The 259,145-nt window shown below is 35.1% G+C and overlaps 6 protein-coding genes across 10 annotated transcripts; 4 read left to right on the forward strand and 2 right to left on the reverse strand.

The window, feature by feature from the left end:
• Positions 1 to 19,080: 19,080 nt before the first annotated feature.
• LOC129002318 (WASH complex subunit 5-like) lies at positions 19,081 to 63,970 on the reverse strand. Of its 4 annotated transcripts, XM_054430022.1 has the most exons (25): positions 63,562 to 63,970; positions 61,568 to 61,670; positions 60,867 to 61,058; positions 59,904 to 60,004; positions 59,366 to 59,476; positions 58,536 to 58,761; positions 57,395 to 57,535; positions 49,352 to 49,502; positions 48,719 to 48,855; positions 48,029 to 48,146; positions 47,718 to 47,837; positions 47,040 to 47,275; positions 46,140 to 46,250; positions 45,170 to 45,310; positions 44,800 to 44,982; positions 43,702 to 43,815; positions 43,091 to 43,284; positions 42,377 to 42,539; positions 41,744 to 41,846; positions 39,500 to 39,683; positions 28,941 to 29,025; positions 28,508 to 28,652; positions 27,706 to 27,862; positions 26,952 to 27,124; positions 19,081 to 19,609 (listed from the first exon to the last, which is right to left on the reverse strand). In XM_054430022.1, the coding sequence occupies exons 1-24, from the start codon at positions 63,684 to 63,686 to the stop codon at positions 26,968 to 26,970; spliced, it is 3,498 nt and encodes a 1,165-aa protein (XP_054285997.1). In that variant the 5' UTR covers positions 63,687 to 63,970; the 3' UTR covers positions 19,081 to 19,609; positions 26,952 to 26,967. The 4 variants fall into 4 exon arrangements, with proteins under 4 accessions (XP_054285997.1, XP_054285996.1, XP_054286000.1 ...); XM_054430021.1 differs by lacking the exon at positions 19,081 to 19,609 and having other exon boundaries at positions 25,779 to 27,124; XM_054430025.1 differs by lacking the exons at positions 19,081 to 19,609; positions 26,952 to 27,124; positions 27,706 to 27,862; positions 28,508 to 28,652; positions 28,941 to 29,025 and adding exons at positions 32,286 to 32,754; positions 38,243 to 38,408.
• Positions 63,971 to 65,650: 1,680 nt separating this feature from the next.
• LOC129002003 (probable ATP-dependent RNA helicase DDX5) lies at positions 65,651 to 88,603 on the forward strand. Of its 2 annotated transcripts, none has more exons than XM_054429482.1 (12): positions 65,651 to 65,895; positions 75,729 to 75,938; positions 78,265 to 78,390; positions 79,110 to 79,221; positions 79,782 to 79,995; positions 80,459 to 80,619; positions 80,985 to 81,157; positions 82,054 to 82,164; positions 82,374 to 82,435; positions 82,613 to 82,672; positions 82,975 to 83,199; positions 85,332 to 88,603. In XM_054429482.1, coding segments are annotated over exons 1-12 (1,698 nt in total). In that variant the 5' UTR covers positions 65,651 to 65,893; the 3' UTR covers positions 85,574 to 88,603. The 2 variants fall into 2 exon arrangements, with proteins under 2 accessions (XP_054285457.1, XP_054285458.1); XM_054429483.1 differs by lacking the exon at positions 65,651 to 65,895 and adding an exon at positions 70,397 to 70,414.
• Positions 88,604 to 89,356: 753 nt separating this feature from the next.
• LOC129003987 (AP-5 complex subunit zeta-1-like) lies at positions 89,357 to 124,269 on the reverse strand. Its single transcript, XM_054432354.1, has 13 exons — positions 124,166 to 124,269; positions 123,524 to 123,728; positions 122,270 to 122,424; positions 114,681 to 114,904; positions 111,107 to 111,294; positions 102,454 to 102,613; positions 101,920 to 102,167; positions 99,488 to 99,699; positions 99,127 to 99,330; positions 98,514 to 98,669; positions 93,415 to 93,532; positions 91,411 to 91,556; positions 89,357 to 90,815 (listed from the first exon to the last, which is right to left on the reverse strand). The coding sequence occupies exons 1-13, from the start codon at positions 124,195 to 124,197 to the stop codon at positions 90,728 to 90,730; spliced, it is 2,136 nt and encodes a 711-aa protein (XP_054288329.1). The 5' UTR covers positions 124,198 to 124,269; the 3' UTR covers positions 89,357 to 90,727.
• A 2,071-nt stretch (positions 124,270 to 126,340) lies between these two features.
• LOC129003847 (tektin-2-like) lies at positions 126,341 to 132,134 on the forward strand. Its single transcript, XM_054432172.1, has 6 exons — positions 126,341 to 126,708; positions 127,169 to 127,385; positions 128,990 to 129,204; positions 130,393 to 130,615; positions 131,093 to 131,316; positions 131,768 to 132,134. The coding sequence occupies exons 1-6, from the start codon at positions 126,503 to 126,505 to the stop codon at positions 131,967 to 131,969; spliced, it is 1,287 nt and encodes a 428-aa protein (XP_054288147.1). The 5' UTR covers positions 126,341 to 126,502; the 3' UTR covers positions 131,970 to 132,134.
• Positions 132,135 to 132,419: 285 nt separating this feature from the next.
• LOC129003846 (dehydrogenase/reductase SDR family member 11-like) lies at positions 132,420 to 142,083 on the forward strand. Its single transcript, XM_054432171.1, has 6 exons — positions 132,420 to 132,577; positions 134,260 to 134,431; positions 136,852 to 136,981; positions 138,115 to 138,241; positions 140,706 to 140,846; positions 141,306 to 142,083. Exons 1-6 carry the CDS (start codon positions 132,446 to 132,448, stop codon positions 141,354 to 141,356), a joined length of 753 nt encoding a protein of 250 aa, XP_054288146.1. The 5' UTR covers positions 132,420 to 132,445; the 3' UTR covers positions 141,357 to 142,083.
• Positions 142,084 to 178,792: 36,709 nt separating this feature from the next.
• Positions 178,793 to 180,778, forward strand: LOC129004163 (uncharacterized). The gene is made up of 2 exons (XM_054432613.1): positions 178,793 to 179,974; positions 180,609 to 180,778. Exon 1 carries the CDS (start codon positions 178,862 to 178,864, stop codon positions 179,969 to 179,971), a length of 1,110 nt encoding a protein of 369 aa, XP_054288588.1. The 5' UTR covers positions 178,793 to 178,861; the 3' UTR covers positions 179,972 to 179,974; positions 180,609 to 180,778.
• Positions 180,779 to 259,145: the final 78,367 nt, after the last annotated feature.

The following is a 259,145-nucleotide window of genomic DNA, read 5'->3' on the forward strand; positions in this document are numbered from 1 at the left end:
TTCACTACAAACTGTAGGTTCCTTAGTTGCCATTGGCTGTATGGGCCAATATAACAGTCCTTTCTAAGGAACATGTTGGCCTACTCAATAACAAGACTACAAGATCGCGCCACTCATCCTACACTCATCTCCGTTCATACTTGGCTTAAAAGTTATTCGTTTGGTTGCCATTGCAGATTAAAGAGTTAAAGAATTCAAGTAAAATTTAGTGTTTAATTCATCACTAGCTTAATGATTGAATTGAAATAATTTCATGTAACATGAGCCTACCTCGGACCGGTGTACTATAACACCAGCGACAGTAATGAAGGGAGGGTCAATCGTAATTAAACCTCAGTGATTATTTATTCATGAGACCCTAATGTACGGACCTACCCGCCCATTTTAACCCGTTCATGCCGCTCTATTCCCCGACTTGACTTGAGATTCTACAGAACCTTTCTTTTTACCAGGTTAATTCCAGTTGTATAAAATGCAATTTTTAATGTCACATCGTGGTATCCTTGAGGTAAATGTTTTTTTTTTGTTTTTTTTTTTATTCTTCAACGGTTTCCCATAAAATCAATTTGTTTTATTTAAAATGTTTTGGTTTGTTGTTTTAAGCAATATTTCGGTACAACTAAGTCTTAATTAAATTACGTTATTACCTGTAAATAACGTCCAGCTAAGTCAATGACAACCTTACTTAAGTGATAATTCATGTCAAAACAACTGTACCTAAACTTATAAAAGTAGCGGTATTGTTTTTTCTATAAATCGATAAATATTAATGGATAGAAGACCAAAAATCTGAGATACTTTACAACTTACTATGAAAAAAAGGGGAAAATAGCTATCACAGCCCATTTTAACATACTGTATAATGAGGTTACTTATTATCTGAGTGACACTGAATGGAAAATTCCTGTCAAAAAACAAGTTCCTCAAAATAATTTTGATATAGACCATAAGCATAACATAAAAGGTTAAATGAAGGATACATCAATTTAGGTAAGAAATACCAAGCTCGTCTTTGCAGAAGCGAGTATCTTACCTAACGTCTATGAGAAATGCTCAATAGTTACTTTCCTGTCATAATTGCGATTCGTATGAATAAATGGTTTTTTTTTTCATAATTATATGGTATCCTGTAATGTAATAAATAAACGATTCCGAAAGAAACCACTGCTACTGAATATTGCATTGATTGTTTGTTTAGTTTATCAATGTAACAGTAATTTATTCTTGAATCTCCCCCATGGAATGGTGTTTTCATGTAAATTTTTTTAGCTCTGTAAGTTCTCCGATGTAAAATATTTGTTTTCTGAATAGCTTAAACCATAAACAATCTCCTAAAACATACAGCCAAAATAATGCAGATTTAAAATAGGTATATAAAATACGCATGTTTGCAACTTTACGTTATTTTTTAAATGTAATTGTTCAAGTAAAGTTTTAGGATAAACAGTCATTGTAAAGAAAGTAAACATCTTCGTACCTGTCACGTAAGTTATGTGAATGTCAAGTAGCCTATGCACCGTCTTTAATATTTATTCATTAAATTACAATTCATGCCGCATTATATTACAATGAACTATGTATACAAGCTAATAAATTAATCACGTTGTCAAAATTTAGTTAGAAAAATTAAATTGGAGCAATGTATTTATCATTAGGCAATGCAAATTCCAATAGTTTTACACAATTATATTCAACCCTATAAATTGACAAATCCATACTCAAATTATTTAACATTGAATACGCCAAGACAAATAGAAATATAATCACACAATGGATTCGTTTTGTCCCATTTACAATTGGTAAACTTATTTAACTCACCTTATTTCCATCGTGCTATATTCCCCACACACTAGACACTAACACTCACACTTACACCGTTTATCAGACCGCACCAGATAGGACACACTGTAACACTAACTCTAGATACTAGACCACGTCTAGACGTAGGTAGACGCGTCTTCTCTCTCTCTCTAAAGTTCTCCATCTCTCTCGCTCATAGCTCAACAATGCGGCAAACCACAGCTGATTAATACATGTCAATTTACAGCGTTTGTTCACATTCTGACGTGATCTCTGATTGGTTGAAGGGTTGTTACGGAGATTTAATTACTCGATTGCTCCGGATCATTTTGACGATGTAAACTATATGATACATTTGCCAAATGTTTGGATAAACCAAAGCGAGATTAGTAGGATTTCACTGCATGTTATTGATCCAGTTGTCATTTTTCTTAATGCTATAAATTGATGACGTCATCAAACAAACTGTAGACGTAAGAGAAAATCCCCTTACAATAATTATTACAGTAATTATAAATTAACTTTGTTGAAACACACGACATACAAAAATAATAAAAGCACATTTTGTAAAATATGTTTTTTGTGGTTCATAATTATAAGTAATCTAGAACAGGTACATACACTATAACAGATGTTGAGTAGTAAATTATTATTGGGCTTAATAATTGTTTTGTGACTTTTTTGTAAACACCATAAGGATTTGATCATGGGTATATTTTCGTTAACCAATAAATGTTACACAACACACATTTTAGTATTAAACATAAATTATTTGCCAAAAGTAGAGTCTTTTCTCCAACTATTTATAGCCTGATAAAATGAATATTTTTTATTTATAATTTCTGTAACTAAATAAACGAACTGCTTATAACTGCTTATACGTGTACAGTTGATTTGATAATCAAATGCTAATTTAAACAGTAATTGTTTATTTTGAACTTGATTCTGGGATACGATGTTTGTTTTAATTGTATTAAACTGTATTAAACATGTCAATACCATTTGTTGATATAAATTACGTTTAAGTGGTTTAACATAGTGTATATTATTTACATATACATGACGTAAGTATGCAATGTTGGTGCAAGTTACTGATAGTCTATCAATACATTAGAGTCACCGTTACCTCTTGGATCATCTGTCAGCGAACTTATAATTTTATACCTCGGAAGTGTTCTAAATTATGTCCAAATTCTGGAAATCATTGATAGTAATAGTTTTGCATATAAAACCCTAGGAATCAATTTTTTTAGATCTTTAACAATATTTTCCAGAATAGAAAAGTACTATGTGCAAAGTATGAAAATAAATTATTAAATTCAAATTGGGACTGTTATTTTTCTCATAAAGCCTAGTGTTTCCCAAAACATTTTTTGACTCTTTGATCAATAGAAACCGAACAATAAAAAAAAGTATTTAAAGTGAAAAATGGAAGTTTTGTATCGTAATGAAAAAGGTTTTTTATACTGAATTTGTCGTTTCAAAGACATCCTTTGACAACAAAACTGTTAATGGCTTCCTATACACGTCGAACAGCTGTACAAGTTTAGCAGGAAGTCCGGAGCCTACAAGAGTTGAAATAAAGCATCAGATGATCAAAGTTAAAGTCAAGTTGGTCAACTTTTCAGGCAAAGAGTGCTTTGTGTTCTATCTACTCGTGTTTTACAAGTGTATGGTGTTTCGGAAGGAACTTTATAGAAAGAGTCTAGAGATTTGTTTTCGTAAATTGGTTTTGTAGACATGCCTAAAACAAAATTTTTATTTATGACTTAAGCGAATGACTTATTATTTGTATCAAGCTGCTGTTTCACTTGCCTTTTTAAATTATTGTTATTTATAGCAGATTTTTTAAAGATTTACTACTATTAATTATAGATGTTAAATAAACTGCGAATGAATAATTAGGAAGACTGTATTTAGAAATTGCCCGACAATGTGTGCTCTTATGAGTATCATTTAGTGGGTGTCGAACCAAAATATAATCTACCAGAGCAGGATAACATCCTTAGAGCTACTACCTTCGAAACTACATACTGCTAAACTGCTGTAATGAGAGTACAAAGCAAGACAAATATGTTTACATTTTTATACCATTAGTCCATTACGCGAACGCAAAACATTAGTATACTAATTATATTTAAGTTAGTCTACAAAAAATTTAAGTACACGTTAAAATTAGCTAAAGAAAATAATTCCTTTCAAGTGTGAAATTCAAACGTCAAACAATTAAAGAACCAATAAACAGTCTAATGATTCAGCCATATACACAACTGTCGAGATTAATTTGACAGTAAACTACCAACTACAGGATCTTCCGGGACGTCGATCGTTAAAGTCCAGTTAAACAAACTGAGCCGAAGTGTAAATCCGGATTAGGGAATGTAAACACTTAATTGATAGAAATAAATCGGGTTTTGTATTCAGAAAACAGTGAGATTATTTCAATTAGAAGGCAAGGCTTAGTGTTAATAACATTGACAATGAATTGTAAAAGGTTCTTAATTTTTTTTTAAGAACCAATATGCTTACGTATGTTTCTAAATTTTTAAAGACATTATGTATGTTTTACCTGTTTGCCTGGTCGATACTGATTGGACCAATTCGTGATTTACAATAATTTTACAATTTACAATTTACTTCAATCCATGTATCATATGAGCTTTTTCAAATAAATGTTTGCTAGAAATTTGCTTGGTTTTCAGATTCAAACCAAGAGAGTTACACCTAAGCTACTCGCATTTGAATCTGAAGGCCATTGGTTTAATCCTCAGGGGGGACGATTGTATCATTGGGTTATCGATTAACTATGTTATTTAAGAAAAGAACTATAATTGGGGCCTCTTCCCGTACAAAAAACACACAGATAACAAGATGGTAAGATTATCTTTCGTATTGTTACAGTAACAAAAAGTGGTTGCAATAGTCTTAATAATGACATTTTACTTTCTCTCCCTATGAATGTGGAAAAAATATTATTTTCGTCAACATTTTCGAGTTTTAAGTTGTGGGTGGAGATATCCGTTTTGGGTCCCCTAAACCAAAAAAGTGTTGTCTGTGTGTTTGGATGTGTACAAAGCTACAAAACAATAACTTTAGTCCGATTTCGATGAAGTTTTTGGTAATCTTTGAAGACTCCAGGGATAAAAAAATGTTAATTTTGTTTTTTATGGTGATTTTTTATAAAACCCATAAAATAATTTAAAAAATCGTATTTTTACAAACAAACTCGACTCAATTTGATTGCAATTTACTATGTTTTAGCATTTTTAACTCTTAAAAAATGGTACAACCCTCATTGGTGTAAAGATTACGGTTTAAGAGTTAATGCAACTTATAATTAGATTAATATTGTAAGATGGTATGTGCGTAAATTGTGTTCAGTCAAAATAACGCTAACGTGTATAATTTCATAAACAAATTACCATCTTGCATACATAATATACCTCTATTTTAGCAGACATTTTTTACTAATAAGATGGCCTAATAGATAAAAACAAGTCTTTTAAGAGAATCAGTTGTTGAATCAACAAGCATTATAAAAATATATAGCTCCCTTACACGAATAAATCATAAGTCTCTAAAAACAAGCGTACTGTTTGCTGAATAAATTTACTGGATTCGCCAACATAAATATAAGAATGGGTTTTTATTCCACGCGCGTCTTCAAGTACGTGAGCCAGAATAAGGTATCACCATATCAGGGTTGTAAGGCGAGGATACATTCTGGCAAACTTCACTGGATTATTGAACACGTACGGCGATTCATTTTTCACCTCACAGTTCTACATTATAATCGTTGAAATAACAGAAATAAATTCTGGTAAACTCCACTGGGTTATTGGACACGTATGGTAATCCCTCACAACATATGAGTCATTTTTTCGTTGTGAGGTAGAAATATATTCTGGCAACTGCTGGAACATTCGATTTAAAAATTGGTATTTGTATTTTTGAAAGTTGAATCAAGCGAAATATTGTACTTGTGCTCCAGTCAACCATAAGCGTCGGACACTTGGGTAGAATTAATTAACTTATAGTTTTGGATCAGTATTTTTACAGTTCAAATATTTTATATTCATTAGAGCTATTTCGAAAATGGTAATTTGAGTGAGGCTATTTCAGGTTAGGTTTTTTATTTCTTCAGTTTCTCGTGTAATTTGGGGTACTGTGTTATGGGATAATCCCTATCTTCTAATGATGGACCTGGAAATTCTAAATAATTGTTGTAAATTGTAATCCACTAATACTCCGTTATGTGATGAATGTACTGGGCGAATATCAAACTTTGGGGCTTCTCAGACCATCAGGTTAAAAACAATTTAATCTGTGTTAAATGTGGAAAATAGCGTCATGCTAAACTCTACAGAAAAATAATTTCGGTTGAGTGGAGTTATATTAGTAATCAATCCATCTATCTGACTAGGATCTATAAACTGTGGCGTCCCCATCTCAATAGAAATTTATAATGATAATGATAACTATAATGATAAAGATAGTTATCATGCTAGTTTTAAAAAAAACTATTGTTGATTGATTTTAATATGAATACTTTTTTCGATCCCTATTATTGTACAGTTTAACGAATAAAAACTAATGTTTTCACTGCAATAAAATCCAAATCATGTTAAAATGAACAAAATATGAACAAGAATTATTCAACTATTATGACTTATTTAATCCTAACCTCCAATCGTGTGTTGGTCTTAAAAATATAAAATTAAATATATTTAAAAAACTGCCAAGAAGACTGAGTTCTCACGGATGAAAATTAAATTGACTGAATGAAATGCACCGATACTGGCTATGATATACTGTACAAGCCGCCACAGAGTATATAGCTAGCTCGTCGTAGGACCATGTTATATGTCAGGGGACTGTAGCTGCATCATCTATCATTGGAACATAATGATCCCATTGTAATGACACACACACACGCACACACACGCACACACAAGTGAGAGAAGCTGTTTAAATACCACATCGTTGTCATTTTGACTGATTGGATCGAGAGTAGCGATAAATCGTTCCGAAATATGTATTTCTGATTTTTACGTAATGTGCATTTTGATTGGGATTAATCCTTTGATGATTGATTGCGTTTAGTCGCTCAGTAAGCTTGATTTTTTTATATGTGTCCTTTATATCGGACTCTTACTCAATCGAACCCCATCACTTTGTGAATCGTATTACATTTTCCTTTAATCTATTCATTTCCTATATCTTGTACATTATCATCCTAAATTCCTAAAGGCTCAAAAATGTAAAGAGTTGTTAGCAACCATTGTTTGTGTTTTTTGAGTGAATATCAATTGGCAAGGAATTCATGGTCACCTTTTTACACAAAACAACACTTCTTTTTGATACTAGGTGGTGGAATCAGATATTTGCTGAATCGTCTAATTGCCAAACATGATTTCTTTAACTGATTAAAACGTGAAAAATACTTGGCATCGATATCACTAGATTACTTGTTAGAATCGACCAAAACATCAAGTGAAGTACTTTTCTAAACTATCTTTTTCTAAGTGTTTTCTTCATGTATTACTTGATTTGTTTGTTTAAACCCTTGAATATAACTGAAAGAATTGCAATACATACTGTATTTTGTAATTATTGCCTAGGTTGTCAAGCGGTTATACCAAGCGCCTTCCCAAGCGATCACGGTTCTAGACCCAGCTGTCACTTGTTGGACTGTTTATGAAAGTTCAACATTGTAACAAAACCAGGGTTTGGATCATTTCCTAAAAAACGTGAAAATGTCCATGGTAAAACCATCGATCTCTATGGGTAAAACATAGACAAAGAAATCAGTAAAAATGGAGACAAATAAAACTACAGTACCCTACTTTTAAAATCTCATCTCTATAGTATTAAGTCTAGTATTATGTCATCAAATCGATCATAGGCTCGAAAGTTGAGCTTGTCCTTGTAAAAATTAAGTAATTTATATTCATAATGACGCCATGTTACGTTGGGACCCTTGACCCTTCACAACCATATCATGTTACTTGTTATCTTCGGTGATGACACCCGCTGTAAAGCATTATCTTTTACCTATGTTTAACTGTTTTAAGGGATTACCCATGAAGATGTGAGTTAACAGTACATATGTCATTATGAGGCTTAAATCCAGGACCTTCATGGAAGAATTTGAAGACTACCCGATCATTTATGTAAGACTTAATTACATATATATATACAGGGTGAATCTTCTAAGCTGTCCTAAACAGATTACAGACGAACGGCTTGACATACAGAGATGAAACAAAACTTTTCCCCACTAATTCATACCCAAGGAACAACGTAAAAATATTTTTAGCATTTTTAAAATACAGAGTGTTCAAGAAACTGGGGGTCATGGGTTCGAATCTCAGAGTTTTCAAATGTAAACATATGTCATGTTATGCATAATTTTAGAGCTTTAGACTAGACAAACAATTTAGTGAAAACAGAACTCATTTATCTTTGTCCGTTTTGTTGTTTTGTATCTTGTCCGACTTTTAAATTTAAACCTACCGTCTATCTTTGGTCGTTTTCTAGTAATTAACCAAAAACTCCAATTGCCCATGTAAAACCCATGTTAAACGCACAGTATCATGTGAATAGTGTATCTGCATCCACTAATCTTCAGTACTGCACGTTTAACATGGGTTTTATATGGGCAATTGGAGTTTTTGGTTAATTACTAGAAAACGACCAAAGATAGACGGTAGGTTTAAATTTAAAAGTTGTTTGTTTTTACAAGACCTTCAAAATTATACACAATTTTACATATGTTGCCATTTAAAAATTTTAATTTACAAGGCTACCAACTTAAAAAAAAATTAAAATCATAGAAAAAATATTTAGTTTTTAAAATGTTGACTTGTCGTATATTAAATTAAAGCTGAACCCACGAGGATTAAGAATTTTTAAACAGAACGAAAATAAGTTTAGTGGTTGTCAAGATACAGGGTATTCTGTAAGTTTCAATATTTTCTTTAAAAATGGCCGCCATTTTGAAACGGACAAAGATAAATGAGTTCTGTTTTCACTAAATTGTTTGTCTAGTCTAGAGCTTTAAAATTATGCATAACATGACATATGTTTACATTTGAAAACTCTGAGATTCGAACCCATGACCCCCGGTTTCTTGAACACCCTGTATTTTAAAAATGGTAAAAATATTTTTACGTTGTTCCTTGGGTATGAATTAGTGGGGAAAGGTTTTGTTTCATCTCTGTATATTAAGCCGTTCATCTTTAATCTGTTTAGGACAGCTTAGAAGACTCACCCTGTATACTTAAGTATAATTAAGGATATCGTAGTCGTACTATATACAACGCCACAAATTTACACAATGTTTGCAGGTGAATATTTTATGCTATTTTTACCGAGGTTTAACATTTTTTAGATAACCATCCAAATTCAATTGTATAATTGCCTGTAACGTTACGTCCCCTTAATTATCATTTAAATGCAATCAATTCAACGCCTCCCACAAAAAATTAGTAGATTAAGCGGCCGGGTCGGATTCCAACTGAGTGATCGTGTAGATTACAGATGTAGATTACAATTAGATGTTAGATTTAGATAGCAAGAGTTATGCTGCCAGTGCATGTGAGCAGATCGTTTGTTTTCTAAAGTGTTAGCGTCTGACACCGTTTCGGAACGATTGAATGGACTGGGGATCTTTTTGAGAGGGAATGAGATGGTAATCTGGAATATTGTTAATAATTAAAGGATTTGGAGTTTTTATTTTATAAACATAAGAGCCAATATTTTATCAAATAAGTGTTTTAAAGTTTTAAGTCAACCCAAAAGTCTTTAGGTGTAATAAAATGTGTCTTCGTGATATATTTATGAACAAGTTAAATAAATAAGTTAGCCGCATATTGGTTAGTACATATATATTTTTTATCCCCTAATATAAAAAAATCAAATAAATCTCAAAAACAAGGTGAATGGACCAAGACAATATTTATGCAAAGAACTTTATCGCTGAGGATATAAAGTAACACACCACTAAACACAATGGTCCTAATTTTAAGATGTACATTCATATAAAATTGTTTTTACTATAACCACAGTTTAACATACATTTTTGTGGAGTCGAACAGTTTTTGCTTATCACCCCTCATAATTATTTATTAATCATTTTCTATCATTATTTATTTGAATTAATTATCACAAAAATGTTTTAGAATCATTTAAAAAAAATTGAGAAATTATCTAAAGAAGTCAAATTAATTACAAATATTTATAGGCACGAGCCGTTGAATGCTGACTATTCCCTGGATATAGATGTTTTCTTGATCGCTTTGTTACATACTTAGTGCATTTTTGAGATAAATTAGGTATTCGTCCTCAATACGCCACAAGCGGAAAGTCTAGAACAACCAAGATCAAAATCATCCTTAAATTAATTTATAAAATTACGGCATGATAAAATGATTAATGGATCCTTCCCTCGACAGCAGATTTGCAGTATGAAAATTTAAAATGTTTGATCACTTATTGATAATTCATACAAGGCACAGTACCTACAACAAAAGCAAACCCCTGGCTCAAAGCCCAGAAGGTACTAAATCAAAGTAGTGTCGTCTGTATATAAACTAGACACGATGAATATGCTAATGCTTTGCCACTGGCCAGATATCCACTCTACATAACTTATGTGTTCACTGATCACTGATCACTACACTACAGCATGTGCAGCTTGTAGACTGCTGGAGATTGTCGTATTTATTGGTCGCGTTAACAGGTGTTCTGTCGTTGTTTGAGGCCTGTCTTCGATGCGAGGAACAGCGAAAAGTATACTGAAACATTTTGTTTCAGTGTCTTCTCGGTCATAAAAACGTTGACAGTAGTTTCATTTGGTTAACAAAGTACCAGCGTTATCACCAGTCGATGTTTTAACAATTTCCATTTTATGATCAGTATTTTGGTTATAGATAAGATCTTTATTGAATATTCACATGTTTGTAATTAAATAACTAAGCACTCAAATGATAAATGGATAAAGACTTAAATAATTTGGCCAAGTCTTAATGCACCGAAGGAACTTAAATATTAAACCGCGTATTTTTGTCTAAACTACTAGTGTGGAACAACTAGGAAGGAGTACTGTGATCTTTGTGTTATAGTGTCAGTTTCGGTGGTTTTAATATGAACTATACATCAACGATATTATGGGGAAATTGTTCTAACTTGTGAATTTTTTAACGTACTGAGAATTTTTTTAACCCCGTCTCCCTAGAACCGAAATTCAAAACTGTACTATCTCCCCTAGATAAGCAACACACACATTTTATGTATACTTGTACTAATTGCCAAACAACCTAACATTTCACTTAGAAATAAGTTGAACGTTAAGTCTAACTGTACCTGTTCCACCGTAGCCAGTCACTTAGTCATTCCTTGATTATCTGCCTCGCCTCCCTTATCAATTGTTTGTCTGTCTGTCTGTCTAAATGTTGACAGTGCTTCTTCCATCTTTCTTTGTCAAGGGAATTGAAATATTCTCTAGTAACTCCTAAGCATAATAAATCCTTCCTAATGTCATAATCATAATCAACTTTGTGGATGAAACATGAGCTTTCTTGTGTTTGGACGCTCAGGTGAGGAAATTAGAACATGTACAAATATAAAGAGTTAAGCATATTTTTACGCCACACTACATTATTTTGACGAACTTCCCACGCAGGATTTAGTCCAGAAAACAGCTGTTTGCCGCCAGCTTATTCAAATGGGGTTTCATTGCGTACTACTGTTCTGTAATGAGTTTTACCGGACACCAATCAGCTGATTATACTGTATTTAGGTGGCAATGAATGGTTATAAACAAAAACATAAGAGAGGTTATGACTAGTGATTTTTAGTCCTTTAGTTGGTGGAAATATATAAGGATTTGTACAGATTTATTAGTATGGCGTAAACTATCGTACGTAACTCGTCCAAGGTCCAAAATGTGTGTACCGGACTCGTATGGGAACGACCACACTCGTCCGGTACCTAAACACTTATTTTCAGGACTAGTAACGTAATATACTATTGCGGCATTGTTTGACCAATTTGTTGTCGATTACAACATAATAGCATTGACTAGTAGGTAGGTATATATATAGTCAATATTATACTGTAGGTATATAGTCAATGGTAATAGTTAACTTCAAGTGATCGATTAAATAAATGTTCGGAAAGTTATAGCAGCATTGTGTTATTTCATTTTTAACGGATTTAGCACTCTCTCAACGGTATTTGCAGCACTCAAAAGTATTTAGCAGTTGTTCATTGTTTTTGTCTGTGAAATTTTAAGGTTATGACAGATCCCGTACCGTGTTTTATATAAGGCAACAATAAACTACATTAAAACAACAATGCAATACGGAATCGCAGTGGATAGAGTCAATCGTGAACTTTTGCAATCAGTTATTGTTCTATCGTCTTTTTACAATTTGCTAAACAAAATGTTGTCAGCTTCACTGTATTGAAAAAAAAATCTGCCAACAATGTAACAACAGCTGATGACCTCAAAACCTGGTGATATTTCCATTCTAGTCCAAATACGATTCTCTCTTCCCATCTCGCATATCCATAAACTATAACCCCTTCATATCGGTGGAACTCATTAAGTAGGAAAGAAACAATTAATAGTAAAACTGAATGGACTATAAAATAACTAGTAATTTATGATGATCACCACGGAATAGTTAATGATTCCACATCACTGTATATTTATGACTTATGAATATTGTAATGTGAGACGAAAGCTATGAAAATTATGTGGCGTCCTCATTAAACAGTTATGACGGGCTGGAGAGTGATTTATTTCAAATCATTGTCACTATATTTTGGACCCCGCTCAATGGTGATTAATCAAAATGAAAATGTTTAGGCTTTCTTAAAAAAAATCTATTAAATTATAAGAACTATTTTGGATTTTTTTAAATAGGTAGGCCTACCTAATAAAAATAAAATTTAGCTAGTTGGTGAATTTTCTTACTATACAGTAGTTAAATAGTATATTTCATCACTAGGGCTATTTAATTAAGTGATTCTTTTTGACCCGAGGTCAGGTTTTTTGGAAAATGAGCGAGGGTTAGAGAGACACTTTTTGCCCGTGTGGTGAACTATATTTTTCGTCATATTGCATCATTAATTAACAAACTATATAAAACGAAATAATTTTTATGTAAAGATAAAATCTCAAAACGACTTTCAGCTTGTTTTCAATTCTGCTAATGCAAGTAAGCAGCTGTTTAGTAAGTGATTCAATTATTTCGTCTATTACGATTGTGTTACAGTACAATATACCATCGATATGTCGAGCAATCGACAACAATAGGCTAAACCACTACCTAATAAATCAAATGATAAATAATTTCAATCTATACGATTGCCACAATCAAAATTTACAACTGTTTACAACAGCTGATTTTTACTCCCTAGACTAAAAGAGAGTAAAAATGCTACATAGGTACTTTAGACCCTGCTGTTTTTGTTGCAGTATGACGAAAAGGCCATTCACAATCTGTTCTTTCTTATAAGATGGTTTTGGAGTTACCCTACCTATGACGCCTTTTTTCTTAGAGAAATTCAGATTATAGGCTCAAAAGGGTTTTGCATAGAGTGTTCCATCTTAACGGAGAGTGTTCTATTTAAAAACTACATTTGGTGCATGAGAGGTACTCAGAGATTTTCATGTCTGTAAGTATACGGTATCTGTATGTGACCACCTTTGATAAAATTTTTAAAATTAGTTAGGCTGGTTTTGAAACTAAAATTCCACTAATGCCATCTTTGCAAAAACAACAGTTCCTTTAAAAGAAACAAATAATATCACTAAGTGACCAAAATTAAAGAATAACCATATTAAACCTTTATAGATATAACAATTGATAAATAGGCACATAGTTAAAACAAAAAGTTGATAATACATAGGGTAGTACTTCTACAGGGTTTCCTGATTATTACATACAACTTAGAACAAAAGAAATAATTGGTTGGTGAAATGGCTAGTTAAATTATAACAATTTTTATATTCCTTTGAAAAATTATAGAAAAATTCTATTTTGACCTATAAACAGAAACTAATTGTTTGTACCAAGCTGAAGCTTATATATTAATGTAGAATTTATATCCAGGTCTCAGATAATATTCAACACAACAGTGGCTGGATTGGTTGGTATAGGATCAGTTGACCGATTTCCTGTCGGGCTCTCTGTTATGTTTTATAAACAAACACAAATACCATTATCATATCATCGGATTATTGACCTACCTCGGTCCTGAGCCTGAGGTTCTAGCTATTGACAAACAAACATTCCTACACTCCACACCCTCCCTTGGAATATCCGAGACAGGACTTCGTCTTCATTCAAAAATTAAAATAGTCAAAGCTTAAGCCTTATATACTCCCCATATCTTTTTAAATAGCCGTGGAGAAACCCGTTATTTTATACTTTATATCGGTTTCTAGTTTCTATTGAAAGTCCTAAATAAGTACTATAGAAGTAGACCTACAAAAGGTGGTTTTTATTGAATACAATTTGGCGAAAATCTATGATATGGGTATTAACACTCCCATAAGGGGTGTCTAGTGTGGGCTTAACCCAAATATATTGAGTGTATAAAATATTTCTATAAGCCAATAAATTATTTATCAAAATCAAAGTTATAATTAGACTAACATTACATAATAGGTAAATGGTTTGGAGCTAGATAAAAAAAATAAAACTATCAGTTAAAGAATAATTAATTGTCTAATATATATGACTAGCTGTAACCCGCGGGCTTTGCCCCGTTTAACTTCTTAATTTTAAAGATTATCTCGTTCGCATGGCTCAATCACGTCCTGGTTGAAGTTTGTTCGCTACGCTCACTCACCTTTGGGTTGGAGCTCGTTCGCTACGCTCACTCACCTTTGGGTTGGAGCTCGTTCGCTGCGCTCACTTGCCTTCAGGTTAGCTCGTTCGCTACGCTAACTCGCCTCCAGGTTGAAGTTCGTTCGCTACGCTCACTCACCTTTTGGTAGCAAATTAGCTTTTGTCATAAATGTAAAAGAAATAATAGTGCTGCACCCTGTTGGTAATCCTTGTAACTTTAATGCTATTGAACATCATAGAACAGAACCAAGTTGTTTAATTGAAACAGCTGTTAAGATTCATTAATTCCATTTAAATATGAGTACTCATAAGGTTTACATGGGAAACTCTAGAGCCACTGGGGTGGAGCCCGAGAGTCCGATCAGAATAAAAACTTAGTTTTCCTATTTAATGCCTAAAGAATCAGTGTACCATCAGTGTGTGTATTGGAGATGCGTCGGAAGCCTCTCATGTTCCGGAAAACTGACAGTGAGGGGGGGTAAAAGGAATCTCAAAGTGGCCCATGTCAATATAAGGTCTCTAAACACAGCCTTCAATGAGCTGTGCTCAATTGTTGATGACTTTAGTTTTGACATATTAGGGGTTACTGAGACCTGGCTCCACCCAAACACACCCACAGACAGTTATGCTATACCAGGATATTCAATGCTTCGTTGTGATCGAATTGCAAAAAATGGTTACCCAGGAGGTGGTGTAGCATTGTATGTGAAAGACGGCATTGACTTTCAGCTGTACCACTTACCTGATTTCATCGATCCTGGTATTGAGCATCTCTGTGTGGTGGTGAGTTTCAAAGGGAGTAAGTTTGGTATATGTGTGGTTTATCGTCCTTCCTACATAAGGTACACTCGCCTTTCGGATCTGTTTCGCTCCCTTTTTATTGACCTTGCGGTTGAAGTTAAATCAGTCATTTATTTGGGGGATACTAATATTGATATGCTGTCACAAACCTGCGAAACAAATTACTTGCGTAGGCTGATGAAAGAATCTAACACTATACAAATTGTCAGCGAGCCTACAAGGGTGACAGAAACCTCGGCAAAATTGGAGCAGAGTTGGAGTCATAGACACCCCCAGCATAGTTGACCACAGAGGAATGAGGATGACTGATCATAAACTAATATATTGTTGTATATCTTGTAAGAAAGACAAAAGGGGGTCGAAGCTAATCACATTTAGAGATTTTTCTAAATTTAATGCAGATACTGCACTAAACATAATTGCTGATACTAACTGGAATTGTGTGTACAAGCTAGAGTCTCCTGATGAGATAGAGCAATTTATTACTGATCATATAAAGAAAGTGTTTGATGAGGTTGCTCCTATTGTTTGTAAGAAGGTAACACGGAAAAAAGCTCCCTGGATAAATGAATCAATTAAAGAATTGTCAATTGTTAAAAATAAACACCGTAACAAATATTGGAGGACCAGAGATTCTTCAGACTGGTATGAGTATAAAACCATAAGAAATAGTTTGAATTTCATGATCCAAGAGGCTAAGAAAATATTCTTTTCTAACAAGCTTGCCTCATGTGAAAACCCTGCAGAGTTCTGGAATTGTTTAAAAAAATGTGAGATTGTAAGTAGTAAGAGAAATAGTAGGCTCCCCCCAGATTTAGACATTAATATGATAAATGAATATTTTGTCAATATGGGATCTTGTAATGATATAGACATTGAATTGCTAAATAAACTTCAACAATATAAAAAACATGGAGATAACGATAAGTTTGAATTTAAAATGATTACAGAAAATGATGTTAAAGAGGCAATGAACTCAATAAAATCAAAAGCTGTAGGTGTTGATAGTATATCGATACAAATGATAAGATCTGTTAGCCCATATGCAATTGGAGCAATAACACATTTGATAAACATGAGTCTGGCCTCAGGTGTTTTCCCTACAAGTTGGAAGATTGCCCATGTGAAACCATTGCCTAAGGTTGCTGCGCCAAAAACCGTCCAGCATTTAAGACCTATCTCCGTGTTACCTGCTATGTCAAAAATAATGGAAAAGATAATAACTAAACAAATTGCTTCATTTCTAGATGACTTTGATATATTGCCTAAGCTACAGTCAGGGTTTAGAAAAAACCACAGTACTTGTACTGCACTGACTAATATGTTTGCGGATCTATTCGATGCCAAAGATAAAGGCCTATACAGCACATTAGCTATTCTAGATTATTCCCAAGCATTTGACTCTATTGATCATGAATTGTTATTGGCCAAAATGAAGTGCTATGGCTGTAGTGAAAAAGTTGTTTGTTGGTTTCGGTCCTATTTGGAGTCCCGACTGCAGGTTACCAAAATTGGGAGTGAGACATCAGATCCGCTTTGCAAATTGCGTGGTGTTCCTCAAGGTAGTTGTTTAGGACCTGTGCTGTTCAATTTGTACACGTCTGACTTGTCCAGAAGTGTAGAATATTGTACGGCACACTTGTATGCTGATGACTGCCAACTACACTTGTCATACAAGCCAGACAAGACATCAGAAGCAATCCAGCTCATCAATGCTGATTTGCACAGCATTTTTCAATGGTCTGTCATGAATGGCCTTGGATTGAATGTTGACAAGTGTGTAGTCATGCATACTGGACCAAACATTATGATGCAGGAATTGAGTAAATCTGCTATAGAAATCACCCTTGATGGCATGAGATTGTCTGTTTGCGACACTGTCAACACACTTGGTGTTGTACTTGACAAAGACCTCTCTTTTTCTGACCATGTCACATCTGCAGTTCAACGTGCAGTGGGTAGACTGAGAGGTCTTAGCAGATTTAAAACTCTACTGCCAGAATATGCCAAAATGCAACTCATGCGGTCCTTGGTCCTCCCAGCCTTTACATATTGCTTTCCTGCATATGGAAACAGCATCTCTAAGGAGGATATGGCACGAGTTCAAAGAATTCAAAATTCTGCAGTAAGGTTCATTTTTGGCCTTAACCGCTTTGACCACGTGTCCTCCTTCCGAGATGCTGCAAAGCTCATCCCAATGGATGAAATATGCAGGAGGCTGACCTGTTGCCTGGTCCACAAAGTGCTCACGCTGGGAGAGCCTCAGTACCTCAGCGAGAGGCTTAAGTACAGGGGGGAGATCTGCCTGCGTGGTACTCGTTCCGACCGCAGGCTTCACTTTCCTAAAGTGAGGCTTGAGGTTGGAAGAAAGTCATTTTCTTATTTTGGCCCGCAGTTGTATAATGGCCTCCCTCAGGACATAAAGAGCTCCAAATCGTATGGCTCATTCAGGGCCGCAATGCATAAAAACAAATGTAAATTGTAAATGTTTTTTCTTTGTAGTTTTTTGTATATTAAATTTCTGTATATATTAGGTTAGTTTAGTTTTAGTTTGACTTGAGTAAGTTTGAAAATCATGTATATGAAACTCGCTTGTAAATAAAGGCCTTTTTATTTATTATTTATTTATTTATTTACCAAATTTCAGCCTCCTAGGTAAATGGGAAGTGGGAGAGTTAGTGATGAGTGAGTGAGTGAGTCAGTCAGTCAGTCAAAGAGGGCTTTGCCTTTTATATATATAGATTTCTATGGAAATAACAATAGTAAGTATATGTTGGCCAATTTATATTAATGTTAAATCAAAATTAACATTACAAAACAGTACAAAATTAACAGAAATCTTTAGAGAAAGCACAATATTGCCTTGTTTTATTTTTATTTGTAATATGAAAGAAAATTTCTAGCCACTATTAACCTCCCTAAGTCTTTAGTTTGGGTTCAATTGACAGTAATAAAAGAAGCAACCCAAAACCAGTGACAATAGCAAGTTTGGGCTCATTAGTATCAAGTAGCTACACGCTGTTACTTTTCCCTTACATTTGAGTTCATGTTCAAAGTAATCTCTAATAATTTAAATCAGGCAAATAAAAATATTTTTTGTAGGTTTTCACAATGAAGTTATTAGACAACAGTCAAATATCCTTTCCTTACAACCAAACTCATAAATGGCCGACAAAAGAAACTGGTTTTTTCTGATATTGAAGAAATTATTTTTCTAGTGCGCTTATATAACAATAGGTTTGTTTAATGCTGTATGTTCAATTGATATTGAGCATTTTCCAACCAATCATCATTTTACCCAACAGTGGACAATCAACATACGTACCTACATAGAATAACTACCTAATTTTGTATGTAACTTTAAACATTACATTATCATTATGATGACTATGATAGATCTTGATACTTTTTTGCCAAATAATTTACCAAATTAACTTAATTATGTTCTGTAAACATTATTAGGAAAGGGATTGGTTAATTATTAGTCAATAATTCACATAAATGCAGGTTTTAATAAACCCATAAAATGTTTTAATATGAATAAACAAGCATTTATAATGTAATAAAATGTTTTTGTAAAAAAAAACGTATACGGACAGAAAGAGGCTAAACAAAACGCATCATGACATATTTCTAAATAAACATTTTGCTTATATTCACCCAAAGCATCACTACTTTAACTATGTCCCTAACTTTTTTAAACGCCTAGTATAATATGAAGCACTGACTTACCCAGACTTTACGTATTCCAAAATTATGTAGAGGGTATACCTGACGAATGTGAAAGCCAGTGGTTTAAGCCTATGGCAAATGATGTGTTTGTAAAAAAAAACTGTTTAGAAGCTATCAAAAAACTCCCTTAAAATCACAAAAATTTATTGATTTTTTGATTAACAAATTAATTTAGCATAGATTGTTTCCAAATTGATGAATTTCAGTCCGGCTCCATATTGATCACTGCTATTGTGACTTCTCGTTGTGGCGTGGTAGGTAGTGGGGTCATCAACAATCGGCTCGAGTATCTCGGGGGGGATGGTGCCGGTGGGTCGTCGTTCCACCTACCCCACAGCCAGATACCCACCGACACCACAGTGACAACGGCCCCCAGCCCCCCTACGGCCAACAGGGCACCATGCTCCTCCCTAAAGAAACAGACCAAATTTTCTAATTGTAATACAGTTTTACCAAACGTACTTGGAAACAAAGATTGTTTAGTACATTGTTTTACATTCAATGGCTACTGATTGGATTATGTTAGACGCTGTAAGGTTTTTTTTTAGCTTAATAACTAAACGTGGTCTAAAACTTATTTTTTTCAATAATTAAAATAACTAAGAACTCTCCGTACTAGATCTACTACTAATATTCTGCATAATAGAGCCAGAAAATAGTACTTACCAAGCCCTCCTTAGGGCGTCCATTTCAAAAGGAGAAGGATATGCTGGTCTAAGGGATCGGAAGGTTGGAAGTGGAGTAGGCTAACGCTTCTAAATTAAGCTTCTGTGGAACGCTTCTCAGTAGGCTACGCTTCTAAACGAAGCTTCTGTGGAACGCTTCTAAGTGGACTGACGCTTCTAAACGAAGCCTCTGTGGAACGCTTCTAAGTGGACTGACGCTTCTAAACGAAGCTTCTTGGATTCTATGCAGAAGTTAAGTGTTCTTGTTATTCAACTAAGGTTGATTATTGTTAGAACAAAAAGTTAAACCTTTTCAGTTGAATTCAGGTTGAACAATAAAATGGTTTCCAGGGTAATGAAATATGTGAATATGTACATTGTAGCCAGGTCAACTATACAATTACAAAATACTTGCTTGGAAATAGTGTGATAAAAATGTATGAAAGCATTTATGGTGGTTGACTTTTTTATAAGACTTTTAGCGAATTTCCCTATAGGGAAGTAGCTATTACCGTAGGTGGCACGGTAAGGCCTAGACCCGGGACCGATTAACTTTTTTGTTTTGATGTCCCCAGAGGCCAAAAACACCATTCGTTCAAAATTTGATATATGTACATATATTTATATATATATATGTCTAGCACCTCGGCATAAGCCGGTTTTTCACGTACAAACTTAAAGCACATGCCGGTCCGAAGGCACAAGTCGGTCCGTTTAAAGGCAGAAGCCAGTCCAGGCCGGCAACTGCCTCAGGGCTGTATACATTCTGACCTGCATCTGCCGCAGTTTTGTAGAATGCCCTGACTGTCTAGTGGCGCAGCTTGTGGACATTCTACCAACTAACACTTAAATGAGGGGAAATGTTGATGTCCATCCCTTCTACCTGAGGACCGGCTTATGCTGATCGGGTGTAAAACATTATTGTTTCGAGAGAGAAAAAACTAATGAGTTGTAATAAAACTCATCTGTGTAAAATTAACAGGTCGCCGTGCGTTAACTTCGAAATCAAATACATACTGATAATAATTTGAAATCTATTGAGAGTTAGCCCCATAAGAATTATGTAAACAATTTTACCATATTTTATATCTTTTGGTTTGTCACAGAAACATGATTCTCTTGTCAAATTAAACTTATGATCGGCTCGACTCTGGTTTTAATAATCTGGGTTTAATACATGGTTTTATTAATAAGTACAAAAAGTGTTAATATATAATGGTTATGGTGTCAATGTTAGACAGTAGTGTGTATTATAAAAAAAATCTGCTTTGTATTTTAGTATATAACAACGATACCTTTGATTTCACTCAAAAAACATATTTCGCAAGTTACCATTTGTCATTTTGAACGATGTTAGGCCCTACTCTCGGGTCAACAAGCATAAATAGATATGAGCCTTTACTGCCACGTAACCAGTAGACTTATAAATAAACGGTATCAGCATTCTGACACATACTTTCTCCCATAAGTTTGTCAACAACCTTTATCATGTGTAAGCGGTGAGAGTAAATATACGGAAATGGGATTTGTACAATTTTGTTCAGAATTTAAAGGACTATAACATGCTAAATTTTTATCAAAATCGTTCGGGCCATTTTTGGGAAAATCCGATTTTTCTGTTATTTTATGGAGGTTTTATGGGAAAATGACATAATTTACAATAACTTTTGAACCGTAATTTTTACAGAAATGGGATGTGTATCATTTTGTTCAGAATATAAAGGACTATAACATACTAAATTTTTATCAAAATCGTTCAGGCCATTTTTGGGAAAATCCTATTTTTCCGTTATTTTATGGGGTTTTATGGAAAAATTCCCATTTAAAAAAATTTCTAAAAAATTAAAAAAAAACTATCAAAACTGTAAGGACTATAACATACTATGTTAAATCAAAACCGGATTTTTTCTAAAATCCTATTTTTTGTTATTTTATGGGGTTTTTATGGGAAAATAACATATTTGACCATAACTTTTGAACCGTAATTTTTACAGATATGGGATTTGTACCATTTTATTCAGTCAGAATTTAAAGGGCTACAACATACTAAATTGTTATCAAAATCTTTCGGTCCATTTTTGAGAAAATCCGATTTTTCCGTTTATTATGGGTTTTTTATGGGAAAATCTCCATTAAAAATAAAAATTTCTAAAAAATGAAAAAAACACCTGGAGATACAATGGATTAGAACCTACATACCAAATTTCATCGAAATCGGACCACAGGTGTAGTCTCTAGCTCTGTACACATCCAGACACACACAGGTTTGTAAACAGAACTTTCTGAGGACCGCAGCAGCAACCGTACGTTCTGAGGACATAACGAAATATTGATGTTTTCGTATTAAAATGCATCACAATTTGCTGTAAATATCAATATTATACTGCATTTAAAACCTTATTTTCGTTCGTTGAATTTGAATTTGAGTTTTCTTGTTACGGACCATACTTTGTGAGGACCATAAAAATAGTACAACGCACTGAGGACACATACAAAATGACCGTTAGTTGAATAATTGCAGACTATCTGAGGACTATTGTTTTTGATCATCCAAGTGAGTACACACACAAAATATTGCTCAATTGTTCATTTACGAACCCTGCACTGTAGGTTAGGTTATCTGCACGTATTTACGATTGCCTTGTTTTAAACAAAATTGTGATAATATGCTACCTGCGAAATTATAAGGACTAACCGATCTACCTGTGCGACTGGTCAACTTTGGTTAGAACAGCCCTGTTTATTAAAATTGGTCAATGTTTCTTTTTGTACTTGATCGTACAGTAGTTTTTTTCATGTCCTACTGTGTTTATCTTTTTACAATGTTTACAACTGATCAACGTTACTAACACCTAAACCTGAGGATGGTGTTTTAACACCGATACATTTCCTAATTTGAGACATTTTAGTCTTGGATTAAAGATATTTCCTGGGTGTAAACTTGAACTTGGTTTTTGTTCTAGAGCTCAGAAGTCAACATTTTGAACATAGATGTAATAACATCTAAAACCCTATTTTTTTTCTATTATTTTCTCTTTGAATTTAGTCCAGTTATAAAAAGTCTGACATTTTTAAAATTCGAAAGCACAACGATCATGCTCTTATTTTATACACCATAGCCTTGGGCACAGTTGACGTAGAACCCAGTGTTATTGTTTGGAGGAAATTATCAGAGGTGTAGATAAGAAACAGACAGAACGCATCTGTTGGTTAACAGATTGTAGGGTTAGCACAACGAGCTGAGTAGAAGCTGTAAATGTTTTTAGAAAGAGACAGAGATGGTCCCATCTCTTGTCAAACTATTAACAATATATGTCCGCCTCACGCGGGTATAGGTAAATAACGGTGTCATAATCTGTAGGTAGAGAACTTGTAAAATATCGACCTATCCATATATTTAACACAATCTCCTTATATTTACATCAGTTCTGAAAATCTAAGATTTATGTTGAAAATAAAAAAAAACATATTTTTGATACGAAATACTTTGAAAACTTCACATTTTCTTTTTTAAAGGCACCTTTTGGCTGCCTTTTCTTGAATATTGGTATCAATTTGTTGGAAATTTTATTCTCTTTCAGAATATCATCTACACTTTGGTTGATTTCCTTACCGTTTAAGTTATTTTCAAAAAAGCTAAGCATTTTCCTGGTGCTGCTTTAATGACGCAAGCCCAATCCCAAAGTGCAGTAAAGAAAGTGCTTCGGTGAAAAAAATATTATGAATTTGGTGTAACTTAGTGCCTTAATGAAGTTAAAAACTGCTTGAGCAGCTGATGCAAAATGATATGAATGTGGGTAGGCCTACTGTTAAATAACGTATTGGTATGTATGAAATGGTCTTCGTTCATTCTCATACGAGACTTCGGAGCGCCCGTACTCCTAGTTAATATTGCTTAATGCATGAAATCACATGTTAAAATACAGTTCTTAGTTTATAGTTGTTTGTTTTTGTTTAGATTTGGAATAAAAATGGTCTTTTATGATTTTTTTTTTAATTCCTGTCTGTAAGCGAGTACTTCTTCAATATCATCTTCATCAATGTGGTCCTGAATTATCGAAAATTTCAAGTGCAGTTAATTCAAATGTTGTAGTCTAACTGATCTTTTGAACAATCAATACCTGATAAAGGCCTATTAATTTTGAAAGACGAAGCGGGCAAGGCCAGCCTTGATCTCCTCAGTGCAAAAAATTGTCCCAAACTTTTAGCAGTGAGACCTGAGACCCCTCTAAAAAAAATCCCCATCATAACTTTGGGGCGCTTGGAACAAAACTTCTTTTTGGTGGTATGAAAAAACTGGAAGCCGACTATTATCTCCAACAAGTTATGTATTGTGACGACTACAACTCCTAAGATGTCATTAGGTAAAGACACGATCGTAAGTGAGGGCATACGGTACTCAATGGTTTTACAAACCAATAGATTTTTTTGTACTGACAATTTTAAAAACTTTCCATTTGAACGTGTTGGAAACTTCTCATATTGACCGACCGGTGATGATGGATTCCGAGTCATATAGCTGGGGGCTTCACCAAAACCAGCACTTCCCATCCTTTTGAGCATTGAGCCTGTCCCAAAAGCCTCCGCATATATCCTAGCCTGTAATTGTTTATCCAAGTGTCTATCTACAATGTGCACGTGCAAGAAGAATGGACTGACTTGCACCAAACTGTACCACCGTTCTCGACAATGTTTGAACCTTTTATATGGTTGTAAATTTTGTTCATATCTTCTTTGAAATATTGCAATTAACAGTATTTTATATCTGAACTGGTCTTTTTCTCATATTCCTTGTTCTCTTCCGAGGACGGAAGTTTTGGCGGCAGTGTTGGAACCTATGTCCTCCAAAATCGTAGGAAGTGAATAATGAGTGTTGCAATCCGTTTGGCATCGGATAAAATACTTTTGTAGACGTTTAAATAATAATTTCAAACAAACAAACAAGGGAGTTATAAGGAAACAAGGTTTTTGGTGGCCATATTGTGTGCCATCTTGGATCATATGCCTCCAAAAGGTAATGTAAATAAATTTTGAGTGTTGCAATATGTTTGGCATCTGATAAAACCCCTATGCAGATGTTTAAACCAGTATTTTAGGCAAACTAACAACATAGATATGGGGTAAACAGGGTTTGGCCACCATTTTGGATACCGCACTTCCAGTTCAAATTTCGCTTTGGCAACAGGCAAATTCGTACTCAGCAGGGTCGAATTACCCTAAAAATGTAGTTTCCCCAATTGTTACATGAAATGCTTCTTGCATTTTATAGATATGGGTTTCATAATTATGGACCTGGTCTATAAAGGTATAACAGTTGTTTTACAGTATTCATATTATATAACATTATAAATGTACAAAATTAACAAAATTAAAGCTAGTCAAAACTGTTCCATTTTTTCAGTCATTATATAGATATACATTTTTCAATACATACTATATTATATTATATAAGTCTATAATATAATGTAAATACTTAATTAAAAACATTTTTTTATGACATCCAACTGTTTATTAAACCAAGCTGAAGCCAAATTCTAGATAAAAAGGTGTTTCAGAAACTCGGCAATAGAATTTGAAACCCAGTTTCAATGCTTTCTCATGGATAACAGATACATACTGAGAATCTTAGTTTAAAGGCACCAACTCGCAGTTCTAAAATGTTCTTATCGTCCTACAACTTTTATAATTCTATGATAACACGGAAACATATGGTCTTTATAACATGTAAGGGATAGTCAAAACCTATCAAGACATTTAGATACATCTGTTATTTATTTTACCTACGACCGTTGTTTAAAGTACAGTAGAACTCCGATTATCTGAATCAATTGGGACCAGACCCCATTCGGATAATCGAACATTCGGAAAATCGGAGTTTAACAGGAATTCCGGGAATTTCCAAGAAAAATTCTCATTTTCGGTACTAAATGAACTTTTAATTAATAATAAATGAAATCAGAACATTTTTACAGTTTACAATGCTCATAGCACAAGTGTTCTATACATTTTCTTAAGTTTATAGTGTTCCATCAAAGTAAAAAATTACACACTGGCTAAATTTGTTTAGTAATAATTCTTTGATATTTTGCGAAACTTATTATTACTGTAGCTTTACGTTTTTAAAATTGTTGAAATAGCGATTCGGATAATCGGAGATTCGGTTAATTGGAGTTCAGATAATTGGAGTTCTACTGTATCCGTTTCAGTTCAGTTCTTAGAATTGAAAAGTTTCTCATAACAGAATTGTTTACTTTCATAACAGCATAGTTTTACATAAAAACATGGGTAACGGACCAGTGAGGTTCAAGGATTGAAAGAGTAGAAGTAAAATTGTAATGATTCGTACTTCATAAACAGCTGTTCAGGCCAATTTAATTGTTGAGTGGTGCAATTAGTGTTTGGTACAATGTTTCGTTGCATCACTGTCAGTGGCAATAAGAGGTTATAAACAAAAACATAACCTCTCTTAGAAGTTATGAGTAGTGATTTTTAGTAATTAAAACACCGTCGTAGGTAAAGTAGTGTACGCAACTCACATAAATAGTGTTAACAACACTCGTAGAAGTTTTGAAGGCACTCACCAAAGCTCGTACCTTAAATTTTTTACTCGTGTCGTTAACACTATCTTTACGCAACCGCTGTTAAGCTGTTTTTATTTTATTACTCTGGTTAGTAGGAGAGAGTTATTCGGTTGAATGCATGACATTTACCAGGGGTCTGCGGATGAGACATTTTTACTTTGGGTTGGGTGTGGTCAAAAATATTTACCTTTGGGTCTTGGGAAAAATGGGGTTGCTTTGGAGGGTATTGTTTTAGTTAATGGTTTTTTTATAACTAAATTCAGTTTATAAAATAAAAATCTTGCTTTACCAACAACTCCCGTGGTCGAGGGAAAATTGTGAATGTTTCCTGTAAATAATGATATTGTGAAGTTCTTCAGCAATCAGGAACATCTCAATTTTCAATAGCACTATCTTCATATAGACTTTCTGCAGCAAACGCTCAAACACTCACAATGTAGATAACCCGAGATTGACCCAAAAATGATTCCCATCCCGAACCTATCTCTTGAGTATACTAGACATACTGTTGGCATGTGCCCTCTATGTACTGGGGTCAAAGTGATGGAACAAGTTGAAGATGGTCTCTGGAATGTGTTGAGTGACAGCAGACAGAGGCAGTCCTGCAATGTCTGAGAACAACACCAGGAAGTGTAGACTGGACACTACTTCAGGTGGAAACTCTGACTTGCTGGAACCTCTGTAAATTAGACAGAGAATATGAGAAATTATAAATGAATGACTTCTGTACATTACGCATAACAGCTGAAAAAGAACTTTTTAGTCTTCTCGCCTTCAATAACTAAGTAGTGGTGTGACAGTTCTTCTTTTTCGAAGTTGATACCACTCTCTTAACAAAATCAGTTTTCAGTACCAGTGACATTACTATCTAAGTTCTAGTAGTACATTTTTTTAAATAGGGGCCACTAGCTGCCATCATCAGACCATGCCGCAAATAGCCCAAATTCTTATTGGTAATGAATGGTTGGTACAAACATTTGAACGTCCAGTACTTTTCCAAGTACTAAGAATTTCTTCCAGGGAATGACATATCACGATAACTTAACCAACCCACTGGTTACTTAACTAACATTAGGTAACGTTAACTTAACTTTATCTTGTGTAATTTTGTTTTAAGATTTGGTAAATAAACAAATTTATAAACAAAGATAAACAAATAAAATCTTCACAATAGCAAACAGCTGATAACTAATTTAAATTACAAGCACAATTATCAAATCGGATTTTGCCTGTGAGTGATTATTGCCAAAAGTTACTCACGTGACAGTTGCTTCAATGTGGGATTTGACATACTGCGCCATATACACCAGAAACTGATCCCTGATCTCTGGATGGAACTGGCGGAACAGTGTTTGTAGTCCAACGATGAAAGGCATTCCATCCAACGGTTCACCCGCCTTCTTCCATATAAGAGTACCTGATAACAAAGTTGTCAATGTTTACAAAGTTTTGGGGCTTTTAAAAGTCATTAAATATTTTCCATAAAACTATTGGTATATTTTGAGGCAGAATCGCTCTTCCTGAGCAGTGGAGAGAGAAACATGGCAACACTACACTCCAGGCCTAAAGAGCAAGTGCTTTTGCGTTAGTTCACATGGAGCGACTTTGAAATGTCAAGGTTGACAGAATGAGAATGTAAATTTATTTTTTTATCAGTCAAGATTTGGTTTGACTAAGCCAGACATACTGCATCATTACAGTAGACTCCCTCTTATCCGGACACCTCGGGACCAAGGCCAGTCCGGATAACAGGTTTTCCGGTTAAACCGACATCCCCATAAACTCGTTATGTAACCCAAATATTTCACTTAAATTTAGGAGAGCATTGTATTTAGACACGTAATCACTGGTCTCAAATCTTTCCCACGAGAACAATCGTTTCAGTACAGCCCACTTCCTGCCGATCTAGTCCGGTTAAACCAATGTGCTGATAAAAATTGTCCGGTTAAAGAGATGTAATTTCCGCCGAGTGTAGTCCGGTTAAACCGATGTCCGGTTAAAAGGTGTCCGGATAAGAGGGAGTCTACTGTAGCTTATTTAAAATCAAAAATCATAATCTTACCTAATGTCTTGGAATACTGAAGCCGACTAAGTTGAGCAATCACAAACAAGAAGGTAAACAATGAGAAAAACTGGAGGTTCTTGGTTGTGATGTAGATCTTAGCAAATGGATTACCAATTCCAGCCCAGTCTAGGTAAGTGGAGATCTGAAAGTATGGAAGTCATCTGTAGAATATAATTCAGGAAAGAGATTGTTAGTTTTGTTAGGATAATTTTTAGACATAATCATGAATTTCAGAAAAGATTTGATTTCGACAAATGACAATGTAATAACTAAATTACAAATCAATTTTGTAAAATTTTGCAAAAGCACAAATTAAGAAAATCACCGAGGAGCTTTTACTGCTGAAACTACCAGTAGGCCTATGAGATGGTAATAATATTTTGAGAATCTAATACCGGTACTGGAAATGTAGTGATATTGTGATATTTACCTCCAAAAGCAGTTGGCTGTCTTCACGAGGATAAGGTTTGGTTGCCGGATCCTTGTAGTGATCTTTGATCTCATTCAATAACACCCTGAAAGAATAATTATCCATCAATCAATCAATGCAATGACGCCATTCGTGCACATGTTTGCAAATTATGAATAAAGTTGATTTCATTTCATTTCATTTCAATCCATCAAAACTATGGGAAAAATAAATACTGACTCGTTTAAGTGTTGTAAAAAATAATTACATGCAGGCAGACCAGTAGGTATATACTCCTCAGCTTTGAAACCGCGATATATAGAGACTAGTACATATTGGTGTTGAGGTGTTTGGGCGCTGCCAAGACGACCTTATCTGGGTCGTTGCTGCTGATATGTGGTTGTACTCGCCATGATCAGGGGTCTCCTTAGCTTTGAAAACGTGATATTTCGAGAGACTTAAGGATGTAAGAATGTCGGCAAGTAGACACAAATCTAAGTTTTAAGAAAAAATTGTGGTGTTCACCAAATGGTTTCATCTTTAATTTTTGCCACACAGACCGTGCAAACTCGTAATCTTCTTCTGAACACGGTTCATTGTTCAATCTGTCAAAAAATGCGTCCCGTGACAGTAACTCAGTTTGGTCAAAGACCGCTGTGGTGGTTACAAAATCATATGGGTAAATACCTATGCGGCGGGACCAATTTTGATGACTCGATGTTTATTCGCTTTCAGACAAGATGTTTGCCAGTTTGGCCAAGCTTGACGACGTGAGTCTAGGAATCTAAATAACGGATCCAAATCCTGCCTACTCGTACCGATATGGCAATGCTTTTGTCGTTAGTGCATGGAATTACTTTAACTTCACAATCCGGAACTGTAGAAAGACTTTTTACTATGAAATGTCCATCATAGTTAGACATACTGTGCCAATATACCAGTATATAAAGTTAACAGTGGAACATCGTAAGTTGCATTTGCTACAGAGAATGTGTCATATGTTTCCGGTCATGTGACAGTGATCAATTACTTTACAAGGGCTGTCGTTAAAGGTCTCTTGCATAATTTACATTCGGCAGTTGTTTCAAATTGATTGTTTTCTTCCGCTGTTAGTGTTTTTAATGGTTCTTGTCGCGTGTACAGTTGTTCGACACGAGCAGCAAGCTGTTGCATATGGATCATGAAAGATTGTGCTGCATTGGGAGAACGGTGTGGTTCCGCTTCCGTGCTAATACCTACTTCGTGCAGCATCTCAACAGGTAGAGTGGTTTTCACTAGCGTACAGTAAGAGTTGAATTCGTGACACTGGTACGAACAATAAGACTCCACGACCGGCACTAGCGTAGCTTCAAAGTCAGCTACAACAATAATTGGGACCGGAATTTGATATTTGAATTCCTCAAATTTCAATAGGTTTTCCCCTTCTTTCGGAAGACGTTTGGTAGCGAGTTTGAATTTTTTACAAATACGCAAATGTTCTTCAAGTCATATTTTGGGACCCATTTTACACTTTCTAGCTTCTCAGTGTATCGAGCTGTTTCGATACGTTCACTGATGTGTTCGGGTTGTTCCTTTGGAATATGTGAATGGACGATACTGACACTGGAAATTTAAGATATTTAAAATCATAGTGGTCTTTGATCAAAGTGACTCTCATTTAAAACAGAGTTAACGTTTGCATCGGGTAGGTGTTTTACAAGAACACTACATAAACCTTTTTCATCCCTATTTTGGATATTTGTGGTTGCTTTACGTTGGCTGATTCTTTTTGGTAGGTTAATATATGATTTCCCAGTGGGTTTCTTAAATGTAAATCTACTTACTCTTATAGTTAAGCTAGACGGATGATCCAGACTCCAGCCGCTACCTTTGCCCTCAAACTCGGACTGTTCCGCAAGCAGCTTCGCACCATCCTGCGCCAGCATGTCCTCGAGATCGTCAGAGCCCCCGTAGATAGCCCTAGTTGTGGTTTTAAAGTTGAATTCCTCTAGGATGCCTTCGTGTAGATGGTTGAAGTAGGACAGCAACACCAAATTGAATTTTAGGCTATGCGTTGTCTTCAGCTCCTCACGCAGTAGTTTTTCAACCAGAGGAAGAGCCGATGCTAGGAATTCCTTTGAGTCTTTGTAGTAGTTGTCCGGGTTGTCAATCGTATAGTCACGACAGCTTAGAAGACCACGTTTGAGATGCCATTTCAGCTTTGGAGATGGTATACTGCTGCTGCTGCTGCTGCTATGTTGTGAGCGTTGAGCACTGTTGTTGTATTTTGAACTGCTACTGCGTTGAAGACTGCTATTCCGTTGTGAACTGCTGCGTTGTGGACTGCTACTGCGCTGTGAACTGCTACTGCGTTGAACACTGCTACTGCGTTGTGGACTGCTACTGCGTTGTAGACTGCTACTGCGCTGTGGACTGCTGCGTTGTAGACTTCTGTGTTGTGGACTGCTGCTGCTGCTGCTGCTGCTGCTGCTGCTGCTGCTGCTGCTGCGACTCCTTACTCCTTTTGATTGTTTGGCCGGAGGTGGATTGCCAGGGCTGCGTCGTCGTCGTAATTTTCGGAATCGGCTCGTGTACCCTTTGGTAGCAAGACACATAAGCTGGTGCCTCGCTAAGGATTCCTCTGTTAAGAAGTATGCATCATGGCATATGGTGCACTCTAAAAAATCCATGTGTCGCTTGACACTCTGCGGATCGTTGTGTGCCGATCCACAGAACTGCTCGGCTCTTTTATGCTCGGTGGTTAGGGTGGACCGACCTTGTGATTACACATCCATGACATACTTACCTCACTTACTAACCTCGTTCTAGATTCTCAATCCTCGACCTACTGACATCAATATAACCAGTCAGTCCTCGACCTACTGGCCGGGATCAGTCCTCGACCTACTGACCACAATCAGTCCTCGACCTACTTACCTCAATCGGTCCTCAACCTACTGACCAAGATCTAGATTTTCAGTCCTCGACCATGTCCTAAATTTTATTCGGATCAGTGGGTCACCCAACCCCGGAATGGGGAGGGGGGGGGCCTCAACTGCGGGTTTATAAGACTATCGGTTCAAGCTACGAAAGCACAGTTTGCTTGGCGCACACATCCGCTGCACACCTTCTTGGTAAGTGTTACTGGTTTCTCTTTTTACATCTACTCACAACTTTTTACATTTTGACAATACTTGATACTGTACACTCTGCTCACAGGCGTACACACTTACTTATTGACAGGATAAGAAATAACAACAGCTATTGGTTGGGTTTTTTTTTTAATTGAATAATTCAAGTAAAAAATCTTCCTCTAACGAAGCATAGCCAGATGAACTACTAGCTGAAGCTTCAGCTAATAGACTATCTTCGTCTAGACTATCTTCGTCAGAGGAGATATTTATTATTTCTGGTGACGGTTGAGGTGGCGGCGGGGTTTGCCGCGACGGCTGCGGCGTGAGTGGTTCCTCAACCACATCCTCAGGCAGTGGCGGCGAGGTTTGCCGCGACGGCTGCGGCATGAGTGGTTGAGGAAGCGGTGTCGGCGGGGTATGCCGCGACGGCTGCGGCGTGAGTGGTAGAGGAGGCGGTGGCGGCGGGGTATACCAAGATGTCGACGGCTGTGGCGACAGTGGAGCTGGTGGATATAGCAGCATCGGCGACAGCGGTGGATCTGACTCCAGCGGCAGCGGTGACGGTGCGGTTGCTGCAAGTGGCAGCGGTGCCGGCGGAGGCGTAAATCTCCGACGCACAGCTGGAATACCGCTTACGACCGCTGTTGGTTTTCTCTTTCTGCCGAGTTCCACCTCGTATCGCTGGGTCGTCTCGCAGCGCATCACTGCTGCCATCAATCCCGCTGAAAGAAATAAATATGTTTATACAACTTACTCTGACTGACAGAATACAAAGCTATGTAGACATTACCACTGTTATCCTTGCACTTGTTAAGCCTAGTGTATTTAGTATTTTTGTATTGTTATTGTTTTCTGAGTCGGGTTTTAATTCCTATAATTTTAATACTCCTAATCGATGTACATACTTGTTTAAGGTAAGTATGGGGGATTCATGTATTTATTGTATTGATATTGTCAACTGTTGACGTTCCATTAAGTTTAAAGTTTTTAATATATAAACAAAGTTTTTGTAAAAATATATTTGTTTTATCGACAAAGAAAGATTTTTAATTTTTAAGAAAAAAAAACGTTTTGGATTTACTTTAAACATGTATACGTGAACCGTACTCCTAACAAATGTACATACTTTAAGGGGACTCGAGTATTTATTATATTGGTAATATCAACGTTCCATTTTTATGAGTCCAAAAATGTCATTAGATGCATTCACTACATTTAATATACGCTTTAAGCATAACAAAGTACATGTAAAATTAGTAATTGAAATATTTGTTAATGTCATCAAATTTTAGCATAACAATTTATATTTGCTTGGACCGAAGATGACCCGAAATGCTGTCGAAATGATGGCTTACTATATGAAATGAAGTACTATAGACGATTTAGATTGGTAATTTAGAATAAAAATTACCAAAATAGGCCACGTACTATTGATACATAAACAACGTAAAGCGTAAACAATTCATGATGGTTTGCTCAACAATAACAAATGTTTTACTCAAATGCGTTATCATTTTCTTAGCATAAACTAAGATTTTGGAATACAGACAGAAAAAGCTAAACTTATACAGTTGAGACATCAATTAAATTGAACACGGCTGTAATAACTAAGGTGCAACACCAACGATAACTAATTTGTAAATTACAGTGATGTGTTGGTTTGATAATTCTTTCAGTTACCAACGGTTCTAAGGAAAAGAACCAGTACCGAAAACCAACTTTTACAATTAAGAACTATAGCACATCCTACCAATTTAATGCATTAATCAAGTCCCGAGGTTATTGATCTCTTGGTTTTGGATTTTCTCGTAAATAGTTGTCGGAAATCACATTAATTGTTTTTTATTGTAAACAACTTTTAATGTAAACTTATCAATGTCATTTTGAAAAAAAAAAACAACCTTATCCAAACAACTTTTTGTAATTTAATATATTACGTATTCTCTAAACAATGATTAGTATATGTATTAACATTAGAAGGAAATGTGACAAAAATCGCACAATGTTGGGTTTTGGACATTTGCAATTTTATTTCTTAAATAGGTAGGTCATGTATTCTTAGGAGAAGTACCAGTTTCAAGGATCGTGGTCAAAAAAGTTGTTATGAATAATTGGGTAGGCGTACATACCCAAGAGATTAGGCTATGGGCCTATTGGCTGAATGGTCCAGCGATTGCATCACACGGTGAGTAGAATCAGTGACACATTGGAAAAGCGAGTTTAGCATCATCCGTAAACCTCTGTTACAATCACCCACTGCAGTTGTGATTTTTTACTTTACACTTTACACAACCGCCATTGAAGCGCCGTCAATGAGTGGAAACCTTGTTTGTAAGCTATTGGCGACGATCATTAATAAATTTAAGTTTCCCAGCCCTACTACAATTACAATTTGTTTTTTGAAAAGCTAGTGCAACATCTTGAGGCAGGTAAATATAAAAATTGTATTTACATCTGTGGTGACTTCAATATCGATATGTTAGTTGATGATGAAAAAAGCTGCAGATTTAGAACGCTATTATTGTCCTTTGGTTATAAAATAATTTTTAATGAGCCCACCAGAAAAACGCCCACAACAGCAACCTGTATTGACAACATCATAACCAATAATTATTTAACTTTTGATGAAAGTATGTGTAAAACAGTAGATTTTGGAATTTCTGATCATTTAGGTCAAATAATTTGCCACAAGGCTGAGATTGTAAATAGTAATGTAAAAAAGTATTCCTCAAAACGTATAATAAGTCAAGAAAATATCAGATCCCTATACAACTGCTTATCAGCTGAGAATTGGAATAATTGTATGTCACAGCTTACATGTAATGAGAGTTTTAATGTTTTTTTCAATACTGTATATAGCTCCTTTGTAAATAATTGTCCTATCACCACAAAAGTTGTTAATAATAATAAAGGGAAAAGTGCTTGGGTAACAAGGGGAATTAAAGTGTCGAGTAGGAGGAAATGGGAACTGTATAAAATCTCTAGATATAATTCGAATCCTGCTTTTATGGAGTACTTTAAGAATTATAAACGGGTGTTTAGAAAAGTAGTTTCTGAAGCAAAAAAGTTGTATAATGTTAATTTGATAAAAGAAAGTGACAATGTAACTAGAACAACTTGGAATATTGTTAAAAAAGAGTTAGGGCAATGTGTAGAAGATCAGTCGTGTCCAGAGATTAGAATTAATGGGGAGGTGGTAGTAAAACCAATATCAGTAGCTAACAGTATGAACAATTTTTTTACAAGCGTAGCAAAAGATTTTCATTCTCATGTTTCTGTTGCAGAATCTGTTAAGAGCGCAAAAAAGGCATCTTTAAAAGTTCCTAATTCTTTCAAGTTTCAACCGGTATCAGAATCTTTTGTCTTTTCATGTATAAAAAAACTCAAAAACAAACCATCCACAGGATGGGACGAAATTCCAGCACATCTTATAAAATCTTTAGCTCCTTGCATCTTAAAACCTTTAACTCATTGTATCAATATATCACTGTTAACAGGCTCTTTTCCAGACAAATTAAAATATGCACAAATCAAACCAGTATTTAAAAAAGGTGACTCCCATGAAATATCTAACTATCGACCAATCGCTCTTTTGCCAGTCATCTCAAAGTTGTTCGAAGAGGCTGCTCTATCACAGCTAGTTCCATTCCTTGAAACAAACGAATTACTCAACAAAGATCAGTTTGGTTTTAGACAAAATAGGAGTACCTCAGATGCAGTAGTTGAGCTTATTTCTGATACTGTGGAGGCCCTGGATAGATCCCAGAAGGCAATTAATTGGTGTTTTCTGTGATCTTTCCAAGGCCTTCGACTGTGTGAGGCATGACATCCTTCTGGAAAAACTTAAACTATATGGAATTGTTGGTTCTTCCTTGGCCTGGTTCAAATGCTATCTTCAGGGACGTTATCAACGAGTTGTCATCAAAGATAAATCTAACATTAAAAATTTCTCAAACTGGTGTCCGGTTCTTCATGGCGTTCCTCAAGGGTCTAAAGTTGGACCTCTTCTTTTTATTCTTTACATAAATGATCTAGCTGCTACATTGGATTCCAGAATCATACAATTTGCCGATGACACTACTGTGTTGGTCAAAGCCCCATCTGTTGCCCTAGCGTCTATCAAAGCATCGGAAAATTTGAACAAAATAGAACTTTGGTTAAAACAAAATGGTCTTCATCTCAACTGTTCAAAAACACACTTACTTCATTTTCACAATCCACAGTTAAATACAGAAAAGGTAACCATCAGCTTGGATTCTGGGAAACAAATCAAGGCTTCAGAAAACATAAAATTTCTGGGTTTGTATATGAATGAACATTTAAAATGGACAGAACATCAATTTCAGGTGACTAAATCGTTAGCCAAAGCTTTGTTTGGATTAAGGGTCATCTTCAAAACAACGGGACTAAATGCTGCTTTGACTGTTTACCATTCCTATTTTATGTCCAGGGCTTGCTATGGCATTATATCTTGGGGCAGCTCTTCGATCATAGATGCGTTTTTTATTCTTCAAAAAAAGGCCATAAGAGTTTTAACTGACACTGCACCTCGTACTTCTTGTCGTCCTCTGTTTGTACATTTGAAACTATTAACAATTCATGCTGTGTATATATATCAACTTTGTATATTTGTTAAAAAACACTTGACCTCATTCTCATCACAAAATCACCAACATCCATATAACACTCGACATAGAAACACTCTTCAGTTCCCTATCCATAGAACAGTTATTTATGAGAAAGCACCTTTGTATATGGGTAGAAAGCTATTCAACCACCTCCCTAACCAAATCAAATTGACAGAAAAGATGGATATTTTTAAAAAACTACTTAGGGAACATTTGGAACGACTTTGTCCTTATTCAGTTGATGATTTTTTTTTTGTAACTAACTCTTTTTGTTATATTTTAATCTTTCGACCTTATTTTTTAACATATTACTATGGTAACTACAATGAAATAAAATAAACAATATCATGTTTTTTGTTTGAAAAACTGACGTGTCATATGTTTACTGGTGATGTATCACAATTATGTAAATTCTATGTGACAAATAAATATTTCATTTCATTTCATTTCATTTTTCATTTCCTATACAACACTGATTCTAAAGTCTTCTTTCTGGTTATCAAAACTCAAGAACAATTTAATACACAAAGAATCTCTGGTTCCTGACCTGGATGGTGCCTAGTTATTTAATTTTATTTGCGGTTACACTTTAATATTGCACCTGCGATTAATTAAATCCGTTATGTAAGAAAACACGTTTTTAATCTCACTTGGTTAGGATTTGCTTTCAAAACGTGATCGGAAATGGTTGCGGTATTTGTAAACAACATTTGTAAACATATCAGTGACAGCTAGAAAAAATAATTTTAATCAGAACAGCTGTTCGTTATTTCATAGATGATTATGTGATAAAAATTGGGTGAAAACTTGACAAAAATCGCACAAAACTGCATTTTTGAACTACGTAATTTTATTTACTAAGTAGTGAGGCCATATTTTAATGGCTAAAGACACTCTTGCCAATCCAGTGAATACATTAAAATGACTTGGATCGTGATAGGTACTCGCGTTTTCCTGGAGAAGATAGCGTAAAATGCCATGTTGAGTGTTACAGACGGACAGACAGACAGACAGACAGAAATCGAGATAAGACTTGTTTCTGCTTCTTTAATGTATAAAACGTAAAAATAACCTAAAAATATATAATTCTGAGCAATGTACAGACAAAACTCTTAATTTTATTTATATAGATATTATGTGGACTGATCACCACAAAATATTAGCCCTTCTCCTAAATTATACAGACCAAGTCTGTAGATATATCAACTAACTCCATTGGGGTTTTCTTTTACAGTACAATGTCAGACTTCAAGTCAAAACTGACCAACTCAGAAGTCAGCAGGGGTCCACCGAGGGAAGCTGTATCGGATTTAATCGACCCAGCTGGATATCCAATCACTGGAGCGAGGCTACATTCTCACTGGGAGTACGGTGCGAGTTTAATTCTGGATATAATATTTGACAAGACACCACATATAGTCTTTCTACCGAAGCGGTTCGCTTTAAACCTAACACAAGCTGAGATCGACTCCATTGCGGCTGACGGGTACAGGGTTAAATGTACTGGCAAGACCGGAAGGTCACCTAATGTTAAAATATTTCAATAAATACTCTGAATTGTAATTTTTACTTATTTACTAACCTGGAGTATCGAACACAACATGAGTGATATTGTGGTCACCACCTCGGTGTTCTCGTAAGATCTCGACTCCTTCACAGTGTAGCGGGCTTGAAGATGCCTCAAAGCTGCACTCGCCTCCTCCTCCTCTTCGAATTTAAACAATACCACGAACTGTGACATGATGTGACTGCATATCCGTATACACATATTTTTACTACATGCATTTATACCCAATCCACACTAAGGAGTTTACCCTGACTTTGCAAGTCGGTCACCTAATTCAATCAATCAATCAAATATTCTTTATTCAAGTTAAGACAATATGTCTTGAATAGCGTCATTAAACTAACATAAACAAAAATTATAAACTAAATAATTAAAATCATTCATTACAAAGGATCTATATAGTAAAACTAAAAATGAGTGCTATAACTTTAAAAAATCACAAAATCTTAGAAGGGTACGTCAGAGTAAAACTAGGTAGTATCCGGAATTCAAGTGAACGTTTTTGATAGAATAAAATGGGTTTCTTATCAATAAGTCTTTTAAGTCTTTTATCAATAATTCTCCCTGGTTGCATTTAGTGCAGTTGGTCACCTACATGTTGTAACAAAATATACACTGGTTTAATTTAGTGACCCCTATAGTCGGTCACGGCAAATACACAAGGACAGCCAGGCGGCACCAATTCAATCAACCCAGACAAGGCCGTCTTGACAGCACCAATATGTACAAGTCTCCAAATATCACATTATCAAAGCTGAGGAGACCCCTGTAGTCGGGCACGGCGAGTACAACCGCCTGTCGGCGGCAACAAATCAATCAACCCAGACAAGGTTGTCACGGCAGCGCACCTCAACACCAATATGTAGTAGTCTTCATATATCGCGCTTTCAAAGTTGAGGATTATATATCTACTCAGACCTAAATGATAGTTTCGTCAGTGCAGTTCCTTAAAAAATTGATCTACAATGCCACTATCGGCCGAACTATAAACACACGTCAATTCTAGCGCTCCCAGGCTCAGTTATTGAAAGCCTAATGGTCAAGAACAGCTAGGTCCAGTTTCAAACCATCAAAAACTGTAGAATTTACCCAGGACTAAACCTAAGTTCAGATTAATTAGTGAGCATTACAATGCAACACTATTTTAAGCTATCCAACTATTTTAGATCAATTGTTTTTCAATACTTAGATTGAGTTTCCAGAAAATAAATAATACATCTTTACAAAGAACAGTTTCAACTTTTGCAAGGAATAACTACAAGTTTGACATACTGGTTCATATTTTCCAATGTGGACGAAAGGTTCTTAGATTCAAACTTGCAGCTGGTGCGAAGTTCAAAGAAAATGTGTTTCCTGATGAGTTGAAGCTGTCCGACCTTGAGTACTGTTTCCAACACCTGAGGCCACACTTTGCCTGCTCTGCTCGTCCATTGAGTATACACCTTGCCTGGGTTGGCTGGGGAAACAGACAATATTGTTAAAGCATATATCTTACAGCTATTTGTCACAAATAATTCATACATTTATTTATGAGTCTGTTAACATGACAGCTCTAGCAAAAATGATCCTATTTTGATGATTGGTATGAATGTGTAAACCTACAATTATACTAACAAGTTCGCGAACTAGCATGACCCCGACAGGGGTTTAAGGGTTAAAAATTCCATTTATTTTCTTAAAAACATAATAATTTGGCAATTTTGCATAATAATTTCCAAACCATTTTGTAGAGGTTAACGAAACAAATAATTTTATATATTGAAGCTTGTTATACACTTAATGGTCAGAGATAAAATTCTAAACAACTGCAAATTTTGAATTCCCATGTTTTGCTGTTGTAGTTTATCTTTATATTTAATACACTAGGCATATTTTTTTCATAATTGTTTTGGAGCGGTGGTGCTACCAACCACCATGTCCAAGGTGTCGTTAGAAAAGTTCTTAGCATGTAGTTTTGCCATCAAACAAAAAACCTTTGGAATTTCATCAGGGCTCTGCCCCAGTGGCTTTCAAAGTTCCCATGCTATTCTTAGGGAGAAAATGTATGTTTGTTTACATTTTGAACATATGAATACTTTGAAATTGACACTAATGTTTGAAACAACTGGTTAACTTATACTAAAATTGGAGACATGTGCTATAAGGATTTATTAGATTAGTTGAAAAGATTGGTGTTTCACTGTTTTAAACCAGTTTTTATTTGCACAAAACCAAAACATAACCAAAAAACTTTTGACATAATGGAGACTATAAGACGTCGTTCAGGACGGGCAATAGGAGGAGGCTGACGAACTTAAACTGGTAGACGCGAACGAAATACAAATAATACTATTGTGGTTGATAGCCAAATACAGCAAGCACCCTTCCGTGTTGGGTTTAAGTGTGCTCTCCAACAGCCGCCTGAATATTTCACATTCAATTTAGGACTGTTGGATAATCGCTGCATAAGCTGTTGATTTTGGAAGACAAGGAGGCGGGTAGGACTACAACGGAAACAGAAGAGAGGAGGTATTAGATGAGTGGCAAATGCGTTGGGAGCAGTGTTTTATGTTAATGTTTTAAAGGTTAACGATTCGGATATATACCTAACATCAGAAAGAGACAGGAACAAGATTGGGAGATGGGCCATTATGAAACGAAGTTTGTCACAGGACATGGAAAATTTCAAGGCAAATTTGTGGATATTTCACCTGGTGGAAGAGGAAGTATGTAGATGTGGAGAAATAAAAACTACGAATCACGTATTTGTAAATTGTTCACTTCAGTAGACAAATAGGAGAGAACAGGAATAAGTCTTGAATAAAAGAGGTCTAGAGATGAGAAAATAAAACATGATGAGTGGCAAAAAACAATTGAGACGTTTAGAAAAGTAACTAGGGAAATATTAAAAACCAGGAATACATAGGCTACAGGCTTTTAAATTTAAAAAAAGAAACAAACAAAAACTAAGAAAGAAAAGGAATGAAAACTTGCCCATGAAGGGGAGAGGAAAGGTTAGAGCGAATATCAATGGTCCCTACCGCTCAGGGCGGTATGGGGAAGGGAGTAGTTCTGTTAGGCTTTTGGACACATAATGTGTCTGGACGAGGATTGAAAGTGGCTGAAGCCTAAAAAGAAAGAAGATTTTCACGGGAAATTGGCCTGGCAAATAAGTCCCAGACTTAAGCCAGGGTGGTGGGAACGAGGAGTTTGCTACAAACATTTACTGACTTGTTTGAAATTAAATATTTATCTGAGTATTTCCATAATCTTTGAGTTGAATCTTTTAAAGTCATCAGAAATTATGACTGTTATTCGTTTAAAAAAAACGCATGTAATACTTAGCAATTGCTCGTTCCTAGCAGTTGATAGCACACAAACAGTACGCAACACATCAAATTTCTTCCTTAACTTATTTGGTCTGTAATCGACCAAATAAGCTGAAAACAACATAAAGATGCTTTACCTGTCAGTAGATGAAATTTGAGAACAATTTATTGGTATCTAACACTAAAAATATTCTCATGATTTACTTACCAACATTTTGATCATTAGGGCTGAGTCCTTTTGCTACTGAACCGAACAGTTCAAGCCAATTCTTATCTTTCAAAACACCTCTTTGAAGCACAGACAGGAAATTCTGAAATAATTATTGAAGTGTCAAAAATATTTTTTAAGATTTATTTATAACAGTAAAAACAAACGTACAAACTAGTATAAAAAGAATCATATTATGATTAAATGTGGTAGGGTAGAAATGGTATGTTTTGTTGTCACACTGGTACCGCAATATGCATTATCTGAAATCCTTGGCCTATTTTACGGCGTTTTAGTTACAGGAACAACAAGTTCCAGATGAGAGGCAAAGCAAGTAATAATATTATAATGTGGGAATAATTAAGTGTGGAGGATTATATAACATAGAAATGATACTTTTTATCACAAATGCCAAAATACATTGAGAAGAAAGATTAGAGAGTGAAGAAAAAATATCACTGAGAACAACAGAGGATAAATTGAGCATGATAAATCAGCTGATTGTTTCCCATTACTCAAAATTAGAGCTTGGGAAAACTGTCATTTTTGACATCAGCTGCCATAAACGGTTTTTTTTTGTATGCAGGGTGATGGAAAATTATATTTTAAAATTGACATTAACAGTTGGCACACCTGCAGCTCAGTGACAATCATGAAGGAGATGAGACGGTCCAATCCTGTGATACCTGAGATGCCAACAGCAGAGGAGATGTTGGTGAACAAGTTAAGACCTGCCACCTGCTTCTGTGTCTTGGTGTCAAACCAGGACGTTGCTGACATCACGTACAAGGTCGTTCTGTAAATAGTTAAAAAATAATGTTATGAGAGTGACCAAGTTGGAGGCAAAACTTTATTATTACTTGGTTGTTATGCATTGTTAAAAATCAGCTTCTTCAGGGTGTCCAAGTAGGAGGTAAGAAAGAGTCACAGTACTTTCAGGTGGATGTAATTTAAATAATCTGGAATTCTTTAACTGCAATAGACTCTCTTCTATTCAAATTTGTTTGGTTCCGAAGCCACATGAACATGAATCAAGCTCTTGTCTCGTATGATGTGTGGTTTGAAACAAAATCATTCATTTTTATAGTAATTTTTATCAAGTTCTTATTTAATTTTGGGCAAAGGTCTGGTCCCAACATGTCCTAAGGGAGGTAACCCACAGCAATTTGAACCCTAGTATGGAAATATAAAGCAAATATAAATATCAATTAAATTTCCACAAGAGAACAGGCAAATGAGTCATGGAAGCTTTCAATTGTATTACATTCCACATTTGGAGTTACAGGTAATTAATTTCTGGGGAATGTGACTTGACAGCAAAAAGTGTGAAAGTTTCAAATTGCTCACCTTGGGTCTGTGATACGGATGAGTTCATGAGCTAGTCGCCCGACAAAGGTAATAGACTGAGTATCGGTTGGGGAGAAGAGTGGCACGGGGATAGCTTTGTTCTGGTGTACACTTTGCCAAGACATAACCTTCACTCGCAGGAAACTGTTACACTCCATGTCTACATTGAAGCCAATCACTCTGCACAGCTCCTCCTGTCAAACAAAAATCAATTAATGAAGATGTACATTGAAACTTTTGTTGAAGAAGAGTTTTAATATTGAGCTACCAACCCCAGTAGCTTTTAGTGACGGTGCCTAAAGCTAATAAGCCAGGCATTGCTAATTAAGACTGAACAAATTGGCTTTCAAGAGTACTTATGGGATAGTTGACTTCAGATCACTCAACAGAGTAGGAAGTTATTAATTATAGGTATTTTCTTTTTCTCTCTTTTTAAAGAGAAAAGTATAAAAAGTTTTGTAAAGCTGGAATTTATTTAGTCTAGTTGATGAATCCGTTTAAAGTGAATATAATTCTTCCAAAGTTTATAACATTTGAAAAAATATACAATTTCCCTTCAAAAACAATAATAATAGGATTCAGTTGACTGGTTGTTCAACACCAATACTAACCTGCCAAATCTTGAGACCGTAGATGCCAACATAGTCTTGGATATATTCAAAGGAACGCCGATGGCCGTCCATAATGGCTCCCAGAGCTGTCAACTTGTCACTGAGTTCACTCACCTACGAGGCAAACAGCAATAGTACATTTGGAAAACCAAAGAATTTGAAAAATTAATGAAAGCCTTCCCAAAAACAGATTAGGCCTATTTAATAATTGAATAAATCTCATTATGATTAAATTGAAGGATGGCACAAATATACAAAGATTCTACTTCCTTTAGATATATGTTGACTTTGACAATGATATTTTGCAACTGTATTCGTTTAGAAAGATCATACATTGTCATAAGAGTTTTAATATTTTCTTGCACGAATCATTTCCACGACAAACCTCGAAGATTTGAAGCAAATGTTTACCTTCCAGCAATGATTTCCTTAACAAAGAAGAAATCAATTTTCTGGATTCAAGTATAAATTAGTGACAAGTTGGTTCCATTTTTTTTTTTTTTTTTTTTACGGTTCAGTTCTTGGCCAAAAACGGTTTTCGGATCCTGGTTCCGGTAAAAAAGCTGCATTTTTTTTAGTTTTATATTTTATTATTGTAGCTATTAGAGGGTAGTAATTAAAATTTTAATAACAAAATACAACTAATCTTTTTAAGGACTAAATACGTAAAGTAGTTGACCGAACCGTCAAACTGAAGAACCAAAGTTTTGAAACGGTTCTCAGTCCTGGTTATTTACCCAAAATCCGTTGGAAACGAGAAACGTCTTTTGGAACTGACACATCACTAGTATAAAAAATGTAAATTATTAAAAACACATTTTAAGTTAACTCAATTAATAACATTCATTTACAAAAACATAATAATGTAAGCAAACCAAATAGCAGATGATTCATAACTTGACATATATCATCTGATAACAATAAGCCTACAATACCTATGTGATACCAAACCAAACAAAAAACACTCAATGAGCAATTATGAATAAACTAAACATGAATAAACACACAAAACAACAATGCAACCAACCTTGAATCATAATAATAATAATCATAAAACCAACCTTAAGTGGCTTTAAAATCCCAAATTAACAAAACTACCTTGGCCTTAGGATTGAAAGTGAGGCCGGTGTGTAGAGCGAGTGCGATGTGGTGTACCAACTCCTTGCGGATGCCGTCCTCCAACAGCTGTTTAGGGTCGATCCTCACAATCCCCACCAAGGTGCTCTTCATACGCAGCACTCCCTCGGTAAACACAGACACTCGGTGGGTCAGTTTAGCAACCTGAGAACAAAACAATGTCAGCAAACAAATATTGGAATGAAAAATAGTTTATATCGCTAAAATGACTAGTAAAATAGAGCCAAGATTATCTGGAGTTAATGATTAGAGACAGAAAAACATTGTGTCCTGCAAGTGAATATCTGATTTTGCAGCAGTTAGCTTCACCACTGTGGAGTAGAGAAATTACCTCCATCCTATGGTCCAGTTGAGCATATTCCCGCAGCTTGTCTTTGTCCAGCCTAGTCGGCAGCTCCTTGATAACAGAAGTCTGAAGGTAGACTATCCTCGCCATCAGACTAAACATGGACTCTGGTATGATGTGCAAAACCTGAAAAATAATAAACACATTTAACACCAGCAGACAAATTATCTGCCTTGTGCGTCGAGAAATTTGAGCGAGCAGGCCATAAGGAATGGTAGTAGCATGACAGTCAAGCAGGTAATCAAAACTATAGGGATGGCGATGGATAGAGCAAAAAGAAGACAAGATGATTAGAGAAGTGGAAAATGGAAGTGTAAATGAATGGCACAAGAAGGATATAGAATGTGATGTAACTAAAAGCACCAGGCTTCTGTAAGTCAGTGTAACAAGTTATGTTTTACAACTCTTTTAGCTTCTAGAGGTGCTATTTCCAATCAATGTCCAGTTAATTAAAATTGATCCAGGTGCAATGATGATAGTGCCTTGGCAGCTTATTGGTTTTTAAACCAATGTACTTAGTTATTTGTTAGGTTTTAAAGGTAACCTGCATTAGTTTACAAAATAAGGTAATTTCCCTAAACAAAAGAGTGTTTAAAATATTTGAAGAAGAACTATGAAGAGTCTACTTGTATGCGTTTTATAGAAATAAAATACTGATTTTTGATTCTACGGTCAGTAACACAGTCAACAGTCTACAAGTGGGATTACAAGTCACCTAACTAATGATTTTAAGCAAAAAAGCAACTACATCTCTTACAAAACTGTCACACTTACTCACTCACTCCTATGGCCATTTATGACCAAGGCAGGATTTGGCCGCACCAACAACTGCTCTCCATCTCTTTTTTATTTATCTGTCACACTTACAGTTAGTAATTTATTTTACATATTTTGAATATTTGTCATGCGAGTATTCCAAAAAAACATATGAAACACACACTAGTGAGTGACTTACCTTGCGTACATAGCTGACCAGCTCATGACTGTAGTACTGAGACACAGACACCAAGTCTGATGAACCAGCTTGGTTGATCCGCAGCAGAGGAATCTCCATTGCAGACGACAACTGGAACAAACAGGGAGGTATAGCCTACAGTAGTCCGTGAAGTCTGACTGTGATATTTAGACAGTTGATGCTATTACTAATCATTTATACGTAGGGATGTGTCGATTCTTTACAGCACGATACTTTGACATTGATTGGTATTGGTATTGAGAATCAATTTTAAAAAGTCAATGCTGATAACGGAAAATTTCCGATGTTGATGTCTACACGACAGATGAGGTTAGACATGAGGTATATTATATTTCATGTTTTTAGAAGGGTTTGAACTTAAATTGGCTAATTTGTATTTTTCATTGCTGCATTAATTGTTTCTTTAACTACCGGTACTTGAAAAATGCCCCATTACCCAAAAATTATTTTATGGAAAGACAAAAGGACTGGGGTTGGTGTAGTGTAACCAATCCATGCGGAAAAATTTGTAAACAAAATTGTGTCAGTACGGTATTGAGAATTGAGGATCAATTTTTCAAGGTTTCAGTATCAAGAGTTGTGATAAATGTGGTTATCGACACATCACTATTTATAAGAAAGGTGTTGGCAGGCTCACCCGTTGCTTTGTTTGATTTTCATACAAGTACTATGTCAGCAGGCAAATGCAAAATGAAAAGATGACACTAACCTTTTAGCAAATTTTCCCATAGGGAAGAATATATGAAAATCTGAATGAATAGTGCTTTCAAAATGAAAAAGTATATCAGTACAGGGTCTAGGTTTTTCCATGCCGCCATGTATAATAGCTTCTTTAGTGATAGGGAAATTCACTAAAAATAAGGAAAAAGCAAATCATACCTTGAGGAAGGTAGCTCTAAGCTTGGTAACCATCCCTGGATCTGTTTTGATGCCATCTTGCATCAGTGCAGTGTAGCTGTCTATGAGCTCCCATCCATAACTGATGTCCCCCACTATCTGCAGATTGATCAACACAGCCTCCTTCACGTTCACTCCTCGCACCATCTGGTGAAGGTAGTTGCGACTGTCCACCAGGAACTGGCGCACTTGCAAGTTGTGGTTCAATTGATGGAATTCTATAACCATGTACAATTTTGGAAGATCCATATGCTATATTTTTTGTATTATACTAGGATATTTTGTTTCATTTTGACTTGTTTGCGTCTCATGTGGAACATCGGCAATTCAAAGGCTAACAAAGGATTTTCGGTAGAAGAAGAGGAAAATGAATTAAAGAGGAAGGAATGGATACAGGAGGAAATTATACTAGGGAAAAAGTTCTAGGCAGGACACAGGACAGAAAAAGTTTGCACAATTAATTTTATATTTTCTCTTACAATAAAAATTGTAAATACCGTACCTATGACTTTTTACAAATGCCTACGCCAAAATATTACTACGAATATTACTGAGAAATATTACTAATTGAAAATTAATAGCTTAAACAACATTCCTTATTCACTTCAATTTGTATACAATGTATAATATTTATATAAATACAATCTAAATATGACATACCTTGTACTTCATCCAAAGCTTGTATCAGTTGAACTATTTTTCTGCCAGAAATAGTTGGTTCTTCAATGTTCAAGGAGCTGATCTGCTTGTTGATGTCCAAGAACCATTTTTGCAGGTTGTCTAAAACATAAATTTTATAACTTGACATAATTGCAGGAACCTCATTACATGTTAAGTTACAATTTTTGTATGTGTTTAACGGTTACCTAAGTGGCCTGTGCCTTAAGTATATAGAATCCACATTCAAACAACTAAAAGAACTTATACAAGAAACATGATTGGTAAGTGTAACACCAAGGTGTACAACTCACCATTCTTGTCCACCCTGGTTAGTGGTTTTGTTCCTGAGAACACTTCAGCCAATTCAGCCATTCTCTCCCCAGCCTCCTGCTTACACTTGGACCACTTCTCTTCTCTCTCCGTCAACAGCTGTGGACAAGACAAATAAACACAATGAAGCAAACATATTCTCTCATGCACCGTATACCTATTATACCTCTCATATACCTATTACACGCAGAAACGCTGCAACTTCCAGTAATCGACCTTTAACACACCAAACCATTTCAGTTGAGTTCAAAACAAAGAAATAGAATGCTTTGAATTTTAAGTTTCCAATTGAAAGTTTTGCAATAAAATTTTAAAGTTGTAGCAGAACCAAAACGTAATGGGAATACTGCAGAATCTCGATGACTGTAAATGAGTTTTCAAGATCATCAACAATGATCAGTATTTCAAAAGTGTTACAGGTCCACCTTAGAAATAAAATGGAGGCATCTCAAATTAAGAAAGGTTTAAGATGATCTTTGTCTACAAAACGTCACTTAGTGAAAACATAATTTTAAGGTGCAGTAAACTTTACTAACTACTGTCTTGTTTCAAACTGTATTACACTTTCTTACTCACTTGATTTATTGGGTTGAATTCAGTAAGTAACCATAATTATGAATATGAGTAATAGTATTATGAATTCCTTTCAGTTTAACAGGGTAGTTACTTACCGTTTTAAACAAGTCCTTAACCTTGAGTTCTAGTTCGGCTGTGTTGAGCAACAATTTAAACACAGTCAGTGACGAGTGCTTCACATCGGCCATCACTTGATCCCTCACTTGTCGACACTTCTTGCCCACTTCGGCCACTACAACAGAAAGAATAATCTTAAGCGAGCAGTAGGCCCCGTCTTCATCTTTGATCTTCATCGGGTAGTAGACCTACCAAGCTATTAGATAGGCTTTTCCGGTCAAAGAAGACTGTTAAATTCGAGTCTTGATATCAATACCTTAAAAAATCAATTTTGATACCAATACCATTTTTTTACTTTCCCAAATTTTTTATTTGATATGATTTTATTATCTACATTAATGTCTGGCTTGATCATGTGGACATCATCGTCATCTTCCAACGTTGCGGCCAAATTCTATTCATCTCCCGTGCCAGACATCAACATTGTCTGCGGATCCCCGATCAGGAAAGATCAACGTCTTTAAGCACGATTGGGGCCAAAGGGGTGACTTTTCGATGTTGCATTCTTCGTAGATGGTTGGTTATCAGAATCAGCTCTTGACGACCGATTCTTGATAGCAATAACTAGACCTCTACCTTGAATGTTTCACAGATGTAACCATTTTTCTTACCAGAGTGGCTAGACGCAGTGTGAAGCATCAACCAGCGTAGTGAGACGTTGCATTCTCTGATCAAATTGATCACTTTGTTGGCATGGTCCAGGATGTTGTCTCTAACTAGAGAACCCTCCGTCAGCAACTGTTGTGTGTCCTTTATCAGTTTCTGCAAAGAAAATATGATTGACTGTTGTGAGATATTTTTGGTTCTTGTGTAAATTTCATAACTATTTATGGGTTTTTACTGGGGCTCAGCAACCTCAGTGGCAAGACAGACTCCGTCATCATCACCGGCAACGGAGGACATTAAATATGAGTGGCAACCAGCACTGATGGACATCATATCAAGCCCTAAGCAGTCAACAGAAGGACCTACATTGGAAAAGGTTCCACCGGAAGTGCACGATCTAACAACTTGATACATTGTGAGGTAAATAGCTTAAGCTCTATTTTTAATTGTAGTTTAAACAGCAGGCTTGTATGTGATTTAGCAGGTATCCCAAAGAAAAGTAAACCAAAACCAACTGATTCTGGTGTACGTGTGTTGCATTTAAATGCCCAGTCTATAAGAAATATCAATTAAATGAATTAGCTGTTGTTTTGGATGATGTAAAATGTGTTCTTGTCTTCATACACGGAGCACTGGTTGCACAGATTGGAAGTCTCTTACCACTTTTGCAGTTACCAGTTAAGTGTTAAAAAATGTAAAAGCACACAGTGACAGAGTAATGGAGTGAGCGAGTTCTTGGTTGAATCATTGACTATAGAAAGTAGATGAAGTTCAGGACCATCTCACCAGGGGCCCTATTTTTGAAATGGTTGACAGTTGAGTCAATCGTCTGCACTCAACTCAACCAACAACAGGATTTGGTATTTCTGAAACCCAACAGTTGGGAAGCGAGTTGGGAATCACTAGTTGAGTGACTCGTTTTGGAAATGTAGGGCATACGACCGCACGAAATTCAGATTACGTCATTTTGAACCAATCACAATGCAGAGTTCTTGCGATCTTCGATTTAACCTCTTCTTACCATATTTCGAGACACTGAGGTAAACTGTCAACTCCGTTCTTGAGAGATTGAGGTTATGTCTTGCTTAATCTTAGTGATTGCAAAAGTACCTTAACTTATATAAACTTAAGTATTAAAAATATAATTTACTATGGATGTTTGTTTTAGGGTGTAGCTAACTATAAGTTTAGGCATATCCTAAATACATTATTATTTGCTTTCTTCGTCTCTATTTCGGAACACGTCAACTTATTTTAGTTTCCTTCATCGGTTTGTTTTATGTTATTTTTAATTGTGTTTTTATTTAGGTTAAAGCGGCTATTTGCCATTGCACTGAAAGCATATCGTAACTTAAATTAATTTGATCCCTTTATTAGGTGAATATTGAAACAAACTATGATATTGTTTCTCTCTACCACAATCTTTAATACCTTAAATCATAGGTCTAATAACAATAATTATCTTATTGTATTGTTCAATTAGTATGCCTAGTCTATTTCAAACATACCAACAAGGATAAAACCCTTGATTAAATAGTCTAGTATTGACACAGTAAATAAAATTAAAATGCAATTATTCTACAGAAAACAATCGCATAAAGTATTGGGTGCTAATACATTGACAACAAATACATAACCTCTAAATCGCAATTAATAAATTAAAGCAATAACAATATGGCGTCGACTCAAAACGAGCAATTTTTTACCGAAAGAGGAAGAAGAAAGTGCAGTCAACCGTCCACTCAACAGCACAGTAGGTGGTGAGTAGTTTTGGTTGGATAAGTCGACCATCAATCGTTTCAAAAATACGAAACGATTGGAAATAGAATGACTCGACACTCAACTCAACAGTCAACCATTTCAAAAATAGGGCCCCAGAGTTTACTAGGGTATATTAATTAAAATGGGTTGAATCTATACTTATTTAATACGCAAGCAGGTTTTTTGTGACAATTACTCCTCCGAAACTACTGAACCGATTGACATGTTTTTGGTGTCATTGGAAAGAGCGTAACTTGAAGTTGTGCAGGAAACTTTCTTTTTAGGGAAATAATTAGAGAGTGAGGCCCTGGGGCCCTTTAAAGTTTCGTATTTCTCCATAAGGATAACATGGGAGATAATTTTTATTTACAGAAACATATGTATGTTTCTTGAAAATAGTCAAAGTCTACTACATAATAATTGCTGAGTATTATGACTGTTAATGTATATTACATTTCAATCAAGGATTAAGTACCTTAAAGTTTACTCATAATGGATGTTACTACTTTATTTTAATGCTGGGAATGGTAAAATTTAGTTGAGAATAAGTTACCATGATTTAGAAAACTTTAATATAATAATTTATGTATTTAAAATCACAAATCTTTGACAATATTAATTCATTTGAAACTAAACAGCTGATCAATAAATCAAACAAATCGTCTACTTCATGTGAATAATATTGTAACACAAACATAATTTTTGTTAACCAATAACTTGATTCTTTTTTACTTGTGGGTGTATTTTGAGTTTGCAGTTAGGATAGAACTAAGCCAAGTAACTTTAATGATACTATAAGGAGAATATTAATTTTATGCGGGCAATAACGGTGGTAAGAAGATTAAGTAAAGTATTAATGTGTTCTGTTTGTTTAGATAATATATGCTCTCAAAACGTGAGAAACATTTTTTTATAATGTCAGACAGATTGTGAGATTCTGTGGTTTGTTCACTAACATGATGATGACTGGAGTGGTCAACTTCACTACCATTCCGCGCAGTTTGAGCCAATGTTATCCCTTCCTTTAAGATTACATACACATCTAATTTTCTTTATAAACTAACAGTATTAATGAATTACTACATGGACTTGACAATTTATTGTCAGTATACCAAGGTAAAGAAGAGCGGGTCCTCGAAAACAGACGAAGGCGGAGACACCCATCTAGAAAATCCAACTGAGTTTTTAAATAAAAAATAAAGGTCAGTAGATTGCCAAGGCACAGATTAGACTAATAAAAGGGGGCAGTGGTTTTATTGACGAGGAATATTAATACATCAAAAAGGGCCTCATTAATGGGACAAGGCTTCATGTGATCAGAACGGTCAACAACTTAATAGAATGAAAAGTCCTAACTGGAACAAGTGAGTGGGGACATATTTTGATTTCGAGGATACAAATTTGCCCGTCTGAAACAAACTTACCTTTTAAAATGGAAAGATGCTAATTTCTGTTATCTTTAGCATTTGCAGCACAAGCACTTTAATTAAAGAGCAGCACTGTTCTTACCCAGACCAATTTCAGTGCATGAGCAACTATATTATGTTGTTTTAAGTAAGGCAACATCTTTTAATAGGATACGCATATTCATTACGGAAAATTCTGACCAGGGTAATATTCCTGAAGGTAACTTTATGACTAAAATCGTAGTATTAATGGAAGTGATTTTGTGAAAAAAATTTTGTTTTGTAGTGTTTATTTTTTAAAGTGTTTTCTTCAAGCAGCATTTTATGACCCTCAAAATATGCTACACAGGCCTATTGGTTTGATATGATCAAATTGTTTGTTGAATCTGTTTTTAAAAATCTTTAAAAAATAACTACCCTATAAAATTCATTGGGTGTGTGTATTCTAGTAAAACAAAAAATGATCCCTGGACAATAAATGTAAGACTTAATGAAGACACTGTCAAGTTCAAAATCGACACAGGAGCTGACGTGACAGTAATACCATCCAACATAAAGCTAAGCAAAAAAATTGCAGTCCAGCCTACCCAGAGAACTTTAAGTGCGGCTGGAGGATCGCCTCTTTCTGTTCTTGGCACAATCACTGCAAAACTCTCTTACAAAGGACAATCGTGTATGGAAAAAATGTTTGTGGCTGACAAATGCACAACACCACTACTTGGCAAACCAGCAATAGAAAAACTAAAAATAATACCGGTTATTCGTGAGGTATCGAAAACTAATTTCAACAAATCTGCTAATGATTGGATCAAAAACTTTCCTGACCTTTTCAGTGGTCTAGGAAAAATGAAGGGGAGCTACGAAATTGAACTTAAAAATGATGCAAAACCTTATGCGATATCAGTTCCTCGACGGATTCCAGTACCTCTTTGGGAAAAAACAAAGAAGGAGATTGAAAATATGGTGAATATGGACGTTATAACACCCGTTGATCACGCTACTTCTTGGTGCGCACCTATGGTCGTGGTGCCTAAGAAAGATAGAACTCAGGTTCGAATATGTGTGGACCTTACTATGCTTAATAAGAATGTGTTTCGACAAACTCATCCTATTTGGGGCATTGATTATACGATGGCTCGAATAAAAGATGCCAAAGTCTTTTCCAAACTGGATGCCAACCATGGGTTTTGGCAAATAGCTCTTGCAGAAGAATCTCAAGATCTCACCACGTTTTTAACTCCTTGGGGCCGATACAAATTCAAAGTTCTTCCATTTGGTATCACAAGTGCTCCCGAGTATTTCCAGAAACGAATTCAAGAAACCTTAGGATCTCAACGAAACTGTTTAGCTCACATCGATGACATACTTGTATGGGGTTCCAGTCAAGAGGAACATGACTTGATCTTAAATGAAGTTTTAAAGAAACTCAGAAATGCTGGAATTACATTGAATAAAGACAAATGTGTATTTTCTCAGCCAGAAGTACAATTCTTAGGACATCACCTTTCATCCCGAGGGGTTCAAATCAGCCATGAAAGAGTCAAAGCCATTCTTGAGATGAAACCTCCATCTGATATAAAAGAAGTACAACGCTTCTTAGGAATGATTAATTTTTGTGGTAAATACATACCAAATCGATCAGAAATACTAAAACCAATCCATGATCTACTTAAAGAGAAAAATGAATGGTTTTGGGGAGAACAACAACAGCATGCGTTTGAAAGTATAAAAAAACTTCTGACCTCAGCACCCCAACTAGCATTTTACGACCCTCGCTTACCAACTCTTGTGTCAGCAGACGCTTCTTCTTATGGTCTCGGCGGATTGCTTCTTCAGAAACATCATGATGGTAAATTCAGACCTGTTTCTTACATTTCAAGGTCACTTACAGAAGCTGAAAAATCATATTCAAATATTGAACGTGAAGCCCTGGCAATCACATGGGCTTGTGACAAGCTCAGAGACTATATAATTGGTCGAGAGATTGTAATTGAAACGGATCACAAGCCACTTGTAAAAATCTTATCATCTAAGAATTTGGATGACATTACACCTCGCTTACAGCGAATGAGGCTTCGCATGATGAGATACTCATATTCAGTGACCTGGAAAACACCTTGCACCAGCAGACTGTCTTTCAAGATGCCCCATTCCAAGCAAGGAAACATATGACATGGAAGAAGAAATTGAAGCTTTTGTTCAAAATGTGGTTGAAAACATACCTACGACTGATGAAAACATAAACAGGTTACGGGAAGCTCAGCAAGCAGATCCCATCTTCAGAAAGATTGCAGTATACTGTCATACTGGATGGCCAGAAAAATCACAACTTCCATCTCAACTAGTCCCCTACTTCTCGGTTAAAGATGAGATATCACTGATGGACAACTTACTTTTACGCAATTCTAGAATAATAGTACCATCAAGTCTTTGTCAAGAAATGCTTCATAGAATACACGTCGGTCATCTAGGAGCCACCAAATGTCGAGAAAAGGCTAGATTCAGTTTATGGTGGCCAGGAATGGCATCAGATATAAATATGATGGTAGCTTCATGCCCAACATGCATTAAACACAGAGAAAATCGAAATGAGCCGCTCATTCCTTCCGAGTTTCCAAAACGTCCATGGGAAAAGGCAGCAATGGATTTGTTCAAGCTTAATGGCAAATGGTTCATTGTTATAACAGATCAGTTCTCGAGATATTTTGAGATTGCAACTCTACAATCGCTCACTGCATCTGAAGTTATTGAGAAATGCAAGTCAACGTTTTCTCGCCACGGTATTCCTGAAGTTTTATACTCAGATAGTGGAACGCAGTTTGGCATCACTAGTGCAGAATTCAGAAAATTTGCCAAAGAGTACAACTTTTTATGCAAAACAAGCAGTCCTCAGTTTCATCAGAGCAATGGCTCAGCCGAAGCAGCTGTAAAAATTGCAAAAGCTGTTCTAAAGAAGAACAAAGGAGATCCATATTTAGCTTTGTTGTCTTACAGGAACTCTCCACTGGCCAACGGTTACAGTCCAGCACAGTTATTATACGGACGCAGACTACGGGACAATTTGCCTACCTTACCATGTCATCTGGAGAACAAGCCAGACTTCAGTCATCTCCGAGAGAAGGAGAATCATTATAGACAAAATTACAAACGAAATTACGATCGACGACATGGTGCTCGACCCTTATCAGATATGAACCCAGGAACCAAAGTTTGGATATCTGATTTGAAACGTGAAGGAAAAGTCGTAGAAAAGTTAAACTCACCACGATCTTATAAAGTACTGACGGACAAAGGAACCATAGTTCGAAGAAACCGGTTTCACTTACAACCAATGCCAAACATTCAAAAGGAAAGTTACCACAACCATCAAGCATCAACAAATAGTCAGAAGGATCATTGCTACAACCATCAACCATCAACAAGTAGTCAGAAGGATCATCGATCTGAGGAAGACAACGGTATGTGCTTAACAAACTTTTCAACAGATAACCGTAACAGTCAACCATTAACAAGAGGTCCGATGGATCATCATGAAGACATGCCAAACTTTTCAACGGTTCCTCCAAACACCTCTGGAATGTCTTCTGCTAACATAACAACCCGATCAAGACGACTTATAAAACCTCCCCAGAAACTCAACCTTTAAAGAGGGAGATGTAATGGTTGGCTCTACTGACTATTGTCATTTTAGTTTATTATCATGTGTTAATTGTTTTTGTTTACTTGGAGTTGATTGATACTAATAAAATACTTTTACCTAGATTATTCTATCATGATCAATTCTGATTTAATGGGTTTAATACACATACTTGAACTTGAACACTTATTAATTTACTAAATATAATACACATTCAGCTAGAAAATGGCTGGACTGCTTCGCTTTAAGGCTTTATTATTACCGTACTGTATTTAATTTTCGACGTCGAGTCAATATATAACACGATGAATTTGTTTTCTAAATTCATATGTTATTTTGCGGGGCATTGAGCCGCACAGGTTCACTAGTATTAATTAAAACCAATGCAGTATCATAGCAAACAGCTGATTGATTTATCACTTCACACAGAAATAATGCTAACCGCCTCACAGTAAATGCCAACAAGACTGAAACAATCTGTTTTACTTCGAAAAAAAAAATATACTCAGAGGAAGATTGTGAGCCTGTTAAATTACTGGAGGTCAATTTAGATCAGAAGCTTACATGGGAATGTCACAGTAACTCAGTAGTTTTAAAACTTTCAAGGGCATGTTTACAACATGTACAACAATGTGTTTGTAGAAATACGTTGTTAAATACTTATTTTAGCAATTTTCATTCCCAATTGTATGCCACAATGCTCTGGGGAAATAGTAGAGGTACTATCTATGTTTTTGCAGGGCAAAGAATTTAAGCATTAAGGATTTTGGCCATATTTACCTTATCAAGATGACTGTAAGCAATGTTTTATTAGCAAGATATCGTCCCATCCTCTCCTAAAGTGTGGAAAACATTAGTCAGCCACAAATATTTACAGATAAAGTGTTTCAATAAATTGCCACCAGAGATCAGAAACCTTTAAATCCAACCATTTAAATCAAAACTGTCAACCTGATTTATAAATAAAGCGTTTTATTCTCTTGATGATTTTTTTGCATATGAATTTTAACTTAATATTTATTAGCTTTGATCCAGTGATGCTTTGTCGTTGTAATTTATTAATTGTTAATTTTCATAGTTTATATTGATTTGTTGCTAATTGTTAATTGTGATGTTTTATCTGTTAGCCTGACAAGTACATTGTATTCTTTCCTTTTACACTGCATATTACTGTATTTCTTTTGTTCTTTGACAATATATATAGCAATGTAATATTGAGTTGTGGTGATTAAACCAAGACTCACCACCAGTTTGTTGGCGTGGTAGGTAGACTGCTCCTTTATGTTGGCTGGCTCCAGGGTGTTGGCCAGGGCTGTCTTGGCTGCTTTGTAAGGCTCCCATGAGTCTACCAGGTTTACTGTCATCCCCATGTACACACTCACCACCTACACATACAATGCTAAGAAATAGTTTAAGTAGCCTACAAGTGTTTTTATTTAAGTAAATTCTTCAACCGTTATAATGTTAAGTTACCAACTTTGCTCTGGACCCAGCTATGCAGGACAGGCGACTTGACTAAGAAATAGCTGGTATTAGTCAATAACAGTGCCACACGGATCATCTCACTTCACTGTGGGATGGTTCACTCACTTCAGCCTGCATCCACATTCACCTTAAAATACATAGTACCAAGTTTTGGGTCACTGTTATAAAGAATTTAATTGGAACAATCGGATCATTACATCAACCTTAATGATTAGTGATTACTAGGCAAGTAGGCCTACTTCCGTTGACAATCCTTATAAATAATACGTGAAGGTGATTTCTACAAAACACTACTCCTCCGTTAATAATGGACGGATCTTTACAAACGATGTGTCAAAATTAAGTAATTTTTGTGTAGACACCCCCTTTCACCAATTCCTGTAATAAAAGTCCTCGGTCTTTGCCCCACAGGCAACCGAAATCCCAACGTATTTCTTATGAAGAAAATTTACTAACCCAGCTGTTTAATAAATCTTACTTCAGTGGTGGAATTTGTCAAGTGTCAACTGTCAAGATATTTAGCATCCTGTGTACATGTTCTTAGTTGAATTTAAACAAACAACACATGGTTTAATACAAAGCAAGTATTTGGTTGAATACAAATAAATATTAGAATTTATAATATTTTCTGTAGATTTTTAAAAACCTAATTATTTTCTCCTGTATTCTCACCTCGTAGCGAAGCACGGGCAGAGCAACTAGTAGGCCTACTTTAAAATAATCCAAGTTTTTTTTTACAATATTTTGTTTTAAAAACAAACAATCATCTTCACGAGCGATTGCGGCATCTCCGTGGGCACAGGGACATAATCACCGTCAATCGTAACAAGTTTTTCACAAGACGATGTGGCCTAAATGAATATAAATCAATATTCCATTACGTTTCAAGATCTTACTCACCCAGTTGTCAGGGAAGTACTTGTCTACGATGTTCCTCATCTTGGCTGTCTGACTGTGTAGTGTCTGCGGCTGGAAGAACAGGCACACGTACAACATGGCCGCCTGTGCTGCCAGCGCCGTGCTGCGGTGCTCGGGAAACGGGTATGCAGCGATCTGGTTGTACACATCATCTGACCGCAGCCGTCCAATTACTACATCCACCAGACTCTCCTTCAATGGTGTGCGTCTGCAAAATGATTCACGGGTCGGAATGATGGTAGTAATAATAATAATAATAGTCTTTATTGTCATTCAGCAACATAAAATAGACAACGTCAGAAGTCAGGACACAAATATCACATCATGCTTAAATATATATCATCTTATGAAGCACATAAAACATTTTTTGCCTAAACTGAACATATAGGCCTAAAACATTTTTTGCCTAAACTGAACATATAGGCCTAATATTTACATTTTAAATTGTAAGATGGAATTCTCTTACACAAATGTATAAAAACTTACGTAAATAATACTTCAAAACTAAACAATATGCAAATATTCAAGATTTTTTTTTAAATGAGTCTTGGTCATGCAGGCTGCCTACTAGTGGAGCGTTAAGCGTTAAGAGTTCAGGGTAATAATTATTTGTGTAAAAGAATTTCTCTATCGAAAAAAGGCTTGGCAAATTAACTATTTTGATCACGTTGATTTGAAAAAGATTTGTTATACACTAGTTTTTGATGATACTCTTAAATGATAATTAGAATGGTCAAAAGGAACAAGGTTATCAAACACAATTAGTCTGTAACAGTAGTCAAAGGAACTGGTGAAAATGAACCTTTACTGACCGAAAATAATCTTCAGGATAGTTTGTTGGCCGTTTTCCGCTGATGAGTCCAGTAGATCTAAGTAGCTTGCAAACGTCATCTACGTTACTGCCAGCACTTGATCTCTGAGCACTGAAAAATTTAGGTAAATTAAATATCATCACATGTTTAGGCTTAATAAAATTATCTAATCTGGCAACACGTAAGATTAAGATATGTAAATAAACACACAAAATCAGTCTATTTAAGTTATATTTAATCCTATACAACTTTCAACACTAACTGTAGGGTGGAACAGTACATCACATTTTAAACTTGACTGAAAGATTGACATTACAATTTACAAAAAGATGTTTTTAATGGTTGCCCAACATTTATAAATTTTTTTATGTAGGCCTACCTCTAACCATCTATTTGAAACAAAAACCGACTTATCTCTCGAGCTAAGCAAGAAAGATTATAAATCTACGCTTTGTAGGCTACAACAAATTTTTAGGCTCATTCAAATTTTCAAAAATTTTATAGAAATTATTTGAGATAGTAAGTATTTTCTACTTACCTGTATCTATAGTAAGACACCAGTATTCTCTCTCTCACATCACCGGGGATATGTAGATCTACCACAAGCAGCATCACTCCAAACAAGTAAACTGCTTCACACTGTACAAACAAAATTCAAAGATCAGCACATACATGCTTTAGGTTTAAGATACTGTCAGTTTAGGGGTTTAAAACAACTGGTGCTAATACAGCATCACAATTAATTATTATCTAATCAGCGTAACAATTGGTGTGACTACATTGATTTAAATTACTCAGTACTGGTAATGGTAAGAATGAGATTGAGGCTTAGCAACGAAGTGTAAAGATATAATACTCATCTAAAGCCATACTTTTACACTAGGTCAGTAGGCAGACACTGCCTCCCTACAGGTCTCGTGTTAACACTGCTTACAATCTGATAGGCAATATATTACATTCTGCTGTCTAACAAGACAATTTTTTATGTTAACAAGAATAGGGATTAGACCGGTAAATTACAGCAGGTTCCAGTGGCGTACCGAGGGGTGGGCGGGGGATGAGGCGGTCCCCCACATGCCCCACACCAACATAGGCTCCAAAATCTGGGCCTTATTCCCCTAACGGCAAGCACGGCGCAGCGATTGTAGAGGCTTCGGCCTGGGATGGGGCCTCAAAAGAATGTTTTTTCTCATAGAAAATAAATTTTGCTAATAATTTTTTTTAAATTAGGGGACAACTTTCCGAGTCGAACTTATATCCTCACGATCGCCAAGAGCGTCTCCAAAGATTGTGCAAGATTGTAAAGTATATATATATTATGATGTATAACATAATATATAACAAATACAAATACATCATTAAAAATTATACAAATACCTATATATTACATGTGTGTAGGGTAAAGGGCCCCCTCATCTAAGCTACCCCAAGCCCCCAACTATGACAGTATGCCACTGGCTCGTGCTCATAGAAATGTCACTTATTCAAAATTAATACTGACCAATAGCTGTCGTCCATCCTCGCTTATGAACACACTCTCTAGAGTCTGCTGAATGTAAACTCCATCTTCCAAGTCTTCAACGTAGCTGTTGATGTCCACAGCAAACTTGTGAATGCTCTCAAATGCAACATAGAACCTAGTCAGCAAGTCAATATGGTTCTCTCTCAATTCTTCATCCAAGTCTTGCATTACCTGAAGCATTCACAAATCATGCCACTACATGCCAAATATTTTATTTGTATTTGGTTGTTTATTTATGGAGTGGTTGGAGAGGGGAATGAAAAATGCCAAGGTGTTGGATGGTAAACTAAGAAGTAAAAAGTCCTGTTGAACTTCATTCTTGATTATTATTGCATTAAAGTAATGTAAGTGTACCTTAACAGCAGCTTCAATATGCCTAATTGCCTGCTATTCAAAAACTAGAATTTGGAAATAGAGTGTACATAAAACATGGTATCTTAAGATTGAAATATCAAATGTAGGCCTAAATACCTTTCAAATGTAGCATTTCTAGACCAAGAGTGATTCCAATTTGTATTTAAGAATTATCTGAAACCACATAAATTCTTGTTTCCTATTGCAACCCAATTCTTTGAAGCTTGAGTTGATAACACTTATCTACATAGATCTTGCTAATGAGAGTAAACTTCTTAAATGGAATAAAGTGATTAACAGCAATTAATTAAATTTGCAATACTTACTACATTACTCTCAATTTTTTTATCATATTCTTCTGGGGACTTAAAGTAGGTAAAGTCAAGTATTAAACCTGCGTACTTTTGTTGGTCTTGTTTTGTGTCGAATCTAAAACAATGAGCATTATTAGATATTGTTTGATATAATTGAATAATTTGCATTAGTTTGAACTTAAAAATAATAACCTTTAAAAAAAATAGCCTATATGTGATAAATAAGATGAACTTTGTTATTAATCTAAAAAGCCATAACTTGTACTATAAAACATGCATCTTCTTCAAATGCAATTGAATCAAGCTTCATTTTACATTTTCAAATAACCACATTTTTACAGCTGAAGGGCTAGTAACTAGTCAGTAGCCTTAAGACAGTCGAAAATTTGAACAAATTGATTATCAGTCTTGGTCAGCAGCAAAGCTTTACCATCAGTCCATATCAAGTAGTCCAGAGGTTTTTGGTTCAATATTTCCAATATTTTTACTGTTTCAGCTTATACAGTATATAGAGAAAGTACCGGTATTTTTTCCGTTAACATCTTCGAGTTGAAGATCCGGGTGGAAATATCTGTTTTGTGCCCACCTGAACCTAAAAGTCATTTTGTAAGTAGAAGCAGAAGCTTTCTTGTTTGAGTTTTCACTAATTGTCAGTTTGTGATTTGGTTTCGCCCTGCTTTGCTTTGTTTTGCTTTTTCTCTTCCTGGGTTTTTTTTTTCTTTTTTTTTTTTGTCTGAGTGGGCAAAGGGTTTTCCTCCTCTGTGAGTTTTGTAGTACAGGAGGCTTGTTGGAATTTGCCCTAGACACAAGCATTTAGTGCTAGACACCACATAAATGTACCGTTGAGTGTTTCATCAACTTACCTCATTTCTCTATAGCTGTACCTACTCAAGTTCGTCGACATGTTATTTATGTGTCCGTCCACTCAAAACCTTGTTTTGTAAGAATTTGAACTTATGTAGGCCTACCTACTTAAATATTTCCTAAACTATGGGAGGAAAAATCGCATAAAAGGAATAACTGAGTAAAATAATAATACGTAGGGCTCAAAGGGTTAAAGATTCATGCACACATTACCAATATAACAATCTGAATACAAACCATTGAGATTAGTAGGCTATAGTAGCTTTGACTATTAATACAACAGTACCGGTAGTTATAGATAAGTAGTAGGGTAGTTATAGATAAGTATTAACTACTAGTACTAGGCCATATCTACTATTTATCTACTACTAATTTAATTCTAGATCAAAAGATATAGCCTATGTGCTACATCTAACATTGCTATAGGCCTATGTAGCAATAACTTACCAATATTTTTCGTCTGTTAAATGTAGCATTATTTTGTGTCATCAGTTCACAGTTGTAGCCTCCTGGGTGCGGACGTTTTTGCTCAGCGATCTTTGTTTACAATGGAAGGACTCGAAAGTGACAGTGCGTAGGATCGGGATGCAATTAAGTTATCAACTTAATTTAACTGTTCTGTGGACAACTGGCGTTGTGGTCATGTGGTACGTAAAATGTTTTTGAAGCTAACTTACCATTGCCTTATTTCGCGTTTGAATTATTGATCGTCATCATTAAGGTCCCGTAATAAATATAAGGTACTACTGTACACTGTACTTAAGTTGTTTCTCAAAGCAAGAAGCGGTCGAACCTAAAACTTGCTAAAACCTACTGCCTCTGACTTCCTAAGAATTGCCGTGATAGCTGCCACAAACAATCTCTTTGGCGCGACATTTTGGTACAGAATGCAAATGAGGTTGTGCTACCAATAGCATAAGTTTTAGGAAGCAAGAGCACCGCAATCACTAAAATTGTCTGTAACTTATTTGTAGGCCTATAGCAAAAGTTATATCCTAGCAGGCTTTGCTACATAGTGTAAACCCGGCTTTATTTATTGGCTAGGCCTATAACAGAAATTACATTAGCTTGTTACTTAAACCTAGGCAAGCACCATTTAAATAAAATGTCTAAAGCGATGTTAATTTAGAGCAAATACTTACTTGAATACAGGGGGGATGTAGTCTTTCAGTCGAAGGAGCTCTGCGATAATAGCATTGCCTCTAGATACTAGGTGTAACAATACCTGCCCACAAGTGTTGTTCTCTGCTAGAAAATCATCTGCCATGATTAAGTTACAATATAAATTATGTCCGACAAAAATGTATTCTTTATGTTACTTATTAATTCACACAGTTCATCGAGAGATTAGGAAGGACTTTACTCAAAGTGTATGACCTAACCTATTACATAACTTTACAAAACGAATGTAGGCTAGGTATATGTGCCGCATCTAAACCTAAACACTATCCTGCCCATGATAAAAATCATGCTCATAACCAGATAAAATCAGGTAAAAAAGCTGTATATATATAACAACAAAATTAAATGTCCTCCAATTTGCTTTTGCTAGATTGTTTACAATACAATGTTAGTGATCACTTGACCTTGACACTTATATCCAAAATGGATTGGATTCCAAAAACGTTTGGACTTCAGGAACAGGACGTCTGCTACTTCTTCTTTTATAAAATTAGGTTTCATTAAAATACCTTGTAGCCACACAATGTCAACTTTCTTTAGATCACAAATAAGGTATATTGGACCGGGCCTTTGAATTTCTTTTACATTTTGTTTAATTTACAATCTGTTCAACAAAATAGAACAATAAGCAAATATGATACAATTTAAATACAAGATTAGTCTTTATCCAACAATAAAGCTAACACACAAACTTTGCATATTTGGTACAAAGTTTCAAAGTCCATAAATTCCTAACAAAAAAAAGTCAACTTAAGTCCAATAAATTTAAAGCAAGGTAGTTAGCATGGTACTCTAATTTCTGTATTTGGAACTTAACCTTGAAATTTCTTCTTTGACAGTTTGGGGTTCGACTGTCTCTGTGAAGCACTTCGTTATAATGAACCTATGAACCATTGCGTCTGAAAAATATGCCTTAAAGCTTAAGATTTTAATCTTTGGATGACGTTCAGATTTTATACACTGAATGTCCCCCACAGTTGACAGTTGGTATACGTCCACACTGGTTTTAGAATAATTTTGTATAGGCCTAAATCAGCTTATTTTCTGTTGTTAATTTTGAATTTTTATTTAATAGCCAAGAAAGATTTCTAAATTTTAAATTTAACGAAATTTCTTGTTCCAGAAATGGTTTTTCCAAGTCTTAAACCATATCATAATAACAACTATTTTAGTAGTTACTCTACATACATAATAAAAAAATCAAAGACATAAATGGTGTTTACTCAAGGGACATATAGATGAGCCTACGGTGACAGCTGTGGGCTTCTGATTATACTGTTAATACGATTAGCTGAGGGAACACCATGGTGGAAGGAAAATACATAGGTGTGCAGCTCTTCCCGTCATTTGCTAACGTCACTCGGATTGCAAACATAAAATCAGCTGATGTATTGCCATATTTGTATATATTTGTTTTGATTTGATTGTTATTGTTTTTATAATTTTTCTAGGTGGTAAAATGTTTGCAATCTGAGTGACGTCAGCATATGACAGGAATAGCACACCTATGTATTTGCCTTTCACCGAGGGAACACCATTACCGCAACAATACAATGTGGAGCCATTGGCCTCGGTGGTCCAATGGGCAGCGTGCCGGCCAATGAAGCTGAAGTTACCAGGTTCGAATTCCACCAGTAGCACTAGCTTTTTGTCTAACTTTTTTTTCATTATCAGCAAGATTGGTTAGTTTAGTTAGGTTATGACAGTTTAATTTTATAATCTAAAAAAATTAAAATTGAATCTGAGGCATTTTTAATTTTATTTTATGAACAGAACAATTTTTTCGATTAGTAAACCTTCATTATAGCCAAGTCAAAGGCTCCCTACTACAGCGCTGTTCACGCGGGAATTTTTAACTAATATGTCTCATTTATACCTCCCGTAAGTCAGACATGGTCAGACCCACTGAGCGAGAGACCCGACAGAACGGACAGAACTGGACAGAAATCCAGAAATGAGAAATGGTTCTTTTTCTTTTCTTTCTGGGTTTGTTGTCTAGAGTCTGACTGACTGACTCTGTCTAGTCTGTCTGTCTGTGGCTGTGCAAAATTAATTTCACTTGCACTTGCAACTTGCAGCAGAAAATCGAAACCTATTTTATATTTTACACACCATTTTAGATTTTATCTTGTAGGCCTAGTCGATAAAACCATAGTCTTATTATGTCTATTAAATAGTTGCGTATTGGTCATACTAACAGTTATTTTAACCAACTCTTAAATCGTGAACCGGCAAGAGAGGAGAGGAGTCAAACTTGTTCGTGTTACCCTAGGCCAGGAGAGTCCAGCAAATATGTAAGATGTATAACTTTTAACTTTATTTTTGTACTAGTTTTATTACATTTTTTTTTGTTTTTATTTATTAAATCAAACAATTGCTTTCCTACTCTAGCAACATTACATTAAACACGACACACTAACTTAGTCTGAATATTATAATACCTAAATCAGTAACTATTCATAGGGGAAGGTCCTAGACCTAGGCCTAATCATTGGCTCTAACTTAGGCCTAGTCTATGCACTAAGTTAATACAATCTTATGTTGTTTTACTAAAATAAAACCCATTTGGGTATTTCTGAACTTTCTGGACATTTCTTTATAACGTTTTTAAACCATTTCTACGATCTTAATAAACAAGAAAAAACCTTTGAAACATTTTTTTAAGGCGCGGAAACCACTGCAAATTGCAAAAATATACGGAACTACTTTGCCTCGTCTATTTCCACACATTCACCGGGTCCGCCAACTCTACAATTATGGTTCAGTACATAAAATATGAACACTTCGCGGCAGAACGAGTACCAGTCTACCGCGAAGTGGTCGGAAACACCGAATTCTCTCTTTATCAGATCGTGGCGAGGTGGTTTCAAATGTAACAAAAATGCAACGAGACGGAAGTAAGTCTTAGGTGGATAGTGGGACTTCTCAATGAATGAACCTTCCCTCGCCGATTTCTTAAAGTTGCAACACTTCTTGGCCTGACGCCGAACCGATACCTTCTTTTGGCAACGGAAGGTCAATGTGTCGCGGTTTAGCTCAACGGCCGAATGACAGTTGTCACACTCAATGGAAGATTTAATGATCTTGTGGCTTATTAAAAAGTCAATAATACGATCATCGGACCACTCTATGGCTGTTGTTAAAGAAATATCACAAGAACCGCACAAATCCATCGTGTTAATCTATTTACACTATTAACACTCAACAATAAACGTAACAATCGGACTAAATATGTAAAGGTACGTGTTATTCTGAGAGATCAATGAGGTTGAGGTAATAAATGAAACTATTCTGTTAAGGCAAGTCTATTCAGTGGCTTGTTTATTTATAAATTACAAACTAGTATTGTTAGTAAATTAGCTGATCATTCAATACAAATCTTCAAGTTACAACTTGTAATGTGTAACTTAGTTTATTATGAAACATGCATCTGTGTTGTTTTTATAAATAAATAGTTTATTATTCTGTACTATAACCTACAATCCAACGAGCACCAAGCTGGTAATGTGTAACAAACAAAAAAAGATTCAAGATTCAACAAACTTATTTAACTTATTTTATTGAAATTATGACAGAAAAACATCATTTTATTTTAATGTTATTCAAAATCACCATAAAATAAACAATCAATATTTAATCTTATTAACATAATCAATTAACAATCAATGGTCAGCTGGTAACCAAACCATTCTAGGAAAAGTAGTAGGCCTATCCAGTCAGTAGTATCACTCCGCTCCTCTTTCCTCAGCTAGCGATGTGCTGCTCCGCGCATTGAAAATATAGTTCCGTATATTTTTGTAATTTGTAGTGGTTTCCGCGCCTTAAAAAAATGTTTCAAAGGTATTTTCTTGTTTATTGAGATCGTAGGAATAATTTAAAAACGTTATAAAGAAAAGTCCAGAAAGTTCATATTTACCCCTATTTGTTTATAGGCACCGTAAAACGGGGTGACTTGAGCCCACTTTTGAACTTTGCTTGTTCATTAAAGTAAACCCATTAAGTATTTTTTTATAAATCTTTTACAGTAAACTTAGTCTTGGTCTATTCTACAAATGTGTGGAATAAGATTTTTTTAAAGTTAGTGTAACTATTAACTTAACTATTAAAACTACAAAAAAACTATTAAAAAAAAAAAATATGGGTGGGCTCAAGTCACCTCGTTGGTCGGGGTGACTTGAACCCAGCTGATATATTTCAATGCTATTCTAATGCACTAGACCCACTGCACTGACCCATGAGGTGACTTGAACCCACATATATAGCTGACTATTTTGGTATTTTTTTGGATTAAAAATTCCTGTTTTTTAGGTTTAATGACGGTAAGTGTAAAACAAAACACAAAGTTTTCGTCGAAACTGTAATAAATTTTTAAAAAACTTACAGAAACATTTAAACAAATTTTACTTACCAAATATTGGAGATCTGAATATGATTAATCAGAAAAAGTCCACCAGCAATTTTTGAAAATATAAAAAAGTATTTTTTTCTGTAAATGAAATGTTGCCAATATCTCGTTCTAGTTAATCCGAACCGATTTAGAAAACTTCACAATAGACATTTTGACAGTCATTAATAGACTAACTAAATGTAAAAATAACAAATTGTTTTTTATCTACACACTATTTACACTAGTAAAAGCACTTGTTCTACTTTATGTCTTTGTCATTAACCGGCACTTTTCCACTTCTGGAACGGCAAAAGATCCTCTGGCGGTAATGGGTGTGGGGGCTGCTATTTTTCCTTTAACTTCTGCTTTGCTGTAACAGCACTCATCTACCTTTTCTGGCCATTTCCAATAATTACTAGGACCACTCATGGTCATTGTACTAATTTTAAAGTCTTCCCCTGCATTACCAGTACCGGTACCTATGTCGTTACCACTTAAAAACAGGTGGGCTCAAGTCACCCCAAAATCTGCCAAACTTGGTCATGATAAGGTAAACCCAGGTCATACTGACTTAAACCATTACATAATCAAACATGCTTTAACATGTTTGTGATTTCAAGGAAATAATGAAATGGGGAAAAATAGTTTTATTTTCATTTAAGTGCAAATACCCATTGTGTCGATGACCTTTTTTCAAAGTAATGAAATTCAGATTCGGACGTGTTAACATTATTATTTTTTATAATTATTAAAATGGACAGTTAAAATAATTGGAATCGTTTGTGGTGAAAGCTAATTAGGTAACCTTCAAATTGATATATAAAACCTTTTGATAAATCATTTAGGTTTTCTGAAACGAAAATTCAAAACTTTTTCTTGCGTTTTGGGCTCAAGTCACCCCGTTTTACGGCATCAAAAATATCTTGTGTGCTAAAAAACTATTTCTGATTATAATCAATAATAGGCCAGGCCCTAGGCCTATTTACAGGTATTAAGTTAAACACTATGTCATGGAGAATAATACACTTCTCCCCCACCACCCCCTTAAGTTAATTGGGCTACCTACGCTAAACTTAATATCAATTGAAACTATCGATTGAAAATGTCGATTAATCCTAATCAAAATTTGTAACTATATCAATTATAAAATGTAACTGTCCTAACTAACCAACCCAACCTAACTAACCAAACATGCTAATAGCCAGTGTTGGGGAAGCTACTTTTAAAAAGTAGCTAGCTACAACTACTGCTACATTTCCAAAAAAGTAGCTTAGCTACAGCTACAGATACAGTTCCGAAAAAGTAGCTAGCTACAACTACAGCTACAATGAAATGTAGCTACAGCTACAATTTTAGCTACTTTTCCAAAAGACGTTACTTTTTATTCCACGCACATTGGGTAAATGTAAAATTAATTGCAACTACATTTTTATTGAACAAACATTAAAAAATGTCAGTATTGTATCTAACATTACTTGGAAAACAAATTATTCCTAGATTGTATTTAATTTATTGGCATTATAAACCTAACATTACAACAACAGAACCAAATAGTTGGGTGTCCTATCATATTTAGTACTTATTTTTAAATATTGCATTATTTTTAAGCATCTTAAAATGTAGATTTCATTAAGATCAAAGGACATACAACCAAACTATATTTTAAAAGCTCATTTTATTAATCTAATATAGATTCATTTATAGATGTTTTATATCAACAATTAAGACCAATAAAACTGTAAAAAGATTATTTAAAAATACTTGTTTGTGTTACAGAGCCTAGCCTACTGAAATTGGAGTTTATTGCCTTTCTTTACTTTTAATGTTAAAAACGACATTGCTATAACTTTTAAAGTGATAAATTACTTGTTCTACGAATAACACTTTTCAATGTCAAGAAATCGTCCTTTATTGTCATTATGCATAGGGCAAATTGTGCTTCAACCTAGTTGGTAGAGAAAACAGTATTCAGCAGCTTATCCTGAAATCGGCTTTTATTTTAAACATGTTGAAATTTGTAAAGTAAAAATAACATGTAGGCCTACTTGGCTATGTAACAAGTTGGCTATAGTAGGCTTGTTCTTGCAAGGACTAAACAGATATATTCATAAAAATTGAACTTGGAACTTGGTATTCGTCTTAAACCATAGCCTCAGTCCTATACAAGTACAAGAGCTGTTAGCAGGAGCAAACTATGCTATTTTTTCAATGTAAGTTTCATGTTATATGGAGGGAGATTTTCTCATTACAATTATCATGTAGTCTAGGCATATCTTAAATCTCATCAGGTAATTTCCTCTTTGTTAATTTAGTAAACCTTTGAAAAATCCTCGTAATCTAATCTAACCAAGGAAGGACTTGTGATGATAAACCACAATCAACAGCTGAAGCAAAGGTTGATAGACCAGCTTTCTAATTATTTCAAGGTGTGTTGGTTTCCATTAAACCCCAAGTTGAAACATTATCAATATAATACTGTAAAGAAACTAAATTGATTACTAATTCCCCTGTCCTGTCAATCACTTGCAAGCATTCAATAGCTTCTCTTGTCACCGGTACCGTTTAAACGTCGTCTGCATCTAGCGATTTTATTTTATCTGACAGTAATCATAGAGTAGTAAATTAAGGAAATGAGAGCCAAAAATGTGGATAACACTCATTTAATGGCCTCTATGTCCACACAACGTTGTGTTGTAATAGGGAATGAAACGGCTGCAACCAGCTGTTTGAAGCCAATAAAGTAGGCCTATTTTGTTTTTATCTCAGTTTAAAAGAGGTTGTTTCAAGTATGGTTGAGGTTATGATAAAAATCACTATCTCAAACAAGTTAATGTAGCGAGAAAAGTAGCTAAAATTCCGCTACAACTACTTTAAAAATGTAGCTAGCTACAGCTAAAGCTACAAAATCTTAAAAGTAGCGTAGCTACAGCTAACGCTACAAAAAAAGTAGCGCGCTACTGTAGCGTCGCTACTTGTAGCGCGCTACTTCCCAACACTGCTAATAGCCTAATGAAAAAAACCTAATTAAACTTAGGCCTAAGGTTTACTAATCGAATTGATAGTTTTAATCGATTAGCGTAGCCTAGTTAAGAAACTGTACCCAATTCCCATTTGCCCGATATTAGATTTTACGTAGGCTAACATATTCCCTTAACTTAGCCTAGGCCTATAGGTACGTCATCCAGATGGGTCAATACCTACATATAAAGTTATTTACCTGTAGGCTACTTAATCCTTAGCCTGTATAATAGGTGAAGGCGATTTCTACGAAACACTAAACTTCTCCGTTTATAGCCTAATGGACGGATTTTTACAAACGGTTTGTCAAAATGAAGTAGGTAGGCCTATTGTTTGTGTAGACGCCCCCTTTCACCGATTCCGTTGCCCCACAGGCCATCAAAATCCCAATGTAGGCTATTTAGCCTATTTTATAGTGAGGTTGCTTTACTTTAAGAATAGGTACCTGGCGGATAAAAGCACCAAATTTGGCATGAAGGTGCCTTAGGGTATTACTTATTAATTTTAGCCTAGGAGCCCTTTTGAATTCTTAACAATTTCCATACACGGCACCAAAATCCAAAATGGCGGACAAATGCGTTCAAAAATCACTTGGGAATATATATTTACAAACGAGAGACCACCACTATAAAATAACAAAAATTAACTAAGCCTAGATTATTGTTGTTGTGTTGATTAGCCTAGGTGGTTTGAGTACCTATTTGATTTACTGAATGTTTCTACCGCTTAGGGTCTACACAGTTAACGTCATAACTGTTTAAACAGCTCTTTTTCAATTTTTGACACGCAGTTAATGATGTGTTCTTTTGTTGTACAGGGTGAGGCAGTGTGAGCATTCCAATTTTCTTTCGTTGTCACACACAATGCACACAACACACACAACAGACAATCACGCAAACGGTATAGACATACTGCAGTCGTTCGTTATATAATATTGGCAGCTATATGTACATGGAGACGAAATAGTTTCTTATTCTATGACGGCCAACTTCTAACAGCCATTAATAAATATAGACTGTCAGAGGAAGGTTCCAGGATATGCTGCTAGAGCGTACTCGGTGTTCGATTCGCTGCCGTCGTCGTCTCCTTGCCGTTTGCTACCAGCAGATGCTGCAGCGGTGTGCGCCGTAACTACACAAAACTCTAGGTGGATGCCAGAACATATGCTAACCGCAGCACTGCTGTCGGTCTATATTTAATTCTTTTTAGCGAATTTCCCATATAGGGAATAAGCTATTACCGTAGGTCTCATGGTAAGACCTAGACCCGGGACCGATTTACTTTTTCGTTTTGAGGTCCCCAGAGGCCAAAAACACCATCCGTTCAAATTCATATATATATATTTATATATGTGTCCGTTAGCGCGATAACTCGAGCAAAAATAATCCGATTTTGATGACAATTTGGTACAAACGTGTAAACCTACGTTTATTCGAATGAGTTCGCGAACCAGCATAATCGGACCATGGGAACAGGGTTTTATGGGGTAAAAATGGGGTTTTCCCATTTTTTTAACCTAAAAACAAAAGATTTTGTATTTTCTTTCTCAACCATTTTGTAGAGCTTAAAAAAAGAAATAATTTAGTATATTGAAGCGCTGTTGTATGCCTAACGGTCATGGAGAAAATTCAAAGAAAGTGTAATTTAAAATTCCCATGTTATTCTTATGGAGAAAATGAAAACTGTTGTAATTTACTTGTTTATGGATATAATGTTGATAAAATTTGGCAAATTTATTTATTTCATCCTATACTATTGACATATTGTCAAAAAACACTTTTTACCTTCCCTGTAGCAGCAAACCTAAGCACTCGTTAAATCTAATGTTATTTGAACTGGAAATATATAACTTATGTTTTATTATATGGTAATATTTTAGTAAAAATGTAACCAGACAAGTTGAAATTCGCTTAGTCTGCAGGTTTGCTGCGGCGGGGGTATTGTCTATGATAATACCAATCCCAAAAAAGGAGACCCGAATGATTTAAAAAATTACTGCCCAATCACTACCCTATCCGCTGTTGGAAAAATATTTGAAAACATTGTTACTGATAGACTTAGATACCATTTTTCAAGAATCATTCATCCAGTGCTCGATTTGTAAAAAATGAGGTGCCGGGACTGTAACCTATTTAATGTGATTAGAACCTATTTATGTATACTAAACCTATTTATGCCAATATTTTTTTTATCTTTCTGAAAGAAAGGTAAAGGAACTCCATTCCACCGCATTCCCCCCAAATCGAGCACTGCATTCATCCTCTTACACTTAACCTGACAAACTTAAATAAGCATTTGAAAAAAATTATCATAACATCTTAGTGTCCAAATTAAGAGTGTACAGATTTACGGACCCCCTGCTTTCCTGGATTACTTGTCCAATTGCTCCCTGGTAGTCAAAATTGGCTACAAAATTTGGACAATTTGCTCAATCTTCTGGCGTCCCTCAGGGCTCCATATTAGGCCCATGGCTACTTAACATCTTCATTAATGATCTGGTAGACGCTGTGGAAACCAATGCTCTACTGTTTTCCGACGATCTAAATATCTTAACCGAGATTTCCTCAGTAGAAGACTGCCGCATGGTGCAAAAAAGTCTGGATGGAAGTAATCTTTTAATTCGCCTTGTGCTCGCCCCAGGCCCCCTTTTAATTGTAGCCATGATGAGAAATGGTCATGGGGGACAGGATGTTGTTGTGGAATTTTTATTATGTGTTAAATATCATCGATAACTGCAGTTCCAAATTATTTCACAGGGAGGTTGTTTGTGGGGGATAGCAAACAAGTCTGAACATGTTAGAGTCCCAATGAGTGGTTGGTGCTCTAATGATTGAAATTCACTGAGTCATTAATTCCAAAACTTCCTTTAGCTCAATAATTATAGCAATAAAGTTAAAGCCTTCCAAGGAGTTAGGTGGAGGTTATATCTTTAATTATCTTAGGTCCCCTTCGAGGGTGTGGGTTGACATCATTGGTAGGAAGAACACACCACGCTGGTGTTGTGATGAAAACAAGAAAAGATATTACACATACAACTAACACACATACACATATTAGAAATTATATTTTTATTGCCACTTGTTTCATTTCCACTAGAGTGAGGGGGGTTAAAATATTAGGGATTAACATATACACGGGTACTGTATTTCAAAATGGTTGTAATTTAAAAATTAAATTCAGACAATCAAACCAACAAAAATTCAAAATAACTAGAAAATCTAGAAAAAGTTAAACATCAATTTTCTAAAGGAGGGATTTTGTAGGGGGGGGGGCTTAAGATGGGATTGGTCTCTATTTAATTTTTTTTTATCATTTACGGACATGACCAAGTTATGTTTACCAAGACCTTAATATGCTTGAAACAGCATTTTATTCTCCGAACGCTTATTCACCATAAGATTAACCCTTTGCGGTCAAATGGCGATTATAGGTCGCCGGGCACCATTTTCCCAACTGCTCGAATAGTAAACTATACTCTCCGAAGAATGGGGAAAAAATTTGACCTCTAAGGGTTAAAGGGTTGATCTATTTTTAACTCATGGAGGGAGTTTAGTTGGGAAAATGGTGATTCTTAAACTCTTTAAGGTACTGAAGATCACCATCCCTCTACAAGATTTCTAATTTCTAGCTCTAATGTTTGTGGGTATATCCCCTAAGTCCAAAGATACAACAATCAAAATGGGGTTTTATGAAGGGGGTTGGAGTCAAGATAGGTGAAAGACGTAATAGAACAAAATGTGCACTTTAAAAAGTAGTAGGGCCTGTACAAAACATTTCTATAATGTCATATAGTCTTACGTTTGTGTACTTTTAAATAAGGGAATATTCAAAATTAGGACTTTTGATTTTATTTTAAATCATCCCCCCACTTTTGAAACACGACATATTTCCAGTTTAAGCCTAAATTTGGGGGTGAAGGAGTGAAGATAGGGAAAAATGTTAAACTACAAAGTTGTAGATCATTAAAAGTAGTGACTCCTCTTCTGTCCTCTCTGTTTTTCGATCAGACGGACGGTCAAGCCGTAACAGACGTTTAAACAAAGAAATTCTTGGGAAAAATCACAACATTTGAAGTATAGAGCGATATATAAGGGAGAAGCAATTGAGATAGGAAAAAAACTTTATAATACAAAGTTTTAGCCTGTCTAAATGTAATCGCGGAAAGTGCTCTCCATTCTCGATTAGACCAGGGGTTAAGCCGCAATAGGTGTTTTGAAAGTCACCTTTTTTATAATTTAAAAAAATCCACCATTAGCCTATATACATTTTTTTTTAGGAGTTGGAGATTTGAAAATGTCACTTTTGGAAATTTTCCTGGTGATTTGAGACCAAGACCTAGAATGGTCCCCAGTTTCAACCCCGTGTAGCTATTCTAAAAAGTAATTTTTAGAACTAAAAATACTGTAGGCCTACGTTAAAATACCAAGAAAATTTACAAATTTTAGAAGTAGGATGATTTTTGAAAGTGAAGGTGTGAGATTTTCTTCCTGACCATGAAGATTCTTTCAAATCTTTGCTAGCTCTTGCCGTTTATCAGTTATAGCAATTTTCGTGGTGGTTTAGGACCGATATCTACCTGTAATTGTCAACAATTTCAGATTTCTAGCTAACCAATAAGTGGGTAAACATTTGTATAGGTACTTTACCAGTTACACATCCAGCTTAGTTGTATATACATAAGAGTTGCCGTTATAACTCAAATGAAACAATCTCTTGTTATAGGTACCGAGACAGAACAGGCAGTAGAGGTATGGGCCGAGGTGGCTTCAGAGACAGGGGAAGGGGTAGCCCAAGAGGTGGTCGTGGAGGAACATTTGGCAACAATTCCTTCAAGAATAAGCAGCCAGGCAGTCAGCTCCGAGCTCCTCGGTGGGACAACTTACCATCCTTCCGCAAGGATTTCTACACACCTCATAGTAACGTCACTAACAGGTAGGCTCATCACACATAATTCAATTATATAAGTTGACATATAAAAAAATATTTTTGTGTCAACTTAGCCACAGCTGTGAATCAATTACAGTACCTTTTAGCGAATTTCCCTATAGGGAAGTAAGTAGCTATTACCGTAGGTAAGACCTAGACCCGGGACCGATTTACTTTTTCATTTTGATGTCCCCAGAGGCCAAAAACACTATTCGTTCAAATTTTTATATATGTATATATATATAGGCCTATATATAGACTTATATATATATACTAGCTGAACCCGGCAGACGTTGTCTTGCCTTTGACTATTTATAATCCCGCGGGCTTTGCCCCGTTTAACTTCTTAATTTTCAAGATGATCTCTTTCGCATGGCTCAATCACGTCCTGGTTGAAGTTCGTTCGCTACGCTCACTCACCTTTAGGTTGGAGCTCGTTCGCTACGCTCACTCACCTTTAGGTTGGAGCTCGTTCGCTGCGCTCACTTGCCTTCAGGTTAGCTCGTTCGCTACGCTCACTTGCCTTCAGGTTAGCTCGTTCGCTACGCTAACTCGCCTCCAGGTTGAAGTTCGTTCGCTACGCTCACTCACCTTTTGTTTGCAAATTAGCTGTTGTCATATATGTAAAAGAAATAATAGTGCTGCACCCTGTTGGTAATCCTTGTAACTTTAATGCTATATTGAACATCATAGAACAGAACCAACTTGTTTAATTGAAACAGCTGTTAAGATTCATTAATTCCATTTCTCATAAGGTTAACATGGGAAACTCCAGAGCCACTGGGGCGGAGCCGATTGGATGGATCACGAAATTGATGGTGTATAAACCTATTCTATGACATTCTACACGTATGTACCAAGTTTCGTGGCAATCGGTTCAGCGGTGTCTGAGTTTATCACTGCCAAACAAACAAACATACAAACATCCTCTTTTATACTTATAGATATAGCCTATATACGTCCGTGAACGCGATAACTTGAGTAATTTTTGTCCGATTTTGATGAAATTTGGTTTAAAGGTGTAAAGCGGGATAAACTTGAATGAGTTCGCGAACCAGCACGATCGGACCATGGGAACGGGTCTTTACGGGGGTTTTATGGGGTAAAAATTGGTTTTTCTCACTTTTGACCCTCAAAACACAAAATTTCCCAATTTCTCTTTAGACCTTTTTAAAGAGCTTAAAAAAAACAAATAATTTAGTATATAAAAGTATTTTTGTTCGATTATTAGTAACGGAGAACATTAAAAAAATTGTAAATTTAAAATTCCCATGTTATTCTTATGGAGAATATTGTCAAATGTTGTAGTTTGCTTGTTTATGAATATATTTTGATCAAACTTGGCAAATTTATTTATTTTGTGCTAAGCTATCAATATTTTACTCAAAAACACACTTTATTAGTTTCCTTGTAGCAGCAAACCTAGGTACTCGTTAAACCTACTGCTTGTTTATGAATATATTTTGATCAAACTTGGCAAATTTATTTATTTTGTGCTAAGCTATCAATATTTTACTCAAAAACACACTTTATTAGTTTCCTTGTAGCAGCAAACCTAGGTACTCGTTAAACCTAATGTTATTAAAATATATTTAACTGAAAATCAATTCAGACAAATGGAAATTCGCTTAGTCGGCAGGTTTGCTGCAGCGGGGGTATTATCTTTACATTATTTGAATATTTATTATGTAATAGCTTTTGCTGGATTGTTAAAGAGTTTCCTTTGTTAAGTCATAATGTACCAGAGTTAAAGATTCGCATGTAAATAAAATGTTCTCAAAATATTTGTTCATATAGTGATGCAATTATTTCATACCAGAGTCGTTGCGTTGCTGAACATTGGTGGAGAGTTTATTTTGTTGCTCTTGTAGGTTCGCCAATTGAGGTTCCATTTATACCAGCGACATTGATAATATCGAGGAAGGAATGTAGTTCTTGTTGTTGTCGTTGTTTAGGGTAACCAATATATAGTGATGTTTAATCTGTATGAAATAATTGCACCACTATATGAACATATTTTGAACATTTTATTTAGGCCTACTAACAAATCTTAAACTCCGGTAAATTATGACATAAATAAAACTAAACATTTTAACAATCCAGCAACAGCTGTTACATAATTAAAACAAAGTAAAGATCAAAGGCAGCTGATTCACAGCTGTGACTAAATTGTCGTCACAATATTTTAAGCTTTTAAGATTACAGAAAAATATACTGTAATGTGTTTTACTCCAAGAAATAATAACACTGGGTTTGAAGTGACTTTGCACACTCTAACTCAGGGTTTTTTTTATTTGGGCAATTGATTAATTTTGTTGTATACCCTTTTCAGATCATTTAATGATGTGATGTCTTTCCGATCACGCAATGAGATGACCATCAAGGGCAACAGTGTTCCTTATCCTATTGAGCATTTTGAAGAAGGAAATTTTCCTCCTTATGTGATGGATAGTATAAGGTGGGCCTGCATAACATTGAGTAAAAAAAAAATTCCAATATTATATTATAGATTTACGGACAATTTGAAACATTATTTTACTTTTTAGCTCTCCGAGTAATATAATTATTTAGTTTTTGACATAAAAAAGTTTTACTATAAAATATTTTGTTAATTCTTTTCTTGACACAGCTTTTTAAGTTAGGTACCGGTACCTGATCTTGGTTAAACTAGAAACACATTGAGCAAACCTTAGGCAGCTTCTAAAAAAAAATTAGGATGAACATAAAGTTTAAAATATCTTAGGCCTATATATATATTTTATTTACTTACGTAGCTTTAAGGTAAAGGCAACTTTCCAACATCTAAACAGTACTCCTGAAACAATTTAATCCTGAACAGCTTAGACCTATATTTTTGACAGGATTGTGTTTTCTTACTGACATAACTGTGATCTCTTACTTTCCAAGCCAGCAGTTTAGCATCCCAGCAGCCACCTCAGTAGAAAAGTAAATTAGGTACTTGTAACCAAAAATATTTTTCAAAAGTTTCACAGAAGTTATAGTGCTTACCGACTAATCTTATGGTACGTCTCTTGTAATAAAATGGTTTTAAATTTAAGGTATATTTTGTGAATGATGAATATAATAAATAACTAAAGGAAAAATGTTAAAAAGAATAAAGTTGTAGGGTAATTATGTTTTTATGTTGCTTGAAATGAAATTGCAATTGCTGTGTAGGAGACAAGGATTTTCCACCCCCACTCCTATCCAGGCACAAGGCTGGCCTATAGCCCTCAGTGGCAGTGATATGGTGGGGATAGCCAAGACTGGCTCCGGGAAAACTTTGGCGGTAAGTACCTACATTAGTGACATGTCACTCAAACTGATTAGAATAGTTTAGTGTGCCACTAAGTGGTTAACCATAGCCTTCTCTCGTACACAAGGCTGCGGCGAGCGAAAACTGGCAACGTCGCATTTGAGTCTTGGTGCGCGATCGTCTTACCATTATAGTGAATGGAGGAGTTGCGTACCGACTTACTTATTTGCGCTTCTACTACCTATATCTTTGTATACTCAGCTCATATAATTTATATTTTAGACTGTTAGGTTAACCGTAGAAGAAGATACTTTGTGTTTGTATAGGAGCAAATTATGAAGAGTTAATAAGTTTCTTGAAATCTAGTTTGAAGTTTTGGTCAAGCGTATGACTGTTTCTTTAGCTTTAAAAATTAAACAATCGTGAATTAGTTAATATGTAAATGTTAACTATCCTCATGAATGTCAATAACTTTGCAGACTTTTGAACTTTCAGCAGTTGTTAAACACTTTTCATTCTGTGTAAGTTTTTTTTTATAATGTAAATACAGTCTACAAAATATTTTTTTAAATATATTTTTGTATTCGTTGCAGTATATCCTGCCAGCCATAGTACATGTGAGTAACCAGCCAAGAGTGTCGCCAGGCGAGGGGCCTATAGCCCTGGTGTTGGCTCCTACCAGAGAGCTGGCTCAGCAGATACAGCAGGTGGTGGCTGAATTTGCTGCTACGACGCCGGGACGGGCTCGCCACGCAGTGGTGTATGGCGGGGCTCCCAAGGGGCCTCAGGCACACGCCCTAATGCAAGGTAAATAGTCTGCAAATATTTAAATTTAAATGTCTTAAGCTGAAAGCACAAATTGATTGATAAAATAAGAACAACGTATGTATGTACCTTGACAATCCGACAGGGAAGGGGTTCGAGAGTGTGGTAATACCATAAATGCTAATTATCAAGATTGGTTTTTTTTCTTGACCCATTGGCATGCCGAAATTGGTTTACCTGATGACACACAGGAATTCCTTTTTTCGATATTTTAGTGACTTACAAAAACAACTAAAACTTCCTTAAGTAGGTTGAGTTTTGATTCCATTCGAATGTTGGAAATTAATATTGTTGAGTGCTGGGATTCTGATTGCTTTGTAGGTAAAGCAAATTCCTTTAAGGTTGGACGTCCCATAAGAAGGGTAAGGTATTTTTTGTGTGTATCTCACAATTATATGTCCCAATATTCTACACTTGTCCATTATGCAAAAATATGTTTTGTCAGGAGTGGAGGTGTTGATAGCAACACCCGGCCGACTGATAGACTTCTTGGAGCGAGGCCAGACCAACCTGCGACGATGCACTTACCTGGTGTTGGACGAGGCTGACCGCATGTTGGACATGGGCTTTGAGCCACAGATCAGGAAAATCATTGGACAAATAAGGGTCAGTCCTTTAATGTGTAGAATATGCTCAATGTAATGTGAATGGATGATAGTTTTATATGCCATTCACATTTTTCTGATATTTTACTCTTGTTATGTAAAGTATCATTTTCATTGTCTGACTTTTCTTGGTATTTAAGAAATTTTCTTAAACACAGCAGATATAATCCATCTTATTATTACTCGAAAGAGATAGTACTGTACACATGTAGGCCTAATGATGTGCTTTACACCTTTCCCTGCAAAATGTTAATGTTCAGTTTTTACTATCCTATTTACGTTTTGATCATGAAATATGTGCTATGTGTTCAGCAATATTTTGAACTATCTCCAACAGATAGTGATGTATGATTTGTGATGTTACAGCCTGACAGACAGGTACTGATGTGGTCTGCTACCTGGCCCAAGGAGGTGCAGGCCCTAGCTGAAGACTTCCTCATGGATTACATACAACTGAACATCGGCTCCCTCACTCTGGCTGCCAACCACAACATTCTGCAGATTGTAGACGTTTGCCAAGAGCATGAGAAGGAGCAAAAGTAAGCTTTTGTGAATTTTTTAATCCATAAACTTGATTTTTTTTTACCTGGATAATACCTGGTTTTGTGGCTCAGTAGAACTTTCCGTATATGACCAGTTTCTGACTCTTCGGAATGCCCTTCGACGTCTTTCAGTTCAATCATTGACTATTCTGTCTCGATAGTCAATGGTTCAATAAATCTTCAGTTACTTGTATGTACTGTAAAGTACTGTATTGCCGTTGCCTCACTGTAAATTAAGTTGTTTCTTTTCTGATTTTTTTACTCTAACCATCCAACAATTTATACCATTCAAAAATGGTCCTTCAGTTTAGGGTTTGTGGAGGCCTAAATTTAATTTGACAAAGGGTGCCAAAGAACTTTTACTAAGAACCATTCTGCAACCAGTGTCAGTTTTCAGGCTGTTAATTATACTATACCAGGTAGCACAGTGAAGCAAGATGCACATTTAGCACTGGTATGGTGGGACAGATATGTACTCATAACGAGCAAGGAAGAGCTCGAACGGTGATGGCCATGTAACATTTTTTACAGCAGTTGTAGTGCACAGGGTATTCCTACAGCGTCATTGCAGTAGTACGTGCTGGCAAGGGGGAAAAGGAGAGCAGAAGGTACGACAAATAGAATTCACCCTAGACACCAGCGGCTGGTGATAGACACCACCTAAGTGTAACATTGAATGTTTCCTCTGTATCTTACTTCTCTGTGCAGGTTATAACTAGAGTTTGGATCATATCGTTAGAAGAAATGTTTACTAAAACCACTGATGTATAGCTACGCAAAAGGTTTAATTTTCCAAGTCAAATTTCTATGTTTGTTTTTCTTTAGCTAATGTTCTAGGATTTGCTTGGCAATTAGAAGGTCCATGGTTTGATTCTAAAATAAGTAATTTTCAGATTACGACGCCTGTTGCAAGACATTGGATCTGAAAAGGAGAATAAAACAATAATATTTGTCGAGACCAAGCGGAAAGTGGATGATATTACCAGATGCATCAGGAGAGATGGGTAATGTGTTGATTGAACATTTAGTGTATACAGTATTGGTACTTATGTAATCAGGCAAAAAGTACTGCATTTCCTTTCTCCGTTCTACGTTTGAGTTGTTTAGCTAAATAAATATACTTACAGTATTTATAATGTCAAAATACATTTGAACTGTTCGTGATAGTTTAGGCATTTTTTTACTACTTATGATAAATTTTGTTCTTTTTCAGCTGGTCAGCCTTAAGTATTCATGGAGATAAAAATCAGACTGAAAGAGATCATGTACTACAAGGTATGTTTTTTTTCTCCCTTAATCCCTCAATAAGTCATAATAATTGCTGCTAGCCATAAGAAATTTCACAAAAATATAGTAAAAAAGTTTTACAGAAGTTCCATTGAGGAACATAAGGTTAGCATTAGATGAGCATTCTTAAAAATTTGCAAATAATAACAATTTGCTATTTAACAGAGTTCCGAAGTGGTCGAGCTTCCATTCTGGTTGCTACAGATGTTGCTGCCCGTGGTCTAGGTAAGTTTGACCATCAAATAGATATTTTATGTCAACTTGATAAACAACAGGAAGTATATTGAACTCTTTTAAACAAAAATTTGTTAAAACGCACCAAATTTCACAGTTGTACCATTTAAAACATTTTTTTTTTTTACTAAAACATACACAAAATTAAAAATTACGAATGCATTTTTAATATAATTACAATGTGTTTATGTTTTTCAAGGTTTTGATTCATCTATTAGCTACACTTTAAAGACATTATTTGGTTTTTTATGATCCGTGAGATTTGTTATTAATATGTAATGTATTTTCATTAGATGTGGAAGATGTGAAGTTTGTGATCAACTTTGACTATCCGCAGTCGTCGGAAGACTATATCCACCGCATCGGCCGCACCGGGCGGTCACACCAGACAGGCACAGCGTACGCGTTCTTCACCCCCAGCAACGCACGACATGCCGGGGACCTGGTCAGTGTGTTAACAGAAGCCAATCAAACCATCAACCCCAAGTTGGCTGAGATGGCTACGATGGCTCGAAATGGTAAGTTGAAGTTGTAGAAACTAAAATTTACAGATTGTTGTTTGTGATGATATCAAGCTTACCTGAATAGAGAAAATAGTTTGCTGTCTCTGGCAGTAGAAACTCTCTCTTCAGCTTTTACCTTCCTTAGTTGAAAATGCTGTCAGTGATATTGAAATGTTCTAATATTTAGTGTTAAGTGTAAAGTTTTGTTTTTCTCGAGCCAAATTTAACTCTTCACCATTCAGGTAAGCATGTTATAACAGAAGGTAAATAAAACTTTTAAAAAACAGATTTTTACCCCTTGGGGGATTTTGTGTTGTTATAATGTTATCTTAAAAAAAGCTTAAATATCTAGGCCATTGTGCTCTATATTACATCCCTTAACCAATAAACTTTATTTCTTAAGCAAACGCGCATAATTGGTGAATAGATTGTTGTTTTTTTGGTATTAGTGCTTGCTTAGGAATCGTAAGGTTATCAGTTATGCCATAAAAAATTCAGCTTTTTGATTGCACAAAAATCACTCTGCTGAAGATGTCCTTTTATGTCTTTTATAATTAGACCCCTTCTTAATTGACCCTAACGGGACCGGACCTAGGTCGGATAGCCCAAAAGGTCGGCTAAAACAGGCAAACTCTTAAAACATAACAAAATTATTGCTATTCATTTGGAATTACAGTTAAATATTAAGTTAAATACTTTCACTGGAATAAATTAGAGTTGTAGGCAAGAGTCGATAAAAATTTTTTATTTTAATAACTTAAGTAGGCCTACTGTAATATTAATTGATGCTTTCCAAATATATTGTATTATAGTACAGAAATTTTTGTTGAAATTAAAGATACAAGCAACCATTGCCGAGCATGAAAATTTTGCGATTGAGGGCGGATAATCCGGTTATTGGTTAATGCGAGGTCGGCTAAGAGAGGGTCTACTGTATTATTTCAATACGACACTTATGTCCATATTTAGCCAAAATAAAAGCCTAAGAAGAAAAATCTGTATCCTCTCCTCCTCTACATCAGTGTAAAAAGAAGAAAATCATGTGTTGTGTGCAATTCTTACCAAACTCTGTAATGGTGTCAAACCCCCTAAGCCGGACACCGTTTATTTAAGGTGGGCCCTCCACTTAAGCTATGCCACACATTAGCAGGCTCAATATGGATTGCACATTTATGGGTTTTGAACCCACGCATACCTAGAAAGAAAGACCGCAACACTACACTCGTCAGTATAAGCAAACGACAACACTAATGTGACGGCCCAAAATATTCTCAGACCCATTACATATCAGCTGGGGAGGTTTTTTTTAGATAGACCCTCTAAAAACCCTGTAAATACGTCACAAAAACTTTGCTTTATTTCAAATATAAAAAGAGGTTCTTTAATATTCAACTTTTTTAACCTTCAAACTTCTGTCAGCCTAGTTGCCTCACCATGGAATATTCCATCAACCATGACTCAACGCCAGGCCAGGCCAATGTTCCCAGAAGTGTAACGTGCATGGCTGTAATTTGCTGAGCTCTGCTCAAAAAATTTCTCTCTGAACCCAGTAACTGCGCAACTACAGTTTGTCTAACACCCCGAGTGATAGTTAGGCAGCAGCACTGTCCAACGTTGAACTGACGTCATGCGGCATAGCCGCAACATTGATTGGCTAATGTCCCTCCACGGCCAACTTGGCTACGGACGGAGAGCACTCAGCTGAAGTTAGTCTAAATTCTAAATTCACTTCGGTTGGTCGCCTAAATTTCCGCGCCGCCTTTCCCCATAACCTACTCGGGAGGCTATGTTTCCCCCGTTTTTCTAAACTGGAATTAATCATGACAATCTTCATCTTAGCATTGTAAACCTGTAACTTAACTTAATTCGGAATTGTATTTTCTCACAAGCTAGTACTTTGTGTAATAAATTAATCATTTGTTGCGAAGTTTGTAGTTTCATTCGGCAACCTGTCACACTAGCACCTGTAGGTTAGATTCGATGTACTACTTGAGGGCCACTGGGTTAGCAGTCCAACTAATTCGTGGCAATATACGGTGACGGGCTGGACTCGTTATTTGTTATCGATGGTTAAAATATTATTAGTTAAGTTCTTTTGTAAGACCTGTTTTACTGTATACTATTTTAATCTGCGCTTCCATTTTTAGGGCTACCCAATAAGTTTGGAGGTGGAGGAAATAAGTTTAGAGGTCAAGGAAACAGAGGAAAAGGCGGGGATATGCGAGGAGGAAGGGGAAGAGGAAACCCAGGACGTGGAGGAGTTGGAGGCGGTGGAGGTGGCGGAGGAAACTTTAACAGTTACAACAACGTCCCGAGACAACAGTATCCCAACTTCAACTTCAGCAGACCACCTCCCCCACCACCACCATACTCCGGTCCTGCCTACTAGACTTTGTTTCTGCCTTGACTTAAAACTTTTGGTTTACCAAAGAAGTAGAGATTGTCTGTGATTTTCTAATCGCTTCACTCAGTATTTCTGTTTACTGAAATTTCACTCTGTGATGAAAAGTTTAGGTCAAGTTTTGGTGGAGTTTTTAAGACTTTCATCAAAAGTGTTTGATGTTCCTAGGGTTTACAGCACTGTTAAGTTTTCTAATTTTTGTTTTGTGATTTAAATTTTATGTGATTTTGTTGTTAGTATTAGTGTTAAAATTAATTTTTATGAAAAAATACAAATTTTTCATAAGAGAAAGTTTTTTTTGTTGGATTTGTTTTTGGTTTTATGTTGGGTTTTTTTTCCACCAAGCGATAGTGAGACAACGTTCCTTTTATTTTGTGAGAGAATCTAAGAACCAAAGTATGTTTGAGTATTGCATACTCAGTAGTATTGTGCTAAGTATTATAGTTATTAGACTGGGTTTAATTTTTATTTTTTCCCATGATCGCAATAATTTCCTTATCTCTATTATGGTTATTTACATTTATGACTGAAAATCAGGAGTGTGCAAGTCGTGAATTTCATGAGTTGAGTCGAGTTTACAAAAAACTTGTTAGCATCGAGCTTTGTCAAGTTGAGTTTTTCTATTGTGAAGTGACATTCTTGCTTCAAAATATTTAAATAAAGCTTTCCAAAATGATGAAATGGGCAGGCACTTCATGGTATAAAAATCTAAAATAAAACTTACGGATCAAGTTTTTTTAGACAAATGCAGTGCTCTGCTATAATACTTTATTTTAAACTTTCTCTACAATTAGGCCACACTAATGTTATTTTCACCTTCTAAAACCTCAGTAGCCTTTGAGTAGTAAACTACACCCTTAAAATATAATACAGTATTTTATATTATTGATTTAATACATCCGCTGATTGTAGTGTAATGTTTGTAATAAGTGATGCCTGATTTGACTATAGTACTTCTCAATTAATCAATTGATACCTACTTTCAATACATGCAATTGTTTGCAATCAAAATTTACAACTGAGTTGACAACAGCTAATTTTTACTCCCTAGGGGCTAAAAGCGATAGGGAGTGAAAAATGCTACTTCAGACCCACAACACATGCATTAAAAACGGCTGGTTTATTTTAGTATGACAAAAAATATATTAATTTGCGATAGAGTAGAGATCGTGCTTTGATTCTGTCATACAAATAAGTAAAAAATCCTTCCAGCAAACTCGACTCTCATGAATTTTCATAAAAGTTTAAGTTGAGTACTGAAATACTCTACCACTTTCATTCGCACACCCCTAATGGAAACTAAAGGAAATTGTTGTTTCAATGGCCAAGGTTTATTACACATAGTGACGTCCACTTAAACTATCTCAGATTAAGCTGAGTTCTGTTAACAGAATTAATTTACATCAACTGCTGATATGTAAACTTAGTTAAGTAAAATTAATGTACCATTACTGTTAGGAGATTTGAATTGTAAAACAATAGCTCTATGACTGTGAAATGTTGAGTCGAGAGATCTGAATGTTGTATGAAATGAATAGTCTGACTCTCAATGCCTTAGATTGAGACTGTTGTAGTAAAGAAGAGGGAGAAAAATTGATTGCTGAGGCTGTGTAAAGGAAGTAATTTTATTGTCATATCACTTAATAATACTATTCAATTATTTTTAAGAAAGGTATCCAAATTTCTCAAAGTAATGAAAGTATCTCACAGGATTTATTGGTGTATGGAACACCCTTCCTTGGATATACTAAATTTGTTGAAAGTTCTGTTAAATTTTTAAGATTTAAGAAAATGTTATTGAGCGATACCAAATATTTTGTGTCATCTTTTTAAAATGTGATTTTTTAATGTGATACATTTGGACATTTCTAATTTTTACGGAGGGTCTTTAATATAACTGTGAATTTTTTGAGCACTGCTATGAACATCAGGTGCAGGTAACCAAGGTGAAATTTAGCTGGGGATGAAACAGTAAAAATCACAAAAACACAATAAAATAGATATTTTTGAAAGTCCCTTGAATATTTTAACTGTAGATATATTATTAGTGGTTTAATAATTATATTAATCACTTATATCACCACTACCTTCTATAGTTGCTATAAGTATGTACATTCTCACAAATATCTGTTGTAAAAAATGGACCATCAGTTAGTTAGGCTTAGGTTCGGGAACAGTGTGTACAACTCAACATAATATTGAATCGTTTTATCTCATTAGCTCAATTTCACCGCAGGTAAACTTGCTCGCCGAAGGAGAATTCATGTAGAAAACGCCCATAGTATGGTTATAAAATGTGATAACATGTGTAGGAACTGATTAAAGGACTGTGATGTAGGATAATGAATGGTTTTAAGGATACAGAATAGTCTAAAAGACATGCAAAATTTCTAAACTGTAAGATAAACTTGTTAACATATTACACAATTCTTTATTTTTCAAATGATCTTTAAAGGCAATAAATGTGAAAGAACTTTGAAATATTTGTCTATAATTTTCTGATAACAATTTAAGACATAAATAAACCTTGCAATCCATTCTAAATTGTTAATAATTTGAGACATCTTAGTTACATGTTGGTTTTTTGGGGTTTGGGTATGTGGTAAAGAAATTGAATTGTTTCTCTCTGCACTACTCTCTGTATACTCTTTACTTTTATTCCTGTAAAAAAAGCTCTCACTATTATAAACAAGGGAGCATCCCAGTTTAAATTCAGTACAATTGGGTAGGTAAATGATTAACTTTTCAGTCACATGTGTAATATTTGATCCGTCACACAATAAACTAACAATATATTCATCAGATGTTACAATTTCGCCAAGACAATGTCAAACTTAGTGGCAAAATAAAAAGTAAATTTTACCAAGTAACAAGGTTGCAAAAATATCTGCTCACTTGGATATCACTAGGAATCATGGAAATACTGTAACTTTAATTTAAGCTTAATATTATTAGCCTTACTTTTACTTATCAACCGGTGTTTTTTTTTTTTCATTTTGTAATTTGAACATTTAATAAAATGTTTTCCACACCAACATTGTACTTTTCTACATATCCTTTTCCAAAAAAGATGTATGCTCAATGGTATTTGTCCAAATGTACTTTTCTTTTGTAGGTACTGTATTTTGTAATTTGCTATTATATTGTTGATGGTTTGTTATAACCATAATGTTATAATTATTTTGTTTACGTTTTCCACGTTTTCTTTGCTAATTCATCAAAAAACCATAACAGTTACCTGGCAACTCTTAAGGCCTAAAAAAGTCATTTTAAGATTAACAAATTACAAATTAATTTTTCCAGAACAGCCTAGCATGAATCTCATTTTTAGTATAATATTCTAACAATTTAGAAGAAATCATTAGATCTGTTTTTGAGATCATTGTGCTTACAAACCTTACTCGTAAAATAGATGGGATTTCTCGTTAAAAATTTGAATACACGAGTAACTTATTTGGTGGGATAAGGGTCAACAGTGTTTTCTCTGTAAAAACTATGACTAATAGTTGTGCATTTTAAAGGCAGAATAAAAGAAAGTCTATTCACTGAGACGCGAGAGTGAGCTAGTAGAGTGGTAGAGTGCACGACTTCGGGTCCCTGAGGTCCCAGGTTCAAATCCCGCCTATCACCGATACATTTTTATCAACGTGATGATGCAGAAACTCTTTTAGCCTAGCTTGCAGCATTTAGTAAAACAGTTCTGGGCTAGAGGTAGGATAGAATGAGAAGGTATAGACAGAAAAAAGGAAAAATAATATTCATCAGAACAAATAAAATTAGGATAAAATATATTTCATAATTAACAATATATAATAAATGTTGTGTAATAAAAATATAAAACATGTAGAATAGTAACAATAAAATATTATAATTGCAGTCTACTAAATTTAGTAAACATACAAAGTACAAATTCAAAGATAAAATAACTTATTTTTTAACATATCAGTCTTAAATACTATATCATCATAGAAAAACTTTCTTAAAGACCAAAAGGTATGATATTATGAGCTACACTGCTACACCTTTAGAATATGTAGACCACAGTTCAACTCTAGAAAATAGAATATATATTGAAAAATATATTATCTTACAAAAACTGTTTAAAAATCTAATAGTACTTTTTGGCCATTATTGGTTAAGCAAATTGTAAAAATAATGGAATTAATTTTGTAAAATTAGTTTTATGAACAAGCTTTATTGGTGACAGCATAGTACTTCATGTTGTTCACAAACTCAACTAAGTTGATCAAAATTTTACATGGCTAATACACTCTTGTCCTTGTTTATATTTTATTCTAAATTATCAAACTGCTCTGAGATGTTGCAACATATTAGAACAACTCCTACATTCACATTTGCTGACTTTGTTACAATACATGGTTCTTAAAAGTTTAAGGCACATCATTGACAATAGAAATAGTTATTTGTGTAACTAGTGAGCAAAGTGGCACTTTGCTGCACACGAGAGCAACGTTTACCTATATGCAGAATGATCTCGAGTGCAGCAAAGCCTTTTGCACTCGTGTTACACATTATATTTTTCCTACAGTCACTATAAAGCATGTAAATAATTAGTCTTTCAAACACTGTACAACACGTTTTTAGGTTCAGCTGGCAACACAAATAGGTGCCCTAGAGAAAGTAGTCCCCGGTCCGTATCACTCCGCTATTTTTTCCTCGGCAAGCAATGTGCTCCGCGACTTGAGAAAATAGTTCCGTATATTTTTGTAATTTGCAGTGGTTTCCGCGCCTAAAAAATTGCTTTAAAGGTATTTTCTTGTTTATTAAGATCGTAGGAATGTTTTAAAAACGTTTAGAACGTAAACTATAAACACAAAATGACAGGTTAAATCGTAGTTATAATAGTCAATCAGCTGCTCATAGTATTATTATCTTTAAGTGTTGCCAACCTATTTCCAAGCGTACACGGATTACGTGCATAATAGAATCACGCTGTTTTGTGTTGTTTCGTTGGAATCTTGATATGCGCCAAAGTATAAACCATACGACAAAGTATAAATATGCAGCAATTAGCAGCTTTCTGTACTATAAACAGTACAAGGAAGCCAACATTGTCGGGTATCAAGGGCTTAAAATATTTAGATGAGAAGGAATAGTTTTATCACAGTATATACTTAATATCTATTCTGTGAACTGAAGCAAGACCTTGACTAGAGATGCAATTGTGCTGTCTTCTTTGCATGATGGAGTCAACACTAAGGGAGCTAACCTGTAACAAAGAAACACTTCATAAAAATTCTATTTTAAATGGGAATAATAATCATTTTCATCTCATAAAAAGTAGTTCATGCATGGTAAAATTGCTACAGTAGACTCCCTCTTATCGGGACACCTTTTAACCGGACTACACTCGGCGGAAATGACATCTCTTTAACCGGACAATTTTTATCAGCACATTGGTTTAACCGGACTAGATCGGCAGGAAGTCGGCGGTACTGAAACGACTGTTCTTGTGGGAAAGATTTGAGACCAGTGATCACGTGTCTAAATACAATGCTCTCCTGAATTTAAGTCGAATATCACAGTAAACGGTCCGTTTTAACGAGTTTTTGGGGACGTCGGTTTAACCGGAAAACCCGCTATCTGGACTGGCCTTGGTCCCGAGGAATCCGGATAAGAGGGAGTCTACTGTATCACTGTTTTTTTTATCATTTTTTCCATTATCGCCAAAAACTTAAATTAACAGTAAAATTGAAAGTTCTTATGTTGTTTAAAGGCTACTTTAATTTAAGCACTAGCATTGATGAAAAGAACTTCTACATTTAAATCACCAACCTGTACTAGGCTACACAGGTTATTATTACCTTGGACTTTTTAAAATCCTAATGAGTTCTTTGGTGTGTTGTAAAAAAGTGTCTTTGTCTTCTCCAGGAGTAATTTCTTGCTTTTTTATAAGTTTTTCGAAGGCAATAATTGCTCTAGGGATCAATCCTGTACTTCTGCAAGTCAACTGTAAAAAGGGTTATGTTATATCAGAAATATTGAAACACTTAGATGAGATCAAATACCCGAAATAAGCAAAATTTTATGAATCCGTTAGTTTTATTTTAGGCAAGAGTTACATTGGGCATGCAGATCACGGTGTGACAAGAGATTTCCAAGCTGATAGAGGAGCTAGCTTTGTCGTGCACATGTGTAAGGCTTCTGCAAACTCCTCATGCTACTAAAGCACATTTTTTACATCTAAACATTTTGATCCATACACACCAATACATTTCAAAAGGGGTTGAAAGTTGGAGAGACATTTTCTCTAAATTGAATGTTGTGATTGAATGAAATATATATTTCATCACTCAGTTAATTACCAAGTACCTGGGGACCGAGCTTTGCTCGGAAAAAATCATTAGTTCACTCTGAAAGCAGTCTTAGTATTGGAGATACATAAATCCACTCCCAAACTCCACACGGCTCGCCTTTACTACGTCCTACACCATTTCCTACGTCATGGACCTGTTTCCCTACATTCCCATAGCACTTTAGGATTGTAGATACCTTAATCTAATCGTTATTAACAGTTCCCACACCCCGGACAGCTCGCCTTGACTACTTCCTTCTCCACTTCCTACTTAGCGGACCTGTTTTCCTCCCTTCCCATAGCATTTTAAGATTGCAGATACCTTAATATAATCCTCATAGACAGTTCCCACACTCCGGACTACTCGCCTTGACTACTTCCTTCACCACTTCCTACGTCGAAAACCAGTTTCCCTCCCTTCCCATAGCATTTTAGGATTGCAAATACCTTAATCTAATAAACAGTTTCCACACACCGGACAGCTCGCCTTGACTACTTTCCTTCACCACTTCCTACGTCACGGACATGTTTCCCTCCCTTCCTATATCATTTTAGGATTGTCCATACCCTTATCTAATCGTCAGAAACAGTTCCCACACTCCGGACAGCTCGCCTTGACTACTTCCTTCACCACTTCCTACGTCGCGGACCAGTTTCCCTCCCTTCCCATAGCATTATAGGATTGCAGATACCCTAATCTTATCGTCATAAACAGTCCCCACACTCCGGACTGCTCGCCTTTTAACTATATCCTTCATCACTTCCTAAGTCACGGACCTGTTTCCCTCTATTCCCATAGCATTTTATAATTGCCTTTACTACTTCCTTCACCACTTCCTACGTCGCGGACCTGTTTCCTTCTCTTGCCATAGCATTTTAGGATTGCAGATACCTTAATCCAATCGTCATAAACATAGATCCCAGACTTCGCACTGCTACCCTTGACTACAATCTATCGAGTAATCTTCTGTATAATCTTTGCTAGATATTAACAAGGTGATGTTTTTTCTTTTGTATTTGTAATTTGCTAGTATACTATGGGTAGTTGGCTTATTGTGAACACATGCTACAACTTCAAGTCTGTTGTTTACTTTTTCCTTGTTATTTAATTCAGCCAACATGGTTACCTAGCAACCCATAAGACTAATGTTAAAAAAATGTGATTTTCAGTTTCATTTTTCTACGTAATTAGATTTTTGTTGGCAGTTCTCAGTGCAGTAAACTCGTTTTTAGGCCAGAAATAAACTATATACAACATTTGAAGAAAATCGTCGGAGCCGTTTTCGAGATCTTGGTGCAAAAGCATACATACATACATACAAGCAAACTTTGCTTGTATTAGAGTATAGGATATCCTGTAAAAAATATTAAAAAGTTGTGGCATTTAGATCACTCTAGTAGTTGATTGACTATGGTATAATCTACAAAAATTAAAAATACAACCCCTTAAATCTAAATTCACACTACAATCCAAGCATAATAAACAAAACTGTGTACGATTCCAAGAGCTTACCATAGCAAGGGAGTCACATAAGGAAGTCTCCAGCTTCAAATCCTTAGTAGCCTTTTCTTGCAAGAACTCATGTAAGATAGCCTCTAGAGTTTCAAAACATTCACTGACATTTTGTCCCCTGTAATGAATTTTGTATTGTAATTAATATGTTTGAACAGGATGATACACACATAGATATATTAACTTTGAGAGGACTTTCTGCCTGCAAGGATAAATAAAATAGTCATAGTCTAAGGTTTAACCCTTAGAGTGCCAGGCGAGAAATAAAAGTAACGCTCAAAAATGCCGATGATTTTTCCCGAAGGTCGCGCTAAAAGTGCCGAGCGCGATCTGGCGATTTTTAGGTTAAAATTTCGTAAAAATCGAATTTTCGATATTTCGACCAACGAAAATCGATGTATCGCATCTAGTAACTTTCGACTCAATGTTAATATATGGGTTAAAAGAATCCGAGTATCCATTCGGTTGTTATGACAGCTGTTCGATCATTACGAAACGTCCGGTCAGCCGGACGTTGGCACTTTTGGCTCGTTCTAAAAACGTCCGGTCGGCCGGACGTTGGCACTTTTGGCTCGTTTTAAAAACGTCCGGTTCCCCGGACGTTGGCACTCAAAGGGTTAATCTCAAAACTATTGCATTAAATGTAAAATATATGCTTTTACCAAACAAGAGAGCAATATTTTGTTGACTGCAGGACACTCTGATGTTGCAAGACAGGAATTTGTTATCAAATATGAGCATGCCTATGCTAAACCATATCTACAGACAATGCCTAAACTAAAGTAGGCATTATAGGCACCGTTATAATTAACTCGGGTTTAGTTTTTAAGTTAAGTCAATCGTCTAAATAGCCGAGTAGTTATAGTGCTCGCAGATCTGGAGGTCGCGTTGCCTATATGCCATTTGGCATTGGGCTCTCAATTAATTATGCTATCTAACCAAAGTGTCAACGTTAGATAGTAACAACACCAAGGTGTAGACCGATCCCAAACAGTAAAAAAGTCAAAGTACAGATTAGAATGCTTGATATTTAGTCATAACTGTTTAACGTTTTAAAGCTTTAAAACTATAAAATTATTTGTTGAAATATGTGTTATGAAAATGTAGTAAGAACCATAATGAGACAACATTTATGACAATCCTTCTTATATTTTTAGCTTATATTTTAAGGGAAATAGCAGAGAGTATCCAACTTTTAAAACACTACATATTTTATAGTCCAGGCAAACTAAACAAACTTACATAGGGACCGTTAAAAAAATTGCAAGAAAACGTTTTATGGTTTTATTTTGTAGAGTTGGGTTTGCAGAATGACATACTAAAAGTTGCCAAAAATCGGTGCACGAGAAAACCACTAAAATCACAATTTAAAATGGCGGCTTTTTTCAACATTGGACAAATTAAAAAAACATATTTCACATGCATTTGCTATGCACATTTTTCGAGATATTGACTTGGGACCACCGCCTGTATTTATTGAGTGGTTAGTACTTCATTTTGATAGGGAACATGTTTTTGGCCGCCATCTTGGATCCGCCATATTGGACATAGATAATTTGTTTTCAATGTAATGATAGTGTTGTGACACATCATTACCAACTACATTTTTACACTGATTTCAATGCCGAAATCCGTTTTTAAATATCTTTATTCATTTAGAAGATATATACAAAAGAAAACTCTGCACCATACATTTCTTATGGACGTTTCGTAGTTTGATATTTTTTTTAAAATTATTTTTCTTATATCTCCAGTTCTTATTAACGCTTGTAGTTCGTTCTAGGCTTAAAATATTCAGTAATGTAAGGGCTTTCATTTGAGCTAATGGGATTCGACAGTGCTGAGGTTAAATTAGGAGATATTAAGAGTTTGTACATCCCCAAAGCCAATAGAAAAGATATTGAAGATATTATTGTAAAATTAAAGAAAAATAGCCCCGGTATAGATGGAATAAGAGAATGTGATTTAAAAAAGTGTAATTTAGAAGCCGCTGAAGTGCTGGTTAATATAATAAATGCATCACTTGATGAAGGCAGAATGCCGACTCTGCTAAAAACTGCTATTATAAGACCTGTTTATAAATCAGGTTGCCACAATTCATACCAGAACTATCGCCCAATATCTATTCTTTCTTCAATAGATAAAATAATGGAAAGGTACATTGCACACCATTTAAATAAATACTTAGCAGAAAATGATGTTATAAATAAAAGTCAGTATGGTTTCCAGAAAAACAAAAGTACAGAGTTATTGCTGAAAGATTTTTCTAACAATATTAACAAAGAATTAGGGCAGGGCAATCAAGTAATAGTAACTTTTATAGACTTTACTAAAGCTTTTGATACACTGCAGTTTGATAAAATATTGACAGCACTCAAGGACATAGGAATTTCTGGCAGGTTTTTAGAATGGTTTAGAGACTATCTGAAAAACAGAAAAATTATTGTAAAAGTGCATAGTACATTTAGTGAAGAGGCAGAACTTTTTTCTGGGGTACCTCAAGGAAGTATTTTGGGCCCAATCTTATATATAATATATGCAAATACACTCCCAAAATATATAAAAGAAGACACGGTTTTTATGTACGCTGATGACACTGCAATTGTCGTATCAAACAAAAATATAATAGAGGCAGAAAAAATATGCAGAATGCTGTTAACAACCTTTTAGAATGGTGTCATGATTATGGATTGGTAATAAATGACAAAAAGTCCAAGGTCATGCATGTGCATTCACCTGCATTTAAATGTTCTAATGTAAGCATTACTTACCATAATTTTGATTGTTTACATAATCATACTTACTCACTTATCCCAAAAAGTTGTCAATGTAAGAGTTTAGAGAATGTGCATGATTTTAAATATTTAGGGGTTCATGTTGACCACAATTTTAAATGGGATATACATGTTAATTATGTTTGTAAAAAAATCAGATCATGTGTTTGCAAAATTTTTTATTTAAAAAGTGTCCTGCCATTTAATGTGCTATTGGTGATTTACCAGTCATTGTGTGAATCAATATTAAGATATGGTGTGAGAGCATGGGGCAATGCTTCAAAGACTTCTCTGAGGAAAATTGAGCATCTGCAGGAGCAAGCGCTCAAATGTATTGTTCCAGTGCACATTAAGCAGTTACCAATTATAAAGATTTTTCATTTTGTTATACTGCTACCTGTTAGTAAGTTATATATCTTTTTGATATCCACTGATCATTTATTTGATGACAGCTTGAAAATAGTCAATAATCACCCATATGATGTTAGAAGGAATTATTATTTTGTACCAAAGCACAGGAATAAGTATGGAAGTAGAACACTTGAAGTTTTTGTTCCCAAATGTTTTAATAACCTCACAAATCATATGGTTTTTGCAAATAGTTATAGCATGTTTAAACATTATTTAAAGGAACTTGTTTGGAATGATTTGTTACAATTTTAATTTATTACAATTATGCATTTAATTTATTTACATTTTAGTTGAAGTTAAAGTAATATATTATTGTTATTTATTCCAATAGTTTATTTGTTATTGTTACTGTTGAATTTTTACAGATATTTGTGTCTTTGTTGTCTTTTTTTTGTTATTAATTACTCAAGAGACAATTAAGAACTCATAAAACTGCATGCTACTGATTCAAACTGACAAAAACTGTATGGTAGATAAGAAACAATATTTTTAGTGCAGACAAACCATTTGTGGTTTTTGCACTTTTGTATCCTATGTATTGGCAATTATTGTGTAAATAAATTTCTTGATTGATTGATTGATTGATAAGCTCTTGATCATTAAAATCAGACGAGTTAAAGACCTGCTACGAACCTCAGAACAATATTAAATTTAACTTTTTAGAAATATATTTTTATTAAAATATTTATAACTCGGGTTGTTAATACGTCACCAAGTTCTTTCTTGTCTCAAATTACTCAGTGAATGTTTAGCTTTGATTTTATTAATCACTAAACAAAATCTGACAATTTTAGAATGAGCCATGGACCATAATTTAACATTAAAATGTATTTATTTTGAAATTTGTCTTTAGTTAAGGACGTATATCCCAAACCCTAATAACTCCTGGAAAGTAATCCATAGCTAAAATAAAAGTCAATATTTTGGCGAATTATTTAAGACTATAAAGAGTTTTGGGAGTTATTTAGAATTAGGAATATACGTCTTTAACTAAAGACAAATTTCAATATAAATACATTCTAATGTTAAATTATGGTCCATGGCTCATTTTAAAATTGTCAGATTTTGTTTAATGATCAATAAAATTAAAGCCAAACATTTACTGAGTAATTTGAGACCAGAAAGAACTCGGTGACGTATTAACAACCCGAGTTATAAATCTTTTAATAAAAATATATTTCTAAAAAGTTAAATTTAATATTGTTCTGAGGTTCGTAGCAGGTCTTTAACTCGTCTGATTTTAATGATCAAGAGCTCAAATGAAAGCCCTTACATTACTGAATATTTTAAGCCTAGAACGAACTACAAGCGTTAATAAGAACTGGAGATATAAGAAAAATAATTTTAAAAAAAATATCAAACTACGAAACGTCCATAAGAAATGTATGGTGCAGAGTTTTCTTTTGTATATATCTTCTAAATGAATAAAGATATTTAAAAACGGATTTCGGCATTGAAATCAGTGTAAAAATGTAGTTGGTAATGATGTGTCACAACACTATCATTACATTGAAAAAAATTATCTATGTCCAATATGGCGGATCCAAGATGGCGGTCAAAAACATGTTCCCTATCAAAATGAAGTACTAACCACTCAATAAATACAGGCGGTGGTCCCAAGTCAATATCTTGGAAAATGTGCATAACAAATACATGTGAAATATGTTTTTTTAATTTGTCCAATGTTGAAAAAAGCCGCCATTTTAAATTGTGATTTTAGTGGTTTTCTCGTGCACCGATTTTTGGCAACTTTTAGTATGTCATTCTGCAAACCCAACTCTACAAAATAAAACCATAAAACGTTTTCTTGCAATTTTTTTAAGGTCATATCCTATATTTACCCGACTATTAGTTGGATTTAAATTGGGATGGATATACAGTTTCTAGAGATTTAAATTTCAAAATCTCACTTACGTGTTAACATGTTTACCGACAGCTTCAACCAACGATCCAAACAGTTGTGGACAAAGTTGACAATAATTTGACACTGATAGAAACTGACTAATGCAGCTTAGTTCCATCAGTTCAGGCTGTAGTGACGATACCTTCGATACATACTGGGACAAAACACTGAAAATAATCAACGTACATTTGATAAGTAGGCCTACTGTAAGAAATATTAAAACAACTTTGCATGGTGAAGATAGGATCAGGTTGTTATGCTATTGTAAATCAATAAAAGGTTGAAATAAGTAGTTTTTAAAGGGAAAAAACAAACTTGACTTTAGAGTTGTTATTAAGGAGAAAGGAAAGATTCTCCTAACTATCTCCTAGAGTAGATTATTGGGACTAACTCGCCTGAATAAAGAGTCCCAGGAGATTAATACAACACATAAAACTGATATTTCAGGTAGAATGGCAGTACCAACACTGCATTATAAAACTATAGTAAAAATTACATAATAATGCAGGAAAATATTGATTTAACCCAATCCTACTTCCATTCTGTGGCACAACTAAAAGAGGAAGCAATGAAAAATAATTGCCGAAAAACTATGGATAAAGATCAAATGAAAACATGACTTACCCATAAACAGACTTCTGATAAGCAGGAATTGGACACAAGAGGGGAATTCTTGACAACAATACAGGGAAAATTAGCTTGTTGGCTTCCTTGTTTTTGTAAACAGATTCCAAGAACACCTGAAGCAGAAGATGAGAAACTTGCGAACATACATCGACCAACCCCAAAGAAAACAACGTTCTCAACACAGACCAATAGTTAGGATACCTAAAAAACAGAGACAGTGATATTATTATATAAAATCTATGATAAGTAAATAAATAATGGTAAAGTTATTGAGCAAATTTATTAAGTCACTCTATTATGAACTTCATTAGGTGAAATAATAATGTATCAATTTACAATTTTTTTTTATATAACTTACAACTTGAGCAGATCTAAAGTTTCCCCTGTTTTTGCTTCTGTTCTCATCATGTGAAGGTAGACAGAATTGAGGTTAGGATCAGATTCCACCTGTTGTCTAGCAGAGACCAGCACCGGAACTTTGAACCCTGCCTGCACCAACATGTTGAGAGAACTCTCGTGGAGACATACTGAGGCGGAGAGTGCCGGCAGATCAAGCAGAGAATGAAGTGTCTGGGAACAGCAGAGATGAAAGAGCTCAACAAAAGTTCCAAGTGGCCAAAGAGTTTAAAGATTCTTGACTTGTTTCAAACTTAAGGCGCCAAAGGAAGCATGGGGTTCCTAACATTTTTCTTGAAGTATTAAATTTGCTCTTTATTTAGTTCCAAACAAAAACGTTACTACCAGAAGAAAAAAATTTGACTTCAGTATTAAATTCGTTCACAAGTAGTCAAGAGACTCATTGTTTATATTCACAAGATGATTAATCTATAATATTAAAACGAAACAGTGTTTTTTTATTTCACGATTCTGAATCAACCACTCGACGGATTTTCATGATATTTGTGTTGAAAGAAAGATAATTTTGAAAACTAGGGAATGTCGAAGCCATAATTTTAGTTTAGGGTCCCAGTTCTTTAGAAATTAAGTTTTAATTTTTAAAAATTCTAGCAGCCGAAGCTAAGATTCTAAACTAGCTTTTGGCATAAAATAATATGCTTAACATAACAGCTGTAAACATTCAGTTTTTGTGTCAGAAATTCCGCATTTGGATAAAAATGTAAAGACATACTTAGGGTTGACTTATTTATACTATGTGTAATGCTAATCATTAATACGTTCAATTATTCTGTAAGAGGATGACAGATTAATTAAATACACATAGTAAAATACTAGGATGTTCAAATTATTTTTAAAAGCAATCTTTGTAATCTTCGATTTGTTTTAGAGCAATATAATTTGTTTAAACTAACAGCTGGTTAAATATAAACGATGGAACTATCAGGTTATTTTATTTACTCTTATTTTGTCATTGATTATAGAAAATAAGTAAGATTAGTAGAGATAATTATACCACAGTTTAAAATAGTTTGGACCAAAATTAATTAAACCACAGTACAAATCGAGGCTCTGTACACGAGTCAATAAAAAAGGATAAATGCAAATTATTTTACTGCTCCACTTTCAAGGAAAGATAAGAAAAATAACAATGTTTATATGTTTTAATTCTTCATGGTAGCTTTTTGGTTACAATTAATGTTTGTCTGCTTTAACTTTGTTTGAATTAGGCCCGGAAATATTGATGTCATAAAAAGAAGACCAAAAATAATCAGGAATCACGATTTTAAATTACCACCACAACCTCAGCCAGGTTTGATACAAAGATAAACAGATGGATGACATAGATTGAACACAACGTCAACAATCATCAAGGATAGAACTGATAACGGTATGGATAATAAACATTGACAATTATACGTCATTAGCTTTACTAGCGTGTATACTTTTTATATTCCTGCTACATGTAACCAGTTCTTTTTTTCAAATTAATGTTATTTGAACCAAACAGCTGTTTCAGACAAACAGTTATTGTTTTTACTTTTCTTTGTTTACACTTATTTATTTAGCAATTAATGCAGTGAAATTGATATAAAGGATAGGTGTGACGATTAGTTTTGATGTTAGGACACCAAAGTTAAATTAAGTGTACTGTGAATTATATTGGATATTATCGTTTTATTTTAGGTCGTTTCTATTCAGACCTACTGGAAATTGTGTATAGTAGTTGTATTGTGGTGATAATAATTATGGAAGAGGCAGGTATGCTATGGAAGGTGGTATCGTTGACTAAGTCTATACACTTCTCAATTGACTATTACTCTCTCTACTGTAGGCTACTTATAATCAGTGTGCGTCCGTGCGAATCGGCTGCAAATCTCACTTCAACGCTTTTCACATCGTAAAAATTGCTTTGTACACAGTTTTAACTTACTACTGAATTCCCGTACGTAGGACGAGCTAACACCTCGTTTACTTTAATTTTTAAATGAAAAAGTACTTCTTTGGTTCAAATGTTATTAAAGATTTACAAAGAATGGAATTTAACATTATAATTGGGTAAGAAGTTTACATTGCAAAAACTCTCATGTGCAATGGGATTTATTAAATCTGTATTTTAATTCAATGTGTGAATCCATAAAACACAAAAAGAGTAGTCAGGTATTGAGCTAACAAACAAGGCTTGAAGCAAAGCTTAATAGTAGCCTCTTGGACTGATAATTCAGACATTGCTGGTTAATGACTAACTGCCTGCATTATCTTATTTTTACCGTCACCCATCATACGACTCATGTTATTTTACTGTCTTTATATCATACCACAGACCAATAGTCGGTGTATAGTCTCAGTATGGGATGTTCCTCAAAGTATGGTCTTTGACTCGACAAAACATACCTCGGTTATAAGATTGATATCTGATGTAGCACAAGAGACGATGACCATGAACTCTTCGACCAGTGTTGACGGGTGAGTGGCCAGCAGTTTGAGGATGTTGGGCAAGTAGCGAGCGACCTGGCTGGCCAGACGCACATCATGGCCGAATCTGGCCAACACTGTGGCTATTCTGTGGCTTATATGACCTTGGCTGAACTCTGATTTGACGGTGTTTCCCAATATTCTATCTGTTAGAGTGCTCTCCTTTCCTACACAAATCCATATTAAATTAAGTCAAAAACTTTTTATAGGGACTATAACAAAATGCTGATAAGTCAAAAAGATTGTTTGTTATAGAACCGGATTTTAAATTTAATTCATGCCAGATAAAATAAGATTTTTCTCTGGATGAAGATTCTAGAGGCTTTGGCCTGCTCCTTCTAGGTAGGGGAAGATAAAACGGAATTTTTGTGACATTCATGCAGGATCAAAAAAGATTACTTAAAGATTACCAGCGGAGTTTTATTTGGTTTTGTGGAAACAAATGTCCAGTACCTTGTTCTATCTGGTATTGCCAAACAGTGACAAGCAGCGATGTGAGTTTCAGCTGATCCGCCAGGTGTAGCAGTCTCCCCATCATCAGCTGACACTTCCCAGAGCTACTCGGGTCTACTTGTCCCACTGCAGCTAACACCATCACCACCTCCTCCAACGTCTGTGCAATAACATCACAGCTAACACAGCCAACTGAGTAAGTATTTATGCCTATAGTTGTTATACCAAGAGACATTTTGTTCACTTGAATTATCTAAAACAGATGGTTTTTTAACATTTTATATTGCCTGCTTGTGCTACTGGCCTTGTGCAAAGCCGTTACCAACCTAAAATAGCTTGAAATACTCTAGAGGTAGGTAACCTGTCTTCCTACTGGCTTTGTGTGAACAACGCTTGAGCAAAATAAAACTGACAAAGTATCTATAGTTAGTTATACGAAGTGGCGCTTTGTTGACTTGACTCGATCATTCAAACTGACAGTTTCAAAATCCAGGGTTTCATCTTTTTACTTGAATAATGGACTAGCCAAATATTGTGGACTAGATCAATACTAAAATAATTTCCAATATGTTAGGATATAAAATACTAATAAAATCCACAGTATTTGTAAGTGACTTGAGATCTACAGGTCGCCTATAAAGCTGACCTTTTAAATTATCAGCTAAACATTGCCAAGATCTGTTGTAAAAGTTACTTCTACAATAATGATTGCTCTATCTATACTTCACTCTGTCCATGAATAGTGTAAAGTTTATGAGAGTGTCCAAATAATAGTGTTATTTATGCATTTTAGCGAATTTCCCTATATAGGGAAGTAGCTATTACCGTAGGTCTCATGGTAAGACTTAAGCCCGGGACCGATTTACTTTTTCATTTTAATGTCCCCAGAGGCCAAAAACACCATTTGTTCAAATTTTTATATATGTATATATATATATATATATATAGATATATATATATAGATTTATATATATATATATATATGTGTCCGTGAACACGATAACTTGAGTAATTTTTATCCGATTTTGATGAAATTTGGTTTGAATGTGTAAGGCGGGATAAACTTGAATGAGTTTGCGATCCAGCATGATCGGACCATGGGAACAGGGTTTTATGGGGGGTTTTATGGGGTAAAAATTGGTTTTTCTCACTTCTTACCCTCAAAACACAAAATTTCCCAATTTGTCTCTAAACCTTCTTAAAGAGCTTAAAAAAACAAACAATTCAGTATATCAAAGTGTTTTTGTACGGTTATTGGTTACGGAGAAAACTAAAAAAATGGTAAATTTAAAATTCCCATGTTATTCTTATGGAGAATATTGTAAAATGTTGTAGTTTGCTTGTTTATGGATATATTTTGATCAAACTTGGCAAATTTATTTATTTTATAGTAAGCTATCAATATTTTACTAAAAACACACTACTTTATTAGTTTCCTTGTAGCAGCAAACCTAGGTACTCATTAAACCTAATGTTATTTAAATAGATCAATTGAAAATCAATTCGGCCAAATGGAAATTCGCTTAGACGGCAGGTTTGCTGCGGCGGGGGTATTTTATCAAAAACTGTCTTTGATAGCTCCTGGTTTCATTGGATCCCCTAAGTTTCTACTACTTATTTAAAGAATAATAAGATCCACTCCTCTGTTACTCATATCTTTCTTTAGGTGGAGGTCAATTTAACTAGGATTGCTTTCATAGTATTGAAAGACAGTTGAGCGGAGCGATTATGTTTCATGATTTTTAGTAAAGCGATAAATTAAAACAATGTTTATAGATATAATACAACTATTTCATCAAATTAACTTGTCAACATCTATAACAATTTGTATATGTTAGAGATGTGAACATTATATAAGTTTGATATCGTTTATCGGTATTTTTTTAATGTTTGCTTGGTAATTTCATCTGGTGAACCATCAGTTTTGGTATGTAGAACCAACAGTTTGACGCTGTCCATCCCTGGCTGGTCAAAGACGAAGAGGAGGTAATCAGTACCCCACCAATCAACATTTTCTCAAGCTTGGCCAGATTTGGCAATTCAGGCAAATAATCCTGCATGGATCCATGGTAGGGAAATTTAATTTTTTTATGACTTGTCTGTTTTGAGAGAATTTCACAAATATTTTTCACTATAGCCTACCTTATAAGATCTGTTTTCTTAAATTTTGTACATTTAACATATGGAAAGCATTGTTTTCAAGCAAGTGTTCTACATTCAATTATCTCAAAACATTGCCAGAAGTAGTTGTTCAGCTGATCATAGTTGTAGTATCTTTAAGTGTTGCCAACCTATTTCCAAGTGTACACAGATTAAGTGCATAATAAAACCACTCTTTTTAGTGTTGTTTGGTTGGAATCCTAGTGTCCACCAAAGTATAAATCGTGCGACAAAGTATAAACTATAAACGGTGCGACAAAGTAAGTAAATGCAGCATTTGGCAGCTTTCTGTACTATAATCAGTACAAGGAAGCCAACTTTGTTGGGTGACTGTAGGAAAAGAAGATATTTAGGTCTAAAGTAATAAAATTTTTGAAATTTTAAAAAGATTTATTGATGATAAAGAGATAAAATAAGGTTTAGGCAATATGGAGTAATTACAATATATTTAAAATTACTCTCACTTACGACGGAAAACAAAGGTAAACCTAGGGTTTTAGAAAAAAACTGACTTTACTCTAAAACATTTTTCTTTGAACTAAAATAATTAATGCTTTAACTAATTTAAAAAGTAGTAAAAAAATACAGTTTTTCATACCAAAATCTTTGTAATGTTGTTAAATATTTTTTTGGGCACATGGCACAGAATGAACTTAACCTTTTACCATTAAAAATGAGGGTGGTTGTAGTCAAAAGCTAGGATAAAGGCAAACTTGCGTGATGTTTAAGTGATTTCATAAAGGTTAAAATTAAATAATCAGTGATGCGTAGTGCTCCATTTGTAAAAAATGAGGTGCCGGAACTGTAACCTATTTAAAGTGATTAGTACCTATTTATGCCAATATTTTATCTTTTCTAAAGAGAGGTATCAAAGCTCCGTTCCGCCGCGTCCCCCTTTAAATCGAGCACTGGTGATGCGCATTTATAGAACATATATTTTTTATGTAAGCTAGGTTTTCCAATCAACGTTAATAACGTTGTGTTGTTTTATGTGGGCTACATATAGTTTAATTGATTTTCTTTTTATCATTTATTTAAATATTTTAAACTTCAAAAATGTGAAAATAAAATATCAAATCAATTTGTAACAAGCCTGTTTTAGTAATAAGTGCAACAGTATCACTATAACATAATGTTTGGGCTGTATAAAGTGTTTACAAATCTACTACCAATACTAGATCCTAGCCAAACCTCACTTATCTAGGAGTGTAACAAATGGTCGGGAAAAGACAGGATGTCAAATGGTGACAGGACTCTTAATTTATCAACACAAAACGCCGTACTTATTTTCTTCAGTTATGTTTGATAAAACAGATTATTAAAAAACTCACTAGATTTATGGTACAGAGAATGTTATAGCTGTGATATAAGGTTCTTCAGCGTGTTGAGTTTAAGCACCGTTGCTCTCATCGCTGTCTATGTCTACCAATTCAATCTCATCTTCATTAACACTTATCAGTTCAAAACTTTTACACAAATTTTTCAGCCACCAGTTCAAAACCGCCGAGTCCAAGTTGTATTTTACATTAACCAAGTAAAGCCATTCCGAGTATGAAATGTGTTTCAAAAGTTTCATAAAAAGCATTTTACTTTCTCTCGGAGCAGTGCAGCGAGACAACTTCCACAACAAGGAATTGAAATATTCACTTTTGTAAAGACAGAGTGAAGTGATTCTTCTCAAGAAGGCAATCAGGGAAATGATCATCAAAAGAGCCAAGCACCACCAAGCCAGTAGGAATATCCACTTATTCACCATGTTTCTCGGAAGAAAACAAAAAGTGTCTCGATTTTCAAGCTTTCCCGATGGACTATACCTGTGGAAATAGCACTTAGCCATTGTTGGAAAAATAGTTTCCAACTCTATTTCATTGTAAAAGTAAGTGCCCAAGGATTGGAATCTACCCTTCATGATGAAATCCAGCATACTGAACAACACATATGGAATACACCAGTTTGCTATTTCATACATTACAAAACTGAAAGCCCAACGATGAGCGTCTGCATGTAGCCGTGGCAGAGACAACAGTTTGTTCACAACGTTTCTTTCAGACTTTGCAATTCGTTTACCGTTCAGACTCTTCTCTTTCTTCAAGTTCTCGACCCATTTCGCAGCTCTGATAATCTGATCCAGATAATGTCCACCGAAGTAGTAGTAAACCAACTGGCCGGAAGAACTGAAGAGGAAAGCCTCAAACATGATGAGACTGACCCAAACATAGTATTCGTGAAGCATCATAGCATCGTCCTTTCCAATCTGGTACACAGTCAGCAGCTCCGGTATTTCCATTTCATACGTCAACTTTCCCTGAGTGTAGCAAAAAGTCTCATTTGCCTTCTGAGACTTGTCGTCTACATCCGAGACGCAAAGTATCGGTGGGTACATAAATTCAGTGGCGAACAGAACACAGCACAACATTAAAAATAGGAAAGGTAAATGAAAGTACATAGCATAGAGAAATCCGAAATACACTTTTGGAACAGACGTGTAATACAGCTGGTGCAGCTTGTTAGTAACAGAAGTGATCATGTTGCTAGTGAAGTGACTCGCGACTGACTGCGACCACTGAATAGCTGACACTGACTGAGTCACACAGTGTCGCGAGTGAGATAGCAACTGTGCTGAGCTAGCATGTCTGCACCTGCACCTGCCTTTCCTGGTACTGTGTCACTGCTGACTGTCGAGCAACTATCATAACTGTCAAGCTGTGTTAAATCATCAACTATAAATTAATAAAGTGTATTATTGTTGAAATGATTAACTAAATCTATATCTATAAAAGAGGAAGTTTGTATGTATATATATATATATATATATGTTTGAACGTTATGGACTCCGAAACCGCTTGACAGATTGTAATGAAACTTTCAGGAATTATTAAGCATCTTTCAAGGATGGTTTTTGTGAAGTTTGGTGCAGGTCCGTCAAAAGGGCTCCGCCCCAGAGGGTTTTAAGTGGGACAATGTCAGACTTTTTGAATTACACTGTTTACAAATAAATATAATTTAAAAGCAGATGTTTTCTTTCACCAACTGTTTTGTAGGTTTGAATAATCACAACGTTCTGTATTAGTCATGATTTGAAATAGTGCCACAATGTTTCTACAGAGTGCAGCACAGAAAACTATTTTACTTTTGAATAAGTCCAAATATATTAAACCCCAATCGCAGCACACCTGTGCACTCAACAACGTTTAAATTCTCCAATGTTGAATATGTAAACATAAAAACCTTGATTAAAGTATTATAAACAATAAAAGGGATGGTAATGCCTTAATATTTTTATCTTTTGTTCTATACCCACACAATCTAACATAAATTATTAAGTGAATAATAATCGTGCGTGCTATCTCAGGTATTCAAATGCCATTACTGGCATTAAAAGAAGGAACTCCATTAATACTAATGCGAAACTTAAATCCACTTAAAAGGAGAAATAGTCTTAATCCCAAGAATACTGATGACTTCATCCAAATTACCCTCTGAATTGAAGCAACTACAATTTCCTTTTTTTGTCTTTCTTTCCCAATCACCATTATAAGGCACTAGGGCAAACCCTGACTATCGTCGGTTTAAATTTTGAAAATGCATGCTTTTCACACGGACAGCTGTATGTTGCGTGCTCACGTGGTGGTAGGTACGTCTAAAAACCTATAGAAAAAACAAAAAAAAATTGTTTAGGCCCTATTCACTGGCAATTAAGTAAAATATTCTATTTTTTATTTTTGGAACACACTTTTGTTATTCATTGTAAAGAACAAATTACCATTTACAATAATAGTTGTTAAGCGCAGCAACGCACGCCGGGTAACTGCTAGTAGGTACTAAAATTATGTATTTTATTTTAACATAAGGTGCAGTACTAAGAGAAAATTTTCATAGTTAAATCATTAAGTATAAATTAGTAGGTATTGTATAGTTTATCTATTAATAAATGGGAACAGAACTAGAAGGACAAAACTGTTGAAGAGTTACATCATCTTATAAAAATTAGTATTTATTTTATTAATAAAAGGGACAGTGGTACAAAAACTGTTCTTTGTTAACTGATCTATAAATTATGTTTATTTAATTTATTTATTAACAGAGGGGCCAACCATTTGGGAAAATTGGTTGTGTGTTAAATTATCAACTATAAACTAATATTATTTGTTTTATTTACAAAAAGGTTATTACACATTAAGAGAAAATTGTTACGTAGGTATAAAGTTGTATAGCAACTTAACTATTAAAAAGATGCAGCTTACAAGTTATCCTGTATGTTTGACGTGGTTGAAAAGTTGGTATATTTGACAGAAATCAGTAACTTAAATTAGCACACCCTGTCGGTGGCTCGATTCAACTAATTTAATTTTGATTAAAAAACTGGTGACAAATTTAATATTGTGGAATCACCAATTCTACAATACTCAAAGATTGTATCCACTGAGGACTAATTTATATAAACATAACAATCCATCAGTATGCTCTTGCTTGTCCTCCAGTTTTATAACAAGTAAAAAAAATTAATAAATAAAATCTACCCTTGAAAAAGACAAACACATTTAAACGTTACCATTATACAACCTACATTATCAACTTTTACTAAAAAATACAATGATCTTTATTAAAAAAATAACAATAGACACAACATCCAATACTCTTGCAATAATTTAATGTTAACTGATATTATTTCTTTACCGTTTCCTTTCTATTCCTCTACTGATAGCATGCGTTAGGCCTAGATACAGCAGAGGGTGTATGTGTGTGTGACTGTATGTTAGGGAAGATGAATAAATTTATGTTATTTTATTACTAGTAATGTTACAAACTTAATTGTATTTTTTGTTATTATTTTGTTGTTATTATTCGTTTTTTAGAGGTTGTAAGAAAGGACCATGAAGTACTAAGTTCGCCTCAATAAAGAAGGAATTTCATTCATTGATAAGAAATCCCATTTTATCACATAATCAAGGATCCTCCATCTCATGCCTCAATGTATGAGAGGTTTGGTACCTCGCCAGTGAGTGAAATAGAACACTCCAAGAATATTATGGGAGTAGACCTGGGGTTGCAAGACTACTGTGTTGGCTATTAATTTCTGTAGATCAACTGGTTGACACAGTTCTGATGGAAGTAGGCAAAATAATCAAGTTCATCTAGGAATTGCTTGACAAAAAAGCCCCTCTTCAGTCAATGTTTTTTTCAATTACTTGACACAAGTTTTGCGCAGATGTTCCAGTCTGTTCTGTTAGTTAATCTCTGCATTAATTTCTTTCTCCATGTGTGGAGGTTGCTTTTTTGTTTCCTTCACGCTCGAGCAGTTCATCTCAGGATCCAGAAAGGTAATTTCAGAGGCACTTTTTTTATCTCTTCATGGGCTTTATTTTCTGGGCAAACCTATTTTCTTTAATGATTATCTTTCACAAATGACCATCACTTATGGATGATTCTTCTATCTCAAGAACACTTCTTCTTTGAGGGAAACTCTCCTTTCTCTGAGACAATTGTACGTTCTCAAAGGTACTTTCTCTTTTCCTTTGCACTGTTCCTCTTACCTTTTGTTCTAGCACTGCCTATTATTTCTGGTTGTCTTTCTTTTCCATATTTCCTAGCAGCATTGTTCTCATAGTGCCCTATCAAGAGGCACACCGGTCTGTTGCCAGATGGGAGGAAGGAGGCTGGTTGGGAGAGCGCATGAACCAAGGCACACAAGGAAGGCAACCACCATGACCTCCTAGGGGATGTGCAGGAGGCAGCAGCTTCCTAGTCACCTGATCCCGCACCCAACCTACAACCCAACCTTGTGTGTTTGGGGGAAGGGGGGAGCCTAACAACATCCCGCCCTGGGCGCCAATACACCACGTGATGGCCCTGGTTGGGACCAAGACTACCTCAGTTACCGAGAATCTCTGATAATATGGAGGTAGCTACATGTTTTAACAATATACTAGCTGTTGGCCTGTGCTACGTACAGGAATCCAGTAGTTGATTAAACTGAATATTAAACAGCTAGTTTACAAGCATACAGAAACATTCTGGCAGTTTTAATAGGAAACACCATCTTATAAACAAATATCACTCATCACCTATTTCTTTCATCCGATTATAGGCCTAGGTATACGAAATGCATTTTAACCCTCCAACTGGCAGCGTGACTATAATAGTAAGGTTTTGCAAGGTTTTGGTTAACTCCAAATAAATGGTTAAAAACTATTGTAGAGTGGAATAATTTTTACACCGTTAGTAAGATAAGATTCTAATCTTACACTTTGTTTTAAAGATGAACTTTATTTCACAAAGGTATGACTGTAATTGAGCCCTAATGTGAACAAAAATTTCAAGCAAAGTCATTTGCACCATGTACGCGTCACAAAACTGCCAAACACGGTATGTTTTGAAAAATCATAACGAGGGATATTTTAAAGAAACAGGTGGTACCACTGCAATAAGGAATAAATTTCCTATATTATTACTGTAGTTAGTTATATATTTTACACTGCATAATGCAACTTACCGCTGCCACTACCAGCTTGTCGTGTGGTTGGGTAGGCCGCTTGCCAGCTTGTGCCAACAGCGTGCTGCAGTAACTGCACACAGCATTGACCAGGGCTGTATCAACCGAGTCCCTGGTACAACGCAGGTATTTTCTAATGCCAGAAAAAGCCACTAGGCTCAGATAGTGCAGTTCACTGATACTGGAAACTATTACACACATGTTAACTGATCTAGTGACTGATAAGGATAATTTAGTAAAAATAAATGTTGTAGTAATCAGTTTTTGCTTGGTAGCTGGTAAAAGGTAGCACATCAGTTGTTAAGTGGAATGTTAAAAGATTATTTTTGGCGCAGTATTAAAACATTACTTAAAATAGGCGTAGTATTTTTGTTTATTTACTCTATTTATTTTTTAGGCTAATACCTGATTTACGATGCAGTGATTTATTGTTTCTTAAATATAACCTTTTTAAGATTTGCTTTCTTAAGTATAAATCGTTTAATTTAAAATTGTCTTTTTTAATTAGTTATTTAAATTGGATAAACATTTTGGTTGATTTGAACTGCATAAGATGAATCTAGTTTGACCGGTTGCTGTGGACGGAGCAAAATTCATACTGAGTCGTTTACATGTTTATGGGTTATAAACTTTCTAGGGGTTTTCTAATATGTCTGATAATAATTAATTGCCCACCAAATTTAACGTTTTATCCCGGATTATCTTTAATGTGTCCAATTTTATAAGCATTTGAGGTTGAAGTCTTAAGGTTCTGGAGGCTTCAGAGAATGCTAATGAAAAGACTGATAAGGTTTCTTATATGCTATGCTAATTGTAACCTTTAAAGTCAAGGAACTTTTTGCACATCTGTAAGAAGTAGGTAGATGTTTGTAATTTTTCTTCGTAGCAGCATATGGAGCGATGCCACCTTACAAGTGCTGGCTAGTCAATGCTAATGATTCTATATAGATGCTCATCAGAAACACACAGCAAATATTTACATACAATTAAAGGCTACGACTCAAACTTGTATAATAGGTCTGATTTAAATTGTTTTGTAATTTAAGGGGATATGCCTCCTTCTAAGACTTTTTTAAAATTATTTATTTTAAATGGCTTTTGTGGGTTTATTCTGTTTCTATTTCACCAAATTAGAGGATTTATATATAGAAAAAATGTTATCCAAATCAATTTTTGGTCACTTTGGGGTAAATTTCAAAATTTTAAGAATTTTTTTTAAAAATTTCAGTTTTGAATAACTTTTTTGTTTATCAACATAATGTAAAAAAGTAAACATATTTTACTTTCCCACATAACAATGAACATTTATGTGTATTGTAACTATGGTAACTCAACAAATGCAGCTTTAGTAGACCTTTTTACAATAATATGAAAAATGTTACACGAAAAGATCAGATTTTTAATGTAAAACATAAAATTTTATAGGAATAAATTATTGCAGGATGTTCTCTATACACACAAACCTTCTAAATACTATTAAGAACGTCTGGTTAAAATTTCATTGAAAAATAATAAGTAGTTTTAAAGTTATTCAAACTTACGTAAATGTAGTAAATGAAAAAACGTAGTTTTGAGAAAACGCCGTCATAGACTAACCAACACAAGTAGACTTCTCATCCCATTGTACATTTTGAAGCACGTTTTTCGTGTCTAGTTCATGTACGTGACACAAAGGCGCTAGTGTCGACGAAACTTTGCTTCTATTATTTTAGGGTTAATTTCTTGATTTGTGCTTTACCGTTTGGTTATATAACTAGGGGACATGTTATTGTTTATGATTAGATCGTATTATTTGGTTAAACGAGGTTTTAAATGGCTGTAATAACGGGAAACAAATTGTAAACAAAACACGACCTCTACAGAAAACCGTACAGAACTAACAAATAAAATTGGCTTCAGCTGTTCCATAAGGATGGGAAATCTACTAAGGGAGTATGTTTTATCTATGACGCCGTTTAAAGTTTTCTTTCTACTTATTGTTGCTAGGCGCAACGTCTTCAATTTTTTTATAAAAATCACTGAAAAAATTCTCCAAATCAAATAAAACTTTGCATACATGTTCAGTAATAATTAACCCTACATCTGGCAAGAGGCTCAATGAGCCGAATTTGGCAAGTGTAGTGTGAGATGGCAGAGGCTCATTGAGCCGAATTTGTCATTGGCACACTCAAACACATATTTCGTTGTGTTATGATGGAATAAATTACTAACAACCTATACTGTTGTGAAGATGAGATTACGGGCTTTATTTTTCATATATAAAACATCTACGGGCGTTTCTATATACGTGAGTGGGAAATTTTGAAAACAGGTGATTTTTTATAGTGCTGTGACAGTGCAGTACAAAACTCTTTAGGCGACTTATTAATAAAGTTTTTTTATAATTTAGGCCTATTACTTTTTTGTTTGTACAGTTTATAGCCTATAACCATGCTTGTAAATATACTTTCTTCATTATTAGTTTATTTCTAATTTAGGCCAAGGCTATTTCATTTTTTGGTTGGCAGCCAATTTTTTGCGTAGGCTTAGCCGATTTTAATTTTGTATGCCAAATACAATGTAGGCTTACTTTGTAAATATTTGTAATAATCATATTTAGTCATAAAATATATATTTCAATGTTTTTCAACCCAGTTTATGACTTGTTTTTTTTCACCATATCACTTTGTAATGACTTGTCACTTTTTTCGAAAATGAATTTTTCGGTTGCGACTTTCTACAAAACACTCTATAGGAGACTTATTACTTAGGTTTAGCAAAAAACCCTATATATATTCTAAAAGTACATAAAATTAGTAACAAAATTTATATCTCAGAATTTCATACATGAGGTATTGAAGATTTTATAATCATTTCATTCATGCGAATATGTTATACATTTTTCATAAAAAATGTAGAAGTTGTTTATATTTTGAGTTTTTTAATTTTTTCAGTTGCAATAATCAGTAAAATACAAATATTTATTGAAAGCCCTATGGTTTTTGAGTATAAACATGCAACTTTTATTGACTCTTGGAATTTATTACTATTTTTGACATCACTCAAAATTTTATTTGCGTTTTTTTTTTTGTGAAAACACATTTTGAAAGATTTATTGACTTTTTACTAATCCTTTTACAATTATTCCAAAAGTCTTTATATTACTATGTAGAGTACTAAACTGCCAAACTTTTTCCAATATATCTTTATAAGAAAAAAAAATTGTAAAACTTCTTATAATCAATAAAATTTCAAATTTTATTTTTCAAAGTAAAAAAAAATAAACTTATCTCTTTGTTACTATGACAACTATGAGTAAAAAAATAAATAACTTTCACTAAATTGTTCATTGTTTTGTGCTGAATCATAATATATATAATTTATTGTGTTTTCCATTCAATATAACAGAGTTATTAACAGTTTAATGAGGCCACTACCAAAGTTGACCAAAACCTCTGCCATCTCACAGGTGCACGGCTAGCAGACGACGCCGCCAGATCTAGGGTTAAGGAATAAAAATTTGTCACTTTTGAAAAAAGTCAAAATATTTTATAAAATGGCCTATAGATGGAGGCACATCCCCTTAACAAATTACCTAAGGTGAAAGCTGTGCATATGCCCACAGCAGAAGAACCATCCAGCTCAGTGACATCAGCTGATCTGAACAGCCCACTTGTCGTCTGCGGTGAACGGGAATAGGAGAGCCACAAGATCAGCTGTTTATTGAGTGAAGGGGTCAGATCACCTGGTAGTGTTGTCATTAGAAATCTCAACACTCTAGCTCTGTCTTCTAAACACAATCCTGGACTTGTCAGAGAGCTAGAATAAACAGGGACCACCAGATCAGTTAACAGTACGGTATTTAAAAAAATCTATTTGCATTTTTGACCCTCAAACATGAAGTTTTAAAATTTTGCCCCAAACCATTTTGTAAGTTAGAGCTATCTGGTTCACTGCAATGGCTACGGGTTGAGATTCTTGCAGATACAATCATTAACAATTGATTTCTTCAGGTTTTTTTATAAATAAATTATCACTTGAGAAAAAAATAATACATTAACACAGTATACAGAATTATAAGTATCACACTTTGGTACTGAAATGATCTCTTGAAAACTCTACCTGAAAGTAGAAAAATATGTCAAATAACAGTTGTAATAGGCCTAATATATTTACAATTAAACTGTTTTCTTACAAGATGGTAAATACTATGGTAAAAGAAGGTACTATGGTAATAAGATGGTAAAAGAAGTCATCCGCACTATGTCGGGGGCTGGCCCTGCGGAGCACTGCAAGCCACTTTTTGTCAGACTAAACATTTGCACAATCATTAACTTACACATCTACAATGTACTTATATACACTAAAGCTAATCTCAATGAGTTTTCCACCAGGCAGAATTACCATTTCCACCATACACGAAACAAGGAACAACTGGATATACCACATCACAGGCTGGCCATCACAGGTAATTCTTTTAAACTTATGCGACGAAATTTTCTGCACTGGAAAATATAAATATTAAAAGTGCAGTGCAGTCGCAACCGTTTGCCGGGGATAGCTCAGCCTACAATGGCTGGGTAAAGTTCCAGGGTCTGCGATAAGGTCAGGGAAACCACTAGGCCAATAGCCGGGTCTAACCGGTATAGGACTGGCTCATACACGGGCACTGTGAACAAGTCAAAAACAAGTCACCAAACAAACGTGCAATAATCACTACCAGGCCTACGCCGATTCTCCACACTCCTAGGGGGTCGTTGCTGACTACGCAACTCGGGCTTCGTCCTAACTATCCAATAGTTAAGCCCAGAGTGCCTAAAACACGGTGAGTTACACGACGACTTGCCAATAAAAACCACAACGCGTGTTATCACCAGGCGGGGTCTACTAGGCCACTATAATCCAATACACAACTCTAATGCCCAAGCTAAGAATCGAACAGTCCACTCAATAATCGTACCACATAATAATATACAAGTACACTATAGGTAGAGTGACTACACCACTAGTGGCTGGTCTCAATAAATACCAAGCCAAACAAGCAAAACTAAATGGCGATTGCACTATTAAAATATTGAGCTACTTAGTAGCAGATAAATAAATATTAAATGCGTTCCAAACACTAGATAAATATATTATCTGATAGCCGGTACTCCGCTATCCAAGCTACCAAGCTAACGTGTTGGATTACTAAGCAAGCTGTTCAGGTTAAATTAAAATAATCAAATGAATAACCAATAACAACCCTACTACTGCTACTGCTACTACCAACTTTATGTTACTTAGCTGGGCTTCTGTTAATAGGCTAATAAAACTAGCTACTAGCCTGCTGGCCTCGTGCTTCCAACTACGCACGCTAAATCGTGCAGCCTAGGTTTGTCGGGCCTCAGAGTTATTAGTAATATAACTAACTCTAGGTACAACGCAAAATAATATCTACTACAGTCAATTAAATTATATTATTTGCGCTCTAGCACCTGCCCAGAACCGTCAGGAATACACTTTAATCTTATTCCTGACTAATATAAATCCTAACTACCGTCAGGCTTTGACCAGCACGGTTACAACTCTAACTCTCGCAATAAAACCAGATATTAATATTATCAAACGAATAATATCAAGTCGTCCACTCACCACAAGTGGGTCAGTACCCAACTTACACCAACACTCGGCGCGATCACACCACCAGCATACTCCGACACCACTGTCACGTACACCACTGGACGTCTCCACAGGCACAGGACACCAACACTCACTTCTTGACTGTCCGAGATCCACCACTAGAATGTCTGTCCTAGGCTATCCTGAGAAACTAGGATATCCCAGGCTTATCGGCACTGATAAGCCGGGTCAAAGGGCGCTAGCCAGGTTCGCCGCCGCCGCTTGCCTACCTCAACAATCGGTGCGCGGCCAAATAGCAAATATTTACCCCCCTAGGAAAAATAACTCGTTACATCCCCCACTTACATCGGGATGAAAAAAAAGAAAACGGCCAAAAAGAAAAAAAAATCTTTGAACTCCGGCCAAAACAAAATACTCCAACCCCTAACCCAATGGTGAACCCTACACCACAGGTCTCAAACTTAAAACAAAGAAAAACTCTTCTACTCGCCACTACCAGCCAACGTGGTGCTGAATGATTTGTCATCAGGAACCAGACGGGGATTTCCATTGCAAGGGCCTTCGGGGTCTTCGTCACCAATTTTGACACTGTCTATGCGGCCACCTTGGCCAGAACAGTCATCACCCACGCCCATTCTTACTACCTCTGTCCCACATGTCACCAATCCGAGGTCTCGGATGACATCCATACCCAGAATCATGTCTGTGGTGAGAGTGGGGACGTACAAGGCATCTCCTATCCACCGTCTTCCCGCAGCTTCTCCTGCCAGCCGAAACGAATACTCGGCCGTTGACTGTGTCCCCTCTGCCATCCTCAGAGGATCGATTTGCTTACACGGCTCTACACCCTGGTGCTGAAGATGGTTGGCGACTCCTCGCCCAACCAAGCTAACTACGGAGCCAGTGTCCAATAATGCCTTAAAAACGCTGCCCATCAGCACAACTTCAACAAAGGGCCTTGTCTCCGAAACCAGCCGGTTCTCGTCTACTCCACCAACCAGGCTGTTTAGTTTTCCGAGCCAAACGGACCACTCTTCTGAGGTCGTTCGTTTTGGGTGGCCTTGCCCAGTTGACCTCCTGATGTCTGAGCTGGCCTGCCGTTTCCCGCCCGACATCCACACTGACTCACCGTCAAACCAGGTTTGCCACACCCAAAACAGGAGACGGTCCTTGGTTTACCACATTCTCGGGCAAAGTGACCAATCTCCTGGCACCTAAAACATTTCACCGTCCCCTTTGGACCCTCAGGCGCTCTAGCTGCTGTCACGGGCCGTTGACCGTGGACCCGATCCGACTTCAAAGCTACCCGCCCACGCGACTCGGCTTCCGGAGATGGTCTCTCGAAACTCCGCTTCTCGACGGCGGCAGTTTCGGCGCGCTTCTCCACCTTCTTTTTGGGTGTGTAGGCGGTTTCCAAAACCAGCGCTACGTTTGGAGAAGGAGGAGGTCGGAAGGCCGCCTTCTCTCTTAGATAGGCCTCATAGTCTTCAGCCAACTCCACCATCTCGGCCAGGTTGCTGAAGTCCCGCCGTCGCACCATCAGCTTGTACTCTGGACGCATATTATTGTAGATTAGGTCCAATCTACCATGCTCCGACAACGTACCGCTACGCCTAAGCAAGGTACTTATGGCCACGACATAATCTCGGAAGTGTTCGGTCTCACCCTGCGTCCTTTTCCGGATCTCCTCATCCAAATTCCTCTGATAACCAGGTGGAAGGAACTGGATCTCAAATTGATGCCGGAAAGCTTCAAAAGAATACAGGAGCTCCTTGCAGTTCCTGTACCAAAGAAGTGCTGAACCTTGCAGAAGCTCCGGTAGCGCTCTGAGCAGGTCCTCTGATGATATAGAGTAGGACCCCATCAGCTCCTCAAGACGCTCCAGGAAGGACACTGGGTCTCGTCGGCCATCAAACCTCAAACCCCACTTCCGTACCGTGTTGCATACTTTGGAGCAATCCTTTGGCTCCACCCTGCTGGCCTCGTTCGAGAGTATACCCGAGCCTCGTGGCAGCTCTAAGCTAGAAGGACGGACTGGTCTCTCTGAATTATCATTGGGCCGCTGCCATCCCTCGGGTCTACTTGGTAACCCAAAGGTAGACAGCTGAGCAGCCACAACAGGGGACGTAGGGATGGCGGGTCTTTCGAACCCATAGCCGACCCCATTACTCGGCGAGCCTCTCGCCTGTCGCACCACCAATGCAAGTTGTTCTCGAAGAGTCCGGGTATCAGTCTCCAAAGACAACCCAAGAATCTCTTTGACCGCCTCTAACTCCCTGCTAAGTTCCCCTACCTCTATTTGGTTAGATTCCGTATTACCCAGTACCTGAGGTACGGTTCTCGGGGGGTCAGGAAGCTCCACAGTTGTAGTAGCCGGCGGTACATATGCCGGTGCAGCAGCCCCAGCCGTACACAGCCTATCATCGCTGTACCGACGGGCATTCCGCTGCTTCCAAAACGATGAGAATCGCTGCCGTAATTCCGCAGAAGTACCAGTGGTCACCAAACCATACTGGTCCATCGTTCTCATGAGCTCCCCTTTCGAGAGGTCATAGATCCAACCCACGCGACCGTCCCGGGGCTGCGACCCCAAGGACATAGTCACTGGCGCGGAATAGGTCAACGAAGTTGTCACCGTCGTAGCCACTACCGAAGAAATTGTCGGCCAAACGGGCGAAGACGCCGGCCACAATGACGATGTCGTCATCACCGACAGTTCGGAGCTAACCCCAGAACTAGTCGTAGCAATAGTAGACGTAATAGGCGTACCGCCCAGCACAGACGTCGTACTCGTAGTCACAACCATATTTAAAATTCAAAACACCACGACAAATCCGCAAAAATAAGGGCGTAACCAATTAAAATATATTTAACACCGTTATAATAAATCAAACCGATTATAGGTGTGAAAGTCAAACCACAAATACACAATAAGGGTTCTCACTCAAATAATATTCGATGATAAAGCTCAATTAATTAGCAAAATAATAAATCAAACCAATTATGGGTGTGAAAGTCAAACCACAAATACACAATAAGGGTTCTCACTCAAATAATATTCGATGATAAAGCTCAATTAATTAGCAAAATAATAAATCAAACCAATTATGGGTGTGAAAGTCAAACCACAAATACACAATAAGGGTTCTCACTCGAATAATATCCAATGATAAGGCTCAATTAATTAGCAAAATTAAAATTACTAACTAATATCTATGTATACAACCACTAAATAAATTAGGGTTCACAACACACCACGCTGTAACAGAAAACAGGTTAGGCCTACCCAACCGACTATAAAATCACAGCAGGTCTGCCTAAAACTCTGCTCAACAGCTCAGGTCCGCAGCCAATCTGCACAAGTCCGCAGCAAATCTGCACAAATAAATTTATTTTGTTCGGGCGCCGTTAATACGTCAGCAACTCAGCACCACTGCCAACCTCAGTCCCTGTTCGGGCGCCATCTTGCGACGAAATTTTCTGCACTGGAAAATATAAATATTAAAAGTGCAGTGCAGTCGCAACCGTTTGCCGGGGATAGCTCAGCCTACAATGGCTGGGTAAAGTTCCAGGGTCTGCGATAAGGTCAGGGAAACCACTAGGCCAATAGCCGGGTCTAACCGGTATAGGACTGGCTCATACACGGGCACTGTGAACAAGTCAAAAACAAGTCACCAAACAAACGTGCAATAATCACTACCAGGCCTACGCCGATTCTCCACACTCCTAGGGGGTCGTTGCTGACTACGCAACTCGGGCTTCGTCCTAACTATCCAATAGTTAAGCCCAGAGTGCCTAAAACACGGTGAGTTACACGACGACTTGCCAATAAAAACCACAACGCGTGTTATCACCAGGCGGGGTCTACTAGGCCACTATAATCCAATACACAACTCTAATGCCCAAGCTAAGAATCGAACAGTCCACTCAATAATCGTACCACATAATAATATACAAGTACACTATAGGTAGAGTGACTACACCACTAGTGGCTGGTCTCAATAAATACCAAGCCAAACAAGCAAAACTAAATGGCGATTGCACTATTAAAATATTGAGCTACTTAGTAGCAGATAAATAAATATTAAATGCGTTCCAAACACTAGATAAATATATTATCTGATAGCCGGTACTCCGCTATCCAAGCTACCAAGCTAACGTGTTGGATTACTAAGCAAGCTGTTCAGGTTAAATTAAAATAATCAAATGAATAACCAATAACAACCCTACTACTGCTACTGCTACTACCAACTTTATGTTACTTAGCTGGGCTTCTGTTAATAGGCTAATAAAACTAGCTACTAGCCTGCTGGCCTCGTGCTTCCAACTACGCACGCTAAATCGTGCAGCCTAGGTTTGTCGGGCCTCAGAGTTATTAGTAATATAACTAACTCTAGGTACAACGCAAAATAATATCTACTACAGTCAATTAAATTATATTATTTGCGCTCTAGCACCTGCCCAGAACCGTCAGGAATACACTTTAATCTTATTCCTGACTAATATAAATCCTAACTACCGTCAGGCTTTGACCAGCACGGTTACAACTCTAACTCTCGCAATAAAACCAGATATTAATATTATCAAACCAATAATATCAAGTCGTCCACTCACCACAAGTGGGTCAGTACCCAACTTACACCAACACTCGGCGCGATCACACCACCAGCATACTCCGACACCACTGTCACGTACACCACTGGACGTCTCCACAGGCACAGGACACCAACACTCACTTCTTGACTGTCCGAGATCCACCACTAGAATGTCTGTCCTAGGCTATCCTGAGAAACTAGGATATCCCAGGCTTATCGGCACTGATAAGCCGGGTCAAAGGGCGCTAGCCAGGTTCGCCGCCGCCGCTTGCCTACCTCAACAATCGGTGCGCGGCCAAATAGCAAATATTTACCCCCCTAGGAAAAATAACTCGTTACACTTAATTGTGTGAAATTTTATAATAAGCTGCCCGAGCCTCTTCAGGCAGACAGCCTTTCTCTTCCTCTTTTTAAGTCAAAAATTCATAACTGTCTCATAGCTAACCCATTTTACTCAGTTAAGGACTTCATGAATTATAAAATTAAAGCCGAATCTTTCATACTGTAAATCAAAACTCTCAATCGTTATTCTTAATCTTTGTTATCTATAGATATGAACATGTTTAGTGATATTTTATTTAATGTAATTTGACAATGCCTATTCCTATGTACAACTTGGTCAATGGCAATAAACTTTCTTATTCTTATTCTTATTCTTGTAATACATATATAGGCTTAAATAAAAAAGATGGTAAGTGGTGATCGATTTCGATTGGACACTCCAATCATCATACCCAATAGCCAAATCGATCACCACTTACCATCTTTTATGTGTGTCTTTAGCGTGAATAGTATAAGTGTGAACATATTATTACAAGTGTTATTTGACATATTGTTGTACTTTCAGGTAATTCAATAACACGTACGATGTCAATCAAGAAGTTATTTAGGAAACTTAAATAAACAAAAAAAATAAACATTATCAGGAGCAAACAATTTACATGTGGTCACTGTTACCAATACTTACCCAATCAACCACTCGTAAGCATTGTTTGAGGGTAGAGGAATGTCCTTGTTGATGAGGAAACACGGCAACAAGCCGGCCACAACGCTAGGACTCATTGACAGCTTCACTGTGTCCGTGACACAAGAGGGACTAAGCCAATGACACATCTCCTCCACCTGATTACATTTTGTATATTGTTGATCAATATTAACAGTAGGCCTACACAGTTTTGCTTCTGATTTTATCTTATCTAGCTTATTATCCTTAAAACCTAAGATTACTTAAATATTGGAAATTGGTTTTAGACAGTTACAAAAGAGGTGTGTATTTTGTAAAATGTAATGACTAACAAAAATTGTCATACTTAAGTCAAATTAATTCCACATTAGTAGACACCAGTGACTAAGAAACAACTGGCAATTTAGGTTGCGAATTGAAGCCGCTAGTTGTGGCAGGGCCTACAGTGGTGAAGGAAGTATCAGGGCCTGTCTATTCCTACTGCCCAGATAGGGTTACCGGTAGTAATTTTTTAAAGTCAAAATCCTGGTGAAAATCATTTTGATGAACTTGAAAAGACAATTTGTAAGAAATATTCTTGCCTGAGGTTACACAATTTTACCGAACAACAGAGTGAAAAAATCCACAGAGAGTAAAGCAGTGGCTACACTTGCCAGTTTCGGTCCGGTCCAGTCCGAATGGAAGAGGTAGGCCTAGCTACTACACTTGTACAATATTGTGTACGAATATCATACTTTTAATTTAAAAAAAGAAAACATAAAAACTGTAGGCCTACATGTTTAAGCTAGTTTTTTTTATCACTATGCAGAATGAAAAAGAACACTGCTTGTTGCCAAAATAATGTTATAGGCCTATTTTCACATCTGTGCAACCTAATTTTGTGTAATTTAATGTTGTTGTTGTTGTTTAATGCATTTCTATAACACCTAACAAGTATTTATAAATAAAATGTTTGCACATAAAATTTATAGTTATTCCTTTTAAATAATCTATTTGAAATCAATATAGTTTACAAACTTTTAAATTTGTATACCCATTTCAAACAATGTATATAAGTATTATCATTTACATTTATAGGCCTACTCCTATTTCAAACAATTAAGTAGCAGTACATTTGAAATGTTATCTAAAGAGACAAAGCTTACAGTGACTAATAACTTATATGCCTTATAAGTTAAGCAATTCCTGGCTAGTCTAACAAGTTCATAAACAGTTTTTGGGCGATTGGTGTAATTGTAGATTTAGAATACAACTTACTGTTTGGAAGAGCAGTGTCCGTAGCTTACGAGGCACCTTTGCGCCAGTGAACGCAATAAGAAGAGAGTCAAACGCCCTCTGTACAGGTGGCGGGTACACTCTGTGATGTTGGTAAAAGGCTAAGATAGAGCTAAGAATCTCTGCTTTCACATTATGTTTGTATATGCTTTCCCACAATCTTTCCACGTCCTGGGCAGGAAGTTTCCTGTAAGATCACCAGCCACGCAAATTGTTTTACATGAAAAACAATCTTTGGTTGGAACTTACTGTACTGTACGTAAGTAAATTATGGAAAAGCAAAGTTAATCAACAAATTAAGACATACATGATAGGGTTTAAAAATGCTTTTGTAAATATGATTTAAGGAAATTTGATTGATGTGAACTTATTTTTTTGCACTAAGTAACCTTTTGAATGTGCACAAGAAGGCCTATAACTACAGAGCTCTTCAGAGGTTGAGTCTAGGCCTATACAGTGAGGTTCAGAGATTATTTGTAAATTTATGTACCATAAAGCCTTAAAAATATTATTAACCTAAATGGAGCCTTAGATTGTAATGCTTTAAGAAAAAGTAAGCTGGAACACTATCCTAACATTATTTTTCACAGATTGATTAAATTAGGCTAGGTCGAAAATCCTTACCTTGACTGGATTAACACTTTTCTCAAATCCATTGTCTTAGTCCAATTTATTTGGTTAAATCTGAAATTATTCAACACATAGTTTTTAGTCAAAACTAAACAAACACTCTTATTTCTTTGGTTTTATTTACAAAACATCAATACCAACCAGCTGATTGTGTTGTTGTTTGTTGATGTTGACAATGTTGACATTTTGTCTGTCTGTCGACCAATGGTGCACAGCTGTTTTTTGTAAGCATTGAGTGAGGCCTGTGTAAAAGGATAATGTAAAACTATCATTGAATATAAGAATTTTAATCAGAATTGTATTGGGAAGGGGGGAAGGGGAATAAGAAACAATCAATGATTGAGCAAAATAAATTAATTTTGTAAATAAAATGTACTCTTTGTTAAAGATTTTTATTCCTTATAGTTTAAAACTGAGGAAACATGTTTAAGAATATATATTTTTTATCTGAAGCAAAATAAGACATTTTTTTATGTTAAAAAGATTAAATTTTTTATCTTTAAAAATTTATTATTCAGTAATAAGGCCTATTGGACTAATATTGTTACGATTTGTAAACAGCTACCGGTACCTAATACAAAATCTTATTATGAGGATGGGTGGTATGTGGATGGGAGAGTAAATGAATGTAGTTTTATCCATTGGCATTTGGTCTCTATGGGAACAACAATGGCTGTTGCTTAGCAACCATTTAAATGCCCTGCTCATTATTGACACATCTTGTGCATTCTGATTGCACCAAGAAAAGTTGAGTGACCAGTGAAGTAGGCCTACACATCATTCAGCCATATTTTTATTTTTGGTACTTTTTTGAGCCTAGCTGTAATTTTAAAACCATAATTATTTCTTTCCACACTAAAAATATCAATTATGGAGTTTATTCTAGAATATTAGGAACTATATTTTAATGTTCTTCTTTATGTTGTTTCTATGTTACTGTTACCAAGAATCTTTTAGACATGCCTTACTAAAGGTATTTCACAAAAGTGATTTTTTGGGGGGTTTTTCAGTTAATCTCATTAATCTCAGATAATTAAAGCTACTGCTAAATTTATTCATTGTTAAAAATGTTAATTTTATGCTTCTTGAAACTTAAATAGGTCTTACTATTCAATATTTAAGTATACCTCGGTAAATCATCAACTTGAACAGCTTCGACAATTGCTACTTTACCAGTAGAAAATCTATTCTTTACACATACCGTACCGAATTACCATTATATTGTATGTGCATAAAATGTAACTTATATGAACAAAATTTTACTAAAATTAATTTTAACAAGTGGTTTGCCTATTTGAGGTACCTCTAGATGACAAAGAGGAAAAGATTGCAGAGCAAAAATTGAAGATTTTACAGGCCTATTTGTAGAAATAAAAACATCCCATGTTAATTAAGACGTACACAGTAAAGCTTTGGATAGCTTGGTACACATTATTTATGCCATTTATGGTCTTCATATTCATTCTTTATCAATCATGAAAATAAAACTTATAGGCACTGGTAACAGATCTTATATCTTCAGTTTTTAATATTAAATGTCTTAATCCGATTAAAATACAATACCTAATCTCGTGTTATTTAACATCGGCTTAATAGGTCTAATATGTTTTGTATTGAACATTATTATTTACTTTCATGTTTGAATAGTTTGTTGGGTAAGATTTTGAAGAGGGGGCTTAATACAATGTGATGATTGATGTTAAAATGAACAAGTTCTGTACTTATGTTTTGTTAATAATTTTATTGATAACCTTAATACAATTTTTGCTGCTGGGATCAGCAATAAAACTGATTATTTTTATAGTACCAATAGACTTTTCTTACACTACTCTAAAATTTAAATCCTATTTTTATGTATTTCATGTTTTGTATTGTGCAGTATGCTGATATGAATTAAATGTTTTTATTTTATTTCAGGATGGATTTTACATTTTGTGCTTTTGTTTGGTTAACGACGTACCTATAATCTGTTTACAATCAGATAGTTTTATTTGACCTCGGTCCAGTGTTTTAAAGATAGATAAATAACTAAAACCATTGACTATTGGGGAAAAGACCTGTATAAACCGGAAGGAACCAACTTTAAAATAGTCTTCAGCTGATCCATTGATGATAAATCTATATAAGACAGTTGGTTTAATGTTTATTTTGACCAAAGAAGATAAATAATGAGTTTGTTTTTTAACTAAATATAAACGTCTGATTGGATTAAATTCATGAACTTTAATCCCAAATTTCACAAAAATAATTGTATTTAATACACTTGTCAAATAAAATTTAAGTTCAACAGTCTAGCCTCCTCAAACAGTGAACTCTTAGCTGCAGTTCAAGATGATGTCGGTAGTAACGTTTGAGAAGCCCATATCCAAAGTAGCGCTGCCGGATTGGCACGGCAAGGTAGCGGAGCTACGACAGACTTGCGACTCTCGGAGAGCCGATGCGTTCAGTCTTTGGAATGAAGCTAGACAGCTGCGGAATGAAACCAACTGCAAAACTCAGTGGGACACGTATCACAACAACGTACGACTGGCTGATCGGTAAGTTGGGAGTAAGATAAGCAGATAGGGAAATACCTAGATAGGATTTTGAGTGTCATTTAAGAATAAGATACCTAAAGATTGTAGGTATTTATGAATACAACAAAACGATGTAGCCAGCTAGCCTTGGCTGGTGAAATTTAAATTTGTTTCATTTTCAGAGATTAATAGAGAGTAAATACCACAGTGGATTTAAGTTTGCAAAAAAATGTTGGTAAAATACTCAGTAGCTTGAGATTATTTGTTGGGGGAGTCCTTTATTTTCAGGTCCGTCTTGCCTATGTGGACAAATAAATACAGGATTTAAAAACACCGCCAATCCTCTTAAAAAATAGTGTTCCTGTCAACTATTTTGCAACATTTATTCACAATTTTACAAAATCACAAGGGATGTGAATACCGGTACCTATTTATATATATATAAAAACTAACTACTGTGCTGAATTTATCTTTTTTACAGAATCACAGAGGTCTCTCGCTGGAGAGAACTCATTGAAAGTTGTCTCAAAGCGATTGAGAAGGAAATCGCTGAGTTGTCATCGGAGAAGGAGATTACCGAGACAGAGATAGAGAGGTTGAACTTGAACTTCACGGTTGTCAACGAGTGTCTAAGCATGCGAGACCAGAGGGGAGGAGCCGACCTGTGTAGGGACGAGGGGGAAGCGGAACTGAAACATGTGAGATAAGAGGTTAAATATTACTAAATATTACCAGTGCTCAGTTTGCGGCGGAACAGCAACCTGGTACCTCCCTTATTTAAAAAAAAAAAAAATATTTGCATAAATATAGCTAATCACATTAAATAGATTACAGTTTGGGCACCTCGTTTTTTACAAATCGAGCACTGCATATTAAAAACTATATTTTACCCTCACCTACAATTCTTTAGAAACACTCCCGACACCTAAGTTAACAACTGTACTTTTTGTTTAACCTTTAACTTAGCAGTGATAGAACTATAAAGACGTAGGCTACTGATTTATGTCTAAGTCAAATTGATACAACAAGTTATATTGTTATAGCATGTTATGTGGGGAGCGAGCTGGCGTAGTGGCTAGAGCGCGGGACTTCAGTCCCTGAGGTCCCGGGTTCGATCCCCGCCAAGTCACCAATGGATTTTATCTAAGTGAGAATGCCGCAACCCCTAGGTCTAGCCTGAAGTAATGTGAAAAACAATCCCAGGCTCGTGCCTAGCGTCCTAGGACAAAAAAAAAAAAAAAAAAAAAAAAAATAGCATGTTATGTCACATCATCTATCTTGGTAAAAAATATGGTCTAAAATAGAATGTTAGACATTAGCACAATCTGTGACTTCAGTCACTAAAAGTTAATGGTTTAACAAAAAATTGAGTACCGTATGGCTTTGCAGTACTCTTTTATCAAGTAACAGGATAGACTAACCAACAAAAGTAGACTTCTCACCCCATTGTAAATTTTGAAGCTTATTTTTTTGTGTCTAGTTTATGTCCGGGTTACACTGATCGCTAATGTCGAAGAAATTTTGTTTCTATATTTTTTAGGGTTGATTTAATGATTTGTGGTTTACTGTATATAGCTAGGGAATGAGTTATTGTTTATGATTAGATTGTTTTGTTTTTTTTTGTTTTTTTTTTATACGGGGTTTTAAATTACTGAAATAAAAAGAAACAAACTGTAAACAAAACACGACCTCTACAGTGCACCGGACAGAACTAACAACAAAATTGGTTTCAGCTGTTCCATAAGGATGAGAAATCTACACGGTGACGGTCACTTATCTAAATAAATTAATAGGTATAAATGTATAATTTTATATAATTACTTAGATTACTTGACTTACGAAATAGCATACGCAGGTGCAAAGAAAATAACAAAAAGTTTAAATTAAATTAGTGTTAGGGCGTATTAGAATACTTGCTTCAGAAACCCTTTTCAATAAAAGTTACCAAACCTACATTACTTGAATACCATCCTTTATTGAGCAAAAGTTGTCGAATGACACAAACAAATTTAACTTAAATTGTATAAACCCTCCAAAGGTCGTTGAGTTACTTGAATGAACAGTCTAACTTTTATCCAAACCCTCGAAAAAGTTTGATCCCAAGCAAAGTTGAGCCTCGGCCCAGGCACCATTTTTCATTATAGGCTATTGATGATGCTTTATTCTAACAAAATGTTGATGTTCAGAAGTAAAAAATACAGGTTTTTATCTGTTTCCTTACAAAAAGCGTAAAACATTCAAATGGTGCCAAAACCCACAAAAAATCATGTGCTTTTTTTAACCAAGCAGTTTGTGGTGACAGGAGTTGAGCACGCTGGAGTCGCTCAAGAAGATGCTGACGGACAAGGCAGCCGCAGCGTGGGAGCAGATTAACCGTCTGGAGGAGGTGAGGTTCCAGCTGCAGCAGGATCTGCTGGACAAAGACGAGGCTCTGGAGATCTGCCGCAACAGTCTCGGGCTGGACAAGAACTGCGCTAATATCAGCTACAAGCCAAACCCGCTTCGGCTGCCCAACAAGTCAGTGGCAATATTACAACTTATTTGGCGAGTCCAGTTTTTAGTCAAGTCACAAAAAAGTAAGGAACAGAGGACACACTCCATGGTACACTTAAGTGGTGTCTAGGATACAGTCCAACACCGCCTCCCCCCCTTGCTGTTGTGTACTACAAGGATGGAGGAAGAAAAGATCCTATGTGATAGAAATTTTTCGAACAGTGCCGGCAGTTTGGGCTCTTCCTTGCTCGTTACAATTATATTTTTGGCACAAAATTCCAGAGCTGAGAGCGCACATTGTCCCATAGTGTGTTTACTCTGTACCTTACTTCTCTGTGGTCAAGTTGAGTAAAATGTATTCAATTTTACTTCAACAGTTATCTACTCACTAGTGGCGCGGTTGACTCTTAGTGGAAACTTGGGGTATTATTCCTACTTGATTTTGTATTGTATGGTATTCAGCGCTGTTAACCAGTAGTGGAAACTCTGAAACTATAATAACAAATATTCAATACAAAAACTTGAACACTTGACGTTTTTAATTGCAGCGCAAGGCATAGTGTGACCACAAATTCAAAAACTAACGACCAATTGCAGAACTTGAGTATCGTTGTTATAAATAATAATAAGTATAAAATCAACTCGATACCCCGCTTGTCTCAATACCTAACGTACCGAGTAAAGTACTCAACTTGTCACTTTATTGCAGCTAAATGTGTCTAGCCTGAAATAACAGAAGACTGACTAAAGCCATGTTATCATATCTTTCTATCCAGTAACAGAGGGAACGGTAAGACAAGAGAAGGTAAGAGGCAAGCTGTGGTAAAAACATTTCTCTTATTTCTGAGGCTCGCCTGAACTGATTGGTAGACAAAACCTTGAATATGAACAGAATTATGAAAAATGTGAGAATATTTACTTGTACCAAATGAAAAACTTGCTTATTACCGATTACATTTCATTCGGAACTACTCTACTTATTATAGCATTGCTCACTTATTTTATTTGGAACCCTGCAAAAGCAGTATTTGTAATATTCTTTTTAAAACACCTTCAGATCCAGGTGTGCTAATTAACAATAAACGTTTAGGTAGTATATCGTATAGTTTTTAAAGATAAAGATTGCTATTAAAGCAAGATAAGTGTTTTCTAAACATAGCCTAGAAAAAACCAAACAATCAATTTTTTTCACGCTTTATGAATTTTTCTCAGACTGATATCTTACGAGTCCTGGCTCGAGCACTGTAAGTACCTCAAGTTGAGGGCAGACAATGAGTTGGCTGCGGCTCAAAAGCTGAGAGAATCCATGTACGTCCCAAGAGAGAGAGCCCAGAACGACATGAAAGCCCAGAACGATGCGACAAACTTCGCCTTGAGGAAAAGAATCTACGAGACTCAACGTATCAAGAACGAACTGGACTGGCAGAGATTCAACGTAAGATGGCCAGCTTTAGTTATATAATATAGCCACTTTGATGTGTGAATCCATCTGTCTAATCCAACCATAAAGATCCAATGCTATTATTAATTTTATTAGATTATCTTCGTTGTTGTAGTCTGAAGATCTTGATGTTATGTCACCTTTATGCATTTTGTCAGTTTGTGTGGCATTTTCAGGGGTCTTCTTATCACTAACACTATATGTCTATACTGTATTTACACATGCACACAGTCACTAGTATATTGTGGTAGAGTCTATCGGAAAATGTGACTTTGGACACGTGGTGGATTGGACATTCCTGGTTTACGATGTGTTTGATCTCTGTACCGTTGACAGTTTGTCGCTGTCTTTCTAGTTTTAGTTTCAATGTTGTATATTAATACAAAAATTGTAGAGCTGTTGTTGTCTTCTTTTTTGTTTAGGAGGGTGCTCAATCTAAGCTATTACTGATTCATGGTTTCCTGTCGATAGATACTACCATATATGGACAGACTGATGAAGGAAATTGACAACCTGGAGCAGGCTTTGTTGGACAAGACAAACGCGTTGAAGCTTGCAGAGACGAGGTGTGAGAACCGGTTGTACCGGCCTGGCGCAGAGCTGTGCCGGGACGAGCCTATGCTGGGTCTGCATGATGAGGTGTGTCAACTGCGCAAAACCCAGCAGGACCTTCAGAACAAAATTGATGCGGCCAAGTGAGTTATATGTTCCCCATACAAAAAATGTATACTCTTGACAAAATTAGAAAAATTTCCCAATTTTGTTAATTTAAAAATTTGAAAATAAAACATGTAAAAAAAAACATTAAATTACATGTCCGATTGCTTACAAAAAGGTTTTCTCCAAATTAAATTAAGTTGGAGAAAATTGTGACTGTGCAAACAAATCAAATATACAATGTTTTAAGCAGCCCTAGTCAATATTAGTCGAGTTTATCAACTTAACTAGAAATGTTAATCTTTGTTAGACTTTTTATCACTTTTTACCAAACATGTTTGATGAAATCTTATTTTTTAGGAGTTTGCATGAACTTTCGATAAAATTCCTTGGCAGGAATATGTTTCATTGAATTAAATTTATACATACTTTTTAATCTACTTCATTGAGTATTAGTTATGGCAAAACATTTACAAACCTGAATTACAGGGCAACCTACAACATGTTGGAAGATCAATTGATGGTGATTGACAGAGAGTTGTACAACAAAAACCAAGCATTAACAACAGATCTGAGATGTTTGGACCTCAGAGCTAGATTGTCAACCGGAGGAAGAGCAGAACCTTCTACCCAAACTGATCGAAACATCGTTCTGACAAGAATGCAAGACGAAATACCACCAGAACCTTAGCTCAACTGTAACCATTCAATCTCACCTGGAAGCACTTCAAAATTTAACACTTGAGTAATCACTTAAAATGTTAATCTCCTTCAACTTTCTCCATCACAAGACAAAAATTGTAATGGTCGCCTTTGTCTCTAGTGATTTGTACTTTTGAAATAAAAATGTGGTGTGTGTGTGACTCGTTTGAGTTTGGATTTTTACCTTATCATTGAACCCCAATAATTCCAAATATATTTACAAATTTGTCATAAAAGTGATGTTGAGGGAGTATAGACGAGCAAATTCTCAAACAATTCAACACAAGGAATTCATTTAATCTCCTCAAGTTTCTAGATACGTTTTACACTGATCACAGTATTATGCAACTGTAATTTTTGCAAAGGAGATAATAGAGGACTCATTGTTGGATCTGATAACTGTTGAAGGACTTTTTGTTGTGCAATGTGGCAACCTTGTACATCAGCTGTTGGCTTTAGTTAGCCATGGACAGCTGGGCAGGTAAGGTAGCTGTAGTGACAGGAGCTAGCTCTGGTATAGGGGCAGCCATTGCCAGGACTCTGGTCCACCATGGACTCAAAGTTGTGGGTCTGGCTAGAAGAGTGGACAAGGTTCAGGTACGGAAACGATTTAATTAATTTTTAGTTTTATTTGTCTCATTAATTGCAGTTTTTAAACAATAATTTAACTTGAAACTACTCCAAGGTCAAGCTTGTAAGGACAAGCTTTGTCACTGGATGAATAACTGACTTTGATGTATTTACAAAGTAATATTCTTATTTTAAGATAATTTTCTGCATTTTTGTTATTGCATTATTGTTTGGAGTTTTTTAGAAGAATCATACAAACACAGATAAGCTTCAGATAGCCCTTGAATGTCAACTTCTTTATTGGCCAGTGATTAACTAATTTGAAGTGATTACCTCAAGGGCAACTGACCAAAAGTGGGTTGAATGCCTTCCGAAAGTCTTAAATATTCTTTGATAATGTTGATTTTAAAACAACGTGTTTGTATTAAAGAATCATTATTAACCAAAAACTGCATTTAGGAAAATCCCCATTTAATGTAAACGCCTATTAATGTAATCCATTTTGAATCAACAATCTAGAACGGCTTTGAAATGTCATATAAACTAAGTATAACCATTGACTATACACAGATTAATATTTTTGTATAGTATCTCTAATTTTGTATTTCCTCTCTCTAACTTGGATTTAAGTAATCATATCATTGTCACCATAAATATTTTGATATCACTATTGAACTGTCTACTTGATTTTTGCAATACAATTTCTTGAAGCTTACTGTGATGTACTTTTCAGAGTTTTATAACCACTTAAAAGTTCTTTAAAAAATGTTTTGTTTGGGCCCCTTAATTATTATCTTCATCTTCTTATACCCTTCCACATCTCCTTTTGCCAAACTTTTTTAAATCTTTTACACATTTTGCAAAAGTACGCTCAATACAAGATAAAAAAAATTAAAGAACACATATTATCTTTTGAACTCAACCCCGTGAATATTGACAAAACTTTATTCAAATATACACAGTGTCGTAGCCAGGTTTGAAGCACCCTGGAGCAGAAATGGCTTAAGCCCTCTCTTCTCTCCCAATATTGAGCATAACCCTACTTACACATAAATTACCTTTTTATCAGGCTGCGGCCACACGAGCGTTTTTTCACGCACAAGAGCAGCGTGAAAACACGCGAAAAATATGAGAAGCATTAAATGTAATGGGGAATGCCACACCCAGTGTGTTTTCCCGCAGTGGCGCCTATTCGTTTCAATGCTATTCTAATTTTTCGCGTGTTTTCATACTGCGTTTGTGCGTGAAAAAATCGCCCATGTGGCTCTAGCCTTATACAGCTGCACACGTGTGCATAGTAGTAGTGTGTGTAGTATTAGCATTTTTAAACTCAACTAATGTCAAACAGTTTTATTACTTTTTACGTGTGCTATCTGAGGAATACTTTGTTCTGTTCTGTAATAATATATCTTTGGCACCTTCTTCAGCGACTAATTCATCAATTCATATATTCTGAAAATTATTTGTCATTTATCATGAAATAAAAGTGTTGATTGACATAATTTGTTTTAAAATACATAATAACCCTGAAAGATTATGGAATATCATTAAAAATATAACAGTATGCCACAGGAAAAGATAATCTTAGCGAATAGGAACAAACACCGATGTGGTGATACAAAATTAACAACGCAAATACAATAAATCTGAGACCAACATAAATACCTCAAATAACAATCCGACTAATAAAACGTCCAATTAACTTGTAGCAACTGGCTGAAGAGCTGTCCACCTCTGGAGAACCAGGACAGCTGTACGCTCGGCAAGTAGACCTCAGGAATGAAGATGCGATCTTGGAGGCGTTTGCTTGGGTTGAATCTCTAGGGGGGGCTGACATCCTTGTCAACAATGCTGGCATCTTCTACGAGAGTAGCATGTCAGGTTGGCAGCATCTTTATCAAATGATGAAATAATTATAATAAATTATTGTCAAACAGATACTAAATGCTAAAACTACTGTAATACAGTATATTTTGTAATGCTTAATGCATTTAATACGTTTATTTTAAATTTGTTGCAACTTAAAGTGCAGGCCTAAGCATGATAATATTTAAGAACCACAAAAGATGTATTTAATTATATATAATTTAATACATCCTTTGTAATCTACAGAGACAAATAATTGGGGTATTATTTAGTGGAGTTACATAACATGTGAGTGAGTTGCGTGAAACTCACTAACCTGGTGATTATGGAACAGTGCTTATTCTTATTGTAATGTCCAGGTATTCATTATACAAACCTAAGCTCCATTCCACTTCCACGCTAATGGTGCAGTATGAAGTATCCGTAAGCCATGTACAGTATTTCAAATGGCAGTCTCAGCGACACAAGCAAATTAGTTCCAAAGATAACACTACCTACTTCACTTTTCACTTTTTCCTTAATTTTTAGGTACTACTAGCAATTACCCGGCGTGCGTTGCTGCGCTAACAACTATTATTTTGAATGGTATTTTTTTTAACGATAAATAATAAAAATATATACCAAAAACAAAAATAGAATACTTATTTTACTTAATTTCCAGTGGATAAAAAATGTTTTTTGTTTTATCATTAGGTGTATAAATATGTAAGTGTTTAGGCATACCTACCACCACGTGAGCACGCAACATACAGCATGGGGAAAATATGCATTTTCTAAATTTAAACCAGCGATAGTCAGGGATTGTCCTTGTGCCTTACATAAAACGTATCAATTATCAATCATTGAGATGGGGACGCCATCTAGGTGCGTATTTTAACCCAAACATGAGTGAAGGATGAGTGTGGAATGGTGTATGATGACCTGTGTAGCTTTGTTACTGACTAAGTTTCATTAGTCAGGATCGTTTATTCAAAGCCCAATGATCAGGAACAGCTGGGTCCAGTTTCGAACCATCAAAAAACGACTGACTTTTCTCAGGATCAAAGCGGCGACCTTTTGATTACTAGGCGAGCACTATAATAACCACTCAGCTACCCAGCCAACTAAAAAAACGTAAAAACCTTTATCTAAGTAATAACTTATATATTTACTAGCTGAACCCGGCAGACGTTGTCTTGCCTTTGACTATTTATAATCCCGCGGGCTTTGCCCCGTTTAACTTCTTAATTTTCAAGATGATCTCGTTCGCATGGCTCAATCACGTCCTGGTTGAGGTTCGTTCGCTACGCTCACTCACCTTTAGGTTGGAGCTCGTTCGCTACGCTCACTCACCTTTAGGTTGGAGCTCGTTCGCTGCGCTCACTTGCCTTCAGGTTAGCTCGTTCGCTACGCTAACTCGCCTCCAGGTTGAAGTTCGTTTGCTACGCACACTCACCTTTTGGCTGCAAATTAGCTGTTGTCATAAATGTAAAAGAAATAATAGTGCTGCACCCTGTTGGTAATCCTTGTAACCTTAATGCTATTGAACATCATAGAACAGAACTAACTTGTTTAATTGAAACAGCTGTTAAGATTCATTAATTCCATTTCTCATAACATGGGAAACTCCAGAGCCACTGGGGCGGAGCCGATTGGACGGATCACGAAATTGATGGTGTATAAACCTATTCCATGACATTCTACACATATGTACCAAGTTTCGTGGCAATCGGTTCAGCGGTGTCTGAGTTTATCACTGCCAAACAAACAAACAAATATATATACAAACATCCTCTTTTATACTTATAGATACACCTAATATAAAGATATAGATTGTAAATAACAAATTACCATTTAAAATAATAGTTGTTAGGGCAGCAACATGCTGCGGGTAACTGCTAGTTATATTTATTTGTAAACATTATAGTTCGAAAAGTTTGACATTGGAGCCCTTAAAACCCTCTGGGGCGAAGCCCTTTTGACAGATATGCACCAAAATTCACACAAACCATCCTTGAATAATGCGTAATAATTTCTGAAAGTTTGATTACAATCTGTCGAGTGGTTTTGGAGTCCATAGGGTATATACATATACTGTTGGATTGGGAAATGTAAAAAAATTTAAATTATCAAGAAAGAAGTCTTCAACACATACATACATACATACTTCTTCTTTTATAGATAGAGATGATTATTCTAATTTTAACCATACAAAGTCAAAGTATAAATTATCAAGACATATACACTAGCCTCTATAGCTTACCGCTACTACCATGTACTATATTTTTGGATTATAATTCGACCCAATATCAAATACGACTTCAAATTGAGGAGAGTTTACGTCTAAAGAAACAAATACGGTATCAATAAAAGATATAAAAACACAAATATATAAAAACACTAAGCCAGCATTGCTTCTCAAAAACATACATAATACTGTACCTATATATTTTTAGAGGGCGAGACAGATCGGTGGCGAGCCATGTTCGATGTGAACGTTCTTGCTGTCTCATTCTGTACCCGAGAATACCTGAGGTCAATGGAGAAGAGGGGCAACCAGAGGGGACATATTTTTATGATCAACAGGTACCAGGCTTAACCAAGGTGATATGAGACCAAGGAAGTAAAAAAGTGGGATTAATGAGCTATGTAGCTTCATCTACAGATGGCACTGGTAGTCATCTACTAACTAGGATGATTTAGAAAATGCATTCAAATATTTAATTTTTAAAATTGAAACACATAATAGGGTATTATTGCCCAAACTCTACATTCCTTTTCCTGTCTCTGAAGTTAGTCAGTAATTGACGGAATGCCTGACACTTTGCTAAAAACAGTCTAGTATGGGTGTTGTAGTATGTAAGTGTTTGAAATTAAACCGATTCTTTCAAATCAGTCACTTTGTTCGGGCCACTATGTTTTGGCAGTACAAAAATCCTAGCTGGAAAACTCATAATTATGGGACGACCGTGCGCTTTCAGCTCTATTTTTTTGTGCCAAAAATATACTTGTTACAAGCAAGAACGAGTCCAAGCGGAGAGCACTGTGTCAAAACTCCTATCGCTTGGGACACAGGGTCTTCCTCCACCGTGAGCATTGTAGTACATGGGAGAGAGAGAGGTGGTGTTGGACTTTGCCTTAGACACCAGGGATACAGTATTACCTAATAATGAATGACTGATTTTAATGGAATAAATCATTCATTCATTACCTATTACCATATCTTCATCATTTACCCAAAAGGTATTGGTGGCGTTAAAACTCTCAAATTACACAAATTTCATACATTAAAAAAAACTCACATAAATACAAAACATACATTTACAACTTTGGCATGTGGAGGCAGGTCAGTAAAAAAATTCTGGAAATTTGTCATCAAAAAATTCATTTAAGGAGTAGTAAGCTCTGGACTTGAGGAGGGGGGCCAGGTTCTCTAAGAAAAGTTTGCACTCAAGCTGTTTGATATAGCTAGACAATACTTAAGTGTACCATTGAGGGGTACCTTACTTCTTTGTGTAGTTTAAGACCAATTAAATAACTTAAAATGTATTTTTTTCGTAGACTTCAAAGTACACTTCTTAACTTACTTCTCAATTTGACAACTGCTCTGCATGAAAAATGTTTGACTCTTCCAATACATTTGTAATATATGTCTACTGGAAATAAACATGTCTTATGTCTTTTATTGTTACATAGTGATGACATGTGTTAAATGCCAGTGTTGCAGGTCATCTTACAGAATACCCAAAACTCCAAATGTATGTAGCGACCAAACACGCAGTCAAAGGCATGACCATGTGCCTACGACGTGAGCTGGCTGACAAGAAGAGCACAATCAAAGTTACTGTAAGCTTGATTTAAAACATGATGGACATTGTACCGTGTGTCCTTAAAATACCCCTTTGGCAAACTATTTAAAGTATGAGTATACCAACAAGACATGAATGGCTTGATGTAAAGAGACCTCTCCCCATGGCTGACACGAACTGCTATTGTAACCAACCATAGATAATCGGATCGGACTGATCAGAGGTAGAAAGTACCATATTATCTGTAAGAGTGTTGACAAACAGGCAACTTTGAAGGTTCTAAATTCAAGAGTTCAAATCTAAGCTCATCTATGGTTGCTTTACCTCCATATCACAGTTGAGAAGGAGAAATCTTCTTACACTCTTTCAGGTGCCTGGTTTACTGGCTTGAAGGTATATGAAACTGCTGACTTTCTAATAGCCAACGACACCGTTTGGTCCCCAGCCTTTTTGTGGGATTTGATGTAAGTATACCATCATGTCCTGAGCCAAGGAAGGCCACAGGAGAGGTACTGTTCCATTAAACACAGTGAACTATTTGGACACTAAGTAAATGATAAGGTAACTCTCTTTACAGAGATATAAGGTACAGAGGAAACATTCAAAGGTACACCTATGTGGTGTCTAGGGAAAAGTCCAACACCGTCCTCTTGCTCTCATGTACTACGACGCTCATGATAAAGGAAGACCCTGTGTCCTGTGTGATAGGAATTTCCGCACAGTGCTTGCCGCTCGGGCTCTTCCTTGCTCGTTACAAATATATTTCTGGCACAAAATTAGAATTAAAATTCATGATTTAGCCCCTGAACTGTTTATTAGACTAATATTAGAGTAACAACATTAGAGCTGAACCGCATGGTCGTACCATACGTGAGCTTCCTCTGTACCAGTACTTTACTTCTCTGTGAAGAGAGCATCCTTATCATCATTTACTCAGTGTCCAAACAGGTTATAGTTTGGACATCTAGAGGTTGGATACTCAAGCTCAAGTGTATGATATTTAAGTGTATGGGTTACTTAAGTGTTGGGTGTGTCTCTTGGATACAGACAGATGATAGAATTAATCACTGGACATGAACAGATCAGAAAGGATCAGCAGCATCATGCATCAGCAGCACATCTGCATAATGGAGTTCTGTTGCACAGGGAATGTGAAGAGACTGCTAAAAGTGTCTGCTGTGTTGCTGCTTCAGTAGCTCAATGAGAACTACTTTAGGGAGTGTGTCAAAGAGAGTCTTCTGTCTGAGGAAGAGTTGATCAGTATATTGTAGTCATTTATCAGTTGCCTGATCATAGCATCATGAGGAAAACTTTACTACTTGGGGTATGATAAAAAACAACTGTGGATGAAATGCATGTAGGGACCTTGATCGGCCTTTTTAGATTAGATGAAACAGCATTGTATTACTTCATCTATGATTGTAGCTTGTAAATAGGATGAAGCACATGTAGTAGTGGGGCAAAGGTAGAATGCTGACATCAACAAATAGCTATAAATTGATCATTTTAATTTTAGAGTCAAAATAAATCTTCATGATGAGTACAATAAAACAATAATAGCTACTTCCCTATAGGGAAATTCGCTAATACCCCCGCCGCAGCAAACCTGCCGACTAAGCGAATTTCCATTTGTCTGAATTGATTTTCAATTAAATATATTTTAATAACATTAGGTTTAACGAGTACCTAGGTTCGCTGCCACAAGGAAACTAATAAAGTGTGTTTTTTAGTAAAAAATTTATAGCTTAGTACAAAATAATTAAATTTGCCAAGTTTGATCAAAATATATCCATAAACAAGCAAACTACAACATTTGACAATATTCCCCATAAGAATAACATGGGAATTTTAAATTTACAATTTTTTAATTTTCTCCGTTACTTATAACCGAACAAAAATACTTTTGTATACTAAATTATTTGTTTTTTTAAGCTCTTTAAAAAGGTCTAAAGAGAAATTGGGAAATTTTGTGTTTTGAGGGTCAAAAGTGAGAAAAACCAATTTTTACCCCATAAAACCCCCTGTAAAGCCCCGTTCCCATGGTCCGATCATGCTAGTTCGCGAATTCATTCAAGTTTATCCCACTTTACACCTTTAAACCAAATTTCATCAAAATCGGACAAAAATTACTCAAGCTATCGTTCACGGACGTATATATATACATATATAAAAATTTGAACGAATGGTGTTTTTGGCCTCTGGGGACATCAAAATGAAAAAGTAAATCGGTCCCGGGTCTAGGTCTTACTGTGCCACCTACGGTAATAGCTACTTCCCTATAGGGAAATTCGCTAAAACTAATCAAACAAAAATTAAACAATAAAAATTTTTACCTACTAAGGTGCCCACCTTCAATTTAATTGATAAATTGTCTGAGGGTAGTACCGTGGTACTGGTAGCTTTCAAAGACCAAATACAAAGATTTTGTCAACATGAGCCTTTTTACTGATTCTATAATTATTTTATGTATCATCTTTATCTCGATTATGCAATATTTCCAGAGCATAAGTCCTGGACCAGTAGAAACAGAAATATTCAATGGAACTCAGTGGGAAGGGCTGGAGAACAAGATCCCTATATTGAAGAGTAAGGACATAGCCAAAGTGGTTGAAGATTCTCTCTCCGCTTCTTCTGTCGCCCAGGTTAGTTCATATAGCTAACTAAACCTCTCTAGCTTTAAAAACTCGACAAAGTAACTCTTGCCTCTCCCATTTACCCAGTCTCTATTTAAATAGGGTTTGAGATCAAATAAAGCCAAATATAACAAAAGTAAAACCTCAACTTTTTAGCCATGTGCAAATATAAGTTTTCATGGCAAGAGAAAATAACAAACCATTTAAAATTCATTTTGTAAGTGTGAATACAAGTTTCTGGATTTAAATGAAAATAAACATTTCAGAACTTCCAAAAAGAGATATGTTTTTTTTTTATTTCGGTAGTTTAGACCCTGGTGTTGTTTACTATACTGTATAATGTCGACCTATGATCGGAAACAAAGCATCATTGATTCATTGTCTGAAAAAAATTGTGTGGCTGAGCTTAAGAACAATACATCCAGGATTGAATTGGCAAACTTTAAATTAGAAATACTTGTGTTTCAGATTTGCGAAGTTGTGATGACTCCAATACCCACAGATTTGGGAGTTTTCTAACCTCTGCTTGTACTGCATCGAACGAATATAGAACCCATGTATAAACATTATAAAGTTTTTTTTTATCCAGCAATAACATTTATCATCATGTTCTTGGTAAAATCCAAAATTTACTAGTGAAGAAAGAAATCTTATGATATGCTTGCTTTAAAGTAAATAGCCTCTTCAATACTATGATGAAATCATAATAAATATTATATTACACTCTCAGGATTCCCTTAATTGTTTCTGTCTTGTTCTTGTTGTTCTTCTTAATTCTGTGTATAGTCAATGATTGTGGTTATATAGCGTTTTACTAGCTTTGAGGTTATCAATTCAATTATTTAAGATTAAAGATATTTAAGATTAGATTTAAGCCACTACAGTATGAGCATATTTTTACCCAAATATGTATTTTACCAAACATTTGTTTGTACCTATTTGTATTACCAAACAACATAAAAACTCACCTTCGCCAAAAAATAACTTCAAACAAGCTATTTTTACAAACAAAAAATTATTTTTTTTAAACAGGCCAAACATTTTTGTATAGTACCGTAGGTACCATTAACATTAAATTTTAGACAAAACATATCACGTGTGTTTTTCCTTGGTATAACAATTTATTCATATACAGTAGTGTTATATCAAACAACCTTGTTTCTGACATCAAACAGCAAGTCTGATGAAATACAAACAAATTTTGGCACGAGACTTTATTTTCAGTCGGCCTCGAAATGTTTTCTGATCGTAGTGATTACATGTATAAATAAAGTAATAAAATATTAACCACCGCATTCCAAGCTAAATATAAGTCTGGTTTAATAATCCTATGCAGTATTTGTTTACTTAAAGTTAATTGAAGCATTCAGCTGATTGATTTTAGTGATAAGAAACAATGTATCTTTGGTCATTTAAGAAAGAACCGCTCCTAACTTTTATAGGATGTTTCATGTCTTCATATGAGCTTTGAAAAATGTAGTGGTGATTTCTAAGGACAGTTTAAGCTCTTGTTGTTTATCCCTTAATATAAGTTTGACTTAGATAAATTATAAATGTTCCCTAAAACATCCCAATGCATGGATACTAAGTTTGACATAAGTACTGCATGGAAACAGATTTGACAAAAAATCTATACATCAGTACTACCTAAGTTATCCGTCTTAAATCACATCTTCTATATATATAATATGCTAAGCCGATTTTTGTAAACAGAACTCCTCCCTCATTTTTGGACCGATTTTGATGATTAAAGTGTCAAATGAATTGCCCTGATCTATAGTTTTGCAAAGTCTTTTTCGTTTTTTGAAATCTTTATTAGTTTGGACAGGATATTCCATCAAAGTTGGATTTTCTCCCATAAGATTAACATGGGGGAATCTAAATATTTAATTGGAAACTTTGTCTCCATTAATTTGAGAGAACGACTGGGCGTAGAAACTTGGTAGAGGTGTCCAAAGAAAGGTCTTGGTCTCTAGATGAGTTACCAAAAGAAAAACTAAGTGAATCCTGTTAGGGCTCTGCCCCAGAAGCCCTCCACAGATTTGTTTTCATTTTGTCCATGTGGATAATACTTTTTAATGAAACAGCTGTTAATTTTTGAATTGTATTTTAAACAACACATATTTATTGGGAGTTACTGAATTGTCCAAAAGAAGTATTTGCAATGTTATTTTCTGATTTTAAAATTGATTTCCTTCTGTATCATGTCATATTTTGCAATATAACGTTCCATTACGAAATCAGTAGAAAATCCTTTTATCACAGTAACTCTCATTTAACATTTATTTCTTATTGAACTATCTTATATCTATTGTACGGGTTGGTGTCTGCCTTTTTCACCACTTTTGGCTATATTTTATCATATTATTCTAGACAGATCATCATAGGTTCGTGAGATTATTGTCATACATGTTTTCAATCATTGGAAAAATCTTCGATTTTGTAATACAATACAAAATAATACAAGTGCAGAAGTGTCTTTTAGCTTTAACATTAACCCCACAACCGATTTCTCAAAACTATACTAGAGGGTAATTCATTGGCACAGAAGTACGATATGAACTGATGCGACGTGTCGAAGGAAAAATCAAACTTACACTGTGAGGACCTCCCTTTCAAGTTAGAACGTGTCTCCTCAACAAGCAGACATTTTCTCTCAAATAAAATCATAGATTAATCCTTATTACACTGTGACGCAAAATTCTAGGGGGGGAATCAACTAATATTCACCTAAGTCAGGCAAGGCCTACCCCTAGAACCAGCCACACTCAAATTTCTTCCCCGGAGTGCTCAGAAGGAGCCGAGAAAAATCCAGGGGTCGATACGAAGTTGTCACGGCTTTGACTGATCAATTTATTTAAATTTAATCGAAGGCTCAGAGCTCTAGAAGCGCTCAGGAAATCCTGCAGACGCTCAGTTGGAGTTATATCATCCCAGCCTTCGTAAAAGTGTTTTGGAGAATTTTGCCTAACTTTTGAATGACTCTGTAGGGCCAACGAGTATTCAATCTTAAGCCAATGTGATTCGATTACTCGTAATGAACTTTAAAATATTTAGTTGAAGACGTTGGTAATTGATCTAATATCGAATAAGGCAAAACAATTCCTACAGAGTCGTCGGGGCCTAATTAATATAATTGAACGGAGAATTTATCGTGATGTCGTTTAAAATAGATTTAATATTAATTTTCGTAGCTGATTGTTCAAATCAGCCTGCTCCCAAGACTAGATTCTTTCACCCGCCAAAGACACGTCCATGTCACTGGCCCGGCCATGACGGAATTAGTACATAAGAATTATGCTAATATTTAGTACCTATTTCGTACTATTTAGTACCAACAAACAAAAAATTAGTACCCCACTCGGTACCGGATAACTAATTAATTTAGGATTCCGGGCCAGTGACATGCTGGCCCGGCCATTTTCGAATTTGATCCTAATATGTATACCATCATTTAGTACCTATTTCGTACTATTTTGTACCTCCATTAATATAATTTGTACCTCAAAGAAAACCAAGCTACGGGCCCGTTAACTGTACAGGTCAATGACCCCTCAGCCCGGCCATATCGGAACCTATGGTTATAAGCTATACTACTATTTAGTACTTATTTCGTACTATTTTGTACCTCCATTAATATAATTTGTACCTCAAAGAAAACCAAGCTACGGGCCCGTTAACTGTACAGGTCAATGACCCCTCAGCCCGGCCATATCGGAACCTATGGTTATAAGCTATACTACTATTTAGTACTTATTTCGTACTATTTTGTACCTCCATTAATATAATTTGTACCTCAAAGAAAACCAAGCTACGGGCCCGTTAACTGTACAGGTCAATGACCCCTCAGCCCGGCCATATCGGAACCTATGGTTATAAGCTATACTACTATTTAGTACTTATTTCGTACTATTTTGTACCTCCATTAATATAATTTGTACTTCAAAGATAACCAAGCTATGGGCCCGTTAACTGTACAGGTCAATGACCCCTCAGCCCGGCCATATCGGAACCTGTAGTTATAGTCCAGGCGCTGAGGGGGTTTGAGCATGCATAAAAGTGTAACGAAATTTGACTTTTGATTGTTGCTATGGGTTCCTAGTAGATGAAGAAAATCGATGTTGTCGCATTTCTAGGTGGTTAATAACATAGGGGGGAGGGGGTGAAGTTGGGGGGCCGCCCGGGGGGCCGCCGCGCACAAAATAGCTTATATCTCGAGAACCAAAAGTCATATGAATACGTTAGACATGTCAAACTGTGCAGAAAAATGCATTCTACAAATAGATTATGTAGTAGTTTCACGGAAATTGACAAGAATTTACTAAAAATTATATTTTTTTAATTTACGATAAGTATAATCAGGAGTATAATGGTTTTTGTTGTTGTTTAGAACCACTAATTTTTTAATTGACAACTTTTGAGAGTAGTACACAATAGGTAAATAGTACTTCTGTATAATGAAACTATTGCGGTACATAACTTAACAGCTATACAATCCTCAGATCCAATAAACATAACACAAACAAAGGCGCAAAACGCGTCGCGGTCATTGTTCCTGCTGCCGTAACTATTAATGGCGAGTACAGTTCAAGCTGAGACTTATATTATACTTTTAGAAAGATGGAGATTCTGAGGATTCATTTTCATATATATAAAATAGTATTGAGCGACTATTATGTAGCGGGAAATATAGTTTGTAAAAGAAGAGAGTTCAAAATATATTTTGGTGGTGGATCGTTTCCATCACCATCTGAAACTGCAATAAATTCCCTACAATTTATGTATCTCCAAATCTGAGGTTGGTTATAACAATTTTATGTAGTTTTGAAAAGGTCATAAAAATTATGTTTAAAGTAAAATTATATTGAATTTGAAGCAACTTTGTTACAAAAAGTTATAGGTTATTATATATTTACATGAAATAAGGTTATTTGTAAATGTTCTATATTATAATGTATTGAATTAATTACCTATTGGTCTGTTTGGCCATATATTATACAAGGTTTGATAAAGAGAGATGGATTGACATATTGATAAAAATAAAAACATATGGTAAAAATTAAATTATTCTATTGAACATTTTTGTGAAAATACTAAATTGTTACAGCAGTATAATATTTATTTACTGTTGATGCAATAAATTTATTTCTCATACAACAATTAAATACAATTTGTTAATTAAAATAGTTTGGTAGTTTTTTTATAATTATATTTTTATGCGTATTTAAAAAAAAAAACATTGATATTTCTACGTTAGGAATCATATTTTACACAACCTTAACATTTGGATAATATGGATAAAAACATTATTTTTATGATTTTTGCGGGTTGATTTAGACATTTCTAATTTAAATAATCCAAAAATGTGCAAACTTCTTGCTACTATGCCTAAAAGCATTGCTGAAAAATATATATTTTTACATTATTATATTCTACATTTATCACTGAAACATAATACATAATAGATATCTACTTATATGGGCATGTAACTGTTCTCTGGTGAATCATATGGTACCACTACAAAAGGGCCAAAATATAACCACCACTGGTACCCAGATAGGGTCAAGGATTGAGAGATAAGAAGTAAAATTATAATGCTTCGAACTTCAACTATAACTTCAGCTGTTCAGGTCAATTTAATTGTTAACGATTGGTGCGATGATTCGTTGCATTACTGTCAGAGACAATGAGGGGTAAAGAAAAAATTACCTCTCTTTTTAAGTTTTGAGTAGTGGTTTTTGGTAATTAAAATACTGTTGCAGGTTAATTAATGCACACAACTCGCGTAAATAGTGTTAACGACACTCGTAGAAGTTTTTTAAGGCACTCGCCAAGTCTTGTATTTAAAATTTTCAACTCGTATCGTTTACACTACCTTTACGCGATCGCCGAAACAGCTGTTGCACCAATTGTGCAGCCTGGTCAGGTGATGGAAACGTTCAACTACCAAATTTTTTTTAAACTCTCTTCTTTTACAAACTATATTTCTCGCTACATAATAGTCCCTCAATATATATATGAAAATGAATCCTCAGAATCAAGTCAAGAAACTAATAGAAGCTTATTCAGAACATAAATTAATTCAACCTTTCAGAAAATAATTCGAACATAATTTATATTTCAAAACAAAATTTAATTACGCTATATATAATAACAAAATTAAATTCAAACGCCGCTCGATCACCCCACCTGGGATAAAGATCCATGCAATATAACCCCTCAACCTAAATTAGAACTATTATAAGAGGCCTAGCCTAAAGCTTAAATTAGTAAATTCATTTGCCACCTTTTGTAAACTTTTATTGTGAACCCTTAGTTTCTTTTCTTTTACCATCGATTTTGTATTGTAATGAAATAAATTTAAGTTTAGATACTGTACATGGAGTTTCCATTGTATTCTTAGCTTACACTGGCTACACTGCATAATTTAAGAGTAAAAGCTCTTTCTAAAAATGTATAGTTAAATGTAGTTGAAATCGAATTTTCCTGAGTAATTTACGTCAGAATGTGAAATATTAACATTTTTTTACGAAAACATAATTTTTATGACCTTTTCAAAACTACGTAAAATTGTTATAACCAACCTCAGATTTGGAGATACATAAATTGTAGGGAATTTATTGCAGTTTCAGATGGTGATGGAAACGATCCACCACCAAAATATATTTTGAACTCTCTTCTTTTACAAACTATATTTCCCGCTACATAATAGTCGCTCAATACTATTTTATATATATGAAAATGAATCCTCAGAATCTCCATCTTTCTAAAAGTATAATATAAGTCTCAGCTTGAACTGTACTCGCCATTAATAGTTACGGCAGCAGGAACAATGACCGCGACGCGTTTTGCGCCTTTGTTTGTGTTATGTTTATTGGATCTGAGGATTGTATAGCTGTTAAGTTATGTACCGCAATAGTTTCATTATACAGAAGTACTATTTACCTATTGTGTACTACTCTCAAAAGTTGTCAATTAAAAAATTAGTGGTTCTAAACAACAACAAAAACCATTATACTCCTGATTATACTTATCGTAAATTAAAAAAATATAATTTTTAGTAAATTCTTGTCAATTTCCGTGAAACTACTACATAATCTATTTGTAGAATGCATTTTTCTGCACAGTTTGACATGTCTAACGTATTCATATGACTTTTGGTTCTCGAGATATAAGCTATTTTGTGCGCGGCGGCCCCCCGGGCGGCCCCCCAACTTCATCCCCTCCCCCCCATATTATTAACCACCTAGAAATGCGACAACATCGATTTTCTTCATCTACTAGGTACCCATAGCAACAATCAAAAGTCAAAATTCGTTACACTTTTATGCATGCTCAAACCCTCTCAGCGCCTCGACTATTATAAGCTATGCTACTATTTAGTACCTTGTTCATACTTTTTTGTACCTTTCGAGGTAAAAAAAATACCTCAAAGATAAACAAACTACTTATGTTACATATTGTATGTGTAATCATGTTATTGTTAGTGGTTAATCACCCCTCAGCCCGGCCATGTCACAGTTTCTAGTTATAAGGTATGCTATTATTTAGTACTCAATAATTAACAAGTGATGCAGTTATTTGGTGGTTATCTCCAACTATTTAGTTCTTCATATTAAACAATATGTACTACTCATACAACCCAAGTAATCAATGTGTCGAGGTTTAGGCTATTTTGGTGCGAGGGTACTGTGGTGATTTTTTTATTTCATTCAACATTAAGTTCACAACTTTGTTAATTTTTTCTTTCTTTTTTCTTAATTAATTTATGTTGTAAAACTTAACGAGCTGTTGGCCCGTCCTACGTACGGGAATTTAGTAGTCAACTAAAACTGAGGCAATATCAATATTTCTAGAATGTAGAATGTTAGCGTCGGCTGCTAGACTTTTTACAATTTTAAACTTATCTTCTAAAAAACTCAAACCCTAAACTAAAATTATGGCTTCAACATTCCCTAGTTTTCAAAAGTATTTGTCTTTTTTTTTAGTAGTTTTTTTAGAAGTACAAATTATATTAATGGAGGTACAGAATAGTACGAAATAAGTACTAAATAGTAGTATAGCTTATAACCATAGGTTCCGATATGGCCGGGCTGAGGGGCCATGGATCTGTACAGTTAACGGGCCCGTAGCTTGGTTTTCTTTGAGGTACAAATTATTTTAATGGGGGTACAAAATAGTACGAAATAGGTACTAAATAGTAGTATAGCTTATAACCATAGGTTCCGATATGGCCGGGCTGAGGGGTCATTGACCTGTACAGGTAACGGGCCCGTAGCTTGGTTTTCTTTGAGGTACAAATTATATTAATGGAGGTACAAAATAGTACGAAATAGGTACTAAATGATGGTATACATATTAGGATCAAATTCGAAAATGGCCGGGCCAGCATGTCACTGGCCCGGAATCCTAAATTAATTAGTTATCCGGTACCGAGTGGGGTACTAATTTTTTGTTTGTTGGTACTAAATAGTACGAAATAGGTACTAAATATTAGTATAATTCTCTTGTACTAATTCCGTCATGGCCGGGCCAGTGACATGGACGTGCCAAAGACGGGGTTTAGAACTCAGACGAGAAGTCTCGGGGTATTAAAACGTTGAATTCTAAAAAATAATCTAAATAATAATAAATCGTTAAAACGAACGGAATAAACGTAATTTCGTAGCCAATTGATTCAAAACCAAACGTAAGATATCCACCGCTAGTCACTGGCAGGCAGGAACTGGCGGGTTTTATGCAAGTTGGCGAAAACGAAGTTATTAGAATTTAATTCGAATCGGGATGTAAAGAAAGCGAAAAGGTACAATAGATTAAAATGAAAATAACATAAAACGTTAAAATGTCCTAACTAAGTATGCTAGCTAACCTTCGTAACAAAATCGTACAGTCGTGTCGATTATCGTGCGAGCGTACATGTAACGACGAAGTTACTTCGAAGACGGCGTACGAACGAATAATCCTGTCTTTGAGTAAAATCCTTCGTTCCTGCCCGCTCGAGGCTTAAAACGCGCTCAAGCGGTGAACTTTAGTACTACTAGATAACAGCTGATCGCAAATTCACTTGTTGAGCTGGTCTAGTTTCGTCTGTCGTCTGTCAACAAATAAACACCAGTTTGGGGTTATGTCGTCGTCGGCGTTAAATACCTGTAAAATCGGCCGGTTTAACTTAATTATGTGAAACGAAGTGCTATTACAAATAAATATGTAGTTGTGGATGTGTTTGTGTACTTCACTGTGAATAAAAATAGGCCTACGTTCTTTGGCCCATAGCCCAAGCTATGGCCAACACATAGGCCTCGGAGTAGGCTATTGTGGTTAAAAATCGGGTAAGTTCTGATGTTCATTTATTCGTAGTACGTTTTTACCCCCTTTAAAATTTGGCACCTTACAACACTGATGAAATCGGGGAAGTTTTTAACTAAAAAAGATCCACCAATACGATTTTAATACTGTTTAAAGGCTCTTCCAAAGTATGGGAAATATTTTATTCGTTGAATGATCAACCATATTTGGTAACTAACGCAATTAATATCATTATTGTTTTTACACTTATTTACTCTTTAAACAATGTTAAATGCTCAAAATATGTATAATTTTACTCAATTTATCGCAGTTAGATGAATTAGCGTAAGCCTTGAAAGTAACCGTCGATTTCGACGGGTTTCACCTAGTAAAATATATTGTGGTAATAAAGAAGAACCAAGAATACTTAAATTTTTCACTGGAACTTTAAAAAACACTGGTAGGTAACTTTAAAACCTGTAAACCCTTTTTTCTTAAATCGAGAACACAGAATTATTGTTTATTTGAAGTTACAATCTCTTTCTCTCTGTAATAAATTCCACAACTCAATGCAAAGAAAACCATTGATTATGGTTTGCTTAATTCATTGAGGTACGAACTATGAAAACATGTAAAAATTGAATTTAGAACAGAACTTAAACATAATATAGTTCCAACAAAAACGCTATGGGAATGTATTTAATTTTTTTAGGACCATTGCAGATAGCGCAACAAAACTTTTCAGATAAGTAACAAACCTAAAAATCTATTTTTTATACAAATAGATTAGGAATACACGTTTTCCGTCATGCTGGGGACGTCCAAGCAAGAGGAGTGATAAGGAAAATCTTAAATGAGAGCATAGACCGATGGTGGCGTATCACATAGGTACAAAATTATTAACCATTAACCATTGGCCATTAACCATTGGGAAAAAAACACAGTGCCACAAACCCTATAGCAAAAGGTTCAACCTAGACAAAATGCTGATCCGCTTTAAATTGTTTTTTTTTTTAGCAAATTCAGTATGTCAAGCTTGAGAGTATGATATAGAGGTAACCCAAAATGAGACAGGCACAAGGCAATATGCGCTATAGGAGACTACCAGTGTACTATGTAGTTGTAGTAGCTTTAGCTATATATTAAATCTAGCATGTATATACAGGGTGAATAAAAAGTCAAGTCCCCCCCCTCTAATATTTTTCCAAGTAAATATACAGAGATATCCTTTTGGTAGTTGAGCAATCTTAGCAGGAAGTTTCATTTTATCATTTTGAAATATTTGAGTGTCCTCCCAAAAGGGGGGATTTGGGGGGCAACTCAAATATTTTAAACGTAAACCCCCTTCAAGTGACACCTCATTTTGAAGTGTTTACAAAAAATTAAAGAATGGTGAAAACTAGAGGTCGCTATCTCTTCTCTATCCAAAATGGTAGCCCGTCAAATGTTGTGGAAAATCAATGGTAAAATTGTAAATATTGGTTGCCATTTTGGATAGAGAAGAGATAGCGAGCTCTGGTTTTCACCATTCTTTAAGTTTTTTCAATCACTTCAAAATGAGGTGTCACTTGAAGGGGAATTACATTTAAAATTTTTGAGTGTCCCCTGAAAGGGGGAATAGTTATTATACATCGATGGGGGGAATTCGGGGGACAACTAAAAATGTTTCAATAGAAACCCCTATCAAGTGACACCTCATTTTGAAGTGCTTAAACAAACTTAAAGAATGGTGAAAACCAGATCTCGCTATCTCTTCTCTATCCAAAATGACAACCAATATTAACAATTTTACCATTGATTTTCCACAACATTTGACGGGCTACCATTTTGGATAGAGAAGAGATAGTGACCTCTAGTTTTCACCATTCTTTAATTTTTTGTAAACACTTTAAAATGAGGTGTCACTTGAAGAGGGTTTACATTTAAAATATTTGAGTTGCCCCCCAAATCCCCCCTTTTGGGGGGACACTTAAAAATTTCGAAATGATAAAATGAAACTTCCTGCTAAGATTGCTCGACCACCAAAAGGATATCTCTGTATATTTACTTGGAAAAATATTAGAGGGGGGGGGGGGTCTTGACTTTTTATTCACCCTGTATATTAAATCTAGTTACCCAATAAATGGTTTCTACATTACAAAGGAGCCTCTACATTTCTGATTTGTAATACTAAATGAGGTGAACATAATACAGTAAGTAACACGAAAAATCATGAAATTAATCTTCTACTGTCTGAAAACATTTTTTTTCAAACGTGTTCCCATTTATTCTTATTTGACTATAAAACATTATCCATAATGTTTAAATGTTTGTAAACGCCTATTTACAGGACTAGTAAGTGACATAAGTGTGACCATATACAGTATACTAATAATGAGAATAAGGCACTATTTTGTTTATTTGTTGTTAGTGGTGTATTTCACTTATGAATATTCGATATTCCCTTTCCCGATGAATCAATATTACATTAATATGACATTAAACACATACGAAATATGATGGAGGTTTGTGATATAATGTTCCTATAATTCAAATATCAATTAATTGCACGATACATCCATATTCTAAACACAGGTTTCTATCGCAAACTGGGTCCCGTACTGTGCTGCTCCTACAGCCAGCGGAGAACCCAAGAACTACCAACCACACTAGCGCTCCCGTTTAGCGGCTGCAAATAGTGGTACTAGCATGAACTGCTACACTAGCGCTCTCGTTTAGCAGCAGCAAGTAGTGGTACTATCAGGAACTGCTACACTAGCGCTCTCGTTTAATGGCGGCAAGTAGTGGCACTACCAAGAACTGCTAAACTAGCGCTCTCGTTTAGCAGCTGCAAATAGAGGTACTATCAGACAACAGCAGCAACTGAGCATTGGCCAGACATAGATAACCCCTATTATATGCCGAACATTAACTAAATTAATAGTTATTGTTAATGGTAAGCGGTTTGAACGCGTCTGGCGCCTAGATAACCTCCAACTACTGACTTGCACATATCTAACGGCGCCTGTTTTATTTACTTCAGGAATTCCACACTATTTATTTTGTCCTTTAGATAACGGTCTAGTAGGCTAGACTAGGTGATAAGATGTCTCGCACAGTAATGTAATTACCCGTTATGATGTTTCGACAAATTTATCACTTAACTTACACGTTTGCAACTTAGTTAACGATTAATTTAACTCTTAAATAAGTAGGTACAAATTCATGCGGAAAATTAGGTAGGCTTACCAATAATCATGTACCAAACGAGTAAAGCTTATAAAAAATTAGTTAAAAAATATATACTTTAATTTAGAAAAAAAAATGTATTCAAGCAGAAAATTTAATCAACTTGGAGGGCTCCTGACTTTATCATTTATTATTCCTAAGCACAATTCTACAAGAAAATGCACAGATCTCTAATTGGTATTACCAGTGGAATATTTAATATTGGCTAATTTGCAACATCAAAGTTTGTTTTCAAAAAGGATTTTTATTTCGTATAATATAAGAAATAAAAATCCTTCTAACATAACGTAATCTAGCGTAACCTTATAACACTGTGTGGCCTGGAATGTATTAAATGTTGTTTTTGTGTATTGAATTTGTGTTAAGTATATGACCGAGATGCAAAAATTTAATTTATAAAAACTATAGGCCCTAATTTTCAAACTCAGATATGCAAGTATATATTAGATATGTAGTTAGTCGATACATGTAGTTAATTTTAATTTTCGATCTAATTCATCCCACCAAGAATAATTACGTATAAAAATAACTTGTTCGTTTACAAGAATACAAAAAAAAATTGAATCCTTTATTTTGTTACAAGAAAGGTACATGTTATGATAACTAACATTTGTCATGTCATGAAGATTTAAATGAAAATAATACAGTAGAGTAGTTGGTTACAACAACGGAAATTTGAAACACGTCTTTATGCAACCAGGACCAAACTTAGTTATTTCTTTGCACGCGGCAGAAATAATTTAAACAACTCCTTTCAAATGTCAAGTCCTGTATTATTTTACAACAGAGTTCCAATCACATATTCACAAAATGTATGAATTTAATTCGAAAGCTAATGCAGTAATTATTATTTATGCACATTTGACACTCCACACTAAAATCCAAACTAGAACTTAAAACAAACTTATGTTTATTATAACTTGAACGTAAATAAGACGTGTACAAATAAATCATTTACAAGTCAACTATAAGTGTGCATTACATTACTAAACAAATTGAATACACAGATACTGCACAGTGAACTGTTAAACATAAACGCGTTGACTATTGATTATATACACTTTCCAAGTAATAGGCAAACAAATTATTGACTGCTAACTAGCAATCGATATTTAACTAGCATGAATACAAATGTAAAATTGATTTCAAAAGGTTCTAAACATCAAAACATTATAAAATCATGTAAAAAAAATGCTAAACTAAGTTTAAACACATTATTGACGATTTTACTCCCTTTCTTTGGGTTTGGAATAACACGTTTTTGAAAGTTGAACACGTACCACACCACCAACTTAAGTTGAAATTTTGCAATACATATTTATAAAACTAACTAGGGCCTAGTCTAATGAATAAAGGTAATTCAAGGAACTAAAATTGCCGTAGACGTGTTGTAGAAACGAAGACGTGAAGTTCTTGAAGAACTGATAACAAAATTAGCTTTCATTATGATCTCAGATTTTAAATAACTCTGGAAGATCACAATGAAAACCAGTTCTGCGTTTCAAGAGAAGGCTCGCCGAGGCAGTTGTACACTCATGGGAGGAAGTTCTGCTTCGGAATCTTGACATCCTATCTTGCGGCCTCAGTTTAGTATAGCATAACTTATCTAAACTATGACTCTTATTTTTAGATATATTAAAATGTAATACAGCGTTAGAAGCACCTAAATATTTTAATTGTTCACAGGTACTTACGTACTTATACCCTAACTCAATTAAAATTTCACTTAGGAACTTAAGATTTTGGTATTATAAACCATGGAGTATTGGAATAACCCAAAGTAGTAATAAAAAAGAAACTACAGGTAAAAAGGACACGCTATGAGGTTATGTTTGTCAGAAACAGAATTATTCCATGATTGTCATAATGGCAAGGAACAATTCCTGGTTTTCACGAACCTTTATTTGTAACCTACTTTTTGTAGTCAACAAGTGGTTTTAATTTTGTTCCTCACGTTATATAGCATTACGTACTGAATGATGGTGTATTTCTTTTGGATTATAAGATAGCTTAATATAATACTAAAATTAAAACATGCCGCAATATAGTTAACATCTAAAAAATAAATTGAGCTTTACTTGTTTAACTATACTTTGACTGTTACATTTTTTCGATCAGTAACCTTGGACATTTAAATTGCTTAATTCAAAACATAGGCAAAAACTTTGTTTTAAACTCTTGATTCTGTGAGGCAAGCTGACAACGGGGGTATCACAAGTGTGATGGAACAGCCGGCGACTTCCGGGTTTTGAGCAAACAATTGCACACAACCACACAAACGTGTAGAGGCACTGTATTGTAACGAATACTGTATCCACGCATTTATAATTCATAATAATCGTGACCAAAGATAATTGATAATTTCAAGTATCGAAAACCACTTTAGTAAACAAACTCACAACAGAACACTGAATTATCCTCTAGATTATTATTTTTATCCTCGAAGATTTTCCAGAACACCTTGATACCTATTGTCGTTGGGTGTTTGTAGGACGAACCATACAAGAAGTGGACTTTGCTCAAATGTTATCATTTTGATTTAAGGGTGGAAAAAGTAGCCCGAATACTCAAGGTTGAAATGGGGAATGATTTGACATGAATCACATTGTAGATGATTGACCTCTAAATGGATTTATATATGATTGCCCAGTCTTCCGAGCATGGAAAAACTAGACAATAAATGGCACCTTTTATTTAACTTTAACATAAAGAGACAGCCTTCTTATTTATATGATGCTTTGTTCAAGACAAATTAACACTAGTAAATTGGGTTTAAATAGTTTTTTGCTTGAATTATCTCTGATAGCTGATAGATACTTAATAATGTTTAGTCATTCGGATAGCTTATTGTAACAAAAGGAAATCTGTGATTTCGTATGCAAGATACACGTTATTTAGATACAATGACTTTGAAAAACATAGATAAACGTATTAAGTAGGGTTACTGCTAATTTAAAACACTGTTATGTAAATCATTGGCTACAATTTTCTTTTTTCTCACAGCGAAATGATTATAAAGTCAATGTTATTATATTCAACTAAACTTTGAGGAAACCCAGCTTAGAGCAATGAGAAACACATTTAACTAACCTTAATGTTAATACCTTAAACTAAATATACCTACATACAGTAGAGCATTTCTGTGATTCAATTATAATAATTCTGTTTTGGACAAAAATGCCATTACGTACATTTGCAAAGTAAATACTGTAGTAATTAACTAGATAAGTACATTAATTCGTTGACGAACACCTATCATATAGTTATTGTAAAAATATTTTAATTTATCATACATTCCTTCTGCCTTTAATTTTATTGTGTCAAGCACTTCGGTTGGTTCTACAATCTAGTTGGCAAAATCTTTGATACATATTTTAAGAAAGATAAATTAATCAAATTCTTCGACACTACTAACACAAATACAGTTTTTCATCAATGTAAAACAACATCTTCTTCTTCTTTACAAGAGGGTAAAATTATTAGGCCTATAGGAAACCGTGGCAAATTTAATAAACAATCCTTTACGTGTACAAACAAAATAGGTCTATGAGAATACAAAGTAAATTTTAGAGCATTTTGATGGAATGTATTGTACTTACAATTTATTGGTCCAACAATAGGCCTAACTTCTTATTGGAAAACCACTGGAAAATCATTGGAGCTTACTTTTTTATAAAAAAAAACTTCTGACTCTTGATAGAAAGCATCTCCTCATCACATTATAAGTTAAATCAGCCCGATTTCCTACACCAGTTTTTAATGTATACAAACGTTAATAGAACATTGGATAGTTTTGTTTGGAAAATATATTATATTCCAAATGCAATTATTAAGTTTATAGTTCAACTTCAAAAGTTTATTTTTAGTAATATGTAACACGAAAAATACATACTCGTAAAATAAAACATTTTATTTTACAAATTTAAAAGGAAATGGTTAAATACCTAAAGAGATACACGCAAATTACACAAGCGCGATAAGAGCGCGGGTATTTAAAAATTAAATGGTATCGGGCATTTAAACTGCGATAACGGCATTTAACCGAGTTAAAACCCAGCACAACTCCACCGCATTATAACTGAGGGGCAAAGTACTCGTGGAAAATGTAAAAATAAGTTATCATCGGGTTAAATGACAAGAGTTAACCAGGGTAAGGGCAAAGGGCGAAGGAAATGAAAACCCGTGCAAAAACCGTGGCCGCCCGAGAGTCGAGCGGTGCTACCGCCTAGCGGCAAAACCGCCAACCACTCACTTTATTAATGCAAGAGCAAAAGGAAGGCATTTTCACACGGCCGCTTCCCACAGGAATTCGACTCGAAATGTCGATACGCAAGTGGGATTTCGGGGTGTGTTTCGGCTGAGTACTTTTGATCGACGAATCTACGCACTTTTAGGACTCGCTGGAGTAAAACGTAGGAGTAGAAATTAGATTTCCAAAAAAGGGCTGGTCTCGGCGTAGGCTGGGCACATTCCTTTCCCACGGTCACTCGCGACTCTGCAGTCGGCACACGACACTGTCCACAGTCGCGGACCTGCACTCCGCAGTCTTCTGTGATGGATATTTGTACACTGTTGCGGTGAGTGTCTGGTAGGTTACCCACATATCCCAGGGGCCCCACACACGCACTACACCTGACACTGTCACTGAGTCGCCAGTCGAAACGACACCGACACAATCCACGACTGTTCGACATCTTCGTACACTCGACACGACGGTCGCACCTCGCAACACTAACGCGTAATCGCAACTCAATTAAATCATCACCGTCGAAGGATTCGCGAACGCGGTACAACTGGCGAGAACTGGCGAGCGACTGAGTGAAGTGAAGACGGGAAGAGGCAGGGGGACGGGGAGGGGGCATTCCGCCGCTTCCCCCACCCCACCACCACCGGCGCTTCATTGACACTGCGGTGACGTCACTCATTCTCTCCCCCCTCCCCGACGCCCTCCCGACGTTGACCTAGATGATTTGGGGGGTGGAATTCCACGCCGAATAACGAAAATTGGTGCATTCGAGCAACGGTACGGGCCGAGGCCGTCGCCGCCGCATCCGGGTGTCGTCCGGACAGTTCGGGGGTGTTGCTGGTGTCCGGGGGAGGGGTGGTTGCTTCTGCAATTTCTAGTAGATTATGCAATATGATAAATGTTTTTTTTTCAATTTAACAAAGTAAAATGTAAACGGTTGAAAATGATACTTTGACAAAGTAGGTACGTTTTTTATTGACAAGGTATAAATGAATTTCATTCTCATAACAATGAAAAAGATATGCCTTGTTTATTATTTTTGAACACTATACAATGAAATTTGTGATAATTGCAGTTTTTAATCAATTCCATTTCAAATTATAAGTTTAGAGCAACTGCTTGATTCGAACGGCGCACAGTGTTGTACAAACTGAAGTTAGCTATGCTATTTGTAAGTTTAAACTGTATGTTTACAATGTCCGCAGTTAATGTTCATAAATACGAATAGATATGTTTATCGAAATCGACCATTACAGTGCACAACTACTCAACGAAAACCATTAAATGTTATTTTGCAGCAAAAAAACTGTTGTTGAAATTGGTTGATAAATAGGTGAGGTATAAATAATTTACAAAAATACAGCTTAGTTTTCCATAACAACTTCAAGAAAATTCAATGACGCAATACAAATCTCTATTCTAATCCATTTTGCGAGTTCGTATCGAAATACAGTAGAACCTCAATAATAAGACTAATGGGGATTATCAAGGTTGAGTTATCGAGGTTTCCAATAAAATGTGATTAGAGGTAAAATAAATACTATGGTACTTAAAAATGCCACTTGTTATCAAAGGCGATTCGTTATCCAGAGTGTTGCTATCGAGGTTCCACTTTATTAATATTACGTACCAACACCCCTAAAAATAACACCAATTAATCTCTAGCAACAGTTTTCCTTGTTTACGTTTACGAAATTCCCAAACACTGACTCACTCAAGACACAACACGGCTCACCTGTCGGAATAACGGTAGTTTCTCTCTACCCCTGGGGCTGGAAACATCCCCAAAACAGTTGCGAAACGAGGAATTCCCCCACAATTCCCTTGGATTCCGCCGCCACCGTCGGACAGACGCATTCCTCTCTCGGTCGACGACCTCCAACGTGAAGGTATGTGCCTTGGAGAGGGGGGCGTGCCGATCCGAAATGCGGATTCCAAAAACGGGAAGGTGAAGGTAGAAGGTTTTACCTTCGGAAATTGAGAGGACTGTCTGTTGTCTGAACAGTGTACAGTAGGGTGGAACGAAAACCTTGAGGAGAAAACGTTGGATTCGATTGTTAGACTATTTAAAATGCCTAAAAATCAGTTATAACAGTGAAACTAAGTGAATGAACGCCTCTAAATGAGAAAAATGGTAAAAGCAAGGTATAAATAATTTACTAAAATACGATTTAAGATATTTTATAGTCTGAGAGTTTTCTAAGGTTAAAATGTCGAGTGTTTCGATGTGTGTGTGTCGATGTGTTTTTAAAATAATTGCGAAATAATAATAAAAAATAGTGTGTCTAGTGTATATTAAGTATGCCATTATAAAAAAAGAAACAATAAAGATATGTTGAAGTAACAATGAAACTAATAATAATATAATAATAATAATAATAATAAATGTACTTTTAACAAAATAAATTAACTTATATAGGGTAAAAAATTGTAGTTGAGTAGGACGAGATAATGATTTAGCAAATTCATTTCAACCCGTTGTTAATAGATATCTGGTCTAAATAATGTTAAATGCAAAATGAAGACAGTACAGTATTTCTTCTCTCAACACAGAGTAGATGCCGAGGAGTCTGATACAAGGCCAAAACAAGGGATGGGTTTTTGGTTTTAGTTAATTCGAATATCTGGTACGAGTTATAATATTGGTACCTACGACATAATTTCAATAGTGTTGAATTAACAACGTGTATCCAAGTAAATGAGCTAAACGCGTTTATAATGTCACCGGCAATAAATAAATGAATGCAATAAAATATAATACAACCTTCACAGCAATCCTGAAAACTATGGGAATTTCTATTGAATTCCCAATATAAATAATATTAGGTTTTCGAGTACTGTACTTACCGTAGATTTTCTGCTAAAGGAAAGGCTATTGAGTGTTTTTTATTGAAATGTCGAAAGCTAAGAATAAATTAGACAAAATTACCAAATTTTATAAAAATATGTCCATAAACAAGCAAAATACATCAATTTACTTATTCTCCATAAAAATAACATTGCAGAGTTAAATGCACTGAGTTTTTGTAATTTTCAACGTAACCTTAAACGTATGTATGTAAAACCCAATATTTTTAAATTTTTAACACCCCATAAAACCCCAGTCCCAATACCCGATCTTGTTGATTCGCGAACTCATTTAAATTTATCTAGCCCTATACACTTTTAATCCAAATTCAATTTGACCAAATCTGCTCGAGTTATCGCATTCATAGATACTCTATAATATAATATTATACCTAACTATTGTGGTGTACCTCAGGGCTCTATCTTAGGACCTTTGTTGTTTTTAATCTATATTAACGACCTGCCTTTTAATTTAAACTCAAAGCTTGTTCTATATGCTGATGATACAACAGCTATATTAAAATCAAACAGCCCTAACAATTTAAAAAATTTGATAAACCAAACTTTTGAGGATCTAAACAAATGGTTCACAGCAAATGGACTTAGTCTTAATTGTTCTAAAACTCAAGTTATTAGGTTCAAAACTACTCATGATAGAGAAAACATTGAATTAAATATTAATATTCAGGGAGAAATTATTAATGAAACCTCATCTACTAAATTTTTAGGTATCCAGGTACAAAATACATTAAATTGGGATAAAAATACATCAATTCTAGCTAATAAACTTAACACAGTCTGTTTCCAGATGTCTGTCCTGCAGCATGTTACTGACCTCAAGACAAGGATGATTGTTTATTATGCTTTGTTTGTGTCAAACATGATGTATGGAATTGAGTTCTGGGGCAACTGCTCAAATGCCGTGACCATTTTTAAAATTCAAAAAAGGATCCTTAGAATTATGACATTTTCAAAACCCAGACGATCCTGTAAATTATTATTTAGAGAGTTGAAAATATTAACGCTTCCGTCAGTTTATATCCTGCAAACATTAATCTTGATAAAAAAAACCTTGGATCTTTTATGAATGAAAACCATACACATAATTATTTAACACGACACCGAAACGATTTACGCCCATTCACAGACTTACCTCACTTGAAACCCTTCCACAATATCTAGGGAAAAAATTGTATAATAAACTGCCTGAAAATATTAAATCACTAGAATCGTTTTAAAAATACAAGAAAGAAGTTGCCAAATCGCTGGTTGACAGAGCGTATTATAAAGTAAATGATTTTTTAGGTGATGTATTTATTTGATTTTGTAGTTATTATAGTTTTATGTATTTTATGTATATGACCATTTCACCTGTTTCCCAGCTATGCTGGATTTGTAAACGTTATGTGAAAATAAATGATTGAATTGAATAACTTGGACACCGTGCGCTTACTCTCTACAGGGGAAATTCGCTCAAACTGAAGGCGACTCCTGGCTCATTCATATTTCCTATATGTTTAAACATACATCACAACACGTGCACGTTCATTCATGATATTACAATTTATTCATACGCGAAGGTTCTCATCCTAATTATGTGTAGATCGCTGGTTATTCAGGACTCGCCACAGACAAAACATCATATATTCTGAGCGATGTCGCTTTTCCCGCCAAAGTACGTGCAGGCGCACGTTTTGGCAACACAGCTGGTTGTATCAATGAAAAACATCAAGTCATAAAAACATTTTAATAAACACAACGAACGGGTACTATTATAAATTCAACAGTTTACAACAACGTTGCCAATGCTGTATTTGCGTGCGCAGACTGTAGGCGCTAGTCAAGTACGTTGCAAACGCGAGCCAAGCAGTGATAAGAGGTTGTGGTGATAAGCGAACCTCTTCAGATGTTTAAAGTTTAAATGGCCGAGTGTTCCAGCGCTAACTTTGTATGACGGTACGCTCCGGTTAGCGTTTTGTGAAAATAAAAACTCGGATAAAAGAGAATATTCTTTCTAGAGAAGTATGATTTTAATATTCATGCTTGTATGGAAAGTTAGTCAATTCTGTATGAAAAGTTCACTATTTTGCTGCTTTTCTGAGGTTGACGTGTGCCTCACTCAATCAATACACTCCCCAGATTTGCAACAAATATCCCGCATTCTATGAAAATGTTCGAGACATAAATCATGTCCAATGATAGACCGGTACAGTACTACAATTTAAATAGGAACACTAACAATTAAATCGAGTATGATATTGCTTCCATTGAAGGAAACAAACATTTATAGCCTAAACAAACGTCTGTCTAAAAGCGTGAACGTGCTAGGCTGGGCTGTATCCTTGAATGAGTTTGTGAACAAGATCAGGTTATGGAAACAAAGTGTTATAAAGTTTTGAAATTAAAAAAGTTTCTAATTTTTACTCTTTATAACATAAAAACACCCCATTTCAATTACAATTGACCGTGTAGAGCTTTAAAAACAAACAATTTTGTATACTAAAGCCTGAAGCTATGTAGGATTAAAAGTTACGGAGGAAGTTCCAAAAACTGTACAGTAGGCTTTCATTAAAATTCCCATGCTATTAAAATGGAAAAACGAGAGGCCGGCACGAAAATTGTGTAAATAAAATTGAATGTATGGATATATTTTGATCAAAATTGACGAATTCATTTATCTCATAGCGCACTATTATAGCAAAATAACAAAATAAATAAAAACGCTTCCTTCTTTGTAGCAGCAAACCTAATTATTCGAAATCCGTTATTCTGACGGGGGGGAGTCTGACTAAAGGGAGTCTGACAATTCTAAAGAAATATTTTAGTCAAAATGCAATCAGATAAATGGAAATTCTCTTAATCTGCAGGTTTGCTGTCGAGGGGGTATTTATATTGTTAACCTAATAATAATTAGCCTGCCAGTCTAATGTACAATTGTTATGTTTGGAGATATTTAATCACGGTGGGTCAATGCAATAATTGCTGTTTTCTGTTGAATTTTGCATAACGAAGGAAGTTTTTTTGGGTGTCCAGCTTTGTCAAAGATCTTCAATATTACCAATAGAAATTCAGCACAAAATTACGTTTCCTGTTCGGCTGGTTCCTATTGTACGTGTAAGAATTACAATATTTACATTATCTAACTAAATTTTAAGTTTTACAAGGACTTTAGGGTCATAAAAAGCCCAATGAAATAAAGCATGACAGAGAGTTGTAGGGACTAAAAGGTAATATTTTTATTTTATTTCTTTTGTATTTTAACTCTGTAGCTCTGCTTATTTAAATTAGCAGGATTGAAAACAAGATGGAAGTCGTTTTTAGAGGTTATCTTTAACGACCCCGCCAGGTTTGCTGTGGCGGGGGTATTTTTATTGCTATTTTCAAACATTTGAAAGCTGCTGTAACCAAATCTATATCTAATCAACGGACATTTTGTACAAATTGTTTACAATGGACAGAAGTAGCAGATGTTGATGCATACGTCACAGTTCGTATAACCATAGCAATCAAATCTGATAATGACATAGTCTAGTTTTCCACGTAATTTTCCAGCTGTTTCTCCGTTATCAGCACATCCGAAGCTGTTATCACTAGTGACTCATGTCATGTGTCAGTGAGGGGGAGGGCACCGGAAGTAGCTGGGTCCCACAGGAACGTTTTGACGTCACTTCCGGTCTGACGCCGACTCTCAAATAGAACCAAACGTGTCTCGCACTCGGCACTACTCGGCACCGGCACTCGCTGTATACCGAAAATTATCCTTGTCGTGAAATGATACAAAAATACTACGACATTTTATATTTCTGATTGTTATCATATCTTTATCAACTATATAGGATAGATTTAATCTATAGGTGTTTAGAATGGGGGTCGGCTATAAGGATGCACATTTTCATCGATTTTAATAAAGAAGAAATGTATATTGTATACTCAATGATTGTATGTAATTCGGAAGAAATGTTCAACTTAATTAAATTTATTCAATATTTCCAAACAGAACACAGTGTAAAACATTATTTTAAAATAGATGTGAAAAATGATACTTTGTATAGTATTTATAAATTACACTTACAATAATCAAAGCATATTAAATTATGTGCATAATGAATAACAGACAGTTACAACAAAAATACCCCCGCCGCAGCAAACCTGCCGACTAAGCGAATTTCCATTTGTCTGAATTTATTTTCAGTTAAATATATTTTAATAACATTAGGTTTAACGAGTACCTAGGTTTGCTGCTACAAGGAAACTAATAAAGTGTGTTTTTGAGTAAAATATTGATAGCTTAGTACAAAATAAATAAATTTGCCAAGTTTGATCAAAATATATCCATAAACAAGGAAACTACAACATTTGACAATATTCTCCGTAAGAATAACATGGGCATTTTAAATTTACAATTTCTTTAATTTTCTCCGTTACCAATAATCGAACAAAAATACTTTTATATACTAAATTATTTGTTTTTTTAAGCTCTTTAAAAAGGTCTAAAGAGAAATCGGGAAATTTTGTGTTTTGAGGGTCAAAAGTGAGAAAAACCAACTTTTACCCCATAAAACCCCCCGTAAAGCCCCGTTCCCATGGTCCGATCGTGCTGGTTCGCGAACTCATTCAAGTTTATCCCGCTTTACACCTTTAAACCAAATTTCATCAAAATCGGACAAAAATTACTCAAGTTATCGCGTTCACGGACGTATATATATATATATAAGTCTATATATAAGTCTATATATATATATATATATATATACATATATAAAAATTTGAACGAATGGTGTTTTTGGCTTCTGGGGACATCAAAATGAAAAAGTAAATCGGTCCCGGGTCTAGGTGTTACCGTGCCACCTACGGTAATAGCTACTTCCCTATAGGGAAATTCGCTAATAAATTATTAATTTGTTATTCAACATTTACAGGTTTATACGAGCGAATAAAATACACTTACCTATTGTACAGACCACTACATGGAGTTAATACCAGTAGGCCTAATATGTGCGAAAATATATATTTATGTGACACAAAATGCTTATTGCTATCCGATTATTTGAGTTGGTCGCTATTAGATAATCAGTTGTTTTAGTATTATCAGTAGTTATACGTTCGGGGTTAATTGATATTTCTATTATATTATCTAATTAATTGTACTGTATATCTAAAATTTTAATATTTGCAATCATTGTAGTATTTTTTTCAGAAACAAGTTTTAACAAAAGGCTTTAAAATTACGTATGGATAAAATTGTTTTAAATAAATTATTGATAACTTTTGTTATATATTTTATAGATAAGCCTACTAAAGAGTAAAAATCTTATACTTTTTACACGGATTCGTGCCCTAAACAATAGGCCTACATATTCAATCAAGAACAGTGACTTGAGCAACGCATAAATAATCTTTATCTAGCGGGTTTCCCAAAAACTGAACAGTTCCATGTAATCAGCATCAGGCCTGAATCCCGGATATCGCTCCCACAGGATCCCGATTACGTATTTCCGTTCTGACAGTGATGCCAAAATAGAAAACAAACAATCCCATGCAGGCCACAGAATCCCTTTATGGCATCACCCACTCTATGACGAATCTACGAAGTCTTCAAACCACAGACGAATTTGGTGCATCGATAGATATTTGTTGTGCAGTAAAGGTAACAAATTTTAGTTTCTTAAGAATTTGACTCGTTTTGTTTTCAGATGTTTTTCTTCTACTCCTAGAAATTAAAGGGTAGTTTAAGAAAAATAATTATACCTGTAAACAATAACCTATAAATACTCCTACATTTCGCATATAGAAAGAGTAAAGAACAAAACGTAAAATATACTCTGAAATGAATAAGAAATGTCGGACATCATCACATTCAAATGTATCCAAATGAAACACAAATTAAAGCAGGCGTCGTTTTTTCAATAGGGTAAGTTTACTTTCAACAATTATAAAATAAACGGTATCAGCATTCTGACACACACTTTCTCCAATAAGTTTTTCAACAACCTTTATCATGTGTAAGCGGTGAGAGTAAATATACGGAAATGGGATTAGTACAATTTTGATCAGAATTTAATGGACTATAACATACTAAATTTTTATCAAAATCATTCGGGCCATTTTTGTGAAAATCCGATTTTTCCGTTATTTTATGGCAAAATAACATAATTTACAATAACTTTTGAACCGTAATTTTTACAGAAATGGGATTTGTACCATTTTGTTCAGAATATAAAGGACTATAACATACTACAATAGGGTAAGTTTACTTTCAACAATTATAAAAAAATAGAAACGAAAAAAATAAAAATTAAAAGAATGACATAAATCAAACAGCAAGAAATTTGCTTATTTGATAGCTATTATAAAAGTTAATGGTGTCCACAAGATTCTGGTACAGTAAGATTTATGTTCGTGTTATATTCGCAAGCAGAAATAACGTTAAGAAATTACCAAAGAAAAACAATGTTTTAGGAAAAATCTATGATATCGAATGAAAATGGACAAATTAGCAAAGCCCCGTCCAAACAGTGAAATCGTCTATATTGATAAGTTGAGCTGTGCCCCGCAAATAATTATTGAGGACATAAAATACAGGTACTTCATAAACTATTGTACGATGTGAATAAAGATTTTACAGCAATATGTTATGAAATGTAGTTATACAATCGTTGACTCATTGTAACGTGTCAAAATATATAATTTTACATATCAAAACTCTTCCTTGAATCCATAGATAAATCTCACTTAATATGTGTTTCCTGGGCACACGATATGAGTGTTTTGAAAAGACCTCCAGATAAGTTAAGGTAAATTTTAACTCACAAAACCAATTTCAAAGTCAATTCGAACGCCCCAAAGTACCAAACACGTCTCCACATTACATTTCGCAATGGCCAAAATAGAGTCTACGTCTAGGTCTAACTGTTTTCTATTTAAAACCAAGAGGGCGGTGCCAAGTCTTGGGCGAACTTTTGTTTCGCCCAAGAACAAATAAACTTCTCTGGGACCCAGACTAGACACAAAATTGTTGATAAGCGTGTATCAAATTAAGATATTCTTACTAGAATCAACAAAATAGTAAACATTTGACACAATTGGACAAAACCAAAGATTTTATCATGATAAGCGTGGATACCTTTCAAAAATCACATCTATCTATTCAAAAATATTGGGTTTTCTTTTCCGAATTCGTTTGGCTCTTCTACCCGACTGATTTTCATAATTTCAGTCTTAAATGAAAGTTAAGCACGCACATATTTGCCATCAAGCATCGGCATGCATTTATCTGTCGTGTATATTTCGAGTTATACACAAAAGTATCTTCTCCCTGTACATTTCGTATGGGACTAAAATTTGGTTTTTCATTCCGAATTCGTCTTATATAAAGATATGCACGCATAGATTTGCCACCAAACATCATCATTCATTTTTCTACTGTTTTACACGACCAAAAAACAAAAAAAATAGATTTTTTCGGATTCTTAATTAAATTAAAGATGCAATTCACCATGTTCTAATTACATTATCCTATATTTTTTGGTCTAAGAACCTTCAGTGAAATACTAGCTTTCATTTATCCATTGATTATTACACGCTGCTGAATCACGAATCAACAACAATTATAATTCTTTAGGACTTATCTGCAATCAATGATACGTACCTCCATTGTGATTTTAAATATACATATTTTGGGAATTTACTCCGTAACCGTACAACAGTGCTTCAAAACACTAAATTAATGAAAACCCCCAATTTTTGAAGAAGAAAAAAACTCGATTACACCTTGTTCCTTTGGCCAATTTGGTTTTCGAACTCACTCCAGTCCATCCAGTCTTATACAATTATGACAAATTTCATTAAAATGGGACCAAAGTTACCCGTTATCGTGTTCAAGGACACACATAAAGTAAGGTTTTAAATAAAGTTTTAACGAATAGCGTTTTTGCCTCTGGGGTTCTCAAAATGAAAAAAAAAAATCGGCCCTGGGTCTAGGTTTTGTAAAAAACCTACCATACTAACTTCATCCCTATAGGAGAAATTTGCTAGTATACTGATATAAAAAATTATCTATGTACATCATCGATGTATATAACACTATTTATATCGATGATGAACATAACGGGGGTTAGAACAGTTTTGTAAATGGAATTTGTGAGAGATTACTTGATGGGTTTTTTTCATACAAAAAAATATGACTAATGTTTCCATGTTATAAATCACACCGTAATATGAGACTTCGATTATTAGCTTACCACTCAATAAACATAATAAATATAACCTCAAAATATACTGATACAGTGGAACCTCGATTAACAGGCACGCTTTATAACATTAACAAGTGTTGATTTTAAAACCCCCTTGATTTTTCCCCCTAATCACATGCAATTGCAAACCTTGATAAAGAAGTAAACCTTGATAACAAGTCTTTACAAAAAGTCCCTATGAGTCTTGCTATCGAGGTTCTACTGTACATAAGTTTTGCCCACACAAGAAATAAAGAGCGCGCTGGCTAACTGGGGCAGGCGCGGTGTTTTTGTTTTCGACTGTTTTATCGCAATCACAGAACTTTGGCCTGTCTTCCGGTCGTTTTTGAACCCCCTTCTCTCCCCCCCCCCCCCAATCTTCCTTTTTGTGGGGCCTGCGATGTGGGTGAACAAAGGCGTAGCCACTAAACCTTGAAATGAAAAAGGTTATTAAAATACCCATATAGAAGTCGTATTTATTATTTCATTTCATACAAGAACAAACAAAGACTTGTACCACCGACAATATAATAGCCTACTTTAATTTATTCCATTGTCTGTGCTTGTACCTTTAAAACGTGCACTACTTTACCAAAAACTTCACCCGCGAAAACTATAAATTTCCCCGGACATCCCTTTTTTTCTTCCACAGAAACCCATTTCTTTTTTTTTTCGAAGTATTAAATTGTAGATTGGCTTCGTTCACAATTCCAAAAGTTGAAATTTGGGCATAACTACTGTAACGACAATGTTAGGATTGTGTTTTCACTTTCGATGGATTTTAAATGTCACAAACATACTTATATACAGGGTGGTTGATATAAGTGTGCCAGCTGTTTTATTATCTATATCTATCTTCTATATCTATACTATTATATAAAAATCTAATGGTGTCTGTCTGTATGTGTGTTACTAATAGGTGCAAAAACTACTGAACCAACTGGGCTTAAATTTTACAAAAATATAGCTACCATACCAAGGACCAAATTAGGACTATTCACATTTCGATACTGACCGTAGGCTTTGCCCCTTTGGATTTAAAAGTTCTAAGGTGAACATTTTAAAAGTAAATATTGATTGGTCTCCAAGGCTGCGATGAGAACACTAACAATGTTTATTTACATTTTCTTTGACATTTAAATGTAAACAAGAAGAACTGCTAAACTGCATATTTCACAATTTCAGACAGCTGATACAAAGAAATTAAATATAATATTTTCCATAACTATGAAGTAGCTTTATTTTAATCTTACCTTTTATCATGGATTATTTATTCTAAAACTATGTCAATGATTATAGAAAAAAAGATTCTATAACCGTTGCTGTATCAAATCCGGCTCTGCTTTGGATTTTTTAAAGTGTCTAAGTTATGTAAATAATGTTATTGATATGTTTTCATGGAAACGGTATGAAAATTACAATGTATAGATGTTTTGTATGAATTTGGAGGCTACTTTAAATGTCATGATGGGTTAGCCTCTGGATCGTAAATTGCAATATAAAAATGGTTTATTTTACCTTTTTGCGTCGAACGATCCGTGTGTAGTTAGTACAACTACAGCTGTTTCATACCACTAGGGTACATCATCAGGTTGTTGGCAGAACGTTAGATAAAACAGCATTCATTCATAGATGAACTTGTCGAAATAGTCTATATACACATAATACACGAAAAACATTTAAAAAACACGAATTTACCATCACAAAAAAACACGCAAATCCATCGGCGCCTGTCTCGTGTGTTCGTTACTTGGCCAAGTTCGTAAATTCGTGTTTTTTAAATGTTTTTCGTGTATTATGTGTATATAGACTATTTCGACAAGTTCATCTATGAATGAATGCTGTTTTATCTAACGTTCTGCCAACAACCTGATGATGTACCCTAGTGGTATGAAACAGCTGTAGTTGTACTAACTACAACTACACACGGATCGTTCGACGCAAAAAGGTAAAATAAACCATTTTTATATTACTTTAAATGTGTTTGATTAACTTAACATAACTTGCAAATCACATTGTTTTTTATATGTATATTTAGGTATATTAAGTTATTGTGTTTTGCTAAACCTATGCTTAAATTAAACTAAAGAATATCACCAATAACTAAATTGAACGTCGTTGATTTTTGTTTTCTAAAATCTGATGTATATGTGTAATTATATTTAATTATCAAATGGTAATACAAAATACTCTTATTTTATCTTAACATAGCTTTCAGTTCACATTTACTTTATTTGATACATTTATTATTTGTGTTTTGCCACATCACTGATTAAATTCAACCAAGGAAAATATAATAAAACTAAGCAGTAGGCCTACACAGTGTTCTTTTGTTTCTAAAATCAATGAAATATCTGTTACTATGTTTACTTAATGGTAAGTGTGAAAATGTAAAGGCAATGGACGATAGAACTGATTAAAAGAACTGGTTTGTATATTGAGTTGTTTGTTGATATTTTTGTAGAGTAGAATCAGAGATGCAATTAAACATATACTGTATTTGCTATTACATTTTTTAGTCCTTGATGCTTTGATAATCATATTAGTTTTGTCTGCTGTCTTTAATGCTAAATTATTTGTTAAAAATTTTTTATAGCAATATTAAAGAAACTATATATATTTCTTTAATATTTCAAAAGACTGTATTGATAAGACACAGCAATATTTCAAAAGTTTATAACAGCTGACTTCTTAGTTTTGCTAATGATTTATTGTGAGTGAAGAAATTGAAGATGGAAGGATTTGTGATTTAATATAAAGAAGAGTGAAATAATAAATACCCTCGCCGCAGCAAACCTGCAGACTAAGCGAATTTCCATTTGCCTGATTGGATTTAGACTAAAATATCTCCTTAAAAATATTACATTTATTCTCTATTTAAATAGAATCAGTTTAACACATACTTAGGTTTGCTGCAACAGGGAGGGTAAAAGTGTCTTTTTTATGTAAATAGTTAGTAAGAAATAAAAACATTTTCCTAATTTGGGCAAAACATGTTAATAAACAACCAAACTACAACAGTTTACTTATTCTCCATAAGAATAACATGAGAATTTTAAATTTACAATTTTTTTGAATTTTCTCCGTAACCATTAGGCGCATTATAACGCTTCAATATACTAAATTATTTGTTTTTTTAAGCTCTACAAAATTGTTTGGAAAGAAATTGCAAAATTTTATGTTTTTTGGGTCAAAAATGGGAAAAACCCATTTTTACCCCATAAAAGCCCCCATAAACCCCCGTTCCATGGTCCGATCATGCTGGTTCGCGAACTCGTTCGAATAAACGTAGGTTTACACGTTTGTACCAAATTTCATCAAAATCGGATCATTTTTGCTCGAGTTATTGCGCTAACGGACACATATATATATATAAATATATATATATATATGAATTTGAACGGATGGTGTTTTTGGCCTCTAGGGACCTCAAAACGAAAAAAAAATCTGTCCCGGGTCCAGGTCTTACCATGAGTACTGCGGTAATAGCTTATTCCCTATATGGGAAATTCGCTAAAATGTTCATTTAAATTTAATAATTAGTATTTTTGCAACTTCAAAATTGAAATTTTAAATGTCAATAATAAATGAAAAGATATGTACAGTAATTAAGGGAGATGAAGGTAAATCATGTATGTCAAAGTTTTATTCGAAGATTTGGTCAGTTTTTCTCATATTTAAAAAAGCCTACAGAAGATTTAAAATTAATCAAAACCAAAATGGTGGTATCCACTACTTACCAGATTTAAAAGTCATAACTTAAACATTTCTATTAGGGCTATAAAAGTTGAACTTTGTTTCTGAAAGGGATGGCGGATGTGTAACTATTATATGCAACAGATGTAAAGATTAAAATGTTTTTATTTTGTGTCCTCTTCCCGTTGCAAAGCACGGGTACAACAGCTAGTAAAGTTATAAGAGATATCAAAATACCCTCGCTGCAGCAAACCTGCCGACTCAGCGAATTTCCATTTGCCTGGATTGATTTTCAATTAATCTATTAAATTAACATTTATGTTTAACGAGTACCTAGGTTAGCTGCTACAAGGAAAGTAATAAAGTGTGTTTATTATTAAAATATCAATGGTTTAGTATGAAATAAATAATCCGCCAAGTTTGATCAAAATATATCCATAAACAAGCCAACTACAACATTTTACAATATTCTCCATAAAAATTTTAAATTAAGATTTTTTAGAATTTCCTCCGTAACCGTTCACCGTACAAAAACACTTTGATATACTAAATTATTTGTTTTGTACGCTCTTTTAATCGTCTGTAATTTAACGATCGAAAAATATTGGTGAACTGCGTTTTTCTGAGTAGTTTTTACCAAAGTAGGTAGAGAACTCGAGTGTCCAAACGTTTTTTTTTTTGTTTTTTTTTTAGAGAGAGCTGGTAAAATGCTTTTACGCACACAGGTGTCCAGCCTGTAGTGTGAGACCCTTGAGCTTATCAGACTACTCTAAAAAACCCCCTCTACTCTGTTCTGTTGGACGCAGAGCGTAAGTACTGTAGTAATGCACCAACGTAGTACACTATTCAATCCTCTAGCTACTGTATGATGTATTTGAAAGTCTAGGCCAATTCAGAGACAGCATCCCGTGTATTCTGCAGTGTTCCTGCCGACGTGTGAAGCGTTTTCTATTCCTGCTGCAGACCGGAAGTGACGCGGAGAAGTTCCTGTGGGAGCAGCTACATCCGGCGGAGGAAATTTTGTTCTCTTGTCGGGTTCCTTCTGAACTTTGATAAGATCTTGGAGGTTAATTTTTGTGAATTTTCAAATTCTACTTTCTGCGACAAATCTAACTAGTAAGTACCTATGACCACAGAACATACACAACACTCTATTCTGTGCAAAGACGTATCGAGTATTGAGTCTCCCTTATTTCATACTCAGCTTCCCTTAGTGGTTTGTGTAGTTTTTATATTGCTCATTAAATCGCCACTTCGTTCCTATTACAGTACCCATTTTTAATTAAGAAGAGTTATTTGGGGATGGAGAGCATTTTGAGACGTTCCTTAAATAACGCGATCCTGTACTGTATCAATATTTTTTTGTTGATAACATAGGTTTTTATTAGTTCCTCCTATTAGGTTGTTATTAGTTGTTAGTGTGTTTGCACATATATACATCTATGAGTTCAGACGGAAAGTAAACTAAGAAGTCAGTGAAATTTTGTTTTGGAAATAATCTTATGCAATTAAATATATGTTTTACACTACATCTTAATAATGACACTGAATTTAACTAAAAATAAAAACAACAATCCAATTATAAGTAAATCTGATTGTTAATTTAATTGTGGTTTATGTCTAATCATGTACAAACAAACGGCAAAACCTCTTTATACAAACACATCTCGATTATTATTATTAGAGTGAAGTTTATTTTCTTTTCTTTCTAAGTATCCTTTTACTCGTTGAAAATGTATGGTTATCAAAAAGTTTAAAAGTGAGTTAAGTTATTATTCCCGGTGGATAAAACGATTAAAGTGTAAATAATTTAACATTTTAGTATCTTTACACAGAAGTACGAACTGTGTGGTGTAGTTAGCTGAAATGAATGGTGGAGTTATGAATGGCGCTAGTGGAGTAGTGGTAGCGGTAGTAGAGCGAGTTGATGAGGAAATGGTTAGTGTTAGCACAGTAGGTAAGGGCTACGACCCCGCACTACTCACTACTCGCCACACAGAAGCATCCGGGGGAATTATCCCTGTCTCTGTCCCAGAGCTATGGACCACACACTACTCATTATTCACTGTACCAGTACTACCCAGTAGACAGTACCCACTCTAAAAGTTCGTCCACGGAGTTCTTCTTGTCTAGAGATTTAGCCAAAGCCTACTCTCCACACAACAAGACCCCACTTTTAACGGGGTCTTGCACTCTCATCAACCCACTACAAAGCCAATCCTCCTCTAGCTACGAATGAGACTTCGCATACATAAGAATCCATGTGTTCAAAATCTTACTAAACATGTTCAACTTGGACTCAGAGTCACCGATGACATTCTAACAGTCCACTCCCCCATCAGCATTCCTGCCTCCGACTTCTGGACTTGGACCAAGTCCAACAGGAAGCCGCTCCCTGCTGATTCATCCGCTCCCGCTCCCGCTCCTGCTCCTGAGGAATTCGACCTTCGAAGGCCCTCTCCTCAGTTCTTCCAATGAATACAGACCTTATAAGAAGCGCAACGCATATGGAGGATAGTCAGCCTGGTTTCTTGCCGCCAAAACGAGCTTAGCGCGGCTGCCGCTAGGAAGCGCTTGGTTATAAACTTGTAAAATTCCACCCGCACCCCAACCCCCTAGCCCTAGGGCAATGCCCCGACAGGCAGTGACTCATAAACTCTTCCGTGCCACTTTCACTTCTGCCTTCTGCACATCAAGATCAGAAAAGATAGTTTGGCTTCAAAACTCCCTTAGCCAGTGATCGACCGTCTGGCGCTATCTGTATAAATTATTGCTTTTTAATATCGCTTACAAAATAATGTGTACAATGTAGTTTAGTAATTTAGTCAGTATAGTGTAAACAAAGTAGTTGGTTGTGTAAACAATGCAGTGGGTAGTTTAAAAAGTTTAGTGTGTATCGTTAATGATGTAGTTTTAAATTATGTAGTTATGCATAGAAGCATATAGACTAAGTGCACTTTTAATGTTTTAATATGGCTCCAAAAAACGGTAGTAAGTGTTCCTACACTAATTGTACAAATAACTCCACTACGAACAAGGACCTATCGTTCTTCAGATTTCCAACTAAACATAAAGAAAGGTAAGAGAATATTTTATTTATTGTTATTTACGAATTGTAATCTTTGTAAAGCAAAGTGATTTTTAATGAAAAAAAAAAGAATATTGTTCTTTATAATAAACGAGTTTGCACGCAGCACGCTGTTGTGAGCGAAGCGAAGTTCAATTTGGCTGTAATGTTATTTATTTTTCTCATTGATATGATCCAGAAACCGAGAGTGCCGAAACCCCTTAATACAACATACTGTATTTAGTAAATTCACATGTTCGTTCATAAATCGGTTATTTTTTGTGCAATAACTTAAAATTGTTTTGGGAGAGGGCTTAAAATTGTTGTATATTGAATGTCTTCGATAAAAAATACATGCCATTTACATTTGGGGCTTACAATACCCATTTTGGGCTCCGAAACCCCAAATTTTTAACATTAATTCTCCAAAAAATTGGTTATGGGTGCTCCAATTATTTTGCACAACGAACTTGGCTTAGATCAGCGACCACATAAGACCAATAGACGGAGTACTCCTATATCAATAGCATTACAGCAGATGGAGCCAGGTCTAGTGTACTGATAGACACGTTAAACGGCGCTCAGAACTGCATATTCTGTCAGTGCTCCCGTTTCAAATAACTCGTAGTTTATACCATTTAGGATAGAGCCAAATAATTCAAATTTTGCATGTGAGAAGTCAATTAGATTGTTACGGCAATAGTATCAATTATATTTAAAAATACGGTTCTTTCTAATTTTAAATACCCCCGTTGCAGCAGACCTGCATACTCAGCGAATTTCAAATGCTTTGATAAATAGTTAATATCGAGCCTCACATCAAGTTTTGCCAACGTGTGTTCATAAATAAGCATGCAAAAATATTCTCCATAAGAATAACATGGGAAATGAGTATGCAGGCTTTCTGCCACGAGAATGTTAAAATGGGGGATTTTAGACCATAATAAAGTAGATCTCAACTAGATTAAGCCACATACCAAGTTTTATTAAGATATGTTGAGAAATAAGCGAGATATAGAATTTTATTTATTCCCCATAAGGTTACCATTGGGACAACGTACTGTGTTTAACGCTATCAATATCTCGGTAACCATTGGACATAGAGCAATGATCCAAAATACATAAATTTTTTGTTTTTTTGAGCTGAATTCAATGGTGAAAAGTAAAATTCGATAATTTTAATTTCACTATGTAAAAAACCCAAAAGAAACCATTTTTGGGGGATAAAACCCTTCTTATACCACCTCTTACCATGGTCCGATCAGGCTAGTTATCGAACTCGTCCGAGTGATTACTACTTAACATGTCTGTACCAAATTTCATTTGTGAGAGAGTTAATTCGTGCGGCGGCGGCCTTGCAATAAGTTAACGGCGACAGCGTCTTTTAAATGCTTTTGATTAGTTAGTTGTTATGTTAATTAATTAATTAGAGTTAATTATAAATTGTGGAATGATACTGGTTGTGTCAATATTAAGTGAATATTTCCATTGATTGTTAACGTAAATACTAAAAACACATTAAGGTTTAGTTTTAAAACATCTAGTTACAAAACCTCATTTTATTTTATGTTGCCACTACATTTAAATAGTGGCTAATTGACATACAACATTTCAATAGCGTTTAATCTTCTATATATGAGTCAATATATAAGAGATTTTCAATATTATATAATCTCTCAGAGCTTTTAACTGAGAGACCATATACAATATATACATATTTAAAACTGACTGATCTCCCCAGAGCAAAGCAGGTTAATTTCATTAATTATGAAACTCGCTGAGTACGTTGCCTACTCATTTTTAATTTTATTACGTCTTCAGCGGCAAATATTGAACATTTTAGTGAATTTCCCCTATAGTATATATGGCTTCTTGTGGATATGGATTTTACCACGCATTGTATTTAATTTTCAGGTGCATAACGTGGATTTTGAACAGTGGGAGGGATGATTTTTGTGAACTGCTGGACAACCAATTGAGATCAAGATATTTATGTTCTAACCACTTCAAAGATTCGGCATTTACAAATTCATCAAGAAAAAGGTTATTGCAAAACAACCCTTTAGCGATTCCCGTAAAGCATTGGGAAATTAATCTTTGCCCAAGCAGCCCCGAGGAAGATCCTAACAATGATGGCCCATCAGCAACCAAGACACGTACTCCCGATGTACTAATATCAAATTCTGAAGAAACCTTCAATGATTTTGAAAAGGATTTCCAACCTTTACCGGATGATGAAGTTCAGCGAAATAAAACGGGAGGGACTAACAACAATATTGATATGAGTCCAACACCAAGGAAGAGGAAACTCATGAAAACAATCAGCAGACAAAAGGTAATGCTCAAAACAAGTAGAAACAAATATTCCTTCATTAGAAAAAGAAGAAATAATCCACCTAAATTGGACGAAGACGCTATTTTGCAGTATTTATCGTCAGTCTTAAGTGGAGACCCATTTACATTTGTAAAAATGCAAATCAGACACCAGAGAAGACAGAAATGGAACGAGGAAGAAAAGAATTGGTCTCTGTCTATGTATTATAAATCCCCTTCGATGTATCGTTTCCTCCTCGACCGAGGTTTTAAAATGCCATGTATAAGAGTAATCCAATATTGGGTTAATGTCCACAACATAAAGCCTGGATTTACTGACGAAGTGTTTGAGAAATTAAAGTTAAAGGCATCATTAATGACTCCAGAGGAAAGACAGTGTGTGCTCATGTGCGACGAAATGAGTATTAAGAAAGCTTTAGAGTATAACTCGAAATTCGATGTTGTCGAGGGTTTTGAAGACCTAGGTCCCCTGGGCAGATCTGATAAAGTTGCTACCCATGCCCTCGTCTTTATGATAAGAGGTCTGAAATATTCATGGAAATGCCCAATTGCATATGTGGTTTCCCATAACTCTATAAAGGCAACCTCACTCGCTATACTTCTCGACATTGTAATTGAAAAAATAACAAAAGCTACATTTTCATTAAAAGTGGTTGTCTCGGATCTTGGTTCAACTAATGCTGCAGCGATGAAACTATTGGGGGTGTCAAAAGACAATCCTTTTTATCATTTTGGCACTAACAAGATCTTTTGTTTGTTCGACTACCCTCACTTGTTGAAGTGTGTGAGAAATAATCTTTTGAAACACAATTTCATGGTAAATAATGAGGTTGTATCGTGGAATGCAATTCGTGAGTTTCACGAACATGACAAACATTCTATGTCAGATTGTAGAGCAGCCCCCAAGCTCTCGGAGAGACATCTTAATCCTCAGGCATTTCAAAAAATGAATGTAAAGCTTGCTACACAGGTTTTCAGTGCGTCAGTATCGAGGGGCATGAAAGCTGCCCACCATCTAGGTTTACTAAAAGACCCAGCTTGTTTGAGTACCGCTGAGTTTTTAGGAAGACTCAATGACATAACCGACTGTATGAACAGTAAGCATCTGGATGACAAGAATCCTTTAAAACGGCCTCTTAAAAAGGAAAATTCCAACGTAATCAAATGTTTAGAAGACGCAATACCATATATTGCATCGTGGTCGGTTGTTGGGTCACCTCCACCACCGTGCTTTGATGGTTTAAAACAAACGCTACATGGAGTGTTATCGTTGTTCAACGAAGTTTTCACAGATGACGAGAGTTTTCTGTTAACTGGACGATTAAATCAGGACCCATTAGAAAACTTATTTGGTGTCCTGAGAAGACGGTCTGGCTACAGTTCCAACCCCTCAGCCAAAGAATTCAGGAGGAATTTACAACACTCTATGTCGATCAGATTAATGGATCCACCGTCATCCGCCAACTGTGAGCCTGATTGTGATGACACATTGGTTTTTGGAGAGGAAGTTGTAGAAAACTCTGAAGCCAGTTTTAAAATACCTGAATCTGAGGACATGAACAAAGAGAACTCTGATAAGACTAACATGGTTACAGACAACAACTTAGAAGAGCGTATGAATGTTGAAACTGAACACTTGTTAACAGCAGCAGTGACAGAGGAGGACACAATCACCACCCTCGACGTATCTGGCCTTGAAGATAATGTGATTTGCTACATAGCGGGATGGTTAGGGAAAAAATGCTTAGACCAATATTCTTGCACTGATTGTGAATCAACGTTGCTCAAAAGCACAGAAACCTTGGACCTCAACCGGGAACAACTGATCCATTTCAAAACATTTACGAAGCACGACGGAAGTCTAGCTAAACTTTGTAAACCATCTGATATCTTTCACAAAGTTGTCAAATTCCAAAGTCTGACTTTTGCCATGTTGTTTCCACAGATTTGGTCGTCAGATAACCTTAGTGAAAAGCTAGTAGGTGATATTTATAAAGAAACGGAAAAACGTTGTTGTGCAGAATGGTGGTTGTCCTGTAAGGAACACAAGCTATACTTATTGAAAATGCTGGTTAAATGCAAACTGTTTAACTGTGTTAAATGGAAGACAAACGACTTGAGAGACCAAGCACTCCTGAAGAGACGAGCAATAGATGGAGGAAAACTTAACCAGAAACTGAAAAAGTTAAATCATCTTTAAAAGGTAATTCAAATTATGGTTTTGCTTGTCCTTAAGTTTTAGAAATAAGTTGAGAGTTATTCATTAAAGGTACTCTCTTCAGGTGGCATTTCACAAAAAAAGTAATTAGGTTATTTTATTGTAAATTTTTATAGTAAATTAATTGTACACAATGAAGCTATATTTGTTTATTAACGTAAATGTTGTATAGTAACCAAGTCATTCCATATTTTAATGGCAACGTTTACTATAAAATTAAATCATTACTTTGCTGTTTCCGACCAATTATTATAATTATTTAAGGTTGTTTTATTCAATAGTTGCGCACAATAAAAACGGTTAAAGGGTTTCCATTTTGTAAAAAAGTAATGTTTACTTCACATTGTTTAGTTTTAAATCAAAATGTATAGTTGACAAACAAATATAGGCTACTAGCCTAATTGATTCAGTAAACATTTTTGTAAATGGCAGGCATGAGGTTCGAAGAATATTTTTGTTTAATAAACAGCTAAAATTATAAACAATTTTGGGTTTGACATGGTTTTAAAAACATGTAATTACGTATCAGCTGAGTTATACTTGTATGTTTATTATGTATAACATGTTTTTTGTGGAAATCCAGTATAAATATATATTTATATATATATTTGTTTTTCAGTTGCAAGAATCTTACAATGAGGGTGGAAAAGAAGCATCACTGTGAAATCCAAGTTTTGTAAATAGAATTGTAATATATGAGTGCCTTTAGTTCTAGTTTTATAATATTGCAAACTTATTTGTTTTTATTTGGAGTTTGTCCAAAATTAAAACTTATTTCAGAAATATCTTGTATATTTTTCCTTCCAATATTACCAGCCATTCTTTGTTACATTGGTTAAAATAACGCTATGTTTACATGAAATATCCCCGTCGCGCGTCGTAGCAAACCTACATAATCAGCCCTAAAGTCATCTGACAATATTTATTTCACATACAGTGGTAAAATGAAGAACCATGTTTTAATTTAGTGGTTGGTTATCTCCACGAGATTTCGTTAAGAAATTTGCTGGGTATGAAGGTGCGACGGGGGGGGGCAAACTATTGCGTGTTAAGTGTGGGGGGTTTTTATTATACACATAACATTTACAGCAATGCTATGATTAATGATAAAGTAATCATGTACTTTTACTGATTTTAAATTATTATTTTGGGTTGAATTTGCATTTTTGCAAAACAATAAAACAGCTATATCAACAGTGGTTAATTTTTGGTATTTAGGGCTTAACATTTATCTTATGGTTTTAGTGAAACAAATTTCTTCTAGCACTTATTTTCAGGCGTCATAGTTTAAACATGTATATAGGTTTATTGCTAATCAATATGAAAATTACCTCCGTATGAATGTGTATATATATCTCGGCCAGCTAGTTTATATATATGTGTGTGTTTTTTTTTTTTAACATAACACGAGTGTCACCGATTTGACCATAAGTAGACGCCCGGTCCACGCGCGGCTAACTCAGTCATGGGCAAGAAGCGATTTTGTCTCTGTCTCTCTATCTCTGTTCGGCCCAGGTTCGGCCGCGCCGTCCCCCCATCCACCCCATCACATTCTCTGTCTCACTCACACCTACCGCGCCGGCGACAGTGGCGCTCTCGCTTCCTAGCGGCTGCCGCGCTAAGTTTGCCAATTTCAAATATTTCTAGGCTGAATATTTAACATGGGCGTTGCGCTTCTTATAAGGTCTGTATTCATTGGTTCTTCTTCTCCGCTGCAATGTCTTCTTGACTTGCACAACTGCATGCTACAAGACACAGCCGTCGAGGATAACTAGCTGATTGATCGAGTAAAAAGCTACATACCTAAAAATGCCCACTTATTGTTTGTTTTTTGTGGAATATTTAGTAGCAAAGCTTTAAGACAAATCGTAGATATAAAAGAGGACAATTTGAGCAATCTACAGACACAAATATTATTAAATTAGTTATAAGAAAATAGTTGTTACGTGCATCTGAGCTTTACGAATATCGTCGTTTTCCATTCCATGAAAACATATGATTTTGTCTGTCCTAAACAAATTATGTTCCAGATTAACCCAACAGGAGCTCTAATGTGTGTATTGTATTCTTATATTACGATCAATTAATCTGGTTCAAACAGCTGACTTTTCAATCAATTGTAAAACAATGTTTCGATAAGTTTTTGAAAGAATTGTTGGTTTATGAAATATTGTTTTATTATCTTAAGCCAAGAAGCTTTGTGCGATTTTTCTATCGCGGTGATAAATTTATCGTTCACTTCTCGTCATTCGTTTTCCGCACTCGCCTACGCTTCGCTCGTAAACATTCAACGGAAAAATGTCACTTTCGGGACTTGAAACACATGATTGCAAAGTTAAAACTGTGAAAGGTTACATAAATCAAGTGGTTATGCAATGAACATCCGAAGTTCAATATAGTCAACAATGCAGTAGTCACTCATATAGGTGTGACCCTGAATCATTCATACGAGGTAAAGCCTTTTATGGAGACGGTTGACTAGAAATGAATGAAGTCGAAGAAATAGCTGCATGATTAAACTCGCATAGTTACATAGTGACTGTCACGTCAAGGTTAGGGTGGGATTCTCTCATAAGGAAGTATTGGCGACCTTATATGGGCATATACTGCAATAACACTACAACTGTACTTTAGTTGTGGAATGAGGATTCGATACTACAGAATATCAAAATTACAGTTTAAACTTTGGGATTGTTTAGACTAAAATAGAGTCAACGTTATTACTATTCTCTGTACGATGTTCTACAATCTCCGATAATCGAAAACGAGCAGGGTAGCTCGCTTACACGGATACATTGAGGATTGGACACCAGTTGGTTAGGACCAATCTGGTGACAATCTGTAAGTCACTCAATCAATGTGTAATGTAAGATAATGTAAGATAGTGTTTTGAAACACTGTGTAAAATGTTGAATTTGATATCAAGAAACTGTATGTTTTGTTAAATGACATGACCAATGCATGTATATGTTATTTTGGTTAAATAACTGACTTATTGATTTATTATTATTATTATTGACTTATGTTAACATTAGACTTTTACAGATTTTTGAAGAAATACACAAACACGGTCAAGAAATTAATTTTTTATTGCACTGTTGTTATTTATTTATGGAACATTGATTAAGCATACTAGCATACTCATTGAGTATACACGTACACACTCTAGGGATCAAAATGAACAATCATGTGATACAGGCGACGTTTTTTTTAACTATAGTTCGGCCGCTTAGAAAGCGACCTCCTCCAGCATTGGTTTAGCATTAGCGCGCAGGTCGTTTTCTAAGCGGCCGAACTACAGTAATATTTTCTGGGAAAATATACATCCTCGGAATTTCAATATTATCATTATTTCACGAGTTAGCATTCGTAATATAGCTGAATTGTTTTATGTACAATCATAGATAAAAGGAGTGGTACAATACTGTTTGAATCATAACTCACGAAATGCCATTACTATAGAAAGTGTAATTGTAACTTCAGTAGAGCTCAATTTTTTATTTGAAGAGTATTCCAAAATTAACTGTATTACGGTACAAACGCAGTGCACAATAATGTACACAATGAGACATCTTCAGTTCTCTACACAATCATCCATGATCCACATCTACATTTTTCGGAACTACTGTAACTTAAATAAATATAAAATTATTTGCTTTCAACGCCAAAACTTGTTGTTGGACATTAATATATCATAGGTACGAAATATTTTTAGTAAAAAGATATTTGGATAGTTTGATAATTAGACAAAGACGCGTTCTGTAAACTGTCTGCAGTCTGCAGGTAAATTATAAAGCACGGAACGTTGGAACCGAGTATGTATGAAATACAGTAGTAATTCAGTGATACGTCGAAGCATAGATAAAAGGAGTATAGACAACTTCATTTAATCTATGGTCGAAATGACTACTTTGACACAATATTTAAGTTTCGTCTACAACAGTAGACACTGTACAGTTCCAATTGAGCCTCGACACACCACGCGGCGTCGAGGCAAGCGTGCGACTTTTTCACTCAGTACGATCCCACGACCCCGCAAAAACTGCACTCATTCATAGTCCCACACTCACTACACTACACTGCGCCACTCGAAACTAGACACTCGAGTACTCGACATATCTATCGGATGATCCGATGTATCTACAGTCTTTAATCTGTGGTACATATTAGTATCTATCTCAGTCATTGCACTACACTCGAAACTAGACCCTCGACATATTCATCGGGTGATCCGATGTATCTACAATCTTTATTCCGTGGTACTGTACAGTTTAAGTATCTATCTCATTGCACTACACTGCGCCACTCAAAACTAGACACTCGACTTATCTATCGGATGATCCGATGTATCTACAGTCTTTATTCTGTGGTACATATTATTACTGTAGGATCTATCTCAGTCATTGCACTACACTCGAAACTAGACACTCGACATATTCATCGGGTGATCCGATGTATCTAAAATCTTTATTCTGTGGTATTACTCACTGTAGTATCTATCTCAGTCATTGTACTACACTGCACCACTCACTAAAAACTCGACTTATCTATCGGATGATCCGATGTATCCACAATCTTTATTCTGTGGTATTATTATCTATCTCAGTCATTGTACTACACTGCACCACTCACTAAAAACTCGACTTTTCTATCGGATGATCCGATGTATCCACAATCTTTATTCTGTGGTATTATTATCTATCTCAGTCATTGTACTACACTGCGCCACTCACTAAAAACTCGACTTTTCTATCGGATGATCCGATGTATCCACAATCTTTATTCTGTGGTATTATTATCTATCTCAGTCATTGTACTACACTGCACCACTCACTAAAAACTCGACTTTTCTATCGGATGATCCGATGTATCCACAATCTTTATTCTGTGGTATTATTATCTATCTCAGTCATTGTACTACACTGCGCCACTCACTAAAAACTCGACTTTTCTATCGGATGATCCGATGTATCCACAATCTTTATTCTGTGGTATTATTATCTATCTAAGTCATTGCACTACACTGCGCCACTCAAAACTAGACACTCGACTTATCTATCGGATGATCGATGTATCTAAAATCTTTATTCTGTGGTATTAGTAGTCATTGTACTACACTGCGCCACTCACTAAAAACTCGACTTATCTATAGGATGATCCGATGTATCTACAGTCTTTATTCTATAGTATTAGTATCTATCTTAGTCATTGTACTACACTGCGCCACTCACTAAAAACTCGACTTATCTATCGGATGATCCGATGAATCTACAATCTTTATTCTGTGGTATTATTATCTATCTCAGTCATTGTACTACAGTGCGCCACTCACTAAAAACTCGACTTATCTATCGGATGATCCGATGTATTTACAGTCTTTGGTATTATTATCTATCTAAGCCATTGCACTACACTGCGCCTCTCTTTAGATCTGTCGATGGATAGAGAACTAACGTTTTATTAACTTTAATTGCATTTGCAGTCATTGGCTATTGGACGATGTTCAAAAAGCTGAACAGATTATAAATAAAATAGTGAATAAAAAATAACTATAACAAGCTATAATTTATTAAATAGGTAAGTATACAACAGTAAACGGATAATAGATTTAAAATAGCGAAAAGGAAAGTTTATTTCACGATATAAAAAGTGTAACTAAGTCGCACACAGTTATCAAATCGAGCTCGTTTGCAATTAATTTGTATTACGTTTTTCCCCTAAATAACCGTTGACCAACTACGATGTAACGCTAGTCTTCACAAACTGAGAACTCGGACCAAAGTACAGTTGGATGTTGCATGAATGAGAGAGTGAGTGAGTACGTGAATGAACGGCGTAGAAGAGAGGGACTTCCGGTAACCTTATCAGCTGATAGCAGCGTATCCGGTCAGTGCGCCGGACATTGTACAGCGGTGGCTACTGTTGGCTACTGATTCAGGTGGCGAATATGTGACGAAATTCCTGTCAAGTGGGACAAATGAGTAGGTACCGTTTTGATGTATATTCGTTGAGAAGTAACAATTACATGTAACAATTATTATTTCTCTGATGGAGTCTGTTAAAAATATGTGAATCCCTATGAGAATTTTGGCAGCTTTATGTTATTCCATAATTTTATTGTGACTTCAACCCTGGTCCACCTACTTTTGGTCAATTTGAATAATTTTGCAAAAAAATGATTCAAGTAATGTTCAAGTACACTTGGAACAAATTACATAATTTGTAAACCGTTACTTGTCTATGCACGTAATGCAAAAGAGTTTGGCGCACTGTGATAGTATGAAAAAATCTAAATCAGCGTATTTCGATTGTAATGTTGCAATAGCGTTAGAGTCCTCGCAGTATCTCAAATTGTAGCAATTTCAAAAAGCTACATATACATAGTTACGAACACCGTATGGAGATTGGGGTATTGTATTCCTTTCAATTTTATAAGAACATAGCTTATACAAAATGCACTGCACTTATTATTACAGTACTTATTGAATACTGTATAGTGTATACTAGTTTTTGTGATTTATCAAATCGTCAACATTCACAATCATGTCTCATCAACTATAAAAGAGTCTGGTTCGAAGAACAAGAAGATTAATTCAGCTTCCGTTTCCTGTCTCAGCACATTCCACGGCGTCAGCGTCTCGTGGGCACGTGATCGGTGATAGACCACGTGACCTTCGTCAGCGCCACTGCTGGGTGCTGAGCCAACCACTATTGAGCAAAGCTGAACAGCCACGGACTGTAAAGTGAAAACATTGATACATGGTGGCGAAAAAGTCAGAAAATATTTTCTTTAAAGGTGGTCAAGATTGAATTAGAAATTGGAACTGGGCTGTACTGTACTGGGCATATCAATACCTAATTTTAACACAATATTCAGTAATACCTAGGCCTACCTACTTAGCTACATACTTAGAGGGACGGCCCGTTGGGAGTCAGAAGAAAAGCTTAAATTTAACTTCGATTATTTTTATTTTAATATAAATTTAACATGGGATTTATTTAGTCCAATAGAAATTTTATAGCATTGATTTTAGCTTTCATGTGACCATATTCGATCTACTCTTTAGAAGCTTAGGTGATCATTCCATTTACGTTGACAATTATCACAAACTCTACATTCTTTCTCCTTATCTACTAAACAGGTGAAATTGCATTCACATCGCTCATTTTTGTTATGAAAGATCAATTTTATCAGAGCTTCGCTCTTCTATAGAACGATAGATAATTTATTTATTATAAACATTCAAAATACTGTACATGATTTGAAAATATAAAAATTCTTCGACGTCAATTTTTGTTTTCTAAATACACCTCTATTAGTACTTTAGGAATGACGTAAGGCTGCTCCTCAAAATCATAACAAAGATCGCCACTTCTACTGCGCCAGCCATCAGCTGATTTACCAAGTATACCAACCTAGTAAAGTCAAAATTTCTGTAAGCTTTGGCTATCCTATCCTCACTCCGCAATGGACTTACTATATGATGGTTAAGGCCTGGTTCCACAGGATGCGGAATCTCCGCCGTGCGGTGCGATTTTTTCCGCTGCGGAATTAAAACGACACTGGTTTAATGGAGTTCCCATGTGTGCGGTTCCACTGACTTGCGATTCCGCATCCCGAAATTTCCGTTCCGCATGGCGGAGAAATCATACTGGTCTGAGAGCAGTAGCAGTGCGGATTCCGCCAGCGGAGAAGAGCCATCAAATATTGTGACCGTCAGTTTCATTATGTCTTGTGCTGTAAAAAGAGTTATGGATGAACGTTTTTCTTCGACCAAAGAGGAAGAACTTGTCGAGTTGGTGTCTCAACATGATGTGGAAATCGCATGTCAGTGGATTTCTGAGAAATTAGCGAAGACGTATGCACACAATCACACCAGAATACATTCAATGATGAAAGTAATGGTTTTTTAAGGTAACGTTTACCTATACACAGCATTTGAGCCAATTATAAGCAATACCTATAATCGCAACACCGACTTTCAACAAACTAACTGCTTAAATAAATCATTATAATACATTTAACATAAACTGTCGAAAATGGTAGACCTGACGAACAATTATCCTGAGACGTTTGGGTATCAAGTGTTGAACGGGATCTGATCGTGATTGGAACCCCTTAAGTTTCGTTAAATAAATAGCAAAAATATTAAGTATTGGTACAAACCCTAGTGTAACCGCTAGTTTCATCTCGGCATTCAATGGTTGTTTCTTGTTTGTCTCGATTAGTAGCGTTGGTGGGTAAGTCATCTTTGATGAGATCAACCAAAAAGAAAAATTGGTCTTTTGACACACGGAAGTACTTAGTTTCGTTGTAAACTAAATTATTACGAACCAGAATGTTATACGCCCCTTCACTGTCCCGATTCTTAAATATGTCACTTCGGTCACTGCGACTTGACACTAACAAGGATAAAAGATCGACAACATCATCATCAATGTCATCATATAGCATCAAAGCCAAAAGGGCTTTAATCTTTCTATTCATACTCGTCGCTAGTTTGGACGGAACTGAATCTCCGCAACGTTATTTTCGCAGTCTGTAGAACCACCCCTCTGATTTTTCGCTGCGTAATTTTCCGCTGCGAAAAATTACGCACCGCATGGCGGAGATTCCGCATCCTGTGGAACCATAGCTTTAAGCCCTGCACACACCAGAGCGATACTCCGTGCGATACTGGAGCGGGCGCGATACTTTTTCTTGGAAATTCTCTTGCGATACCAGTGGTCCGTGCGATACCATGGAGCCTTATGGAGCCGCACACACCAGAGCGAACCGCGATACGCGATACCGAGGCGAATGCGATACCGTAGCGATAGTATCGCGGTAACGCTGCATGCACTGTTTGCAGCGCTGTATCGCGGCGATACCAATGTGGCCAAACTATGAACTACTCAGTTTTGTCTTTTCTCTGTACGTGTATAAACAACAACAACATGTCGTGTATCACCGAACATTTACTTGAAGTTGTTTATACATACCCGATGCACTATGATTTATATCACGTTTTAGCCACTAGAAATTTAAAATAGGGTTCGTCTTCATTATTTGTTATTAAACTACGTTTTTCTGAAGAATTTACAATGGAATTCCCAAACATTCAAACATCTTGGATTTATTAATTATTTTAACACTTAAACATTTGATTTGAATTATCAATAGTTTTTCCAGTGCCGCTGTCAATCCAATGTTGGGTGATTGCTGACAGAATAACGTATTTAATAATGGTTTGATGATGATTCAAATTACTATTTAATAGTTCATACAATATTGTATTAGCTATAGCACAGCATATTGTAGAGGTTTTGCTAGTCAGACTAGACGAACTAGAGAGATGGTAGGTAATGGTAATGGTAATGGAGGTGGAATGCTAATTGATCCGTCAACTCATTGAAAAATATATCTACATACCAGTCTTACCTTAAAGTGATTGGGGAGCGAGCTGGCGTAGTGGTTAGAGCGCGGAACTTCAGTCCCTGAGGTCCCGGGTTCGATCTCCGCCAAGTCACCAATGGATTTTATCTAACTGGTAATGCCGCAACCCCTAGGTCTAGCCTGAAGTAATGTGAAAAACAATCCCAGGCTCGTGCCTAGCGTCCTAGGGAAAAAAAACCTTAAAGTGATTGCTAGCCGTTCTTCGGCACTCGCTTCACGGTAGTGGGTACTTTCCTTTTCGATAATGCCAGAAATCAAACTCAGCAACTCGTCAAAACATTCCTGATTAATTCCAGAATATGTGGAATCTTGTTTAATCTTTTCTTAACTGGGTCATGAGCGTATATGGTACTCGCCAAATCGCAGCCGTTCTTTATTTATGTCGTATACCCACATTTTCCTTGCTCTCTCTCATCTTCTATAATAGCACGGCTAGTTAACAGAAAAGCTTCTTCTTCATCAGACCATGTCATAGTTTTAAGTTTACACACAGTACAGTATACAAACACTAACTATAACACAACATTTTTGGAACTAGAGAGTCTCACAACCACTGCACCCTCTGAGGTGTACTGGCTTTCCCGCGCGTCCCTTTCCCGCTCTGGTGTGGAAGCACCTGTTTTCGCTGCGATATTATCGCCCAAGTATCGCAGATAAAATTCTAGGAATAGTATCGCGCGTCCCCAGCGATAAAGTATCGCTCCGGTGTGTACAGTGCTTTACTCTCGCTTGCTTATGGCGCCAAGAGAGCCTCGCTGCCTCGGGCCCCGCAGCACAATACTGGGAAACTGTTTCGCAACACAAGAGACGCCGCGGCGGCTTTTAACTATTAAAGTCCATGACGTCAGTACAAGTGCTGCCAACATGCCGGCTATTAATATCCCGGACAGAAAATCCCTTTGAGATTCCCCTCTGATGCACCTTGCAACTTGCATATTGCAAATTACTAGCGAGCACAACGCTAGACCGACACAATGATAACATGTAACAATAATAGGGAACCAATTCAACTCATAATTAGTTGAAAAATAAGGAATTTAATTATGATCTAGGCCTACTACATTTTCAGTTAAATTAAATGTTCAATTTTCTTTTAGGCATCAAATTCAATAGATATCGTCAGGACTGATAACATTTACTGACCCACTATAAATGGTGATTTTTTTTATACAGCGCAACTTAAAATTACAAGGCACAGAGAGTCACTGTTTACAGCTGCTTCCTTTACTTCATTACTGATCAGCTGGTATTATTGCATTGTCGTCTTCATTGTTTAGTGTTGAGAATTTATTTTTAGATAACATATTTTTCAATAAAAATCAACCCATGTAAAAAAACAACTGTTGACAACATACTAGGCAGAAGATGGCTAGATTCACTACTCACTATTGCAACAGTTTGTGCAATTACAGTGACTCAACTTGACGGTTACGTCAACCAAATGAACTTGGACTTGCAGTTAATTAATGATTCATTCATTGAGCTCCAAGCAATTAGACGTTTAAAAATAGCCAGTGTGAGAATCTTACAAACGGACACGCAAATCTGGAAATAGCATAAGGATTAATTCTCGTCAAATATTAGTAAACCTATATAACCCCCATCGCAGCAAACCTGTGGATTAATCGAATTTCCATTTGCCTGATTGTAGTTTATGAAGTCCCTTAATTAGGTCCGATTCAGTCCCTATTCAAACATTAGGTTAAACGCGTACAAGGTTTACTGCTACAGGAGAGGTGATAATGCATGTTTTTGTAATTTGTTAATAGCCTAACATTCTATTTTATATATTTGAATATAGACTTTCTATTGTGACTCAATAATACGTATTATTAGCATGAGTCATTCGAACTTGGCTCAGTAATCAACAACAAATTCCTCACGAAGTAGTCAAAACAAATTTCTTCAGAGTTTATTGTTTACGTAGATTTATTAATAACCTTAGGAATGTGATGAATCCTTGATCATAGAATATCGGGAATGAACAAACCACACATAGAGAAATAATTCAACATTTTACTACATTATAGTAATTTAGTTTTATAATTAGTTGGTAGCCTTTATGGTAGTTTTATGGATATAACACAGTTTTATTTTCCCAACTATTTGCAAATTATCAACAGCATTAAAATGTTGGTTGGCTAAACAAAACAGTGCTGTGCAGTGAATTCCACTTCAATGCTATAACAACTACTTTACCAAGGACAGTCACTTCATCAACATTTCATTCTCACTACAGTATTGTATACCAAGATTCTCTATCCCAATGCATGTGTCGTAGTGTGTGGACCTTTCATTCATGTTTCTCGTCGCCAAGTCTCTCTGTAGTAGGCAAACCCGTGATGAATGGACTCTTATCAGTAACTGATAAGACAGGAAGTCTGACCTCACTAGATAACAGACCGCGACTCCTACAGGTTTCCCAGAACTGTGGTCCAAAACACTATCTTAAGCTGACTTTCTGGATACACTCGTCAATATTTATAGGACTGAGTTCAAGATGCAATTACGGTGAAAATGATTTCATAGCCAATTTTATCACATTACAGAGAACCCCGTTTTTCTTTTAAATTTGAGTAAAGTTTTGTAGGCTACATTGCTGTCACTAATGCACTCCTATGGATATATATATTTCAGTTCTTGCATGTTAACAGTGATTACACATAGTTATACGTTAACAGGAGTGTGTTCTCAATTCGTGTACATTTATAGCACGACTTTGTAATCTTTAGGTTCTAATTTTTTTTTATAAATAAATTATTTATAATATTATATGTTTGTAATATTTTAGTACCTTTTTGTATCACAAACTAAAAAATGTACAACTTCCTTTCGCTGGCAAAACACAAAACAAAGTGCGGGTAACAAGTGGACACTTGCACCCGACACTGAAATTTAAAATGCAATTATATTTCATTATTGACTATTTTTGAACCTATTTTTAGTGCAAACTAAGCACTTTGAATCTCTCTAGATCTCCATAAAGTCACTACACAGGGTTGGGCAAAAGTATGGACACCCCCAACAGTATTCACTTTTTGATGGGCTACACCAGGAGAACCAAACTCTGCACACCACTATATCACATAGTACATTTTTTTTTCATTTTTTTTTTATCCCAATTTCGTCTGAAAACCCTAAATGAATTATTTTGGGGGCAACCGAAACATTTTAAATCTATCCCCATCAAGTGACGGTGTGTTTTGTCCGTGAAAGGAAGTGGTACACAATTTTTAGTCTGCGGTACAAAAAGGTACAAAAATAGTAAAAAATATGGTATAATTCGATTTTGAAAATATCGATGTCGGGTGCAAGTGTCCACTTTTCCCCGCCCTTTGTTTTGTGTTTTGATAGCAAACGGAAGTGCTACAAAAGTTTTAGTTTGCGATACAAAAAGGTACAAAAACATAGTTACATTTACATTAGAAAAAATTAGATTACATTACATTGCGATTTGACAGGGACCCAAGGTGGTACAACATTTTTTGTTTGCGGTACGAAAAGGTACAAAAATATGATGTAATTGGATTTTTAAAATATTGATTTCGGATGCAAATGTCCACTTGTTTCCCGCCCGCCTTTTGTTTTGTGTTTTGGTGGGTTATGGAAGTGGTACATTTTTTGTGGTACAAAAATGGTACAAAATATAGTATAAATTTTATTTTTATTAGAGTAACTCCGGGAGACAGGGGTTCCAGAAGATAGGGCTAAAAAAAGTAAATTTCTTTACTAAGGTCTTGTATATCACTTCAGCTTCAAATATCACCTTTGATGCTTGCTTAGTTATTACTTAGTAAATTAAAATAAAACACTGAACAGTTCCAATGAAACAGAAGACGAAAATCATTTGTTTTTCTGTCGTCGTATTTATACACAAGCATAACCAAGTGTTGACGTCCAAGCAGGAAGCACCGAACCAACCAACCCAGAGAACCAGACGGCTGTTGAACGTGTTAAAATCACATTACAACCTTGATTTGTTTGTCTTTTTTATTTCTTTGGCACTGGTATTTATGACTCAGAGAACAACTAGAATGAGTCATATGACTTGGAACTGACTCAATCCGTGACTTGGTCCGACTTGATTGTTCTCAGAATTTGAATGCTAAGTCCCAACCACGAGTGTAATAAACCCACTCGATTGTGGGCTTCCCTGATACTTTCCTTGTACAAAGGCCAACGTTAGCTTTTTACGGCTATCGCGAATTAGTGACATGGGCTTTACGATGGTTGTGAATTTATAAGGAGCTTGAATAATGAGGACATGCACGAAGTTTGGATAAGGTCCTTCATAAGCTGGAAGCAGCATTTCTATTTTTTTTACGATTGGATTTTGTTTATAAACCTCATGGTATGATTGAACTTTGGACTAAACGTCATGATTGGATTTTGGATACTGAAGTAGAAAGCCCATCGACGAGTCTTTCATTCAATAAAAACATACAGTACGTGAATTATTCACTCACAGACTGTGTTTCTATTACTTTTCCGTTGCTTCTATAAAAATTAGATTTTCTTCTTTAGTTTGTATGCTAAAGTATGTAATAGTCCGTCAATTCAACAATAGTACGTTCATTCAACAATAGTACGTCCATTTTTAAAATGGCGACTTATGTGTTCTATCAAAAGTCAACGATTTGACTCTTGTCCCGGGTGTTATGAGAAAAAGAAGGTCTTTAAAGAAGGTGACACACTATCGAACTTTTCCCCGAACAAGACCCCGAACCGATCAGGGAGAAGGGAGAAGGATGTGAAGGGGGTTCGATAGTGTGTCAGGGGTCCGTACACCGATCCAGACGGCGAACCAGCCATCAGGCCGAGCAGGGAGACGAGCGCTCTGGAGGCGGTTTTTTGGCGAAAGATCAAAGCATGATCAAAGAAAAGATCGGTCCGATGTACGGAGTGATGTACGATAGTGTGTCACGGTATATTTTTGCCCCGTCTCTCTAAAGTCCCTTTTGCCGCGCTCAGTAGAACTTGTCTGGTCTTGGTCATGTTCGTTCGGAGAAATGTTTGGATTGAAATTTTGCTTGTATTTACCCCCCTTCTCCCTTCAACCTGCTCGGTTCGGGGTCTTGATCGGGGAAAAGATCGATAGTGTGTCACCGCCTTAATCAGCAACAAAATGTCAATACTTCTCGACATCTTTCATATCTCCCACCGAAAATGACACGATTCCATGTTTCCTTTTCCTTAACGACTTGAACGTCTTGGTCCTCTTCACAAAAGCTCTGTGAGATTTTCAAGTGGCCGCGGAAGGATTCCATTAGGCAGGCCCATTGTTTACGTGGAGCCCAAACACGGTTGTTGCGACACCGGTCAGACAATAACCCCGTTATTCGGTGATTTATGTGACCAAGTCGCCGCAAAAGCGCCGTGGACGCCTTCCCGGAAGCCGGGCGAGCATAAAGTCCCGGATGGCGGTAAACCGACCCACACACGCGCGCGCGTCTCCACGTGGACGAGGAACACAGGAACACACTGGACTTGGGGAATTAGGGATTGTGGAGCATGGTCAACGCTGCTGTGGAATAGTGGGAAATCTTTAACACAAGATGGAGCCCAGAAAGAAAATTCTTTTGGAACATTGATAGGAGTCAAAGAACCTAGAAAACTACATAGAACCTAGAAAATCAGACAGGCAAACTCTCATAGACTATTTATTTGCGGAAATGAGGATCTTGAAACTGAGGGATGTGAGCAATAGCGCCGTGTTCCCCAGAAAATTTCCACCATAGAACCATAGACTAGCTACTAGCTTTAGCTAGAAATACAACTAGAGGTATATCAATGACACGGCAAGTCAGTTAGAAAATCGAGACGCTGTGATTTTGATACCAAATAGGGGAATCAGCTCATTGCCTCGTCACTTTATGTATGTACAATCCAACAATCCCCTATATGCCTACAATGTACTTTATCCCCTAGTAAAATGAATGATTTTATTTGGGGTTTTCTGTTTTTATAAACCAGAGGATAGGCTATTGTTGATAATTAGATGGTATCGTTTTATTTGGTCAAACTAGTTTTAAAATAACTGAAAACAAGAAAAAAACACGCCCCTAATGCACCATTAAGACGGAGAGCTAGACTCCGTTCACAAAACTTAAGTGGTTTGAGGGGAAGCGATTCCATCCCCTTTACTTCACACCAACTATGCAATAACAGCCGACATATACATTTAGCTAAGAAAGTGGCGGGGTAACCTAAAAAAAACTTCCCTTAAACCTAAATTTTGTGAACGAACTATAACATCAAAATTGTCTTTAGCTGATTTATGGATGAGACATCAAAAAGGGTGTGTGTTTATGACATTACATAGCAAATAATTAAGACTATCTGAAATAATCTAAATGTCGGTGCTGGATTTTCAATTGAGGAGCATCGCACATAAGACCAGGGTATGTTGGGATGATTATGGTTAAGGTTAAGGTTAAGGTTAATCGTTAGGGTTTTCATTTTGAACGAATTTTAAAGTCAATCTGTCATTATTTTCTGACCCATTGTAAAAAGTAATTTAATAAAGGTAGTGCATAAATGGATAAAGGGTGCTTCATTTCAGTAGGAAGCACTTTAAAATACACATTCAAGAAGTATTCTGGACACTTCTTTACATAAAGCCAAGTTGAATTTCCGAACGAAACAATTTAGCTTTCAAACCAATCTTCTCAAGATAGGCTACCAACTTTTACCATGAGGTTAACGTAATTTTTGTAATTAAAAATTTGCCATACTTTATTCGATTAAATTCTGGGTTTTTGCAGGTGTTGACGAATATATTAAAGGCAACCCTTTACTTTATTACACTATAAGCGAAGCTGGAAAAATATGGTAGGTGAACCGCTATTTCTTACGTAAATGAAATTTCTGTAATTCAACAGTTAATTCTCTATCTACATGTATTCAGTTAATAATCTATTTGATAGGAGAAGGAGTGATGTTATTAGAGTATAATCAATCGTTAGTAAGAAATAATCAAATCTTGAAACATATTTAACAATTGACTTGAATTTTATTATTTGGGACTTGACTTTCACGTGAAAAAATATGGTGACAAAGCCATATAATGATTTTTTTGCTGTCAAAGGTTTTTAAGTCTTAAGTAGAACGAACTCATTTCCTATTTATGATAATCTCGACACGTGTTTTGGTCCTCCAGATCTGTTTTTCGCTTTGCTAGGGGTTGTATGTTGTGGGAGAGATTGGTGGGAACTCAAGACTCAAAATTCTCACACCGATGGAGGGGAGGGGGGGGGCAGGTGCCCAAAACAGGTCCCCGAGCACGATTGTTCGCAAACCCTCAAAACTGGATCACGTTTGTTCTTGATCTATCCCGAGTTGCATTGCATGACCAAGGTACAGTAGTACCAAATCGCTCCTGTTCCTGATAGAATTATCGGTTAACTTTGTTGTAATTTGGTTACAGAATTGTACATGCTATCGCAACAAACAGTTTTTCCTCGGTTAAAAGGTTCACGCTTTGAGTAAAAAAAACATTCCATATAAAAAGGAAAAAGTATTGCAACTCACAACATGTAATAATTTATGATGATTCAATTAATTATATTTGAAAAAAAGTTTACGAAACAGGTCTACGATCTTATATTGTTTGAATTTAGTTTGACCAATTATATTAACACCGAACACTATTTATAACACGGGAATCAACAGTTTTGACTAATATGACGGAAATATCAATTCTCATTCTATCACATATACATTACAAAATGTCAATAATAATCATTGTTAATTTTTATATTGAATTGCATAAACTTTATGTCAATACACTCAAACTACATTAAAAAGAACCCTAATGTTTCTGTCAAAAATTTAGAAACAAATATAAATTTGACTTTAGTTTAAACGTTAAGCTTACCGGTAGTAAAAATAATATTACAATACGGTACACACAAGATTCAGTAATATTGACGTCAAATATGGTAAAATATATTTTTGGTGTACTCTACATTTAGTCTCTAACGAAATAGTATATCCAATTTATGAATATACTCCTATTTAACATGGAATAACTTTAATTCACTTAGTGCATCCGTTATTTAAAATTGTATTGTAAAGTTATCTACAATTGACTAACCAAGTGATATTATATCTACAAAAAAGCAGTTAACCCAAAACCCGATACAAAAATTGTAAGGAAATAAATCATAAAATCAAATATTTAGCTTATTAAATAAATCTATACTGAATAAACGGTGTCAACAATCTGACTCATACTGTCTCCCTTTTACTTCTCTTATCACCGGTAAGCTGGGAGTAAAAATATTTTATTAGGCGAATCACAAAAGTTGCAATAACTTTTATTATTAACTTTTACACCAATGAGGGTTGTACCATTTTGTTCGGAGTCAAAAGGACTATAACATACTTGTAATGAAAATCGGTCGAGCCATTTTTGAAAATCCAATTTTCACGTTATTTATGGGTTGTATAAAAAAATAGTTTCAAAACATGTTTTGGGGGGATTGTGCAGTTTTGTTTTGAATAAAGAGGGCTACAACATACTAAATGTAACTAAAATCGTTCGAGTGTTTTTTTTTTTTATCCGTTTTTACATTTTTTATGAGTGGTTTATAGGTAAGTAACTAACCATTAACAATCAAAATTTGAAATAAATTAAAAACAACGTCTGGAGAAGCCACGGTAATGCCCGGAGACCACTACCCAGATACCAAATTTCATCAAAATCGGACCACAGGATCGTTTCCGATAGGCGTGGTCTGTAGCTCTGTTCACATCCACACACGCATACAGATATCACTTTGGAAACCAATTTTTAGGGGTCTGGGGAGTCCAAAACGAATAAGTCCACCCAAAACTTATAATCGAAAATAATGACGAAAACAATACTTTCACCAAATATTATGTATAGGAGGAGAAAGTAATAAATCGAAACAAGACTGTAGACATTCGAATGCAATATTGAAGCCGATGACTTTGATGCAAATTTATCATATTTCTCTTGTGTAACCTGATCCTCGTCACCCGGGGGTCGGCGTCGGCGTCGGTGCAGCAGCCAGCAGGGTCGACGTCCCAGGAGGCGAGAGGATGCTGCGGCACCGTAGCTTTTTTGAGGGATTTCACAAAATATTTCTGGCTCGGGATCGCCAAGCCCAAGGGGGTCCACGTGCGGAGACGTTGTGCCAGTTACTATATATAACATGTCTGGCGCGCGAGAATAACTTTGGCAGACTCACCAGACAACATACTGTACGCTCCCGGCTCCAGTAGCACAGGGGTTGTCTATAGGCTGGTAGGTAGAAATTGCGCACTTAGTGTTAATCCTTATATAAACTCACCGGGATTGCGCACCTGGCCCACCAGTAACAGAGCCAGGTCCCCTGGAATGTCTCATTACCACATGTGACGATGCAGCGCACACCAGAATTGCACACTTTGTGCAGACGATGCTCCCTGAACTCAGATACACTTGGTATCTCCCACCATGTGCGCAATTCAGGTGTATTACAGGATTTCAGCGTCTGATATTGAATCGGTCTAGGTAGATTAGCCTAGCCAGGCAATATCGGATCTACAGTATATGGAGATTATACAAGAGCATAGCTTTAGCAAACTTACCAGAAAGAATACTGTAATATTGCAAATTCTCAGCAGTGCATAGCTTTCGTGTAGAATATAGCGTAGCGTAGCTCGGTTATCAAAGTAATATGCAGAGATTTTCTAGCAATACAATTACTGGTATGCCAGAATAGCTCGAAATTATTAAGTCTACTACCAGATACAATAGCAGTACAAGGAGTCTACGTACATATATCTCCTTGAAGTTTGTATACACTGTATGGTGAAACCTGTCTCATGACCGTCTACCTGGGGACTGGCCAACGGTTTTGGCTCGGGCCAACTTCGCAAAGTAGGATCACTTTAACTCGTCCACATTATGAACCGAACATTACATTTCGATCCAGGAGTAGGCCTAAAGTTAATCTGGGCTATATTAAAGAGTTATAAAACCAAATGAATGTATTTCTATTTTATGGAATTCATCAGAACATTTCAAATACTCAATCTGTGACATCATTGATATTTTTGATCATGACGTATTATGTTTTCATCATTCGATGAATCGATGATGTCATAATGTTATACTCGACTCATGTTTCCTGCAAGTTCTTTGAAGGGACAATATTGCAGAAAGCTAATTTGGGCCCTCGGTAGAATGTTGTTGTGTCTTCGTGTTACATTTTATAGGTTCAACAAATAAGTAAAAGTAGTAAAGTAATGGACGATTATTTTTTACCAAAATAGCTGGTTGAAGTTTTAAATAAAACTTAAACAACAAGACAAACAACAACTACAGCCAACAACAGGCAACAAAGGAGAAAGTACTGAAAACACCGATACAAAAAGTATCTCGTGTGCGGTAGCCTAGTACAGTGTTGTGTTTGATAATAACAATAGGTTGCCTTATCTCAATAGTGTTACAAAAGCAAAAACTATAAACCCATACAGGAAATGGACTTGAATCTGTAACGACTGCGATAAAGTTTTAACACTACAATCAGGTGCCTGTCCTGGTAGGTTTCCGTGTTATTTATACGACTGGCAAACTGTGTTATCGGCCGATAGTAATGTCAAATGCATTGAATGGTATATTTCATCAATAGGGCGTAAAGTGACTCTTTTCGACCCAAGGTCAAGTTTTACGATCAAGAAGAAGCCGAGGTCGGAATGTGAGCGAGGGTTGAAAAGACACTTTTTTGCCCGTGTGATTAACTGTATTTTTCGTCATAGACGCTAGTAAACGAAAATACTTTTCAAGTAACCTCTCAAAACGACTTGTTTTCAATTCTGCTAATGTAAATAATCAACTGTTTAGTAAGTGATTCAGTCATGTAGTCTATTATGATTGTGTTACTGTAAATTATACCATCGATAAGTTATGTCGACAAGAATATCCTTTATAGGAACTAAAACGGGGTTTTAATGATACTTTAGACCCACAACTCATGTATAACAACTGCTGTTTTTGCTGTAGTATGACGAAATAGACTTGTGTAACTAGTGGGCGAAGTAGCACTTTGCTGCACACGAGAGAAATGTTTACGAGTTTCTCGAGTGCAGCAAAGGCAGTTTGCACTCGCGATACACATTATATTTTTCCTACAGTTATAATACATACAAATAATTAGTCATTCAAACACTGTACAACACGTTTTTAGGTTAGGGTTAAATGTAAATCCAAACATTGAAAGAAATGGGAAACGCTACACCAATAACTGAGATCTTAGTCGTAACGTAATATCACCAAGTGTTGCCAACTTATTTTCAAGCGTACACGTATTACGCGCCTAATAAAACCACGCTGTATTAGTGTTGTTTGGTTGGAATACTGGTGTGCGGCAAAAGTAAAAAGTGTGCGGCAAAAGTAAGTAAATGCAGCAATTTCTGTGCTATAATCAGTGCAAAAAAGGCCACTTTGTCAGGTGACTGTAGGAAAAATATATTTATTGACGTGAAACCATTACAGCTGTTATTTAATATGTTTATTAAAGGCATTTTTTTGTTAACATCAAATAAATACACTACACACAAAAGAATATGTTGGAAAGATGAATATATTTCGTATTTACATTTATATGTTGTAAATAACCAAGGTAACTAGATATAAGATAGCAATGCCACGGCAATGGGGGCCCATCGCGGGCCCCGGTTATCCTGTAAATATACAGGGTGTCCCGGAACTCTCTACCAATATTTTAGGACATTGTTCCTGACATCTAAATATCATATTTAAATTGTCCTGAGGTCCTTCAACTCACAGAGCTGCTATTTTTTTACTTATTAATTTTTTTTTTATATTTACTTTTAATAATTTTTTAGATGGTACTCAAAAATTAAATATTGTCTCAAGATTAGGATAATGCAAAGTGTTATATACGTTGTTATTTTTAATCGAAACTTGATTCATATCAATCTTCTTAGTTTTTGTAGTATTTTACAACTTTTATATTTATATGGAGGTATTATGAGAAATATAAAAAAAATAGTATTGGAGGTGTTTGTTGATCACTCTTCTGTTAAAGATTGCGAGCGCCGACGGGAGGTAAGGACCGAGGTAAGGACCGACCAGGGTAGCTGATAGGCCCGTGCGCCACCCTACTGTATACACACTATAGTTAATTTTTTAACTGGTGGTATCGAGATTTTGTAATTCAGAACTATGCTGTAACGAACTGTCAAAGAAGCCAGCTAATCTTGAACTAATAAAATTTACAGGAATATATAAATAGATATAAACACACAACATATAAATTACAAATCAAATTTGTAAATTAAAGAGTAGAGTAGTGCTTAGCTATGCATAACCAAAGAGTAAAAATACAAAATAAAGCCAATTATATTAAAATATTACCTTTTAGTCCCTAAGTCCTTGTAAAACGTAAAATTTAATTAGGTAATGCATTTAATGTTAGATAATGTATTGTAATTCTTACAGGTACCATACCCACCAATCAGCCAAATAGCAAACGTTGTTTTGTGCTGCATTTCTATTGGTGATATTGAAGGTCTTTGACAAAGCTGGACGTTAATTTGTCCAAAATTCAACAGAAAACAGTAATTATTGCATTGATGGAACCCCACCGAGATTAAATGTGTCTAAATGTGCACTGGTGGGCTTATTACTATTAGGTTAACAATATAGTTAATTACATAAAGTGCGCTAGAACATAGGATACGATGGGTTTCGACAAAAAATTAGTAATGTGGGTTATAATGTTCTAGTCACTACATTTATTTATGGCCCTATTGAACTGTATAATTTGCCTTTAGATGGAAATGATATATATGCAATTTTTGCTTTGATGTTAAATTTAGATATGGCTTGATGGAGATTTAGACACCCCACTTATCTATGGCCCAATCGAACTGCTTTCTTTAGTTACGTGTGATTTCCGTAATTCAACAACTTAACTCCATTATACCTTTCAAATGGTAACTAGTACCATGAAACCTTAGCCACGTGTCGGTTTGGCTGACCTATCCCACACGCTGCGGCCAAAATAGCGGCGTCGCGGCCCAGGAATAGCGTCGGCGTTGCTATTGTGGTCGCTACGCCCCAACACGACGCCAGGCGCTGCGTCCCGACACCTCACGACGGCGCGGCGCGGCGTATCGCGATATTTCTGCCAAATGGCGATGGAGAAAATGGTTTATAGATTTTACCAAATCATTTGGTTTACGAACTAAAAGAAACATCTTGATGTTACGTAAACAGTACAGACTCATTTATTTTAAAAAGTTTGAAATGCTGACTACGTTGGAAAATGCTTACAAATCAACATCAAACTTACCAAGCCTTAACCTTACTGGCTACGACCAGTCATTGGAAATTGCAAAACAATCTCGCTTTAGTCTTGGACTTTATGAGACTTATTACTGATTTGATATTGGCACAGAAAACTTACTACTAGTGTAGTATGTTTTCTGTGGTATTGGTCATTACGAGATTATTTGGTACGTTATACAGTGCCTTCTTTGATTTATTATTTTACGAACTGTAGTGTGGAGGGCTTGGAAATTGTGAAATATACTTGAAACAATGATATAGTATCGTTTTAGAACAATGCCTTTAACAAACAATATCCTATAGAATTGTTACCTTCTCGTGGTTTCTTATCGATTCATAATCTACTCAGTCCTGATTCAGAATCGGAATCATAAAAAGGAACAATTAATTTCTGAATCAGCTTCTGATTTGATTCTGATTCAGTCCTGAGTCAAGAATTGGACCGATCCTTGAACTCCCTAGTTTACCCCTGTTTCAGGAATCGTAACATTCCCTGATTTTATCAGGATCTGAACGAACATTTTCTTATGGGGTAGAAGGTTGGTCCAAATTCTTTATGGACGAAGGAACTGTGTGTGTCCCAAAAGGTAACATCATAAAACCAGTTGTATTTGAGTTTATACAGAACCACGCCCACAAGTACAGTGACGTCACCTGGCGGTCGGTGCAGCTGTAAGCATAGGTGTGTACGTTGTGACGTAGTGGTACAGCTGGGTGTGTATGTTGCTATATAAGACGTAGTGGTGTGACGTCACCAGGTGGTGGGCGACTGGCAGGTGAGTGTGTAGTACACCATGTATGTATACAGCCGTGTAGGCTCGCCGCCCCCTAAATCCTGCCCGGTGGACCAGTTATGGTTACAGCCTTCCTGGGAAACTTGCGACGTGGGAAAAGATCCAGGGTTATTTTATTGGGTGTCGAGTAGCTCAATAGTAGGTTCAAAACAGTTACTTTTAGAGTGACTATATCTACTTGTTCAACCTTATAATTTACAAGGATGCTTTATTAAGTATACAATTAAAGCAATTGCCCCCTAAATAAACTAAAATTAACAGAACACACATTATAACCCTTTACAAACCACTATTCAACTCGTGTCCTCTAACTTCATTCAATTGCAATTCCTAAATACGGTAGTTTTGCAACGACTCTGTCAACTGTCAATGTCAAACTACCATATTCACAAGAATAAACACCAAAACAGTTAACAGAACAAGGCGAACTCTGTATACACCAAAGACACGCGATGTAGTTCTACATCTGTCATTAGATCATTATAATGACGAGTTACTTGCTCGGTATTATGCAATTGTACAGTGACTGGACACGCTAACCCCTTGTTGGTTAAACTGCTTTATTTTAACCACCGGATACGTGTATGTCAACTGATAGTTTGAAGGCTGGAACTAGAACCTGAACCCGACATGTATAATTTTTTTAATCTTTCTGTCAGTTGGATGAGATTTAAGTAATAATTTGTAATTTTAATGACCAAGGATTATGATAAGTTACGGTATGCTCCAATCCATATAATAAATCAAATAATTTGTGTCCAATAAAGTTTTCATTAGCACCTGTAAGGAGCACCTTTCAGTGGTGAATGGCCAAATTAAACTCTAGGGTTTCATCTTGATTCGAACTATCTGAATTTAAATTAGTGAAAAAATGTTTTCACAAATGAATACAAACTTTTTTGACATGTATTTGCTTAGTTTAGGTAGCGTAATTATTTTGCACACAATTTAGTGCTCTCAAGTATCCAAATTACGAATTGTGAACTTTTAAATGGCTCGGCTAAACCATACTATTCCATAGATTTATCACCCATACTAACTGGTTTTAAGTTTATTTCCGTCAATTTTACGGAATGGGTTTTTTATTATTATATAACAAAAACACAACTCTGCAATATAAATCCTAGCTTGTCTTATCGAATTATAACTAAACAGAATATAACAAATTAAAATATAACTTTAGAATAAAACAGGCTGCAAATTTTACCATAGGATGGGAAGTCTACTTGCAATATTTTAAAGTCAATAGTTAAATTTACATTTTTTACACATCAAAGGTACTGACAGTACACAGTTTGAATAACTAATCTTTAATGACAAGGAAGCTTACACAGTTATCGTGACTTTTCCCCACTATGGGTTCAGTCTCACAACAAACACTGTATTACCTACATTATGTACTTATTACATTAATGGTAATATATTTAGGCAATAAATATTGCTATCTTTATACCGACTGTTTATTATTGGAAATATAAAATCACGCATTTTAAAGGGTCCGATTCCAAGGCAAAACGAATAATGCAATACAGAACCCTTTTCCTTTTTAAAGATTATATTAGTTTGAATTAGTGAAAAAAAAAACTAATAATTTACAATGAACTAAATGTGTTGATTTGAGATCTACAGATCTACCACATGAAGAGTGATGTGCAATCCGGCTACAATTATAAACAAAATATTCAGTTTAAAATCTATTTTCATAAAATGTTTTGTCTCTTGTTTACTATTATGTGAATGTTTGTTGAAATTCAACTGGAAGATCAGCTGTTCACATTTAAACCACTATAAATAAAGTTAATCACTATCACTGAATCTTTGAAAGCGAACTCTAAAAAAATCAGAATGTATGGAGGCGAAGCCCTAAAGTAAATATTTTGTTGCAATTATTGTATACAATAATTTGTATATACCTTGTATATACCATTCATCACTCCGCTTCGCTAGATCACTACAATGACACCTCAACAGTCACGATCGGTGTATAGTTGGACGATTGAAAAAGAGACCAGAGAAAACAGCTAGTATCTGTTTTTATACATATACAATACATCCATCTGATATGTATATTGTAATTGTATAAAAAATGCGTGTTTTTGTCGAGTGTACACTCATATACTTACTAACAACATGTTGTAGAAAATTAGAATCTAGATGTTAAAAATAAACCTCAACCACACATACATAAGTTCTATTTCAATTTGCAACTTTATATGTTTTTTTATAACATTATATAGGTTTGTAAATTTCGGAGATGTTGCTCCTATACGATTTTGTAAATGTTTAGCGCTAGACCTGGTCCTCAGAGTGGTTCTCCATAGTTTTGAACAAGTTTTACGAGTTGATTTGCCTAACTAGATCTGTCCCACTCCTGTAAGGGGGGGGGGGGGGGTGGACGAATAAGTTCGGGAAACGGTTGGGAAACTATACGTGACTATACTAATTAGGGGCTTTCCCAGAACAGTTTTCGTTGTTCTCCAGCGTTTAATTTTCAATGTATGCGTTGCGGCGTTAAAGTGTGTAGTTGTTTTCATCTAGGTAAAAAATTAATCAAGTTAAATTAAGTGAATCAACAAGACTGTTTATAGCTTAAAATTCGTCCACTGGGGTGGTTTTATGAAAGAAAATAGTAATGATCGATGAACAATAGTATTCTTAGGCTCATTGTTACATTGTAGATCACCTTATACAAATATACCCCTTTATCGACAGTTAAACATGTTTAATATATAAGAATGTCAATAATCTTCATAGGTTTTTTTAAGCTGGCCGAGTAATACGTGTTGCATCTAACCGGTTCGTGAAACTATGGAAAAATTTTAAAAGCTAAAGAAGGTAAAAAATGAAATTTATGTTAAGTGAATTATCTAGCTTAATGAATGGTGCAGTATGACGAAAATATAATTCATCACACAGACCGAAAGTGTTTTTCAAATCGCGAAACCTACTTCAAACTTCTATTAAAGACTTTCCGGCTTTTAAAATGTCATTTTATTCGTTTAGAAAATCTATCGTGTAGCCTACATAAGATAAACAATAAGTGAAGAAAATAAATAGTGAAGGAAATAAGTTAAAATCGCCTAACTTACGGCTATTTGCTGTTATTTAAGAGCGGAATAGTGACTAATTGCCGTAAGAACACCTTTTACTCATTACAATATTCTAGTGAGGCGAATATGACAGCACATCCGCGTCACTGGTACACATGCATGATAGTCATATAAGTCTTGACAGTGAATCATGTATGATGTAGGTGTGAATGAGGTTCGTAGGAGTCATGAGCATTACATAGCTTTTCCCTTAACAATATATCACCCTGTTTTATTTATTAAAACATTGAATTTGTAGCGAATAAAACATGCTTTTATCTAGTAGCATTAGTTTTCCTGATCCTGAAAAAAATGGTTTTCACGACGTTAAAAAACGATAACACGGTTTTAACTTGACGAAAATGTCAGTTTCGATACAACGGTTACCTCCCGCTATCTCCGCGTCCCGCCACCTCCGTGTCCCGCCACCTCCGAATTTCAGAGTGACCCCTATAATCCTCGGTTACTACCTGCGTTAAGACTTTCCGTCCTAACCTAACCTAACCTAGCCCAACCTAACCTAACCCAACCTAACCTAACCCACGGGTTAAATTTTCATTAAATCTCCCATCCACGGGGCTTCGCAGCCGTGGATGCAATGACAGCGGCCACCAACGGCCAACGCAGGCAGTGACGGGATTAAGGGTCACTCAAGAATTCGGAGGTGGCGGGACAGATTTGGGTTCGGAGATGGCGGAACGCGGATATAGCGGGAGCACACGGATACAACGACCCAACACGTACCCCAAACATGTACTGCAATATTGCAACGGTATTTGACCATTTATGAAAGTGTAATAACACTCGTTGAACAAGTATATCATAAATAGAACACTGCTAGATACGAAAAAGTAAATCAAATAAATTGGAAAAGAAGGTATTAATTACGTCTATATTTTTAAAAGAGGAAGTTTGTATATATATATGAACGTTATGGACTCCGCAACCGCTCGACAGATTGTAATGAAACTTTCAGGCATTAATAAGCATTATTCAAGGATGGTTTGTGTGAAGTTTGGTGCAGATCCGTCAAAAGGGCTTCGCCCCAGTGGCTCTGGCGTTTCACATGTTAACCTTATGAGTACTCATATTTAAATGGAATTAAAGAATCAACATCTGTTTCAACTAAACGATTTGATTCTGTGATGATCAATAAAATTAAAAGGTTACAAAATGTGTCAATAAACAACTACAACAACTACAATTATTTTTTGGGAAATAACCCATACAAATTCAATAGTTTTTTATAAACATTTTGGAAAAAAGAAAGTCAATAAGTTAATGAATTACGCCCTTAAAATATAAAACTCCTTATTCACACACTATCAAAAATTATTTATTAATTAAAAACATAAACATTAACTGTAAACAATCCTACTTTGACAGTTCTAATTTTGTAACAAAGCTGCTTGGTTGAAATTTGCAACTGTTGTCATACATTTAGACAATTAATAGTGCTGCACCCTTGTAGCACTATTTTAGTATTAGTGGTTAGCTAGTTTGTTTATAAAATCAGAATTGTTATCCAAAATGGTGGAGATGGCGCATGCTATCAGGATTGGTGGAGTGGAGACGTACGAGTGGCTGAGGCTTATCACTGTTATCTCTACACTGAGGGGCTACCCGGGGTGACACCAGGCACTGACTGCTGTCGATTTGTTATAACTTGGTACATGATGTACATCAGCATTGGTGGAGTAGCGACGTACGAGTGGCTGAGGCTTATCACTGTTATCTCTACACTGAGGGGCTACCCGGGGTGACACCAGGCACTGACTACTGTCGATTTGTTATAACTTGGTACATGATGTACATCAGCATTGGTGGAGTAGCGACGTACGAGTGGCTGAGGCTTATCACTGTTATCTCTACACTGAGGGGCTACCCGGGGTGACACCAGGCACTGACTACTGTCGATTTGTTATAACTTGGTACATGGTGTACATCAGCATTGGTGGAGTGGCGACGTACGAGTGGCTGAGGCTTATCACTGTTATCTCTACACTGAGGGGCTACCCGGGGTGACACCAGGCACTGACTACTGTCGATTTGTTATAACTTGGTACATGATGTACATCAGCATTGGTGGAGTGGAGACGTACGAGTGGCTGAGGCTTATCACTGTTATCTCTACACTGAGGGGCTACCCGGGGTGACACCAGGCACTGACTACTGTCGATTTGTTATAACTTGGTACATGATGTACATCAGCATTGGTGGAGTGGCGACGTACGAGTGGCTGAGGCTTATCACTGTTATCTCCACACTGAGGGGCTACCCGGGGTGACACCAGGCACTGACTACTGTCGACTTGTTATAACTTGGTACATGATGTACATCAGCATTGGTGGAGTAGCGACGTACGAGTGGCTGAGGCTTATCACTGTTATCTCTACACTGAGGGGCTACCCGGGGTGACACCAGGCACTGACTACTGTCGACTTGTTATATAACTTGGTACATGATGTACATCAGCATTGGTGGAGTGGAGACGTACGAGTGGATGAGGCTTATCACTGTTATCTCTACACTGAGGGGCTACCCGGGGTGACACCAGGCACTGACTACTGTCGACTTGTTATAACTTGGTACATGATGTCACAGAAATCATACTACTATACTATAACCATAGGTTATAGTAGTATGTTTTCTGTGAGGATGTACGGAGTGACGACGTACGTGTAGGAGTCACTAGCAGCTAGCTTATAAGTTTGAATAAAATTGTATACGTCCAGTTTTGAAGTTTTTAAATAGCATTTATTGTAAATATAAACAAGAATATTATTTATCCGTAACATTGTTGATGGTTAAAATTAAAAGTAGAACAAATCTTATTCTCAATAATAAAATTGATTAAACGAGTGTTGATGTGAAATGTTTTCTACAACAATGATTTTAATTTGTCTTCACATACATTTGAATAGTATTTCAATTGAATATGCATGTAATATTCTGAACTATCATCTTAGTAAATTTTTCTTAAATTGCGTTTACCAAAAACATGTACACCTCTTTAATTAGTTACTGTATTTCCATTCAAACGTCTTCCTATGATTTTCAGCAATCTGCATAAATATCAGCAACACCGACGTGATGCAAGATTGTGCTCAACATCCTCAACATCAGACAAAATGCAAACAAAAAACAAAACACGTCGCGTAGTTACATTGTGTCGACGGCGACACTAGCGCCAGGGTCGTGCGGCGGCCGACTGTGCAACTAGAGCGGCACATGCGCTAGAATGTCACGTGACTTACAAGGTGTTTAGGATAATAGGCCGCTAACCTAATATAGGCCCCCCCTGGCCTACTTAGCTCACTCCGCCAGCCAACCGCCAGCGACCAGCGACAAGCGACAAGCGACAGTGACGTGACGTCACAGTCGTCGATAGCGGAGAGGAAATAATTGTTTATTTAAAATTTGTCTCTTGGCGCAATGCAGCTGCAATAAAAGAGAGGAATTAAATGTACTGTAATTTGGTTATTTTGGTGTTTTATATTGCATACTTTCGTATTACGAAACGTATTATTTACTGTCCATTGAATATACTTTATGTTTTTAAATTACATATGATCAGTTGATAGGGTTTTTGTGACTAAGACTGAAACACCTCCCACATGTTTAGGTTTTGTCGCGGAGTAGAGTTTATTGTAAATGCTAAAGTTCAAGGACATTGGACAACCTAATTTATTTTTGAATATTCACAAGCTTTCTTGGTATTGTGCGTGAGCTATTTCCTGGTTATTAATTTATATTAAAGCTGCTACGCTGTTATACCTTGTGCTTCGCAACAGGAAGAGGGTGCGAAAAACAATGGTGTCCTTTACAGTACTGTAGTTACTCATATATCCTAGATTTATTTTACTACTTAGTGAAGTAAAATTCGTTTTCTATAAAATTGAGTAAATGGTTTAAACATTTTAAACGCTATAATATAACTACTGATTACAACTTATGTGTGCGCCAATGCGCGTTTTAAAATACTATAACTATAGACAATATTCCATTTATTTTGATAAAATAAACTTATTTCAAAGTATGGACTTCCTTACTTTTGAACCCTGCTTATACTGCTTATACTTATACCCTGTATAAGTCAAGAGATCCAAAAGAAAGTAACAACATAGTGTAGCAATAAAATCAATCCTAAATATTGAAGTTTCATAAGATGAAGATATTCTACCCTAATTCTTTAATTATGATTATACTCAATCCCCTCTCGTTAAATAAATTTCACAGACAACTATGAGAAAACTTCTACAAAACTTATAGTCCCTTTCAATATTTATACACATCCCTACTTAAATAGTAAACAAAAAGTAATGCTCTCGCTTCAAATAAAACGCAAACGCATCCAATGTTTCACATTAATATGTATTAGTAAGAATAAAATTATATTTATAGAATATCAAAAGGCCAGTACTATATCAAAACATAAACATTTTGAGTTTTGTTGTTTTATGAAAGAAATAAAGTTAAGATTGTTTTGTTAACGTTTCATTTTGTTATTTGTATCTATCATAAAATATAAAATAATTGAATCGCGTATATCGACGACGAAAAAGGGGTGTATTAAAAGAACAAGTTCTTGAAGAAATCAATATTATTTTATAGATATATTATACTACTATAATATATATTTTACTATATTATGTATATTATATTATATAATATATTATATATTGTAATATATTATATATTGTAATATATTATATATTGTAATATATTATACTACAACTTTATTATATTCATATAGTCAACAAAAGAAGCCATCAATTTGTAAGTCTATTGCTTTGTAAAGTTACAGATTAAGTAACTGGCTTACAACTACTTTGTTGAAGTTTTTTACACATGTTATTAGTATGAATAAGAACGAAACTACAAATAAATTTACACATGAAATACAAGTACTTACCAAATACCGCATGGAAAGGGAGTTTCACAAAGTCTATTACCATCAATGTCCTGTAATAGAATACATGTTACATTCTTATAACCTCTTAATCAACATTAATGTTTATGAAAAAGTTAATAATATTCTAGCTGAATATATCTACAGTATAAACCTAGTTGTTTTCGTGGCTTAAAGACTAATAAACATTTGGCACCTGTTGATGGTAATTATTAAATATAATATAAATAATAGAGTAATGGAGTACAATATGTGAGTAAAAACATCGAAGAACTGGTACTAATTTTAGCGAATTTAACGTACTGTATAGGGAATAAGCTATTGCCGTATCGGACCCGGGACCGATTTACTTTTTCCATCCAATGTCCTCCCTCAGAGTAAAAAAATCAATGCGTTCAAATTTATTTTCAGATGACTGTCTGCACGATAACTCGACCAAACATGAGATTCTAATTAAATTTGGTAAAAAATGGTAAAAACGTCTATTCAAACAAATTTGTTTATATGATAAAAATTCGTGTTTTCCATTTTCGTCCCTCAAAATATAAAAGTTTGCAATTCCTCTCGAAACCATGTTGTAGAGATTGAAATAACAAATACTTTAGTATATTGAAGCTTTGTTGGGCACTTATTGGTTAGGGAGAAAACCCGAAAAAGTTCATATTTAATTAAACCCGGGGCCGATTTACTTTTTCCATCCAATGTCCTCCCTCAGAGGAAAAAAAACAATGCGTTCACATTTATTTTCAGATGACTGTCTGCACGATAACTCGACCAAACATGAGATTCTAATTAAATTTGGTAAAAAATGGTAAAAACGTCAATTCAAACAAATTTGTTTATATGATAAAAATTCGTGTTTTCCATTTTCGTCCCTCAAAATATAAAAGTTTGCAATTCCTCTCGAAACCATGTTGTAGAGATTGAAATAACAAATCCTTTAGTATATTGAAGCTTTATTGGGCACTAAATGGTTAGGGGGAAACCCCGAAAAAGTTCATATTTAATTAAAATTCTTGTGTTATTCCCAAGGAATAGGTACTCTGTTTTGGTGTACTTGTTGTACTGTTCCTGTAGCAGCAAACCTAAGTACAGTACTCGTTAAACCCAATGTTTTTAAAATAGGGAATAAATCTGACTATTCGAAGGGCGTATCTTGGTGAAAAACCAAACAGGCAATATCAATTTTGCTACTATTAGCCTATATTAGCTAATATAGCCTGCAGTTTTTTTATTTTATTTAGGTTTTTTATTTTATAGGTTTTTATTTTAGATTTTTTTTTACCTGCAGGTATTTTATCTGTATTGTACATTGTTTTGTTTTATTTGTATGTTTAGATTTGTATAAGCAGGTTAAGTGTAAGAGAGGGCCATGTGGCCCTAACTTTGCCTGACTAAATAAATCATTTTTCATTTCATTTCATTTCATTTCAGGTTTTTCGCAGCAGGGGCATTTAAGTATAAAATTATTTAATAAAAACTTAATAAGTTTCGGCTCTTAGGCCATTTTAAAATCATAAATACAGACTATAACCAATTGATTATTTAGGAAGTACCCTTATTGCACGGTTGTGTTTGTTTTTCTCACTGATGATGATTCATACATCCACAGATTTTCCATCATAGCAGAATTAGAAAGCGGTAAGATTAGCAGGATAAACGCTATATTTCCTAATCGCACCTCTTTAGGTTTTCCCATAACAATCGATCTAATTCATTAATGTATCTGAAATTGTGTTCGTTTATGTACGATATACAGACAAAGTAATTCTGAGAATATACACTGTAAACTAATTCCCCAGGGAACATTGCTCGAAATTATGAAAAACATTGTGTACAAACAATGTCAGTACATTTACCATAGACAAACTTTGTCTATGCATTTACACAGGTTGTGTAGAATGTGTTATTTCTTACGTCATTAGCAAAGTCCAAAATTTTTAGGGGGTTTCTCAACGGTTTCCTTCAAATACGCATTGTTTTTAAATGTTCTAAACGTAGTAATTATTATGGTAACGTCTTCTAGTAATGAAAACATACTCACAGAGCTCTTTGTTTGAAGTTCATTGTTGGTGATGGCGAGTTAATACTTACAGAGCTTCTTATATTTTAAACACAAACGCTATTTAGAATTTTCACAATTATTGTTATTTTGAATGTTACCTAATTGAACGGTTTCAATAGATTCCTTGATGTCATTCTTTCTTGCATAACTCGAGTTAATGTGAATGCAAGTTTTCACGTGTGCGTTTTGTCCTGACTGAAGTACTGTAAAATTATTAGTCAGTCGGTAGTGAGTGTTGATTAGTTTTTGAGTAAATATTGTCTCTAGGCTTCCGCTTAAGGTATAGTTAAGAAAAACTACAGCATTACAAGAATTCTAAATACAAAATGTATGATTGATATAAAACAATTTATGACGTAATGCATCAATCTGGCCTTTATCTGTCAATAATGTAACATTTTATTGTAAATATTGAATGTTCCGAGTTTTACCAATCAATGTTGGTTAGTGTACAAATTTAAACGACGGGCGTAGTATCGATTGTGCAAAAATGCGCAACGGATAATATAAAACCATATGTTGACATTATTACGAATCTATGTATGCGGAAACAACAAAAACAAGAATAAATTTTAGTACAACAATTTATTACACTATAACCATTACTAACAGGAAATATATAAAATCATATGTTGAACCATATCTTATTGTTAAAGAATAAACTTCGCACGCCAAGCTAACGAATACATTTGTTTACAACATTGTGCAAATATTTGTTTAAAAACAATACCAACAGGTATTATAACACCATAGGTTGAACAGAAGAATTAACTTTATACCATTTTATACTGTAAGCTAGGAAATATTTTTGTTTACCAATGAAGAGTCATAATTCACCAGTGCTGTTAATATACTTTGTTGATTTTTCCGATATTTATGTCTACTGTTACGTAGCATTTGCTTATTTAAACCATAGTCGTCTGTAATGTTTTATTTAACGCAATAAAGATGATCAACAATGCAAGTTGATTGTTGCACAACTCCGCTAGATGTCCCAGTCGCCACACCCTCTGTTATCACCTTATCAGATCACGCGCACCAGCTCCTGCCGCAACTTCCGGTAGCGACACGATAGCATCCGGAATGTCCCTCGTCGTAAATTAGTGGGACTTACAGGGTGTTTATCACTAACTAAATGGTGTCACTGTCACTGTCCCATTTGTATGAAAAGGCATTTACCTTATCTGGATCGTATTTGAAATAACTAACTATAAAACTTGAAGAACGAATTAGACTAAGAATAGATAAAATAATATATGTGCTATTTTTTTTTTCTAATGAGTAGGTATAATTTTTACTTTCCACCCCAACACACAAATGGGGATTTCCCATAAATACCCATAAAATAGCAAAAATCCAAATTCAAAAAAAGGTTTGACCAATCTTCAATAAGATTTTAGCCATCAATCCTTATAATTGTAAACAAATGGTACAACGCCCATTCACGTCAAATTTACAGTTTAAAAGTTATTGCAACTGTTGTGATATGCTACATATGTCATAGTTACTCCCACCGCTATGATTAAAGGTTGGTGGCAAGCTAATGGGAGAAAATATTTGTCATATTGCTGATACAGTTTATTTGATTCATTTTCCAAGAAATATGGAATACATTTTTGCGTCATGTACACCAATTAAAATGAAAATATGAGTTGAATCTACTGAGAATCTGCGCTTTTAGACGCGCTGTTGGTGAGTTGCGGCCCAAACCTCATTTTGCGTACGAGTTGCGGCCCAAACCTCATTTTGCGTATGAGTTGCGGCCCAGACTGAAAAAGGTTTTGTACGAGTTGCGGCCCGAGTATAAACAGGTTAATTGCGGCCAAAGATATGGTTGGTTTAATGGTACATAAAATAATCGTACATAATTTAAGAAATCAGTTTATTGTGTTAGTTTGGTTTGCACTCTATTGTAGGTACATAAGTTTAGACGAACGAATCAGGAGAACTACATTCCACCACATTCTACATTTTAACATGCAATGGGACATATTGGGATGGCTCATTCCTACTATTTGGACATTTAAGATAAATAATAAACTTAATGTGATTACCTAACATAATATTTGCAGTAGAGAGTTAAATGTTATAGAAACTAATTTTATATTTTCAGTAAATAAATAACGACAAGCAAATTCAGATATAGCATACGCCATACACTGACACTGTCAGGAACACAACAGCAGAGGCCCGAGGACGAGGACAGACTTCATTCCATTTCATTCGAGAGCTTTGGTATACAGTAGTTTGGTATAAAAATGGACTTAAGCCGTCGTTGCTTTTAAAATCCCAAACAGCAACCTATTAACCCTTTCGCATACTGTAGTCACGTTGAGCTTGTGCAATTGTTTGGAATATGATTGTATGTCCTCCAGACATTAATGACTCGTTAACAGCAACAAAGCGCAGCGCCAGTGTCACTGCATCCGGTCCCACAATGCAACGGGCGGGAAAAATGCATTTCCGGCGCTGGGAAGGCGGCAATTGAGGAGATTGTTTAATTGCTGAAGCATTTCCGCTATGTTGCAAAATTTAAGGGAATTGAGGTGATGCTGTGTGAATCAGTCTTTTGTTCTAATGTTTCACTTGTAACAAGTTACCTGAAATGTCTAAAGACCTATAATTTGTTGGTGTATTGGTAAAGAACTCGGATGCGAAATCAAAACCAATACAAACTGTTCCTTATTTCCCTTGAATCACCAACTGGCCGTAAAACTTTTGATCTTCCTTCGATATTGTTCTGTTGGCTTTAGCCAACTCAATACCTACCCGCTGTAATTCCATCTCTCATTTTAAAGGTGTATAGGGAAGTTTATACCCGTGTTTCTAAAAAGTTACTACGTAAACCCTAGCAAACGTAAATAATACATCGTATGTTTTTAACAGTACTAAAATATCGTAGTTATAATAAAACACAATATGCGTAGTAGCTTTGACTATCAATTCAGTATCCAATAATCAATGGTAGTAGTTACCATAATAAGTTTGTGTATATTTTTTTTGTGATTCGTGGATGATGTAACGAAAACACGAACAATGCCAAATTAACAACTCAAACTGCACGAAATTATAATATGTTCTGTTTTAATAACTCCTCACAATGCTAAACTGCAACAGCATACAAAAGTTCATAAAAACCAATACAATTATATATACTTGATTAAAATCAATATTATTGCAATTTTTAATAATTATTTGGTGTTAATAATCAAATTACGCGTTTGTTATTGCAAGTTCCAAGTTTTAAAACCTTCTAAAAAGGCATCAAATCGATATAAATGGCTTAAACGTGTTTTATTTTGCTAAAAGTACAATACAGTGTAAGACAAATGTATGTATCCGTCTAACAAAATGGCATGCAATGCATCTGTGTTTGGTAATTTCAATCAAGTTCAAATTTACACGGACTAATTTCTTTTGCTCAGTTATTTAAGGGTTAAACAGGTTTAAATAATAATGATCTACTTCGCGTTGAAAAGAAGGATATGCATGATCATACGTAACAGAAACTGCTGGCAGGAAAGCGGAAAACAACAGAGATATAAATAGAAATACCAAGCAAATGCTTTACCAAGAAAACACCTGTAGACTAACCGGTTTCTGTATGCAGCTATGCAACTACAGCGACCGCGGGCGCATCAGGCTACATAGCATGTCCTTGAGGCCTGCCTTGTCTTCAGTACGGTTGCAAGTTACAAGGTCTAAAATAAAACTGTATTATTTATATTAATTTCTATACATCACATGTAATGCTTTATGTGTACAGTACTAGTTTTAGAGTAGGAACTGATAAAACCAAGAATGAATGTTAAGGTGAACCATTTCTAATTGTATCATCATTACTATTTTTTTCGTCCGAGTCTGTTTATGTATTGTACACTTGATTGTACTCATTACTTATTCTATAGTCTCTGATGGAAACTCAACATTACGTAGCATGCTCAAGGAAAAGCCTACTATTGAAGTTATGTTTTATAGTTTAGTCTTCCATTAAGTGATACTTGATACATCGATATGAAACTACCTTGATATCGGCTGAAAAGATACTACCTACATTTCACGATCCCTTTCAGATGAAACGGTTGATGTAAGAAATGTACGATGACAACTATTTTCAAAATCAAAACCATGTGTTGGTGGTTAAACTAAATTGTTTACATTTAAACCTTTCCTATGCACATTTCAAGGGTTAAGGAAACTCCTTCAGTTTTCAAGTTACGCTATTTTTATTCTAACCCTCAATTTCTATTCAATTAACCTACCTTTAACTGTTCTTTTTCATATTAATAACAACAAACACAATACACCATAACAATGGTGATAAAACACCAAGGAATAATGACGACTATAATAACCATGCCTCCAAGTTGTGTTGGCCTATATGTTAATATTTTTTTGTTTGTTACTAATGTGTCAAAAAGTATATTAATGTGTAACGATGGGAAAGGTCAAACGATTTCAATTTAAAATAAAATAAGTATCCTTTTAAACAATGCAAGTTTTTACATTATAAAAATGACTTCGACTTTGACATAGGAACGAAATGTCTGCTCCAAATTGTAGTTTACTGATAACATTTTGTTATATTTTATCATAACAACGATTATTTGATGACGTAATTTTAATTTGGATGTTTAAAAATCTGTTTTAAATCCTCCCTTTATAAGAGATTTTTCTTCTTCACGATAACAAAGGCCCTGCAGTACATAGCCCATATCAGTAAATAACCCGCATCCCATATTTCTGTACAATATATTTGAGGATGACTTCAAACAAACTCATTTTTAATATACTACTGTATTAGCATAAATGTGGTTTAAAATTAAATTGAATAAAAAATCGTAAATAATTCTAAAAACGCATTTCATACATAGAGATTACGATGCGTGTTATTGTGTTGCCTACTGTTATCGCTTAATGATTTATCCTTGCTCTGGATGATTGACTCCAGAAAATGGTGAAAATTAATTTGACCAGTAGTAAGTTCTTTAAACCTTTAACTTATGAATTGGTTAACATTAGATTTAGTAACGTTTGATTAATAAAAAAAAAAAACAATTAGGTCTTCAATTTAGGCAACGTTTTACTACAACCCAAACATCTTGTACTATTAAAAAACCTTACTAGTAACAATATTTTCACACTTAGTGATAAGTACTCATTTCATATTAATAATTTTCACACTTACATTTTCTATAAAACTAGTATTTATTTGTATATCCTCATCGGTACGTAACGAAATGTTTATCCAATAATCATTTAACTGAACATAACTAAGTAAAGTATCAAATTATTTAATTATTTTTAAAATAAAAATCAGTATTACCACTTTCCGCTTGGTAATAAATTTTAAATATTCACTTTAAACAATTTATTAAGTATTTGCGTTAATTTCCATTTAGCTGCTTATTGGCAACATTTGCAAATGATTTAACAGCTATGCTAAGTAAACGAAATACAAATTTCTAACATTTATACCTTTTAATAAGGCGGAAGGCAATACTGAAATGCACAAGACTAGAACTACCCTCACGCAACCCCAATTGTGGGACTTAATTATAAATAACTCGAAAACGACGAAGGGCGTTTATTGCCAGTAACCTTTTTTGTATAAAACGACGAAGAAACAACTCCTAAATCGATATTATCACCAAACATTCCGAATTTCGTCCTCGATTCACCGATTTTCGCAGATATTCTACGGCAAGCCGCCATATTGTAGTGTTGGCAAATTCAAGTGCAATATTAATTTGCGAAGTTGTCACTAGTTCGTCTGTCGTCCGCTAGAGGCGCGCGCGTCGAGGCCGCCTAAAATGGCGGCAGTGAGCCGTGAAATGTTTCAACACATTTTTATGTCGATCTAAATGCGTAAATTGTATTTAAAAATGTTTCTTCATGTTTAATTGTGTTGTTTTTATGCTCAAATAAATTAAAAATAAACAATTCTACAAAATCTACAGCTAAATTACACATTCCTAGGCTTTTGTTTCAAATTCTGTACTAAATCTGTAACATTTAATGGAAAATAAAAAATGTATGTAGTAAAAACTATTTTAGACTAGATATAACTTAAAATTTTAACAATTGTTATCGTGCTTTGAGAAAGGCGAATATAAAACCAATTACATGTGATGAACTTTCGCAAAATGTTGTGTATATTAAATCTACGTAGTGTTCGACCTTTTAGTTAATAATTAAAAAAAGTAATTACGGTTTATTAACAACAACTAAAAGATAATTTTAGTTTATGTAAAGTTACATTATTCACGTTTCTAACAAAGTTTTTGTTTGAAAAAACAAAATATTTTAATTCTACTTAACAGTGGTAGCTCGTACCATTGACTATATAACACTAGTGTTATATAGTCAATGCTCGTACGCTAATTTAAGGATGTAAAAGAAAACATAATTGCATTTTTCAACAAAAATGTCATTTGATTAATGATTAGCAGCAGAAAGTGAAAAAATACACCATAGAATGTTTTGTCGGATCAAATAACGTAAATATGTTTCATACTGAATCGACACAAATTGAAAAATAATTGTATGATTTATTGATTTTAAAACCTTGTTAGAGTAAAAAGGTAACGCCATCCAAACGCTATGAATACATTAATTTTAGTATTGTTGTTTAATTGTAAGTGTAAACTTAACCCATTTTTTCAATGTATAGTCAATAAAGCCATCATCCAATCACCTGATTGTACACAGTCTAAATTTATTGATACCAACCTCTCTTTCAATTGCTATAAATTAATGATTGAGCATAATACCTTTGATATTAATACAACAACTTCTGTGATCCATGATAATAATACTAACTGTTCCGCTAATACAGTACGAAAACTGTGCTATTTTTTATAAATAGTGTGTGGAAAAAACTTTTGAATCTAGAACTGAATACGTTTTGAAATCGTTTCTGCTTACACAAAATTGCATAGAAAGAACACGCACAATTTTGGAGCGATTAAATAGTAACGTTTTAACTAAAAAAAAAAAAACTGATGAATTTCTCACACGTAATATGTGAGAACATGGAAAAACAAAGGAATTCCCGATGGGATTGAAATCACAATATGACAATGATGAGGCTATATGAGTCTTGACCACATTTTATGACGTAAGTAGAACCATGATACTGCCTTGTACAATAGCATACATATACAGTAGTAAATTTGCCTTATAGAATCATAATTCTTGGCACAGCTGACTAGGTTTAAGGGTGAACACAATCTGATCGGTTTGTGTAAAGGGTGTTTTGTTGTTTACTGTTTATTTATTGTTACAGTATTAACTTTGTTGTTTACTGTTTATTATTGTTATTTAACTTTTTTTAGTACTATCTCAAAAGAACAAGTATACATCCCATATTCAATTCATAAGTGGAATTTCTATTATAAGAGTAGTTTTCAAATGTCCTTGAATTTATTTTACCCCGATCAAAATGTTATTGCAAACCTCGAAGTCAACCTTGATGACAAGTCTTATTTTATAATCCCTTTGAGATTCTTGTCACAGAGGTTCCACTGTATGTGTACCAGATGTAGCCTTTTAATTGAAAAAAAAAAACATAATTGGATAAGCAACTCAGCAGACGCTTCAGTCTAAAACTGTATTCTCTCCTTAAAAATAGTTGTATTCTACGTAATAAAACAAACTTAAGCGCCATCGGCTTAATTAAACTACATCACTGTATTCTGAAACTGGTGACAGCTTTAAATGTGTGGCGGAGGTGGAAATCTTATTAAATTGCCAAAGTGAAAAGTCATCGGTATCATTGGATCGTCATTTCACACCAGCAAAGGTTTCCCGTTTCCCACCGTTGCAGTCGGGACCGGGACAGAGGAGGATGCAGGAATGCAGCATCAGGGGTAGGGGGGAGGGGGGGGGGTGCCGCCAAAGGAATGCACTTGGGCAGCTCTCTTGCCTCTAGTTAGCAGCGAACACCCAGGCCGTGGCCGACCAACGCTTGTTACGATTCTAACAGCTGTTAATTAATAACGAAAATTTATCGCTCGTTTATACTCTCACGAGTCAATCTGTAACTCGAAATCGAGTACGGTGTGTTAACGTATCGATAAATGTAAGCGTAGTACTGCATAATGTTTTAAAATGTAGCAGGGAATGTTAATTATTGATATCGTGTTTTAAAATCAAGCATTGTATTTTGTTTTCGTTGTTTTTTAAAATTGTTCATAACACTGTATGTTAGTTTGTAGATACAATTTTTAAAAACCAAGCAAGGAATACGATCTTTTTTATATCGTGTTTTAAAACCAAGCATAGCATGTTTTGATATAGTATTTAAAATCGAGCATAGAAATTTGCTTGACGATGATATAACGTTTTAAAATTAAGCTTACTAATCTGTTGAAAAAGTGTTTGACATCAAGCAGAGTATGTTTGCTTATTGAATATTGATACAACATATTGAAGACGATCATATCAAGTTACGTTATCAATATAATGTTATAAAATCAATGGTAATATGTATGTTTATTAACAATGGAAACATGAAAATGTATGCCACTTATTTTTCTTTAAAAATAATTTGACATTTCAGTTTTGTTTTCATTATAAACAAATTCGTATAAAATTTTACTGAAATTAATATGAGGACGTTGGAATACAAAATTGTGAAACCTTAAGTGTGAATTTTTATCTAACTCAATAAAGAAACGTATAAAATTGTATTTGATACTAAATATGTGTAAGTAGTGACAGTTGTAAACTTAATGACCTGTAAATCAACATTATTTCAATAATAACCATTCCCAATCTTAGATCAAAATGTTTATTACCTCTTGGACAAGTAAGTGTTTGGAGTAAACTTGAATTTGTTTACTTTTTTATGTTCCACATTCACATCCTCGGACGCAAGGTTCTTGCACGAAAATAGGTAAAATCCATTGGTGATTGGCGGAATTTGAACCAGGGACTTCAGGCACTGAAGCCTGCGCTCTACCACTAGACCAGTCTGTTCTAACCGCTTCCTCTGTGTTTCTGTTTACCAGACGAGGAATGCGCCTAAAGACGTTATCGCCCTCATTTAAGATTCTCGAGAATTTCAGGAATCCTGGTACGAAAGTTTCCTCTGAGGTGATTTAAATATAAACATATATTAACAGCCCACCCACGTACTTCCGGTTTGGGATTGAAGAAGCAAGCACTTAAAAGCTAGTAAACTACATTCTAAATACACCGACAATATACCACAAAGTAGTATAGCACAGTACTTGTACATATTAAGATGGTGTCTAATCGCTTTAGTCATCTTAGTGACTGAAGACGAAATTATGATTTATTCATGTCTGGTGCGTTGATGTCATTGTATTTATTTCACCAACTGAACACCATTAGACATGTTTATTAAGAGCGCGAAGATTTTTTCTACCACTATAATTAACATATTACAAATTAACTTGTTGGATGTATTTAGTTTATGTTTGCTTTTTAAGGTTCCGGTTTACAGTTCCGGATCCATGGCTGTGATTGGTCTAGAAACGACATCCCGCTCTAGAGCTGCAATGAGCTACTTTGCGTACCGTACAGTTTACAGGCATGGCAATGGGATCTTTTCCATGCAGTTGTAGAAAAGAATCTATTTTCAACGTGCCTTATAACTGAAGAATATACAATGAACAGAATATACAGTGTTACTTCTTTGTTTTATATAAACACACCAAAAACAAATTTAAATATTTTACAATGCAATAAGATTGCAGCGTGAGATTTAAACGGTTTGATATGGTGATTCCAAACAAATGCATATACACCATGTATATAGCCTGTTTTACGAAACTCGCAATAAAGCTACGCATTTATGTGTCATTTTATTTGCACAATTCAAACAAGTGAATATATCAATAATGGTAATATATCAATATGGTAATATTCTTTGGTACGTATTTGTCGTTCTTACCCTAATATAAAAAGTATTTATCAACTTGCATATTGTGTCATTGTATGAAGTAAAATTAATGTAGCAGACATATCGAGTCCCATTTGATTTCGACCAACCAGAACAAAAGGCCGAATACAGTAATAAAAATTATGCGTTTTTTTAGAGTAGGCCTATTTCTATTTTAAAAACAACTTAAATTTAAATCTTTATATTTTTACTTAAGTAAACAGAATTAAAACATTTAAATTATATAAGATAGTAGTAAATCATAAATAAAATTAATTTGATTCAAAACACCTATTTAAACTATTATCCATTAGTGGCTAAATCACAATTTTTTTTTTAGATTTTGTTATAATTTTGTTGCTTGCCCATTTTGTCTGATTTGTCAGAATGAAAAAGTAATAGTATTTTTAATCAGATTTTTTAGGGAGAAAAATAACGATCGTCGACGGCTTGTTCCATTTGGTGAACGTACAGTATGGTTTAAAAATATTATTTTAATAAGTAGTATAGTATCATTGACTATATATACCTATAGGTATATATAACCTGCGGTATATATGCCTGTAGGTATATATAGTCAATGGTAGTATACACTATTGTAGAAAAAATTGAATATCGTCGACAGCCTGTTTCGGTTTGTATACTTATTACGATAGTTGTTTTTTTCATGTGTTATTTTATTAGTACTGTAGCATATTTTTGTGAAAACATGATGATCGTCAATTGGCTCAAGTGTCCAATTGATTGCGTAATGTCCCTTTACTGTACTATATGCTACTCAAAATGAACTAATAAACTTAAACTTTAATTATTTTAACCCGGTGTTTTTTGTTTAAAAAAAAAACGCAAACTTAAAATGAAATAAAATCACAAACGCTGCATTACAATAAATAAAACTACGCTTAGCCATCCGTCGCCAATATATTGCAATTCCTGATGTACGTTGGTTAGTTAACAAGACTTAACTATTTTACATAAAAAAAAACACGAAAATCTATAACTATGAAAAGCATATAGTTTAAATGCATCCTTAAGATATTTGAGTACTTTGTGATATTCAGGCAAGTAGTATTTATGGGTAAAAACAAGCGGTGTAGCATGGTTCTCACATATTATTTCAGCAGATTTTTTGGGAGAAAACACAGTTGTGATTCTCATAAGGTAATTTCCATGTACTGTCTTATTTTAGTAAGAATTATTTTTTGAGGGGACAAAATGACGTGCTCAGATATTTTACTTTTCGTGTGTTTCTTTTTATAATTTTCACGTGTTTCTTGTCAGAAAGTAGTATTTTCGGATAAATCATAATGATCGTCGACAGCCAGTCTAGACGGCGGCCAGACAGACGCGGTCGGCCGTGTCCGCAACCACACGCTGCGGTCTACCGCCCCGACATCGCAACCGTACATTTACATAACACTATTTTTTAGCAAAAGTGCGAAGAAAAACTGTTGCAACAGTAGGATTAAGTGGGGCCGTTTAACATGATGGAGTTTAAAATAATAAGTTAAATCTACAAAGAATTTTCGAAACTGATTTGCTATGTGTTTATACAAAAAATACTATTTATATAATGGCTTTGATTATGATAAGGGAAATGACATTCCCACGATGAAGGTGTAGACATGTTTTAGAATTAAAATTAACAGTAGTTTACAAGTGCGCTGAAGAAACAATCCGTGAGTTTTTTCCATATACTGAATATGGGATGTCTACTTCGGTACCAAAGATGACAGTATTTTTTTTTACTAGATTGCATTGGTTTTCATCGTGAATTGCATTACATCGTAGGCAATTATATTATTTCGCGAAAAGTGCCGGTGCCAGCGATAACAATTTTGCAATAATATTTTCCTCCTAAACGTTATTGATAAATACCTCGTGGATTATTCATGTTTTTATTAGGTTGCATTGTTTTACGCTACAATGTGTTTTATTGTAAGCCCAGATTTGTAGAATTTTCATTGCATTACAATGTATGTAAGGTATACTGATGTATTGCATTAGTATTGTGTTTTCTTGCATTATCCAGTATGTTATTGTACCCTAGTAGGCTTATATTTTGCGCAACTACTGTAGGCCTACTAAACGTATTTTTATTATAACCAGGTCCATCTATGCAACTTTTTTAAATTTTAAGCTTAATATCTATTAATAGTTTCACCGTTAATTACAGTATTTAGTTTTTAAAGACAACAGATCAAATGAGAAATTTCGTTTGAGTTTTCTGACTACTCATAATTCAAAACGGCAATTTCCACTAAATGTAATCATAGTCAAGTTACATAACTCAATAACTCATTTATTGAAACAAAATAACAAATAAAAAAATTGCATTAGTCATGTCAAATAATATCTACAACTAAAATAAAAAATAAACTATGGTGTTTAATAAAACTATAGCCTACCAATTTTACTCCTTAAAAAAAACTACAGTAACTAATTAAGCCCATCAGCGACACGATCTCGAACACTGTAGTAACCCTCGACCAAGAGTATCTTTTTATTTCGTTTTTAAGCGGTTCAAGTCCGACTCCAGCTGAAGGGAGGTGCCGTTGTAATGGAAGTGTAACTTAAAAAAATTTGTTGAGTGAGATGGCAATTTAAGATGTGAATTGTTACGTAGTGTATATTAATGAGTAGGTGAAGATTGATATTGGGGGTAGGTTCTTTTTAATGAGAATCAAAAATGTATATTGAGGGAAATGTTAAAATTATTTGTGATGAAGTAAACTATTGCCTGTAAGATGTTCTTTTCAAACCAAAGACATAGAAAACTGTTTTAGAAAGTATAAAAGTTTAATTGAATCAAATGTTTAACTACCCATTGATTTTTTTAAGAAATCACAAGTGTTGTTTTCACTATCAAAGTTCCCGTTTTTCACATGAATCACCCTGAAATGATTCACCTGATAAGGACCACTGATACCAATGTGTTTCTCGCTACATGTTGACCCCATGGATCAGTCGTGGTGTGACGTCGTATCTCTCGGATTCCTTTCCTTCAGCGGTATTTATGGCTAATGAGCTAAAAAAATGCACATCTCCTCAAAGCGTGTTTGTGAATCGCGGTCAAGCTATCGCAGTCTATTTCTGATTATACAATGGTTTAAAATAGATTGAAATTTTGTGCTCATTATGCCAACTGCTTTATTTAATGTGTAAAATTGATTTAGACAGTTTTCAAATTAATTCTACTATAATGTCAATGGACGAATTCGAATCAATGAAATAATTATATCGGTATTGAGCTTGTTATTTTTAACAAACATTATTATTGGTGATAAATTGAATTGGTGACTAAAACTTACTGATTTAACTCTGTTTAAATCCATACAAGCTAAACCGATTTATTGGCATTTAATCAAAAGCATTTTCATTTACTGTCAAAAAGACCTATAATTGATTAATAAACCAACAAAATTATAATGTACTAGTGTACCTGTTGTTCGAATTCGAGCAATTGCGAAGCATTATAGGCGACTCAAATATTATGGAAATACTCACGATCTACATAATCAAAATCTTTTGTAAATATCTTATCTCTTTTCGTAAAAGTTAATCTTGTTTTTTGAGCGTTTTTAGTGTGAAAAAAAAAACATTATTTCTATTTCTTCTACTGTACTTGGTTGTGTTCTATGACTTTTTCTATGTTTCCATTGTTTGCAAATCGGTTATTTCAATGATTGCTCAAGAAATATAGCACAGTGTTAATTGAGTTTAATTTTTAGCCTATATCAAATTGTCCAGGATTTCTCGCTTTTTTCCATTGTAATAATTACACCAACCAAAGTTTCGTCTACAGATGCAATATGCCAAAGAATATTACCTACGTACAATCTCCAAGAAGTGGTAAAAAGGCAGAAACCAACCCATACAATAGATATATGTTAACTCCATAAGAAATAATTTCAAAATCTACTGTGATATTAGGATTTTCCACTGATTTGGTAATAGAACATTGTATTGCAAAACATGACACGATGCAGAAGAAAATCAATTGTAAAATCAGAAAAATCCATTGCAAATACTGTAGGCTACTTCATTTTGACAAATTCAATAAATCACAATTTAAATATTAACAGCTGTTGCATTAAAAGGTAGTGTAGAATTATGCATACGAGAGGTCGTCCAGTGGTCGAAACTCGACCAAAAATATGTAATGTACTCACTTCTCTATTTTCACCCCACACTGTAAATAAAACATGTGATTGGAGTTTCTTCCATTTGTTTTGATTTCCTGTTTATATTTCGTTGTTATTTCGTCACCAGCATGGCGACGCGTAAGATCCATGTTAATTTTTTCAAATCTTTAAACTCATTTTTTGTGCTTATCTTTGAGCCTATTTAAATTTATAAAGGGATTCTGCACACCTACAGGAAAATAGCTTTCTATCGGTATGCGTAGATTTTCCCTACGATGCACACGAGCTGAGAAAAAAGGTTTTAAAGAAACATGCTTGCCTATTAATATATAGATAGAAGATGGTCGTAATGTAAACAAATCTGAAGAGGCAACTTTAAAGGCTTCTGGGGCAGAGCCCCAAGGGAATTGACCTCTTTCCTCTTTTGATGGCTCATCTACAGACCAAGACCTTTCTTTAGAGACCCCTACCAAGTTTCTACGCCCAGTCGTTCTCTCAAATTAGCTGTGACAAAAACCCCGTTTCCCTCCTTAAGAATAACATGGGATGGGAATTTAAAGGCCACGGGGGCAGCGCCCCAAGGGAATTCACCATGTTTCTCTTTTGATGGCTCATCTACAGACCAAGACCTTTCTTTAGACACCTCTACCGAGTTTCTACGCCCAGCCGTTCTCTCAAAAGTCAAAATAGCTGTGACAAAGAAAAACAGTTTCAAATTAATATAAACGAGTAGATTGACATTATAATTTCTTTGATTTTAATCTGGTTTTAATAGATCTTTTAATCAGTTTTAAACAATAATTGAAACAAAATAGCTCAGTATAAGCAAAAGTTATGGTGTTCAAAATAGAAAAGGGATAGCAATAAGTGTATATCCAATAGCCAAAAATACAGGTTACAAAATGTAGTTAACAAAAGTATAAACTATATAAATATAAACAAGAGAAAAGCTAGTTAACCAGTAAAGTTAACTGAACAGGCGTTTCGATACATAATAAAAATAAACAATTTTTAACATTCTCGCCACCAACACTGATAAATTGGAATCCAAGTTTATTGTAAATTGTCCGCCGTCTTTTAAGTATTCAGTAAATTAGTGAATTACAAGTTTTGTGTAGTTTTTACGAATTGATTTAATGAACGTAAACAAACCAAATGGTTGCATGCTACATGAGAATGAGAGTTCCCTACATTGTTGTATCAGGTATCAATCGTACACGTATAGGCTGCATGAACATGCGTTAGTCACACATGTGTTTTAGACATACGAGGTCATTGACCTCGCCTCTTATCAGCACCAATGTCACCTTATCAGGTCCCTCTCTTGTCTCAAGGCCAAGCTGGGGTCTTCAGGTTGTGCACATTTTGACAGTTAAATCACAGAAAAGTAAAATAAATAATATTTATATTCTCTGTGGTCACACATTTGATTTTACAATGTAATTTTAGTGCTACTTTATTAACAATCCTGGTTTTAATTTTGAATGCCGAATTCAACTGAGTTTTCTTCTACAAAATCTATAGCATTTATTAAAACAAAATGGAGGCCTAGACATACAAAATGGTACACGAAAATAGTAGGTACTCAATTATAAAATTTTAGTTTCGTAGTTTCAGTCCAGGGAGCCGAAACCCCACCGAACTGACGCTGTTCCAGGACCATGTCCTCTTCAGCCTGCGAAAACTCTTAGTATAGATTAAGTAGGTGGTAATATTAAAAAATATATGAGTATTAAGTAATACGTATTTTATTGGAAGAATATGCTTTGGATTGTCAAAGATTCGAGTATTTCGTGCGATAAACTCTGGGAAGAAATACACAGAGTAGCCAAACATAAACCAAACAAAATATACGCGAGTAGATGTCTTTTATGGTGATATTTTTTTATTTTTTGCTACATTCCCAAAAAATGTTTTTCTTCACAGAAAAGGTTCATTCTTGCAAAGACATAAAACTAAATTAGTGTGAATTAATCTGAGTTAAAGATTATGTAAAATCACGTTCAAATATCAAGTCATAGATAAAACATGTACTAAAACATACTCACTTGTGCTGTTGGTTAGTCTATGATCAAGCTAAACGAAAATTGTATTTAGATTATTGAAAGACGTACATACATTTTATAGCTTATATACTAGAGATAGATAAAATACACTTTTGTGGTAGATATATACATTACATATATTAATCTATTTTATGTATTGTAGTTTTTACTTGTAACTTGTGCACTTTTTGGCATTTCACTCTGTAATATTATACATATACTTTATCGCTTAGCTTGCAAATGGTGTGTTAAAATATTGAAAACGTTGTTTGATATAAAAGTTAAATCAAATCTGTTTTATTCTTTCCCAGGGGACGCCGTATGCCGAAGTGACGCAGCCCTCAGTACAGTGCTGTGTTTTCTGTGAGAGATAAAAACCTTACAAATAAATTTCTTTAAATACAAACGTTTACTAACTTCTACGCTTCTACTACTTTAAATGAGAATATTAATCAACCGTTAATTGTAAATATATTGTATTATGCCACTTGGTTTGTATTTAGTTGTGAAATGGGTGCAAGACATAATAGACAAAACATAATTGTTTTTTTTTAAATATCGCCTATCCTTTACTATACTATTTTTATTATTTGAGGTAACATTTACGTTTTATTCACACGCAACGTATCAATCACACCATTTTTTACAAGTAAAAAAAACTTTGTAAAATGAAAAATTTATACAACTAACAGTGTTGTCTCTATAAACAGTTGTACACAAATTTTAATTTACTAATAACGACAAAACCAAATTTTTGTGCAAGCTTTGCCCCGATTTGAGAGGCGTAGATTTGGGTTTCAGAAGATGGTTTATATAAAATTAATTTGCAATTTACTATGAAATTACAGTAACTCACAGAGTTTATTTCATACTTGCATAAAGAATCAAGTAATTTCTACTTTTGGTTCACACTTGAGGCATAGAATTTGAGTTTTATAAGAATGTTTATGAATTATTTGAAATTTACTTAGGAATTGTGGTAGATATCGCTTGCTGTCACTATCCACAGAGTCTACTGTAATTTCACTCTTACGTTAAAAAATCTGATCATTTCTGCAAGTTTATCCCAGATTCGTGTGGTGGAGTGGCGTAGAGTTGAGTTTCGGGAGATGTTGTATGTACAATATATGTTAGTGGGTAAGGCGCTGGTAGAAGCGAGGTCAGTGACTGGGGGGCCCACAGGGGCCGCGGGGCCTCTGGGTGGCAGCCCCACACACCGCACAGCCACATCCGGGGAATAAATCCCTCCCTCCGCACGAAAATCCCACGAAAAATCCCAACAGTCGTGAAATTCATATAATCCATATATAGATCACAGAGTACCCATGAACTTTTGAGAAAACTACAAGTCACACCCCCATAAACCATACTTAAAATGTTCGTCATGATGAGAAACCTTGTGCAAAACTAACCATTATTTAATAAATTACCCTTTAAGGTCGTAATGCCTTTCTAAAGGGAACTTTCCATACACCCAATGTTAAAAATACCACAGCTGTACTTATTTGTTTGTTATCTTTCAATTTTACTTCATACGAGCTGTTGGCCCGTCCTACGTACGGGATTGAGAAGTCAACAAAAACTGAAATTATATTAATATTTCCATTTCTAATCCAAGCAAAGTTCAAGCAGTTAACCATTTCCTGAAAACAAAAAGCTGCCAAGATGAACTAAAACATGTACACATTTTCCTATTCTTTCCTCAAAAAGTCGAACAGAAAAATAATTTGCATAATTTTTCCTTTGAATACTCGGGGGCAGAGCCCAGAGCCTCGATTTGTATACATCAGTCGTTATGGAATCTTGAATCTTACTTATTTTCTATATTCAATGCCAACATCACAGAATAATAAACTAACCTGTTAGTTTGAAAGACAACTTTTATATTCAACCAGCTGTTAGTTAAAACAAATTATATTGCACTAAAACAAACTTAAAATTTTAAAGATTGCTCTAAAAAATAAATTAGAACATCTATCATTAAACCATGAATATTTAAATAGTCTGTCATCCTCTTACCAATAAAATGGACGTACAATGAGCATAGCATTACACATAGTATAAATAAGTCAACCCTAAGCATGTAATTATTATCCAAATGCTGAATTTGTGACACAAAAGCTGAATGTTTACAGCTGTTATGTTAAGCAAATTATTTTATGCCAAAAGCTAGTTTAGAATCTTAGCGTCGGCTGCTAGACTTTTTAAAAATTAAAACTTAATTTTTAAAAAACTGGGACCCTAAGCTAAAATTATGGCTTCGACATTCCCTAGTTCACAAAATTATCTTTCTTTCAACACAAAAATCATGAAAATCCGTCGAGTGGTTGATTCAGAATCGTGAAATAAAAAAACACTGTTTCGTTTTAATATTATAGAAGAAATGGTATTACCTTATTAAAATCAGTGGTGTGATTATTTGTTTTTATTATTACTGTGTTCTGTTTTGTTTATTTCAGCTTCTTAAATTAACCAATCAATAGTTTCATTAATACTTATGAAGTCAAACGGGGTGAAGCCCGTGGGTAACAGCTAGTTTACGTAATTTCAATTTTACAGTACCACATTTACAACAGAATGAAAAGTGTCGACATCAAGAAAATCTATTTCCAAATTCACTGAAATATAATCATGTTGCTAAAAAACATTAACTTGGTGCTCGTTTAGCTCATCTGAGTGAGCCTCGTGTAGAAACACTAAAAAACAAAAGAAATATTTTAATTCTTGAAAAAAAAACTTGAAAAATTATCTAATGCTAAATTGACTGTAGACTTGATCGTAAACGTGTTTTACACAATTGTTGCAGAACTGCTAAACATGCATTACACGTTCAGTGTAGTACTGTGCACTTTTAACCATACATTGGTTAAAAGTTAACTTTCCGTATGGATGACGCACTTCGTAGTAGCATAACGGCTACATTTCTCAAAGTAAATCTTTAACCATCGGAACCAACATAAATATGTGTAATCCAATTAGTTAAATAAATTCAATTGACAATAATTATCTACTACTAACACAGATATAATTTTAATAAAAAAGTATGTTCATGTCAGTTCTTGAAACTGTAGCTCAAAGCTGAATACTAAAGACAAACTTCGGTTGACCTATTCGTCAGTTTATCCACCACAACATATCGTCTTGTTAACTCAGAGAAGATATATAAGGGAGGGGGTTGGGGCGTGAGAACTACGGGGCGAGATGGCGCTTACCCTTCTCGGAATCACCCTTAGGAATGCGCGGCTCCTCAAAAGAGGCGCTCCGAGAATCCGTTTTGGTTTTTTGCCCGACGCAGACTCCAAACCAGAATACCTGCACGGGAGAGGCCTGATGTTGAATAAAACTACACTGCGTTCCAACACCACCTCGGTAATTGGTATATGTTTTATTTAGTTCAGAAGTACAACCCTCATTAGAGACTCGCCAGAAAATGATACAGATTTCTCTTTTGAAAACGTAAAAAAATGCTATTTGACACTTATAATGTTGTGTCTGTAGGAAAAGTGAATGAGAGTTTATTAGACGTTCGTAGAGCAAATGCTGTCAAATATGAAAAAAATGTTCCCCTGGTTCTAGAAAATTATAAAGATAATTAATTCTATGACAAGATTATGTAAACCCTTGGGCAATATTCCTTTGATGGCTGACTAAGTTTGTCATTCTTTGTAATCATAACTTAAAATGCTGCACAAACACGAGAAGTCTAGAAACACTTGTGATTCTAGCGTTTTCTATCAAACTTGATGAACTCGCCAGGTTTCTTTTTGACAGTAGTCTACTCCTTTGACCAACCATGGTTGACATTGGTTTGACCCATGAGGTAAAACCACGTATGAAAAAACTAGAAACGTAGCTATACCAGCTTCTCTTGCTTTGAAAATCTTGGTTTTCTACCAAACTTGACGAACTTCTCATTTCAATTTCAATTATCAATCATTATAATGGGGACGCCACCTACAGTATGTGCGTAGCCCAATATGAATGAAGGATGAGTGTAGAATGGAATGTAATGATTTGTGTAGGTACTGGCAGTTACTGACTAAGATCAGCTGTTTCATCAGTCAGGATCATTTTATTTGATCAGGAACAGCTGAGTCCAGTTTCGAAGCATCAAAACTCTACTGACTTTTCTCAAGATCGATCCGGGAACCTTTTGATTACCAGGCGAGCAAACCACTCAGCTACCCAGCATTACTCTTTTGACAGTATTCCAATGATGGCCAGGATTATTTTGATTCATGAACTGAAATACTGCACCAAACAGCGAGGAAACGTAAGTGACTTCTATACATTGATAGTATTTTGGTAAAGATAAAGTAACCTCGACATGCCAAGGCATTAAAAACCTCGGTTTTCCATCAAGCTTGAACCCGTAATTAGTGTGCAGATGTAGTACGTAGCACGGAGTAGTTGACCCATCACACCTGTAGTAGGTAGTCAGACATCAGCAGATGGCAACTACCTCACCTGCTCTGCACACCACCACACACACCACATCGGATGTCGGGCCATCTTCACAATCATCTACATTAATTAGGGGACTCGTGCCGCCAATTTGGCCTTCCTGCAAGGTGCAGCCTGCTGCGGGTTCATGGTTTGGTTGGCTACAGTTGTGTGAATTCTTGGTTTGGTTGGCTACAGTTGAGAGAGTTCTCAGTTTGTGATTAAGTGCAGTATGATGTGAGATCTTGGTTTGTGAACACACTAAAAGTTCAGCCTAATGTGAGTTCTTGGTTTTGTTAGCTACAGTTGTGTGAATCCTTGGTTTGGTTGGCTACAGTTTAGTGAGTTCTCAGTTTGTGATAAGTGCAGACTGCTGGGTGTTCTTAGCTTGGTTGGCTATGTTTCTGTGTGTTCTTGGTTTGTGAAAACACTAGTGCAGAATGCTTCTGGAATGGTTCGCTGAAGCTTTTTGAGTTCTTGGTTTGTGAACAGACTAAAAGTGTGCGTTCTTGGTTTTGATGGCTACAATTATGTGAATTCTCATTTTGTGATAAAATGCAGGCTCCTGTGTGTTCTTGACTTGGTTGGATATAGTTCTGTGTGTGCTTGGTTTGTAAACACACATATTCATATTCATTTGAGATGGGGACGCCATCTATGTGCGTATTTTAACCCAAATGTGAGTGAAGGATGAGTTTAGAACGGTTGTTACTGACTAAAACCAGCTGTTTCATTAGTCATCAATAACAGCTGGGTCCGGTTTCGAACCATCAAAAATCTACACTTTCCTCAGGATCGAACAGGCGACCTTTTCATTATAAGGCGATCACTATAACCACTCAGCTACCCAGTAATATTCACTAAAAGTGCAGCTATATGCGATTTATAATTGTACAGATAAAATGTGAAAATAATTATTACAGTACCACTGGCCGAAAGCAATCCTGCCAAAAAGTCAAATTTTCATCGTCTTATTAGGTTTTAATTAAAACATTTTTCAAACAAAGCTAAATTTATTACAGTACTAATTTAAATAACGTATTGTTAAACAGTTACTTAACTTTTCTGCAACAACAAGATAAGTGTCCTAATGAAATTTCAATAACTTACTATAAATTAAATAAATAAAACCCACAAATAAAAAAAACTGCAACAATTAAGTTGTTCATTAAAAGATAAACATGTGATAATTCCTTTATTTATCCTGCCCTGGCTTAGACCAAAGGTCCACTCCTCCGCAACAGTTTTACATTCTTTCGCAAAACGACAAACTGTTTTGGTTTAACTACTATATATATCACACTTAAACGCTAAAATAACCTACTTAACTAAAAAAAAATTATTTTAAAATAGGTTTACTATAAATTATCATTGACTAATGGAAAGTCTACTAAAGTGTCATAGTTGTATCAATAGTCAAAGCTATTATCTAACCATTACTTTCTAAATAAAACTACACTTTACAAAAACTAGCTGTTATCCAAGGGCTTCACCCCGTTTGACTTCATAAAATAAAATTATTGATTGGTTGAGTTAAGCTGAATTAAACAAAATAGAATACAGTAATACAAACAAATAAGTACAGCTGGGGTATTTTCAACATTAGGTATATGGAAAGTTCCCTTTAGAAAGGAATTACGACCTTAAAGGGAAATTTATGAAATAATGGATAATATTGCGCAAGGTTTCTCGTAATGACGAACATTTTAAGTATATGGTTTATGGGGGTGTGACTTTTTGTTTTCTCAAAGGTTCATGGGTACTTTTGGCTTTATTTAATATTATAGATATCATTTTAGTTTATGTAATAAATCACAGATTGTTTTATATACCTATCTATCTATCGGTAACGATTCATCAATAACGCTATGTGTGTGTGAAATTGAACGGATGATGTTTTTGCCTCTGGGGACAAACAAATTTGTCTCAGGTCTAGGTATTATCATAAAACCAACGGTAATAGTTGCTAAAATAATAGATTAATGTGGGAAATTCTCTTACAGAAGACATCTTCTGTTCATTAAACGATATTCAACATGCGACATTCACATTGTCTCGTGTTGTGTTGCGCCAGGTCATGATTTTCTGTGGCTGCAGCTGATGCGATTTAAATTGCCGTGTTCTGCATTGTGATCTGATTTCAATTTAAAAGCCACCCACCGCTGAAATTCGCATGAACTCCAGGAAAAAGTATACAAAATTATCGTTCATCCTTCTTTCTGTTAGCTAGGCCATGAAGAAGCAAGACATTTTCACATTTTCTGTTTCTGAAATAGCTAAACGTATTTATTTAAATACGTTTTGATACTTTTTTAGCTACACAATCAGATAGCCTATTGTATGATTATAACGGGTCGGAGCTGAACTTTTACCTTTCCTATCTATGAACGTTGATTCTCAGTTTTAGCATTGACTATATAACACTAGTGTTATATAGTCAATGGTTTTAGATACTTTGTACACAGAGTTATATTATGTTCTTCGTGCACTGCTTTGCCATAACATCGTTTTATTTATTCGTAAAACATGTGTATTTTATTGGGGCCATGGTTTTAAACATGTAGCTAGAATAGACCTTATTAGGTAATATAAACTTAAATAACTAATAAGGTCATAATTTGAAATTTAGTTAGATCATCTTACTCTCAAATCTATACTTAATACAATTAGGGTTTTCTCTGTAACATCCCCTTTTCAGCTGTCCTACAAAACCGATTTTTACTATTAAGATGTCATTGTAAAGCTTATGATCTAGTGGAGTGACTAAAAATAGCGAAAAAGATAATTTCCTTCAGGGCTTTACCCCCCTAGAGTTTTCTTTAAAAACAGTGATGCTGTCCAAATATCTTTATAATGGTATGTGAATAGCTGCTCTTTCATTTGAATGTTTAAGCACAGTCAGATTGTAAACAAAAGACAATACATTTTATGAAGATGGATTTAAAATAGGCAAATGTTTTATAACTGTAACCTTATTGTGGTAGATAAATCAATCTCCATGTTGTAGACCTAAAAACAGCAAATTTAATTTATCGTAAATTAATAACTTTACTCGCCTAATAACTTAAAAAATAAACATACTGTTTTAAAAGTAATTGGGTATTGATTTTTTCGTTTTGCCTTGAAATCGAACCCTATTAAAAAGCGTAATTTTTGCACAGGTCTCCTCGTTGATATTTTTTTGAACGCTGTTTAAGGAATTTTAGGAACTTCATTAATTTATAAATACACACTTGTCACAGTTAGAGCTCAAGTTATGCTATAAGTTATTTATTAGCTAGTTTCCCTTGACTATAGTGCGGTGTTTACTTTATTAATGCTAACCTTACATCTTTAATGTTTCAAGGTAAAAAACGTTATGTAATTTTCCTGCGTTTTTCAAAATCCTTTTTCATTTGAAAACTTTAGTTGGGCTAATAATAAATATCGTACAATTAAACCAATTAAATAGAAATAAAACATCTATTTAATTTTTCCAACCTTTTTCATCCATTAAATGCATGTACGTAAAAGGAATTCCAAACACGAACGTGTACTTGTAATAATAGTGATAAATATCAGCTTTGATTTCCATTCAGCAAAACCAACTACCCAAAAGTGAATACAGATGTATATATGGTAAAAGATACTTGTCCTTATGTTACACCTGATATTTTTATTGAAAGACATTCTACAATGAAAATACAAAGAGCTGAACATTGTGTTAAATTTAGTTTAGTTCTAGGATGTAGCAGCTCCTATTTCGGAATTATTGTGAAACGCGGTCCCAACCCTTCTGTTGAAAGATGTTCCGGAAATAGTAAAGGGGGGGGGGGGGGTGATTGCCCCACAACCTCCGGTCTAGCACGAGCTAAGGGGGAGGGAGAATCCTTTCCAGATGTGGTAGTGGTTTTGACACCCTCAAGGATATAGGGAAAGAGATAGCAATAATGCTGTGACGGCTTACTAAACGCTTTGCCTTTGGGAATAACTGTTAAGGATGCCATCATAAATTACAAGAATGAATCTTTAAAGGAAAATACCCCCAAGCAAACCTGCTGAGGGATTTCCCATTGGATTTCAATTTCCCTAATTGGATTCAGATTAGAATAATCCATAAACGAGACGTATTTATTTGCCATTGAAATTACATTAGATGTAACTATTTTAGGGGAGGTTTAGGTTGTTATGGGGAAGGTAATAAGTAATATTCATGTTATTAGAAAAGGGTGAAATAAATCAATTTGATCAACATATATTCATAAGCAAGCAAACTACAACAGTTACAATTGACATAAATAGGAAAACCACTTACATGTCAAATATCTAATGGGAGAAGCATTGTGTTTAATAACAGTTGGCACTTAAACTCAGTCACAATTCACTAGACCTTCCTTCCATTGGTTGAAAGAAATATTGTCTAAAACTCTATATTTTTACGATTCACTTCAACATAAGAAACAACACTATATTCAATTATTTAACACTACCACTGTTATGGAGTACCAAACGACTCCTTAACTGGTAAATGATCAGACACTCCTGTTGATCCTCCCCTAGAACCCCGCTGAGAGTATAGGGGCGGTGTTGTTACGTCAATTGCTTAATTATTATAACCGGGAAGGTTCTAACTGGGTGTCAAACGTACGATTGCAAGGATATATAGATGTTTGGAACAATAATATGTATATTTAGGAATTCCTGCCCTAAAAAGACACATTAATTAAAAATATGTACAGTAAGGTTTTAAAAAATAGTTTCATGAAATTAGATTTTTTTGACAATTAACATACTTTTAAAGCAATTTATTTCGTAATAATTTATTTACGTATCTTTAGTTTAATCTAAGAGACTATTAATATAATAATATGATGGCTAATAGAAGAAAAGGTATAAATTATTATTACTGTATAGATATCGGAGGTAGTTTAAATAATCATTTTGAACTACGCAAATCTTTGATAGTAAGTAACAAGATAATGAAAAAAATTCTTTGACAGGTATTACATGTAAATCTGTAATGCAATATGATTAATTGTCTGATACATTCTTTGTAATTGATCCTGTAAAATAGCTTTCGTAATACACAGCAACATGTACTTTTCCACTCGTATGGATAGGCTAGAAAGTTACCCTTTTCCGTGCCTACACACGGTTAAGTAACGTAAACACGTAATGTACTTTTACCACGTACAGTACTTTATTCTGCTGATTAAATAAACAGCTAATCGCAACGGCCTATTTTATTTTCTGAAATATAAAATATTATAATTAATTTTTTGTCCTAAATATATTGTGTTATGAGTTTAAAAGGTACTAATTTTTCTGTGTAGTATGATAGTTAGGTATCGTACGTTACTCGCCCGGTAAGCTTTAGCAAAATACAGGGTGGCCAATAAAAAGGTACGCATCATTTCATTGCAATTAATAATTATTTATTGGCTGTACAAACTTACAATTACTTAAAACTAAGTGCTCTAAATGTTTTCCGCAATTAATTGTTTATTACATATTCTAGATCACAAGTGTGGTCCGATTTTGATGAAATTTTGTGTTTGGGTACTAAACTATGATATACTCAGGTGTTTCTGGTGTTTTTGGAATTTCAATTTTTAGAATTTATTTTCCTTAAAAACCCCCTAAGAACGGAAAGCCTGATTTTTACAAAAATGGTTCGAATGGTTGAAGAAAATTTAGTATAATATAGTACTTTCAACTTTGAAAAAAATGGCACTGTCCGCAATGCTGTAAGAATTACGGTTCAAAAGTTATTGCAATGAATTTTTTTTCATAAAACCCATAGTCACTCCCGACGCTTACCCATTAAAATGTTTTCCTTAAAAGTAGTAGGCGTTCAATAATAGTCAGGCTAATACGAGAAAGTGAGTCAGATTGCTGATCCGGCTTATTTTCCAAACTAAAACTCCTTCGTACAAGATTCTGAGCACGTGGTTTTTCACCAGCTGCTCTGAGGGCAGATGTTGAGCAAGTCTAGGTAAGCAGATGCTCTATTGTACCACACTCACATCCTGCGTCCTGTGTTCTGGCCCGGTGAAATTAGGGTAGAAAAACACAGGAGATATCAAAATCTTACAGGTCGGCTAAAAGAGAAAACTTGATTTTGTTCAGGAATCAATTGATAGTGGTCGGAGTCTCCTACTAGCATGATATTTAACAATGGGGTAGAAAAATACAATGCTTGGATATCAAAACCGTGCACGCCTAGAAAACTTTAAGTGATAATGAAAATCGTGTTATTGTTCAATTAAAAACATTCTGTAGTTTGTTTTTTAATTTTGCGGATAATAAAACTGTGTTATTGTGCATTGTTATTTTAGTTCATAAATGTTAAAAATTTTCACAGATATATTTTAACGTTATTTATTTTTGGGATGCATAATTTTAGGGAAGGGTTGTTGACTTTAACTAATATGTGTTGCAACGAAAGTCACTGATAAATTTACAAAATAAGTAAAAATCCATAAGAAATTATAATTCCAACCTATATTTATGTCGGTTTATTTAAACTGATCAAAATTAAAAAATATATAACCTGTTGAATTAACAAACAATTTGAGATAAATATACACAACACATGTTTTTTCCCTTTTTTAAATTATATTAATGATTTGCATATTTTTTTATGAATCATTGGGTTATATCATTTTTAAATTAGAAATAATACAAGAAAATTAAGCTTTGGAAGGCAAAAGGACGTATTTTTCTTTATACCTTGCAAACAAGTTTTGGATTCTATTAAAATGCGCGATTTGCACACAGGTACCCTCGTACTAAATTACACAATCAAAACCATTATTTTATAATTTTATTAAATATTTTTAATGTTTTCAGTATATAAAATTCGAAATGTTTAATGCATGCAAATAAACACTTAAAAATCAATACATATTTGTCAATACATAAAATTATGGAAGAATTATAAACATAACATGAATAGGGAAACACAACAATACTGCAGTTGGTTACTTACGCATAGTTCAGGTTTCCGTTATCAAGGACCGCTATGTATTCCAATCAAACCAACTTGGAAAAATCCCTCTGAAAACCATGAAAAGAAGTAACTGTTAGAAACTTGTTGCACGATGAACATGAATAATGATGATTTGATAGTATCCAGATGTAAACCAAACTCATAAGCTACATTTCAATCCAACAATTGTATGATTTATATTGTTGTAAGGGTCGTATTTATAGTAAAAATAAAAAAAATAGTTTATACAATTTAGCGTTCTGTCCATCAATTCAATTTCAGGCATGCGACTTTAGCTCTCCCGACTGTTGAAATCTCCGCTATAGACGTCTCATGACTGCCTTCTAGTAGGCCATAATACTTCAGGAAAAGATGTGGCTAAATAACAGCACACTGCTGGCAACAATACAACAAACACCTGATTGTATATGCAAACATTAATTGTTTTGAAATTTATTTCTTGTTAGCCTATTTCACCTATTTATCAAATCCATGAACATTTTACAATATCATAAGTACAGTATGTACGTTCAAACACGTTTCAGGGTCTAAATGGTATGAGAAGTTCACTTGTATTATTGGAAGTCAACGATGTTAAGATTTTCTTTAATGTTAGGCTATTTACCTTCTGAAATGTTATGATGTAAAATATCTAGTAGTTTCAAATAATTGTTTTTAGAATTTGTGTTAACTTGATAAGCTTACGTATAAAGCATGATTAATTTCTGTTTGTGATACAAATTCTATAATACTGTATGACAAATTTATAGAAACTTGGAGAATGAAACGATTAACCCAAAAATTGCAGTGTCATTTTACCAAGAAAAGATGAAAATCGAAATTTAATTATGTAGTTGATTATGAATAAAAGCAGAAATTCTTTCCCATCTTAAAGTTGTTGACAGTTTTAGAATAAAAAATAACCTTAGTTTAAATTAGCTTCAGGCAGAACTTGCTACAGTTTTCTGTCAAATCCGCGTCCGCCCTTTTTTATTTGAGCCGATCTAAAATATCAACTTACTGTTAGAAATAGCTTTTATATTACACCAATTATCAAAGTCCCAAACACTATAGGGAAAATATTTGAGAGCACCATACCATAGATTAAACATACAGATTTATCACTCTCACTTAGTAGATATTGTCATCATGGATCAGGTGAGGACAATTTTATTTTAGTCGGCAGGTTTGCTGCAGCGGGGGTATTTTTACAAAAGATGATACAGCTGATCCACATACTGGCATACTTATATCTCGACAAATCTATGAATTTAGTCAAATGGGATTTTACTCTACTCTTAAGCAAATATACAGGATATTGCAGGTTTTCTCGGACGGGTTGTCCCTCCTAAACCTATACTCCAGTAAGATTTAGTTTTTATTTCTGTTCTGTCAGATCCTCCGCTCTCCTTCTGCCCTCAACAGATGTCCCGGGTGTCTGGAGGCAGGTGAGACGCTAGCATCTGCCTCGGCACGCGCCAAGCAGCTGTCCTCACTGAGAATAGAATCTTCCGAAAATGTGCAAATTCTAACGGAAAGTCGAGCAGACCACTGAACTGCGCAACGATTGATTTAGCAATGTCACTCGCCCATGATGACAACACGCCGTCAAGACGCGCATTGGACGAGGGATTCAGCCAATAAAAAGAAGACTACTGAAGTTTGATCTATCTTTGTCTTATTATCTATTGAACTTGGAGGCTTCGTATAACGATTCCACTCTTTGGTAAACTATAAAATACCCCCACTGCAGCAAACCTGTAGACTAAGAGAATTTCCGTTTGTCTGTTGGATTTTAATCAGATGTATTCCATATGCAAATAGCATTAGGTTTAATGAGTACTTAGGTTTGCTGATACTAAGAAGGTAATACCGTTTATATTTTTAGTTAAATATCAATAGCCAGGTATCAAATCAATACGTTTACAACATTTGATAAAAATACCCTTTAACTCTTGAAAAAGCAAACTGCAACAGATAATGTTTCTCCATAAGAAAAACAAGAAAATTTAAATGTTCAATATTTTTGTATTTTCTCATGTGCAGCAACGCTTCAAAATACAGTACAGTACTACTTTTTAGCTCCACCAAATGGTTTGGAAATAATTGCAAAATGTTAATATTAAAGGTCAAAATGGGTAAATACAATTAAAACCCCATAAATCCCCGTTCCTATAGTCCAATCATTCTAGCTTACGAACCAGTTAGAATAAATATAGATTTACACGTTTGTACAACATTTCATCAAAGTCGGATAATTTTTTTACTCAAGTTGGGCTATTGTGGTGAAAACTTTCTCGAAAAAAATAGCTTATTCCCTATACAGGAAATTCTCTAAAAGATAAGGATTATGGTTAGTTGATAGTAAATACAGTTGTGTTAGTTTTGAAATTGATCAAATACACACTAAATTAAGGCTAATGTAATGTTTTTAATGAACCTACCTAACTGCATAACTATGAATGCTACTTCGAGGTTAGAAGGATAACAATCACCCCAGGATCTACTAAGGACACTCAGGATAAGCAGGTGAGATCAGGACCTCGCCCCCCTCGTTGCAGCTGCCCTGCTCACCTTCACCCCAACATCAACCCTTACATCATAGTCTTACTACCATACTAACGAGTCAATACACTCCAATGTTGAAAACAGAATAAGGTGTATATTCTAAATAATTTCAATATAAATAATAATAACTGTAATAACTAACGTTTTTTATTTCCTCTAAATGAAAATGTTCACTCGTATTTCTTTAAATTGTGGAAATGGTTTGGTTTTATTATCTAAGTTTAGTTTTTAAACAGGTGTGCTCTGTGATGTAAGTAAATAGTTTTCAATATCAGTTTGAATATATTGTTAAAGTTAATAATAGAAAAAAAGAAACAGATCTGTTACAAAATCTGGTCTAATTGGAACATAAAGTATTAAATAGAGTCTTTCTATACGGAAATGAAAATTGTAAAAGTAAACTGAACAGAATAAAAATATAGATAATCAATTAAATTCCATGTTGATGACATAAAATTATTGCCATTGACATTATGCTATATATTATTGATTAAAAAAGATATGTAACTTGATTATTTATGACTATAATATTGTGGTATGATTACCTCGTCAAGTAATCCAAAAATGTAAGTAAAATAAATGCATTTGGATTACTTGACGAGGTAATTATACCACAATATTATAGTCATAAATAATCAAGTTACATATATGTTTTAATCAATAATGTATAGCCTAATAATATCAATAGCAATAATTGTAATAATCAAGCAATTCCTGTTTTAGTAAAATTACTATGTACCTTATATTTTTGGATTATAATTCTAACGCCAGGTCTTCAAAGACACGAACATCGTCGTTAAGACTCGTCACTTAACCTCTATTTTTGAAAGTCTTCTTGTGTAGTACAAGTTGATGTTTAAACGTTTTTTTATGTGTTGTAAGCCCAAGTAACGAGTCCGCGAAGATGAAGTATCATGTTTTTTTAAGACCAGGGCCCTATTGCATAAAACTACAATTTTACAAGTTTACAGGCAAATTTCTGAAGAATTCTTAAGAAATTGTAATTACAGGTGTTGCAAGAACTACAAGTTAGACTTGTAACAACTACTCAAAACCCCAAATTTACAGGCATTTTTTAACAATTTTACAGGTGTGTAAACTTGTATTTACAATAAAGTTATTACAATTTTACATATACCTGTAAAAATGTAAAAATTTTTTACCTAGCTTCTTTGGCCTGTAAACCTTTGTTGCTGTTGTACAAGTTATTCTTTTTTAAGACAAAGATGTGGAATAGTGATGATTCTTCTGATCCACAACGCCGAAGAAGGACCTTCAAACTGGAACTTAAAACTAAACAGCTAGCCTATAATATTTTTATAATGTTATAGTAAGTGAAGATGATATAGTCAAATAAGGAATATAGCATTGATGATCACTAAATTAATTAGTTAACTATTGATTAACATTTATTTAATAGACTATCCACTAACTATAAATACCCCCGCCGCAGCAACCCTGCCGACTAAGCAAATTTCCATTTGTCTGAATTGATTTTCAACTAACCTAAATCTATTTAAATAACATTAGGCTTAACGAGTACGTAGGTTTGCTGCTACAAGGCAACTAATAGTGTATTTTTCAGTAAAATAATAATAGCTTAGTATAAAATAAATAAATTTGCCAAGTTTGATCAAAATATATCAATAACCAAGCAAACTACAACATTTTACAATATTCTCCATAAGAATAACACGGGATAGAAAAATTTAAAGTTTTTTTTTAAATGTTCTCCGTTACCAATAACCGTACGAAAATACTTTGATTTACTAAATCATTTGTTTTTTAAGCTCTTTAAAAAGGTCTTAAGAGAAATTGGGAAATTTTGTGTTTTGAGGGTCAAAAATTAGAAAACCATTTTTTACCCCATAAAACCCCCCGTAAAACTCCGTTCCCTTGGTCCGATCATGCTGGTTCGCGAACTCGTACGAATAAATGTAGGTTACACGTTTGTACCAAATTTCATCAAAATCAAATCATTTTTGCTCGAGTTATCGCGCTAACGGACACACACATACACACAAATATATATGAATTTGGTCGGATGGTGTTTTTGGCATCAAATCGAAAAAGTAAATCGTTCCCGGGTCTAGGTCTTACCATAAGACCTACGGTAATAGATTATTCCCTATATGGGAAATTCGAAAACGTATGTGTAATTTTATTGTAAAATTGTAATCAGCTGTTAACATTTTTTGTACTTGTTCTTACAAGTATACAAATTATTCTAGCAACACCTGTAATTGATAAATTGTAATTACAGGGACCTGTAAACTGTAAATATGTAAACTTGTACTTGTAGTTTTATGCAATAGGCCCCTGGGGCCTATTGCATAAAACTACAAGTACAAGTTTACAAATTTACAGTTTACAGGTCCCTGTAATTACAATTTAACAGTTACAGGTGTTGCAAGAATAATTTGTATATACTTGTAAGAACAAGTACAAAAATTGTAAACAGCTGATTACAATTTTACAATAAAATTACACATACGTCATTCGAATTTTCCATATAGGGAATAAGCTATTACCGTAGGTCTTATGGTAAGACCTAGACCCGGGAACGATTTACTTTTTCGATTTAAGGCCAAAAACACCATCCGACCAAATTCATATATATTTATTTGTGTGTGTGTGTGTGTGTGTGTGTGTGTGTGTGTCCGTTAGTGCGATAACTCGAGCAAAAATTATTTGATTTTTACGAAATTTTGTACAAAGGTGTAAACCTACGTTTATTCGTACGAGTTCGCGAACCAGCATAATCGGACCATGGGAACAGGGTTTTATGAGGGGTTTTATGGGGTAAAAAAAATGGTTTTCTAATTTTTGACCTTCAAAACACAACATTTTCCAATTTCTCTCTATACCTTTTTAAAGAGCTAAAAAAAATAGTTTAGTCAATCAAAGTATTTTTGTACGGTTATTGGTAACGGAGAAAATTCAAAAAACTATAGTTTTTTTTAATTCACATGTTATTCTTAAGGAGAATGCTGTAAGTTGTTGCAGTTTGCTTGTTTATTGATATATTTTGATCAAACTTGGAAAATTTATTTGTTTTATACTAAGCTATTAATATTTTACTGAAAAATACACTATTAGTTGCCTTGTAGCAGCAAACCTACGTACTCGTTAAACCTGTTATTTAAATAGATTTAGGCTAATTGAAAATCAATTCAGACAAATAGAAATTCGCTAGATCGGCAGGGTTATTTATAAATAAAACATACAAGCTCACACTAAAACACTAACACACACACTAAACACTAAACACACTAACTATAGTTAGTGTTTAGTCTAATAAATTAATGTTAATCAATAGTTAACTAATTTGTTTAGTGATCATAAATGCTTTAGTTCTTATTTGACTATGTCATCATCACTTTAGTATAACATTATGAAAATATTATAGTTGTTTAGTTTTAAGTTTCAGTTTGAAGGTTGTGGATCAGAAGAATCATCACTATTCCACATCTTTGTCTTAAAAAGAATAAATTGTACAATAGCAACAAAGGTTTACAGGCCAAAGAAGCTAGGTAAAAAAATCTTACATTTCTACAGGTAAATGTAAAATTGTAATAATTTTATTGTAAATACAAGTCTACACACCTGTAAAATTGTTAAAAAATGCCTGTAAATTTGGGTTTTTGAGTAGTTGTTACAAGTCTGTAACTTGTAGTTCATGCAACACCTGTAATTACAATTTCTGAAGAATTCTTCAGAAATTTGCCTGTAAACTTGTAAAATTGTAAAATTGTAGTTTTATGCAATAGGCCCCAGGTGTCAGATTATAATCCCGAAATATATACAGTACATAGTCATTGTACTAAAAACAGGAATTACCTGGACTGAAGATATGTTATTTTAATTAATCATTTGGAAACTTTGGAGGCAGCTAAATGAATAAAAGAAGAAATATATTCTTTTTCCTGGCTGTGTATTTATTCCTTAGTTATTTGTAATTGTTGATTTTGATTACTTTTTCGGATAAAAAAATGTAAAAATATTTCAACATAAAAAATATTGAAAATTTATTTAGCAATATAAATATAAATTCGCTTAATCTATTTTGAATATTATAAATTGTAATAATTTGTAAAAATTTTCATTGAAAATGTAAACTACAATGGAATAAGATTTTTCAAATCATAACAACTACGATTATTATGTGGTCGCTACAATTTTGTATCTCTATTTTAAAAGGTTTAATTTTTAAAGAAGAGTACAGATTTTTCTTGTGATGTATTGCACTGTTGTACAAGAAAAAATAACTTCTTATTAGTAGGTAATTTACCAAACAATCATTAGTATTTACAGTAGAAAAGTTCAAACTAGTACAAATAATCGGTCGAGTTAAATTTCACGAAATGAGGCCACGGAATTGGCTAAGCAACTGCTTTTATGTGGGAATAACAAGAAGGGCTCGGCACCCCACGACAGGGGCGCTGTGCAATACAGGGGATGGCGGTGGCGCAACGAATTGCGACTGCCAGTGCCACGAAATGGGTGTCAAAGGGCGCAAACGAGGGCTCCAAACCTGTTTAAATGCTCGTGTTTTGAACTGCCATTTAAACTTTAGTCGACAAGTTTTGAAAAAGACTTAATCATAAATCTTGTATAATGTGTTTTAAATATTCATACGTACAACTAACAACTACTGAGCAAAGTGGTGAGCCTGAATCAATGTTATCGAGTTAAAAATAGATACTTTGATCACAAATTGTGCATTTTATGTTGTCTACAGGTTTTGGAAATGTGACAACAATTATCAACAAATGTACTTACTACTACTACTTTTAACATTCATAACTCCTTAAGTGTTTGAGATACAGCGATGAATTCTGTAAAAATATTTATCTTATTGGCCACGATGTTTGTGCAAAATATGAATAAAAATTCTTGAACCGTTTAAAAATGGCGGCTTTTTAAAATATGTTATGCCAAATACCGATTGTTTAATAATGAAAACTGAAGGTATGGCAAGAAAAAAATTATTTTCTCAGTTATTATTTGTCCAAACTTAGCTTATAAGATATCGTTGTAATCTACATGAAATTTACTAGATTTTACATGTCCTGCAAATATTTTGTAAAATTAACGGTTTCCACGGAATTTATGTAGCTCAAACAGTTAAGGAGTTATTTTTTTTTTTAATCGCATACAGACCGATAGACCGAAAACGGAATGAGATAGGACACATTATATATTAAATTTTTTGTTTCTTTTGACATTCTGAATAAAGTGACACATTTGGTTGCAAGACACCCTGTATATTATTAATGTAACCTACACGGTCACCCGAATTATCAGTGAAACTGAATTGCTCCATGAAGACTTGGTATATTCATAATTTGAATTGTTGTATGAATATTTTTCAATTCACATTTTCAATGTGGGATTATCATATAGCAAGTGGGATGAATTGTTATATTAGACGTAGAATTGTGTTATTAGGCCTACACGTGGGATTACTTTACAGTATTACATGTGGAATTGTTATATTACAAGTGGAATTGTTAAATTATGTGTAAGCTATATTTTATATGTGTAATTGTTATTCGGTGTTGCAGTGTAAAATAAATTAGAATAGAAAATCGAAAATATTTTCTATACACATTCAGAAATTCATTATAATATCTTATTCATTATAATATCTTATTCAGAGATACTACTGCGTTTAAATTGAAGCTAGTTTTATACAAAATACATGATTTACCTAAACCCTAAATAGATCTTTGTTCGCTCCCCTCAGTTTGCAGAGCCATAGACTTGATCTATGGCAGAACTGAGACCGCTTCACCTTCCATCAGTTTAGTATCAGTATAAATCACCAATATTAGAACAGAAACTGGTGCAGATCGTATAGTCACCTCACTGGCCCGAAAGTAAACATGTTTGTTGTACTATTGTGTAAATGGACCTGTGAAAAACGTCCAAACCATTTTATTGTTATTAGTGTAACATTCGGTCCAGTGACGTCGTTTGTTTATGCTTATGATCCATACCGTTTCTGTTCTAAACTCTTAGCAACATTGGAGTTTAGTTTAGAGTGCCCCTGACTCAACGCCAGGTAAAATGCATGTGTTCAGAAGAACTCCGATGATGCTAAAGGGCTAAGCAACATCGTGGTACAACAATTGTAGCCAGATACTTGTTTAACATACATCCTCTCATGATAATGTAAAGTTTAATCCACTTCCATGCTTACGAACAGAACAAGATAAACCACGATAAACAACGAACTCTAGCGTGGACAGACGCAAGATGTTTTTCTCATTGTGACAATGCATTGCGATACAATGTATTGATCTTGTAACTTGATGTAACACATTTTGGATTAAACACTTTTAAATGTTACACACTATGATCATCATTCGATTATCTAACCGATTAACTAGTAGAATACGAGCAAATGTCACCGATATTACAGAAAACATACTACTACTGTATTACCTTAGTTTAGTTATAGAAGTAGTTAAGTGGTATGTTTTCTGTGCCGATATGCACATAACAAAAAATTCCTATTCAACTTTGGATTATATACATCAACATCAAGAGTCAACGATGAACTACAGAAGAATGAGACATTAAAAAATGCATAAGAACAGTAAATATTCCACGTAATATTACCACAGAATTAATAGTAGAAAACCCCCATTGTTAAGAGCAGAATTAAGGGGTATGACGTGAAACCCCATAAATCGAATCTTTAACATAAAAAGCGTGACAGACAGACAAACAGACAGAAATTAAGATAAGACTAGTTTCGGATTTCTTAGGAGAACGCGTAAAAATAAGCAAAAACCTTGTGATTCTGCACATAGCGCAGACAAAACAATACTGTAATTTTATTGATATAGATATAAAAACCAATGTTTTATGACACAACCACCATCCAAACCCATCACTACCGAATGAACAAGCATGCAAACCTAATCGAAAATAATTTCCTAAACACTTTCCTACGCCAAATTCTAACAAATGTAGACTATTTTCGAAAAAAATCATGCACAAGTGAAATATACCGGTAATTGGACGATCGGAATTGTTGACCGTCCGGCCAGTTGCCGCATGGTTCAAGGTCATTCACCCGTCCTGGAATGCAACAGAGAGAGAGCGAGGGAGGTATACTCACCGGAGAGAGCGAGAGGGAGTGAGAGGGAGAGCAGAGTCGACGTCGGCGCGAACGAGAGGCACGACTATGACTGCTGGAATGTGACGAGGGCGTGAGAGAGAAGAGAAAGAGGGGAGAAGGCTCCATTCACATAGCAACCATTCATTCACCCAACTATACGCACTATCTCCGTCTCTGTCGCTCTCCACACTCCAGTCGTAAGCGTACCCGTAGTACGACATCGGTAGAAACATGAGCAAATGTCGATTTTGTTGTCGGTGAAGATGTAATCCTTCAGAAATGAAAGAACTTTAGTTCTTAGGTCTTAGTGTTGTGTTTGTTTAAGTAATTGAGGATTAGGTTTAGAATAGCTGTATTTTCCAACTAAGTACTTTTCCCGAGTTTAATTTCTAATTTAGAATATTTTTTAACAAAAGAAAAATAAAGAATTGCTAAAGGGTTGTAATGATGAGATCCTTAACGTAAACTCAAGACAAAGTCCTCTTCAAAAGTATTCTGTTTAGAACCAAGATACAGTAGGCCTACAGTAGTAACAACACAATGCGTTCAACCACAGCCTCCTCTAATGTGGTTCAACAGCTTTACTTCAGGAACAATGCTCGTTCTATTCACAAAACTCGACTGCATTAAAGCCGTTTGAAGACGCAAAGAAGCATCTATTTCCCAGTGACAGTGTCCATTAGATTCTGTTTAGTTCCGCTGTTTGTTGCTATTTAACAAATAAACAAACGTGCCAGATAATATTTGGACCGCTTGTAGAGACACGATACTGGTAATGGAGTGTAGCCGGGATAATGTGGGAAAGTCGCTTTGGAATGTTGGTAATCATGAGGACAATAACTCACAGTTATCAGAAGAGATAAGAGATATCAGCGCCACGCCACTTCTCGGGAGTGCGTGCGCATGCGCAGTGGCGAAACGAGGCTTCGACGCAGACGCCAGCCGTGCACAGGAATACTGTCCGCGCTCTATTGCTTTGCACCAACGATCACATGATCGTTGCTTTGCATTGAGGAAATAATCATTTAGAGAATCATAACTGAAAACGTGTAAAAACCTACATATTGACGAAAAATAACACCCGCACGAGGTCTTCTCATAGTCAAAACAATCAGTAGAAATAAAAGGGACGAACATAAATTACTTAATTCATATCTACCATGAAGCAGAGAAGGCTTGCGGAGAAAGGGAATTTATAAACGTTATCCAATTTAACTTATAACAAACCTCAACAGTATTAATGTAGGAATAAGTTATCTATCCTTTGCCACGATTCGCTGAAGCAAATCCTGAAAGATTATGATTTTTAGTCCAAGGGATAGTTTGTTAGAACTTGCAGAATCTTGCATGAAAATCAAGAGTTATGAGTGTGCAGAGTTAGCAGTGCAATGGTTCTGATGTGTTAAAGTCATCCCACGTGGATATACAGCATATGTTGTACAAATCGCTATTGTATACTTATTCAGAAAGGTTGTAAGAGAATAAGTGATGTGCATACAGGATCAGGAGCAGGATTTATTAAGGTAACACACGCTGATTAAAAAGGATTATTTGTAGATGTAGGTTAAATTCGCAAAGATATTCTCGGGTCTCCTTACATCTTTGTAGCACAATGCTAGAACTGGAAACTCTGATTGGTTGCAGGCTGATTAAAGGTGATTAAAATCACAGTTGGTGTCAACATTCTTGAATATTGTCATCAAATACCCAGGTTCGGAAAGTTATTATCCAGACAAGAAGATAGTATCTCATAGGGAGGATTACTGTCTTGAGATTGAACAAAATTTTCAAAGTGGAAACGTAAGTTTATTCCAGCCGTCACTGAAGTGGGCAAAATACGGTAAGGATGCTACCGGTTGATGGTGGGCTCTAATCCCAGCTTAGCTCAATTACGCAGAAGCACGGGCCATGGTTCCGGCGTCGCTCATTAATAGCGCCAATTTGCAGCTTAGGCTAGGTCGAGGTTCCCGTCTGCCGACCACGACTGTCCGGCTCCTGGGATGAGGTCAACAGTCAGCCGAGCAGACAGTCTGGCGAGAAAGACCATAAAATGTTGAAGATGGCCGAAGTTCAACACATAGGCTAGGAGGAGACAAATACCGCAGTAGTAACCAAGACTGGCCACCAGACTGATGAGCTGAAATGAACAATGAGTCGAAAAGAGGAGGACCTTAAACACTGAATTGTCTGAGAACGAAGACTCTAAAATGGTAGTCCACCTTAACTTATGTTGAGACAGCCGAAGTCACTGGGTCCAAAAAAGCCAAAAACATTCAAGGAAAGATTCTCAAAGATGGGCTTCTACACTGAAAAGAGCACTGTAGAGAGTACCTACTCATATTTCATGGAACATAGGTTTGCCATTTATTAATACTTATGATCACACGATCGCAAGAAATGAATGTCAGACAAATATATTCTTAAACTTAACAAATAATTGGGATGAATATACTTTACCTAGGAAGGTTTATCAATGCATGTATGCTTAAAATGTCCCCAGGGCCAAAAACCGAACAGATAATTTAGGAGTTTTTTTTTCATAAAACACTGTTTTATCAATAAGCTAAAAATCCAGTACTCCATGATGACCAAATACCAGAAGATTCGACTCTTGGAACTAAACAGAGATTGGCTATACTTCTTTTGACGATTGACGAACATTTGTTGACAAATGAAGGCTTCAATGTCACCAAGACCAAATACAAGAACAACGAGTAATTCTAACTTGCATGAACGCTGATTTTGAATAAAGACTTGTATGATGGACTAAAATGATCAGTTATTTCGACATTTTTATTAAACTAGGTGAACCCGTGCGATTTCGCACGAATAATAAATTAGGATATTATAGCAACGTCATTAGAAGTTGCGTCGTTGTATCGACGTTGGTCTTGAGCTCGACCGTTGGCTATATGCATTTAAGTTCTTTTTGCTGTTCAGTAGGAGAATTTTGGAGGACGGAGCTCATCATGCTGAAAACCTGCGCGTATCACCAACCAAATATTGAGTCAAAATGTGCATGAGTTCAGTGCTGCAAGAGCCATTAGCTTTGTTTGGCATTCTTTCTTGAACAGCGGTTTCGACGTCGTAGATATACATTTGGGCATATGTGGGATGCTTCCCTTCTGACGGTTGAAGCCAATTGAGTGATGAATTGTTTCGTGCACCTTAAACACGAAAGGCCCTCCACCGTTATGTTCTTCAATTTTAGTCCGAGGGCTGACCATTGCGAGCGCAGAGTTATACGATCTAATGTTCTCTTTGTAGTTTCTGCTCAAATGGTTTGCTCCATTAAGTATAGGCTCTGGATATAAATAGCTTTCTCGGTGTTTAGTATTCTATGGTTTATTTTATTTTAGTCTGTCTCCAACACATGTTTTTTAGGTTTTTCAATTTTACTACATGTGATTATTGTTTTGATAATATCAATGTTGTTAGAAATAGTCAAGGAATACATCACAGTTTTTACCTAATTCATTTTGCATTTATTTGTTGGTGATTTTCTCTATAGATTATGTAATTGTATTTTAAAGTTATATAAAGGACTTTCTCATTCTTCGACAATATTAACCTCAAGACTAAAATCAAGATTGGTAAGATATAATTAATTATTCATGATAATCTCTATTCAGTTCCATTACATCAAGCCTAAAACTATTCTCTCCACTTTAAATTCCCTAATCATTTCATTGGTCCTTCGAGCCTCGGATGAAAGAATCAAGAATATGGATATTCAAAACTACTAATATTGTACATTGTTATTTGTTATTTCATCAAGATATTCAAAATTAAATCTTTAAAATCTACTAATGTTTACATGGACAAATTGGAATGTTTGATTCTGTTGCCTTAGTAACAATATTACTACCCCTTTCTATCTCTGCCTTTACAACTAACTTCATTTCTTCAATCAGCTCACTAGTACATTCCTTTAATATACAAAATGAAGTATCAAACCTTTGTCAGATTTTCTAACCTAATCAAAGTTCGTCTCAATAATATTCTTTCATTTATTGACACTATATCAGAAAATGATCATGTTCAATTAGTTGATCAACAAAAGGTTAATTCCTATAAAAGTGAAGTCAATGAAAAGCGTTGTGAATTCAATGAACACATTAGAAAATTACTGGACGTGCCCACTCTGCCTGGTGATTATGATGAACAAGATCTAATTGATCGACAGGAGGAAATAAATGAACTTTGTATCAGCATAGAAAGTAAAATAAATGCTTATCTTTTGGAAGGTAAAGTCAATTATGGCAATCAATCTATTACCTCTCATCTCAATGAACGGGAACACTCTAACATGTCTGTGGTGCGCTTACCGAAAATAGAATTAAAAAACTTTAATGGTGACTCTCAAACTTGGATAGCCTTCATCAACCTCTTTGATACCACAATTCATTCTAATTCATTTCTCTCAAATGTGGCTAAATTTCAATATCTACTTAGTACTTTATCTGGTGAAGCACTCAATCTGGTCAAATCCCTACCCATCTCTGAAGCAAACTACACCATCGCGTACAACATGTTGCGAGATCGTTACCATTCAGTGCGAAGACTTTCATCTCTCCATATCAATAAAATCATTGATTTGCCTAGTGTTAGTTTTTCCTCTACTAAGGATCTCAGAAACTTGCTAAACTCTTTTAATGAAAATTCTCAAGCTCTAACAGCATTAGGCTGTGATGTAGTGGAAAACAATCCTCTCTTAGCATCAATGCTTTTACGAAAACTAGACTCAAAATTGTTAAATAAATATGAATCTTCAAAAAATGACTCTGAATCTCTACCCTCAGTCAATGAGGTAATAACTTTTCTGTCAAATCATTGTGCACATGCTGAAGATGTGTCCATGCACTCACCCAATAGTAGTAAATGGGTCAAACCTCACTCAAATATCCCACCTTTGTCCAACTTCAACCGCAAAAATGAAATGACTCATCCCAGACCATTTACCCTAGCATCAACACAAAGCTCCACTGATTTCCCTTGCTTCGTTTGCTCTAAACCTGGACACAAAGTATATTCCTGTACTTTATTCAAAGAAAAATCTCCTCAAGAAAGGTATGAACTAATCAAATCCAAGCAACGTTGTTTCTCTTGTCTTGGAAATCACAAAGTCAGTATCTGCAAATCGAAAAACTCTTGTTTTAAATGTCATAAAAATCACCACACCCTGTTACATTTAGAACCATCGAAAGACCTCACATCAAGAAATGCTGTATCATGTTCATCTTCATCTCAAAGTCAAAATGAATTTGCTGGAGTATCAACAAATTTTTCTCGACCTCAAAAGAACACCACTGTTTTATTAGCAACTGTATTGGTAAAGTTGGTGTCTAGGCAAGGTGTTGCTCATGTCTTCAGAGCTCTAATCGACTCGTGCAGTCAATGTGATTTCATAACAGAAAGAGCAGCCCAACTGTTGGGAATTAAACGTCAAAAGTCAACTCTTCGTGTTAATGGAATCAATCAGTCTCTTACATCCCCAAAGGGAATGGGCTATGTGGACATCGGAACACTAAGTGGGAACAAAGTTTCAGAAAATCATCCAATGTTGATTTTGGATAAGATTACCTCGGACATGCCAAGATCTCCTCTTGATCCAAATCTATTGGAACTAGTGAAACCGTATACCCTAGCTGACCCTACTTTCCACCGCCCTGGGCCTGTTGACGTTTTACTAGGTGGGGGTTTATTCCCATTCATTTTCACCGGAGAGAAACAACAACTTGGACCGAACCTACCATTTGTCATGAACATTTGTGTTTGGTTACACTCTCATGGGACATGCTCCATGTGAGAGTAATTCTAAATATAACAAAGATTCTTCTCATCTCACAACTATGTTAAATGTCTCTGATTTTGATCTTCATTCCTCTTTACAACGGTATTGGCAGCATGAAGAACCTCCCAGACAGACCGAATACAAACTTTCAAATAAAAAACATTTAGTGAAAACACAATCTAGAGAACCCAAGAAGAAGCAAATACTGCGTTAGGCTGCCATTCAAACCTAATCACCATCATCTCGGCAACTCTAGTAACAACACCAAAACAAGATTATTTATACCAGAAGAGAAATTTAAAACTCAACCTTATTACAAAGAAGCAATCCAGAAACCTCGTCTTGTAACTCCTCTTTCAGAAGATCCATCAGACCTATCTACACCAACACCTGGATACTTTCTGCATAGTACACCTCATACGATGAATAAACTCCAAAGATGGCATCGATGGAGACTACCTTCATCATGTTGTGATTCAAGACATCCTTACACCTCCAATGTGTTGGCCACTGGCTAGAATTGTTGAAACACACCCTGGTTCAGATAACATTACAAGAGTTGTGACTGTGCGTACGAAGAATGGACTTCTCACTAGACCGGCAATCAAGGTTTTCCCACTGCCTGTACTTGAAGACTAAATTTTATTACAGTTCAGCCCCTTTTTTTGCTTTAACTTTCTCTGTTTTAATTGCTGTTTCTGTACTCACTTGTTAAATTAATTCATTGAACCTGCGGTTCAAGGGGCCCGGCATGTTTAGTATTCTATGGTTTATTTTATTTTAGTCTGTCTCCAACACATGTTTTTTAGGTTTTTCAATTTTACTACATGTGATTATTGTTTTGATAATATCAATGTTGTTAGAAATAGTCAAGGAATACATCACAGTTTTTACCTAATTCATTTTGCATTTATTTGTTGGTGATTTTCTCTATAGATTATGTAATTGTATTTTAAAGTTATATAAAGGACTTTCTCATTCTTCGACAATATTAACCTCAAGACTAAAATCAAGATTGGTAAGATATAATTAATTATTCATGATAATCTCTATTCAGTTCCATTACATCAAGCCTAAAACTATTCTCTCCACTTTAAATTCCCTAATCATTTCACTCGGTATGGTGGTAGATTCACTTTTCCTTTATGGCAGCAGGATGAAAATCCTTCGCCTCGTCCTCTTTGTTCTTCTTTAAAATGTAGCGCATCACATTTCTGACATTTTAATGCCATCTCGCCAAGTGAATGCTGATGAATTCTGATATTTGTCAGTGTAATTTTGTAAGTACACGTTGCCACTAACTGTTCCAGCTCCTCGTCTAGGCTCCTTACGTTTTGCATTGCTTGCCCTATGTTGACTCGCCGTGTCCGACCAGCAATAGTTATTTGTCGTCGGGTCCTTGGCATGTAAAAAAAAAAGTAAAACTACCCATTCTCCCGTGGTGTCCTATTGGTAAAACTTCTTTGCCGGGTTTCTAATTATTTTTAAAAACCTGCAAACTGTTTACACTTTAAAACCAAACAAAACAGCTGGGATTTTTTTTAAACTAATGTATTGACATCTGTTTCAGAATATAATAACATTCAAATCAATCACAATGTCATCCTTATGGAAGGAACTTTGAGGGTAGCCCACGCCCTTAAAAAGATATATTTCGAAAATATAAAGCCAGTTTGCACATCTACACACCTAGCCGAACATTTTGGTACATAATATGTGGGGTTAAATCTTAAAATAAAAAAGCCTTATTGTTCACAAAGTTTTATGTCGCGTATTAAATATATAGATAGATTATTAAAACTAGATAAGTCAGCGCCGATCACCACATCTACAGCAACCGGCTGAACAGAGGATTGAGAAGGCAAGATTTATTTCATGACATAGGATATTTGTCGATCAGTGAGTAACTTCAAAGTCACCACGCCAACAAGCCCTTGAATTAAACAGAGAATGAAGCACGGTGATGGATCTCCTTGACCACATATTTGAAAGCGAATTAAGATAAAAACGCAATGAATTCCTGAACTAAACTAACAGTTGAGATAGCTGACTTATAAAAGACGGAGATTTATCGGTCAATAAAAACTCCAATGTCACACTGAGTAAGGTTCACACTGAACAATGGGCTCTGGTCTGACGATGGAGAATTTAAAGTTGAACATTCTTTGCTGCTGATTAATAGTTCAATGATTACCGTACAATCTTGAACATCATGTTATGTCAAAGATGTGATAGAACACACCGGATCCTCTAAGGAGGATCGTAATTTGAATCCTCTAAGGAGGATCCGGTACAAGGATACAAATCCATTTCGCTTCGTAACACTTTCTGAAACATTCCCGAATAAAATATAAGGTAAAAGGTATAAAAGTAAGGTATACAAATAAGGTGTAAAATTACGTCAAGGATACTCTATTATGTTATACCACGAATAATGACTAAATGTGAAAACATCGAATACGGAGATAAATAATATTTTACGTGATTTAATCTGAACACCGATCCCTGTCATATCCAGGGACCAGG

The sequence above is a fragment of the Macrosteles quadrilineatus genome, unplaced genomic scaffold (genome assembly GCF_028750875.1).
Source record: "Macrosteles quadrilineatus isolate MER2022 unplaced genomic scaffold, UCM_ALF_1.0 Scaffold_9__3_contigs__length_116548681, whole genome shotgun sequence".
Classification (NCBI taxonomy): domain Eukaryota; kingdom Metazoa; phylum Arthropoda; class Insecta; order Hemiptera; family Cicadellidae; genus Macrosteles; species Macrosteles quadrilineatus.

Excerpts from the sequence above, each read along its gene's own strand:
- LOC129003847 (XM_054432172.1), top strand. The coding sequence starts at position 126,503 with ATGATGTCGGTAGTAACGTTTGAGAAGCCCATATCCAAAGTAGCGCTG. Across the intron at positions 126,709-127,168 it reads AACGTACGACTGGCTGATCG|AATCACAGAGGTCTCTCGCT; the intron begins GTAAGTTGGGAG and ends TCTTTTTTACAG. Across the intron at positions 129,205-130,392 it reads CCGCTTCGGCTGCCCAACAA|ACTGATATCTTACGAGTCCT; the intron begins GTCAGTGGCAAT and ends AATTTTTCTCAG.
- LOC129002318 (XM_054430022.1), bottom strand. The coding sequence starts at position 63,686 with ATGGCAGATGATTTTCTAGCAGAGAACAACACTTGTGGGCAGGTATTG. Across the intron at positions 45,311-46,139 it reads TGGTCAGCTATGTACGCAAG|GTTTTGCACATCATACCAGA; the intron begins GTAAGTCACTCA and ends ATTATTTTTCAG. Across the intron at positions 39,684-41,743 it reads CCCTAATGATCAAAATGTTG|CCAACCCAGGCAAGGTGTAT; the intron begins GTAAGTAAATCA and ends CTGTTTCCCCAG.
- LOC129002003 (XM_054429482.1), top strand. Across the intron at positions 82,165-82,373 it reads AGATGCATCAGGAGAGATGG|CTGGTCAGCCTTAAGTATTC; the intron begins GTAATGTGTTGA and ends GTTCTTTTTCAG. Across the intron at positions 83,200-85,331 it reads GGCTACGATGGCTCGAAATG|GGCTACCCAATAAGTTTGGA; the intron begins GTAAGTTGAAGT and ends TTCCATTTTTAG.
- LOC129003846 (XM_054432171.1), top strand. The coding sequence starts at position 132,446 with ATGGACAGCTGGGCAGGTAAGGTAGCTGTAGTGACAGGAGCTAGCTCT. Across the intron at positions 136,982-138,114 it reads CATATTTTTATGATCAACAG|TGTTGCAGGTCATCTTACAG; the intron begins GTACCAGGCTTA and ends GTTAAATGCCAG. Across the intron at positions 138,242-140,705 it reads AGAGCACAATCAAAGTTACT|AGCATAAGTCCTGGACCAGT; the intron begins GTAAGCTTGATT and ends CAATATTTCCAG.
- LOC129004163 (XM_054432613.1), top strand. The coding sequence starts at position 178,862 with ATGAACAGTAAGCATCTGGATGACAAGAATCCTTTAAAACGGCCTCTT.
- LOC129003987 (XM_054432354.1), bottom strand. The coding sequence starts at position 124,197 with ATGGATTTGAGAAAAGTGTTAATCCAGTCAAG. Across the intron at positions 102,168-102,453 it reads GCAATACCAGATAGAACAAG|GAAAGGAGAGCACTCTAACA; the intron begins GTACTGGACATT and ends GGATTTGTGTAG. Across the intron at positions 99,700-101,919 it reads ATATCAATCTTATAACCGAG|ACACTTCATTCTCTGCTTGA; the intron begins GTATGTTTTGTC and ends TGCTGTTCCCAG.